General features: G+C 38.0%; 9 protein-coding genes and 1 pseudogene across 14 annotated transcripts in view; 2 read left to right on the plus strand and 8 right to left on the minus strand.

The window, feature by feature from the left end:
* Nucleotides 1–3,651: 3,651 nt before the first annotated feature.
* On the minus strand, nucleotides 3,652–28,850 carry LOC127624959 (mevalonate kinase-like; annotated as a pseudogene).
* A 4,221-nt stretch (nucleotides 28,851–33,071) lies between these two features.
* Nucleotides 33,072–38,046, minus strand: aldh3b2 (aldehyde dehydrogenase 3 family, member B2). Its single transcript, XM_052099955.1, is given in 8 exon segments — nucleotides 33,072–33,486; nucleotides 34,534–34,658; nucleotides 34,755–34,840; nucleotides 34,934–35,054; nucleotides 36,264–36,384; nucleotides 36,633–36,822; nucleotides 37,474–37,526; nucleotides 38,036–38,046. Coding segments are annotated over 8 exon segments (1,122 nt in total).
* A 1,722-nt stretch (nucleotides 38,047–39,768) lies between these two features.
* LOC127633591 (ubiquitin-protein ligase E3B-like) lies at nucleotides 39,769–61,619 on the minus strand. 2 transcript variants are annotated; one of them, XM_052112808.1, is made up of 27 exons: nucleotides 61,526–61,619; nucleotides 61,068–61,173; nucleotides 60,666–60,840; nucleotides 56,126–56,243; nucleotides 55,984–56,043; nucleotides 55,782–55,886; nucleotides 55,545–55,641; nucleotides 55,366–55,451; nucleotides 55,143–55,225; nucleotides 54,915–55,020; nucleotides 54,130–54,250; nucleotides 53,200–53,377; nucleotides 52,919–53,088; nucleotides 52,517–52,684; nucleotides 52,044–52,215; nucleotides 51,783–51,901; nucleotides 50,757–50,871; nucleotides 50,536–50,635; nucleotides 50,220–50,339; nucleotides 49,897–50,073; nucleotides 49,505–49,753; nucleotides 44,347–44,412; nucleotides 44,196–44,254; nucleotides 42,472–42,654; nucleotides 42,040–42,151; nucleotides 41,858–41,950; nucleotides 39,769–41,761 (listed from the first exon to the last, which is right to left on the minus strand). In XM_052112808.1, the coding sequence occupies exons 3-27, from the start codon at nucleotides 60,824–60,826 to the stop codon at nucleotides 41,570–41,572; spliced, it is 3,210 nt and encodes a 1,069-aa protein (XP_051968768.1). In that variant the 5' UTR covers nucleotides 60,827–60,840; nucleotides 61,068–61,173; nucleotides 61,526–61,619; the 3' UTR covers nucleotides 39,769–41,569. The 2 variants fall into 2 exon arrangements, with proteins under 2 accessions (XP_051968768.1, XP_051968775.1); XM_052112815.1 differs by having other exon boundaries at nucleotides 61,068–61,176; nucleotides 61,526–61,608.
* Nucleotides 61,620–65,399: 3,780 nt separating this feature from the next.
* On the plus strand, nucleotides 65,400–70,193 carry LOC127626167 (BTB/POZ domain-containing adapter for CUL3-mediated RhoA degradation protein 3-like). 2 transcript variants are annotated; one of them, XM_052101765.1, is made up of 7 exons: nucleotides 65,400–65,465; nucleotides 66,422–66,635; nucleotides 66,742–66,911; nucleotides 67,066–67,152; nucleotides 67,247–67,299; nucleotides 67,423–67,618; nucleotides 68,454–70,193. In XM_052101765.1, exons 1-7 carry the CDS (start codon nucleotides 65,463–65,465, stop codon nucleotides 68,670–68,672), a joined length of 942 nt encoding a protein of 313 aa, XP_051957725.1. In that variant the 5' UTR covers nucleotides 65,400–65,462; the 3' UTR covers nucleotides 68,673–70,193. The 2 variants fall into 2 exon arrangements, with proteins under 2 accessions (XP_051957725.1, XP_051957733.1); XM_052101773.1 differs by having other exon boundaries at nucleotides 65,405–65,465; nucleotides 66,426–66,635.
* An 85-nt stretch (nucleotides 70,194–70,278) lies between these two features.
* LOC127622438 (unconventional myosin-Ih-like) lies at nucleotides 70,279–102,963 on the minus strand. The gene is made up of 28 exons (XM_052096548.1): nucleotides 102,692–102,963; nucleotides 90,711–90,866; nucleotides 84,892–85,007; nucleotides 84,601–84,799; nucleotides 84,440–84,520; nucleotides 82,637–82,756; nucleotides 82,398–82,465; nucleotides 82,212–82,317; nucleotides 81,950–82,030; nucleotides 81,725–81,816; nucleotides 81,099–81,193; nucleotides 76,412–76,458; nucleotides 76,195–76,275; nucleotides 75,589–75,694; nucleotides 75,297–75,414; nucleotides 75,103–75,216; nucleotides 74,927–75,003; nucleotides 74,778–74,846; nucleotides 73,823–73,907; nucleotides 72,893–73,055; nucleotides 72,684–72,767; nucleotides 72,508–72,601; nucleotides 72,358–72,413; nucleotides 72,130–72,265; nucleotides 71,062–71,132; nucleotides 70,839–70,936; nucleotides 70,656–70,755; nucleotides 70,279–70,542 (listed from the first exon to the last, which is right to left on the minus strand). Exons 1-28 carry the CDS (start codon nucleotides 102,773–102,775, stop codon nucleotides 70,516–70,518), a joined length of 2,724 nt encoding a protein of 907 aa, XP_051952508.1. The 5' UTR covers nucleotides 102,776–102,963; the 3' UTR covers nucleotides 70,279–70,515.
* Nucleotides 102,964–102,990: 27 nt separating this feature from the next.
* LOC127622448 (forkhead box protein N4) lies at nucleotides 102,991–111,902 on the plus strand. Its single transcript, XM_052096557.1, has 10 exons — nucleotides 102,991–103,046; nucleotides 103,969–104,060; nucleotides 106,721–106,884; nucleotides 107,310–107,401; nucleotides 107,531–107,623; nucleotides 107,732–107,853; nucleotides 108,784–108,880; nucleotides 108,981–109,188; nucleotides 110,391–110,777; nucleotides 110,977–111,902. Exons 2-10 carry the CDS (start codon nucleotides 103,972–103,974, stop codon nucleotides 111,228–111,230), a joined length of 1,506 nt encoding a protein of 501 aa, XP_051952517.1. The 5' UTR covers nucleotides 102,991–103,046; nucleotides 103,969–103,971; the 3' UTR covers nucleotides 111,231–111,902.
* A 143-nt stretch (nucleotides 111,903–112,045) lies between these two features.
* On the minus strand, nucleotides 112,046–151,720 carry LOC127622422 (acetyl-CoA carboxylase 2-like). Of its 2 annotated transcripts, XM_052096531.1 has the most exons (56): nucleotides 151,601–151,720; nucleotides 150,345–150,436; nucleotides 149,828–150,235; nucleotides 142,837–142,969; nucleotides 142,558–142,696; nucleotides 142,257–142,366; nucleotides 142,095–142,176; nucleotides 141,805–141,903; nucleotides 141,603–141,712; nucleotides 141,293–141,403; nucleotides 140,953–141,162; nucleotides 140,623–140,793; nucleotides 140,195–140,356; nucleotides 137,762–137,925; nucleotides 137,468–137,618; nucleotides 136,348–136,451; nucleotides 136,148–136,229; nucleotides 135,899–136,044; nucleotides 135,492–135,642; nucleotides 135,253–135,387; nucleotides 134,941–135,087; nucleotides 134,645–134,833; nucleotides 133,578–133,678; nucleotides 133,374–133,462; nucleotides 133,091–133,215; nucleotides 132,836–132,949; nucleotides 132,285–132,398; nucleotides 132,108–132,197; nucleotides 131,861–131,979; nucleotides 131,403–131,444; nucleotides 130,338–130,361; nucleotides 127,994–128,137; nucleotides 127,768–127,867; nucleotides 127,114–127,221; nucleotides 126,974–127,030; nucleotides 126,828–126,869; nucleotides 125,869–126,084; nucleotides 125,568–125,723; nucleotides 125,175–125,378; nucleotides 124,004–124,159; nucleotides 123,763–123,885; nucleotides 123,243–123,512; nucleotides 123,045–123,142; nucleotides 122,782–122,902; nucleotides 121,676–121,786; nucleotides 121,366–121,509; nucleotides 121,102–121,222; nucleotides 120,884–120,980; nucleotides 120,664–120,760; nucleotides 119,834–119,969; nucleotides 119,500–119,677; nucleotides 119,290–119,402; nucleotides 119,034–119,188; nucleotides 118,682–118,852; nucleotides 115,380–115,516; nucleotides 112,046–113,595 (listed from the first exon to the last, which is right to left on the minus strand). In XM_052096531.1, the coding sequence occupies exons 3-56, from the start codon at nucleotides 150,172–150,174 to the stop codon at nucleotides 113,469–113,471; spliced, it is 7,143 nt and encodes a 2,380-aa protein (XP_051952491.1). In that variant the 5' UTR covers nucleotides 150,175–150,235; nucleotides 150,345–150,436; nucleotides 151,601–151,720; the 3' UTR covers nucleotides 112,046–113,468. The 2 variants fall into 2 exon arrangements, with proteins under 2 accessions (XP_051952491.1, XP_051952499.1); XM_052096539.1 differs by lacking the exons at nucleotides 149,828–150,235; nucleotides 150,345–150,436; nucleotides 151,601–151,720 and adding an exon at nucleotides 144,955–145,066.
* A 2,952-nt stretch (nucleotides 151,721–154,672) lies between these two features.
* On the minus strand, nucleotides 154,673–183,440 carry LOC127625220 (AP-4 complex accessory subunit RUSC2-like). Of its 2 annotated transcripts, XM_052100372.1 has the most exons (13): nucleotides 183,239–183,440; nucleotides 175,226–176,910; nucleotides 174,488–175,034; nucleotides 170,843–171,517; nucleotides 167,926–168,123; nucleotides 167,541–167,687; nucleotides 164,815–164,891; nucleotides 164,507–164,681; nucleotides 164,312–164,417; nucleotides 162,060–162,106; nucleotides 160,056–161,070; nucleotides 159,071–159,238; nucleotides 154,673–157,571 (listed from the first exon to the last, which is right to left on the minus strand). In XM_052100372.1, exons 2-13 carry the CDS (start codon nucleotides 176,771–176,773, stop codon nucleotides 157,382–157,384), a joined length of 4,893 nt encoding a protein of 1,630 aa, XP_051956332.1. In that variant the 5' UTR covers nucleotides 176,774–176,910; nucleotides 183,239–183,440; the 3' UTR covers nucleotides 154,673–157,381. The 2 variants fall into 2 exon arrangements, with proteins under 2 accessions (XP_051956332.1, XP_051956342.1); XM_052100382.1 differs by lacking the exon at nucleotides 167,926–168,123 and having other exon boundaries at nucleotides 183,239–183,439.
* A 4,926-nt stretch (nucleotides 183,441–188,366) lies between these two features.
* On the minus strand, nucleotides 188,367–223,931 carry LOC127629664 (probable phospholipid-transporting ATPase IM). 2 transcript variants are annotated; one of them, XM_052106870.1, is made up of 28 exons: nucleotides 223,816–223,931; nucleotides 215,959–216,036; nucleotides 210,866–210,924; nucleotides 210,321–210,434; nucleotides 209,574–209,672; nucleotides 208,394–208,455; nucleotides 205,891–205,963; nucleotides 205,735–205,805; nucleotides 205,492–205,574; nucleotides 203,203–203,361; nucleotides 202,893–202,981; nucleotides 198,513–198,700; nucleotides 197,921–198,129; nucleotides 197,736–197,782; nucleotides 197,489–197,654; nucleotides 197,191–197,379; nucleotides 196,972–197,087; nucleotides 196,594–196,758; nucleotides 195,963–196,074; nucleotides 195,717–195,822; nucleotides 195,294–195,435; nucleotides 194,956–195,139; nucleotides 194,288–194,511; nucleotides 193,927–194,010; nucleotides 193,486–193,731; nucleotides 193,244–193,382; nucleotides 192,608–192,738; nucleotides 188,367–191,819 (listed from the first exon to the last, which is right to left on the minus strand). In XM_052106870.1, the coding sequence occupies exons 2-28, from the start codon at nucleotides 215,999–216,001 to the stop codon at nucleotides 191,499–191,501; spliced, it is 3,621 nt and encodes a 1,206-aa protein (XP_051962830.1). In that variant the 5' UTR covers nucleotides 216,002–216,036; nucleotides 223,816–223,931; the 3' UTR covers nucleotides 188,367–191,498. The 2 variants fall into 2 exon arrangements, with proteins under 2 accessions (XP_051962830.1, XP_051962838.1); XM_052106878.1 differs by lacking the exon at nucleotides 223,816–223,931 and adding an exon at nucleotides 223,461–223,802.
* A 4,247-nt stretch (nucleotides 223,932–228,178) lies between these two features.
* LOC127624970 (protein unc-13 homolog B) overlaps nucleotides 228,179–288,358 on the minus strand; it is a 92,432-nt gene continuing 32,252 nt past the window's right edge. Inside the window, exons 10-41 of the mRNA XM_052099969.1 lie at nucleotides 279,081–281,706; nucleotides 278,291–278,313; nucleotides 277,425–277,468; nucleotides 277,246–277,321; nucleotides 275,275–275,349; nucleotides 274,244–274,463; nucleotides 270,348–270,575; nucleotides 269,760–269,901; nucleotides 269,045–269,214; nucleotides 267,027–267,142; nucleotides 266,181–266,344; nucleotides 263,486–263,636; nucleotides 262,301–262,369; nucleotides 261,458–261,547; nucleotides 260,876–261,016; nucleotides 258,606–258,799; nucleotides 258,436–258,521; nucleotides 255,250–255,376; nucleotides 254,880–254,976; nucleotides 253,999–254,142; nucleotides 251,361–251,438; nucleotides 251,088–251,165; nucleotides 238,047–238,135; nucleotides 237,171–237,317; nucleotides 236,810–236,933; nucleotides 236,210–236,251; nucleotides 235,888–235,959; nucleotides 234,188–234,335; nucleotides 233,978–234,034; nucleotides 233,226–233,318; nucleotides 231,621–231,780; nucleotides 228,179–229,894 (exon numbers count right to left, since the gene is read on the minus strand). Of these exons, the coding sequence (XP_051955929.1) occupies nucleotides 229,609–229,894; nucleotides 231,621–231,780; nucleotides 233,226–233,318; nucleotides 233,978–234,034; nucleotides 234,188–234,335; nucleotides 235,888–235,959; nucleotides 236,210–236,251; nucleotides 236,810–236,933; nucleotides 237,171–237,317; nucleotides 238,047–238,135; nucleotides 251,088–251,165; nucleotides 251,361–251,438; nucleotides 253,999–254,142; nucleotides 254,880–254,976; nucleotides 255,250–255,376; nucleotides 258,436–258,521; nucleotides 258,606–258,799; nucleotides 260,876–261,016; nucleotides 261,458–261,547; nucleotides 262,301–262,369; nucleotides 263,486–263,636; nucleotides 266,181–266,344; nucleotides 267,027–267,142; nucleotides 269,045–269,214; nucleotides 269,760–269,901; nucleotides 270,348–270,575; nucleotides 274,244–274,463; nucleotides 275,275–275,349; nucleotides 277,246–277,321; nucleotides 277,425–277,468; nucleotides 278,291–278,313; nucleotides 279,081–281,706 (6,357 nt within the window). The 3' untranslated portion in view covers nucleotides 228,179–229,608. The remainder of the gene's footprint in view (nucleotides 229,895–231,620; nucleotides 231,781–233,225; nucleotides 233,319–233,977; nucleotides 234,035–234,187; nucleotides 234,336–235,887; nucleotides 235,960–236,209; nucleotides 236,252–236,809; nucleotides 236,934–237,170; nucleotides 237,318–238,046; nucleotides 238,136–251,087; nucleotides 251,166–251,360; nucleotides 251,439–253,998; nucleotides 254,143–254,879; nucleotides 254,977–255,249; nucleotides 255,377–258,435; nucleotides 258,522–258,605; nucleotides 258,800–260,875; nucleotides 261,017–261,457; nucleotides 261,548–262,300; nucleotides 262,370–263,485; nucleotides 263,637–266,180; nucleotides 266,345–267,026; nucleotides 267,143–269,044; nucleotides 269,215–269,759; nucleotides 269,902–270,347; nucleotides 270,576–274,243; nucleotides 274,464–275,274; nucleotides 275,350–277,245; nucleotides 277,322–277,424; nucleotides 277,469–278,290; nucleotides 278,314–279,080; nucleotides 281,707–288,358) is intronic.

Below are 288,358 nucleotides of genomic sequence, written 5' to 3' on the forward strand. Positions count from 1 at the left end.
TACTTTTCTTTGTAGACTACTAGCACAACGACTAGCTGATAAGTAATCAGATTTACCGATTTACTCAAAAAAGGATGCATCAAAAATTACTGGACAAATTTTCAGTTTCACAGAACAGAACAGATCACAGTTATTGGTAAACCAACTGACAGTGTAGATGATGTAGATTTTCACAAAACCCAAAATAAAATGTTCATGTCAATTTTCTGCTAAACTACATCACATGATTTTAGGGTTCCCCAACCTCCAAAATCCCAATTAATCCCCTGGACAGGAGGTGGGACTTTTCCTATTTAAAGGGATAGTTCACTCAAAAATTTTAAATAATTTACTCACCCTCATGCCATCCCAGATGTGTATGAGTTACTTTCTTCTTCAGAACACAAATTAAGATATTAATAAGAATATCTCAGCTCTGTAGGTCCTCACAATGCAATTGAATGGGTGCCAAAATGTTAATGCTCCAAAAAGCACATAAAGGCAGCATAAAAGTCATCCATATGACTCCAGTGGTTAAATCGGTATCTACAAAAGCAATATGATAGTTATGGGTGTGAAACAAATCAATATTAAAAGTCCATTATTGTAAGAAATTGTACTCCCTGCCCAGTAGGGGGCATATGCCTGAAGAATGTGAATCACCAAAAACACAAGATGAAGAATGTGAAAGTTGAAGTGGAGATTGACTGAGCAGGGAGGAGAATTTATAGTAAAATTGATTAAATATTGATCTGTTACTCACCAACGCCATATAGCAGTCATACTATATAACTGACAACAGTCATACAGCTTCTGAAGACATGGATTTAACCACTGGAGTCATATGGATTACTTTAAAAATGTTGGCACACATTCACTGCATTGCATGGAACTACAGAGCTGAGCAGTGGCGTAACATGTGTCTTATGGGCCCAAGTGCAAAGAACCTGTCGGCAGGGGCAGATTGGCCATTGGGAGCACTGGATGTTTTCCCAGTAGGCTGCTGAGTAATTTGGGCCTGCCTGCTGCTGCACAAGTGCCGGCTCCAACATGCCCACGCGACCCTCACAACAAGTCATATTATAATAAACTCTTCAAAACAAGCCAATAGGCTTTTCTTTTTAAATAATACAATGGCTTTTATTTTGAAATTGCTTAAGCATCTGTGCACATATCCCAATCAACCAACTATGTACCTTGTGTGGATCTGATTATTTCACATACAAATCACAATAATGGTGACAACCACAAATGACACATTAAGTATAAGATGACAAACACTGAATGACAAATAACAGCAGCATAAATAAAATCAGCAAACAGTAAAGCTATGACCATTACATAGCCATTTGAATAATTTATTCATACCACAAAGCATTTCTGGGAGCTGAAGCGCTGCTTGCAGAAAAATGCTCACCCCTATAAATATGCAGAAAATAAATCATGAAAAAAATTCATGATTTTTGTAGCTATTTGAGTCTTTGAGGCTTACTTTGTTTAAAGGATAGCAGAAACAGCGATGGTCAAACCATTGGTCTTTTCACTTTTTCTAAAAAAATTTAAAACATTGCAGATATAAAGACGCAACAAACTCACATAGAGTGAAAAAGAGCAATTCATCTGCAAAATATCTGCAAAGATCTACACTTTAAGATGTATGCTTATTTATTTATATTTATATATCTAGGCTACTTATTCTGGCCAAATTTGTTTTCATTGATTTGTTTTGGGTTATGAGAGTAATTCACGTGAAATTTTAAGCATTGTCATCAGTGTCCTGCTATGTGACACTTTTTAAAACAATATTTTATGATCTTGTATAGCTACAGTATATACACATGACTGGTGATTTCTCAGGGCCAGCAAAGCCTATTCTGCTGGCCAAACATGCCAAAAAAATAAATATTTTTCATCCTTTCATTCTCAATCACCTTTTTATTCACCTTTATTTTTAATCGCTTTCGAAGTTTATCCAGTCAGAATTTATTCCTTGATGCTTACAAGCAAAATGTGACAACTGTTTCACAAATCGTATGCCCGAAGCAGCACATGAGTCTGAGCTGCACCCCATCAATGTACTGTATATTCAATGAATTGTATCTTATTTCCTATTGAATTAATGTGGAAATGTTCAATACCTTTTGTATCCAAAAAAAAATTTCTACATTGAGAAATATACACAAATATGTTTTTTATAAAAAATACTAAAAGTATGACAATTACCCTTGGGCTACCCAATATTCTTTCCCAATAGGGGGCATAATTTGGCATTTAAAAGTGATTTCAAATCATATAGAACCTGTCATTTCCAATGGGTTTCATTTTATTTATACAAAATTATTATAATTGAATTTTGTCCTCAAAAGATCACCTTCTGTAGTTTATTTTTCCTTCACTGATTTACAATCGAACCAAGGTGAGTGTGTGTGTGTGTGTGTGTGTGTACTTAGCTATAGTTTGGGGACAATTTTGTATCCAAAAGTGAGCCAAATCGGACATAACCTCCCTAGGGGGCTTTTCGGGATGTCCTTATTTGAAAAACGATCTATACAAAATCTCTACAAATATGAAATAATAATTTTTTTAATTTGAATAATGTAAACAGCTTTCTATTGGTTTGGTGTAGGGTTTATATAAAAACAAAATAAAAGTATTTGGTATGTCCCCGTTTAGATAACTGAGCAAACGTGTGTGCGTGTGGGTATGTGTGTGCGTGTTTGTGTGCATGATTACTCTCTGACTGATGGCCTCTTGGGAAGAAAGCTGAGTGAAACTAAAGGAGCAGTGGAGCTGGAGTTTGACACATACACTCTTTGACATGCTACAAGGATAGCAGTCTAAGCCACAGCCTGAGTGAAAATCAGGACCCCACTGACACTGACAGCAGGAACTCTGGCAGACCCATTAAACATATGCAGTCTTTTAAAGTCTTGTTTTATTTAAATGCCTTTAGAATTACCTGAGGTCAACAGATTTAGCCTCTGGAGACAAAAACCTGGAAGAATCATCGATCGGTCTGTAACAAGAGGAGTTTGCGCATATGTGGCTGAGGAAAATAGCCTACATAATATACACATACTAAAAAATACAAAAATATTTTGTGTGATGGTTAGGTTAAGGGGCAGGGTTAGGGGAAATAAAATATCATTAACTCAGTAAAAAACAATAGAAGTCGATTGAGAGGTGGGTATAAGTCAAATCTTAAAACAGCAAAACAGTCACATTGATCTGGTTAATTTAATCCATTTTTGTTCTAATACTATAAACTAAACTAATGTCAGATTATTGAAATTGTGCAGGGTGACAATGAAGAGAGAGAGTTTTCTGAGTTTGTCGGGAACTTGTTTGATGTGTAGCATCCAAATCTGTCAGTCAGAGAGAGAAAGACAGAGAAGACACAGAAGACAGAAAGAGAGATAAAAAGTGGAAGGGAGCCCCTTTGCACGCTTCTCTTCCATGAAAGTATGACATTGCCAAAGGGGAAAAACACCATTTTATCATTCTGTGCCATTTACACCCTCTCTTTCCCTGTCAAACATGCCATATGTCCCCATCTCAGGGTGTCCTGTCCCCTTATCGGGTGTGACACGGCCATTCGCACACTGCTCCCAATCACACTCTGTCTCCGGCGGGTAAAATCCTGCTCTGGCAGCACCAAGCAGTGATGGACTGTCAGGCAGAGGGCAGTAACTTCCACTGGGTCTCACCACAGACAGCCAGAGGGTCCAGAGAGGACAGAGGGTGCAACGGATGAGAGGAGGTGGTGACCATGAGTAAAGATGAGGCAGTGATGATGATCATCTGCCACAGAAAAACTGCGAAGGTTTTCAGTGAGACAGACTCTGCATCCCAACTGACATACTACTGTATATCCATCCTAACTAGCTGGGCATTGAAGGGGACACGTTCATTTCTGACCAATCAACACTGACCCCCGTTTCAACCTGGTATTAAGGTGAGTTTCGAGTGATCTGATCACATGTGGTCAGCACGGTCTTAATGGGGTCTAAAATGTTTTTGATGAGATCACAAAAATCACATACGAATGAGGTAAAAAATGCATGTGGCCTCATAGCATTTGAAGTGTAAGCTATAATCCGTCCTTTATGCGTCCGGCAGCAGTGAAGTGCCAACCTTCACTTGTCAATCTGCTGTGCTAAAACAAGAGTTTAAACTTTGCCGGATACATACACAATCACGGGAGCTTCATGGATCTTATTTAATGTGTCTGATATCAACACAGATGACAAGCACGAACACCTAAAGCTCATTTAATACAGATTATCCACTGAAATAACAGATAATTCTGCTTGACAAGTTGCGTTTGTGTTTAGATTCAATTTCAACAGCATCTGGGAGAAACAGCGTGCCATTTTTTATTTTATAATTTTTTTGTTCTTTCTTTGTCTTTTCTTAATTTGTTGTGCTTTAATATCACGCAGTAACACACTGACATAGTGACTGATGTATATTCGTCATGATACAGAGACCCTCCCTTCCAAATCCGAACACAAGTGTTCACAGAAGACACATTTAAATGACCAAGTGTTAACAGTCATGTGTCTCACCTCAGCTTCCCGGATGACAGGGCCGGAACTAGGGGGAGCTGGGGTGGGCTTTGCATGGGCAAAGATTGCAACCTTATTTTTTAATGCATAAACATAAAAGATAAGTAATAATGAATTTAAAGGTAATTAATTCAGCCAATGCCAATGCTTACATGCAAATGAAAACACTATGTGTCAAGGCGATGGTATGATGCAGTTCTATGATGGTAAATGGCCCAATACTGGCACATTGTCTTACTACAAACTTTAAAAGTATGGACTTTTCTTTTATTGCAAAGAACAAGTATGTGAAATTGGGCTGCAGCCAGAGCACGAAAGGTGTACTTAGGCCACATCCACATTAATCCTATTTTGTTCGAAAATGCATATTTTTCTCTTCATTTTGGCCCAGTTCACGCTGAGACACGAAAACTGAACTTTTGAAAATGCTCTCCCACGTGAATACATTTGAAAACACATCTTCACATTGTAGTTTGGACAGGGAAATGCAGATATCTGAAAGCGATAGGTGTGTTCGACTTCATGTAGCGCTGCACAGACCAATCGGCACTGTGCTTGAAGCAGTGCATGTCGGTTAAAACATTTTGTCAGACTTGAAATGGCACCACCGCCACGTCACAGTGATGTATGACATCAAAGTACCACAAGAGCGATTCGAGAGCAGCATGGCGCAGTTTAGAGAGCAGCATGGCGCAGTTTCTGTTGACACAGCTTATTCACAATTGGCCAGACTCACAACAGTTACATGTGTTTCATAGGCTGCGTTCACAATGGCATACTTCACGAAGTGGTATACAACTCTAACTACTTCTACTTTGTCACTCTGTGGCAGAAATACATCTGCCGTTATCAAGGTGTTTATTCCGACACCTCCAGTTTGGCAAAAACTGGAGGTGTCGGAATAAAATGTTTATATCATATTATATTACGTTTGTCATATTAACATCATGTTTATTCATAAAAAAAAATCTTTAAATAATACAGGCTATCTGACTTTCTTCTTGCACACACAGCAGACACTGTATTAAGCCACACATAAACCTTTCAAATTAACAATGTTTCTGATTATTTTGTGAAAAGTTCAAGCATCTGTCTATCTGAATTCCACTTCATCTATAATAAAGAAAGCAAACATTGTGCAATCTTCCATTACTGGTGTAGGTTCAGCAGACGATGGGAAGCGCAAAGTGTCTGGCTTGATGGCTCTTTTTTCAACTCCTCCCCCGACTGCAACCGTCAAATCTCGCTGATCGGTAAATCGAGATACAGTTCAAGTCGAACACACCTATTGACTTATTTGTTGTCATGTAACACAGTCAGGTGATCCATTTAACCCAAAACAATCAAGGGCACCACCCTTACATTTACAACTATTAGTTTGTCTGATGGTTTTATTCAAAGCAACTTACAGTGATAGGGTATACACTTACTGTATTTGTATGTGTGTTTCCTGGTAACTGAACCCATGTCCTTGACAATGCTAGCGCTACACATGGTCAAACTACATGAATACTTTATACTTTATAGAATAAAATACCTTTTCTCTAGGCCACTGACATGACTGGACTTTTCATCTCAAGTGATATTTGTCAAAAGCACTATTAATTTATTTAGGTGTAAAACCTTTTACAGTGGAATAAAACTACTTAGTGCACTTTTAAGTGTTTGTATTATGCTGTGTCTCAGTTCCTATGGAGCTCACTGCGTGTCACTCATATTGTGACATATTGTGTTAAGAAACTCTCACAAATCCACTTGAAAGCGCCTTGGAAAATCTTTTCTCACGTCACAGCACTTCTCTCTTGACAGTTATAAGTCCAAGGTGACTCAGTGCATTTAACACCTGAAGCATTAATGTAGATGAATGCACTCAATGGTGAGTAGGTGAAACGGCTGCCGGGGAGACACAGCTCACCCAGGATGCTTCACAGAGGCCAGGTTACGGCTTTGTTTTTCCGCTCATTAGACCATGCCGATACCTTGTGTTTCATGCCAATTTGTGCCGGGCGCTTGGGCAGGGAGAGGTCACTATGCATATGTATTTGACGGTGAAACTAGCCACACATATATGCAAATGACGGTGCTTCCAGATGACTAATGTGTGCTGATTGCTCAATAGCACTACAGAAATCTAGGAAACGGCCAGGACACAACGAGTTGTGCAGATGTCTGGATGTTCAACAAGTGAGCAATCAAGAGATGAAAGGAAAAGAAAATAGAGACATTCCTCCAATGATGATGTGCATGGAGGCAGAAATCAGGAGCCAGAAGAGAGTCAGACAGAGAGAGAGAGAGAGACCAAATTACCTGTAACTAGCATCTTGAATGCAAGCTGATGCAAAACCTAAAATCTTTATGTCTTTACAAACATCAGAAAAATCTCACAGAGCATTTTCCTCTCTTTAAATATATCTGTAAAATGATTGCTAATCTATGCAAAGAAGCAATCAGCTGCTCATGCATAAAGCATGAGCACAAGAGACCAATTTTAAAAATGCTTTCAGATTATTAGATATTAAAAGGAAATGAAATCTGAATACTCCTACCTGTGCGGTTCTAATTACAGCAGCCGAGTGGACAGACAGCAAGGCGAAGCGCCGGCACAGTCAGGGCCCACCGCAGGTCATTTGCACACAAATTTAAAGCCAAGGTGACCTCAGGACAAATCCCTGCTCAAGGTCCGAGTCATAATAGATTGAGACCACAGAATTAGCATGTATCTCTATGGTGAAACCGACTGCCGGAGATGAAATAGTCATGGAAATATCATGGTTAATTTCTCATCCATTGAGATGGAATTCAATGGGTTCCAAAAGTCTGAGGCCACACTGGAAAGCAGAGAATTAATTTATAATTTTAACCTCAAAATAAACAAAGTTTTAGGATTTAAAAAAATGAATGGTTTAAAATCGAAAAGAAACATTTACAGGGATAATTCAACCAAAAATGTTAATTCTGTTATCATTTACTCTGACTCATGCTATCCCAGATGTGTATGACTTTCTTTCTTCTGCAGAACACAAACTAAGATTTTTAGAAGAATATTTTAGCTCTGTATCTCCATACATTGCAAGTGAATGGTGGTCAGACCTGTGAAGCTCCAAAAATTACATAAAGTCAGCATAAAACTAATACATATCTCAATGGGTTAATTCCGTCTTTAGAAGCGATATGATAGGTGTGGGTAAGAAACAGATCAAGATCAATTTAAGTCCTTTTTTACTATAAATCTCCACTTTCACATTCTGAAAATAATAATAATAAAAAAATATTGTTCTGTTTGTCACCCAAAGTGACTGCATCGCTTCAGAAGACATATATTAAACCATTGGTTTACTTTTGCACAGTGCAAATAGTGGCAGATATTACACCCCGTTTAAATATTAACATAGAGTATAGGGACATCACTGCAGCATTTTAATGTGTTTATTAAGAGTCCCACAGACACCCTACTCCAACCCCAGCCGCTAACCCTAACCTTCCTTTACAAAATATAATCAGGGTTTTACTAGTAACCATAGTATCACCAAGGTATTTTGTAGTAAAATCATAGCAAACACAAAATGAAACATGGTTACTGCATAAACAACATTTTACTTAAGTAACACAATGATTAACTGCATCAAAACTATGATTTTCACCAAAAAACATTGTTACTAAAATTTACTACAGTAAAACCATGGTTCATTTTCAAACCCTTCTCTGAACTCCCCGACCATCACTGTGACCAAATCACTGTGAGGAATCACATTTATTTATTATTATAAAGAAAAATGAAGAGTGGAGAGATGGGAAAAGTCGAAAAAAGGTTGGATTCGAACCGGGTTGTTAGAACATTCACACTGTCACTACCCTAAACAACTACAGCAGTACATGATGGTGCAGTTTGTTGTAAACGTCTGTGTTTCCAGCAGATTTTTAGATTGCAAAAGTCACTCTGGTTGATCTGCATGAGATGGGTTTGAATGCACATGGATGCCAACTGCGTGTTTCAATTTGTATTTAAATGTAGCTTAAATCAAAGTGGGATGTTGTATTCTCCATTAAGTGCTCAGGTAACTGCATTTGCATTGGATTCAATTACACTTATCTTTGTGTACGGAGGATGCTGTCTTGTCAAATGAACATCTGCATTTAAAAAGAGAGAAAGAATTGAGGGCAATGTCAAATGCCTGAATTAACTAAACAACATTTTCACATTTTGTCCAGTCCGTTCACAAATACTGCAATCAGAAACCTGAAAATCCAACGTACATTCAGCTTTCATTCACAGTGAAGTTATGAAAGCTCAGTAAATTTGATTTGACATTGCAATGAGTATGAGCTATTTCCAGTCTATAAGGCCAGTGCAATCAAAAGCAGGATTCTCAAGCTCTATTTTAAAACCTAGTGGGCTGCCAGTAGATTCAGCATTTTAAGACATAATAGGCATGCTCATGACCCAAAAACTGTTCCAAAAGGTAGGCAACTTAATTATGCTACCTCCTAAGATATCTTGTTTAGGCCAAATTCTATTGAAGCATCCCATATTCTTCAAGAAGGCAATCGAGGACTGCATAAACTATGGCAGATGAGACGAGAGAAATGTTAATTGTAAATAAACATATACTTATGTGTAAGTACATGAAACTGTGTGCTTTTTAATGTATTGTTACGCAAATTACTAGAGGTATCAACTGTGAGTCGAGTCTCTCGTGTACAGTTTCACAGTGCACATTGCTGCCTTTTTAGTGTTTCAAATGAGTCACTTATGAGGTTAAATTTCAGTTTGAATCCTGCCTGTGTAGGCAGTACACAGCAAGGCAGCTCACTAGGTTATAGAACAGAGGTTAAGACAGCAACAAGAATCTCCTTACATTCAGTGGATGTTCTTTAGTGTGTTTGTGTTTAGAACAGGTAAAGGTGCCCTTCCTCAACACCTTCCTCTTTTCTGGACTGCTTTGATTTGCTCAAAGAGATTTCCTCAGGAGAGTCTGACAGGCTTCATGCTCTAAACGTTAGCCAAGCAGAGATGAGCACTGCTGCAAAAATCAATGAAGCTCTTCAAAAGCTACAGTACAGCTGAAACATTATTCTGAAATTAGATCTGTTGACTTTGAAAACCCAAACACTACATTTTGTATAGTTCAGATATTTTTTTATTATGAAACCAATATGATATAGAGAGAGAGAGAGAGAGAGAGAGAGAGAGAGAGAGAGAGAGAGAGAGAGCAACAAGCCACATGATAAGATGCACGGATTGACTGTCTCAGATGCAGAGGCAACTAAGATTCGTCCTCCACACCCAGATAGAGGCGAGTCACTACACCACCACAAGGACTTACAGTGCATTGGGAATTGGGCATTCCAAATTGTCGAGAAAAAGGGGAGAGAAAAAAACAAACAAACATTTTGTAATTTTTTTATAAATCAATATTATTTAATTAATGGATGTATATAGAACCTATAAGTTGCTGCAGTCTATTCTTCTCTCTGATTCATCCAAGCTACTGAAACACTCACATAAAGTTTTTTTTCTCTCTATCCCCCCACACACATGCTTCAGCCTCTTGACATGTGCAGGTTTGTGCCAGATTCTTCTGCGCCCAACAGCCTTAATAGGGTCAGCTGACCTCTGCACTCACTTCTCACCAGGACCAGACAGAAAAGGAATGCCTTTCTCCACTCTGAAAGACACACAAACTCCTACACACACTCTCATTTTACACCTTGACCCTGACCCTGGCAACATCTTCTCAAGAGGAGCAGAGAAAAGAGCCCTCCTCAGCTGCAGGGGCACAAGCTCTAGAAGGAAAGTGAGAGGTCACCGGTGGGCAAGATGAAAGCCTTGCACCAAGTTTTTATCCAGGCAATATCACCATAGTCTCAAATGCAAGGGTTAAAAATCCTCATGTTTACTGAAATAGTCCATTTGAATAAAATATAAAATATGAATTTCCTCTCCTATTTGGGAGAGGGGAGGAGAGCTAAATAGTAATGTGGAAAGGAAAGGAAAATTATATGTGAAGGAAGGAACAAAGGAAGGAGGAAAAGAAAGGAAGGAATGAAGAAAGAAAGCAAGGACATGAAATGAAATAAAAGGAAAGGAAGCCAGGAGGAACGGAAACAAGGAAAGGAAAATAAAACAAATGCAATGAAAAGGAAGAAAGTAGGAAAGGAAAGAAGGAATTAGGAAAGGAAAAGAAAGAAGTAGAAATGGAAAGGATGGAAGGAAGGAAAAGAGAGAAAGGAAATTAAATGCAAAGGAAGGAGCAATGGAGGGAAAGAAAGGAAAGGAAGTACGAAAGAAAACAAGGAAATTAAATTAATGGAAATGAAGGAGCATATGAAGGAGGAATAGAAAGGAATCAAGGAAGGAAGGACGGAGGTGTAGTATTATACATGCAGAAGAATTGAAACGACATGATTTGAATCTAGGTTTTACACAATCTTAATCCTGGAATTCCACAACATCATAAATTAGATGGCCCAGGCATCAGCATTGCTCAGAAAGGCCCCTCTGCTTGACCTCCTGAACTTCCACACAGAGTTAAATCAGACTTCTCTTTGAAAGGTTTCCAAAAGACCATCAGATTTGCACGACTCGAATACTAACACATTTCATCTTAATCCAGGAACATTCTACACAAAATCACAGTACTTTAATGATTTAACCTTCTAAAATGTACAGAATGCATTTAAATCCACGAATTACACAATACCTAGGCTTGCTAGGGAATTCAGAAAATTGCTTTGAACTGTGGTAACCTGTATAACTGACAAATTAATGATTATAGCCTGATATACCTTTTTAAAATGTCTGTAATGATTTATCCATGTTGTATAACCAATTAATTAGCCAGTATGATTTGTAACCAGGGATTGTCAGGTTTTGTTATGTATAATATCCATGAAAAAAATGTATGTTTAGCATGTATGTAAGCATTCGCTGGTGTATGCAGAGAAAGCTAATGACAATGGATATCATGTCTCTTGTACCATTCTCAAGTTATAAAAGTTCATGATTAAATATGCACTATTTTTGAGCGGGAGATTTGTAAGAATCTGAAACAGAGGACCATAAATCAACTGTCGGAAAAGACAGCCCAGTTGACCATGTGACTTTGAAATGTCACTTCTGATTGGCGCAGGACAACTTAGGGGATGCGGCCAATTTCAGTTCAAATGTTTTCAAACAGGATGGACACGCTCTCTTCCTCTCTTCTCTTCACTCTCATCGTCTCTCCTGCTCCGCTGACTGCTCAAACTGCTCAAACTCTTCCCTCGTGGTCTTCTCGGGATCTCGTCGAAACCAGGTCTATGCCATGTAAAGTCTAATGAAGCTTGGGACTCAACGTCCCGAGAAAGCTCTTCACTCTCTACTAGGGCTGGGACAGCGCGTCAATGTCATCGATGGCGTCGACGCAACAAATACGTCAACGCAAAATATGCGCGTCGATTTGTCAGACCCAAAAAAAAGATGGCGGCGCCGGAGAGTAGTAGCAACATGAGTAGCTCCTCAGACTATCAGAAGTGCAAGGTGGCACGCACTCGTTCCTCTTAAGTATGGAAATTCTTTAATTTAAAAGGAACCAATTCCATGATATGTCGTCTTTGCAAAATGGAGATGGCCTTCCATTCTAGCACCACGGCAATGCACCAGCATCTGAAGAGGCGCCACACGGGAGCAGCTGCATGTTGAAATGCTCACATTCCTCCACTCCAATATATGACTGTATTTTGTCTTGAATGACACATACACATACACACACACACACACACACACACACACACACACACACACACACACACACACACACACAGTATTCTTAAGATGAAAGGAAATTGTCAGAGTGTAAGTTGTTATTTGCATGTGAATGAAGATGCTTTTTTTCAGTAAGCTAGGCCTATGTTCAACATAAATGTTGAATTCTGAATGTTTATTTTCATTATTTATTTTTTGTTGGAAAAGCACTTTCTGTATTAGCTGACAGCCCCCAAGTTTACAATAGCTACTGTATTCTTTCAATAGCTCTAAGAAAGGGTGGCTGGGTGACCTTTTTATTTTTTTATTGAATGCTAGACATCAGAATGCATTATTTTGCTCTTGTACACTTTTACTTGAATTTGAATTTTGAGTTTAAGAAAAAGGTGAGTGGCAGAGTGTATTACTATATGCTGTTGTTATTTTTATGTGAATGAAGAATTAAAAGATGCACTTTTTTCAGTAAGCTAGGACTATGTGTTTTCAGGAAGGACGCCATGACAGGCTGCTGGCTCCCACTGTCGCTGTTAATTTTTATTTCGTTTTTGTTGTAAAAGCACTCTCTGTATTAGCTTAAAGCCCTCAAGTTTACATTGGTAACTGTATTCTTTCAATTGCTCTAAACAAGTATTTTGGGTGACCTTTTTATTTTTTTATTGAATGCTAGACATCAAGTTGTTGTTATTTTAATCTGAAAGAAGAATTACAAGATGCACTTTTTTCAGTAAGCTAGGCCTATGTGTTTTCAAGGCTTCAAGGTTTTATTGAATGTTACCTCTGACTAAGAATGCATTACTTTGCACTTGTATAGTCTTTTATTTTGGAATTTTAAGAGCAATAAACATATATTGCACTGTTAAGGAATTCATGTTTTTTTCATTCAGATATATAAATCAACATGTATAAATTGCTATTAGTCAATTAATGGGGAGATAATCGAATCGGAATCGAATCGGACTGGGAAAAAAATGAATCGTTAGATTAATCGATGCATCGAAAAAATAATCGCTAGATTAATCGCTTAAAAAATAATAGTTTATCTCAGCCCTACTCTCTACGGTTCACACACCCGTGAGAAGGCCTCGCTGAGCCAACCTCATCATTCCTACCGACAATAACTATACGATCTTACAGAGGTCCAAAACATCGACGGAACGAACATTCGACCAAGAACCAAGCAACTCAAAGAACGCAAGGAAACACCACTACACGCAAGTACATCTCCAATATTGTGCTCAAAGTACTGGTGTATTAATTAAATAATATGGGTAATCCGATAGCAAATTGATGTAGACTCAAAGAAGGATTAATGGTTCTTAAGGCATTGTCAACAGAATCCATAAAGTTCATTTTCACTGTACTGATCATTTATTTCACATTCTGTCACGCTTTTCACCAACCTGTCTTATGTACATATGTGTTATATTAGATTTATGTTTAGAATAGCAATAAAGTGTGTCTGTATTCAAAGATGAATGACTGTGGTGTATTTTGATAAATAATCTCATCCCTGTTTCTAAAAGATTTAGTTTCAAAGCTGAACCTAAATACATGTGATATTATTTTCAATAAGCCATGAGAATAATATCACTTATAATAATTCACTTATTAAAGCTAATTCCTTACAGTAGAAATTGTGAGCGGATACATTGTATTACAATTTTAATGGTGGAGAATTTATTCATACAAACAATCTAGTTATTTGTCATTTATCTAATTTATAATGGTTGTCGAACGCGACTAATTTCATTATACATTTCATTACCTAGTAATGTAGAATCAGGACAGTTTAATTTAGTTCATAGCTCACATATTTCGAGACCCAAAATTCCCTTCTAAATTTTGCATAACATTATATGTCCTTACATATAATGGTGTGAGAATGAGGGCACTTTAAATTTCCCTTCTAAATGTTGCATACCAAATATACTTACAGAGGGAAGGAAGTGAAATGAAATTTGACGAAAGGAAGCTAGGAGCAAAGGAAAGGATTGAAAATAAAGGAAAGGAAAGCAAAGGAAAAGGAAAGAGACAGGGCAGTTAAAGAAAAAGAGGTGATGAAATTTTATGTCACCTCCCTACAGAGAATGAGTCATGACAACACCAAACAGTGTTCACATGCACAGAGAAAAATAAAAACACAAGTCCTTACATTAACTTATTACATGAACTATCACTCTTGAACTTCCGTTAAAGGAAGACAGGGAAGGGGAAATCATTTCGACTGACATTTCTTTTTGCAAACCAACATGCAAGAGACAAACACTTGGAGGCCTGAATACTTGATTTTTATTATATTTCAATGGCTCTGGCATTCCCCTCCATCCTTGACCCCTTTTCTTGGCTGCCTCTGTTATCTGAAATAATGTCAGGGCATCCTTAGAATCTATTCATCAGAGCAGAATGAAGCTGCTGCTGACATTCAAGAAAAAAACCCATCTGTGACTCCCAGTGAAGGACAGAAAGAGAAGTATAGCTTGCCCCCTCCTTCTTCTTCATTCCTCTTCATCAATGCAATTTAAATTGAAGAGCTCAGTGGTAATTAAATTCAAGCTGGGGTTATGGGGGGAGATAGTGGGGTGTTTTGGGCCGATGACAAGGATTTGACACAACAGAGAATGCGCAGAGAGGATGCCACACAAAGGGTCAAGGTTCACCAGAGGCAGCTTGCCTGGCCACCCAGATCCTATTCATTTATACAAACCTGTCTGCCTAAACCACAAAGGCCTTCTGACATTTAAAGAAATGAATAAAAATAACAGAGAAAGGCAAAGAAGGAAATCAATTATTTGAGATTTCCCTCCAAACTGACCTTTTCTCTCCAACATCCACTGCCAGTTGTTTGTTGGATAGACTTCAAAACTGCCAATAGTATTTAACTCATAGCTCGCACTATCAAGAGCTCTCATGTTTTGAAAGAGAGGGAGAAAGACAGGGAAGGGAGGAATACAGGAGGAAAAGTCAATAACGATTTGGAGATCCATTTTTGAGAAATTGTTTGTCAGCACAAACATGAGGCGCATGACTAGCAGCAGGTCAGCAGGATTTGGTGGCGGGGCTGGAGCGGGGATGTGGCCCCGGGCCCCTCCTCTGGTTAAAGCCAGCTTTACTCATTCATCTGTTCCCTCGGAAAGGCCTGATGCCGCCCTCTCGTCTCTCTCTCTCTCTCTGCTAATCCGGTTACTGAATTCACAGGCAGTACCCTCTCTTTTTTCATTACAGCAGATCAGAGATTGCAAAGCGATTCCTCAATCTGTCTGAGGGTGAGATCCAAATTGGATCGGGCTAAAGTGGAGGAGGGAGTATTGAAGATGAGCTGAAATCGGAAAGGGAGATGATGCGACTCATTTTTACCCTTTAAAGCAGATGGCATCAGGAAAAGCAATATTTAGAGTGTATATTTATAGGTGGGTGGCCAGCACATGAGTAAATGTCACACACAATGATGGACAGTAGGATCTGAACTCAAAACTGGGTGACTTCCTCTGAGCTTTGCAGCTCTCCTTTGAATCAAAGGCTAAACTGACATCCTTTCATATTATGTACTGAATTCAGTTAAGAACTTACTTCTCGACTGTTGTTGAAATATGTTCTATTAGTATGCAGGTGTCTAGTATAAATGAACCTTGTGTTCTTTCAACTATGAAGTACTAATAATAACCACAAAAACAATGTACTAGTGTGTTGTTAAAAAAAAGCACAGATCCCTAAATTTTTTTTATTTTTCAAGAATAACAAAAATAGTGTGCCGTGTAGCACTTCTGGAGTACATCAAACTTTAAAGGCATCATGACATGAAGACTACAATTTCCTTGATCTTTTGACATATAAAAGGTCATTGTACTTTGAAAACATACAGTGAGAATTCAAAACTGTCTCCTCACTGCAAAAAGAGCATTCGTTGAAAGAAAGCTGCCAAAACGACACATTATCTACTTCCTCCACATTGTGATGTCACACTGTGGAATACATTTGCATTGGACCGCCTCCACAAAACATCAGCGCCTACTTTTCTTTATCACTTCTGTAGCATGCCCAGAAGCAGTGAGCAGTGAGATGGCAAGTATAGAGCAGGTCAGTCAACACCAGAGAGCCAATCATAACAATGGACATTTACTATCAAGTCTTAAAGGAGAAGCAGCACAAAAACCAAACGTTTCTGACAGAGACTTATAAAGAAAGTAGAAAATGATCATGTTTTATGAATACATGACTGTTTTTTGTGCAAAAAACTTTATTAATATTATAAGTGAACCTCAAGGGACATATTAAAAAATAATATGTCACGACCCCTTTAAAGGGGCAAATATTTACTCACCCTCATGTTGTTCTAAACCCATATACTGTAACTTTATTTCTACAGTAGAACATAAAAGGAGCTATTAAAGGGTTAGTTCACCAAAAAAAAAAATTCTCTCATTATTTACTCACCCTCATGCCATCCCAGATGTGTATGACTTTCTTCTACTGAACACAAACAAAGATTTTTAGAAGAATATTTCAGCTCTGTAGGTCTATACAATGTAAGTGGATGGTATATGGATTAGCACTTTAAAGCTCCAAAAAGTACAGACAATCGTAGAAAATGCAATCCTTACAATTCCAGTGGTTAAATGAATGTCTTCTAAAGCGATGCTATCGCATTTGGTGAGAAATAGATCAACATTTAAGTCCTTTTCACAATATATATTTATTTCCGGTCGCTCTCCGATGCTCGTCAACGTAACGTAAGCATGTTGACATGTTCATGCGAAAACCAGAAGTGCAGCTCGATTTGATTACAAGAAAATGCTGTTCACAAGCTTCATTGGTTTTGCTTTCATTTGAACATGCCAGCACGTTTACATTACGCGAGAGGCGGAGGGAACCGAGTCGCGTTGTGGACAGGCACCGTAGAGCGACCAAAAGTAAGCAATTATAGTGAAAAGGACTTCAATATTGACCTGTTACTCACCCAAAGTGATCGTATTGCTTTAGAATACATTCATTTAATCTCTGGAATCATAAGGATTGCATTTTCTATGATTGTCTGTGCTTTTAAGAGCTTTAAAGTGCCAATCACCATCCACTTGCATAGTATGGACTGGAATGGCATGAGGGTGAGTAAATGCTGAGAGAATTTTCATTTTGGGGTGAACTATCCCTTTAAGAAGAATTTTGGCCTCAGTTACCATTAAATTACATTGTATGGAAAAGAAAAAAGATGCAATGTAACTGAATGGCGACTGAGGCTAACCTCTCCTTTTGTGTTTCACTGAAGAAGAAAGTTGCATGTGTTTGGAACAACAGGAGGGTGATTAATTGACCTATGAACTACTCCAAAATGCATATCTACTATACACAAGTGTAAAAACAAAGTATTCAATCTTCCATCATCTATGCCCAAAGGAGAAAAACCAAAAAAAACTAAAAGCAGTTTCCTGCAGTACACCTCATTATTTTGAGTACATTTACAAAAATTGCATACCAAGACATTTTTCAAAGACATCTGTGACCTCCCAATAAGGTCTTCTCAAAGTGGACTTGTTAAAGCAATAGAGCGTCTGTCTTTCTACCATCCTTCAGTTTAGAGGAACAAATTAATCTAAATGTCATTCCCATTTCCTATTCACAAGCTTCAGTACAGTCTTTCTGCAGAAGATCTGCATCTTTTATCTGTTCCCCACAAAACACTACTAAAATTACACCCCTCTCCTACAAATGCTGGAAAATGTGTTCTGCGCTAAGTGTAGAGTGTTTATTTCATCGCAGTGTTTCACAGATCAACTTGGTTTACTTCTGGTCGACAGCCAAATGCACCCTTGCATACATTGTGTGGCTTCAAAGCTGTTCCGGCGCAGAATATTCAGACAAAGTGCAAGGAACTGAAATGTAATTACTTAGCGGGGTTTGGTGATAATTAAATGGCTCTACTCTGGCAAAAAGCTCCAAGCTGTATTAGTTCTGGTCAAAAATGTGATTTGTGTGAATGTACATTTGTTATTGTACACAGACAGACTAAATCATTTTTACGACTTTATTTTTACATTTTGAATTGGTTAAAAAATATTTATATAATTACTAATAATTTAGCTAATTAAATATATATTTTTATTTGCATAGCACACTATTTCTGTCTAAGATTTAAAGCATGAATTCTCTTACACTCTGCTGCCATCTTGTGGCACTATAAAATGTCATTGAGGCTGATGTGAAGAGGACATAACATCCATTATGCATTAGCACTAACTGAATGCAATAACTCAAACATATTAGAAAATGTACTTCTATTTTTATGTTCTTATAATTCTGAATTCTGTCTGTTGAACCAGGAAAACCAACTCTACTTGAAACCACTTTCCCAAATTCAACAAGTACAGATTATCAGTAGCAACAAGCATCATGCTTGTTAATGCATCTAAAAGCATCTTAATGATGATGTTAGAGCACATTTTATTTTCTTTGTGACACGGTAGCTACTTAGGATCTTCAGTAAACCCTGTTTGACTGCAGTAGGAAAGTGCAGCTGTGTGCCTGGAGCTCCGATACTAGTCTCCCAGCAGTCAAAGCCACAGCCTTTCAGCTCCTCAACAGCGCTTTGGATCACTGAAGCATCTGTCTCTGCAAACATAAAAGGACAAATATGTCCCCATCAACACAATGAATGAGAAAACCTACTCTGATATGGTTCCGAAGTTTTTATTCAACAACTTATGAGTTACGTTTTCCAGTTAACTGTACAAAAAAGCACATTTAAAAAATGTTCTTCTGCGATTATGTCTCGTTTTTATTAGATATGTACAGTAGAAAGTGACGGGAAACAGGACCATAGCACGTTGCAGGCCAGACTGAACCTACAGCACCTGAATGAGCTCTATAAGGCTCAACATGTCAGGAACACATGCCTTAACAGCTGCGCCATGTCTCTGATGGGACACTAACTTTGGCCACATTTACAATGAAAAGCAATTCCAATTTTATCTGACGCATTTCAGATCTTGTTGCATAAGCGTAAACAACCAAAAAAACACATATCAGATCAGGTTTTTGCACATTTGGGCCACCTTCATATGTGGCTCTGAATCTAATACATATCTGATATCAGGGCAAGTGACCATCCATAAACATCTTTATAACACTTATTGGTTTTCTCAGGCACTACAGAGCACCAGAACCATCATGTACAGGAACAGTTTTTTTCCCTCAGGCTACCCATCTCATGATCAGTTACAACTGCCCCATTGAACAATAATTAATGTGCAATACACAGCTTAGTCTTAGTCACTTAGTCACAATTTTGTTTTATTAATATCCACTGTAAGGAAATATTCTTTTAAATGTGTGCATGTCTAAAATTAATTTTGGCAGTAGATGATATTGCAAACACGCATTTTGCAGGGAGGAAACATTATTCTCCGTAACACTTTATAATAAGCACATATTTTATATATATATTTATATATTTTATATGATGTTATGCTTGAGGGCTTCTGGTTTTGAGAAATATTCAAAATGTTAAAGTATACAGTGGTGATTGGGGCATGGCCGAGTGACGTTTGCAGAGAGTGAGGCCAGGAGAGACAGAACGGTAAGGATTGACACCTGTGGGAAATCACTTCTAACAGCTGTTTTGTGTTTGCAGTGAAAGTGGAGAGGGATAGAAAGGGCAATTCAGAAAATATTATATTATAATATTAGTTAACCTCATTAGCAGTGGTGGACAGTAACGAAGTAAATGTAATTCGTTACTGTACTTAAGTAGCTTTTTTGCGTATCTGTACTTTACTGAAGTATTTAAATTTGGGGAGACTTTTACTTTAACTCCACTACATTTCAAAGTCAAATATTTTACTTTTTACTCTACTACATTTTCAAAATCAGTCGTTCCTTTTTATTTATGAGTGGATAAAAACGTAACTGGTCAAAAGAGCCACCAATCACAGTACAGCGCGCGCACGCGCTTTGTTTTGAACTTGCCTTGGCGGCATACTAAGCGCGAACCAGGGGTGCGTTTCCCAAAAGCATCGTTAGCCAACTATGGTCGCAAGTTCCATCGTTATCATCATAGTTCAACGAGTCGGTGTTTCCCGAAACCATCGTTCCAACGAACATTCGCAAACAGCATCGCAGAGTTGTTTGGTTAGAACGACAGTTCTCGACCTGTGGTTAGAAGCAGAGTTTCTTGTTGTTATAACATGTGGGCTTAATAAATTAATATCTTGAGCCAAATAAGCAAGATGACATGCAGTACAGTCAGTATCTTTTATTTAGAAGACATAGCCTACAAATGTCCTTTATGTCTTTTAGTTTGTCAATAGATTTAAAGCACCGTTTTTGAAGAGTGCGCATGTGTGAACGTGCTCTAGTGCGTAAGAACGAGCCTATGATTGAATCTGGAAATAAAGCAAATAACTGAGAAAAATATGAGATAGTCCTCAGATGACATGTCCGTAATTTATAGCAAAACATCTAGCATTAATTCGATCGCAAACAGATTCATTAAAAGTAGTTTTTACTCCACCACATGTGTGACATCATTAACCAACGTGGTTGAACAACCAATTTGCGACAATACGGTTTCGGGAAACAGTCGTGACTAGCAAGTTGATTTCTTCAACAGTGCATCGTACTACGGTAATGGAGCAGCAAGTTACGTCGTTGTATGGGAAACGCACCCCAGAGCCGTTAAAGGGGTCATGACATGAGAAACCAAATTTGCCTTGATCTTTTGGCATATAAGAGGTCTTTGTATCATTAAAACGTCCTGCAAGTTTAATATTTTAAGACGTCCTCCCCATTCTAAACGAATCATTTATTTAATCAAGCTCAAAATACAGCTCGTTCTGGATTCATGGTTAGAAGTGACGTGTCGGTTAGAAGTGACGTAACAGCGTTTACATATGACCGCCTCCAGCACAAGATAACTACGCTTTAAGCGCAAGACAGCTACGCTCATTTCAGTATCGCCGTCGCCTCACAAGTGTTCAGTCGATGGACAGCGAGCTCTGACAGAGACTACTTGTGCACAGGAAAATTACGATGCCACACAGATGTGCTGTTCCTGGCTGTGGTCAAACAAAACCTCTGAATAAGCTGCCGAAAGATCCAGACGTCAGGGAAAAATGGATGCAGTTTATTTTTTGCGGACGTTCCAGTCACGGCAGTGTTAACTTAAGCGTTTGTTCTGTACATTTTAAGGATGACTGTTTTGAGAACAAATCTCAATATGATGCTTTCTTTGCCAGAAAACTGTTGCTCAAAGATAAGTCCGTGCCGACTATTCTGGGAACAACGACGACGCAAACTGTAAGTAGGCCTAATCTATTTTAAACTTTAAACTACTTTTTAAAGCGCAATTTCATTCATTATGAATAATCACAGTGTTTTTACTTAGTTTACTTGCATATTGTTCTGGCTGGAGGCGTCAATAATTGATACATAGGCACTGACGTTAGCCAATCATAACAGTGGGCGTTAACACTGAAGTCTTAAATGGAAAACGCCCCCAAAACAGACTGTTTGAATCAGAGGATGAGAAACAGGGTGGGAAAAGGTCATAAATCACTAGATTTTAAAAGTTTTTCTTAAAAAAAAATATATTAATACTATAATTGCACCTAAGGGAACATAATAATACAATAAAAAAAACCATGTCATGACCCCTTTAAATATGAGAGTTGCGAACATAGACGGTTGCGACAGTGATCTCGCCGCCACGCGGTCACGTGATTCGTGTAGCTCTCAATAATTCCAAACAAATTGCGTTGCCAATGGTTTTAAGCGGGGCAGAGAGCAGCAGCTATTATTGCAGCAATTATTGGTAAATATTGACACATAATGTACATTGCTTATTATGTTGACACTAAAATGGCTTGCATATAATAGCATTTTTTTTCTGGGGAGTAGCAGAAACACTGCATTAATACGTTTTTGTCTTTAATTTTGGAGGGAAATTGGCTGCTCCCATAACATAGAAAAAATATATATATATATTCTATGTATGTGTGTGTCGTGCAGCGTGTGTATATATATGTGTGTGTGCGTGTGTGTATATATATATATATATATATATATATATATATATATATTTAATGGCGTTGTGTAGGTTTATGTGAATGTATCGTAACATTACATAGACACTCGAGAAAAATATATACAGTAAATACTGTAAATGTATTATACCTTATGGGAACAGTCCCCTTCCCTCCAAAATTAAACACACAAAAAATGTATTCAATTCAAATATATATATATATATATATCTGACTAATTAATGTCATTTTATTAATAGATTGGTGTGCCAAGAGTGACATTAGTCTTCATGTAGACTGAGTTAAGCAAGAGTCTTGTGACAAATTATAATAGGACATTATGGCCATAAAAAATCATAGTACTTGGATACTTAAGTACATTTGAAGGCAAATACTTTTGTACTTTTACTCAAGTGAATGTTTAAAGGCAGCACTTCTACTTTTACTTGAGTAATATTTTACCTTGAGTATCTTTACTTTAACTCAAGTACATGGTATGTGTACTTCGTCCACCACTGCTCATTAGTAAACATGAAGTAACAATGAACAATTCTATTACAACACTTAATGTTACTGGTAAATGTTAATTTTAAAACTTTTTAAGTTGCATATGTTTAAATTAATTAATGCATTATGAACTTAACCAAGATTAATAACTGCTGTTAAAAAAATATTGTTTAATAATAAAAGATGATGTTGTTTATTTTTTTCCTCACGTCTTCAATATTTTCTTAAAACAAAGTTCCATCTGAAACACAACTTGTTCCATTTGTCAAGACCACAAACCGCGTGCTGGTGGACTGATGGTCTGCCAAACACTCAAACATCAAACCAAAGAATCCCCATAATGCCCATGTAGAGTTTTTACAGGAGAAAGTCATTTTATGTGCCATACATGACGTAGAGGAAGAATTTAAAGTCTCTGACTGCTTTGGCGCTTAAATAATGTTAAGGGACTAAACAACCAGATGACATGAGACATAATGTTTGTGTGAGATAAAAAAAAAATATTTTTTTTAAAATCGCGATTCAACCATATATGGATAGTTCACCCAAACATTTTATTTCTGTCATTATGCACCCCCGTTTCTTTCAACCCCATGAGTGTGTTGTTATTTTTTATGTGAAAAAAAAGTTGCAGCATTACACAAAGCAATACATTGACCAGGGGCTGTAAGCTCCAAATGGGGCAAGTAAAACACTATAAAAGTAGTCCATACAACTTTATTACAAGACTTCTGAAGTCATAGGATAGTTTTGTGTGAAGAACAGACTGAAATTTAGGTTGTGATTCATTGATAATCTTCACATCCACCAAAGCGTCTATCCCATGTTGGTGACTAGATTCACAAATGGCACATTGATGTTATCGACACCAAAACGGCATTGCTTCTTATACGTGTAGTAACCAAACGTGATGTACCAATTTGTTTTATTCTGGACACGAATTAGAGTATTTCAGGAGAGGGCCAGATAATCAGTGAATAATTACTTAAATACCTGTATCGTATGATTTCAGAAGACTCTTATTATATGTTTATTTTAATTTATGGTGCTTTTTTGGTGGTTTGCTTTTCATATTTGGAGCTTAACAGCCACAATGGTCACAATGAACTTCAATTTTTACATGAACATCTTTTTACAGAAAAGAGCAGCATGAATATTATGCAAATTTCTCCTCCAAATGTCAAATTTGTCCACAGAACAAATACTTCATAAAGGCTTGGAGTAAATAAAGAGAGAATTTTCAGTTTTAGGTGAACTATTACTTGGTGTATCTCGAACTGACAATGTCACATAGTCAAGCTGCATGGACACGGCGTCAAATTATAAACATTACCCACTTCCTCCAGCTTTGTGTCTCAATGTTACTAAAGCATGTATTTAACAGTGTTTATCAGATCCTGATTAAAATTCAATGCGTTATTGGCTCCAGGCGTAAACAAAGAGTCTGACCCATTCTGACAGCTGTTGTGTCAAGTTGTTAGCTTTGTCAGACAAGAGTGACAAGTGAGATTCACCTCACGAACACTTGTCCGTCTGACATTCTTCAGGGTGCCACCCTCACAGAGACTTTTCAAACAATACTCAACAATCTGACTGATTAACAACAGGTAGCATACCTAAATTCATGCAGTAGGTTTCAATGTTGACATTTCATTAATAATAAAAACAATGCATGGTACAATCAAAACTATGAAACCTACATCCACACTAATTATTTACAACAGTGCTGTCTGATCATGGCTGGGTCTTCTCGAATCGACTATTAAACAAAATGTTATACAGACCCAGGAGCTGCAGCAATAAAATGGGACACAACCTGGACACTGCTGACTGTATAAAATGTGGATCCGAACCAGTAGGGGTCCCAGGTCGGGTCCTCGGATTAGGGTGGACCCATGAAGTCCTCTAACTGGGAGTTGTTGTGTGACCAGCTGGGCTTCTCCTGACAACAGTGGCAACAGTCGGACTGCCCACTGGGTCTCTGGCCATACTGACACTTCCGCTGCCCACTCAAACAACTCCACAAATGCCATCGGATTGTCTTCTGGTCCCATTTTCGTAAGCGTGAAGTGAGACATGGTGGGGCGGTACTCAGGGTCACATCAGTAGAACTCGCCTGGGGTATCAAGCTCTGCAGCACCTGTCGATCGTCCGCCTGAGCTTACAGGATGGTCTGGAAGCACTGCTCCTGATGCAGCTCAAGCAATGTCTAATGTTGGTTCTGGTGGATGCTGATGAGGGTCTTGATCAGTTCGGCGAAGGGCGAGGACTCCGTGACGGCATATCTTCCTCCAAATTACCAGGTTTCAGCACCACTGTGACAAGGTCTCTTACTTTGTTGAGTTCTCTTGGAATGAGGAAGCGGGAGTTGGGTGAACACTCCAACATAAATCTTTTTTATTTCTCCAACTTTTCAGGGTCTCACACAAACTCAATACTGCTTTTCAGCAACAAACTGATCATACACATTAACACACTACTGCGTGCAACTCTCTCCCCTCATCTGGCAGTCTGAATTGCCCTTTCTATCCTTCTTCACGCTCACTGCAAACACAAAACAGCTGTTAGTGGTGATTTCCCACAGGTGTCAATCCTTACTGTTCTGACTCTCCCGGCCTCGCTCTCTGCAAACGTCACTCGGCCATGCCCCAATCACCACTGTATACTTTAACATTTTGAATATAATATAATATGCTTGTGATTTTATTATTTCTCAAACAAGAAGCCCTCAACCATAACATCATTTTCTGCCCACTGCCATGTCTGAAGTAATTTTGTATGCATGTGACCGCAGATTCAGTCTGTCAAACTCGCTTTTGTTGTATTATTCCTCATTTGTAAGTCACTTTGGATAAAAGGTTACTGCTAAATTAATAAATGTAAATGACACCCGTTTTTAGTGAAAGAAACCTGGAATATCATTATGAGTGGACTTAATAGAATTTTTTTTAGAATTATGTAGAATATGGCCTTTTTAAAGTCTGTCCTGAATCTTTGCTCTTTACCACCCTGACCGTCACAAAATGTAACTTCCCCAATCAGAAATGTGCCAGCAAAGGGGCTACCCGCTGCTGTTTTCAGGGTAGCAGAGTACAGGAGTATTGGCAGAGCGTTTAATTTGGAGCTCTTATAAAAGCCACACAGCAGCGGGCCCCTGGAGTGTTCCTCTCTCACACACACACTGACCATTATGCTAATTAAAGGGCACAGGAATAGAAAAAGTGTGTGTGGGGGGGTTTACTACCTTATTAATTTTGTCCTTCACTACCGAAACAAGCACCTTGGTGCTGCATGGTACTTTGGTGTTAATTAGAAGGATTCTCAGAACGGGACCCAGGGGGAGGAAATTAACCCAACATTCAGAGCTCAGAAAACTCTTGCCAACATTTTTATGTTTTTGTCATTTCATTGAAATAATTTTTTCAGCCATATAATATTTCTACAATAAAATGTAACAGTAAATGTGTTTAAATGATGGAACTATAGAGAGAGTAAATGTAATTAATACAATTATTTGGAGGTACGAAACCATGCTTAGTAAAGTTATATTTCCTGCATTTTACCTTAGAATGCCACTTATTACAGAAAAGTGATTTAGCACCAAAAAAACCCACAATTAATCAAATGAAACAGCATCATTATACAGGAGTAGGAGTGTAAATATTTGCACTGACAACTATTCGATTACAATTATTTACCTAATGATAAAAAATCATTAGGTGAAATCTGAAATTTAGCCATGATTTGATTCAATTTCAGATTTCTTTTTTTTTAAATATGCAAAAAGCTTCAAAGTTTTTATTTTAGACAGCACAGACATGCACCAGACTTGATCACTAGAATCACAGGTGCATTTAAGACCAAGGAGGTTTGGCTTATGTGTGGCTGAATTTCTAAACAGAAAAATAACACTAATGTTACATGCATTATAGATCGGATATGAATAAAAGATAACATAGTGCAACATAATGAACACACACAAACAGACGGTATGTAAACCGTGAAATATGCATTATCAATTTGCATATAACGTAACATTAACATTTATTGCACCATTAATTACAAATGAAATATGTCATATGCAGACAAGGCACATATTTAAATCAAGCAGGGCCATAGAATTAAAAATGATCTATTTGTAGCAAATAAAAGTGGTTAAGTTCCCTATTCATTTTCAATGGGAGAGGCAGCATAATCTTTCACGAGAATATTTTATCTTTCTGCAGCTGCCACATGTCTGACCAATCATAGGGAACTTAAATCATCTGGCAATTAGCATTTAACTGGTTAGTTCCCTTCAGAGCAGTCTGAAATCCCTCCCTATTCCCTATATAGTGCACTATTTGGCATTCACTGTAAAGAGAGTGAGTGATTTCACTCACTCAAATTTATTTAGGCAGTGTTCTATTTGTGATTAAACATTTTTATGGAGAAATAACAGTTTATGGAGATATAAAGCAATGTAAACATAATCTATCACAATCATTGAAGAGAGCAACAACAATAAACATACTTTGGTCAAATGGATGCAAACAGTTATGAATAACGGTACAGAAAGTCGAACTTAGCAGCAATCATCCATCCATTTACCCGCTTGCAGGGAGTGAACTCGGCAGCATGCATTAATTAAAAGTGCACTTTTTTGCCCTTCAATCTTGTGTGTGTCTGTTGCGAGAAGGCTCAAATCTAAGGCGGTATCTGTATCACATTGGGTATTGATAACTGATTCTTAAATTCTGTAATCGATCCATTTAATTTCCTTTGTCAGATCGATGCATCGATAAATTTTTACACCCATACACAGCAGTCAGTGGTAAGAGTCTTAACCCATGTGCCCACAGCATTATCCACCCCTGAAGGGTTGCAGTGGATGAACTTCACTCCCATAAGCACCCACCAGTTAATCAGTTCCATCTCCTCTTTACTCCACCTTCAACACCAACAGGAGAAAAAGACAGTTAACAGGAAGACAAAAAATGCCTCTGCTAATGAACCCAAATTAATGTTATTTTTTCATTCTTTTGACATTTATATTGATAAGAGATTAGAAAATACAGAAAAGGATAAAGTATCAGGAATGTCGCAAGCCAGATTCGAACTCACGAGCACCACAGCTCATTATGTTTCCATCTTTATCCTAATTTCCACAGGAACGTATGAGTAGGAACATACATTTTCATGTCTTGGAGGGGTGTTTGAGTGATTAAAGGAATGGAAAAGTCTTTAGAATTCTATGTTAAAAGCTTTAGGCTCAAACCAGGATATATTCTGATTTCTAGTTTGAAACACTAGTAATCTAGAAATGCTAGTGACACTGCAAAACTATCATTGCAATAGCAAGATGCTACCCTTGGTTGCATAGCTTTACATCTCAAACTGAAACATTTGTCCTAGATTACCAGGTTGTTTTTTCACAGCAATTCCATTGCCAGATTACAAGACTTATTTTTACAAATGGTATTTCTAATGAAGTGAGAACTCCAGTATGTGACACCTGGCTGACACCTGCTGAGGTGAGAGAGGAGAGGATATGGTCTCTCTGGCAGATAGCAGAGCAGCAGATAAGCAACGATTATAGATGACACTGCAGCCTAAACCAGCTCCTGTGGGCAATTCTGACCCCCACACACACTGTGACACTGGCCAGAGACCTGAAGACACAACATCACAAGGCAAGATACCCTCTTAGAACTATGATCACATAAAGTGTGTGAATATGCATGCTATACATGATGTTTAATGGTGTTCCTACTCTGCCTCTGCAAAAATAGAAAGGCATACATAGAGGAAAGTAAAAACAGCCATGCTTCTTGTGTCCGTGGAACCATCTGAAATATCAGTGAATTCACAAAATCTCTTTAAAGAGGCCCTATTATGCTTTTTGTGATTTTACCTTTCCTTTAGTGTGTAATATAGCTGTTTGTGCATATAAAAGTTCTGCTAAGTTACAAAGCACAAAGTCCACGTCAAACGGAGTTACTCTCTCCCACAGAGGACACTGCTCCTGAACTGCTTGAAGTGCCTGGTTTGCAGTCCAGCCATTACTTCTGTGACATAGCTAAGTCACTATGTGAAAAGACATTTGCATGCCAGCCACAGGAATGCGCTGCTCAGGAAGCCTCAGGAGCTGAAACTTGGTTATGGTAAGGGGCGTAACATTTCCGACACACTCTCTAAGTGGTTGACCAGTCACAACACACTGGGCCAGCTGACCAATCAGAGCAGGCTGTGCTTTTCAGAAAGGGGGGCTTTAAAGAGACAGGAGCTACAACAGAGCGTTTCAGACAGAGGGTGAAAGTAACATGTTGCTGCAATGTACAGTATGAGAAACATTATGTGTTTTTTGAACATTAAAGCATGTAAACCTATTCTAAAATTATGGACCTGTAAATGAGCATAATATGGGCTTTTTAAAAGATCTGCATCAAGCTCCTTTAGGCCTCCCAGCTCTGATGATGCAATGAACAATCAAAGAAACATGGGATAGGGGTGAAAACCTTCTGACACTGTATATTACAACTGCAAAGAATAGTTTACCTAAAAATGAAAGTTCTCATCATTTAATTGCATTCACGTTGTTCCAAAGCTGCATTGCTTTCTTTCCACCTTGGAAAACAAAATAAGTTTTGCATAATGTTTAAAGAATATTCCAGGTTCAATACAAGTTAAGATCAATAGGCAGCATTTGTGGCATAATATTGATTACCACACATATACAGTTTAACTTGCCAGTCCTTTTCTTAAAAAAGGAAAAATCTGGGTTCCAGTGAGGCACTTACAATGGAAGTGAAGGGGTCAATCTGACAACATTAAAATATTCACTATTTCAAAAGTATAGCCACAATACATAAACAATATGCATGTTAACATGATTTTAGAGTGATAAAATCACTTACTAACCTTTTCTGTGCAAACCATGACTATGTAATGTCAACAAACCCCAAAACCCTAAAATGACTATTTAAACAACTTTACCACTCGAATAATCCATGATCTTTAAATAATTCATGTAAGTGCCTTTAAACACTCCAAAACATTGGCCCCATTCACAGGGGTGGGGTCTACGTGGTGGCCAGGGGGGCACCGCCCCCTGAAATTCGATTGGCCACCCCAGGTGCCCCCCCCATAAGACGTCTTGTGATTGGTTCATTTTACGGTCAATCAGTTTATAGACTCTACTGAAGTTCGTGATTCAAAGAAATGCAGCGCCAGAGAAACAACGGTCGTCGCGGACTTGGACTTTTACTTTATCAAGTGTGGGAAGTCAAGACACCAAACAAAGAGCTGGTAGGTAAGTTTTATGTATGGTTTAATATGTTTGTATGGTTTTCTCAGATCAATGTTTTTACCCCGTCAGGCTCTGCTCGCGTTGGTTGTGGTTGATTTCAATCCAGTGTTCAGTCAAAGTTTAATAAAACACAATAAAAGTAAAATACGCTGGGCGCTATCAAACAATAAACACTGTCATGGTGATTTGCATATTTTGTATCGGTTTATTTTGTGACAGTGACCACATAGCAAGATTGCACCAAATGACATTTGTTTACAAGTAACTTTATTCAAGTTAAAAAAAATAATAAAATCAATAGGATTTACGTAATATACTGTAGAATTTAGCTTTTTTTTTTGGTCACAAACCACCCTGTTTGGAGGCAGTGCCCCAGCATGGCCCCCCCACTGAAAATGCTCTAGACACGCCCCTGCCCATTCACTTCCATTGTGAGTTCCTCACTGTAACATCCATTAAAATGAGGGAGGAATATTCCTTTAATGCTGCTCTTTTTTTATACAATAAAAGAAACCCAGGGCTGTTAAAGTCCAAAAAGGACACAAAAATCACCATAAAAGTAGACTTGGTGCTTGTGTACAATATTTCCAGTCTTCTGAATCCATACAATAGATTTGTGTAAGGAACAGACTGACTATTTAACAGACTAACAGACTAGCTATTTACTGAAAAGTCAATCACTTCAAAACCTAAAAAACCCCTGAAGAAACAAGGCTTGTAGCGACAAAAGGTTGAGTAAAGGCTTCCTTTTCACATGATATTATTAAAAAAGAAAAAATACCGCACACTATCTTAGCTTGCAAAGAGTACAAAAATAATTTATGGCAACGTTTATACATATATGCATATATACATTTTATAATACTCTTTGCAAGCTGAGATAGTTGTGCAGGATTTTTGTATTTATTTTTTAGCCACATAATTTTTTTTAGCCACATTTAAATCCAGACTGAACACACATCTGTTTACCTGTGCATTTTCTGACTGAGCATTGTGCAGCACTTATTGATTTCACTGAATCGTTTAGCTTTTAGCTTTTATGAATTATTCTATTTTATTAATTTATTTTATTTTTCTCAATGTGTTTTGTGTCACTTTTTGGTTATCCTCGGTTTAATCAGGGAAGGTAAACAACAGTAACGGATGGTGTTAACAATTAAAAAATATTTTTCTTATTTATTAATCATTCAAAAAAATCATTTAAAATGTTTTTAATGTATTTTATTACTTTTTATTCTTATTTCATGTTCTTAAATTTGTTAATTATATGATAATATGATAACATGCTTCATGTTATACTGAAAAATGTATTATAAAAAAATTGACTTAAAAACAGTCTGAAAAACTATATGAATTTATTTGAATTTCATTCCATTTGAATTATACTTCCTTAAATTCAAATAGCAATTGCAACTATACATCTTTTGTAAATATCAATTCAAATTCATTCCAAATTCAGGAATTGAATTGGCATTCTTCATTTAATTCTGAATGGTGCATAACCATGTTGGACAGCCAATTGTGTCTTGTGAAATTTCAATGTGAAAGTAATGAATCCTGTTCTAGATGTATTGCATTATACTGTATCTATGATATAAGAAAAATAATATTTTTAAAACATTACACTATCTGGGCATTTTGTACATCCTGGATGGATGGACAGACATATGTACGCGAGTGTGTGCTGGGTCTCTAATGACCAGAACATGTAAGTGTGTTTGGTGAGATTCCCATGCATTTGTGTGTTAAAACAAACTTTGATTCTCTCATTCAGGTTAGCCAGAGAATTTTGCATTGACAAATGCCATTCATTCACAGATCAGCTTGAGAAGGTTGTTTTCTCTCTTATAAGATATCTGAATTTAATGAGGAACATGCATGATGTAAACTACATTTTTCTACATCTTCTGTAGAGATCCAGCGTGTACTACAAATTTCCACTCCCCTTTTGTTGGCTAGAGACAGTCATGTCAGTAAGCAGCATCACAGGACATGTTTGATATCCCAATGCATTCAAATATTTAATTGCATAGATGTTAGTAAAACTTGTGCCTCACTCTAAACATAGAGAAGACTTTGTTTAGCTCCCAGCCTGTGATTGAACTGAAGAGATGGATTGATTACTTTACAGAGCAGCTACCTCCACTCACAAACTTCATACTACCTTGACATGGAAGTTGGCAAAAATCTGAACAGGCATCCACCCATTTCCAAATATTATTGTAACGGGGTTCAGGATGGGCAAGGAGGAGGTGGAAACCAGCAGAACAGTCAACATAACTTTAATGACATAAATCAACTTAAACAATCGAACACACAGACACAGCGGGAGGTGTTGCCCTTCCAGCCATCCTTCTGCCAGCACGTCTTCCCCGCCTCTCTAGAGCCCTGGGAGAGATGAGGGGAGGGGAGAGGGAAAGAGAGAGGCACCAGTGTAACAGGGTTAAGGATGGGCAAGGAGGCAGCGGGAACTGGCAGAACAGTCAACATAACTTTAATGACATAAATCAACTTAAACAATCGAACACACAGACACAGCGGCCACGTGTGTCTCTCTCTCTTGAACTGGCGCCTACGGCTCATCTTTATCCCCCTCCCGGCTGATTAGGACAATTCAGTGTCAGGCATAGTTCCTCACGGCCAGACCACGCCCCCCTCCTCGTTACAATTATCATTGTTTATAGCATTTAATTTAGATTTAACAAAGATTGTTTTTGTTCTACAGACTTAGTGACTACAAAAGACCTCATCTAGAAATTGAGCCATAGACCTCTTTATTCCAAAAATCCCAGTACCATATATGAATACAGAAATATTTGGTCAGACTATTTGTCCCACAGTACATTGTATAAAGAAGCCTATATGAGGAACACAGATCTCTTAGGGAACATGTTTCTTTAAAAGTATTTACTGTATAAAACACTGGTTGCTCAATTGTTATTTTACTGAAACGTGCATATAATATGCAGTAAATCCTAGAATGTGAAAACGACACACTGCTTCCACTCACCAATATACCGCTCAATCTCATTCACCTGTCCTCCCATCATCACCTTTCCTGATCGTCACAACTGATCTTTGGCCTTGTTGAAGCTCTCCTCATTCACTATCCTGCCAATGCTCCTGGACTCCCGTGGCTCAGCACCACAGAACTGCTGGAGAGCACAGCGCAGGGCCTGGAAGACATTTTCTTTGGCTTCTGAATGGCACAGGATGTAGTCTGGTGCCACAGCACTTTGGCCAGCATTATGAAATTGTGTCCATGTAATGTGACAAGCTGTGGTGTTGATGTCACACTGATTGTCCGCATAAACAAGGGTCCTTGCCACTCAATACACACAAGCCAGAGTGCGAGCTGCAGCCTGAGCTACCTTAATCCCATCCTCTTTACTACATAAACAGCAGAAATAAAGCTGTTAGTACAAGAGTTTTTGACAGTAATCTTACAACATACACAAGTCCATAAAGCTGCAACAGTTTGAGCCCTCAAAGGTGCGTTGGAGTTTTAAGACTTAAACCCTCCATGAAATCGAAATTGGAGTTTTGTGGCTTTAGTCCATGTCTGTTAGCTTTGAGGCCATCAATATGTGAAATTCTCAAGAGTCACATTTGCTGCAACAAAACGTTCCGATACACTGCCCGTGCCCATATGTTCACAAACAGTATATTGTTTATTTAACATACTTTTTGACCTTCTTTCTAGCTCTGAGAGAACTTTAATGGGAGTGTAGCAGCAAATGCTACTCTTCAGAGACTTTCACATATTGATGGCCTCAAAGCTAACAGACATGGACCAAAGGCACAAAACTCCAATTAAATTCCAATTTTCACAGTCTCCACAGTTTTCAATTAAATTACTGTTTAATTTAACAATTTATTTTACAATAAATGTCAGACAAGTATGCTTTAAAATTTCACTCTTCATTCCAGCCAACGTAAGAATATTACATATTCCATCTGTGAAAATATTTTGCCAAAAAAACGTTCATGGCAATCTCCCATTCATTACTACAGGAAGTTCTGCAAAGTTTGTCAGAACGAGCAACTGTAACAAATGGGGGGAGATACTAGCGAAGGGTCAATTAAGTAGAAAAAGATGTTGCTGTCAACATAGGTGGAGCTCCTGGCACACCTACCTATTACATGGCCAATGGCTGTAAGAAGGTGTTTATCGGCCGGCGCAAACGTTTTCCTGAACGTTCGTGCTGGCGAATCTGTTTCAAACCACAGCAACAGACTTAAAAACACCTTCTTTTAGGACATATTTTGTTTGAAATGACATCACACAAGTTATTTATTTTATTTCGCTAGAAAATAAATTGCCGCCTTAACAGTTGAAGTTAGCGTTTATAGGTACAATTAAGGTTAGGAAGGATGTAAGGTTTCTGTAAGATATCAAATAAACAATAAATAGACTATACAAATGTCACTCACAACTCTCACAAGAATTTTCCTAGTCCAAGGGTTCCTTTCTGTGATCCAGAGAAGAAAACATGGTCAAATTTGAGGTTGTCCATTTCTGGAATTTCATGTGTTGCTGCTACAACAGAGTGGAAGCACTCCTGAAAAATGAAGTACATAGCTTTAGAAAATCCCAGGATGTTAAGTAACGGACACTTCTGAGTAATTTGAACCATGTTCTAGAAATGCTGTTTAACTCACATTGTCCAGGCTGGTATTAGTCTTTGCAAAAGTTCAGCTGTATGAGTGCAGGTTTCTGATGGGTTGATAATCACATCGTTACCTATAAAATAAACTCATTAATTGTATATATAGTGATAAAACTGATATTTCCCACCATGACTAAGCAGAGAAATGAACTCCGAACCATATTTACCAGCTGCAATGGCACCCACTAGAGGTATTAGACTCAGTTGAAGAGGGCTAGTCCTTTTTCCAATAATCAATACCACACCCAGCAGCTCATTAACCACCAAGCATTCACCAAATGCTGTGGCCTGATTAAAAGCAGACACAGTCAACATCTCAGTAGCAAATAAAAAGAAAATAACATCTATAAACTTAAAATCTCTAACAATTATGAAAATAATGTTATGAGGAAAAACGAAAGCCTTGCAGGAATACCACCATAACACTCCTAACACTGTGAAGGAAATTGCCTGGTAGCAATTTTAATATACAAATCAATAAATAGATCAATTTTTTGCACAAGGCAAACAAAACTGCATCATGCAACATTCATGTAACTAACTGAGATTTGGCCAACATTTGTTTTGGATTTCCTACCAACCAATCAGTTTTTAGGTTAGAAAACTGGCAGCATGTGTTTTTCAGGATCAGGATTAGGAACTGGGGTTGTAAATTTGAACAAGTTAAATGGGCTGGGATAAAGATTTAGGGTTGCAGGTTGGGTTTTGAGGTTAGGAGTAAGGATGAGGGTTACGATTTCAACCCTAAACCTAACTCAACCCTTATGGCCAGGACTTAGGGTAGAACATTAATGAATGGGAATAGGAATAAGGGTTAGGGTTAGGATCCAGGTTAGAAATAAGGGGGTGGGTGAGTGGTAGGGTTTAAAATAGAGGTCAAGGTTGGAACTAGGGGTTTAGTGTTAAAAGTTAGAAGTTGGAAATTAATAAGCGGTAGGGCCAGGAATATGATCATGGTTAAGTCAAGGGGTGTGGGTCAGAGGCAGGATTTATAATTTAAGGTTCGGGGTCAAGTTTAGAAGTTGGGGTTAGGGATAGGGTTAGGACTGTTTGACAGGAATCTTGTTCCAGGGGGAACAACATAGGATGTAGATTCAGGATCACATCTTATTTGGCAAGATCACAGATATAAAGTTATGTCTAGATGGATTATTTTTCTGTGGAACAAAATGGATGATGTCATGAACCGCTAAAAGAAAGCAGCCAGAACAAAAGCATTACCAATTAGGGTTAGTGTTAGCAATCATAATTTGATTGGCAAATGTTCACAAAGGCAAATACTAGGTTGTTAAGCCTGTGAAAGGAGCACCAATTATGGCCTTTGTCAAGCTACTTTTACTAGTTGGAAGAACACACAATGTGGGGGGCTTTGAGGCCGAAAGTAAACATGTTTCTCTGGCTGGCATCTGGTTTATTCATAATTCAAGCAACAACATGAAACATGCTACAAATTTTATCACCCCGTTTTCTGCTGCTCCTGTGCCTCTCAGTTCATACCCAGTTGTGTTCCATGCACTGGAGTTCCATCCGCTGGAGTTCCATCCATTTCTTCAAGTTGCTGATGGCATGCAGAACCTAATTTTTCACTATCATCAGCTCTGAAATTTCAAAGTTTTTGACAGTAATATTTCAACATAATTATTAATGCAGTATTAGCATCCCTTACAGAAATCTACCATGGAGATAATATACTAACTGTTGCAACTATGTTAAATTGGCAGAAATGTTGCAGATTCATACAAAGTATTAGCGTTAAGGAACCTGTACTATGACAGTTGTAGTAGTTACAGATTCTTAATGTAACACTATGGTACATTTTCACAAGGTATATCCTATACTATATAATTTGATAAGTTCCAATGACAGGCATGTACTTATTTCCCAACCTTATGCACTTCCCATTCTATGAGCATATGGACCAAAATCTCCAACTGGGCCTGTCTGAATCTGTCCTGGACTGTCCGGCCAACCTGGAAGGCAGCTCTGGCTCTCTTCAGGAATTCTGAGCATGCTGTTGCTCAACTTTTCAGACAAACGTCCCCTGCTCTTGTCCTGCAAGAAAATATATTAATCAATCTTCATAACAAGATACATGAGCCCCCATCCGGTTCTGTGCTGTCTCTACCTTATCAGTGCAATCATATCAGTCTTGAGTTCAACACTGGAGGACTAATTTAACATCTCCAGCAGCCTAAGTGCAGGTAGACCTTGTGCAAAATTGTTTACCTCCTGCATGTTAAACAGCCATTCATCCAACACATGAAAGGCTTTTGTTTTCGTCATACAACTCAGTTACGCCGCTTTGTTAAATGCTAAACAACGTATAAGACCAATCGTATATAAGCCTAGGCCACAAGTTAGATCTGTAAACAAGCACTGCCCACACAAACAGTCAATCATGGCATATGAAAACATTTGTCATAAAACAAAAGTCTTATACAGTATTTGTTAAATGGTGACAATGTTAACATTTCAGCAAAAGGGGCCAGATTCATGAAACAACTATTTTCTTCTTTCTAACTAAAGAAAAAAGTTGAGAATATTTTGTATTCCCACAAAGACATCTTAAGAATGTTTTTCTTGATTTGCACTTATGGAACATTTTTACAAACTTTTTTGTGAACCTTGCCGCAATGAAAAACACAGCACTTGTCATTTAAATACAGTAAGAAGTGTTTAAAGTCATCTCAAAGTTATACTTAACTCTGCAGGGCTTTGAACCACCTGGTTGGAGAAGGGCTTGGTGGGGAACTCGTTGTTCTTTGATTTTAAAGACAGCTCAAATTTCAGCATATCACATCCAGCAGAGAACCATGGGTGAGTGAAACTTCAGCCTCTGGCAGTGATCACATGCAGACTGAGGCAAAGATATCTGAAAGGCAACTCCTTATGGAAAAACATTGCAATAGAGTTTAAGAGAATGGGGGTATTATATAGACAGCTTCACCTGGAACACTCACTCACTGAAAACATGTGATGGTGACAGTTATTTACATTAAGAATTCAATTTGATATATTTTGTCCCTGTATTCCACTCAATAGTAAGGAGGAGAGCTTAAAAGTTACATTTTGCCTACCATCTTTTCCAAGGACAAGAGAAAGTCATGAGGAACAATATGATAATGTAATTACTGACCGAATTGATATTTTTGTGAAACTATTCCTTTAAAATGTAGACAGCAGCGAATAGTCAATAAAAATATCAAATCATTTCCTTCCACTGGATGAAGTGACAACATTCATCAACAAACTTGGGCAAAACATCTTACAGTGCCAACATGATCACTCCTTGGCAAGATACTTAACAGAGTCTGATAATAAATGACAATGCAAATATTCGTTGTTGTTTAGTCAAGTTTAGATATGGATATTAAAATGTTTATATGGTTGATTGACAATTGAGTTTACATTTTAGATTACTGTACACATGGATAACTTTACAATGACATTGTTTTTGTAATATACGGTGTATATAACAACCTGCAGTTGTTATATACATGTAGTGCAACCAAATTCAAAGACACTTCTTCATCAGACAACGAAATAGGAGACTGGATGCTTTAAAAGGTGTTGCATCGTTCTTCAAAGATCATCACATGACAAGATTTTGTGACATCATGGTAGTCAGACTCCTGGTCTAAAGTGAAAATTTATACAAAAACATTCCTCATCCACAATCCGGAGTGCTTAAAGGCACTCATTTACTCACCCTCATGCATCCCATGTGTACGATTTTCTTTCTTCTACAGAACACAAATGAAGATTTTTAGAAGAATATCTCGGCCCTGTAGGTCCATACAATGCAAGTGAAAGGTGGCCAAATATTTGAACATCTAAAAAGCACATAAAGGCAGCATAAAAGTAATCCACACAGCTCCAGTGGTTAAATCCATATCTTCAGAAGTGTTATGATAGATGTGGGTGAGAAACAGATCAATATTGAAGTCTATTTTTACTATAAATGTTCCTCCCAGTAGGTGGTGATATGCACAGAGAATCCAAATCACCAAAAACTAAAGAAGAATGTGAAAGTGGAGATTTATTGTAAAAAAGGACTTAGAATAAGAATATGTCTTATCACTTCTGAAGATATGGATTGAACCACTGGAGTCATATGCATTAATTTTGTGCCTTTTGGACCTTCAACGCTCTGGTCACCATTTACTTGCATTGTCTGGACCTAAAGAGCAGAGACATTTTCTAACATCTGGGATGTCATGAAGGTAAGTAAATGTAAGAGAATTTTCATTTTTGGGTGAAATAACCCTTTATGCACCTTTCAAAGGGAAATAGAACGCTAATTTCAGTTTATTTAAATACAAAACTTAGCTATAGGATACAATCTATAAGCCCTTGTGCAATAAGGAGGGACACATTACATTAATAACTTAATATTTTGAGCAAAAAAATATTTTGGTTATCTCATGTAACCAAAGATGTTACATGAGATTAAAGCCACAATTTTTCCATACAGATCTATAAAGGTCTCTATGCATTACAGAGTATTCTAATGCCTTAATTTAAAAAAAACAAATGTGGAGACAACTGGGGAAATACAGACATATAATGTCTGTGGGAGCATTATAATAATGCATATACTGCATACAAAAGGGAGAGGGTTTGTATACAATAAATATTTTGATATAACTACTGCACTTTACTTAACCTTTAAGAGACCTGGAATAAAAATTGTATTCTCATTAGTGTAATGTGAAAAAAAAAAAAAAACCTGCCAGGACACAATTATTTTTATATACTGTATGTGTGTGAGTGTATATATATGTATGTATATATACACATACATTTACACACACACACACACACACACACACACACACACACACACACACACACACACACACACACACACACACACACACACACACACACACACACACACACACACACACACACACACACACACACACACACACACACACACACACACACACCCCTGATGAACAATTTCAGTTTTATTTTACAATAAAGTTTTTTTTTGCCCTTCATTACAGAAATTGAGTATTTGCTGGGGAATGTGCTTAATTGTCATGGAAATAATGTCACAATGCAAAAAATCTTTAATAAAATAGGCTTCATTTTCTTTATTCTGAATGGGGTGAAAAATGTCTCGGATAGGTTTTGGACAGTTTTTGTGAGATTCATCCTGGTAGATCTCTTTGACATACACACAAATAATAAGAAAAAAAGACATATGTGTGCCGAGACACTCATGGAGCAAAAGAATGAGAAAGATGCGCAGAAGTTGCAGTCTTATTCGGTAATGCTAAATCATTAACAGGACTACATGTTTGAATCATCCAGTGACATCATGCAAGGGAGATATCCTAATTTTTTATCCATATTGAATAACATTTCATGAGATTCCATTGAGCCCACTGAAACAGAACTTCCAAGGTAGTCATTCAAACACTCAGTCTATAAGAAAAAGGTCCCACAAGAGGTGGTTTGAAAGCTAGTCATCTTCACTGTATGGCTTAATTCCAGTAGTACACACATAAAAGATGGGCAGAGAGTTACTGGGAGATGACAGAAAGAGCAGATGATAAAGAACTTAAATTTGTAATGACCTTTAAGCTGGAGTAAACCCATTTCAGTGGTTTAGTCTGTGTCCCGCCACTATTTTACCCTTCTTTTCTTAAATAATAAAAAGACTAAAACAATTAACTTAAGGAATAGATAAATGCTTTGAGCACCTATATTAGTATTTCATGCTTTTGTTCTTGAACAGAATACTGAAATTAAAATAATGACTTTTGATGAGCAGCAAATGTCACAATGTCATTGGGCGGCACTGGCTGCATGCATTAGCACGTAACAGTCTGATGACGAGGTCTGCTGCGAGATGATGTAGTGTATTCAATGAGAAAGAGAAAGTTCAAAGAAGATGATGAACAGTGCTGGGAACGTTCTATCCTCAAGTCCATTAGTAGTTCATGGGTTTAAATGCATTTGCTGGAGTAGGCATAGCCTAATTTTGTGTCTTGAGTTGCATGGCTTGCATTGCATTAGTATTGCTTTCCTGTTCCCTTCCCAGGGGAGTGTATTACACTGTACATACACGGCAGAGTCCACTGTAGTGGAGGTTTAAAAGTGTTCTTGAACGAGTGGACACCAATAAGCATCCGTTTTGAATCCATTTTGGATTCACACATGGAGTTGGGTTTTTTCAGTCTCCATGCGAGAGGTTTCTTTGATAAAGGTTTCAGGAGCCTGACATGACAACATTACATTGAGCTGGTTTAAAACTGATTGTATAAGGCGTTTGGACCTCATTTGGCTTCAAATACTGAGAAGAACGTATTTTATAAATTACACTAAATACAGGGATCTTCAAATGTTTCAAAACGAAAAAATCAGAGACTAAGATGTGACTGTATGCATATATGTTCTTTGTAAATAAAAGCCAGTGCACTTGAATATACTTCTGCGGTAGAAATCCTCGAAGTGCCAGTCTCCACGTCTGTGACAAAGTACGTTCAGCACATTTCCAGTATATTAGCAAGTTGATTACATCATTTGCTTGCTAAGACAGAGTATACGTTTTGATGGAACAGTTCTTAAGTGCCTTTATTGAAGGTCTCAATTCCTATGGAGCAAGAATTGAATCACTGTAACTTCAGTTGTTGTGTCTCCAACATGGGACCGAATCTTCAATCTTTCTGTGGCCATTTCAGAACTTAAACTGTTACGCTACCACCACTCCTGTATGTCAAAGTTTGTGTGTGTGTGTGTATATATATATATATATATGTATGGTATGAACCACCACACAAGGGTATGAGTTACGAAAGCTCAAAGCCTGTATTCATGCTGATTGCGTAGCGGAGTTTGTCTCTTAGGATGCTCTTCTTGCTGTAGTTGGGCAGTTTGAGTAGGTTGAAGCAAGTAGAGGACGTTGGCAGACGACCACCTGGCTCCTTCTTGCGAATGGTGAAAAAGCCACGCAGAACACTGCCTAAAGTATCGCCCGTGTCCTACAGCAACAATCAAACACATACAAGCAAGTTGAAGTCAAGAGATCATTGAAGAACACAGTTTGGAGCTTCTAAGAATGAAAGCTGATGTCTAACCTGATCATCTGACACTTCCACACAGCGGATGGAGAAAGGAGGTTTGAGGTAGGCGAAACCGAGCAGAGGAGGTCTTGAACAGCTGGTAACAAACTGCGGAAGAAAACAGACCCTTTATACATTTCAATAAATCCATAAATAATCCTAATAAAGGCTTCACACTAATATGTGATGAGTATTACCTTCAGGAACATGGCTCTCTCCTCAGGGGTGAAGTCATTGGAGAGGATGTCCCACAGCCAAAGAATGACTCTGTGGCTACTGTGGAACCCTCCGTAGTATACAGTGTGCTTCCTGGCAGACAGAAGAATGTAATGCATAAGTAACAAAAACCTTTCCATGACAGTTCCATAAAATATATATCATGATCTACAAGTCTACACCCACATACTTCCCATCTCTATTACTAGAATATGCAACATAAGCGTTAATAAATATCGAACATTACTAATTTAAATTTCTCATTGGAAAACAATAAAAAGTGTCTGTCTACCTATCTGTCTGCCAATCCTTGTGGTCTATCTGAGAATCTTTGTGGTAAAAAAAAAAATTCTACATCAATCTTACAAAATAATACATAAAACCCTTCAGGCCAATGTTTAGTGCAGGCTCACTTGAGATCGTCAAGGTCTATCTCAGCATTGTCCCCAGAGATGAGTCTCTGGACCTCAGGGGTGGAAAACATATGCAGCCACTCTGGGTTAATGATGCTGCGGAAGCCCCTAATGAAGGCGGCGGTCTGCTCCTTGATCTGGGTGTGCATGCGGAAGTGAGCCATCAAGTGGATGTAGCTGATCCTGGAGGGGGTGGAGAGGGCAGAGATTTAAATCTCTGAAATACTTCCGGAGAAGTAGTACTTTGTTCAGGGTTAAAATAATTTCTAAACAGCTGAGCAACAGTATTTTATTTGCAAACATTCAAACACCCGCCACACCAATGTGGGAGGCGTATAGAGTAGCCTCTATATATGAGGGCGCTACATGAAAACCATAAAAATGTGTTATTCAATGACTTCATGCCTCATTCTATAGTCAGTAAAAAAAGCTGTTTTAACAACTTTTAATTTAGTTTAATGTTTAATGTAATATACACTAGCGGTCAAAAGTTTTCAAACACTACATTTAGAATAATAGTAAAGTCATCAAAACTACGGAATAACATAAATGGAAATATGAGAATTATGTTGTGACTTAACAAAATCCAAAATAAATCAAAACTGTGTCTCAACCAACTTCTTGAGGTAGCACCCTGGGATGCTTTTAAAACAGTATTGAAGGAGTTCCCATATACGTTGGGCACTTTATTATTTGGTCCAAGTCATCAATTAAAAACCTTTTTTTAGTTTTATAATGAAATAAATTAATATTGTGGAACAATTACATTTTTGTCTACAAAACTAATTTCAAACTTTTAAGCATACGCCTTCAGATCAAAAGATTTTTTAAGATCATGAGATACATTTCAGTCAAGCGTTTCAAAACTTTTGACCGGTAGTTTATATGCAGTAGAACATGTTTAATTTGTCTTGTTTACATTCTGAATTCATGACACTATTGCACTAACATGCTATACGTGGCCATATTATGCGGTGATTACTCTCGGTTATTGTAATTTATGATGACACTGATACTACTGCAAAGAGATTAGTGCATAAAAGCGTGTTAATGTTTAGAATACAGACAGTTTAGAATCACATGATATGGTCTTGGAAAAAGTCTCTAAAATGTCAATGAAAAATCAGTGCGAATGATCGTACTGATGTAGGTACATTTGCACCAGCTCGCTAATAAATCTGCACGCCAGTGGGTTCATGTTAAACTGACTGAACAATGAACACAAAGTAGTAGGTGAAGCTTCAGGTCACACCTACAGAAGACAGTAATTTGTTTTAGCAGCCGGTTAGAAGTTTTTGCCCGGCAAGCTGTTACACAAAGCACTGATATGCAAAAACCCTTCTTTTTGGCCAGATTTTGTTCTAAATTACATCATACCCATTAATTCTTTGATTTCGTATGAAGTATATTGCGGTCTTTAGCTGGAATAAAAGCTAGCATAAAACTAACCAGAACATTTTTTGATCTTTTTTGAACTATTTAAGCTCACATATTTGAGTGAATGTAATTGTAAGAAAACAAAAGTAGTCCTCACAGATCAGCCTGTGGGTTCCAATTCTTCTTCCTCGTTTCAGATTATAATTTTTTTAATATTCAAACACAGCTTCCTCTACAAATGTGTTTTTTATCATGACATTTATTTGTATTGTATTGAATGACAATAGGAGGCAATTTGGCATTGAATATTTGGTTTACACATGATTGGAGAAGAAGAATGGACTCACTTGTTTTCATTTGTGACAGACATTGTCTTTCCCCCAGGAGTAAGCTCATGACAGACTAACTGTGAAGAGAGAAAGTGAGAGGAGTAAGCATATGAGAGAGTGAGTCCATTAGACCAACAAAATTGGATTTAGATAATAAAATGATATTTACCTGCCCCATCACCTCCTCATCATACGATAATGTCAGACCGAGGTCACTAACATCCCCATCGTAACGCTGTAATATAAATAAACACACAGTCATGGATAATACTACGTTTACACTACGAAACAACACTTAACAAATGCAATGAAAACATCAACTACTTTATCATCTGCCAGACAAAAATTGGAAGTCTGATCACTTTGCACATAGGATAAGCAAACCTCTTCTCAACATGGCAGACAATTTGAGATATCACAAATCTCTGTAACATAAACTGAGTAGGATGAATTATGTGCATAATTCTAATAATATTTTTTTCACCAAATCTCTACAACATTTCGGCAATATTTTTAGTGATGCTTGCCTTGTGAAGCACCACTAATTATTTTAGATAAACCCAGATCTAGGACAATCTTAATTTAATCATCTTGGTAGAACACATAATAATTTGATAATATGTAGGAATTTTTACACTGTCCTAAACAAGATTTCTTGCCATAAAGACTGCACATCTGTTGTGTAGATTTCAACATCACTTCAATGAGTGTAATCACTGCTTATCACAGACAGGGAGGGACCAGTCAATGCCAGTAAGTGGCACAATAACGGAGTGTATTAACTGAAGACAATAACAGCCAAGTTTAGACAGGAACACTGGTAGTAACAGGGCCCCATCAACATTTCAATAAACATTTTCATTACAGAGTCTATGAAACACAGTATCTTGTGAAACTCCAGCAGGTACATTGAACTTTTTACACATACACTTCACATGCATGTACAATTACATACTTAAAACTTAAAGTTCTGAAGTTGTTTTTTTAAAGATGTCCTGTTTCAGTGGCATGCCCATTAATCTATATTATTTAAAAACATTTTTAAAAAGTCTAAGAAACTACTGAAAAAACATAAGCTACTACTTATTTTTCTGATTTGACATTTTATATACAGTATAAGGTAGCTCCAAAAAAAAAAAAAACACCATTAATGGAGTACAATTGTGTGCTGATACGACAAATCAAATCAAAAGACATAGCATTACAAATATAATTGATCCAATTGTCCTAAAACGTCTCCAAGTGTCTAAAATAACGTAATAATTGTACATAAGAACTAATTACACAAGCAAACAACAACAGTGACTAATGGTATGCTCTCTCTCCAAAGCATGCAGGCATGAGTAACGAGATCGACATTCGGTGCCATTTGAGCCATCCTTGAAGCTGTGTCATGTACTTGGCACCATCTACTTGTGGCCAAATGTAATTAGAGTGAACAATACTCTCTGCCCATATTTGGACTAACCGCAGGTCTATTCGGACTGGGTTGTAGACAGCAGGGAAAGAACAATGCCATGGTTCTCCCATTGAAGATATTTTGTTCTCCCGCCAAGTGATAGCCTACTTAGGACTGCCGAGGCAGATTTTATGATAATTTCGCAACCAGCTAATCTGCACTTTCGCACAAGTGTAACAGAACCAGCTTGCTCTAATGATCTGCTCTGCTCTCTGGCACGTGCGTGCAACTACAGGGCTTCCCTCGATATTTCAGCATGTAGACCTCAAAACTGATATGACCAATTTCAATTCTAGTGAGAATTCTCTAGTTTAAAGCATTATGGAGGAAGTCAAGTCAAACTTCTCAAACAGAAGGCAGCCCTGATGTGAAAAACAGCACTCAGGAAAAGAGCACCACGGTGCAATGCGCCAAAAAATACAATAATTACACATCACCTTTACAAAACTGTTTCATGATTTTACATGAGTAAAAGTATCTGTTAACATTTTGACAAAATGTTAAAGTTTCATATTAAATAATCTAAAGTTTGAATCTATTAGTCCTCATTTTATATAAACAGTGGCGGTTGTAGTTAAAGTTTCACGATTTTGGGTTGTTCTTATTTTTTTCATAAATACTATAATTTGTCATTATTATTACTATTATTTATGAATAGCTACACTGACCTAACCATGGTAATGAGGAGCCTTTCCTCCTGTGTAATATGCATGTTCTGTTTGAATTATGTTTGAAATTAGGAAACAAACGTTATAATAATGGGCTCATACACTCACCTAAAGGATTATTAGGAACACCTGTTCAATTTCTCATTAATGCAATTATCTAATCAACCAATCACATGGCAGTTGCTTCAATGCATTTAGGGGTGTGGTCCTGGTCAAGACAATCTCCTGAACTCCAAACTGAATGTCAGAATGGGAAAGAAAGGTGATTTAAGCAATTTTGAGCGTGGCATGGTTGTTGGTGCCAGACGGGCCGGTCTGAGTATTTCACAATCTGCTCAGTTACTGGGATTTTCACGCACAACCATTTCTAGGGTTTACAAAGAATGGTGTAAAAAGGGAAAAACATCCAGTATGCGGCAGTCCTGTGGGCAAAAATGCCTTGTTGATGCTAGAGGTCAGAGAAGAATGGGCCAACTGATTCAAGCTGATAGAAGAGCAACTTTGACTGAAATAACCACTCGTTACAACCGAGGTATGCAGCAAAGCATTTGTGAAGCCACAACACGCACAACCTTGAGGCGGATGGGCTACAACAGCAGAAGACCCCACCGGGTACCACTCATCTCCACTACAAATAGGAAAAAGAGGCTACAATTTGCAAGAGCTCACCAAAATTGGACAGTTGAAGACTGGATAAATGTTGCCTGGTCTGATGAGTCTCGATTTCTGTTGAGACATTCAGATGGTAGAGTCAGAATTTGGCGTAAACAGAATGAGAACATGGATCCATCATGCCTTGTTACCACTGTGCAAGCTGGTGGTGATGGTGTAATGGTGTGGGGGATGTTTTCTTGGCATACTTTAGGCCCCTTAGTGCCAATTGGGCATCGTTTAAATGCCACGGCCTACCTGAGCATTGTTTCTGACCATGTCCATCCCTTTATGGCCACCATGTACCCATCCTCTGATGGCTACTTCCAGCAGGATAATGCACCATGTCACAAAGCTCGAATCATTTCAAATTGGTTTCTTGAACATGACAATGAGTTCATTGTACTAAAATGGCCCCCACAGTCACCAGATCTCAACCCAATTGAGCATCTTTGGGATGTTGTGGAACGGGAGCTTCGTGCCCTGGATGTGCATCCCACAAATCTCCATCAACTGCAAGATGCTATCCTATCAATATGGGCCAACATTTCTAAAGAATGCTTTCAGCACCTTGTTGAATCAATGCCACGTAGAATTAAGGCAGTTCTGAAGGCGAAAGGGGGTCAAACACAGTATTAGTATGGTGTTCCTAATAATCCTTTAGGTGAGTGTATATAGTAAATATGCTCTTCAATTTTTAAAAGGGGGGAGAAAACATCCAGTCGTTTTTGTTGTTGACGTCAACAAATAATGTCACTCGATCCATGTCCTTGTATTGAAAAAGGAAATGTGACCCTTTTTTACTATGGAGGGTCCCCACTTGATTTCCAATATAAAATCTGGGTCCTGAAGCTAAACTAGTTAATTGAACCACTGAGTTAAAGACACAGACAGGAGCAGTCGGTATGTGCTGTCACGCTCCTACAGTATATGTTAATAATCATAGGACATTACTTTAAAAGCTCACACAGCTGATGTTATTTTTCAATTAGTAGTTAATTTAACATGCTATGCTAACATGTAAACTAACATGCATTAGTTATATAACATGTTAGATACCCATTTATAATTCGGTTTATTATAATTCTGTTAGCTTTCTTATTTATTTTAAAAAGGGAGACTTTCACACATCAATTAAAAAAAATGGTTTCAAGTTTCAATTATAATAAAGCGTTTATTCAAACAAACAAACATAAAAAACCTTCTGTTTTCACTCCTTTAACTCTTACCAAGCAAAAGTTATCATAAAAAGTTACCAGCCACCGCCAGGGTTTTTGACGATTTTCGCTAAACTTTAATGGCCCGCAAAATATTTTCTTCCATGAATATATGAAGATGCTATATATCAAAATAAAGATCTGAGCCTCTGCTTTTAGGCAAAAAAAACGATTTTATTTTATCTTCATTTGTTCTTTTTTTATTGCTACTTGAACAGAGGTAGGTTTTGTCAAAAACAACATTTCGGACAAAAAGCTGAGAAAAAGGCATTTTTATCAAACAAGTGCTTTAGAATTAGTATGGTGTTCCACTTCACGTTTGAGACGATCGCAGTCTGTTTCTTTGATCAAAGAGTTGCGTACTCTTTCAAAACATGTGCGCGGGTCTTCCTTACCGTATACCACCTAAAACACGGATACCCGGAAAATTCCGTGTTTGGCGGGGAAGCGTTTTTTCATAAAACCCGGAAAATTCCGTGTTTGCCGGGGAAAGAGTTAAGGGTCATTGTAACTGATAATAATAATAATAATAATAATAATAATAGTGTAAAACTGTTTACCGTGATCCCATGAAACCGTGATATTTTCTGAGACTGTTATCGTACTGTGAAAATCTCATACCGTTGCAACCCTATTTTCAACAACATATGACACATGGCTATTTGATCAGGTGTTTTTACCGATTACAATACTAAGTGCAGTGCAAATATTGTAATACATTAACTTCTGGTTTGTCAGCAAATTTCAAAGCACTTGTTCAGTTTTGGTCATAATGCCTAAATGCACTGTAAAGTACAGCTTATAAGCTTTAAAACGATACCCACTTTGTGTTGGTCAAGACTGCAGTTATTGATATTTTGAAAATAATTTGTTATCTCGTCGGAACAAGCTTAAAGGGTTAAGCAAGCATGAAAAGAAGTACATTTACATTTATGCATTTGGCAGATGCTTTTATCCAAAGCGACTTACAGAGCCCTTATTACAGGGACAATACCCCCGGAGCAACCTGGAGTTAAGGGCCTTGCTCAAGGACACAATGGTGGTGGCAGTGGGGATCGAACCGACAACCTTCTGCTTAACAGTTTAGTACTTTAGGTGCCACTTCTCCACCACACACCACTCAGTAAGGTCTGCAGTACTCAGAAACCATAGCTAGAAGGAACATGAAGATATACTATAACCGAAAAGCATCCATGTATCATTGGAGAGCTCAAGATAGAATCAAAAGTTACACTGGGTATGGCCTTGGCAAAAACAATCAGAGAGATTATAGGATTGTTCAGATCTATTGAAGTTAATAATTGTGGTGTTAAATTCCCATTTGGCACCAACCTTGATGGAAGTGAGGTTCTTGTAGAACTCTGAGTCAAGAGAGGGCAGCTCATCTATAGAGCTGTAAAAGGTGCTGTGATGATGACCCAGGACCTGACTGAGGAAAAAGGAGGCAAACGGCACGTCCACTACGATGCCTTCATACATCGCTTTTCCTAGCATCTTTCCAACAAACTCGTATAGCTGCAGGTGATTCTCATGGATGCTCGAGGTTGGGGAAGGGTATAATCTCTCATTCCCACTGGTGGTCTGAAACAGAGAATGAAAAAAAGGTAAAAGAAGGTAAAAGTTCAAGTTTATTGGTCTGACAAGAAATCTGTTTAGATGAACTGCTCCCAGAATTAAATGCATTATAACTACTGTATGACCGGCTAGGAGAAAATGGTTTATACCTTAAAGAGGTTGAGTGCTGGGTTGAAAACCTTCTTGATAATCTCCTCTAAGAACTCTTTAAATACACCATCCTGGTCAATTCCAGCCTCATCCACACCTAAATCATTCACAAACTTCACTCGGATCACTCCTTTAATGGAGTTTACAGGCAGACGTCGCAGTTGATCATATCCATCCTACAGGGAGAGAGAAACAGAGACATTTACCAAGTTAAATGCCATTGCAATAATCTTAACAGGTGGTTTTATCCACTGCGTGCAGTCATTACAATCCACTGGAATATTTATTGTGTCAGTATTGGATATCATGAAGCAACCATTACCTCCAACATCCTTGATCGACGAATGGTTATGTGAGTTACATGGGGAGAGGCGGAACTTGTCTCCACCAATCCTAAAGTCTCTTTCTCTTTTGTAACAATGTTCCGGAACAGCAGTACCCTCTGTGACAAGAGAAAGGCATCACACTAAAAACATATCAACAAAGACAGATTCATTCATGTAATGGATTGCCATACTCAAACAATGGAGACTTAATCTTTTGGGCACTTTGGTTAAACTTATCTACTGAAGTTAACTGGGTTAAATTAAGTATCTTGTCTTGTGAGAAATAAATACCCTCATTTGAGTTTAACTCACATTTTTGTGTGGGATGACATGAGGAATGTACTGAAGTAGCAGCTGTGCTCTCCTTTTGCCTTTCTCCAGCTCTTGGAACAACAGACTGAGCTTCAGGTCTCTGTTTAGAACACACAGACAAATGTTTTTTGTGACCTTGTGTTCTTTGGGATAACCTTAACTGAGACTCTACAGCAAAAACAGAGTTTCATTTTGAATGTTGATATCTGAGGCTGACACACTTGCGGAGCCAGAGATCATCAGGAGTGAATCTCCTTCGACAGTCCCGCTCATACAGAACCATCAGCCAGCCGTGAACACTGTGGAACAGATCCAACTTCTCCCCTTTGGCATTCTCTGCAAATTAATGGCCACATACAAAAAAAAAGGAAGTACATTACTATTAGGCACATCTGCATATTATCTAACTGCATATTGTGCAACTACTGCAAATGACTGTAGATAAACAACTGTTCCAAGCATTACCATATACTGTTATGTAAATGTTTAAAGGAATAGCTCACCCAAAAATTTAAATTCATCATTTATTCACCCTCATGCCATGCCAGATATGTATGAACTTATTTCTTCTGCAGAACACAAATGAAGATTTTTAGATGAATATTTCAGCTCTGTAGGTCCATACAATGCAAGTTCAAATGCTCCAAAAAACACAAAGGCAGCATCCTTTCATTACCCTCAGTGGTAATCCATACCACTCCAGTGGTTAAATCTTTGTCTTTAGAAGCAAAATTAAAGGTTTGGGTGTCAACAGACCAACATATAATTCCTTTTTCACTGTACATCTTGCCATTTCAGACTCTAGATACAATAATTATTTCAAGCTTGATTACCCTTCCTACTGCTTAACGCAGGCCCAGAGTGCTGCTAGATGATGTTAGGGAGTGTAATCGTGCATGAAATCATGATCGCCAAGGAGACTTCTGATGTTAAGATTTATTGTGAAAAACTAGTAATATTTTGGTCTGTTCACACACAAAACCAACTGAATTGCTTCAGAAGACATGGATTAAACCACTAGAGTAATATTAATTACTTATATGCGGCCCTTGAGCTTATTGGAGCTCTAAGGTTTTGCTCACCATTCACTTTAATTGTATGGACCTACAGAGCAGAGATTTTTAAAGTCTTTGTGTTCAGTAGAATAAAACAGAAATTATGTGAGTAAATTATGAAATAATTTTAATTTTTGAATGAACTTTTCCTTTAAGCATTCATTGGGTATGTGCTAACAAAAGTTTGTTCACCTAAAATACCATCCCAGACCATCTTGTATACAAATGTGTTGAGAAACGAGGAGATGGTGACAAGCTCTTCCATTTTAAAAGAAATCTGTTCCTCATAGACCTCAATGTCATCAAGAATCCTGTAAGACATAAAAAATGAAACACATATTCACTGATAGCAAAGACAGGTGCAAGCGTATTAGCTCAATTACCCATGTCTCATAAGGAAGGAGGTTGGCATTATACTGTGTGATTTATGTACAGTATTTATACAACACTTACGTGATGAGATGCCTGGAGCAGTCACAGAAGAGCATGAGCATGGCCAAAAGCTGTTTGGATTCCTCAGTGTCATTATTGAGACACTCCAGGAAGAGTCTGAGCCCACCCTGAGGGCCAAGCTCACAGATAAATGCCCATAGCTTAGGCAACAGCTCATCAAGATACGTCAGTCCTGGAAACAGAGTTTAATTATGAAATCATAAAGTATTTTAGGAAATACAATACTTAACACTAGTTTTGGCCTTTTGGCCACTTTTATTGAAAGGCGCAATACAGGGAAGGCAGGAATGATGGGGAGAACTTTTGGAAACTGGAACAGAAACTCAAAGTGTCAAGAGTACTACTAAGCGACAGATTAACCAAAATACAATATATTAAGATATAAAAAGTTAATGAAGTATTCACCTGCCTAACTGAGCATTCATAGATATGTGAATATCAATTTATATTGATTTAATTTTAAAAGCATTTACCTGTGAGGATCTGGAGGCGGATCTGTGTGAGTGTGGTGAGGGCCGTCTGATACAGCACACAAATACTGCACACCTTCTGGACCTCAGCCGAGTCAACCCGCTTCCCCCCGATCGGCTTCAGGATGTTCCGCACAGAAGCAGACTTCTGGAATGCCCGCTTGAAGAGATCTAATAACACAGACAGTTTAAAGGGATAGTTCACCTTAAAATGAAAAATCTGTTGTCATTTACTCACCACTAACAACGACTTAATGACTACAGAGTAAATGACTACGGAATTTTTTAACCCAGGAGGTTAACCACTAAGGCGTCTATGTGTAAAGATATACCAAACTATCTTATGGGCCTATAATAAGAAAACTTTTAGACTTGCAAGAATGTAATAGAGTGAAAAAGTCTCACTTTTGACAGGCAGGTTATTCTGTAGTGTGGATGGCTGAGGAGGGGTCATTGGGATGGGTTCTTGAGTCTCAAGCTTTTTGCAGAGAACATCACAGAAGAGAGTGCAGATCACAGGTACTCCCCACAGACACTGTAACTGCTTTGTTACCAATGGCATAGACTCATTAAGCCTGGAGGGACAATGAGAGAGAGACAGCAAGAGAAAGAGAGCAATGAATACCACAAGATACAAATACAGGTAGTATTAGCTGCTGTATTTTTTCAACATTAAATAAACATACCCATAATCAACAGTTTGTGAGAACCAGCCCAACACTGGGTGCCAGTGTGTGAGGTTGGATTTCTTCTGAGAAACATATCTCTGACAGTATGACAACATATCCGTCAGATCCTTGACAAAGTGACTGGCTTCCAGCTCTAGAACTTTTACATTAAAGTATCCCAGCTGAATAAGGTTACCTGGAAACAAGATTGAAGAGAAGTGATCTAGGAATCGCAAACCAAAATAAAATTATGAAAAATTTCCCAAAAGTTCAAATATATGCCAAGAAATTATTCTTAAAGGAAAAGTTCACCCAAAAATGAAACTTCTCTCTTTGAATACTCATCCTCATGCCATTCCAGATGCACATATATATGGCATAAAAGTAATCCATATGACTAAAGAAGTGTTTTTATCCATGTCTTCTGACACAATCCTGTGAGTTTTGGGTGAGAACAGACTAAAATTCAACTCTTTTCCACCCTTTTCATTAATAAATCTTGACATCAGAAGTCTCCTTGGAGATCATGATTTGAAGCTCAATTACAAATCCTGATCGTGCCTAGAGACTGCAATGGAGATATACAGTGAAAATGGAGTTACATTTTGGTCTGTTCTCAACCAAAGTCGGTTGGATCACTTCAGAAAACGTTGATTAAACCACTGGAGGCATATGGAGTACTTTTATGCTGCGTTTGTGCACTTTATGGAGTTTTGGTCACCATTCACTTGCATTCTGTGGACATACAGAGCTGAGATATTCTTTTAAAAAGGTTAGTTTGTGTTCAGCATAAGAAAGAAATTCATACATCTGCGATGGCACAAGGGTGAGTAAATGATAAAAACACTTTCATCTTTGGGTTAACTATACCTTTAGGATCTGTTCACCATTGCTCTTCAAATATAATACATACTTTGACATTTTTGTTAATGAAGCACACATGCTTACCCAATAAGCAGAGAGTGTGGCTTCCCTCTAGGCAGACACATATATCCAGACACTGCTCCTCTCGGCTCAGAAATAAGACAAACTTGCGAAAGAGGTCATGAGTCTGGATAATGACCATACACTGCACAAAACACAAATTCAGATCACAACAAAAGAAAAAGCATATCAGAGAACACTGTTTTTAAAGTCAAAACAGCATCCAATTGTCAAGATTTAAAAAGGCTGCATTACAATGTATTTGCATCATGCACAAAAACACTAGATTTCATGTTGATTTTAAGATTTGCTTGCAAGTGTGTGATTTTGTTATACTTCTGCGTTTATTTTTTCCCTTTCCTCCCCAATTTTGAATGCCCAATGTGCTCTAGGTCCTCATGGTGGCGTAGTGACTCGCCTCAATCTGGGTGGAGGATGACGAATCCCAGTTGCCTCCACGTTTGCATCTTATCATGTGGCTTGTTGAGCGTGTTACCTTCGGAGAGATAGCGCAAGTGGAGGCTTAACACTATTCTACACGGCATCCACGCACAACTCACCACACGCCCCACTGAGAGCGAGAACCACATTATAGAGACCACGAGGAGGTTAGCCCATGTGACTCTACCCTCCCTCACAACCGGGCCAATTGAGTTGCTTAGGAGACCTGGCTAGAGTCACTCAGCACGCCCTGGATTCGATCTCATGACGATCTCATGACACCGATCTCATGGCATCTTAACTTGCTGAGCGACCCAGGCCCTGATTTTTTTATACTTGTAAATCGTGTGGGTTTTTTATTTTCTTACATCTGGAGTGAGTGTGTTAAGGTGGAAGATAAACGCTGGAACAGACATGATATGGAGAAGGAAAGACCTCAGCAGGTTGTCTGAGAAATGTGCAGCAATAACAGGCCTGTAGTACACAAGGACCACAAAGATAATCAATATCATCTGCCACTTCACAGAAATGAGCCAATGATGTAATCATATCACAAGATGTCTTAGAGAGTAAACACGGTTCCCATAGAAACCTACCTGAGTGACAGAGTAAAAATGGCTGTGAGGGTTCCTTTGGAAAGGGAGGGTCTAGATCTTGCCAATCCGTTGGTAAGCAGAATCTGCAAACAACAAAGATGGTGTTATAGAATTTTTTTAAGTTCTAGCACCAAGATCAGGTTAGATTGGCTTAAACATATTAAAATGTATTCAAATGAATATTGACATGTAGTGACAAGGTTCTGGTTTGAATTGGCAGTACCTGAAGTACAGAGTAGAAGCCCTTTTGATTGAGATGTCCCATAATGTTCTCACATATTCTGTTTAACGCAGGCTTGAGGGCCTCTCCTTAAAAAAAAGAAACATAGGAAATTCAACTAGGGTTTTATCTATTTTAGACTGTAAATCATCTCACCACCACTGATTACATGTGACACAAACCTTTGCCTCGGATGATTTTCCATGTTGATGTGTCTGTGAAGGTTATCAGCATTGTAAGGTACAGAGTCACCAATTTATTTTCTTGTAGTATGTCAGGCTGCAGACAGAGACAGAAGACAGGAAATAAGCATTCATTCATTCAAAATTGAAAAGATATGCCTGTAAAGAACCTTTATGAGCAATTTAAAAACAACAACAAACGGATCATGAAGCACTAAAATTATTACAAGGAAATACCTTAAGTTTTTTCAGAAATTCACAGGAGACACAGAGTACATCTTTGATCTGTTTGAGCCAGGGGATGGTGAGGTCTTTTGAAAGAGCCAGGGAAACATACCATACCTAGAAAAACTAAATTACGTCACAACAATGCAACATCTAAAGTAGCATAAAGTAAGAGACCCTAAGAACATCAAATACTGCTTGGTTAATGACTTACTTTAGGTTCATTCTCAAATTCCATGCTACTTAGAATTATTCTACACAGCTTCTCAAACCTCTGTGTAGAAAGGAACAACAACTTCATTCGTTTGAACAATTTTCAAAGTAATGAGTGCAAATATTGTTTTTGTAATGCTCACCAACTTATCATCCTTGCAAAATATGAATAACAACTTCCTTGCAATTTTGAAGATGGATAGAGCATTTCTTTTTGTTGAACCTGCATCACTCACAGCAAAGAAGTCATCAACCTCTTTCCTAAAACAGAGTTATTAATGTCAATATAAGCCACTATGCTGAAAATAAGTTCTCAGTCAACAATTGTAAATGGCACTAAATAAATGAAGTCAGATACACATTAAATTTAAGAAAAAATATTTACAAATGGCACCATGAAATGGAGAATCACTTTTTCCTTGATATTTAGACATATAAAAAGGTAATTGTACTCTAAAGAAATACTGTAAATTTCAGAACTCAATACTTCCTCCCCAGTCTAAAAAGAGAATTTATAGCTGCCACCCTGATGAAAAGTCTCATTTTGAAATCTCTGTGTTAATGAAGTCACAACACATTGCTCATTTGTATTTACACATCCCACAACACACGTTATCACACCCTTGGGCGGGGCCACTGGCGCGAAGTTAAAGTCCAGATGGCAGGCCTTGTGTAATGCCAAAGGGGAGCCATCTGGACTATTTTGTATACAAACATGAACTAAACAGACTCTTTGAACACTGCCATGTATCTCAATGCTTTTAAAAGATGCAGTGTCAAGTTACAACTCTGAAAGGGAGAAGCCATTATCTCTCATTCAGCTGCTGCCTCTTGTTTATTTGAGCACAAATGCATCACGGATGCATTCTGGTATTCTGCATAACTGGGTATTTTTTCAGCCCTTATTTTATGTATTTATTTTTATTACGATGTATCAGATGCCAATATGTATCAGCCAATTATTGACCAAATTAAAACCATCAGCATATCGGTAATAAGCATGAAAACTCAGATATGAAAAAAACAATGGTTTATTTAGAATTAATTAGTAACACACTTTGTAAAAACTCTGTGAATTCAAATGCACAATCCAAAAATAATTATAGCCACAATATCTAAAATGGTTGGCACTCCCAAGGACATGTAATATTAAATTTGTATCCTGTCTTGTTCTCATGTTAATGCAGAAAAAACCTATAAGATAGATGAGGTAATCCATTCAAAACGCTTTGAAACCAGCAGACTTTGACTTCTGAGATATTGGTATGACATCCAATAATGCTGCATGATTTATAGAATCATATAAATATAGATTTATATGTTTTCATTAGGATTATTATTATTATTAGGGCCCAAGCCTTGAAAAGGCGAAGGCCCTATTGTTTTCGTTAGAATATTATTTTTCTTACGACTATTCGGGCACTTTTGGGGCTCTTAACGTGCTCTAAAACTCTTGAAACTTTGCACAAGGGTCAGAACCCGCGGCCATTAGGGCCGGGCTGAAGCTGGTACCGGGGCGTGGCAGGGGTCTATTTAGGGTTGTTTGGAAAACGCATGCAATGGAATTTGAAATATTCCTCCTAGAGAATTCCAACAATCGCCACGAAACTCGGTCAACATGAAGTCAAGACACTGAGGATGAAAAATTTCCGGCAGATTTTTGATATCTCGAACGGTTTGGCCGTGGCGAGGAAACGAAATGATGGCGCGAAAAGAGAAACAGGAAGTGTGTTATAACTTCTGCATACATTAATTGATCTCGATGAAACTTCAGCAGTGTGTTCGCTGTAACAGGCCGATCGCATGGATGTGACTATTGTGAGTCAAAGTTATAGCGCCACCAACTGGCAGAAGGAAGTGTGTCACTTTCAAAATGCTTTGAAATCATCCTCTTATTTTTACCCGATTTACTTAAAACTTTTGGTGTGTAATGTAAACACACGGCAGATGTAGACATGTGAAAGGATTATTGATATCTTGGATACTGTTGCCGCGGCAATGCTTCAAACTTGAATATTCTTTTTTGATGCTTTTGAGACTCTTAGCATTCTTGAAATTGCATGAAACTCGACAGACACATCACATTTATTAGCCAGTAGACATGTGCAAAGTTTCAGAAACGGGCGTGGTGCAGGGGCTCAGTAGTGCCACCTTTTGACAAAAGTGAGGGGGTTGGTTTTACACTTTGACCCACAGTCACAAAACTCAGTAATTATATTGTTCTCATCGAGCCGGACAAATTTCTAATTTCCAGTCATTAGCTCAGACCAACAGAAAGTCAGATATTTTGGTTTGAATGTGGATGTTTTGGAAAATTTTCTCTGCCTCTCCCACTGACCCTACGTCTCTCTGTGTCTGGGGGGAGGGGGATGATTTGGCTGTTGAGTGAGAATGCTTTTATTTTTGTTTTTCAAGGTTTTGGGGCCTTTAACGTGCTCGAAAACTCTTGAAACTTTGCACACGGGTCAAAACCCGCGGCCATCAGGGCCGGACGAAGATGGTACCCGGGCGTGGCAGGGGGGCTCGACAGCGCCCCCTGGAATGGGAGTCGAACACTTGTCCGCATATCAAACATGCTTGCATGTAATAATATGAAACTCGGTACACTTGTAGATCTCATCGGGCCGAACAACTTTCGTGCTCTAAGTTTTACGCCAGCCCAACAGGAAGTCGGCTATTATGGGTTGTTTGGAAACACATGCTCTGGAATTATATATATTCCTCCTAGAGAATGAATCCAATCGCCACCAAACTCGGTCGGCATGAAGTCAAGACATTGAGGATGCTACATTCCGGACGGATTATTGATATCTCGAACAGTTTGGCCGTGGCAAGGAAATTGATTTAGGACTAAAAAAGGACACATAAAGTGTGTTATAACTTAGTTAGTTCTATCTACAGTTACAAAACTCGGCGTGTATATTGTTCTCGTTGAGCCAAACAACTTTCTAATTTACAGTCATTAGCTCCGACCAACAGAAAGTCAGATATTGTGGTTTGAATGTGGATTTCTTGGAATTTTTCTCGCTCTGACAGACAGAGTGCCCCCTCCCGTTCTGTGTTTTTTCTCTCTGTCTCTCTCTGACAGACATAGTGGCCCTGCCATTCTGTCTGTGTGTGTGTGTGTGTGTGTGTGTGTGTGTGTGTGTGTGTGGGAGGGAATTTCTCTGTTGGAACTTTCAAGCTCCAAATCGCCCTGAACATAGACATCCCAAGTCATTGAAAAGTACAAATGGTATTATTTAAAGTTTTTTTTATTTCTCTCTTACGTTGTAAAATGCTACGTTTTTGAATGGCATGTAAAATGTAAAAATAATCACTCAATCTCCATTTTTTTCTCTGATCTGTTGCTATTTTAATGATTTAAAAATCAAAGCACTGACCATTTAAAGTGTGAGCTTGTACATTTTGAAATAGTTATAAACAGTCACAGCAATGCAGTGTTATTATGTGCCTAGATAGTCTTTCAAATAAAATGAGTTTACCCCAAAAAGATATTTCTCTCATCATTTACTCACCCTCAGGCACGTGCACACATAGACATCAAAGGGGGCTTGAGCACCTACCCTTTTTCTTCCTCGAGAGAAATTAGTGCCCTTTTTTCTGTGGTGTTTTTTATTTATTTTTATAAATAAATTAATACATATATTCCTGTTTGCGCACAGCTTCCCTGTCAAACAAATATATTTATTAAATAAAAAAATCAAAACATCACGTCGGTAGATGAGATTTTGACGATGCCCGCCCTCCCTCCCTCCGCGTCGTGTACAGTGCCTCGACTATACAGCTAATTAGCCAAAAGCAAATATAGTTAACTTGTGTCTTGCTAACATTCATGACTCATGAGCTACTAGCTAATGTAATAGGTAAGCTAAAGTCTAGCTAAGGCAATATATCATGACCATACAGGCCAATATACTGTACTTATTGGAGACATTACAGGTGAATACAGTCACATTTGTGTGATGTACTTAACATAATGATAAATAATCTTAAGATATTATATCGTATGCTATGTATTGTGAATACACCCATGTTAAACATAAAAATGTACTTCCATTGCATATCATAGGAACACATAAGCATAAATTATAATTACACTGATAAACCTGTACAAAGACCTCCAGATAAATACTGGCCTTCTGGATTAATACATTTAAGTGCTGCAAAAGATATTGACCTATGACATCCTATGAGATAAAAAATTATTCTTCATTTGAATTATCTCATAGATGTGACTATTGTGGTTCACGGTCATAGGCCCTGTCCCAAATGGCACACTTCATATGAATTTTCAGTCTTGTGTACTTATTTCATGTGTCCATTAACTCCATGAGACCGTAGGGTGTCTCATTTTTCATTTTAGGTATCGGAAGGGTGCTCACGCATACTTTGTGGTCGATATGTGCCCTCAATGCGCACTTTTGCAGTGCAAGCTCTACAGCACACATCTTCTCGACAGTCAAAGCGAGGTTACGTTATTGCCCATCGTGCACAGCAACCCTAAAGGCACAGGGGGTGGCGGTGCCACCGGCTTGGGCCCGCCATCGCTGCTCGCAGCTATATTTTTAATTGTATTTCTTCATCTAACACATACAGCAAAGACCTATGGTATTTTAGGCACATTTCTCATGGTGGCATAGTGGTCTATACCACAGCAAAGAAAACATTTTCATCCCTAACCTGATTTCTCTTTGCAGCCTACAACGACAGAGGAATCTTCTGATCAGAGCCTGGATTTGGGTGGCCGCGCTCTCTTTCTCTTTATGGTCTTTCCTTTCCTCCCGTGCCAGCCTGGCCTTATCCAGGAACTGGGATTTAGAGATTTGGGTAGCGGTGAACATGTTTCCACTCCAAACTGAGGGTTAAACATGAGTATTATGGCCAGGAACAAATTATTTCTTCCTTACAAGGCAACGTGCAGAACACTACTACATAACCATCATCACTGAGAGCAAATATGAAGTCAGAGGTTAGGTATGCAATACAGAAATAAATATTAGTCTCAAACCACTGCAAATTTGGCAACAAAAAAAAACAAAAACAAGCAATTAAATTCTTAAGTAATAACAAACGGATTATTACCTAAAACCCTAATGTGGTGACTGAGATGCCTCTGTTACCACAGGTCACATGAATGCTATCGCAAATGTTCATGTATTAACCTTTTTTCCTGGAGATCCATTGGATTCTGCTGAACAACAAAATATGTCGTTAATCGAAGCGACAGATCACAAAGCAGAGAGAAAATCTTTTCGTAACTGACAGTGGAATCATTGTGATTGCACCAGAATATAAGCAATATAAATAGACAACATTGACAGTTAACGTCAGATTTACATTAGAAGATAAAAAAAAAACACTATGCAGCCACTAATGGAATAAACTTCACCACAGTGGCAATAACAACCATCCTAGCTAACATGTTAGCAACTACTGATTATCTGAAACATTCTGCGAGTTGAAAACACTGTCACGGGATAAACGTGTTACAGGCGAAGGGTAAAGAAAGTATTTAGTGCTTTGACAAAGATTTGACTTACTTGAGCGTTTGAGAACAAATTAAAAACAGACGTTAAAATAGTGCGAATCAGACACCGCAGCTCGTATCCATAAACGGTGTAACCTCTTAATCCCTCCGGCGGAACATTTCTGCTGCGACAATCTACGTTTCCATAAGAAAGGTATGTGTCATATGATTTAATTCACAAAGTATATTAATATTGTCTAAAAAATAAATATTTAAATGTAACCATGGTTATGTAGCGAGAGGGTTAATGAAAGCAGGGAGATTGGTTTTATTTTTTTCCAAAGCGGAACTATTTGTGATATATCTGTATCAGTAAAACCAAAGGCTCTCTAGCAAGTCAGTCCACTCGTGGCTGTTTTTGGAACGCTCTCGGGAAGCTATTTCCAGTCATGACAGTGCAGCTGCTATCCACTTGAAGGGGGGGCCGCTAATTATCAAAAACGGTTGGTTAAGATTGCGATCAAATAACTTTTTCAAATCAGCAGTAGAAGCTGACAACAATGTAATCATAAATTGCGCATCTTAATCTAAGATTACACTAAGAATACGCTATGGCGTTCTAGACATATAAATTACTTATGGATCATTGACAGAAAAGGTTGTCTGAGTTGATAAAATTAGAAATCTTTAAAAACTCTAGTTTAAAACATATGTGTCAAGCTCGTAGAAATGTAATGTTTTATTAAATAAAAAAAAATCATTTATAGAATTTTTAACTTTAAATATGTGATAAGGTGTAACCATCAAGTAAACAGTATTAAAATAATGTTCTTGCACCCAGAATACATGAGTGCACCCAATTTAATAATGAATTTAACAATTAAATTCAACAATGAAACAAGGGATTATTACTCTCATCCCTAAACCCGGAAAATATATTATTTTAATTGACAACTGGCACCCTATTACACTCTTGACTATTGACTATAAAATTCTGGCTTCAGTGTATGCCAACAGGTTAAATACTGATCTTGATTCTATTATTTCCTAAACACAGTCAGACTTCATAAAGGGTCAACATATTTCAAATAATATAAGGTTATTTATGGACTATGCCGAGTCTGTTCATTCTCAAAGACTCATTCTTTTTCCTGACTTCTACAAGGCTTTTGACACCATTGAACACAATTTTCTTCTTACAGTCTCTTAAATTGTTTGATTTTGGCGAGTCCTTTATTGATATTATCTCTGTGTTTTATAGATTAATCAACAGCTCTGTTATTGTTAACTTCGATACCTCCCCAAGATTTGACATACAGCGTGGTGTCAGGCAGGGCTGCCCAATTTCACCCTTTTTTATTTTTATTTGTAACAGAGTTACTAAGTATTATACAAGATTATAGTTTGAAAGTTATCTCTATTTTTGGCAGGAAATAAAAATTTCACAATTAGCGGATGACACTACATTGTTCTTACAGGACAGAAACCAATTGTCCAAGGCTTTAAATTTAGTCAATCAATTTTCTCCTGCTTCAGGTCTAAGACTAAACATTTAAAAATGTGAGATAAAGTCCCTTCATGACTTGGATCATGACTCTATAGGAAATATCCCAGTTAGATCTACTGTCAAATACTTGGGTATTTACATAATTAAAAACTCTGTAGCGAGATAGCAATTGAATTTTTCTGACAAAAAACAACCTTAATATGTGGTCACAGAGGGACCTTTCCTTATATGGTAGAGTTCTTTTATCCAACCCCAGAAGGGCTATCTCATTTTGTGTACCCAGCCCTGTCTTTAGTCGTTGATGACATGGTTATTAAAGAAATTAATTGGACCTTCTTAGATTTCTTCTGGATAATAAATCTCATAAGTTAAAAAAGGAGGTTCTTTCTAACAGCAGAGCGTTCGGAGGTCTTGATGTCATAGATTTTTCTGATATAATGTTTTTTTAAATTCACATTCAGTTTTAAAATTCTCATCAAGAGATGTCTAGCTAACCCAAAATCTATTTGGTCCTTCATACCTAATTCCTTAATTAGTAAAGTTGATGGCATTTATTTCCTCCTAACTATTCACCTTATAAACTACATATTGCTCAGTCCAGATTTCATCAGCAGAGCCTCCTCGCTTTGAAGCTCCGTTTTGTCCATTGGTTTCTCCCCATACAAAACACTTCTTCGGAACAACTCAAACATTACTGTCAGAAACAAACCTCTCTTTTTCATTATGGTTCCAGAATAATATGAACAGTATTTTTTCCATATGTTATGACTCTGGCAATTTGTTAAATTACGAACAATTTATGACTTACCATATCTTCCCAGTTCCCTTCAAAAAATGTAATAATTTAATTAGAGCAGTTCTGTCAGGATTTAAACTCTTAATTAAAAATCACCTTCATTTTTGTCCTGGGAATACAGACATAATGTGGTCTGCCTTGCTCTTGGAAGGAATTTATCTTTTAGATAAGAAGTGTGCTAATAAACATGTTTGACAGATAATCCAGCAAAGAAAGTAAATTATACCAGGGGGATAATTATTTTGGGCTTCTTTTGTAGGGGACATAGATTGGCGCAGGGCCTGGATTTTACCTGGGAAATATTGTATCTCCAACAAGGTCAAAGAAATACATTTCAAAATTCTACACAAAATATATCCTGTTAACTCTGACATCTAAAAATTCGTGAATATTGATAGTTTGTGTTCTTTTTGTAGAAATGTTGATGAGACATCTCCCCATCTGTTTTTTGAGTGCCCGGTAGCTAAAAAAATTTGGTTGGATCTGAGCTCACACTTTGATCCTGCCAGTACTACATAAAAATAAGACATTACTTTTTACTATAATAATTCCACAAACAAACCATTTGAATATATAGTCAATTTCATTATCCTGCAAGCCAATTTTTGTAATCATAAACATAAGTTTGCATGCTGCCCTCTTTCTTTTCTTTTTTATTTTATTGAATTAAGATCTCTCTTAACATCCCTCAGTTTTGTTAAAAATAAAAAACAAAACAATATATATACATATATTAGTTAAACTCTAAGTAACTAGATTTTCCTTTTATATACTGTACATTTATTTATGTACATAATCATCTATGTTTCTCTTCTTTGCAATTACAGCGCACTTATTACCGGGACAATCCCCCCGGAGCAACCTGTTGTGGTGGCTGTGGGGATCGAACCAGCGACCTTTTAATGAACAGTTATGCTCACTACGCCTCCACCACTCGTATTTATACCGTCAAGCCGGTTCAAGTACGGTCAAGAAGTGTTGTTTCAAAAACAAGATAAATCAAATTGATCTTGTTTTAAAGATTTTTAGATATGTTTACAGGAAAACAATACAAACATTATTATCAAGAATATGATTTTTGCCCTAATATCAAAGGTATTACTAGAAAAAAAGAAATTATGATCCAACATGAATTTTATTGATAAAAAAATATGATTGTGCCTGGTAACATGTGCATGTAAAATGGCTATAAATAGCATATTAGCTTAGTGTAAAGCTGACAATTTACACAAGGTTTATTTCTATTTCTTGTGCTCCAAACTTACATCAAACTTAATTCTCTGTCTGCTCGTATGAATGTAACACATCCTAAGAAAGTGTTTCACTGCTGTTCAAATTCACTTTGGATAGCATCATTTATATGGATAAATATTTTCCATCTGAAAGAACTAAATATTAAATGAAACAAATGACAATAAAATGCAAAGTAATTTCTTCAGTAATCAAAATACGTTTTTAATGTAACTGTATTCTAATTTGTAATTATAGTGGAATACAGTTACTTATATTTTGTATTTTAAATACGTATTCCCGTTACATGTATTCCGTTACTCCCCAACCCTGTATATTAAAAACAAAAAAAAATTAAAAAGTACAAGGGCTTGTGAGGCGCGTGACTTACATCTTCGTGCTCGAGACCGGGTTGCCATCGGAAGTGATCTAATTCCAGAACCGTTCCAGGAGGCCCGAAAGAGTCGGGGAATTTCTATGGTAAATATGGGCGTTTTTGCTTTATTTCACCTAATTTCTTCGATTTAGTCGATTCGTTTGTGTTTATGATTTACTTCGTCGTGTATTTGTTAGCTTTTCGTAAGTAACTGCGTTATTGTTTTCTAAGTAATGGAGAGAACAAGCTACTTTGCTAATTTAGCTGTGTAGCTCCCCTAATCATGTTTCTGATGAGTAATTTTAAATCAAACGATTAATTTTTTTTCTAATTCAGTTCTTTATTATGTATATGCACACCAACAATAACGTTGAAGTCTAATATGGTTAAGTGAAAACATCACAGCAGGCCCCACCAGGAGTGGTGGTGGCGGTGGTGACGGCGGCGGCGGCGGCGGCGTAGTGGGCTAAAGTAAGTACATAACTGTTAATCGGAAGGTCGCTGGTTCGAGCTCCACAGCCACTACAATTGTGTCCTTGAGTAAGGCACTTCACTCCAGGTTGCTCTGGGGGTATTGTCACTGTAATAAGAGCACTGTAAGTCGCTTTGGATAAAATGTAAGGCATAAATGTAAACGAAGTGACGTCATGAAATCAGTCTCAATGTGGTATTAGTTTATTCATTGAATGAGAGATGACGTTTTGTTGTTCTTACATAGTCTTTAAAAGTAATCTGGATCAATGTATGGATCAATCCATATGTTCATGTGATTTAAAAAAAATAAATAAACATCCTAATAGGTGATGTGAAATGCAGCGCCTCTCCTTAAAATGTTTTTTTTTTAAACTTGTATAATTATGTTATTCTTATTTACTCATCCATTCATCGTCTGTTGTTGACACACTGCTCATCGTTAACACACTAAAGTATGAAGGCATGTATGGAGTTTTTATTTAGGCTATCATGTCTGTGTAATAGTAGAAAATAGTTTGTATGTGTGTCCTGTGTTTTTCAAACCTTATATTGTCATTGTATGTCACCATTTCCTTATGATTTCCAGGAAGAGATGTCAGGAGAAAGTGTGGTGAGCTCGGCTGTGCCGGCAGCTACAACACGGACCACTTCCTTCAAGGGGTCCAGTCCCAGCTCCAAATATGTGAAGTTGAATGTTGGGGGAGCGCTGTACTACACCACCATGCAGACCCTAACCAAGCAGGACACCATGCTGAAGGCCATGTTCAGTGGCCGTATGGAGGTCCTTACAGATAGTGAAGGTAGATGCAGTTGCTTCTGTTTTTGTGTTTGAATAGTATAATCAACAGTATGGATTGGTATGGAACTGTTTTATAGGTTGATGTCTCAAACTTTTTTTTTTCTCAGGCTGGATTTTGATAGACAGATGTGGGAAGCACTTTGGGACCATCCTGAACTACCTGAGGGATGGGGTCGTCCCTCTACCTGAGAGCAGGAGGGAGACAGAGGAGTTGCTGGCAGAGGCAAAGTATTACCTGGTGCAGGGGCTTGTGGATGAGGGTCAGGCGGCATTACAGGTAGAGTACCAGCTACAACTATAAGAGTCAATACTACATGCTCAACAAATAAATTGTATATTGAATGCTTTTTCTTTTGAATTATTCTCTAGATTAGCAATATTATTTGGTATAGAAATTTCTGTATTGGTCTTCATTCTACAAATGTTTGCAGAACAAAGATGCCTATGAACCATTCTGTAAAGTTCCATTGGTTACATCATCTAAGGAGGAGCAGAGATTAATTTCCACTGCCAATAAGGTACAAATGTTCTAAGCTTCTTTTTTTAGCGTAATGAAATTTTGTTTGCTTACATCGTAAAACCATGACTTTACACATTTCTATCTATTGTCAGCCTACAGTCAAACTGCTTTACAACAGGAGCAACAATAAATATTCATATACAAGGTGAGATGGGCTTAATTGCTTAAAGTAGTGAGTTATTGGAATGCTCTGGGATAGAGAATGGCCTTGCAGATGTGAGGCTACTGTTCAGTTTTTGCTTGATGTATTGGCTCTGTTTCTTTTTAGCAACTCTGATGACAACATGTTGAAGAACATTGAGCTTTTTGACAAGTTGTCTCTGAGATTTAACGGCCGAGTGCTCTTCATCAAGGATGTGATTGGCGATGAAATTTGTTGTTGGTCCTTTTACGGCCAGGGCAGGAAGATCGCAGAGGTGTGTTGCACATCAATCGTCTACGCTACTGAGAAGAAGCAGACCAAGGTAAATTGCCATATGTCCTTCATACGGTTACTTTTATTAAAGGGATAGTTCACCCAAAATTGAAAATTCTTTCATCATTTACTCACCTTCATGCCATCCCAGATGTATAAGACTTTCTTTCTTCTGCTGAACAAAAACGAAGAATTTTAGAAGAATATTGCTGCTCTGTAGGTCCATACAATTAAAGTGAATGGTGGCCAGAACTTTAAATATCAAAAAGCATATAAAGGCAGCATAAAAGTAGTCTTTACGACTCAATGGTTAAATCCATATTTTAAGAAGTTATTTAAAAGGTGTGGGTGAGAAACAGATCAATGTTGAAGTCCTTTTTGACTATATATTCTCCTCCCTGCCCAATAGGTAGCAATATGCACAAAGAATATGAATTAACAAAAACAAAAGAAGAATGTAAAAGTGTAAGTGGAGATTTAGAGTACAAATGACTCTATTATGGATCTGTTTCTTACTCACACTTAACATATTGCTTCTGAAGATATGGATTTAACCACTGAAGTCATATGGAGTACTTTTTATGTGCTTTTTGGAGATTAAAATTTCTGGGCACCATTCACTGTATTTGCATTTACCTACAGAGCAGCAATATTCTTCTAAAAAATCTTTGTTTGTGTTCTGCAGAAGACAGAAAGTCATACACATCTGGCTGAGTAAATGAGAGTATCTTCATTTTTGGGTGAACTATGCCTTTAATGATGGCTAATTTTTCTGAGTGATCATACAAAGAGCTATTATCTAAAAAGACTTGGGACTTTGTCCTTAACTATAAGAAGGCTTCAGTTCTTATGTAACTCCCTTGTTTGTTGACCCTCCCTCACAGGTTGAGTTCCCAGAGGCTCGCATCTATGAAGAGACCCTCAACATCTTGCTTTACGAGTCTCAAGATGGCCGTGGGCCTGACAATGCACTGCTGGAGGCCACAGGGGGCGCTGCAGGCCGTTCCCACCATATTGATGAGGATGAAGAGAGAGAACGTATTGAAAGGGTGCGGAGGATCCACATCAAGCGGCCTGATGACCGCACTCACCACCACCAGTGACCCTGCAGTTTCACCCCTTTTCAGTGCCTTAACACCCACCAGTGCTTCAGTTGCACCCCTTTATTTGCACACGGATACATCAGTTAAGAGTAAGACTGTTTATACCGCATTGATTCTGCTTCCTTGGAGAGAGAGAAAGAGAGAAAAAGGGATATTCCAAGAATAGCTAGTGTTTAATACCTCACTAGGTCACATTGAAGTATGGATATAGCATTTAGGGCAGCATGCTTCAGCTGTTTGTGTGGCAAAAGGTTGTGGCATTGATGTTTAACGTATGTTCACTTTGAGGACCTTACTAAAAAGAGTGTGGTTAGAGTGTGTGAACAAACGTGTACAACAGATGAATGGTTTTACTGCATTCCCTGAACATTTTGCCCTATTTGCTATTTTTAGAGCAAATTCCAATAAATATTTGATCAGTGAAATTGCCATTTAACTGTAGACTTGCAGTTAATGAGTAGTATAATTGAAGTGCTTGCATTTCCACTTATTTAGTGTTTCTGTTATGTCCATTTTAATGGTGTGTCATTATTTACTGTATTATTTCTGTGTGAGTGAAGACTGTAGGATTACTTGTTGCCTTATAGGTAGATACTGTGTTTCCATGTGTATTGTTATATCTGTTTGATTTGTGTAGCTTATGAGTTTATTCCTTTTTTGTTTTGTTTTTTGCATTTCTTGCTTTAAATTGAAGTGTTGAAGCCGGCGACTGCGATGCATTCTGATTTGAGTTTTGCAAATTGTCTTCAGTCTTGTCTGTGAAGAAGAGGGCAAAAACAATGTCTTATTCTCATAAATAAATGCAGAACCTGATTAAGAACTCCCACATAAATATTTTTACACATTACAGGAGTGTCATATGCATTTTTTTAAACTGTCCTTAATTATTATTCTTGTGCAAAATATTTTGCAAGATTAATTTGATTAATCTCAAAGGATTATTGACTGTACATGCTGGATTTTTGAGAGGTCTTATTAAATAACATATGCAATGTAGCCAATAGAGGGCAGTAAGATGTTATGGTGTCTACGCTCATTTAAATGAGGCACTTCAATATAATCCAAACTCTTGTCACCATGTTTCTTTCAACTATTAGGCTAGTTTTAGTAAAAGTGAACGGGATTGAATGATTGAATGTGATAGAACTGAATACAGTGCACTGTATATATTTTCAATCAAGTTAATAATGCTTCTGAATTTTGAAAGCCAACTGGCATGGAAAGAAACATGTAATCAGAAGTGTTTGTATGTATGTGTGTAATGGGAGTATGAGAGTTTAATAAGAGATCTGACTGCATCTAAGAAGCTCCAGGAAGTATAGGAGTAAGAGCTCTCCTCTACTGCGGTGCGTAGTATCCCATATTACTTGTGCTTAAGAGTTTTATTAAAGGTGTATTAAACAATATAAAATGATTAAATCTGTATACTGTTTGTACAGATGTGCACATCAAAATGTTTTACATAGAATTTATTTATACACATGTTATCACAAATAAAGATTTCTACAAATTTAGACCATACTACATTTGATTTGTTTTTATTGCTGTTTGTCTTGGTATAAAAAAAATATTATAAATATGGCTCAGCAACATAGCATGTAATTAAACCAATTGTTCACTGTGGCTTGTCAGAAATAGATATGTGATTGCTAGAATGGTGATCTGACAACAAATTTTGTTTTGATGATCTTTGCAATAATTATTTAGCAAATTCAGTAGGATTTTCATATACTGAGCTCTTAGAAGTCTAAAGGTTGTGTGAGAGGGTTGGGGTTGGAGTAAGATATCCTCTTCCCAGAGTTTCCCTCATGAAATATACACAGACTCCGAGACCTCCTTCAGATCATCGAAACTTGATCCGTGGAGACACCTTTGATAATACGTTATTTTTTATAAACTACAGTAAAGATTGTTTTTGCTTTGCATGATTTATGCAGTAAAGATACAATGTTAACATATCATAATTACAAATATGTCCCTTACCACCATCAGATTTCCATTTTTGCCTTTATAAACCATATGTTCCTGTCCAGTGCTGAAGTCAACACAGCTCTCTTTGCCCACATGGATCTCGAACTTTATGCTGTGAAAGAATCAGATGTTGACACTTTGTGCCCAGATGACCATTATTATAGGTTGGACAACAGGTTACGTCAGCTTCTTTACCTTCCCTGAACCACCTTGATGTTATTCTGCTTGTTTGCAAGCATAGCCAGTTTGGTCAAAACTTCAAACAAGTGGTCACACTGAAGTACCAGGTCCCCCTTAAGTAGAGAAAAGAACAACATTACTACATGCAAATACACACATTTGAGAAACATTCTACTTTGAAACACTTTGTCCTTAAACATAAAAAAGAAGTGTTAAATTTATGTTTTAGCTTGTTCACCTTCTGTTTTGGATCACCACAAGTAACATGGAGGATCATGATGGAGTCGCCCAGATTACTGACAGAAACACCTGCTCAAATACAGACAACTCGATGTGAACTCAAACGTCTGAACTTTCCAAATAAATGCGTTACACAGGTGTCATTTATAGGTGGGACATGTCCCTACTACTTTTTTGCCTTGGCCAATTTTGTCCCTACCACTTTTTGGAATAGACTTACCCAGGTAAGTGTCTAATACAGAGAAACATTGCAAGTTCTTGAGCAGGAGTTTACATTTAGTTTGTGTGTGTTATAATAAGTGCTGATCTGGTGATTGAATATTTTATTTTGAATGGTATGAGGAGTGCTCGTTGCGGCTGTTATAAGTTACATTGAGTGAGAGCATGTGGCGATATGTTTTCATGCACACAGGCGAGATCTCTACTCGCTCCACTGTTCAGCAGCTCGTACTCTTGTCCAGTTAAATCGCAAAGCAAAATGCAAACAAATGTGTCCCAATTCATGATACAGTATACATCAACTGATGTACAGATGTAATCTTGGTTTAGTTACAGTACAGCAGGTATATTAGAACAGGAAACTCCTTGTACTAGAGGCGAAAACATTGCCACGAGACCAACCAGTCACTGTATGTAACCAATGTTTGATCCATGTATTTATCCAAAGACTAACAAAATCCCAGGACAAATAGTTACAGATATAGTGATAAAGTTTTCAAATTGTGAATGTGAAATATTTATTGGAGCACTTGAATTGGCCATCAAGAATGACTTTATGAAAACAGTAAAAGATTATTTGAAATCGTTAGTTCACAACTTTATTAATATTCATGATTTCATGACGTCACTATCAGCATGTTTCCACCACTTTTCAAAACAAAGTGACACCCATGGTACAATGCAACATGCACATAACCCAGCATTTTAACAGATTTTTTCCACAACTACATACAAATATGGGATGCTACGAAAGGAACTTCATCTATAAGAAACAATGGAAGTGGTGCAATGTATTTTATTTCACTGAGCATTGTATGCATGTCTTGTAAGAGACTAACGTGATCACCTTTTAGAGAAACATAGTCCACCCTCTGTTTGATCTTAGCTTCTTCTGCCAGGTACACAGCAGCCTGAGTAAGAATAAGTTGCCTTTGTCTGGGTTTAAATCCATTCCTGTCATACTTCACCACAGGAATGCTGTACTGCAGAGAGAGAAGGTGTTTAGGTGATGTAATGTAGAGAGAGCTCATTCTTTTCTGGTTGGATGATGTTAGTGTGGCATTGTGTGATTTACCTTGATACGTTCATGTCGTATAGTCTGAAGAACCCTCATATTGATGTCTTGTTCATCTGACCAGCGTGTTTGGGGTGGGGGAAAAAAGTGTTTTAGAGATAAAAAAAAAATTGACTTAATTGTAGCATACGTAGTAAATACTGTACTGACTGATCCTGGTGTCCACAAAAGGCACAGGGATGCTCTGAGGATAGCTTTCCTTCTTTCCCTTAAAGATGGCACTGGTTACTACTTTTTGTTGCAGCTGTAAGAGACAACAAGATCAACAACAAAATAAAACAAGCTAAAATGATCATTTAAAGGCACACAATTACAGTGATAGTGACCTGTGCTTTTTTCTGTGATGTGGTTCCCCGCACATACTTCCTCACCAACATACGAGTGTGCAGCTGACGCAGAATTGCTGAGGTCTACAAACGCAACAATCTCAAGCTCTCAAAAGACTTTTCCAAACTGAAAAAATCATACTTTTTAAAAAGTATGCATGTACTATATGTCGAATGCTTCAGATTTTAGCAGCAGAGAACTTGAATACCTCTTTCACAACTGGGGGAGGTGTCAGCCATGTTGTCTTGTCCAATACGGTCTTTGGTAAGTTATCTTTAAGTCTATTCAGGTAGCTCTGTTGGACAAAGGCCAGGTATTCTGTGTTGTCTGTAGTTATTGCCTCATGACGTGTCATATAGCCCTTGATAAACCTGCACAGATAAAAAAAAAAAAAAAAACAGGTTATAAAGAGGAATGGAGTAAACAACACTTATTAATATTCGATTTGTAAAATTTTCTAAGAATATATCAGTTGTGCTTGGAACTGGCCTGTTAAGATGCTCAGTAGTTGCTCCGGTGTTCTGAGTGGTTTGTATGGCATTGCTATTGTGTTCTAGGTGGTTGCTAGGGCATTGCTGGGCAGTTTCTTACTACCAAAAGTAAAAAAAAAAACACCTGCAAGTCTCTATAATATGTAACACATTTCAATCTATCTCTATAAAAGTAATATCACACTTCACACTAAAGCCACACAATTTGAGGTAGGTAATTATTTTATGTCCATGAAGCACAAATGTGTGAGATAAATTTGAGTGGAAAATATAGAAAAGTATGTATATTCTGTATATCATATACAGTATTATATGATATACATTGTATAAAGTATACATTTATGTCACATAGAAAGATTGTGCAATACTATGCAAGCATCACCAATTACTAATCACTAAACACAGATTGAAAATTTACTGACTGAGCACTGTGCTGCACATACTGACTGCACGGCATCATTTCATTTCTCTATTCATTTTCTTTTTATTCATTTAAAAAATGTTTGTATTTTTTTTAATTAAATGTATAAATTTTTAATGTAATTTCTTGTTCTTAATTGGTTTTAAAATAAATTGTATCATTCATATGTAAATGAAATGTGCTATATAAATAAAATTACCTTGCCTTACTAACTAATATTACTTACTTTTTAATTACTTTGACAGCCCAGGCTCTGCGCTCTCTCTCCTTCCGTGCCTGCACCCCTCTCCAGCATGTCTCAATTTTTGTAGCTAAGACAAATGTTACCAAAAAAGAACTTGAAATAAACAAAATCACACAAAAATGCAAATGCTCAAATAAATAGACTTTACACTCACTTAACACTTTATAAAGAACACTTGTACACCTACTTATTCATTCAATATCTAATCAGCCAATCGTGTGGCAGCAGATTAATGCATAAATTCTGGCAGATACGGGTCAGGAGCTTCAGTTAAAGTTTACATCAACCATCAGAATGGGGGGAAATTTGATCTCAGTGGCATGATTGTTGGTGCCAGACAGGCTTGTTTGAGTATTTCTGTAACTGCTGATCTCCTGGGATTTTCACGCACAACAGTCTCTAGAGTTTACTCGCAGTTCTGCGGATGGAAATGCCTTGTTGATGAGAGAGGTCAATGGAGAATGGCCATGATGTTTCGAGCTGACAGAAAGGCTATGGTAACTCAGATAACCACTCTGTACAATTTTCGGAATCAGAATCAAAGTTAGCTTTATTTCCAAGTATGCTTACAAATACAAGGAATTTGTCTTGGTGACAGAAGTTTCCAGTGCAAAAACAATACAACAACAAGACAGAGATAACAATAAAAACAAATAGATGAAAAATAAAAAGTGAATAGAAAATATAAGTATATATTGAAATAGACAATGATATATATATATATATATGTGTGTGTGTGTGTGTACAGTATGTACAAAGTGATAGCAGTGATTGAAATTTGAGGCAGATTGGCTTCAACAGCAGAAGACCATGTTGAGCACATTATTAGGATCATAGTATTCCTAATAAAGTGCTCAGTATGTTGCAATATTCTATAAAATAAATTGCATCACAAAAAATACTGGATTAAATAAAACCAACATATACTGTTGCTCACCGGCTTCTTTCTGTTTTCTAAACTCTCCTTTGGCCCTGTAGCCTTTGTATTTGGCCTGTATTCTTGTAGCTGTAAAAGCAAAACAACAGCACATGGTTAGAATACCATGTTAAAAATGTGCCTCTTTTTCTGAGGTCTCTGTTGCTTACCCAGTTCATGTTTGCAGATTTCAAAAGCGTCTTCAGTGGCAAAAAGTGTCCTTGCATATCGTATGAATATCTTTGTCCTTAGAGAAAGACACAACATGTACGGTTCAACTCCGAGTGATGAAACACTGATGCTGATTTGTTACTATTAACATAAGTTAACATGAAACAGCTCTAACCTGCCCATTTTATACTCATCAGGCTGGTAGCCCAGATGCTGCACCAGTGTTTCCACCCCATCTGAAGGTACACCTCTCCAGTGGGGCCAAGTGACAGGACAAAGTGCTTTATACCTTAGGAACATCCATAAAATTAATTTACAAGCTACCAGCTGTCACATTTGTGGATATGAGGGTATTTTGACTCAGTCTACCTCTGTAGAAAGACATCGTATCTACGCCGATATGCAAATCCAGCTCGTCTGACCATCAGGTGCTCCATTAAGCCCAGATATTTCACCTGGTGTCTCACCAGGACTTCATCAAACTTGCCTGTGATGAAGAAAGTATGATTAAGAGACACTACATACCGTACAGTATATTTGGTTTTTGGACACTTAAGCCACACATATGAATTTAATTGCATTAGATAAAAGAAATGTATTGGATAAAAAAAAATTCTTAACAGACATATGTTTTTTAAAGTTTCATGCAATATGTTCTCACCTGGCTGCTTATTTTCATTGGACTTGAGGCAACGCACATACCATGCCTCCTTAGCTGTTAGAATCTCCGTCAGTCGAAGTAGGCTGTTCTTAAACTGAGTGGCCACCTACAAATCCATTTCAAAATTCAGATGAATTAATGGCTGGTATCCATACTACCATCCATCATTTATATAGACCAGACTGGGTTTATTGGAATCAGACATTCCTTTTTGAATCTTAGATGATTGTTTAACATTGTATACAAATCCTCCCTTTCTACTGAGGCTTTACCTTCATTAGATGCAGAGACAGTGTTTGACCTCTTCTACACAATAGAGAAGTTTGATTTCAGTGAGAAATTCAAAAAGGTATGAGTGTCTGCAGATGACATACTATATATTCTAGATTTTGTTTTAGAGAAACCTGTAGCTCTTAAAATATCATAATCATTCAGTCTTATTTTGGTTTTTCTTTATCATTTTTATGTAAAGCACTTTGAATTGCCATTGTGTATGAAATGTACACAATGGGGGGGTTGTGTATATTTCAGTAAAGAGCATATAGCATGCAGTATATACTTTTGTAGCAGCTAGTATGATATTTTTAACAAAGCCAGTCAACTCACTGTCTCAGGCCTTCTCCTGCTGTCTGCTTCAGTGGCTGGAAAGCATTCATGTATTATTGGGATTTTTGACAAGCACATCACCTGTTGGTTACACACACGTGACCATGTAATCCCTGTTTACAGACAATAACTTTTGTAGGGCAGAAAATAAGAGAAACCTAATTATTAAGTGGCCTATTTTAAAGTAATTTTCCTTTCATCCAACCTCTGCACTTACTTCTTTGATGTTCTTGTACAAAAGATCATTGTTTTTGTCGATGAAGCCTGTTATAAAAAAGGGAGAAAATAGATCATAGAAAACATGGAAAGAACTCAATATTAAGTGAATGCGAGAGCAAGTCTGACCTTTTCAAAACTGTAGTGACCTGTAAATAGGCTATGTGATAGGGAATGTTTTCAAAATAGCATACTTCCATACTTCTTTTACTATTGCTGCAGTATACATTATAGTATATATACAGTACATAAACAGTGCAAAATACATTTACCAAAAGCCATCATTTTTTAACATCTCTTTCTTGACTCATTATTTGATATGACTGCTGAAAATGTTTACACAAAATTGGATGAAAAATGTATATTTCAAAGATGATAACTAGACGCCACTCATTAAATCATACATGAAATGAGATGAGATCATTTAGAAAACATTGTAGTTTAATTCAGTTTTTATTTTTTATTGTGTAATTCTGCCTTCTGTTACAAGTACTATTTAAAAAAATAGTAGGAGGCATTCAGTATATACAGTACTATGCAGTATTTAGTCAGTATTTAGCTAGTATTTGTAACGATTACCCTGTCTTGTCTCACTGTTGCCCTCTTGTTTTCCATCTTGTCACTTTTCACTTCTTAGTTTTCACTTTAGTCCCTTATTTAACTCCATAGTCCACCCTGTCTCGTTTCACTGTTGCCCTCTTGTTTACCATTGTTGTCACTTTTGCACTTCTTAGTTTTCACTTTAGTCCCTTATGTAATTCCATAGTCCTTGTTAGCGTTCGTGTTCACTGTTCATTGTTTACACCTGCCCTTGTTAATTTGCCTTTGGTTTCTGTTAATCACCTTGTTATCTTGTTTGAGTTCTGTTCTTTCATTGGCCACCTATCCCATGTTTGTGTATTTATACCCCGTGTCTTTGTTCTGTCTTTGTCGATCGTTGTTTGATGTTTGCCTGATGTTTGCGTCTCTCCCTTGTTCCCTGTTTGTCTCTACCGTGATTACCTTATCTAGTTTATGTTTTCTTTTCCCCATCGTAGGTTGTTCTTTTGTTCATTTAGTGTTTTGTTATCAAATAAACTCTAACTGCGTTTGGATCCGCATCTCTTCGTCAGCCTCATTATTCAGACGTAACAGAACGATCGACCACTATGGATCCAGCAGTTATACGGGCCAACTGCCGGTTGCTCAACCTCAAACAAGAGGGCCGCCCTGTTGAAGACCACATCAGCGACTTCCTCGCGCTGGCGAAGTTCACAGACTTCTCGGACTCAGCCCTGGTGGTCTTCTTCAGGGACACCTTACACGGTTCAGCTCAGGGAGCGTTTGCGCCCGGCAACGCTTGGTTGGACTCTCCACGACTTCCTGGAGGCGACCTTACTGGTCTGCGGCTCACCCTACACCGTGGTCTTCGCCGAGGAGGATTCCACCTCTCCTCCCACTGTGGTGACTCCCCAATCGTCCTTGGCGCTTCCTGCCGCACCAGCCCCACCTGTCAGCGAGCCCGTCCCCACGCCAGTCGCCTTCCATGAGCCAGCGCGGCCCACTGCGTCTGCCGGAGGAGGAGAGAAGACGGGCTTCCGCCTCCCGGCCCGCGCCAGCCCCGGTCTGCGAGCCAGAGCCCACGCATGTCACGGTGAGCGAGCTAAAGCCCACGCATGTCACTGTGAGCGAGCCTGAGCCCTCGACCGTCCCCGAGCCAGTGCCTGTAGCCTCAAACGTCAATGAGCCAGTGCCGTTAGCCTCAAACGTCAATGAGCCAGCGCCTGTAGCCTCGACCGTCCCTGAGCCAGCGCCTGTAGCCTCGACCATCCCTGAGCCAGTGCCAGTAGCCATGACCGTCCCTGAGCCAGTGCCAGTAGCCATGACCGTCCCTGAGCCAGTGCCAGAAGCCATGACCGTCCAAGAGCCAGTGCCAGTAGCCATGACCGTCCAAGAGCCAACGCCAGTGGTCGTGCCCATCCTAGAGCCAGCACCTCTCGAGCCTTCTAGGGCTCCTCCTCCCGAGCTTTCCAGAGCTCAGCCATCCGAGTTTCCCGAGCATTCCAGAGCTCAGCCATCCGAGTTTCCCGAGCTTTCCAGAGCTCAGCCATCCGAGTTTCCCGAGCTTTCCAGAGCTCAGCCATCCGAGTTTCCCGAGCATTCCAGAGCTCAGCCATCCGAGTTTCCCGAGCTTTCCAGAGCTCAGCCATCCGAGTTTCCCGAGCTTTCCAGAGCTCCGCCTCCCGAGCTTTCCAGAGCTCCGCCTCCCGAGCTTTCCAGAGCTCCGCCTCTCAAGCCACTCGAGCCTTCCAGGGCTCCGCCTCTCAAGCCTACCAGGGGTCCGCCCCTCAAGCCTCTCGAGCCTCCTAGGGCTCCGCCCCTCAGGTCTCTCGAGTCTTCCAGGGCTCCGTCTCTCAAGCCTCCCGAGCTTTCCAGAGCTCCGCTTCCCGAGCTTTCCAGAGCTCCGCCTCTCAAGCCTCTCGAGCCTTCCAGGGCTCCGCCTCTCAAGCCTCTCGAGCCTACCAGGGGTCCGCCCCTCAAGCCTCTCGAGCCTCCTAGGGCTCCGTCTCTCAAGCCTCCCGAGCTTTCCAGGGCTCCGCCTCTCAAGCCTTCCAGGGCTCCGCCTCTCAAGCCTTCCAGGGCTCCGCCTCTCAAGCTTCCCAGGGCTCCACCCTTCAAGCCTCTCGAGCCATCCACGGCTCTGCCTTCCGAGCCTCTTCCAGAGCCTCCTACGGCTCTGCCTCCCGAGCCTCCTGCGGCTCCGCCTCCCGAGCCTCCTGCGGCTCCGCCTCCCGAGCCTTCTGCGGCTCCGCCTCCCGAGCCTCCTGCGGCTCCGTCTCCTGAGCCTTCCTTGGCTCCGTCTCCTGTGCCTTCCTCAGCCCCATCCCCGGAGCCTTCCAGGCCTCCGCCTCAAGAACTGCCTACGGCGCCACCGCCCTCAGCTCCGCCTCCTGAGCCTCCAGAGCCTCCCTCTGCTCCGCCTCCTGAGCTTTCCAGGGCTTCGCCCCCCGAGCCTCCTACGGCTCCGCCTCCAGAGCCTTCTAGGGCTCCACCTCTAGAGCATCCTACGGCGCCACCTCCCTCGGCTCCACCTCCAGAGCCCTCCAGGCCTCCGCCTCTAGAACCTCCTTCGGCTCCGCCTCCTGAGCCTCCCTCAGCGCCGCCTTCTGAGCCTTCTACGCCATCGCCTCCCTCGGCTCCGTCTCCCGAGCCTTCCACGGCGCCGCCTCCCAAGCCTTCTACTGCTCCGCCCCCAGGGTCTCCTGCGGCCCTGCCTATGCCTCCTGCGGCACCGCCACCCAAGTCTTCGACTGCCCCACCTCAGAGGTCCTCCTTGGCTCCGCCTCACACGGCTCCGCCAGCTCCCCCAGTGGCCACACCTCCCAGGTTCCCTGAACCAGCCCTTGCCCTGTGGTCATCTCCCAGGTCCCCTGAACCGGCCATTGGCCCACGACCACCTCCCAGGCCACGGAAGCCGGCCTCTATCCTGTGGCCTCCTCCCAGGCCTCCTGACCCGGTCCCTGTCCGGTGGCCTCCACCCAGGCCTCCTGACCCTGTTCCCGTCCTGAGGCCTTCCCCCAGGCCTCCTGACCCAGTCCCTGTCCATTGGCCTCCACCCTGGTCCCCCAAACCTGTCCTTGCCCTATGGCCAGCTCCCAGACCACTGAAACCTGTCCCCGCCCGGTCGATACCACCCCGGCCTCCCAAACCTGTCCCTTTGTGCCCCCATGGACTGCCTGGTTGTCCCTTGTGCCCCCGTGGACTGTCTCATCTCCCTTTGTGCCCCCCATGGACTGTCGCATCTCCCTTTGCGCCCCCGTGGACTGTCTCATTTCCCCTCGTGGCCCCCCCTGGACTTCCTGCCTGCCCTCTGTGCCCCTTGGACTGCCTCCTTGTTCTCGTGCCCCCCCTGGTCTGCCTGTCTGCCCCCGGATTTCCTGCCTGCCCAGTGTTCCCCCCTGGTCTGCCTGTCAACCTATGTGCCCACTTGTACTGTCTGTTTGCCCCTGGTGCCCTCATGTTGTTCTTATGGACTTTTGTCTTTTGTTATGTGTTTTTTAGGATCGTCTGGAATCCGATCTTTAAAGGGGGGGCTATGTAACGATTACCCTGTCTTGTCTCACTGTTGCCCTCTTGTTTTCCATCTTGTCACTTTTCACTTCTTAGTTTTCACTTTAGTCCCTTATTTAACTCCATAGTCCACCCTGTCTCGTTTCACTGTTGCCCTCTTGTTTACCATTGTTGTCACTTTTGCACTTCTTAGTTTTCACTTTAGTCCCTTATGTAATTCCATAGTCCTTGTTAGCGTTCGTGTTCACTGTTCATTGTTTACACCTGCCCTTGTTAATTTGCCTTTGGTTTCTGTTAATCACCTTGTTATCTTGTTTGAGTTCTGTTCTTTCATTGGCCACCTATCCCATGTTTGTGTATTTATACCCCGTGTCTTTGTTCTGTCTTTGTCGATCGTTGTTTGATGTTTGCCTGATGTTTGCGTCTCTCCCTTGTTCCCTGTTTGTCTCTACCGTGATTACCTTATCTAGTTTATGTTTCTTTTCCCCATCGTGGGTTGTTCTTTTTTTCATTTAGTGTTTTGTTATCAAATAAACTCTAACTGCGTTTGGATCCGCATCTCTTCGTCAGCCTCATTATTCAGACGTAACAGTATTCCATTTCGAACATAGCCAGGATTTTTCTGTGGCATCTCTTACCCACAATGCAGTAGGTCACTTCTCCTGCATAATGAAGAAGACGAAAGTCCCCTCTCTCCAGAGTCTTGCGTGTCTTTTTATCAGCCAACTTATGCCTTCAGTTCAGGAAAAAGTTCAAGAAAATGCTCTCAAAAGAACAGAATGATATCCTATCATTTTTTTATAATACATTTGTGTTCTGGTTTGGCATTAGAACATCTACTTTTGTGTTCCACCAAAGAAAGAATGTCAAATGTGTTTAGAACCTTTAACTCTAAAAATCCTTACATTTTAATTAGTTAAATTTTTGGGAGATTAAGATCTTGGCACACATTCAGTAATTCAGGTACTCAATTTGTATTTGATCTGGATAAAGAGTAATGCAACATCACAATCGCTTTGAGTCCTGGGCTCTATCAACACGGTTGTCAGTCAATAAAAGGCTTAAGAGAGACAGTAGCCAAAGCAGGGGGGGAAATGCTTCAGTTTCACATACAACACAGCTGGGCTGATTCTTTGACATTAGAGTTGTGCTTTGTTGAGTCAAACTACTGATAGTTTCCAGCAGTGCTGAATTACTTTAATTAAACTGTATCCAAGCAATTTTGAGTTATTAACTTAATATTAATTGTTAAACACAAACTCACGTCACAAAATGGGGATGATTTCCCATTCTCTGCTCAAGCTTCTCGAGAAATGTGAGATCAGTAGCGTCACCTGGTCGCAGACACTCCTCGTCCTGAAATTCCAACAGCAAAAATAAAGAATTTCAAAAAGTGTTACAGAAGAGAAAAGGATAGGCTATCTGGCTATTTTTATTTCCTGTGTTTAGGTTGCTGCTTTTTGACAGTGTGCTACTCGTTATTCCATACCAGCACGGAAATTATTCCCCTGTGCTGCTCCTCCACCAGGTCACAGATGATTTTATTGTTAAAGAACTGCACTGGCTCCCACTAAAACACATGGAGAGAAAATGCTGCAATCTTAGGATTTCATTGCATAAGTGATATCATGACAGATAGGGAGAGTTTGATAGGGGTCTCCAAGCAAAAATAACATGGAATCTCCAACAATGATTGTTTAAATTGTAAATATTACCATAAGGGTTTAAATATCAGACGTAGTTTAACCCACCCCAATTCCTTCTGCTTCATATTCCTCCTGTTCAGCCTTCATCGTCAGCTGAATGAAGAGTTGCTGTAGCTTCTCATTACAGAAGTTTATGCAAAACTGCTCAAAGCTAAACACACACACATACACAAACTAAAACAAAGAGTCTGCCAACATCTGTCTGTATGGCACTTCATTCATAACACGTACCTGTTCACACTGAATACCTCAAAGCCATAGATGTCTAACAATCCAATGACTGTCTTCCTGCTTGAATCCTGAACACCAAAACATGAAAATCGTGGTAAGGCATAGATACATTTTTCTTAGACATAGTTTCTTCATGGTAGAATTTGGTCAAAAGCAACAACAGTATACTTCCACCATTGTTTAAAACAAAAGAAACCAAACGTAAATATTCATTTGAATTACTTTTTCTGCATTCCTACCTTATTCTCCAGAGACTCATTGATCTTGTTGACCAGCCATGTGAAGGTACGACTATAAATTGCTTTGGCCAGGGCATCTCTCGCATAGACAGCATGATCTATAGTGAATGGACTGAGGACCTGTGAGCCAGAGAGACAGTTATCATTGTCCTCCTTCAGGAAAGACTAGGGTGAGTTTTAGGACTGGTATTGATATTGATTTACTGGTTCGATTCCGATTCACAAGCTCTCGATTGGATATCCATTCATATAAGTATATTTTGGTTATGATGGCCCTTTTGCTTACATATGAAAGAAATTCTCTTTTAAATATATAATAAAATTATATAAATATAAATAAAATTATATTTGATTTGTTTTTCATCATTTTGGTCACATTTTGGCTTTTAAAAAATTAACAAGTCCACGTATTCAGTCAATAAATAAGATACACACTACAGGCTAAAAGTTTTGAAACACTATCTCATTCTTTATTATAATAATTTTTTTCTTTCATATTTTAGAATAATAGTAAAGTAATCAAAACTATGTAATATCATAAATGGAACTATAGGAATTTTGTTGTGATTAAACAAAATCCAAAATAAATCAAAACGTGTTATATTTTAGCATCTTGACTTGACTTGACTTGATCTTCAAAGTAGTCACCCTTTACCTTGAATTTGCAGAAATGTACTCTTGATATTTTCTTAACCAACTTCTTTAGGTATCACCCTGGATGCTTTTTAAACAGATTGAAGGAGTTCCCATCTATGTTGGGCACTTATTGGCTTCTTTTCTTTATTATTTGGTCCAAGTCATCAATTTCAAAAACTTTTTTTTATTATTATTAAATTGTACTTTTATAATGAAATAAATGAATATGGTGGCACAATTATTGTCTATAATTTTTGTCTACAAAACTAATTTCAAACATTTAAGCATATGCCTTGAGATCAAAAGATTCAAGTGTTTCAAAACTTTTGACCGGTAGTATATATATATATATATATATATATATATATATATATATCTATATATATTATAATTAAAAAAATTTTTTATTGGTTGCTCCTCAAGCATTACACATAACAAAGCAAAACATTCATGTACAGAGTCAACCATTATCCACCTTAAACTCCATTATTTCCCTTCCCCTCATAATCCCCACCCTGACCCCAACAAACATCCCTGTGGCCAAAGCCAGAGTACACACTCAGATAAAAAAATTATAATAATAATGATTATAATACACACACACACACACACACACACACACACACACACATATATACTGTGTGTATATATATATATATATATATATATATATATATATATATTTTAGGGCTGTCAATCGATTACAATTTTTAATCAAATTATTTACATGGTGTCCCGATTAATTAATCGTGATTAATCGCATATACAGGTGAAACTCGAAAAATTAGAATATCGTGCAAAAGTTCATTAATTTCAGTAATTCAGCTTAAAAGGTGAAACTAATATATTATATAGACTCATTACAAGCAAAGTAAGATATTTCAAGCCTTTATTTGATATAATTTTGATGATTATGGCTTACAGCTTATGAAAACCCCAAATTCAGAATCTCAGAAAATTTGAATATTTTCAAATATATTCAAGGAGGTAGCTGAGGATGTGGCCACCAACAGCATCCCCCTAAGTATAAATAAAAGTGTGAATCTTCTTTAACATGCAACAGTCTTCAAGATGGGACAAAAACAACAAAACAATGGGAAAGATGATAGCAAAAAAGCAGAATAGATGGGATGAAATGGGTCACTTTATTATAAGCAGAATGCATACCTGGCTGTCAAACTGAATGTCCATATACTTCCCAAAACGACTGGAGTTGTCATTTTTCATTGTCTTTGCATTTCCAAAGGCCTAAAAGCACATTTGATAAATGTACAGTATGCCTAACATTGTGAACGCTTAGATTTAGAGAAGATTATTGTTGGACTGACCTCTAGTACAGGGTTGGACATGAGCATGCAGTCTCTCACAGTGTCTAGCAAAGTGGTGCTAGGGCAGCTCACTGCATAATACTGCAAGATCTTTTTGGAGGCCTCTGTTTTGCCTGCTCCACTCTCCCCAGATATCAGAATAAAGTGGTTGTTGGCTTCCATTAACATGGTGTGGTATGCATTATCTGCTACTGCATAGCTGGGGAGGATGAAGGAAAATGTTAATAAAATATATATATTTTTAACAATGTTTTAATTACTAAAAAAGGAAGGTAAAGCTGATACACTTACATATGAGGTGGAAGCTCAAAGAAGTTCACCCCCATGTAGAAATCCATCTGCTTCTTGGTGTAGATGTCCAACATTTTGTATGGGTTTATGGATATCAGCAAAGTACCTATGTAAGTCTGGGAATATGAAGATGTTTTGACTTGAACTTGTACTTGATATGTTTGGGATATGAGCATAATGAAAGATAGCAATAACATTTTTGGGTAACATTTTACAATAAGGTTCCATTTATTTACATTAGTTAACTACATTTTAAACATGAATAACAAGGAAAAATACTTTTACAGCATTTGTTAATCTTGGTTAATTTTAATTTGAACATTCACTATTATATTAATACACAAATCAAAAGTTGTATATGTTAACATTAGTTAATGAACTACCATGGACTATCAATGAACAATTGTGTTTTTATTAATTAACATGAACAAAGAAGAATCAATTTTGTTTAAAAAATATTGTTCATTGTTAGCGATACCCAATGCAATAAATGCATTTGGGTATCAAATTAAATAATGTTAATAAATTGAGCCTTATTGTAAAGTGTTAACAATTTTTGCACAAAGTTATTGGCTTAATCAGTATTTTTGTCTTGCTTTCCTGTAATAATATCAAAATATATTTAAAACAAGATACATTTCCTTGGGAAGCAAAATTCAGCAAAATGTTAAGACTTTTAATATTTTTTTGAATTTTGTTTATCTATATTTCTCCTTTAATACTTTACAATTTTTTTCTGTTGTTTTAAGCATAAACCAGAAGATATTTGGATAGATTTGTGTTTAAAACGAACATAAACAATTTACCAGTGGTGTAAGATAAATAAACTAAATTCAAGACTTTCTCTGAAAACAAGTCTTACTGTAATATCTTTACAATTTTGCTTCTTAAACTTCCTATTCTGTTTGGTCATTTTTGACAAAAATGTAAAAACATTGTTTCTTTTATCTGAGCAGTACAAGACTTTGTGACCTTCCTCCAGTAGACATCTGAAAAAATAGGACTTGATTCAATAAGTCTAAGTGGTCATAAAAAGATTTAAAAAAGGAGCAACACCTTTGACACATTTTCCGACCATAGGAAATGAATGGGAATAACAAAAATAACAGAGCAATTTTTTTTATTTGTCAAATAAAATGTATAAATTACGGTAGCCACAGTGCAGAAAAAACACACACAGAAATGAAGGGGTGAGACTTTTCAACATGCAGAGTGCAAAACATACAGCCCTACTTGATCAGAATAGGAGGGTTAAGTACAGTTCCTCTTCTTTCACTCATTCAACATTGTGTCGATTGCAGTGACACTAGGGGTCTCTTCTGAGAGCCTCGGTTACCACTGAACTTGAGAAAAGGCCAATGAGAAATTGGCGAACAGAATTTGCATGTCCCTCCCCCGGACATACGGGTATAAAATGAAGGAATTGTGCATCTGTTTAGTCAGATTTCTTCTTCAGAGCTGAGCAGTTGTGTGATCAGCAAGTTGACGTTCACTACTGTTCCACTCACCTCTTCCAGAGCAAAGCAGTTGGATCTTACGGCGCATTACCAGTGGCTTTTCTCTTCCTCTGCACGGCAGTGCATACTACGCCCCTGGGCGCTTCGACAGCGCTTCTAAAAGAGCATTACCCTCATAAAGAGTAAAAATGTATCTATTAGAGCAATACACATTGGCGTTGAATGTCTTTTTAAAGATGCGTCTTTTTAAAGATGCCTTTCCACCTTTGTGTAGTTCCTGGATGCTGCAGATATCTCTCCGCTTCTGACGGTCATGGGCGCTGCCTCACAGGTCTGGGCTGCGATCACACTGAGGCAGTGTATATGGATGGTTCATGTTCTCATTGCGAGAACTGGCGATGAACGCGATCTGGGGAATGCAGCGGGCGCGGTTTCGCCGGGTATAAAGTTCAATGGAAAGGAGGAGGCGAGAACCAGCTTGACAATATAAATAATAGTTTTAATCATAAACTTAAAAGACACAAAACACACACATGACGGACATGTCCGTAAACTATCTCTCTCTCCGCACAACCCTCCGCAGTCAGCCTTTATCCCTCTCGGAGGCTTGATTAGCCTGATAAGGGACCGGGATATGTAGAATCACGACCCGGCCCCACCCTCCGCCCTGCCACACCGGGTTAATCCCCACGAACCACCCGCCCCCCAGCACGCTCATTTGCCCCCGTCCGTGTCCGTTGCGAGAACGGCTTCCCCCACAGCCAGTCTGATATCTCCTTTGGACCCGCCGAGCTGGATGAGAATATTGCCGCTGCATCGGACAGCGTTGCGGCGTCTGACGAATAGGACTCGACTGGGCTGCCACCTTCAGGTCTGCTCACCCAGTCTGAGGCCGACACGCATGTTTGCCCGGGCCGCCGTGAGCATTGGGCTGGTCGAGATTCGGGATACGCCCCCGTTTCCCAGCTGAGCCTATTCGGCGATGCCACTGAGGACTTCGCCTAGCGGTTTTCAGCGGTGAAGAAACAGACAGAGGCCATTCAACTCATCATGCCTCCTCATTACTGTAGAGGCCCCAGTGTAGAGCTCCCTGCAGGAAGCTGATGCCCCCTTCTAACGAACCCCTTCGTGGACACGAAAGGCTCCCAAGCATTCCTGAGATGATCGACTCAGGGAGCGAGATGGCTGCTATGGAGCTGGCCTCTAGACCACTCCATCCCCCGGTGGAGGACCGGCAGGGAAACTTTTTGCCACACCCCGACCGTTCTGGTCTGGCAAGGTAATTGCTTTGAGTTTTCCCTCAGCACTTTTTCTGGGCGCAACTTTGCTCCCCGACATAATATTACCTGCTCCCCCCCGCTGCGAGGCCCCTCCAGGTACGTAAAATGTGATCGTCCCCTTAGTGCCTCCCGCTCTGAGCTTGGACGTGTCGCTTACGCTTTACAACCCATCGAGCTGGCTGGCCAGGACCATCTGACTCGGCAACGCGATTCAGTTCACCAGGCGCTCGCCCCGTTTCAGTGGCATCTGCTTCACTTCGGTGCACAGCGAGAACGGCAACACCCTGCGAGCGGAAATCGCAACCCTTTTACACAAGGACACGATAAAGCCTGTCCCTCCAGCCGAGATAAAGAAGGGTGGGCTGCGGCCAATCTTGGACCTGTGAGTTCTGAACCGGGCCTTACACAGACTCCCATTCAAGATGCTCGCGCAGAAACTTATTCTAATGTGCGTCTGGCATCAAGATTGGTTCGCAGCGGTAGACCTGAAGGACGTGTAATTTCGCATCTCAATTTTGCATCAACACAGAACCGTCCTACAGCTCGCGTCCAGCTGCGCGACAGCTCTGCAACTGCAGCATATATAACTCGCCAAGACGACTTTCGCTCTCGTCGTATGTCGCAACTCGCCCACCAACTCCTCCTCTGGTGTCAGCATCGGCCGAGGTCAGAGGATGCGCTGTCACGACAGGCCACACTCAGTGGAGAGTGGAGACTCCACCCCCAGGCGGTACAGCTGATTCAGAATTGATAGTGTGAAGCACAGGTAGACCTGTTTGCCTCTCTGGAATCCTCCCGCTGCCTGCTCTGATACTCCCTGATGGGAGCCCCCCTCAGGACAGACACGCTGGCACACAGCTGACCCCGGTGGCTGCGTGAGTACGCATTTTCCCTAGTGAGCCTACTTGAACAAGTCCTGTGCAAGGCCAGTGAGGGCACTCTTGTAGTGCCTTGTTGACCCACTCAGACTTGGTGCTCGGATCTCACGCTCCTTGCGACAGCATCTTCCTAGCAGATTCCCCTGAGGAAGGACCTTCATTCTCAGGGAAGGGGGACTCAGTGGAAGCATCTGCTAAGATATGTGAGGCCTACAAGGCATATTTCAGCATCGGGGATCAAGACAGACCCCATGCCAGCACTGCAAAACACTCTGGTATGTAAGATGGACAATTGTTGCTCTGAATCTTATGTTATAACATCTTTTAAACAATTTTAAATTGTAAAAGTTTTTAAATTTTAAATGTTATTGAAATAATATATCATATTTGAACATTTTTGCTATAATCTCTTACACATTAGTCATAGGTGAAATAAATGTATTTTTGTAGGATGGTACAGAGGGGAAAAGAGAGCAATGAAGTTCGCTATCCCAAGAATTTGGCGGGAACCCACTGACCACTCAAGCAACTGCTACTTCTGCATGGTGGACCTTTCCAAACATCAGACTGGCAAGAATGCACCTGCTATCACATATCCGGACCTTCCTCCATCCATCGCCCCAGTGCCACACTGCCATGAGCTCCAATACCCACTCCTCCGGAGAAAGAGAGCAGCCATCTTTAGAAGAGGGCAGCAAGTCAGAGAGTGAGGAAGACATTGAAGATCCAGAAGTTGAAGATTTCAGAGTTGGAGCTGAGGACAGAAACCTATACTACCCCAGCCAAAAAGACCTCAACGACTTGATTAGAGTTCTTGGTCTCACCAAGTCCAATGCCGAGCTTTTGACGACTAGGCTCAAGCAGAGGAACTTGTTGGATGAAAGTTCTTCACCCTTCAAGATGGGCTCTGCTTCTGCCACAATGAGACCAGTCTTTTCGAGGCTATCGGAATCGCCTGTTACCAGAATGAGTGGCGCCTCTTCATTGACAGCTCATCCAGGAGCTTCAAAGCCGTGCTGCACCATAATGGAAACAGGTACCCGTCTCTTCCCCTGACTCAACACCTTGCTGGATGCTTTGAATTATGATGAGTATGTCTGGGAGGTCATAGGAGACTTCAAAATGGTGGCATTCCTGATGGGTCTCAAAGGCAGTTTTACCAAGTTTCCATGCTATCTTTGCCTTTGGGATAGCAGGGACACCAAGGTGCACTACCAAAGATGGGACTGGCCACAGCGGACATAGTTCGACATAGGACACAACGTCAAGTGGGAGCAACTGGTGGACACCCCCAAAGTTGCTGATGCCACCACTGCACATCAAACTGGGCCTTATGAAACAAATTATCAGAGCTCTAGATAAGGAGTCAGCATCCTTCAAGTACCTTTGACTGTCTGAGGCAAAGGTCAAAGCCGGTGTCTTTGTTGGACCAAAGATAAAGAAGATCCTGTAGTGCAATGAATTCCCCAAGAAGCTCACTAGTAAAGAGAAAGCGGCTTGGAACAGCTTTGTCGCAGTGGTTCAGGGCTTCCTGGGCAATCACAAGGCCAAAAACTATGTGGAGCTGGTTGAGACTCTGGTGAAGAACTACGGCACAAAGGGCCGCAGGATGTTCCTCGAAGTCCATATCCTTGATGCTCATCTTGATAAATTAAAGGAGAACATGGGAGCATACTTGGAGGACCAAGGCGAGTGCTTCCACCAGGATATACTGGACTTTGAATGCCACTACCAAGGACAGTATAATGAGAACATGATGGGAGACTGCATTTGAGGGCTGATTCGTTAAAGTGATTTACAGTATAATCGTAAATATCGAAACACTGCTCACTTTTAAATCTTTTGTAGTAATTTTTGTATTACTTTAGTATAAATACATGTTAATTTGGATTCATGTTGTTTTTTCTGCCTTTTTGTGAAAGAAAAGACACAAATTCACCTGTTTTCTTATTGGAAATAGGTACACTTCAAAATATCACTGTCCTGGTCACAAAAGCAAAGTTTGTGAGGAATAACAGCCATTTTCTATACTTTTGAGGCATAAGCAATTAGGAAATAACACTTACTACCCAAGAACAAAAATTTTGTTACATAGTGTTATTACTGGAAAACAAGATGATAAAGAAAATATGATTTTTTTTTTTTTTTAGGTTTTTGCAATGAGAATTATTTTATTTATTTTTTTTACATGACTTTTCACTCACGTATATCAAATCCTCTGAGAAACGTTTCTTCAAATTGTCCAGGAATGCTGTTTCACTGTTGTGGGCATCGAGAAGTACGAAATCCTGGATGCCAACTCGGTCTCTGGCAATCAGAGCTCCCTCCAAGTCCAACTGGCCCAGCTTAGCCTTTCCTTTCTGCTGATCAAACAAGGACAGCACTGACTATGATTCAATATGGTTTACGGTGAGCAAGTCTACAATATTGTGTTATATGTCATTCTTCATTTGTAAAGTTCTTTTAAAACAGCAGCACAGGCCTGAATATCAATTTTAGTCAAATCAAATTGTCATCACCCATTGTAATGGACTACAAAATAGCAGGTTTTTAAAATGGAATTGGCATTTATACAGCATTTCTTCAGCAACAGGATTGAAAGGAAACCAGGGCCATCTAGTGACTTTTACTTTTTCATTAATAGACTTCCTATCATGTTGAGACTGAGATCGAGAATCAGGGTCTAAGGTCCCAGATTGAGTCACGATCATCCAACCGCATAATCCCCTGCTGATGTTTAACTAAGTACTTTATGCTGCTGTTCTCTATAGTAGAGCCATTTGTAATGAGATATCATATGCATTGAGTAGACCATGTTCCTATCCCTATGACTGACAGCTTAGCTTTCACTAAGAATCTTGTTTAAATAGTATTTTGTGACTGGATATATGCCACAGACTGCATCAAATCACATTCAGTACACCTTAAACACAGAGAGCCATGACATTCAACTTGGCTCTGGGAAGAACCGATAAAGGCGAAGTATGTGCGTGCATTTTAACTCCACTTGAATATTCACTAAGGCTTGAGTTTACTCAATGCCAATATCAGTAATCAAGTGGGCCGATCAATGCCAAAACCTATTCTCTTTTTGAAGGTAGCTCTCTTCTAACTTCTCTAGGGAAAATTGTGCAAAAGAGCAGAATTACTAAACAGTCTAAAGTCTTCAATCTGTGCACTTCTATAAATAGAAATCTTTGGTTTCTTCATGCCCTATAGGAATCTAGGAAGATGTTCATTTCAATATTGAGAAATTTCTTTGAAAAAAACACAATACTCAGTGACCTTAAATGTGATGTCAACCCCATATTTTTCTCTGGTTACTTCCTGAGTTTAACAATGTGTCATTGCATTCCAACAAACAAAATAAAGAAGTTGTGAAATTCTCAATATAAGCAAGAGACACTACTTGAATTTTATTTTACAGTCCTTCCCTAGCTTTTAAGAATAGAGGTTATTTGATTTTCAGATGGCAAATTAAAAGAAAGAGAAAAAAAATAAAAAATAACGTAGGTATACAAAAAGGTACACAAAACATAAATAAATCCAAGTCTAATCTAACGACCAAAAGCCCCCAAAATCTCCTCTGTTCCCCCCTTCACCCCCATAAACCTCATTAGCTCTGAAAGAGGCCAGTTTTTTTGTCCTGTAAATTCCAAAGACGATGGACAATAAAGAAGCTTTTAAAATGCAGTCTACATTCCATTACACATATTCTCTCTGCATATCCTTTCAAAATTTATTCATTAGAAAACATTTAATGTCACAGTGAATTTCACACTGGGCAGTCCCAGGACAATAGATGAGATTTGGCCTATTTGGGCTGCTGCGGGCTCGTTGGATGTAGAGGGGGAGAGGGCAAAGGAGCAGGAGACTGAGAGAGGGAGAGATATGGAGGGAAGGAGGGACATAGGAAGGGAAGGGGGGTTGCTTATATTTGTCTGATCTGTGAGCTTCTGAAATGGGGCCTTCTTGAGACAACGGGACAGACTAAATTGTGCTGTAACGGTCTGTGTCCCGCTGCTCTCTGAGACACTCATTTAGCATGCCCTTGGGGCACACAATAGAGGCTTGTTCTGAACACCACAGTTATATGAACACCGTAAGGAAGGGTGTGTGTATGCGTTTGGGGAGGGGGAAGTATTTCTCGGATGGGAGATTTTCTCCCACCTGTCCGCCAATACAATTTTCATCCCGCTACATGCACGCATACCCCAAACTCACGAAACACCACCCACCACCACAAATCACAACACGCTCCCCACCATTTCATGTCCTCACCACCGACCCCAAAACATGCCCCTCCCCCTCTCACCCTGCTTTAAGCCAAAGGGGCAGGTGAACAATATCATTGAAGATCCCCCATTTGAGATGTCAGAACCAATCTCAATCTCTGCATTATTGTGTAGACTCCCCCTCTCTAGTTTCTGTCCCCACATGGGAACAAGCTGAACTCAATGTCACATAAGGAACAATGGACAGAGGGGATTTTAATGTTTATAGTGTGACACGTCCAGTGTGATAAGACGCAAGTACATCAGCACAGGAAAAGCCTGTTCCTCTTCTCAGGAACATGCAATAAGTGACACAACTTAAAGCAGCAACATGTTACTCTCATGAGTTTGAGTGACCTGTAAGGTTCTAATGTAGGGTTTATACAGCACAGGTCAAACATTTGGACATACCCACTAATCTTTATTTTTACTATTTTCCATGTTTTATAATGATAGTGAAGTCATAAAAACTATGAAATAACACAAATGAAAGTACTGGGAATTATATAGTGATCAAAAATATTGATTATTTTAGTTCAATAGCCTACATTACACCTCTGCATACTCTTGCATTCACTCAACCAACTTGAGGTGCCATCTGGGATGTTTTTTAAATAATAAGAATTTCCCATGTATGCTGAGCACTTGTTGGCTTCTTTCCTTCAGTATCCTTTCAATAGTCTTTATCACCATTACCACCCCTTAACAAAAAAAATTATATATTTAACCATTTATTCATTTGCATCATTTGCCTTTAGATAATACTTTTTTTTTAAGATCATAAGAAACAAAGTCAGTCAAGTATGTCCAAACTTTTAACTGGTAATGTACCTTCTGACCAACTTAATTTAATGTCAAAGATAATAATAATGCGACACAAAATTTACGATACATTGCAAAGGAATGGTGACCAAAACTCTGAAGCTCCAAAAACCACATAAAGGCAGCATAAAATAAGCCATGAATCTCCAGTGGTTTAATCCAAGTCTTCTGAAGCAATCCAATACATTTTGGGTGAGAACAGACCAAAATATAACTCTGTTTTCACTACAAATCTTGACATCTGCAGTCTCCTTGCAGATAATGATTTAAAGCTTGATTACACTAGCACCATCTAGCGCTCTGTGCATGTGTCAAGCTCTAGGATGTGTAATCGAGCTTGAAATCATTATCATGCCTAAAGACTGCAATTGCAAGGTGTACAGTAAACACTGGTTATATTTTTGTCTGTTCTCACCCAAAATCAATTGGATCGCTTCAGATGACATGGATTAAACCACTGGAGTCATATTAATTACTTTTATACTGCCTTTATGTGGTTTTTGGCACTTCAAACTTTTGGACAAAATTCACTTGCATTGTATGGGCCAACGGAGCTGAAATATTCTTCTAAAAAGTTGTGGTTTGTAGAAGAAAGAAAGTCATACACATCTGGGATGAAATGAGGGTAAATGAGTAAATGATGAGAGAATTTTAATTTTTGGATGAAATATTCCTTTAACCTGGCCTACGATTTTGACCACGATTTTGTCAGGAATCATAAAACACATATATATATTTTTTGTCACTGTGCAAAATTTTCCGTTTTTGGTCACTTAGTGTGAAGTGTTTACCACCAGACGATTAATTGGCTTTGCAATGAATCTCAGCCTCCGACAAAATTCTGGCAGTTTTTGTGTCACAGTCATGCATTATGACTGCTCCTACGAAGGCCAGATTATATAAAACTCCCAGTAAGCACTATCAATTGGGACGACTAGGAACGAAGTCTTGGCTACGATGTGTATCGAACAGGCGTAATGCCATTCAGTTTGCCATTGCCTTTACCAAAGATCTCACTGGGATCATTTCATATTGTTTGAAAAGCAACAACAATCATATAGGACCATAACAATCATACAGTGTGCACTTAGCATTAGTCAAAACTACTGTAGTAAGGACAACCCTATATTTAAAGATTGTTGTCTGTAAGGATTATGAAAATGACATGTCTATTAATTTTTATTGATAGAAGCCAAGAGGTTGAGCTTCTTCCCACTATTTCTAAATTTGTGTGTTGTAAACTTTAATCTTTCCCTTTAAATGTAACACACCCAAGGAGACACAAAGTCACAAGCCTAGTCATCCCTTTGCCACATCAGGTGCATCAGCTTGCCTCTGTGTAAACATTATTGTCTTTTAATTAAGAGATGGTCTTTCGGCCCAGTCTAATGTGTCAGTCGCGGCTCAGTTGAGATGACCTCAACCAAATAAGAAAGGGAGGGAAGGAGAGAGAAAGTAACAATACGTTAAAGATATCCTACTCCTCTGCAGGCCTGGCCAAGTATAGGCAAGACTAGACATAATGAGCAATAGCAGCACTCTCTTTAAGTGAGCTGTGAGGCTCAATTTACATCTTATATATCTCTTTCTAAGACCGAAGACCTGACATTTTTACATTTTTATAGATTGTATTCAATCAACTTGTGACATAGGTGATCTTGGTGATCTAGGAAAGCTGATATTGTGCTAGATAGAAGATTTCACTATCAGCAGTGGACATTAAAAAGCTAACAAGAAGTAAGTATAGGCACTGAATATGTATGAGAGCACATTAATGGCTCCTTTGAATAGAGCTTTCCCTTGATCTTTTTTTATCTTTGTTTTTCAACATTTCTTTCCATAGCTATTATTTATGGTATTGATTCCTTTGGTGCAGTACATTGTAGCTGGCAATATGATACCAATAAGAGCTACAATATTTTGAGTTAAAAAACATATAGCATTACAATCATCTGTGAATTCAAATAATTAGATACAAACACAAACACTGATCGTACCTGCATCTCGGTAGCTGCTTTGGTCAGCCGCTGATCAAAATATGGGAACTACTTGCATCCAGACTTACTATGACCTAAATTCTCCTCAAAGAGTTTTATGTAGTCCTAGGCTCCTAAGCAAATCCAACTATTCCAATGTGTGCCATGGAGCACCCCCAAAATTCCACTCTGGATCTTGAATATTCAATAACACTTCCCAGACTCTGTAAACTCCTTAACAGTCCATTTCAGTGTTTCTGACAGAGTTTAATGCAGTGCAAGTGGTTCCAGCTTAGGTAGCTCAGTAGCGGAGATGATGCTTATCTATTATTGCTGTGCTCTTCACAGTAATGACCGATGTTCTGGTTGCAAGGCCTGGGTACTTAATGATTTATGGCCCAGTCAGGAAGGGGTTCAGAGAACCAGAGATCTTATTCAGTACTTACCTAGGTGTCTACCACTACGTTGGGTGTAACACAAAGATACAGAAACACAATCTGACTAAATGTGGATATCAACCCTACTCCTAGTCCTACACGGCTGCAATGGTAAAAGCAAACACTGCAATAGAGCAGCTCTTGTTCCTGATCTTTGATTAGGGAAATATCAATGGCTAATTAACCACTGTACATCCAGTCACTGACTTTGAGCAAGACAGTCAATAAAGTTGTCATCAGGGCAGACCGCACTCCTCCATGCTCTTGGCCACTTGATGCCAACTGTCTCAGAACTCAACTGACATTGGTTAGCCATTCAAACACAGCTTTTCCTGACATTTAGCAAGGCCTACAGAAGATTACAACACGTGATTCTTTGATGGACTGGACTGGGAGGGAATATGTTTTAGACAGTGACTTCTCTCCACAGATTTAATCAAGCACAACCTTATTTTCCCTTAGCCTAGTTATGTAAAGACGATTGAAAGGTGTCTCTTTTCGCTCCACTAATGACCCAAATAATCCAGTAGAAAAGACTGAGTTTCCCACAGCACCTACCCTGATTCTCACGTGTGAGAGATATACTGTGTCAGGCTTGACAAGCAAGTGATGTTTAATGCCACTCACAGTGCACTTGAACTTTATGTAAAGCAACTTAACCTTGATTAAAATATGTCCAAAATAGTTGCTTTTCCTTATGGTTCTGTATCTATGGCAAAACACTACTGTAAGGTAGCAAATGGACTACGCACACCCATCTATCTGCAGTCATATTCAATTTTGTCCCATTCTCAACTTCTGTCGTCAAGGCTACCTTCACCCCCTACACCACAAGCTCATTCTGCTCCACACCCCCCTTTCTAGTAATGCTTGTCCAGTCTTAACAGGCTTTGTGCTGCCCACTGGGCCCTGATGCAGCACGAGACCCGGCAAATCCTATTATACAGGAGTCACAGCACTTGATTTTCCCATTAGAGATTCCAAGCGGAGAATAAGGGTGTATTATAACACCGGCTTTGCTGAGTTCCCACCGAAAGTCCCTTTCTCGTTTTAATACGCTCTCAGTATTAGCTGTGCGTTTCATAAATTTTTTCAGTGTGTTTCTTAATGAAAAGTGAAGTGAAGAAATAAAACTAAATAAACATCAGTGTTCTCTGTAACTGTAGTCATCCTCTTCTAATTTGTTCTTTCCAATTTGTGTAGTAAAAGGCAGCAGCTTTCATACTTCCCTAAATACATTGAAAACATGCTGAAAAATGTGCTTTATGTGGTAACATCTAAATAAACTGGTTGGATTCAAGTCAAAAATATAATTTAATACCACTGAATCAACATGCATACATCAGGTTTTACCAATAGAACAAATTTTAAGGGTTAGATCAAGTAGAAATAGCTCTTTAAGGTAAAAATGGAGGGTTACATTTTAACAGTGCTGTATCTGTTGTGGCTTTATTATTTTAGAGACTATTCACATGCCATTGAAAGTGCATATAAAATATTCTCTCACACAGTTTGTCAACTTCAAACAAATCAACTATAAGGCAAGCATTTTGACATAAGCCAAGTGGGACGACACAAGTAGTTTTTGGAGGTGTTGAATGAATAGTAGAAAGAAGAAAGCTTTCTTTCACTCTCCCTGTCAAAAGTTTTGATCAGCCATGACCTGTTGAAATGACCAAAGGTCAAGACAAGTGTCAAGAGGTGACCTGATTGGTGACCCCTGAGACGTGGTGTTTGAACTGGAACTTTGAAGGTCAGATCACAAACAGAAGAATAGGAGGTGACCACGAATACAGGGGGATCAATTAATTAATTTGATTGTTACAATTCACTTGAGTGTTACAAATGTTACCTGTGTGGGACAAGGCACGCTGCTGCAATGTTTTCAAAGTCAGCGATGTTGGAATTAAGATAAAGTTGCATGCATTTTTTATTTATTATTTACAATGTTATGTGGTTACATATTCCACATAATAAAATACTGAAACTATACTGTAGAAGAATCTAGAAGTAGAAAACCAATATAATCAACCATCACACTGATGGTAGGATAATTCTTTCCCCAAAGGAACTCGAATTATTAAGTTATAGTATAAGTGGAAAACCTGACATCTTTTAGATGGCTTCCTCATGGACAGCTACACTTGTCTCAACAGAATCAATAGTGCTGTTCCTAATTGTTTATCAATACACACTACTGTCTTCCAGGCAGTGACTATAGATTCTCTGACCCTAATCAAAGACAGATCTACAGGAGCTCCACTGCTCTTGCCCAGTGTCCTACTGGGTTCAGTCTGGGTGACAGCCATCCAAAAGGTCACTTTGTGTCTCACATTAGTCTGGGCAGCAGAAAGAACCAATAGGACAAAGGCAGAGGACAAATGACCTCCCTTCACAAGTGATTGGGTTAAAAAAATATCAAAATCAAAACAATTCAAACTGAGTACAGAAATAGTGTTGTGATGACTTTTTGTCAATTATATAGCCCTATTTATCAAAAGATAATCCTAAAACTGCTTGTAAGCTACAGTTAAATGCAAGATGACACTTTTGGTTAACAAGAGGGGACTTCTGAAATCTAAAAAACAGCTCAGAGAGTTTAAACTCTCAAAAGTGCACAAGTACTAATAAACTGCAGATTCTTGTTTTAAAGCCACTCTTTTTTTTTTTTTTTTTTGAAACTGTTTCATTTCAAGACATGCATACAGAAAAAATGTCAAATCTTTGACCTCAGCTGCTATAAGGTAGTAACAATTGATAAAAGAAAACAATCTTCTCAAAATAAAATTTTAGGTTAATATATATATATACACACAAACTCACTGAGCACTTTCTTAGGAACACCTGTACACCTAATTCTTAATGCGATTATCTAATCAGCCAATCATGTGACAGCAGTGCAATGCATAAAATCATGAAGATACGGGTCAGGAGCTTCAGTTAATGTTCACATCAACCATCAGAATGGGAAAAAATTTGATTTCGACCGTGGCATCATTGTTGGTGCTGGAAGGGCTGGCTTGAGTATTTCTGTAACTGCTGATCTCCTGGGATTTTCAAGCACAACAGTCTCTAGAGTTTACTCAGAATGGTGCCAAAAAAAAAAAATTCCAGAGAGTGGCAGTTCTGTGGACGGAAACCTTGTGAAAGAGGTAAACGGAGACTACTGGCCAGACTGGTTTGAGCAGACAGAAAGGCAACTCTTTACAACTGTAGTGAGCAGAATAGCATCAAACCTTGAGGCATATGGGCTATAACAGCTAAAAAAAATCATATATATATATATATATATATACACACACAGTATATATATATATGTAAATATATTAATCTGATTGGATGAGAGATGTTCCATGAGCAATGATGGTCTCACACTATCAGCACTCCGACGCTGTATCACTCCGCTTGTGTTCGTTCCATCATAAACTTAAGTGTAAGAGCAGTGCAGATCTATTAAGAGCTATGGTATGTATTTTTTTACATTACATATGTTAGCCAGCAGGTGGTGGCAAAAGATACATTTATGTGTAATATTAGCCAGTTAGGTGACGTGAAGCCGCTTAAGCCAGTGTTTACATACAGCACTATATGATTGCTTGTATTACTACTACTAAAGCTAGACAATAGCTTTAAATGGCTTTAAACTAACAAGTTCAGAATTATGGCTCATCACAGCCGAGAGACACAACAGACTGATTATTACATGAACTGAAGGTGCTTACCTCTTATCAGACTTTCCACATTGGAGTGAACACGCTGTTTAAAATGGAGGACATTGTGGTTTCTAGTGAATGGCTCTTGCGCACCGGCTACCGCGAAATAGGGAAAAATACCCCCGCTTGGGCCGCTATTTTTCCACTGAGAAAGCTGATCTTCTCTGCTTTGGAGAAGCAACAGGTGATTAAACATGCTCGCTCTCTCTCTCTCTCTCTCTCTCTCTCTCTCTCTCTCTCTCACACACACCCACACACATACACACATCCATCCATCCATCCATCCATCCTTGTTTATCCTATAACTTGTTAGAAACAGCACAATCTGTGATACTATTTCTGAAGTTAACTTTTTGAATTGCTAAGGAAGGCTTGGACGCATAATTTGTTTTGAACCAGCAACGGCAGACTCTGATCCATCGCGTAAGAAAGTAGTTCCATGCTCAAATTAGTTTTTTATGACCATTATCAATTTTTCCTCATTTATTTTTATTTACTTGTTCGTTGAACTGTTGAATATAAGAAATATCACACTCGCAATCATGCTATATGGCCCTAAATCAGGCCGAATCACAGCAGTGCTGATGTAGGGCCATATCACACTCTTGCTCATGTGATAATGCTTAAATATATATATATATATATATATATATATATATATATATATATATATATATATATATATATATACACACAAACACACACACTACCGTTCAAAAGTTTGGGGCCACTTTTCACTTTTTCTCATGATCTTAAAAATCTTTTGATCTGAAGGTGTATGCTTAAATGTTTGAAATTAGTTTTGTAGTCAAAAATATAATTGTGCCAACATATTAATTTATTTAATTACAAAACTAAAATGTTATTTTTAAAAATTACGTTTTTGAAATGGATGACTTGGACTGAATAATTAAGAAAAGCAGCCACTTAGTGCATATAAATGGGAACTCCTTCAATACTGTTTAAAAAGCATCCCAGGGTGATACCTGGGTGAAACCAAGAAGTTGATTGGGAAAATGCCAAGAGTACATTTCTGAAAAATCTAGGCAAAGTGTGGCCACATTGAAGATGCTGAAATACAACATAGTTTTGATTTATTTTAGATTTTTTTTTTAGTCACAGCATAATTTCCATATTACCATTTATATTATTCCATAGTTGTGATGACTTTACTATTATTCTGAAATTAAAAAAAATGAGTAAGTGATCCTAAACTTTTTAACGGTAGTGTGTATATATGATAGCACATTGAATATCTGGGATTCAGAATTAAATCTAATAAACTTTATAAAATACATGTTTTGAAAAAACATTAAGACATGAAATTAATAAGAAATGTTTACGACTCTTTACACTATTTTACATCGTTAATCATATATGCAATATTAAAATGACACTGAATATGTTAATCATGCTGGGAAAACATGAAGAATTAGGTTTTACACTAACTCGTGGAGTCCATGTCAGTTCATGTGATTGTTGTCATTAAATCAAAAGGGGGCATACCAAATAAGATGTTCAATATAACTTATCACTCAAATTGTGTTTGTCTCCATGTATAATGGTGCTGGGCACATTTTAGGTGCAGTAATTGATTTATTTAAAAAAATACATACTGTGTACATATATATATATATATATATATATATATATATATATATATATATATATATATATATATATATATATTCACCATTTACATTGCCTTTTTAGTTCTTGTTTGTAATTGTATAGTTTATTTAAATGCAGTTGTCCAGCAGTGGATTAATTTGAATGTGCAGTGACAAATTACCTTTTTACAAGTAGGCTACAAATATACTCTCTCTATATAATTAATACAAGGTCAACTACATGTAGAATTGGTCTCCTGTGGTCTGCTGCACACTTCAGTGAGTACAGAAAGAAAACATGGCCTTTAGGACCCAGTGCTCTTCTCCTATGAGCGTCTTTTTGTCCGTTGCAAGAGCGCATTGATTGTGACCATTGTGACTTCGCGATTTACCATCTGTAGTGTCCCATGTGGTTCAAGTCAATTAACGTCATCGTCCAGCTCACTTCCCACAAGATTTTAAACAGTTTCCTGAATTTATGTTTAACGATAAAAAGGAAATTGAACTGTTGTATTACCCATTTCTGTAGCCTAATAAAATAATGTATGTTATGCTGTTGATTTATTTTCTCCTATATCTTTCAATTATTAATTTCATCAACTGCTTTAATTATTAGCAGCTCCATAAAAGAATTGCACAGGCTATTAAATAGGCTGCAGTTCATATTTATTAATGGCAACAGAGGATTTACAGAAGCCTCACACCTTTACATCAACATGCAAGGTGTGTCCACATAAATGACTGTAAACGTTTTTTAAACACTTTGTGTGCCCTACATATCCTTATTATGTCTTTAAGATTAATCAAAATTATGAGTCTTTCTCACCCCATGCATTTATGTTTGCCCTGTGAGCCTGTTGAGTCTGTCACTACCGCCACTTAGCGCGGTTTTCCCGCCGCACTGTATTAAAGTCTCTGACTGTATTCAAACGACGCGGCTTCAAAGGCGGTTAAATCATGACCAGTAAACTGAACTACAGCTCTCATTTGGACAGAATGTCACATAGAACCGCACGAAGAGGATGTGCCTTTAGATAGAGCTTACAAAAGCAATGGACTTAAATTTGGATAAGTGAAAAACTATATCAGGAACTGTGATGTTTTGTTGCCAATGGCTACTCGGGGACATGGAAATCAAGACAGTATTTGTTACACGCGTATTTTCTCCGAGTCTGCTTGGACCATTTATAGAACTTTATAGGGTGGAAATAACGAAAATAATGCGAGAGATATAGAGGAATTTTAATGAACTCTAAATGTTTGTGTTTTTTTTTTGGGACGAAGCCTAAAGCACCTGAACTTTGGTTTAAAAGGACCCATGAAGTGGCGCACCTGAGGTGTGGACGATCTTACCTTGTGCTGCGGATGAAAATGGCTTAGGGAAAACACAAAAAGTAGGATGGAAATGTATTGATTGAATAAAAACAGTGGAAACATCCAGTGGGTCGAGAAATTCCCTTGACAGATAGTCTGTGTGATTTTAGTTGCAACAGCTGTCAGAGCGCGAGACACCCTCCCTCTTCACGACTCGTGCTGCGTGTGCACAAGTGCGCATGACAGTCGAGAGCAAACAGCACCGGAGAGGGAAATTTAAAAAACGGTTTTTTTTTTTCTTCTTTTGGGAGAACAAGTGCCCCAACCAACAGTAGACATTTCCTCCTCATTGCCCAAGATAATCCGCAACCCAGAGCAACTTCAGCACAAACAGGTAAGATGCGGTTTATATATATATATATATATATATATATATATATATATATATATATATATATATATATATATATATATATATATATATATATATGCTAGTTCTAGATATTTAGAGATAATTATAAAATAAAGAGACAGCGCACCTGTTCCGGACTGTTGTTATGACGTCTGTACATCAATGTCTGTAGTAATATGATGTCTGGCTTTAATAATTGACATTTTATAAGCAGAAGTTACTTGTCTATATTGAGGTTTGAAACGATTAACGTATTCTGTTAAATATTGCCAATATTTTCTCAATATGAAAAATTTAGACCCGCGAACAGATTGGTTGGTAACGGTGACCGATAACCTATGATCTCAGTTTAGCCAACAATGCAGATATAATAATAATAAAAAAATTTTTTAATCTCAGTTATTGTGAGATTATTGTGTTTATTGTGCCATTGCTTATGATCTACTCATTCATTTGATTATGTTTGCAAACAAATTATCTGCTCTAAAATCTAAAATAAAACAAATTTATATTAGATCAATAATTGTGTGTATGTATATATATATATATATATATATATATATATATATATATATATATATATATATATATATATAATTATTGATCTAAAATAAATAAATATTTAACACATGAAGACAAAAGAGCAGATAATTTGTTTGCAAACATATAATTATTGATCTAAAATAAATAAATATTTAACACATGAAGACAAAAGAGCAGATAATTTTTTTGCAAACATAATACATAATATACACACACACACACACACACACACACACACACACGATGTTGAGAAAGTCAAATATTGTGTTATTTTTGTTGTTAGAGGCTGTTGACACATTTCTAAAATTATGTTTCTGTTCTTCGATTTGCATGGTTCATTTAAATCAATTTTATCTGCCAGAAGATGATTGAAAGTGGAATTACATCCAGCAGGATGTCAGGAATTCATGAAAACCCTGAACAAAATCACCACACCTCTGCACAAGACTACAGGTAGGGGGTGTTTCCAATAATTGACTAATTGCCATTTCTTTTGAACTCTGATATTGTAGCTGATTAGAGAATAAAAAAGATAATTTTGGGAAGAAGAGGGGCGCTGCTAATCTTAATAAAATCCCCAACGTCCCTTTTCTGTAAAATAAAGGTGTGTTTTGAGAGGCAGGGAATTGGGGTTAGTGAAAAAAGAAAGGAGTGAGAGAATACATCATCTTTGCTCTGAATGGATCTGTCAGAAAGCATCAGCTCTGTTTACACGCCCGCTGTCGGCACACGGAGGGATTGAGGACCTTGGCGGGGGCCCCACGGGTCACCAAGGAGAAGTGGCTCCCAATTAGAATGTAAACGAGTGTGCCTTGAGCCGTGATAAACTGTGAATGTGTGCGCCTGCCTCCTCCTTTCTAATGGACACTTAATGGTTTGCATCAATAAGCAAATCAAATAATATTTTTTTCCACTTGTATAACTGCACCCAAATGACAGTAAAAAGTTGTACAATACACAGATGGGTTTGCAATTAGACTTTAGAAATGCTAATATGTACAAGGCTGTAGGCCTTCTTTCTTGGTGATCCTAAATATGAGTTAATGTGGCATGTTATGAATTCTTTACAAAATATAGCCCCCTCTCCAATTAATAAAGCACTTTTTTATCATAGTGAATACTGTTATTATGGTTTTCCTTTATTGTATTTGTGCATCAGAACAAAAAATACAAAAATTCAATAGTAATTCTCAGACCATGCTGTGTAAGACAAAGTTTCCTCAAACAAAAACTCTTGTAGAATTAGTTCAATTAAATGTTTATGTCAGTTTCAGAGATTACAGTGCCGCCATTGTCTGGCACCACAACAAGTGGATGCCATTGGCTACACTAAATTGTTGGCTATTGTCATGCCAAAACCAGTTTTTGGACATCTGTTGGATCATTTAGGTTTTGTGTGAAGGATTTTATTTCCATAACAGTTTGCTTATATATATATATATATATATATATATATATATATATATATATATATATATATATATATATATATATATATGTACTTAGAACAATTTCTGAATATATTTTATATTTAATATTATGTGAGAGTGTTGGTTATATATTAAAAAGTATTAGCCTTTATTAGTAAATATTAGTCTTGTAGAGTTATTATTTGATGTTATATGATATATGATATTGCTGGCATAGTTAAATGTGACATACTGGATAAGTTGAAAATATATGGTCTGTTAAAATCACATTGGCTAATATTATTGTCACTACAGGTTTGAAACATTATGAATAGTTTTTATATAGTACATTTAAAAATGAAGACTGCAGAATATTGTTTATTTCACCTTATCAGTGTGCATTTCTAATATGCCAAAGGGCAAAATGTAATGGCTAGGTGTATGAGAAATCTATTACAATTCCCTGTAATGATACACACAACACAAAAGGACTAATTAACACTCCTGAATAAGAGGCATGTTTCATGAAGCCAGGTGTTAAACTGTCCTGTTCTCTGTGTGGATTTGCAATGCATCTTTTTCATGTCTTTGTATTGTGGCAGGTTGTTAGGAAGATATTTCAAAACACATGGCAGTGACGGTATAGTGCTGTCAGTGTTGTTATGTGCAGTGTCTAAGGTTTCATATTAGGAGTGTGTATAAAGAAAGAGTGCAGTATTATTATTCCTCAGCTCTGAGCCAGAGCAACCAGAGTGCTCAAGGCCATGTCCCTAAGTTCTTCCTTCAATGCTGTAATTTATTCAGGTGGCAGACTGTGTGTGCAGTGTGGCTTGACCTCCAACTCCTTCAACTACCCCCTTAGGTACTGTCTGATGCCTCCAGGCAGGGGGAGGGGCAAAAGGGGACAAGGGTTGGGTGGAAAGGGACAGAGAAACAGATGGCATCCTATTTTTTCTGTTGTGCGAGGCCTGTCATTCCAGTAGATTAATGCAAGGGGTTGGTTAAAAAAACGGTAAAGACAATCAAGGAAGGGTCTGAGGGAAACAATAGAGCCACGTGCCGCTGTGCAGATTTGTCGTTTGGAACACAATAGGTGATCAATTTTCAATAGGGCCGGACCAACTGTTGCAGGCAACGTGTGCCACATACCCATGTTTCAAATGATCTCATGCATTGTTTACATATGATTCAGCCAATGACAGTGAAGAAGGCAGTGGTCACCTGACACCGTTAGAGGTTGGTTTAATGGGGGGGGGGGGTGGCACTGAAGTGTCCAGACTCACAAAATAACTGAAAAGTGAGGGTTGTCATAGCGACCCCAATTATTGGATTGAATAGTGAGTGTGTAGGGAAGTCTGGCGAGAATTCAAGGGGGTTTCTCTCCTCTTTTGTAGCATAGTACAAATGAATAGATGGTCGAGTAAATAACTCACCCTACACTGGATAAGATCATAGGGTGGGAGATTTTTTACTTCTATACCCAAACACCAAATAAAAAAAGGCCTTCTCATGTTGCATGTATTTATACAAAGGATTAACTTTATGTAGGTCAAAAATTATTTTAACATTAAGCAAGACCATTTGAAACTATTACAAAAGTAAAATGCAATTAAATTGTTAAAATGCAATTTTTGCGCACTCTTAGAGCTTACAGTTACCCCCTTTTTATGAGTTATTCAGATTTGATTGGCCCTGTTTTTGCAGACTTTTGACTACAGACACGTCGCAGCTGAAGGACGAGCTTCCTGGTGATCTTCAGTCCCTGTCCTGGCTCACCTCTGTGGATGTTCCCCGGCTTCAGCAGATAAGGGGTGGGCGACCAGACTTCAGCAACTCTGCTCAGAACAGCCTACTAGAGCAACAGACAGGTTAGGAGCTCTACACATGCTGTTGTGAGAAGACACATGTAGGGTGGATTCAGGTTAATTGGGCCACTTTTTGTCATTGAAATAAATGTCAAAAACTGCCACAATTACCACTGATAAGCAGACTTTTATTTACAAAAATAGAAGAAACTATTGGGAGAAGGGAGGATGGGATCAGGATTTATTTCTCCCAGAAATTTAGATTTAATTGTTTGTTAATCTATTTATAATTTTTATTTGTTCAGCATATCTGACATTTAGCTCTCATGTTGAAGACCTGTGGTTACAGATAATTTATTTGACCCCATTTTTATAAAAACTTTATTTTTATAAAGCTGTGCCTTATCAAAAGTAGACTAAATGACAATTTCATTAAAAAAAATCCAGCTTGAAGAAACCGCTAATTCACACCTTATTAAAACTTTTAGCTCAACTGAATAGCATGACAGCAGCAGGAGGAGCAGGATCTGCCATTCATCTACAAAGTGAAATGCAGCATAGCCCTCTGGCCATCAACAGCGTGAGTAATGATTCAGATTCACTACCATTTTAAAGACACTAATATTATTATGTATATTCAGGTCTAAAAGACCATTTGTAGCTGAGCAAAAAGAATCCAATATAGAGATTTGTTCTGTTTTTCTTGTAGATGCCCCAATTTTCCCCTGGGTATCCTTGTGCTGCATCAGTGTACCAAGCCGTGCCTCAACAAGTGCTCACTTTCACTCAGGCAAACCAACAGGTTTAGTATGATTTGTAAAGTCTAATAAATATTTAATTCCTTATGTGTTTATAACCAGTTTGTTTTTAAAAGAAAACATTTTAAAAGGCTCTGTGTCATATTCCCTAGTGTTCTCCAGGTGGACTTTATGGCAACTACAACAGTCAGGGTTTGTTCTCTCAACCTCGCATTGCTGCTCACAACCAAGACCTGCAGCCGAAGACTTTCCCAAAACCCATCTACTCATACAGGTGACTTAAGTTTCAGCAACCTAGTCTCACAGAATGAACGTTACTATACATACATATTTGCAAACTGAGTTTTACGTGCTGCTATCAATGTTTTGCTGCAGTTTCCTGGTGAAATGAACACTAGAGGCATTACAACATCTGTGCATTTTATTCACTTTTTCACATATCACGAGTACTGTGGCTGTTTATGACTTTATAAATACTTATATTTTTGCTCTGTTACTCACACCCTGCTATGTTAATTTATCAAACACTTTTACTATAATGCAAAATAAAATAAAAAAAACAATATATTTTTACGCTTGTATTACAGACCCACCTACAGTTACACATTTATTCCAATGAGATTAACTTCTGCAGTAGCTCACCTTATAGAGTGTTGGACTATGTACTTGGAGAGCCTCGATCCCAGCCAAGGATGCTCAAAGTGAAAGTGAAGCGGCAGTGTCATAGAAGCAACACAAAATTACTTGGTTGCTTCAGAAAATGTGTTTTTTCATGTTAAATTTGCTTTTAAAACAGTATCGGTTAGATTTTGGGTAAGGATGTCTGTTTTGTTCACCTCTCATTTATCTTTTAAGACACTATTGGTAAACTTAAAGTTAAAGTTTTAGGTTAGGTAGGTACATTTTACTCATTAAAACATCCATCTCATATTCGCCTTAAAAAATGTCATCTTATTACATAATTTCACTTGCTTTTGAAACCCCTGCTGGACATTTCACTGGGAAACTGCAGCCAAATGTATTATGAAAATGTGTATTTTGGTTTGCAAAAATGGTGCCATTGTCACGTTAATTTCATGAGATCAGGCTGGAGAAAATACATTTATGCTTGAAGGATTTTCTGAAAAATTATAACTCAATATTTAATTTCTGCACATTACAGCTACATTACAGCATAACTATATTTGAAATTATCCATTCTCAGCTGTCTGATTGCCATGGCTTTGAAGAACAGCAAGACAGGCAGCCTTCCTGTTAGTGAGATTTACAGCTTTATGAAAGAGCACTTCCCTTATTTCAAGGTAAGCCATTTGTGTAATAGCAAACCAAAGATTAGATGGATTGAGTTGTCATAGGATGTTGCTTACATTAGCCTATATTGTCTGTTACTGCACTCCTCAGACAGCACCTGATGGATGGAAGAACTCTGTACGTCACAACCTGTCCCTGAATAAGTGCTTTGAGAAGGTGGAGAACAAGATGAGTGGTTCCTCCAGGAAGGGTTGCCTATGGGCACTCAACCCTGCAAAGATTGACAAAATGGAGGAGGAGATGCAAAAATGGAAACGCAAAGATCTTCCCGCCATCCGCCGCAGCATGGCCAATCCAGGTATCAAATCCCTGACTGCAATCAGCAATAGGCAATAAAATTGATGACAAATATTTGATTGATTGCTAATAAAACTATGATCACAATGGTCCCTTTTGTAGTAAACTCCATAATTTTCAGTTGTTGACACCAGAGTGTGACTGCTGTGTGCATTTTCCATTTCCCTTTTTGATTTGTAACTAGAAGCACCTAATAAACATGCAAAAAAAATTAAAGATTCGAGAGCAAATAGTTTTCCTAAAAAGTGATGGCAACATATGTGGACAGTGGGACAAAGTTGTGAAATTTTAAATAATACCAAGCTATAAAAATATTTCTTTAAATAAAATGTATTTAACATTTATTATGTTTCCAGGATTGTTTGTTATTCATGTTTTTTTAGACAATTCAGACATCATATCAGAAATTTGCATAATTCATTATGATTCAATGTAATGGACAGATTCATCCAATCACTGCCAACCTTATTAAATTAAAATTATACATTATAAATTCTGAATCCATGTACTGATTACCATTTTCCCATGTCTGCCAAACATCATCTGCAGCCTGAAAGTGAACTTTTGATTGGAAGTTTGGATTGAATACATGTAGCTGCATAGAGAGCTATAGGACACTCCCTTGCTCCCTATTTAGTTAACGACTTAACCTCCAGTGGGCTGTCCATCTCCACTCGTCTCAGAACAATTCTAAATGCACCTTACTCTATGTAAAGATGCTGAAAGCAAAGTTTTTCAGCTTTTGAATGAACCCATTGATTCTCATGTGATAATACACAGTAAATATAGGATTTCTAAGGAAAAGAAATATGCAAATAAATCGCAAACATTTAAAAAATGGCATGTCGGATGAAACTATAGACTCAAAAAGGTTTCAATGTAAAAACGTAATTAGGTTTCTTACAAGATCCAGTTTTGTTGTGTTTCTCCCAAAGACAAACCCTGCTGTGGTCGGTGCCATGTTGTTTTGTCACATGACTCATCAAAAGTTTAACCCTGTGCTGACAGCACAGAGTCTCCTGAAGTGAGATCAGTCAGTTTAAATGAATTAAAATTATGCGTTGTGTATAGTGAAGCCAAAATACAACATCCATGCTTGTTTATGTGGGGTCGCACAAGGTTAAATTAAAAAAACAAACTGTAATAGTGCACTGTTGTCAAAGTTTCTTTAACGTTATCCTGTTTTGTTACTTATTTCTCCAGATGAATTAGACAAACTCATTACAGACAGACCAGAGTGCTGCAGACAGAAGCCTGTTGATACTGGCATGACTCGTTTGCCCAGCTGTCCCCCAGGCCAAACTCTCCCCGTACCAGCTCAGCTGCAGCACCAGCCAGTGGTCACTTTGTCTCTGCAGTGCCTCCCGATGCACCAGCACTTTCAACTGCAGCTTCAGAATCAGTCTCGCTTGACTCCCACCTCCCCGGCCCCTGCTCAGACACCACCTCTTCACACAGTCCCTGACCTGACAAACAGCTCCCTGCCCCAGCACCTTGCCAAGCAGACCAGTGATTTCTACACCATTCACACTGATGTGAATTCAGAGGTGGACGCACTAGACCCAAGTATTATGGACTTTTCCTGGCAAGGTTAGTGTCAACTAGACACTAAATATGTAATGGCACTGAATTTTTCTTCTCTTATAGTGATTATGTTTGCTACTTTGTATACACTCATTCAGTAATATTTAAAGAGGATGCATACCTTCTTTCATCAAACAGGAATATTTGTGACATCTGTTTGTGTAGAATGCTAACATCTAAAAATCCTGACCTTTGTTGATTACAGGAAATCTTTGGGAGGAGATGAAAGATGACAGCTTTAACCTAGAAGCGTTAGGGACACTCAGCAACTCGCCACTTCGGCTGTCTGACTGTGACTTGGACACTGGCAATGCCACACCTGTGTCCACTGCAGGAGGATTGGCCTACCCAGACCTGCAGGTGACAGGCCTCTATTCCTCATACTCGGCCGTGGATGCCCTTTCTAACCAGTACCACATGAACACACAAGGAGGAACTAAGCCTATTGTTTTGCTTTAATTCCACCCACAAGAAATTAAGCAAGCCAAGCTTTACTGCAGAGGACCATCCATAACATTTTGGTTGAAGCTTTTCAGTCCTAGATTTCGTTGTGTGTCATGGACTCCAAAAAAGATTCCCTGCAATGCAAATTTCTTCCAAGGCAGAAACGCACAATCCAGAAAAGTTTTTTGAAATGATTGCAGAGAAACGACATCAAAGTGGCAACAAACTGAAATCCTAAACTGAAATTAATAGTGTTTATTGTAATGTAACTTTAACAATGAGTGACTTTGTTCAGAGGCAGATGTTACAGCTGGGTAACAGCATTGTCTTTATACATGAACTACTCATGTGGAATTTAAGGGACCAAATCAGCCATTAAGTTTTACTACAATTTGCAGTGTGAGAGAATGTGACTCACAAGGTGTTGAATGATTTTTTACAACAGTCCAGTGCAGATTGTTGTACTGGCATTGTTACCAAACATCATTATTACTAACTACATTGTTGCTCTCCTAATAAACAATCCAAATTACACACAACACTAAAGGAACAGGGAAAATAATGGGAATTATGATTTTGGGTGGGTTGCCAAGCTGTACCATATAAGAAACTTGTTTTTTATTTTGTCCATTTAACTGTTAGCCTTGTCATTTTAGTTGTGTGTCTTTTGTTGTACTGTGATAGGCACTATATCTGCTCTTTAATTTCTGTGTTTTATTATTTATATTTATGAAAAGAGCTGAAACAGTGACATAAATAAATTTTTTTACTTCAAGCAATAACATTTCACAATATAAAAAAAAAGAAATATTGTATGTATTCATTCCATCCAAATAAAATGGTAATATGTCTATCAGGCACTTCAGGCAACATTTCTCAGTCACAACTATGTGACAGGTTTATACAGTATGCATCGACAATAAACAGCACTCGAAAAATATATTTTCACTACTTAAATATGTTCACATGTAAGTATAAGAATTACTCAACTTCTCTAAATTTAACAAAAGATAAACATTAGGAATTGGAAAGATGACTACAACTCTATCTAGATTAAAAATAAATTATTTATTATTTCATAATTATGAGTTTATTTTGTTTAAAAAACATCCTGATATACAGTCAACAAAGGCACTTAGAAACAACTGTTTCAGTGGTCTTGGTTCAAAGACACAATCTAGTAAAGGCATGAAATCTGAGGAAAGTAAGCATGGCACAGCACCAGTGGATATACAAATATATTCTCCATTCATCGATTCAGGACACATGACTGCATCCATATGAAAATAAGTATTTCCAGCAGTCAAGTGAAATAATTTAAAAGCATAGGCTAGTGTAGTGTTTTTAAGGGTGTGAATACACAACCAAAATCAAGTCAGTAAAATAGACAGTAGAACATATATTGATAACACTTAATAATAACTTTCATTAATAAGTAATAAAACATTACATAACACTCAACATAACATTAATTCATGTATGTGAAAATATATTCTTCAAATTTCATGACAACTATTTGTGAATGTACATGAACAATTCATTAAGTATTAGCCTAATGAAATATTTGTTAAAAACTGGTTATGAATGTTGATATTAAGTATTACCCTGATATTTGCAAGCATGCAAAGCAAGCTTTTTTTCTCAAGGCACAGTGAATAGCTTTGGTTACAATACTGTCACTTTACTCTAATTATAGTCTTCATACTTTTTGTTTAATACGTTTGTTTAGCCAAATTTCCTGAGGAAGTCCATGCAGCATGTATGTGCGCTTCAGGCATTGGTGAGCCTAAAAATCATATAATCTATTATTCAGTCTCTTCAGTTTATTGTACATCCATCTTTCGGCTTATCCAACAAAAATTACACAAAGGCACAAATGTGAAGCAAAGATAAATACCATGTATATATCAGATTCACTCGTGGCAGGGAGTTCAAGGTAATGTTATGGTGCTCATGTGAGAAAGGTTTGTCCTAACATGTCAGCTGTGAATCACACACAAACAGAAACTGTGCACAAAGATAAGTGAACTATATGATCACTTGACATTTGAAATTGTGCATCTTTAAGATTACGGACCAAAATGTCTCTTTTCCACTTTTGATTTCCTTTCAATGCACTTTACTAATTAAAACTAATCTAAAAGTTGTTAAACCTTACCTACACATAACATTGAGTCTTAATGATGTACTGTATGTTGAGTCTCTGTGTAGTACAAGATTGTGTTGCTCTGTTAAGTTACTGAATGGATGAGATCAGCTGGTAGTGGAGTTGTCCATGGTGGCCAGCAGGTGGCAGATTTTGGCTCTCTGTGAGGGAGTGATGTTTTGTGCCATGTGGATGATGCAGTCCATAGTCACTTCTGGGTTGTCCTGGACTAAGCTAAACACATAATGCCATAAAATTCCATGAGAAAATTGTTTTAAGGACACTTAAATCTCGTGTTTTAATATAGGCCTGCTTTGATAACCACTTAAGGTCCCTGATATACTTCATACGAAATTGATGAACGAACAGGTGTGATTAAGAACAAAATCTGCCCAAAAAAAAGTTTGTTTCCATGGTTCATAATAGCTTGCTGGGGCGAACTTTTAGGAAAACTTCTTACCGGGGGCTTAACACCTTACTGCCATTGGTCCACGTTATCGGGAGGTGTGACATGGAGGCTTACAGCTAATTTAGTTTAGTTGTTCAGTTGTTAGCGAGCTGGTGCAAATTTACCTACATCTGTATGATTGTTTGCGCAGGAACATTTTACAAGTTCATGTCATGCAATATTTTTGTTTCATATGTCTACATATAATCTACTAACATTTTCTCAAGTACCCATTCACTCATGTGCCATCTGCAGCGAAAGACATTCACACCTCTGCCCTAAAGTAAGATACTTTGCCCATTAACACTCTTTAATGCACTAATCTTTGCAATAGCATCAGTCATCATAAATTACAATTACAGTATAATAAAAGTGTAATCAATGCATATTAAAGTAGCATATAGCATGTTAGCGCAATAGCGTCATGAGTTCAGACTGTAAACAAGACAAATTAGAGACAATCTACCGCATATGTATTTCTTTAATTTATCCTTGTGTGGTTAAAACAGCTTCTTTTACTGACCTCATGTGAATTCTAATCATTAATAACACATTTTAATGCCATATTAGCTAAGGTTTTTCATGTATTCTTGAAAGCATCCTCATATTTAAATGTACTTCTAAACACCTCCCAAAGTGGCTCAGCGGCTGTCTAACTGTTCGCAAAACAGTATACCATTGCTCGGCTGTTTCAAACTAGTTTTTACCCATAAACAAAGAGCGAAGAAGTATATCGGGACATTACTGACCATTCACCCTTAGTCACAAATATGTTGGTCATGGTTTTTGTGGTAAATTTTACATGAAAAAGTTTAGGTATGCAACTTCGAATGGCGCAAGCTGATCTTGTTATCTGTTAGCCAATCAGATCGCTCCTATGTGATACGTCAAGCAAACTGGCTCACATGGTGTAAGCTGATAGATCTTTTGTGTTATCAGGTAGCCAATCAACTTTCTCTCTGCCTAATATTTAAATGAGCTCAGTCCGCAAGTAATCTGGTGTCATGATAAATTGAGTCCACCCAGTAAATCGACTCCCTATGGGGGTACACATTTGTAATGCCTGAGCAAAAAACGATCATGTCATTGAAGTCAAGGCTAACTGAAAAACACAAACAATGACACATCTTTAATTTCACAATCTATAACTTCAGTTATATACTATTATGTGTAACTTATGGTTTAAAAGTCATTAAATGTCATATTTACAAAGTTAGAGATTTACATCATAAAAAGGTTTTAAAGGATTTTTACTCAGGCAGTGAATATATTACACTTTAATAGGTCCCTCAGGCAGTGGAACTGCTGGGACATCAGAGGGAGACCCGAGTTTCAGGTTTTCTGTCACGAATTCTCATGACACCGGTTTCACTGTCACGTGCTGCAAGACTTTTTTCTGAAACCCTACTGGGGATTGTATTTATGTCTAATTGTGCTGCAGCATGTCTACATGCTTATCTCATTTTGTCTGTGCATGTTCTAGTAGTAGCAAGTCTCTGTTCTTGCTCTGCAGCAGCGTGGCAGATCTAGTTCGCCAAGACGAATATCAAATCTGAGTGTGAAAATGTACCTGCGAATGTGTTTGAGAGCGTAGTCTCTTTTTAAGTACTTGATGTTCTCTCTAATGACGGAACGTGTTCCTTCCTGCTGTGAGAGATGGCTTTCCAGCCACTCTACCACCACTTTGTTGTTGTCCCACAGGTATGCCTGAAACATCCCATTATCAAACAATCACCAACACCTCACCTGGGATTAAATATAAGCAAATTTACAGTTGTTCAAGTTGAGAAACATAGCTAGCCAGGGTTAGCTTAAATAAAATGTGTGTGTTTTTTAAGTTACAATAATACTATTATCCCAGTTTAAAGGGATAGTTCACCCAAAAATGAAAATTCTCTCATTTACTCACCCTCATGCCATCCCAGATGTGTATGGCTTTCATTCTTTTGCTGAACACAAACATTAGAACAATATCTCAACTCTGTAGGTCCATACAATGCAAGTTAATGATGGATAGAACTTTGAAGCTCTTAAAAGGACATAAGGGCAGCATAAAAGTAATCCATAAAACTCCAGTGGTTTCAGATTAAAATGATTTATTGATTCATATATTAATAAATAAAAGAAAGAACATTTAAAACAGAATCAATACTTAGCCCCCTCTATTTAAATATAAATATACATTTGTCCCCCACATTTATGACTGCTCCGTCGCCCAAAATACAAAGTCTGGGGCAAAGTAAAACTTGAGTGTCCAAAATGTCACACAAATAACTCTAAACCCTCAACCAAAAATCTTGAATCTTAACACACCCCCAAAAGACATGAGTTGTGTCTCCAAATTCTGATTGGCAATGCCAGCAGGTGGGTGTGTCTTTAATCTAGGGGGTCCAGAAAAATCTATGTCAAATCTTCAATTGCATAAAGCGAACCCTTGCATCCCTAGATGCAGACTTGACATTTTTTTAGAATCCTAGTCCACACTCCTTCCTCCAGTACCAAATTCTGTAACCATAAACCATAATCTCTTTATAAAAGTTAAAGCTCCATTCCCCAGACTCTGAATTAGCAGGGAGTAATACACTGATGCCTCATGACCTTTTCCAAAAGCAGTGATCACCTCTCACAAAGCATCTGCCGCCTTAGTGTGTGCTAAGTGTGTGCTAATCCCAAAAACCGAACAGAGCATGTGGCGCAGATGTAAATACCTATAAAACTAAGATCTGGGAATCCCAAAATGATGACCCAAATTCTCAAAAGGTTTCAACACTCCAATCTCATACAGGTCGCGACGTGTAGCAATAGTTCTCCGGTTAGTTTGATCGAAAGGCTTTGCAATGGTAAAATTGGGGCAAGGAATTTCTGTTTAATAGAAAACCAGGGAGCACCTCTCTCAGGTGGAAGCAACCAATGAGCCAAATGTCTGAGACTGAATGCATATTAATAAAACTAAATCTTGGGTAGGCCAAGCCCACCTTTGTCAATCGGCCTATGTAATTTGTTGAAATGTCTGGGACGTTTACCATTCCAAATGAAGGACTTCGCTATGATATCAAATTGCTTGAAATAAGAGAGAGGGACATATATAGGGAGTGACTGTAGCAGGTAGTTGAATTTTGGAATCCAGTTCATTTTAATAACATTAATCTTCCCAATCATCGATAAATATGAAGAAGCCCACCTGTCCACATCACTCGAAATAGTTTTATTAAAGGGTCAAAATTAATCATACAAATTTTCTGTGAATAAAATACCCAAATACTTAATACCCTGTTTGGGCCACTGGAAGGTGCCCGGCTGGAAGGCGTTACTGGACAGTACACTGTCAGAGCCAAAGCTTCGGATTTAGACCAATTGACTATTTATCCTGAGAACTTGGAAAAGGAATTAATAATTCTGTGGAGACACGGCATAGATCTAGTAGGGTCAGAGACAAATAATACAATTTAATCTGCGTAAAGCAGAAGCTTATGCGCCACACCTCCCAAAATCACCCCAGGAAAATCATCCTCCTTTCTTATCACGGCTGCTAATGGGTCCAGGGCAAGACAGAACAAAAATGGGGAAAGAGGGCAACCCTGCCGGGTGAAGAACTGAATCACCAGGGATTCAGGAAACCCAGTGTCTGGTGATGTCTATGCGTTCCAGACTTCAGGCTGTAATTGACTGCAAAGGATTTGCAACCAATTATTATAAAGTGAAAGTTTGATTTATGATTGTTAATCTGTCCCATTACTTTTGGTCCCTTAAAAAGTGGGAGGCACATATATAAACTGTTGTAATTCCTACACCGTTCACCTGATTTGGATGTAAATACCCTCAAATTAAAGCTGAAAGTCTGCAGTTAAAGCACATCTTGTTCGTTTCATTTCAAATCCATTGTGGTGGTGTATAGAGACAAAAAGATTAGATTTGTGTTGATGTCCCAATATTTATGGACCTGACTGTATTACAGTGAGTTCCTCCAAGTCAGCAACAACCTTCGTCAGCATCACAAACATGTTAGACAGTTGACGCTGGATTTCTGCTCTTGCCATGCCATCCAAATCAAGTCCCCGGTCTGCAGGCCTATCAGAGGTTTCATCTTGATCACGCAAGTGTCTTTTAATGTCTCCAGAGCCCAAGGATTTTGACTTCTTTGCCATGTTTACCTCAAAGAGCAAATGTGTAACTGAGTGTATCGAATTTCATCGGATTATAACATGAAAAAATATTAAGAAAAATAGCAAAGTGCGCAGAGCGTCACCGAGTCTCGACGACTCCAGTGGTTTAATCCATGTCTTCTGAAGCAATATGATGGGTGTGGGTGAGAAACAAATCAATATTTAAGTAATTTGTTTTACCATTAAGTCTCCTCACTGCCCAGTAGGTGGCGATATGCACGAAGAATATGAATTACCAAAAACAAAACAAGAAGAATGTGAAAGTGGAGATTTATGGTAATAAAGGACTTCAATATTGACCTGTTTCTCACCCACACCTTTCATATTGCTTCAGAAGAGAGCTGAGATATTCTTTGAAAAATATTTGTTTGTGTTCTGCAGAAAAAAGAAAGTCATACACATCTGGGATAGCATGAGGGTGAGTAAATAATGAAAGAATTTTCATTTTGAGGAGTGTTTGGGCAAACCAGTTTTGAGAAAAACTATTTTGGCAGTTCTTGTCACAAGTGGCACTGAAATAATACACTTCACTTTTCAGGAGTTCAATCGATGTAATCTTATGCAAACCTAGACTATATACTGCTAACTTACTGGCAATACGATTTCTGATCCCAAACTGACAAGTGTCTGAATCTACCACATCTTTGACTTCAGAAAGAATAGGCATTTTCATTTGTTTTTTAATCAGGTATGAATTAACTTTTCTTACATTTACAGTTCCTTCTGTCTCCACAAACCACCGCCGCAGCATGGACTGAATGTGTCCGTTACTCAGGTCCTTGTTTGCCTGCACAATCTCCTTCTTTACCACCTCCTCCAACAGCAGTCGCCGCAGACGCCAGTAAAAAAATGACCTAGCATTCTTCCAGTCCAGAATGTCCTGACAACACATGGTTTAACGATTGTGAAAAAGCAGAATGGCCCATTATATTCCTGTATTTCTTTGATAGGATCCACAGCACTATTACTGTTTAACTTTTCCTTCATAGAGAGGACACACTGTCCAGACAGTGACATATGGAGACTTAAATGCCTAATATTTTGGTTTCTTGTGTTCATACCATAATAACACCCTTTTCCTGCATTCTCCCCGGTGTATCATGAAGGTCCACAAATTGCACTGCCACCTGGTGGTAGATGGGAAGAAGGAACTCCTCTCTGGCCTTCAGTTTGGCCTCCAAATCTTTACACTCCTGGACAGACAACTCCGGCTTGCCTACACTCAGTTCAACAGTAGACAGTGTGTCAGGCAAATCAGCAAGTAGAATTCCTGGGGCAGTGAGGAATGATTTGTTTAAGTGAGAATATTGAACATACCAAGCTGCTCAGCCAGGTGTTGATACACAGAATCAATCCTCCGAATGGTCTTTAGCAGATCTTTCTTTCTAAACTTTATCTCCACTGTGCCCTCTGCCTCCAGAACACCCCCTCTGAAGAAAAGCAGAGAGGAATTAAAAGGAGCAAGTCAAATAATTAGAGCTGTTAGAGAAGAACTGAGAAAACAGGGTAGCTGTGTTCCTGGCACACCTGCTCTCACGATCTGCATAGAGCTCCATGTGTTGAAGGTTGATAGTGGGGTCGATGACGACCCATGATCCTCCTCTCAGCTCAGCATGGGGAGGGATGTAGACCAGTACAGGCTGGCTGAACTCTCGCAATGCATCAACGATATAAGCACCAAACTTCAGGACCTGGTCATACATATCTGAAATACACAGGGTGCAGGTTCAGAGAAACCATCTCCAAACATCTTTGTCAAGTCAAGCTTTTTATTATCACTGTACAAGTACTAAGAAATGTTTTATGTAATCAAGCAAGTAATTTTTGGACAATTAAGCAAGATGAAAAATCAGCTTTGAACCTTTCATTCCTCCAGAGAAGCCTCTCCAGTTGGCAAACACCATAAGTGGAAGTTTTTCCCTGTTGAAATCCTCTATGACCTGTGCAGTTTTATAGGCAGAGTCTGGGAACCATACCTGACCAGCCTGCTGAAGAAGCTGAAAAAGAGACTGTTTTGAAACCATTTATTTCCATACCGATAACAAAACATGAGATACATGTATAAAGCCCAAAGTATACAGTACAGGACAAAGGATGCAAATCTCATCATCAGCAGTGTGCTCGAGCACTGAACGAGTACAGCCTGATTTTTCAAACCGTGTGTCTTTGAACACGCAGAATGGGCATGTGCCTGGAATTATTTGCTCTAATTAGAGGGTCCATAAGGTGGAAACCTGCACATTTGAGCCGCTGCTGTCACAAAGAAGCACTAAAAGATGTAATAGCTGGTAAACATCAGGAGGCGAAGTTAAAAACAACAACAGTGTATGTGCAAGTCAAGAGCGCATGTATGAGGAGGTCAGCAGATACCTGCATTTGTAAAACTCGAGTCTGAAGAAATATAAAGATATCTTTATGGGTCTAAACTCATGAGAGATATAGTCTGATGTTTTATAGTAGTTGTAGGGCACATGCACTAACCATCTGTGAATGTGCACACCTTCATATGGAGTATACTTTGACAGGCTAAGCGTTCGTGTCAGAACTTTGGTAAAAGTATACACTGGGCTTTACTAACAGCAAACAGAGAAAACATTTATCATGTATCCCATTGTTAAACACAAGGAAGCCATTTAGGATCCACAGTAAGGGCCTATAGGTTTTTCCTGTAAAGCATGTCAGGACTTTTACCCTAGCCTCTGAGTCCAAGTTGGCTGGATCAGCAGGAATGGCAACCTCAACAGTGCGGGTCTCCACAGCAATAACCCCAAGAGGAATCCCACCAAGCCTGTATGACATTCACAGTCTCACTCAACTCAAAACACTTTCAAGCAAGAATGAGTTCTACACAGGCTCAGTTGATTCTGAGATAATTATAATTAAACAATGAAAAGATTAGTGTTTAACTAACCTGGCACGCCCCACTACTACTGTCTGAGCCCAGGTCGCCATCACCTCCAAAAATGTACCATGGTCAAAGAATCCATTCTGCCACGCTCCTTTCACAGCTATCAACACAAGTTCAATTACAAACACATAAGGTCAGGGTATGGAATTCTGGACATGAAACATTAACCTGAGCTCTTGCACAGATCTAGAGTCTAATTGTGCTCATTATTTGATACTTACTGGGATGGGGTCGTCCACAGAGCAGCCAGCGAGGATCATAAGGGGCTTTTGTGGGAACGAAATCTATCAGTCTCTCTACTGGATCAGTGGGAGGCATTATCGGAACTGGACTTTGATTGCTCTAAATGATAATACAAATACAGTATAAACTGAGGTTAATAAATATGAAAAACATGCTATGACAATCAACACAAAATATATTTTATAGCCTTTTGTCCATCAGCTTAAAATAAGTTTAGAGCAAAATCAACTAAAACTTTATACCTTGGGCATATAAGAAAGCCACTGTAGAATTGTGAGCACTCCTTCAAAGTCATCTGGCACAATGGTGTGCGTCACTCCATTGTTGTGCATGATCTGAACCCCTCCCAGCTGGTTATTGGAGGTGTAGACTTCACGACCCAGCACCTTCAAGAAATCACATCAAAGAAATATGTTCAGAATTCAAAGAAAATAGTTGAATTACAGTTAATTCATCTGTCCTGAAAAAGAAAAATTAACCCACAAAAATGACACTGTACAGTATAAGGTGTAACTCTAGATGTGAAATGGAAAAAAGGTTGAAATTCCACACCTTGTTTAGTGCTCCTGCCCCAGTCAGGATTATGTGGGAGTTTTCCACTTGAATTACTCTCTGCCCCAGACGCACAAGATATGCCCCAATTCCTATGGCACGACATGTTACCTAGAAGAACACCAAATATTCTAAACTGAATTACATGTCCAAAGCAGATGCAAAATCTACATATCATGTATCTATTGCAAATGGTTAGATGACACATTTTAGGTTAAAATATATAAGAGTAATACATATTTTAGGAGATGTGAATGGTCACCATTCCTTTTAAGTTTTTTGTTTTGTCTTTATATTTTGTTTTTAATAACCTTTTAATAAGTCTGCATGTCCACTTAGCCCTTGAAGTGGAAATGATAAACAGATTGTAAAGGGTAAAAAAATGTAGCTTGCTGTCCGTAAAGTACAGGCCTGAGCATGCAGGCTTTAAGCGTGCAGCTTGGCTCGAGCTCTAGGCCGGACTACTTAACTGAAGTTAGTTGAAGATTAGTAATGAAGGAGCAGCTGAGGAGGTGGAGGGATGCTGGAAGAATTGTCACAGGATAGAGTAAGTAGCTGCTTATGTACACTTTGCATTGTGATTGATAGGACTAACTTGACAAGCTCCTCCCAAACCTTCCTTTTGAACTTCATTTAGCTTATCGCACGCAGTTCACATAAATAGTTGTGCAATGTCACAAAATAACCTAATAAAAGCACAAATATTCTATGTAGTCTCAATTAATATGAGGTCTTTCAGCACTGCAAGACCAATATCAACACTACAACAGTTTGTCTAAAAATACAACATTGTGGTCACCAAATACAAACATTCTTGGTTTCATCGAAACAAAGTCTACCTTATCTACACTAGGCGCACGTTCAAAGTGAATAATTTATACCATTTATTTTTCTTGTTGGCAGGAGTAACGTCAGTGCGTGCAGCACAATGGAATGGGAAATCCATTTACTGTCGGCAGACTCGGCACAACGCTTCAAGATTAGAGAGCTTAATTGATTATAATGGGACCTAATTGCTTTTGATGTGACGCTCATGTCCATTGTATACAAGGTGTTAAAATACTGAAATCTATCTGAAATCATTATGGAGAGGTTTTAAATCTCACCATGCTAATGGTTATGACTTCCTTATAGGCCTGAGAAGTTTCTCCAGCAATAGTGCCTGAACCCCTCAGATTCTCCACTCCAAGACCCTCTTCCTTCCCTATGATATCTGTGATGATGTACCTGAGACATTCACACAAAAATAGCATTTATTCAAACACATAAGAGATATATAGAGAGGTGTTTGGGATTAGATCATTCCAATAATTATGAATCAAGTGGAACAGCCTTGTCAGTTTTAGCTTTAAAAAAATCACTGGATTACCTGGACTCTCCTCCCTCTTCTACATGCCGACAGTGCACAGAGTTAGTGGAACTAATGCGCGTGTAGTCCTGAGGGGTTAGATAGAGGTACTTAAAACCCTGCAGGGGTAAAACAGAACAATGGAGTGAGACGCAAGCTTCAAAATGTAATGTGCACTTATTTGATTTTACACTGTAACTCCAAGAAGCATTGGCTCACCTTATAGGGGTCATCAGGGTCAATCCATGCCACCTGAAACATGTGGCGGATCTCCTCCGCCAGGCCGATTCGAGCTCCACTATTGGCTGAGATGTAGATGCGTGGAATGCCCTCTGCTCTGGCCAACTCAGAGGCCAGTAAAAACAGCTGATCCTCCTGAGGTCCAAATGAGCCAATCATATGAGTAATATCATTACAGATAACAATGATATCCCGCCCCTCTGGGTACTCTGGAGTTTTCATCTTCATCCGGAAGGCCACCATTCCAACCTGGAAGGGGAGGACAAATATGACTATCATAGCGATAAGATACTGTTTTCTTGTCTACGATAATGACATTCACACATTTTTTCTTCAGGGGGCAACAAGAAATACAAATTATTTTACAGGTCTGATGCATGCATACCTTTTCCAAAAATTCAACAGATAATTAGAACCATGTAACACTGGGATCTACACTTAGAATCCTCAGAAAACTGCTGAAGGAATATTTAAAAATTAAGTGGACAATTCTCCACACCTCGTTGTCTCCAGGGAGTCTGTTCAATTGAACAAGTCTGCCCTGGGAATCTAGGACCAGTTCATTACACATCAAAACATCTTTAGGGTAGCTGTCTCCTGGTCCCCAAAGCTTAAACAAGGCCTAATAGCAGGAAAAACGAACAAAGGGGCATTAAATATTGCACATAAGCCTGTGAAAATAACTCTATGAGAACATGACTACCAAAAACAGGTCTTAGCTTTACAGTAAATCATCTCACCTGTCTGAACATCTCAGGGAAATCGTAGACATACGTGGTGCCAAGGCTCTGAGCCTGGAAGCGTTTTGCCTGCAGCAGGTCTTTTGTGACATATGGAGTGTTGATTAGCATGCCATGCAGTGGGCCTTGTTTGTCTCCATATGACTGGAACATTATCTGCAAAACAGGAATACAGGTAAAAAAAAAACATTATAATGTGACACATAAAAACAATAGGAAGTTAAATTCTCTATTTAGTGATATGAAATAATGGGAGACAGAGCTGAGTAATATGAGAACAGCTTAGGCATCTTGCTGTGACGATACTTTCTTCAAAGCTCTATTGTCTAGTAGTGCTTGCCAAGTGACCCCACTGATATTGTGTTATATTAGAATAGCAATATGACAATAAGAGAATCTCCATATCTCAATAAGAATCTAAACCTCAATAAGAGATGAATACACCACAATAATAATGTATACATATTTGTTAGACTGATTCTGCACAATAGTAAAACAATATTAAGTCTGTGGAGTCAATATTATCAAAGTTTGAACTTTGCCCTTAAACAATCAAAGGTAGGGCTATATAATCTACCGAAAAATGCAGTGTGTGATTTCACAGACAAATCAAATGGCTGTGCAGCAATTTGTCTAGCATTGTGCAAATGTTCATGTTTCAGAATTGTGCAAATCATATAGTGAAGAAGTAACACACTTATCCTTCCATTTCCTATTACAATGGTCTAGGCAGAACTCACTCTTTCTCCCAGATGCAGGTACATTTAATCTAAGCACAAATGTAACATTTCAAGCAGATTGTTTATTAAGCTAAACTGCTGACCCTGATTTGTGGTGGGAAGAAAATGGTCATCTGAAGAAACAATATCAACTACAAAGCATATTAACAAACAAAGTTCTGTGAACCAGCAATTGTTTTGTCTGAGACAATTTACAAATAAACTCTTGGCCCTGTGCTGTGGTGTTTTTTTCTTTTTATGTATCTTTCGCAATCTCACTCAAAAGTTATTTGGAAATGAATATTCCTTAATCTGTCTGTGATAAAGTACCCAAATTAATTTGAATTCGATACATTTACTGTCCTATGCTAATGCATAATATGCACCATTTGGTGTGATCTGCAACTGTTACAATGAAATTTAAATGACTAGACAGTGGATGTGGACCATACCTGTCCTGCGGTTGGGTCAGTGACCTCCTTGTATAGGCTGATGTCCAGGTAGTAGCCGGACTCATTGGTAAGAAAGAGGCGGATGGGAATGGCATCTCCAGTGGTGGTGTGACGAATGTTGATCTTCAGCTCAGCCTGGAGCACACGAAGCTTCCACAGACGACTGCCGTACCGCATCACCATGGAGCGAACAGACTCCTCTATCTGCAGAAAGAGAGAAAAACCTCATGGGTACCTAGAAAATATTCAGAAATAACAGGAACAATAACGATGCTCACCTGCAGTTAAAAATTACACTCAATAAGTAGACATGTGGTTAATAGTTTCAAGAGTTTTATGATGGGAAGAGGAGATGTCTCCACAATGTAATGGCATGTTTTCAAGGGTGCTAACCTTAGAGGGGTCCATGATAACAGTGGGCACAAAGTTGAGGAAGATGTGGTTACAATCAGTGCGAGTAGGTGTATTACTGAAGGCAACCTCAAGCTCATCCATAGCCTCTAGCAACAGCCTCTCACCCTCGTTCTGCAGGTACTCAAACGAGGCCTCCTACAGAGGAAGATAAAGATGGAGCACCCCAAAATGGTAAGCAACCATTGTAATCCTTTAGTAAGGACATAAACTCACTGGTTCTACACAGAGAGCTACGAATTCTCAAAAGGATTAAAATAGCTTAAAAATGGATGTTGGTAACCTTGGTGATGAGGTCTGAGTGGCGAATTATTGCTCTGATGAAGAAACGATAGTCGGTGACCTCTGCCCCCTCTTCCACACGAGCAGCACCCAGATACAAGTGCATCTTGTGGTTGGCACAGGGCACAGCTGTCAGGCCAAAGTTACGCATACGATTCAGCTCAAGCTGGAAAGCCAGTGCAGGCTCCAGATTACGATATATTCTGTCCTCATGAAACTAGAGAGTGAAGAGAGAGCAAAAGAAAGACAATGTTTCTCTGTCAGTGCCTTTAAAAAGGTCCAAACTGGTTCTTTAGAAGATGGAGATGGGGCACTGCAATAATATAAGCTGTTAAAGTTGTCTTTAATATCTTGAGCAGTGTTTCCAGAGTGATGTCTCAATGAATGGTATGTTTTCTATCTGCAGGTCTTAAAGTATGGACTATTCTTTCCACCTTTTTATGAAAACAGTTGTTTCACGATTTATAAAAGTAACCTGTATTAATTTTCTGATCTCCATTGTTTTGCAATCACATTTTTAGCGGATAATGTAATATTCAGCATATTGACTACCAAATAAAAAAAACATTGCCGAGCCAACATGCAATGGCTGTCTTTTGATGACATGTCAGAATTTAAGGAGCAAGTAAATGATGGCCCAAGGTTAGTTATATGGATATCATTAACTAAGTTGTTATGACAGCCAACAACAGCACACGATGAGCCTGAACAAATTTTTACTCAAACTAACACTTAAAATTGTTCTCCATCTGGATTGCTTGTTTAAGTTGTTTTTAAATTGGTTCTTATGGAGACCAAAAAAAAAAGTCCAGAGGCCATCAGACACATCATGGTTTGTGTTGTTGTAGGCGAGTTGATAAAAAATAGTGTTACAAATATGGTACATCAGGTTCTCCTTGATATTTGGGTTTCACTATAATGTGCATTTTTAAATGATCAATCAATAAAATCATCACTTACTTCATCTCTGGCCCTGAAGGTGAAGAACTTAGGGAACTCTCGCTTTGGGGGGGGGAACAGGCAAATTAGAATTTTAATCAATCTCTGACTTTTGATCAAATTAAATTTAAAAACAATTGCACACATTTGTGCATGTAAGCTTTCACCTTTTGTGCAATTAAAAATGTGACCCTTCTGATTCCATACTCATAGAGCAGGGATTTCTGAAATTAGGACATAGAGAGTAGAGTCAGTGAACCATCACACACACAACCAAAAAGACAAGTGTCTAATTAAGACATCTTACTTTGGACTGAGCAAAGGCTGTGAAAGCTGTGACTAAAGCATCATCATCTTCAGTGTCAGCTTGTTTAAGTGACACATTTATGATGTGAATGGGGTTTTCCTTCATGTTCTGAAATAGAGAGAGAAAGGAAAATTAATCAACTTCAAGTACTGTGAAAATGTGGTGAAAACACAGACAACCCAGACAAAAAATGTATAGTGACTGAATGGAGTTCTCCGTATGTTTAGTGTAGGGATCAACTTTGTCTCAGATGTTTTTCTTAACATTTCTGAAAATAATGTAAAAAAGACTTACAGCAAGAGTATAGAGCTATTCAATTAATGTGGATAGCATAACCCAGATCATTTGGTCTTAGAATAATTTTATGAGAACTCTTTGAGTTCATTTTGAAATCTCTGACTTTTAATGCAGTCATTTTGACAAATCTGAGCACAATTTGAGACATTGTTGAAAACTCTTCTGAAACTCCTATGGAGACATGTGAAAGATTACTAGGTTCTTTTTCTCAAGAGAAAAATCTGAGAAGTTGAACACTTAAGCAAAATCTCCATTTGTTCTCAGGTTAAACTCATTGATTTATAGTAGAAACAATTATAATTATTACGTACTAAATAAATAAAAAAATAATCTCTTGCTTCATTTCTTCAGTCTCACCTTACAGTTTTCCTCATCGCAAAAGCTGGAACAGGCCTCAGAGAACAGAGAACTTTCACACAGTGGATCAGCAAATCGGAAGATCACTTCATCAAAACACCTACAATACAATTTAATTACAGATATGATCAAATCTGATAATAATAATGTCTGAATATATGAATATATTTTTGTAATATATATATATTTATACAACTTTATTCTCAAAAATATTAACAGACTTCACCTTTTGAAGTGATCAAAGCTATGGAAGGCGACCATTGCTCCCATCCTCTGACAGGGGGGTGAAAGCGCCCCCTCCAGGAAGTGATCACTACCATGTCGACCCATGGACTCAAATTCCCTCGATCCATTCATAGGAACAGACACTCTGAGAGGAGGAGAGGATGATAATGACTGTGTGCGCGCACACGTATGTGTGTGTGTGTGTGTGTGTGTGTGTGTGTGTACGTTTTTACACTACAGCCGTGGCCCACACACACACAGATATATATATACATAGAGTATATAACTGTGGCCAAAAGTATTGGCAATGACATACATTTTGTGTTTTGCAAAGTTTGCTGCTTCAGTATTTGTAGATAATTTTTTAATGTGTTTCTATGGTATACTGGAAAACAATGAAAAGCATTACATAAGTTTTAAAGGCTTTTATTGGCAAAAATATTCAATATATGCAAAGAGTCAATATTTACAGTGCTGACCCTTGTTCTTCATAAACCTGACTGATGGAGATCCATTCTTGCCTTATTAGTGCTCGCAGTTGATCACAATTTATGGACTTCTGTTTGTCCACTAACCTTTTGAGGATTGACCACAGGTTTTCTATGGGATTAAGATGCCTGGCCACGGATCCAAAATTTCAATATAATGATCTCCGAGCCACTTCATTATCACTCTTGCCTTGTGACATGGTGCTCCATCATGCTGGGAAATGCACGGATCATCACCAAATTGCTCCTGGATTGTTGGGAGAAGTTGCTCTTGCAGGACGTTTTTATACCATTCTTTATTCATGTCAGCGTTTTTGGGCAGAATTGTGAGAGAGCCCACTCCCTTAGATGAAAAGCAACCCCACATATGGATGGTCTCAGGATGCTTCACTGTTGGCACGACACAGGACTCATGGTAGCGTTCACCTTTTCTTCTCCGGGCTATCGATTTTCCAGATGTCTCAAACAGTCGGAAGGGGGCTTCAGAGAAAATAACTTTGCACCAGTCTTCTGCGGTCCAATTCTTGTACTTCCTGCAGAACTTCAGTCTGTCCTTGATGTTTTTCTTGGAGAGGAGTGGCCATTGTCCAAAACTCTTCGCCTCACTGTGCGTGCAGATGCACTCACACCAACCTGCTGCCAATATTGAGCAAGCTCTGCACTGGTGGTGACACGATTCCGTAGCTGACTCCTCAGGAGGAGACAGTCCTGGCGCTTTCTGGACACTCTGGGACGTCCTGAAGCCTTCTTCACTGCAGTTGAACCTCTGTCCTTGAAGTTCTTGATGATCCGGTAAATGGTTCTTTCAGGTGCAATATTCTTTGCAGCAATTTCCTTGCATGCAAGACCATTTTGATGCAAAGCAATGATGGCTGCACATCTTTCTTTAGAGGTTACCATTGCTAACAAGAACACAATGATTGGAAGCACTTCTTCCCTCCTTTTACATTAATCAGTCTGCTCTTATAATCCAATCAGAATGATAGAGTGATTTCACCTGACTAGTACTCGTTCACACTTTCCCAGGCGCTGCTGATGTGATTAGTGAAATTATGTTAGCTGGTCATTATGTGCCAGATCCAAAAAAAAAATTACATTTTGGTTTTTGTGATAAAGTAAATTTTTGGGGCCAATGAAGCTTTTTGCAATTATTTAAAATGCATCTGATCACTCTGCACAATAATCTAGAAACAATATGTGAATCAACACCACAACAACTGAAGCAGAAAACTTAAAAAGTGAAACACAAAATTTAACTCACTGCCAATATTTTTGGCCACGGCTTTACATTGTTGGGACCAGCCAGTTGTCCCCACAAGGGAAATAGATTATTAAACATGCTAAACAATATTTTTTTGAAAATGTAAAACTGCAAAAAGGTTTCCGTGAGGGTTAGGGGATAGAAATGATTCTTAGATCTGTATAAAATACATAAAATGCATTTAAGTCTATGGAGAGTCCCCACAATGACATAAAAACAAGTTTGTGTGTATGTGTGGGAGAGTGAGTGAGTGAAAATGTAAAAAGGTAAATGAGGGGAATTACTGTATGTGTGTCAATTATAGGTAGACAGGATAAACTAATGTCATAATGCTGAAAGGAAAAGGCATAATAACGGCCTGTTTGACTGAAAAAATACTCACTAATCTGTGTTGATTGGAAGCAAGGCCAATATAAGCTTTCAGAATTATAAAAAAATTACCAATTGTGCAGTCCATCAAATCCAAATGAAAACAATTACAAATATTTTACCATCTAGGCAACAAATTGTTGCACCCAGCATGCATTGCTGCAGACATTATATGTGGTACTGCACACACAAAGCTGACTTATGGGCAGGGAGGAGCAGTACTCTACCTGTTCAAAGTAGGAATGCTCCCTCTGAAATGAGAGCAGGTGATTGTTAGCATGGGATCATCATCCTCTAACTTTGGATCTCTTTCCATCATCATTACATTAAAAACAATATTCTACTCCATATCACAAAAAAAAAACATTTAACATGGATTTATTTACCATTCTGCATTTATGATTCGGTGGATAAAAGCAATGGAAACCAAACTATGAGAAGTGATTAATAAGGGAATCATTCTTGGCATTTCATGTTACATATTCATGTAAGAATGGTTTATTAAGCATCATGGCTTTAGATGCTTAATAAACCAATCTTACATGAATAATAAAAATCCAGTGAACATGATTCAGTGTGATTGACCAATCTGCTTTGACTTGTAGCAAGCCATATCTTAGCAGAAAGGGAGCACATAATTATATTTTAGATTAACTACAATAAACTATATTTAAAGTCAACATGAAACAGTGCTTGTGAACAATTTTACTTCCATAATGTGACATATTTCCAAAGTAAAATAAGATATTCAAAAAGTATAAAAGGACGGTACTTGATTTTATCCAATAGGAATTGATTGGGCCGTGAAAAACTGATTATATATGACAGGAGGTGTTTTGAAAAATAAGAGGGCTTGGTGACATAAGCAGAAATGAGAAGGTCTTTCAGGGGCAGAGTAATTTATTACATTTTGAAAATATTTGCACTGTTGAGTCAGTGAGACCAGAACATGTAAGAAAGAAAACAGGGTCAATTTTGATTTCATGATGACTTTAAAGAATACATTTGTAATAAGGTATCTTTTAATCAAATAAACACAAAGTTTCATTTTTCTAATCATACTCGAAGCAAATTGATCATTCATCTAAATCACCAAGTGTGATGGTGTGAAATTTGTTTGACACTGTGCTGTGCTTCACACTGCTTACGGCCAGTATAGTTTAGTGATAAGAACCCAAACCAGGCTTTCACCCAAAGAGGGGAAGTTAGGAGTGTAAGACAGGTTCCGCTTTTGTGCACTCTGTTATATGATCCTTCATTAGAGAGATGCTAAGAAACAGAAAATATATTACGTGGGTTTGGGCATGGAGTGGTTCACTGTGACATAAGCCTCTCTTCCAGAAGAAAAATTGCACACAAAAAAACAGCATTAAAATAGGAGACTAAATATGCTATAAAAGTGTGTCAATATCATGTAACATCTCAGTTTGAAGTTTATGATAGTTGACAATGGTACAAAAGGTCTTCAAGCTAGAGAGTCCCTAGAGAAGGAAGATCCAGACATGAAACTGAGCTGTACTGTTTGAATAAACAACATGAATGGACTACATGTCATCAAAGCCAAACAAAAGCAGTCAGAAGTTGATGAAAGATACCTTTATATGGCCAAGTCAACATAGTAAAATGTAGTTTTAAATGTTTTTTACGTTTGTTGTTGTAAATATATGCGTTGTCTTTAATGGTGTGTTAATTGCAAGTCTCGACTAGCCAAGTACAAGATATAAAGATCTACATGTTGATGCTGCTGTACCTGTTGGGGTGGGATGATGGTAACATGAACTGGAAGTCCACTGCACATGTCCCATCTAGCAGCTGATGATGCTGAAGGCTATTCAGCTCATAAGCTATGTAGCCCCTTCGTACATACACCTGAATAATATGGTAGAACATAGCAATAAGGGTTAATTTAGGAGTGACCTGACAACACACAACTGATAAATATAATGAAAAGATTAAATGACACTTAATGTAAAGGAAAAAAGATTAACTGTACTGACCTCTAAGGCTGCCATGCAAACCACATGGTTGTTGTGGTAGAAGAAACTAGGCAAAACGTCAAAAATTGAGGTCTCAGATAGAATGAGTTTCTGCAGGTGCAGGATTTCTGATTGTTAAGCTCTCAAACAAGCCCAAAGTGGATAAAATATAGTGGAAATAAACATCTGGCTCTTTACCTTGAGGTTCTCAGGACAGAACTGATGTCCATACATATCAATAGCTGATAAAAAGATGGATTCCACCTGGTTATGTCTTAGTTCATATGAAGGTAATTGAGAGGCGATCAACACCTGAGGACAGATGTAGAGGAGTTATGGTCTGCTATGTTTGGAATAGAAAATGTATTACTTTTAGGCTAACTTTATGTCCTTTTTGGAGCTTCAAAGTTTTGTACACATTCACTTCCATTCTATGGACATCATACACAATGCTAGACAAAATGTCATACACATCTAGGATGGCATGAGAGTGAGTAAATGATGAGGGAATAAAAATTTTTGGCTGAAAAATTCCTTGAACTTTTGCAGTCAAATCAAATAATAACAAAAAAAAAAGAGATGGTAAAAATTGTGGTTGCTATTGGTAGTGATTTATTTATCACATGGAAATGATAGGTCAAGTCAAGGCAGTCAATATAATTTTTTTTTCTAAAATGTATCTCATCTATACATCAGAGAAAGGGTTCAGCAGAGGTCAAAGATCATGACCTCTGAGGTTTGCTCCATACCTGTCTGGCCCGAAGGGCCACTTTAGAGTTTTCCATTTTACTGAGTTGTGTGAGCTCATTTAAAATCACCATGAGCTCGTCAGCAAGAGTCGGGTCCCGCCCACATAACTGGTCCTGAAAAAAATTGCTTTATTAATTAAATGAGCACAGGATGTTCCCATCAAACCTAACTTAATGTAAGGCAATTTTAGGCTCAAATTTGATGAAGATAAAGGGTAATCAAGTGTCCAAACCACAACACCGAAAGGATCTTACTATGAGCATGGTGACTAAGATGTTCTTCTTGGAGACCTGAGCATGGGAGAAGATGCACTCCAGTACTGGAGTCATGTCAGGCTTATACCGCTCTCTGAGGTTGATGACACATTTATCATAGTGAGCTTGAGAAAAAAATGAAATGCATTACTACCTTACGTTTTAAAATGAACCAATACTTTTTGTTTCTGCCTTTTTTCCCCTTCATTCTCAAAGAGAAACATAAATCTTCTTTTTGCTCTGACAGTCTTATTTATGTAATAGTGAGACAAATGTCATTTACCTTGTTGAAATTGCATCTCCACCTGAAGGTACCGTCTCAGCAGATCCAGCACCACTGATTTCATATAGCCTCTAATGCCACTTCGGTATCTGACCAAAAACAAGTGCATATTGACTTTATCTGATCAACAGAGCAGTCCTTTTTCTCAAACCTATTAGGTCATTAGCCTGAGCTCTTAAAAGTGAGTCATCGGGTATTTCTCACCTTTGAACCAGTTGCACAATACTTTGAGTGTTCATGAAGAAAACCTCTCGATCTGCTTTTCTTTGGAGCGTGGCAGCATGGCTGTCAAGTATATTTGCTATCTGGGGAAAAAATTTGATGATAAACTGATAAAAAAAAACTGTTTTCATGTTTGCATAACTAGATAAAAGGAAAACTCCCCCGCCCCCCAACACACACATTTAACTGTTATTAACTTCTGAAGAAAATCAAGTATTATCTAATACAAATTGGTACATTTTGCAACTAAATTACATTCCCAACTAGACCTAATGGTTCTTGAACATGCTAGAGGTAGTTAGAGCCATGTTAATGATGAGGTATATATGTTCATATGTCTCTAAAAGATTTGATGGTCTAAATATCACTGGTGAAATCTATGCAGGGACCCCCTTACAAAGTTATGAGCCAATTTTATTAAGGTTAAATCTAGAGTGATTTTAGCCGGCATAAACGTATTCACTTGGATAACAAGACTGAATGTTGATTTTTAATTCACACGCACAACTGAGATGACACGGACTGATTGACATGACAAAGCGGTAGTGTACAAGCGTTTTCCAGTCCAACTGTTTTCCTGTAATGCGAAGGAAAGTTTTGAGAACATAGCTGCCTTCTAGAATCACAGAATCACTTCTCTCTCATTGATGGCAAGGTCAAATATTTACTAATTGGTTAATCAATAGTCTTATTCAGTAAAATCACTGTAGACATGCTATAGCCCACAAGCTTAACACAAGTCTAATTGACATAGAAAGTTAAACAGAAAATATTTCAGTACAAAAATAATTTAAGCAATGGCTAAATTGCCAAAAATAAAAATAACAATCTTCATCAGAAGGACTGTACTATTTCACCACCGACACAAACGCTCATGCATGACACCACTTGTGGCTGGAGCCCTTTCTCATGGTTCGTGGGGGTTACTGCTAAGCATTGATAACACTAATGATTTATGATGCTAACTTGAATAAATTAAATACTGTCTCAACAGATATAAGCACAAAGTACTGCATGTTCCAGATAAGCATATTAATTTCATCACTCACCCTTTGACTGGGAAACTGACAGAGCACAGAAGTAATGTTACTGGCATACTGTGCCATGACCTTTCGAATTGCCTTCTCAACAGTAATTGGTATACGACCCGCCACACTGGTCATGATCTCCTGCAGCTCAAGAAGAGGCAGAGATGGATCCCGGAGTGTCTTCATCAACGTGCCCACCCACTTCTTCAGCTGTATAACAGGTAGGTATGGTTAAGAGACAAGACTGCAATACCACCAGTGTCCACCAGGGAAAATCAGGCAGGGAAAACAAGCCCTGCTATGAACAGCTTTCTCACTTTTTCGCTAAAGTATGGCTCTGGAAGAGAGTATCCATCCATAATCTTCACCAGGTTCTCCAGAACATCATGAAACACCTGGTGAAGCTTTTTCCCTACAATAGGCAAAGGCTCTTGAGGAGGTAATGCCAATGTGTTTGGCTTAACCTGAGAGAAGAGAATAAAAATGAATACTTAACATCACAGATGGGGTGATGGCAAAGTGTCCAAAAAAGACACTAGTCAATTCTCGATAAATGTTGGGATCTGCAAAATATTAATGGCTGTTATTATGTGCTTGGTCTGAAGAACTATCATAGCTGAATCGCTTGCCGGATGAATACAGCTGGGATCATCTAGGTCCATTCGAGCCACTACACAGCCAGGCTCTAATACTGTTCCTGGTCTTTTTATAAAGTGAATGCAACCAGACTGCTGGACATTCAGGGCCATCACCATTTTCATAACCTGTAAAAACAAGACAGAGCAAACAGCATTCATTTGGTCACTGGGTGAATAAAAAGATAAAAACTGCTGCCGATCCATGTAAAAATCTAGTAAATCTTGCTTACCTCAATCTCAGCATATGGTTGTCCAGCCAAAACATGAGATGCATCAGCAACAACATACTGCAATATCTTGCCAGCAGAGGGCGACCTGAGCACCGTTGGATCTCGCTCTTTCTCAAACACACACGTTTTGTTGCCCACTGTGATGCGGTAGCTATACATCATACAACAAGAGATCAAATAACCAAGAGCTAACACAACACCTAGTACACAAGCAAGAACATTGTGGTATACATTTTTGTTCTCTCTTTTCTATATTTTTCTGTCAATTGCTGCACTACTAATAATGTCGGCTCCTGTATGATAAACTGCTTGATTATCCAAGCTGCTTTGGATAAAGGTGTCTGCTAGATGATTAAATGTACACTGAAAACAACTTTCAATCCAAGTTTATTATAAGCTTTTCTGACCTGTCTATCTCCTCCTTCATGTAGGTTGTGTAGCTGCTGCCACCATAGGAAAGGAGTAGACCACCGTCACTGAGTCTGTGGACATCAACCTCGATATCTGAACCGTTCATAATGATAACATATGTGGTGGGCGACTGGCGGGCCACCTATTCCACGCAAACACACACACACACCAATTCACATCTATTAGCGATAAATGAAAAGGTAATCAGAAGAATACTATAAAGCAGAGGGAAATTATTTTGTTACCTTGAGGCAGTATTTGACGCCTTCATAGATGAGATCAGCATTTACTGTGTTAACCAGACTAGCAGCAGGTAACACCTGACCCCTGAAACATTCAGAAGTCCATTCAACAAGGAATGCTATAGCAGTAGAGATATTTTAGAATGATTTTAATGCAACAGATGTTTTCAAATGATGCAAGATTGAGTGATTAGTGAAAATACCTCTCCAGTGAGTGCAGGAAGTCAGACATGCTCTCTCTGAAACTGGCATCAGCAACATGTAGAGCTCCGCATACCACACCTAATATTGTGTCTGGTCTCTCCGCCTAAAAGTGTGTCAATCAATTAACTTTCAGTGACTTCAAAGTTCATACTTCCTGGGTGGAAACTAGTTACTTAAGACAATTTGACTCTCTTCATATCTCTACCCAGATGGGGATGTCACCAGTATAGCCAAAAGAATACAAAATAATGTATGCACATCCAAGTAAAGAGAGAATAGGGTACAGTAGGGATGGGTGATACAACTTATTTTCTTTTCGATCCGATACCAATAATATCAAGTCCAATATCGTTGATACCGATACCATATCTCTTTTAAAAATATTTATTTTTGTGATTCCTTGGAATAAAATTTTTAATTTTATGTCATGTAAATGTAATTTTACATTTATGGGCCTAACCAAAAAATTATTAGACTTCTGTTTTCCTTCAAATAATTAACCGTGATTCCACTACAGTTACCACTGTTTAACCATGGTATTTAATAAAACCATTTTTACCACAAAATTAACCATGGTTACTACAATATTACTGTAGTCAGGGCTGGACTGGTAATCTGGCATACCGGGCATTTTACCGGTGGGCCGATGCACTTTGGGGCCGATCAGGGGCGGACTGTCCATCGGGAGAACTGATAAGGCCGGTGGTTCAGCCACGAAACGTGCCGAATGGGGCGTGATATGCAGAAAAGAACAGCAAATGGTGTTCATGGTAACCAAATAATAATATCCCTAGTTAAAAAAAAAAAAAAACTTTGAATCAATAATTTTGTGTGAGGATCAATATCTAAATCAGAAATATCGATACTTCAGGATCGATCCACCCATCCCTATGCAGTATACAAAATACTAACAATCTAAAAATAGAGCACAAAGAGTAAACGCACACCCAGAAAACCACTATAAACAGGATTTTAATTAGAGTGATGCTTTGAGCATGCCACTTTTCCTCAGATATAAATACATATTTTTTGTATTCTACTTTTGGACCACTTCCATCATAGACAAATAGTGGTCAATCAATATGGCTTTTTCTGGTTTAGTTATATCCTTGGTCCTACCTGTACTTTATCTGCAATAAGGTGGTCCAGCCAGCCTGTATCGATGTCATTGTTCCTAAAACTTTCTGTTTCCAGTAGTTTAATGAGGTATTCCACTGTGGTCCTGAAATCTCCCCTGATTGACAACTCCTTCATGGCCACCACCATGTTCCTGCAGACCATTGCAGCAAACACTTAATTTGTACATCATACCAATGGAGATTTTTTAATATAATTTTTCTAAAGAGAGAAAAGGAGGACAAAGCTGATGAAATGCAGTTAGAATGCATCATGAGTCAGCCTCAAGGGACTCACGAGATGGCTTCTTCTCGGTTCTCGCCCCAGGAGAAACAGTGTCCAAACTGAGAGTCAGCAAACTCATGTAGACCTCCTGTTGCTCCTACACTGAAGTATCCCCACACATTCTTATTGCTGCGGAAGTTCAGCTCCTGAACTGTGCCTGAACTTGGCTTAAAGCCCTACAGAAGAAAATAAAGGCCAATAAATAAATAAATGAAGCAACTGATTGCTTAAAGTTGCTGGAAGCAATATTTTCATGGAAAGGTGTCCAAAAAAATTGTCCTACTCCCTGAAATAAGCTATTAATGAAATAAGTGTCATGAGATATCTCACCAGTCTCTGTGACAGCTCTAGAATCTAGAATTGCTGTTGACAGCAAACAAAAATGTGTTCACAGGCCACGGTCTCTGACAGTTTCTGCCTGTCAATCTTTTGCCTATTCTTATAGTATTATAGTTGCAGCGAATTATTGAGGCTTAATGCCATATTTATGCCATGTTGTTTATAACAGTTGTCAGTTGAGGGTGCTATTTTGCAGCTATTTGTTTTTGACAACCGCTCATGATCAGTTTCAGTATCAAATTTTATTTGGTATCTTTGGAGTGCAGGGTTTTGGAAAGAGGGGGTGTGGCTAATTTAACAGCTCAGTCTAGTGGAATCGCTTACAGCACCTTTAAATAGCCTTCAAAACAATACTGAAGTATAGTCACGAGTCAAAGTCTAACTTAAAGGTGACTCAGTAACTTTTGTATTTGTGTCATCTTGGACTTACACTGACACCTAGCGGCTTAAATGCAGCATATTTTAAAAGCAATAGTTTTCCGTTTTAGATGCCATTGTAGAAATTTAGTATTCACAGTCAGCCATGATTACTTTAATCAATGAGTGAAAGTGTCAAATAACAGGACAGTTACTGAGACCGCAATTTATGTTTCTTCTTACAGGATACTTGAACATTTTGAGCACTTCAATTAAGTATAGGAGCCTCTTCAAGCTGTCACACTTTTTTGCTTCAATACAGGACACAAAGCCTTCAGAAAGGGATGTTAGGCATTAGGCAAAAACGGGACAGTTGTAAACCTTAGCAGCAATAACCACCTCTCCCATTTTTAAGCAGTTTTCTGTGAAGAATGTGTTAATATTTGGATGCCCTCATCCATAAACTCTCACACGTGGTGATGTTTTATTTATGGATAGAACATCCATAAACTCTCACACGTGGTGATGTTTTATTTATGGATAGAACATCCATAAACTCTCACACGTGTTGATGTTTTATTTATGGATAGAACATTCATAAACTCTCACACGTGGTGAACATACACAAGTTTGCATCGTTACTATAACAACCAATGTGGACGTGCTAGCAAAAGCGAAAGTCAAAGCAGAAAAAATCTGTCCACATATAACCTGCAGTTTGAACAGTCAGTCTCAAAACATCGTATATGAAGAGAAAAAATAAGATTTTACTGCAGTGTGAACAAAGCAGTATAATTTGGGCAAAGCACGGGGCACGTATGAACACTTCCACACATGCAACAAATACCCATAAAACATAAACATTTTTATCCTAAGTAATAGAAAGGAATATGAGATTGTGCATGTTCAATTACAAAGTTTTTTTGTCCGTGTGACGGTGTGCTTGATGAATTCATTATACAAGCGTTAAATCTGTAGTTGTGTCTTGTAAAATCTAACAAATAATTTCTCTGTGTCCAGATCTCCTGCAGGAACTGGATCCCTAAGTGAGATCCACCAACCAGAGAAGTTCCCATTTACCAATCGCTTTTTGGGATTTTTGAAAATTATTTGCTTCATATGTTTTAATGTCGTTAATTAATAATAAAGCTTTCTGGTTTGGGTCAAGGCTGAGAAATATTTATTCAATATTTTTTGGAATGCCAATGGAGAAAATTAATGGGGAATATCTCGTACTTTTCTGTGGATGCTTGGCCATTTCAGTGGGTGCTCAAGTGACCAAGCACCACGGAATCAGCGCCTGTGACTGAGATTAAGCGAGCAGTATTTGGCTGGTCATGTGATTAATGGCAGCCCCAATGTGTGGACCCATGTAGAATAAAACAGCTTTTATAAGGTTACTGATATGACTGGAGTCTTCATTTTAATGTGAGTGGTCCTGATTTCCTACATATATTGCAAAATTACAATTCATATCTTTAGGAGTTAAACTTTTTTTATATATATTGTACTCTGAAATAATTACAGAGTACACCTTTAATGTCAAAGAAGATAATAATAATAATAATTGAGTGACTACAAGCCCAAATGAATTCAGATAAATGATCCAGCATCTTTTGCTTTTATTATTGTTGGAAAACATGCACACTATCTTGCATGATAATGTACATCAAATACAAAATCCACAAGTTTTTTTGTGTAAAGATTTTTTGTTGAGACAAGTACATTTCACAGATTAATTTGAATTACCTCATCGGGGTTCTCACTGGTGATGCGTGCGGCTATGACATGTCCCCGTGGACAGGGGACGCACTCTGGATACTCAAAGTTAATGGGTGTATCTCCCCATGGAGCTTCTCCATACAGTACACGGATATCCTTAATTCTATAAAGAGGGATCCCCATTGCTATCTGCACAGAGAAAACATCAAAGATTCATCTTCAGAGTCAGTATGATCTTCAAAACATTTGAGAATCTGAGATAATAAAAAAAAAAAAACAACAACAAATATGGGTTGCTTCTGCTATAGTGAGTGGCATGAAATAACTTGAAGAGCTTTAACAAAAAATGACTCAAAACATACTCAAAAATGGGTCTTTACTCACTCTTCATCAAGATGAGCAACATCAATGGGGCACTATATTATACTGTGCTCTGCCATACTGCTTTGCTTTACCTGTAGTTGTGCAGCAGGAAGGTTAACATCAGCTATCATCTCAGTGCAGGGGTGCTCCACCTGCAGCCTGGGGTTCAACTCCAGAAAGTGGAAACTTCCGTCCTCAGAAAACAGATATTCCACCGTACCAGCACTAACATAGCCCACCATTTTAGCCAGACGCACTGCATACTTTATAGCGCAATAGAGACACAGTGTTAAACTTAACCTATAAATGGCTATAAGATGTCTTTGCATATTAAGCTGGGATAGAAGAAAGTAATTTTACACTGAAAAAGTTACATACTTCAGCTTTGATTTAAACATTAACTTCATTGTTCATTGCCTCACCTGCTCCATTTGCTCAAAAGTGCTGGTGGAGGCGATTGTGGCAGGAGCTTCCTCTATGATCTTCTGGTGACGCCGCTGGATGGAGCAGTCTCTGCCAAACAGAGAGATTGCATTACCGTACTGGTCAGCCAGGATCTGAACCTCCAAGTGGTGTGCGTGCTCGGCTAGCTGCATGATGAAAAGAGGTGAACCTGGCACCTCAGCCTGCACCTACAGTGAACAAACATTAGGAACATCGTGCAATGTTCATTTCTGAACCTGTAACTGCGATGCATAATGAAGAAATTATATCAAAGTGAAACACTCATATTTCAATGTAAAATTAGGTATAGCTGTGTACCTGTCTGAAGAAGCTTGGAAAGTCTTCAGCACATTCCACTTTTCTAATGCCTTTTCCACCCCCTCCCTCTGAAGCTTTGATTACTACAGGGTAGCCAATCTGCTCAGCACTCTAATCTCCCAAAAAAGCCAGAAAATGTGTTTCCACAGTTTATAAGAACACACCAGTCTTTCATTAGACAAAAATAACTATGCAGAATTATACTTAAGTCTACATGCAAATAAAGTCTAAATGTAACACATGTTGGTATTACAGTTGTGACTTGTCCATACAAATCATATTTTGTAAAAGTGTCTGCTATGGAATGTACCGCTAATCCCTCATCCACATCTTTAACACAGCCCTGCTCATAAAGTTCAGGAGGAACACTGATGATGTGACCATGTGTTTGATTTTCTACTGCCCATTCAACCCTCAAACCTGAGAATAAGCAAATTAAGAAAGAGAAAAAGACATCACAGTATGAAGTCTAACAACAGGTCGTATGTATATAAGTGAATGGGATACCTCACCTGTTCCGCTCCATGGTAGGATGGGAATGTCTGCGCTCTGAGCTACGATGGAAGATGCAACCTTATCTCCTAATGCCCACATGGCCTTACTGGATGGCCCTGGATAGCAAAAAATGCCATTATCCATTCATTCATTCATTTAACCATTTATCAAATGTAGCCATTTTTCATTATTCTTACACATCAATTATTTCCATAGTTTCAATTTGTTGCATTTTATCTCTGGTTAACAGAGCAATCTAAATGGCTGCCACTAGGACCTATGGAGTGAGGAGGAAGACATACTGTACCTAAGAAAGTTATCCCTGCTTTATGGAGGAGCTCAGGTAGTTTGGGGTTCTCTGAAGCATGGCCCCATCCAGCCCATACAGCCTTAGAAATGTAGAAGAACTTCATCAGTAATGACAGGAAATATTCCTCACACACTGGGACAGATTTTAGAGTGGCACTACCTGCACTGGAATTCTTTTGGCAATATCCACGATCATCTCTACATTGGCATAATTGTTGTTATTTGGGCCCCCAGGGACTGGCACATAGTGATCAGCCATTTTAATGTATTCTGGACAAGAACACAATGAAATTTGTATGTGTTTAAAATAATATTTAATAATAATCTATTTAAAATAAATATATTGAACATGCATATACTGCACATTACATCACTAATAAAAAATATACAAATTCAGGTGAACTGGGGCATTTTGTCACAAAAATTGAATTATTGCAACTGAAGTGGCAAATTCTGTTAACCTGCATTGGCTTTCAAGTCTTCCGGTGTGACCATCACCACGAAGCGAATGGTTCTCTCATTACGGAACATCTCGTAGGACCAGCGGCGAATAGAACGCATGCATTTAACTGCAGCAATGCCATTATTGGCAATCAGTACCTGATATAAAAGAGATTAAGTTGTTGCAATAGAGAATTTCCAGTTTTCTGTGAGCACATGCTTATCCAGTTATGTCTGAAAAAACTTTAACATAACATGTGGGTAGAATAGACTATAGTTCAAATTCACACGGTTCTGACCTTGTCTATAATGCGGTTTCCTCCAAAGCGAGTGACAAACTCAGCCGGAGAGGCTACAGTGAAGTCTCTGTGCAAATCCATCTTTCTGTGTTCTTTGCCCTTTTTCAGCAGGTGGAGTCCGGACATGCTAGGCCTACAAACAAACAAATATAGTTTTATGTCCACTTGAGCAGACACAACAGCGTATTTTTTACTTCACCCTCTGTCCTATTTTAAATTATCTTAATTGTGATCCAGAGTACGTTATCTTGTTATTTACAGTGTGTCCTGGCAATTTGAACTGCCTGGCCAAAAAAGTTGCATACTCTAATATTTCACTGGACTGCCTTTAGCTTTGGTTATGGCGTGCATTCGTTGTGACATTTTTTCGACAACCTTTTGCAACATTTACATGCGACACATCCCAACATTTATTTCCATCCAGAGTTGCATACATTTTTGTCCGAGATCTTGTATTGATGACAGGAGAGTCGAAACACTACGTGAAGTCTTCTCCAGCACATCCCGAAGACTTTCAATTGGGTTATGGTCAGGACTCTTTGGTAGCCAAAGGATATGTCTTTCGACAAGGTTGTTTTAGAAATGAGAAACTACACACTGCATCATTTAGGGTTAAAATATTTTTTGCCAGTTGAAACATATTAATCACTGCAATAATGATCCAATCATAGGCTGTAAAGTATCTGCTTATTTAAATCTAAACGGTGACTTTATGCTCACAGGGGTTCTAAATACAATTATTTGTTAATTATATAATTTCTATACATATTTTACAATCATATTTAATCACACTACACAATGATCACTGTAAGACATTATAGATATTACAGTTAAAAAAAATTGTTTTTGTTACTGCATGATTTCCTGTAAATCTGCTTTAAAATGATATGTGCTGTGAAAAGCGCTTTACAAATAAAAATGTTTTTTGGCCAGGCAGTTTAAATTGTGTTATTTACAATAAATCTAGAAAAGAAACATGGTTAAGATTACTGCCACAAATATAAAATCTACAAGTATATACATGGAATGTACATGAAATGCACGAGTCTTCGAAATAAACATGAACACATTTCACGCCAATAAAAGTAAATAAAATTATTAATCATGAAAACAAGCAAGACCCATACATGGTAAGAATCCACTGAACCAAATAGAAGTCAACTGTCTGGCATCTGTACTTTTCACCTCTGTCATAGTGTGCTACGATAGAAATGCTCATACAAGCAAAGCAGCCAATCACTGCTTAATATGTTATCATACAGGCTACAGACCATACTGACTAACCCTTAACTCTGAACTTTAAAACTGCCGCTAATTTTGCACTTGAAGTCACTGACATGCACAGAATGTGGGCTACAGGTGTGCAACCTCCTGCCCCATACGTTCACAAATCGAAAGGTGCCCTTCACAACCCCATGAGATACTTCTGCAAAACTCTAAATAAGAAATGTCTACTTATGCAGCTTAACATTCTTTTAGATTTTAAAATGTCTTTGGCTAGTGCACTTTACATGAGCAATAAAAAAAACATCTTCTTACAAACTTCATACTTGTAAGCAGATTTTTTTTGTGTAGGACATTTTTACATATAAATCAGGCACAATTAAATATAAAAAAAGATTTTACAATCCTTATTTGTTTATCATTTTGAAGATTATGCTATGTTCCAAGATTTAAAATACTTCATGTCTGTTTTCAATTATCCAGTGTCTAAAACCCTCAAATGATCAAAGGTTGCCTTTGTTTCACTGTTATCTGCAGAATTGAAGGTGGCATCAGTATCACAGTTTAAACATTGCCATTATCTTCCCAGTTCTCAGATTATACTCCACTCTCAGAGTTGATTTGCGCATATGTTCTCTAGACAGAAAACTCACAGGGACACATGCTAACATTATCAGGTTACATTGCGTAACACTTCATACACAGTTCAAACGGTATCCATTGTGCTGTGCATTTCAGCGAAATCCTGCAACCTATAAGTTCTGCATTCCAAAATCTATTCAGATAGTACTATACAGTTAAGATAAACTTATTTGCTTCCTGGTTATGCTACACATACTTCCAGTGTACAACTCTTATCAAGAACATACTGTTAATGTTTGGTCCGGTACCAACCTCTTTAGGCACTGAAACCAGTTAAGTGTTTGCCCTCCTTCTCCGTCCATTGCAAAGAATCAGATGATAAAGTAGAAGATGAAAAACAACATCTAGCACACTTTATGTTCCCTCCCTTTTCCTCCTTTGCTCACACGCCCTCAAGCCCCCTCCCCCATGTCTATGAAGACCTCACTTCAACTCTATATGTTTTAGAAAAACACATCAAAAGCCTGTTCAGAATGTTCATTGTTAAGAGAGTTTCACTCCAGGAAATCAAATGAAAAGTACAATTTTAACTGCTTGTTTTCAGAATGTCTTTTAACTTACAATAGGTTCAAAAAGGTTCATAACCAACAATGTGTTCTTTGAGCTCATAGAATGTATTACAGTGTAATACAGTGTTTACTATAGTAAAGCAAACATACTATAGTAAAAAGCATGATAAACGATGGCTGATGAAATTGTTTTTGACATTGTTTCCTACAGAATTTACATTTACATTTATGCATTTGGCAGATGCTTTTATCCAAAGCAACTTACAGTGCACTTATTACAGGGAAAATCCCCCTGGAGCAACCTGGAGTTAAGTGCCTTGCTCAAGGACACAATGGTGGCTGTGGGGTTTGAACCAGTGTCCTTCTGATTACCAGATTACCAGTTATGTGCTTAAGACCACTACACCACCACCACTAAAATTGTATATATTTTTAAAACTGTATAGATTTCTGTTAAAATATCATTACAAAAATGTTTAATACTGTTGCACATGTCATATAACAACCTGTCAGTAATTACACTGATTTACTCACCCTCATACTATCCCAGATGTGTATGGCTTTCTTTCTTCTGCAGAACAAGAACACATTTTTTTAGGAGAATTTCTCAGCTCTGTAGTTCCTTTAAATCTCCAAAAAGTCACATAAAGGCAGCATAAAAGTAATCCATATGACTTTAGTGGTTAAATCTATAACTTCAAATGCGATATGATAGGCGTGAATGATAAATCTCAACTTTCAGAATGTTAAATAATGTAAAAGTGAAAGTAGAGATTATAGTAAAAAATGACTTAAATATTGATCTTCTAAGGTCTGGTCAACATTCACTTGAATTATAAGGACCAACAGAGGTGAGATATTCTTCTAAAAATCTTCGTTCATGTTCTACAGAAGAAAGAAAGTCATACACATCAGGTATAGCATGAGGGTGAGTGAACTACCGGTATCCCTTTATGTTTGATGAATCTTGAGTATACAAAACAGCTCTTGCTTCTTTTCTAAAAGTAATGATAACTTCAGTTCAGTGATTTAGTTTTGTCATTCAGTGAAGATTTTGTCAGAGTGATTGAAACTCGTGAGTCTGTGACTCCAGTTCAAAAGAGTAATTTGATTGTGATTCAGTCTATAATGGTCGCCACAGCCGATTCTGACAATTTTGGAGCCCTCGGCGAGATCCCTAATGGCACCCCCTTCGGGGGCGGGGGTGGAAGGTGAAGGGGATGTGGCAGCGGCCTCCTCATTGGTGCCCTCCCAGTTGGTGGTGCCCTAGGTGACCGCCTAGTTCGCCTATGCCTAGAAAGGGCCCTGCTGGTCGCACTGTGTTTTTGCACCCAGACTGCGAGGACAACTCAATAGAAAAACTTGTTTTCTTGCCATTATTGTACGATACGCTTTTTTTTAACTCATCGCATTCAATTTAGACTGCAAGATCACAACTCAAGGTAAATTTGGCATACAAAATAATTTATTTTGCTCTGGATTCAGTAGGGCCACAATAGATTATGTAGTGACAGAGCCCTGCTGCTGGAAAGCAGTGCAGAACACACTATTATATATAGATATAATTATGAAAATTACATGAATTGAAATTACTTACATATACTAAAATTCACAAATATTTTTGAAAACAGAACAATATGCATTATTCATTGACTAGCAGTTAGTAGATTTTAATGCTGACATGCACCCCTGAGAAAGTTTCACCTGGAGTGAAAACAAACTGCCCATGTACATTCCTGGACTGTCAAACCCTGTCTTTTGTTTCTACATGAAATCGGCCTATGTCAAGTAGGTGACACATGAAAGAGGACAACAACGTCCCACAGGTTACACAGGAGTAGCCAGTTTCAACATCAAAAAATCCCTAACCCACTTTTTTCCCAGCATATACATATGTCTGATATACTTGGACTCAGGAAACAATCTGCAGGTATGTTTTTAAGCTAAAACACAGTGAGAATGCCTTTGAAAGTAAACATTGCGAACATTGCTTCCATTAATAGTACAGAAATGTGCGGCATGACACAATAACAGGTGACAAGCACGAGCAAGTCAGGTGATCACAGACAGTGAGAATGACCATATGGCTTCATGTCAATAACTCTGTCCTACTTGGAATTGGACACTTTTATGTGGTGTGCAGCATCCCCTATTGATTTTAAGAGTATATCTTACAGGAATAAAGTAATAAGACTCTAAGACCACATTAACAAGACGACCTGACAGAAAAGCTAATAATAAGGTCCAAATGGTAAAATAATATTTAATAGTTCTAAACTGATGTAACTCACACCGTATGATTTCATCATGTTATAACATCGTCTTTGTTTCCATTCATTTAACTCTTCACAATAATTTCTGTCATTTTTGGTCTTATTATTTGCATTTTCACTTTTGATTTGATATTCTTCATCAGAAAGAATGATCATTGGCAAACATTAATTGTTTTTGTCCGGATCTATAACGCTATTTTAATATACATTAGAAATGCAATTCACACACCTGGAGTCACAAATTTGAATTCAGGGCAAGCTGAGTGATTCCAGCCAGGTCTCCTTAGCAACCAAATTGGCCCAGTTGCTAGGGAGGGTAGAGTCACTTGGGGTAACCTCCTTGTGGTCGCAATAATGTGGTTCGCTCTCGGTGGGGAGCATGGCGAGTTGTGCATGGATGCCGCGGAGAACAATGTGAAGCCTCCCCTATTATGCCAACCGCACTCACTGATTGCACTGTATCATTTTATTTCTGTATTCTTTACATTTATAATTCAGTTTATTCTAATTTTTTGTTCTTATTTGGTTTTGTTTTTAATCAATTTCTATGCAAGTCTTGTATTTAATTAATCATTTTTGTGTAAAGCACTTTAAATTGCCATTGTGTATGAAATGTGCTATATAAATAAACTTGCCTTACCTTGCCTTAAATACACCACTTTTATGATGAACATGTTTTTATTTACTGACTTCAAGGTCATTTTAAAATAAAAAGGTCATGTGGTCTGAACATCCAGAGATAGTAAAACAAAATAAAAGACTCATAAAAACAAAATAAGTAAAAAACATGTAAAAATATATTTTGCCATGAGAAGTGTAGAACAGTAATATATTATTATTATTTCTTAAAAACAAATATGCAGTGAAACATTTTTGTTATAAAATATAAAAACACATCTGCTTTGTGCATGACGTAAGTAATTTTTCCAACAATTGTTTACAGACAGATTGTTTCACTTTTAATTGAATATATCACAATTCCATTGGGTCAAAAGTTTACATACACTAGGTTAACTGTGCCTTTATGCAGGATGTAAAATTCCAGAAAATTATGGCATAATTTCTGACAGACTAATTGGTGTCAATTGTATGTGTACCAGTGGATGTATTTTAAGGCCTATCTTCAAACTCAGTGCCTCTTTGCTTGACATCATGGGAAAACAAATTATAGAAAGCAGCCAAGACCTCAGAAAAACAATTGTGGACCTCCAAAAGTCTGGTTCATCCTTGGGAGAAATTTCCAAATGCCTGAAGGTACAACGTTCCTCTGTACAAACAATAGTACATAAGAATAAAAATCATGGGACCACGCAACCGTCATACTGCTCAGGAAATGAGAATAATTGCAAATTCTGCCTCCTAGAGATGAACGTAGTTTGGTATAAAAAGTGCAAATCAATCCCAGAACAACAGCATAGATATAGTATCTATATCCACAGTAAAATAAGTCCTATGGCAACATAACCTGAAAGGCTGCTCAGCAAGGAAGAAGCCACTGCTCAAAAACTGCCATAACATGCCAGACTACTGTTTCAAGTGCACATGGGGACAAATATCTTGTTTGGCCATAATGACCATCGTTAAGGTTTGGAGGAAAAAGGGTGATGCTTGCAAGTCAAAGAACACTAACTGTGGGGGTGTTTTGCTGCAGGTGGGAATGGTGCACTTCACAAAATAGAACTGATACCAGTGATACAAATACTAACTTGTATGTAAAGTATGTAAACTTCTGACCCACTGGGAATGTGATGAAAGTAATAAAAGCTGAAAAAAATTATTATATCTACTATTATTCTGACATTTCACATTCTTAAAATAAAGTAGAGATCCTAACTGACCTAAGACAGAATGTTTTCTATGATTAAATGTCAGGAATTGTGAAAAACTTTAAATGTTTAAATATATTTGGCAAAGATGTATGTAAAATTCTGTGCAATAAATGCATTTTAATACTGTACCTTTACTTAATGGTTACACCACATGACAATTTTAAAGACATTACATCTAAATCAAATTGTAGAAAATGCTATAAATGTTTTGAAACCTATAATAGACAAAAAATATTACATTTCTATGAACTTGACAGTGTGTTTTAAATAGATTTTTAAAAGATTTCAAATTTGTATCACCTCGGTCAACCATATTTGTTAATGATCCAGAAATGTAAAGTGGTTGGAAAAAGAGCAATAAATGTAGGAAGCTTTTTCTTCAAACTTTACAGAAACAATAAAATTCTCAAACCGGTTGATTATTATTGTAATTATTTTTTGCAGCCAAAACTATTATTAGAACTGACAAACGCACACATGCAAACAACAACAAAAGATTCCTTGGGATGCTCACCTCAAGCTGGAGGATGGAGCCGGGACAGGGGGTGGCAGTGCTTCAGATAAGGTGGTAGGTGGTGCCTTAGGCTTCTCTGTGCTTTTGTTCTGAGGTCTGGCTCCCTGGGCCATAACAAAAGGCTCATCATCAGAGGAGTTATCCTCAGAAGCTCCCAGAATAAACTTCAGCCTCTCTTTAGCCTGAACACCTGCGCCAAACCTGGGTCTAACAGGCTTATCCATAGCCATGGGAAAAGCGTTGGGAGCAGCTTCTTCTGTGACTTCTGATTGGTCAGTGGGATCACTAGTGGTTGATGGGGGAATCTCTTCACTTCCCATTGAGGTGCTTGCTGATTCAGGGTCCATTGGAAGAGACCGTTACTCTGAACAGTAGCTGTTCGGTGTTTGTTATGACATCACTCTCTCCCTGTGGACCATGATGATACATTCAAATGGGCAACGAGATTTAAACTTAGCACTGATGAGAAAGGTACAACCAATGCAGAGGTCAACTATTTGTGGACTGGGATCCTTACCGTATGCCTGCAAACTCTTGCCACCTCCTATAAGATGAGATGATCTTTTATGATAAGATTTTATTTTTGTCTTGATTTTTGTAAGTATTTGACTGTAAACAAAGAAAAGCCAAGCCACAGTTAGGATATCAACAGAGTGCAGAAAATTAGGCGACATCAGTGTGCGCAATATGAGGGATGCAACAAAAACGTCAATAAACAGTTTATATAAATCATACATACATACATACATACATACATACATACATACATAGGTTAAATCGCATAGAAATAAAAATACACTGAAAAACCTCAATAGAAAAGACCACCAGTTTCAAAGAGTCAGTTTTAAGAAGTGTCAGAGGAACACAAGTTTATCACTGTCATGTAGCCATTAGCCAACATCATTTTCTTTAGGATTAAAGGTATAGTTCACCCAAAAATGAAAATTCTCTCATCATTTACTCACCCTCATGCCATCCCAGATGTGTATGACTTTATTTCTTCTGTAGAAGCACCAATTAAGATTTTTTAGATTATTTCAACTCTGTAGGCCCATACAATACAAGTGAATGGTGACCACATTTTTGAAACTCCAAAAAGCACATAAAGGTAATCCATAAAGCGCCAGTGGTTTAATCCATGTCCTCTGAAGCAATCCAATTAGTTTTGGGTGAAAACAGACCAAACCATAACTTTTTTTCACTATAAATATTGACATCAGCACTCTCCTTGGTGATCATGATTTAAAGCTACACTTCCTATAGTGCCACCTAGGGGTCTGCACATGCATCAACACTAGGAAGTGTAATCGAGATTGAAATTATGATCGCCACGGAGACTGCTGATGTCAAGGTTTATAGTGAAAAAGGAGTTATATTTTGGTCTGTTGTCACACAAAATCGATTGGATCTCTTCAGAAGACATTGATTAAGACACTGGAGACATTTGAATTACTTTTATACTGCCTTAAGGTCGAAATTTTGGCTATGATTCACTTGTATTTGTGGACCATAGAGCTGAGACATTCTTAAAATCATTGTTTCTGTTCTGAAGAAGAAATAACACTATCTGGGATGGTAACTATTCCTTTAAGGAAAAACATTTAACATCTACGTTTCAAACACTCTCCCGAGGAATGTAATCAGGAATGTAAACATACTAGACTAGAAAAAGTAATCACATGCAAAGCCTGAAGTCTACTAATAAACACATTTAGTAGAAATATAAGTAAGTAAGACATTATCAAATACAATGAAGAAATGTTCAGAACAAACCTTGAAAATTACAGCCGGTCTCCAGACCTCTGGTATTGGAATGTGTACACATAGAACTCAATGCTCTCCTCTTTACAACTTCCCGACAGACAACCAGCTCTCTGCCGGTTAAGAGAGGACCCTGTGTGTGAGTGTATATGTTTGGGATATAGGGGAAAGTTCAGGCATGGTGGGTAAGAAATGAGGGGGAGGGAATGACAGTTCTTGCAAACAACCTATCAATATATCAACAACAATATTAAAGGTCAAAAAACGGTGCGGTGTGTAACCGGATACAAACTTCACACTGGTCTTTAGTATGGCACAAAAAAGTAAATATAATAAAACATTGTCAGTAAAGCTGAATACGCAAACACGCGTGACATGGTATTGCTTTATCCAATAAAAACAATTATCAAATACAAAAGAACATTTCTGAACGAACGATAAGAATCCGTGGACATCTAAAAACGGTTTCCTCACAAAATAACTATCCTATTATGACTGACATTTTATGATGAAGAAAATACAGCGAATACTTAGCTTATGAATATTCATTAGCTAGTGGAAGTAAACGTTTGCAGGGTAAACTTGACAGCGGTGAATGGGGAGAACACAGCAAATATTATTTTCAATTACCAATTTGCTCCAAGAGCAAAATAAAAAGTCCACCATTACATTTTAATGACTATTCGGGAGAAAAAGAAACAATCGAGCGGTGGATTAAAAGATGGAAGAAGATGCCAAATGTACTGTCACGCTCTCGGCAGCTGTAACCGAAACCCCCTCGCAGCTGTGGTAATTAATTTTTTACAACAAATTCCAGGGTAATATAACACATATCATAAAGTTATAAACTTACACTCAATATTTAAAAAATATATAATATCAAAAAGTTTGCTAGATTTACGCTGCTAAATAAGGCGGAGACGTGTCATCAGTGTGAAAAATGTCTATGGTGGAGGCTTAGCTTCTGAATCTCCTGAATATTAATGATTAATATTACGTCAAGTGGGCCTAGTCAGAGATAGTTTAGCAGAGACGGACCACTGGTATTAAAACAAATGGGAGAAATTGGAACGGCCAACGGAAGTCCCGCCCTTAAGGTAAAACTCTAATCTAATCATTTTTTAGATACATATATTTTCTGTTTATCAATTTGCGGTCACGCATGCGCATAAACTGGACCAGTCTGAAAATAGCATAATTTTTTTTTAGCTTGATCTGTGCTAAACAAGCAAAATTTATAATGCAGTTGTTGTCAGATTTTACTGCTAATTTTAAATATGTTATTTGATTGTAATCTTGCCCAACAGTTTTAGATATTACGGATTTTCCCCACTCGAGTAGGCTAGATTATGCCGCTTTCTTACATAGAAAATAGCCGCCCGAGCGTTCCAAAAATGGCCGCCGAGTGGACTGTTTTGCCTTCAAGGAAATTTGGCCTAGCGGGTAAACATCACGTAACCTATTTCGTATTTCATATTCATAACCTTAACAATTACAATAGTGCGATTCGTAACTTCATGCGACGCATAACTCATGACTGTGCGGCGCCTGTGACAGATAAGAAGTTTAAGTTTTTAAAAGAGTAACAAATCAGCGTAAACTCCAAGACTCTTCACAAGCTGTAATACCGTTATTTTTCAGTATGCTTTTGCAGCACGCTTTCATGCTAAATGTTTTGTTTCTGTTATACACCATAAGAACACGTTCATAAAATAATTGCATTGCTTGTTTTACTACAGCATCTACGTGTTTGTTTGTTTTATTTTCATTACCTTATTTGTGGGTGTTTGCAGGTGTGTTTTGCTCTGGATCATCCACGTTGCCGGGTCGCAGTGTCTTCGAAACATGACGAAATATGTTCTTTACGGGCTGATGTCATCTAGAGCCTCAGCAATACATGTTGTTGCATTTCATCTTTTAGATTACCGTAATATTAAAAAATGACAAAATAAACAACTGTACAGCTCAAATAGCTAATACATGACTTTTAACAGAAGAATACATGTAAGTGGTTTTATAAAATTACAAGCTTCAAATTTCTGCCTATAAACCCTCCAAACACTTCAATTTTACAGCAAGTTCCTCATTTTCAAATTCTGTGGATTGAGTTTAAAGGAATATTCCAGTCTCAATTCAAGTTATTATCAACAAACAGCAATTGTGGCATGATAACGACAAAAATTATTTAGACTCCTCACTCCTTTTCTTTAAAAAGAAAAGAAAAGGAAGTGAATGGGGACAATATTTTGAGGGTTTAAAGGCAGACAAGTGAATCTAATAATTTTGTAAAAGCACTTACATTAATTCCATTGATAAAACTCAATTGTTTTAGGGTTCGTTCACATTTTATCATGGCAATGAAGGTGTAAAATTGGCTTTAACTTTACACAGGCATGGTTAGTAAGTGATTTTATCACACTAAAATCATGTTAACGCATATTCTTTATGTCTTGTGGATATAATTTTTAAATAGTGAGTATTTTAATGTTACTGATTGGCTCCATTCAGTTCCATTGTAAGTGCCTCACTGGAACCCATTCATTTTTTAAAGAAAAGGAGGGGCAATTAAAAATACATTTTTGTGGTAATCAATATTATGCCACAAATTTTGTTGATTGAGTCTAACTAGTATTAAACCTGAAATATTACTTTAACAGATATGCAGACAAAAATTTTTAAGTCAGTGTTGCTAAGCATTTTCAAACAACAAGCCTAAAACACTACTGTTCTTTTCACACTTGCAATTATGTTGTTTACATATACTGAAGTAATCATGAGTTATCTCTATCCATGTTGTACACTGGTCATTCTTTACCGTGGTAGTAAGTCACCAGAATGACTGTTTCAACAAAGTTGGCAATGCAGGGTTAAGAGTGGCCTTAATTCAGAGTTTAAAATGTGTGCATTTATTAATTCTCAATGCATTCATATTTATGAAATGTAACTTAATTTTGGTTCAAGAAGCACCTGGATCTTGAAAATCACAAGCTATCCAATAATAGAATCAGTAAACACTATAATCAGTAAAAGGTTTCTCATTAAGAAACACAGATGAGAAAAAAGACAAGAGGCATTGGATCAGTATCCACATGAGCACTTTGTTATTGATATCCATACATGGTGGTAATGTCATAAGAGCACAACATGGTCATACAGAGGGGGTAGGAGAGCCAGATGGGCTACAGATATCATATATATATATACACAGGCAAGGAAAATCAGGATGTACAAAGCCCGTAGATAGAGGGAGAGTGAGAGAGAGATCTTTGCACATACATGCATAAACCATCCGATCAAGACTTTCGCTTTTACTGTTCATTCTCTAACAATCTGCATAGAAAGATGATAGCGAACTATGGTTAAAATGGATGCCGGTTTCTTTGAACTAATTCTGCCTTTGTACAGACCATTCTTCATACACATCAGAAATAAACTTGAATGGCACCAAACACTTTTGAAAAGACTGTTATTATAAGCACTCGTGATTCCCTTTAGCAGACACATTGACTCAAAAAAAGGCACTGGACAGCTCTTTCACTCTCTCTTTCTCTCTGACGTTAGCAGGGTAGGTTCCAGTGAAAAGTAAAGTATATTTGGAAGACCAACACACAAAACTTTGAGTTACAAAAATGACCTAAAGCAGTGGTTCTCAACCAGGGGGCCAGTGCCCACTAGGGGGCCTCAGCACACTTCCAAGGGGGCCTCAAGTTGACTTAAAATAAGAAATATTAAAATAATTCAACTAAATTAAAATGCTAAAAAATACTTAATGCCTACAAATTATAAACAGACTCTTTCTGAAACTTACAGAATCAAAAATTATCCATGATTAATTATTTTAATCAGACACGTCTAGTTTCGGGCGAGGGGGCCTTCAGATATTGTCTTGGACAGTGGTAGGCCTTGGAGTCAAAAAGGTTTAGAACCACTGACCTAAAGCAGCAGCACTATAATCTAGATTGCGCAATTTATTTTGTGTGAGAGCGTTTTGTTCTAATCATAACATCCCATAACAACACAATGTACATAGTATTTGAATAGTTTTTATTAACTATTAACAATAACAATGTGTTATAAGCTGTTAATAACAAGTAGTTAAAGTAATTTTCCTTTCAAGAGCATGAGAATGTAAAATATTTACATTAATTAATACACAAAATAATGTCTTATGCATTTTATAAATAGAAAATAATAAAAATCATAAAAACTGTTTTAACATAAACATACCATGACATTATCATCTAGAGATGTCTTAATAATGCAATTTGATAAAATCAAATCAAAATGTGATTTTTATATATTACTTTGTTAAGCAAAAGCATACCAAGTGCCATACTGAGGGCCAAAGATAATTTTAAATAAATTTGCGGACCATACATAGGTCCAAAATAACCATTTAATGCTTAAATAAAATACATAATGAACATTCCTGTCCTAAGGCCTCACCTTGATTTAAATGTATGGCCATAACATCATAAATACACAAACAGGGTGCCACTGCAATATAATATATAATTTTTACTATTATGGCATCCCTGCCCAAAGTTCTCTCTTTGTCCTCTAATGCAAAAGCAGAGGAATGTCTTTCAACTGGCTTTTAGTTGTTTGTAGATAATATTCAAATGATCTAAACTTTAAATTGACAGACTTTGAAAGCAGACTTTAAATGGAAATTAGAAATTTTATTCAAATGTGTTTGATTTTAGTATAAAGGTGTTTATGAGTAACATCAACACCTCTTGTTTTTTCCATCTAATCAACTGCTTACAAAAAACTCTATGCACCCGTCCCATTCTACCTATACATCCATCCATTCATTTACAAGCCGATCCATCTTAATCAATATAGGCCACAAAGGACTCCAAGGCTGCTTAAATCAAAACAAAACGTAGACAAACAGTAGACACATCTTCCCTTTTGTCATCTCTTTCGGATTGTACAAAAAGTATAATAGGAAGAGATATAGTCAATTTAAGGTAAAAGACTGAGCTTAATTTACCTTTTCAATTCAGTATCAGAAACACAAACCATTGTGTGAACGCAAAATACTCAATCACATGCAGACAGTCTGCTGTAAATTGTCCCTTATTGTTGATTTACGTACCTTTTCTGTCCAGCTCACATCAGAAAAGACTGTGTCATGGATATGATGCCTCTGGACAGGCTAACTGCCCTTTTCCTAAGGCTGAGAAAATATTTTAAAAAAATCAACCCGTAAAAGCTATTTAATTCCCTTAAGTATATCAAGAGAGCTGTTAGTTGACTGCCACCAAGATTTCCCTTTTGCAATGTACTGTTCTGCTTAATTTGATACAGTTATTTAAACAAACCGTCCAAGATGTACAACTTTGAAATGCATATGCAAACACATTTGTGGTCACAACGCAGAAATCGGTTAACATCTAGATTACATAAAGTCCTACAAGACAAGGCATATGTGCCAGTAGTGTCATCTTATAACTCCATTTGGTTTTTCGTTTTTTTAAAGGCTATAGACATATGATTTAAAGCTAAGCTGCAAAACCCGATGGCTCAATGCAAACAATATCACGACTCAGTAACTAGATCTACACTTTCTAATCACTGGTTGGCTCATTGCTGTTCACTGAAACAAAGAGGGTGATTTCACAGCAGTAAAATGTGATGTTTGTGTGTGTATTGGTGTTTACATACACATGCAAGCACAATAGTGAAATCTGTCAGACTCATCTTTTGTGCAGCCAGTTTCATAGTGACCCTCTGTCCCCAACCCCATCTCATGCTCCTCTTTATCGGAGCACGTGCTTTAGATCTTCAACGCTGGGGCTCCTGACTGTCCTCAATCAGGGTGACGTATATGATGGGAACAAGGCCCTGGCTGTTCCCCAGAGCACACCGCAGCCAATCAGAGTCTGCCCTGCTGAGCACTTGTAGCACGTCCCCTTTGCGGAAACTGAGCTGATCCGGTTCTGTGGCAATATGATGGCACAATGCCCTCACTTCACTGGAAGAAAGGGAGAACAGGAGGACATAAAGAATCAATAAGAATAAATTAATTAAATAAGGTGTAGTGGTTTTATCTTGCCAGTACAATTTCCTGTTTCGTTTATGAGGTCATTTCTCTTTTTTCACTCAAATTTTGATCACTCAAATCAATATTTAAAAACTCACTCAGAAAAATACAGTCAAGCCAGTCATAATCATAATATCATGATCGCTTGACTCAGTGTTGCCATGTCCGCTTACTATAAGCGCCTTTGGGCTTGCTTTTAAGTCGCTTATAAATATAGGAAGTCGCAGCACGGGCTTTTGGGCTCCCAGAGCAATCCACCAATGAAAGCAGCAGCCATCTAGCCCCATCTACTATTTGAGCCATGCCTTACATCAGTGGAGTCAAACACACGGGTAGTGGAAAGAGTCATCTGACCCGCGCAATGGTGGAACTTCGCACTCGCGGTCTTGCGAATACGCATGTAAATACACTTTTCATCTGAAACTGGACCGTGAGTGACTGGTAACCCCAGTTACCCCAGTTAATTTTCCTAATACAGATTTGAGTGGTGGTGGTGTAGTGGTCTAAACCACATAACTGGTAAACTGGTAATCAGACGGTCGCTGGTTCGATCCCCACAGCCACACAGTGTCCTTGAGCAAGGCACTTAACTCCAGGTTGCTCCGGGGGGATTGTCCCTGTAATCGCTTTGGATAAAAGCATCTGCCAAATGCATAAATGTAAATGTAAATTTGATTTTACCAAAGTTTGGTGAAGAAGCAGACCTGTAATTAAAATAATTTGTGCAGTTTATTTTTATTCAAACATTTGTTTGTGATTGCATTTGGGTTTAGTTGGTTAAAGTCAGGGTTCCCACCCTATTTGACCTATGAATTTCCATGTTTTTTCTCATTCAATAAAAATGACTCAAAAGATTATTCACCAACAAATGAGACAACATTAACGATTTAACTCTACACTTAAGCAATTTCAAGCTCAATAAATATTTAGAGTAGAGAAACACTATATATACTGTATATTTATTATAGACTTGTAATATTTTAATATCCCCTGATACTTTCAGGTTTTTTATGACAGTGGGAACCCTGAAAAGAGCAATGAGTATGTATTATCCCTTTTGTTTTATCCCAATATCTGTTATTAAATCAGTATAAAGATTCAGGACTACATTCATTTAAGAAGACCATGTGCATGCGCTCTGTGGGAAAAAAAACAACAACTTTTAACTAAATATAATCTGCACGCATAACATGAAGTTTAGTCCATATGGGTTACCTAATGCTGTTCTATACTGATAAATGATTAAGATCCCCCCACCCCACCCAGACCAATTTGGCTAGCTTATTTTCACTTGTTTTTGTAAGGCAAGTCACTTATTTTGGGATTGTTTTTCCCAGACCATGTCACTTCTTTTAAGATCTGGAAACACTAGGTAGACTGTAAATTTTCTTGTACTTATCTAATTTAGATGGATTGTGTAACTTCCTTACCATTGGACTTGTCTTTGTATAGGGGGGATCTGTGTTTGTGCTTGTTGAGTTGGACCAAGTTGAGATTCGTGGCTTTGAAATTGTTGCTCCGTTCTTTTCCCCACACCAACAGATTGAGCCACCAGATCCAACACGGAACGGTCAAGACTCAACCAACCAGATGGCAACCTGGAAGAAAGAAGTACTGCTGCAACATACTTCAACAAAATCCACTCAGATCAAACAAGCTGGTGATCTGTAAAACCAGTTCATGTTGAAAATAGGCAACTGAAGGCAAGAATTTCTATTTAAAAAAAACAATTATCGACCTACCTGAATTATGACCACACAACCAATATTATTTTATGAAATACTTTTTTATTGAATTTCCCTTCCTGCATCTTAAACTTTAACCAACCAAATGTTTGCTATCGATGAATCCCTTTAGAGACAATTTATTTCATTCCCTTGCAATAGTTTAGCATTCCCTCACAATATATTTAGCGTAACTACAGTTACAACCATTACCAAACAAATTACCATTGTTTTACAACAGTACCCATATTTTAACAATGATATTTGTAGTAAAGCCATAGTTATAATACAGGAAAACCAAAACTGTGGTTTCTAAAGTTTTACTATAGTACACTATGTTTAATTTGTGGAATAAGTATAGTACTGTGTATTAAAACCATGGTTTCCACCAAAAAACATGCCTCTTACTAAAATTAACAGGTTAAATTTATAATAACATTATTTAGAATAAATGTTAACCTATTTCAGTAAGGGATGGACATAGTTTTTATAAGAGATGGATATAGAGGAAACCTATATTGTACACTAAACTATTGCGAGGGAACGCAAAACCATTGTAAGGTAATGCAAAACTATTTCAACAAAAAATAAATTCCCTTCCTGTCCTCTAAGGTACTCCATCGCAATCTATGATGTGTGACTGATAAGTAAAATAATGATTTATCATTCTCCAAAGAAATCAGCCACTCACCTTTGTTTCCTAACCAATTTCTGCTCACTTTTCTCCATCTTGCTTGCATTTCCAGCTCCAAACAGCCGACCCCAGCGCAACACTTGTGCTGAGCCATCCTCCCCTGCTTCCGTCTGCGCCTGAATACCTTTATTGGCATCATGGCAGCCTGGCTGCTTCTCCTTACTCTTCTTTAGCTCAGTGAGCACTGATTCTGGTGGACTTCCCATCCATGATGGCTTTCCATTTGTGGCTTTGGTGGGCTCTGTCAATGCTGATTTGTTGAGGATGCTATTATTATTGCTGGTCTGACCTTCCACCTGTTCATCCATCTGGTGCATGGCCTCGGCCCCCTCAACTACACCTTCTCTAGGAGGTGGATGGCTTTGCCTGTGATTCTCAATGCCACCTTTCCTCTTCTTCTCCCACTTTACAAATTTGGACCCTTCGGCAGAGTTGTCGATGTAAACCTGTGAGCTCTGCATGAGCTGGTACCACCACCCGGCTTGTCTGTTTCTCTGTTTGTCTACATCTCCATGTCTTTCTCTCTTTTTCTCTTTCTCAATGTTTTCTCCTCCAACTCCCTTCATCCTGACAGCACTCCATCCACCTCCCTCTATCAATGTATCTCCTGCCTCTTTATCACAGTCTGCTCCATCACTCTTCTGCCCATCTCTTTTCACTTTTAATGCACCCTCCATTCTAAGCCGGGCATCCTCTTCTCTTAATATAAACCTCTCTCTCGAAGACACCATCCCTACTTCCTGTGTAGGCTCCAGCGTGTCACAGCCTCTCATGAGCTGGAAGGTAGAGCGATCTGATTGGCTGAGGCTTTGGCGGGTGGAGCATAGCTGTTCCTTGCGTCTCAGGTGTTCTTCTCCTTTTTGTAACTGGTGTGGCTCAAATAGCAGGTCAAGGTCAAACGGTAACAGTGACAGAGGCTGAAGAAGGAGAAGCAGCTCTTCAAACAGTGGCTGGCATGCCCCTTGAGATAAGTGTAGGAAACCCCATGGTTGGTAATGTGCTGCAATGATATCTGAGGAACCATGCCAATGATTAAGAGACAGAAGGACACAACAAATGGCAAATATTAGAATTATGCTGGCACTAAGCAATTAAGTGTGTAAGACCTGGAACATCTTGACTCTACACCAGGGACCCAAAGGCACATCATCCATTATAATGACATATACATGGAAGCGGATAGGCTTATATGATAGATTTATTAACACTTCATTCTTGAGCCTGGTGAAACCAATGAGTTCTAGGGTAAAAGTTCTTCTTGTTTATCAACCGCTGCTCTAAAAACATTTTTTTTAAAACTTTGCTGGTTAAAATTCAAATTTGCCTGATATCAAAATAAAGTGTCACAGATGAGAAGCACACACATCTCTGAAGGTCAGTTACAGATACTCCACTAAACTTAATGTTTGCGCTTTTAATAAATATAAGTATAGTTGGCAGAAACAATGTTACGCTTACATTTATTTTGCACATTATTGTCATGCATTAACACACTGATGTAATGATTAATGTATGCATTCATGGAATCGGAGACCCTCTTCTCGAAATCTGAACACAATTGTTCAAAAGAGATGCATATTACTAGGCTTAAATGGTGATGTCACTTGTTAATATGCATGATAAATCATCTAAATACCAGAAAATAAATAGGGCACACACACAGCAGGAGTGTGCATGTGAGAGTGTAAGTGTGAGAGAGAGAGAGAGAGAGAGAGAGAGAGAGAGAGAGAGTGAAGTCAAAATGTATGTACTAGGTTAAAATTATTTTCTTGTTTCTTTTTATCTGTCAGAATGACAGCCAGCATTTGGAATTATCCACCAATTTTTTATAAATCTATAAATTATGAAGAAATGTCAGTTAAGGCAACCCCTGACATGTTGGGTTAAATTATTGTTTGTGCCCCCACAGAAATAACAAGCCTGAGACGCCACTGGACTACAGCTACCTACTAAGTATATGTGTGTGAGAGCGTTTATGTAATGTGGGGAGCGCTGTCATACCTTCATGTGTATAAATGTGATTGAACCAGAATTCCAGAGATCGCAAGCTGAAAAACAGTGAATGTAAACACAGAGTTCAATAAAATTGTGGGCCAAAAAATACAAATCCAAAACATTGCTGCATAACACCAAAATCATTTCAATTATACTAGAGAAATAAATTTTAAACAGAAATATTAAACAGCCAATATTAAACAAAGTGCAACATCAAAGAGCCTGGAATGTGACTACAGTACTTAGTATTGACCTCAAGAAGCATGGTTAAGAGAGAGAGAGAGAGAGAGAGAGATCAGCATGCTGCAGAATTCATAATGAAAACTAATGATCAAAGCGCTGTGTGTCTGAATGTATGTTTAACTGGGGTGGAGAGGAGAAAGTTTGTACATGAGCTGAGCTGAATATGTCAAGACCCATCAAAGGGAAACTGGAGCCTTTGAAGATCTGCAAAGACTTTTAAAATATCACTGCAGAGCTTTGGACTGTGAGATTTGAGTTTTTCAGGCTTGACTTGATACATTGCAAATAAAATCATGCACTTTAGGTCTTCTCCGAAACCTAGCGAGCTGTTCCTCGGTACTTAAAAGGAAGGCAGCAAAATGACAGAATCTAAGGCAAAACTTACATCACATTGAGGCACACTCAAAAAGTGAAAAAGTCTATCCAAGATGGCAGACGACTAGAGAAAAATGCAGATTATAAATGTAACATTTTAAAAACTATTTGTGTGATGTGTGAGTGAACACTGATGGAGCTGATGCCACTGTAGAGCATTCCAAATGAGCCACTTATGAGGATCACATCGCATGCATGATCAAGTACTTTAGACTTTAAAAGTATACTCTTTTGATCGTGAGCATGTATGGACGCATTCAACACATGCACACTACGACTGCTTTGTAATACTCTTTAGTACAATCAAAGCCAGGTATACCAGGTATACGGCACGCAGAAAACCAATGTATACTTAGTTAGCAAGGCAGCTCAATAGGTTTTGGAACAGAGCTAATTTATTACAACTGTTTGTTATTATAAATGAGCTCTGTTCCAAAGACACTGCAGTACTTCAATGCATTATCTTTTTCCCATGAACAGAAGAGAGCTTTATATTCAGTATTGGGTAATTAACATGTACTAGCTTGATTCATTACCAAATACTGAAGGTAAAGGTTTCTTCTCTTTCTATTTCTGAAAAAATAATGGATTGAAGTACTGCAGTCTCTTTGAAAGACAAACAGATCATCAATTCCAACCATCATCTTTCTATCTGTACATCTCACTCCATGTTGTCTATCGCTCATAGGACAACTAAACTAAATTTAAAGGTATAGTTCAACCAAAAATTTGAATTCTCACATCATTTACTCACCCTCATGTCATCCCAGATGTGTATGACTTTCTTTCTTCTGCTGAACACAAACAAAGATTTTTTTTTTTTTTTAAATATCTCTGCTATGTAGGTCCATACAATGCAAGTGAATGGTGGCCAGAACTTTGAAGGTCCAAAAAGCATATAATGCCAGCATAAAAGTAATCCATATTACTTCAGTGGTTATATCCATATCTTCAGAAGAGATATTATTGGTGTGGGTGAGAAACAATATCTAAGTAATTATTTTCTATAAATCTCCAATTTCACTTTTACTTCGACATTCTTCTTTTACTTTTGGCGATTTGCATTCTTTGTGTATATCACCACCTATATACAGTATTTATGAAACAACATTATCTGTTTCACACCCACACCTATTTTATCACTTCAGAAGACATGGATTTAACCACTGGAGTCATATGGATTACTTTTATAGCTGCCTTCATATGCTTTTTGGACCTTTGGAACAAAGTTCTGGCCACCATACACTTGCATAGTATGGACTGACAGAGATAAAATATTCTTCTAAAAATATTAGTTTGTGTTCCGCAGAACAAAGAAAGTCATTCATATCAGGAATGGCATGAGGGTGATTAAATTATGAGAGAATTTTAATTTCTGGGTGAACTATACCTTTAAGAAGTCTTAAAAATCTCTGAAATGGTGCCCTCAGAACCTTGTAAAATACACAGAGTTTCAAAAACAAAAAAGGACATGCACAAAACCACAGACAAAGTTTTTAACCAACACGTCAAAGCTAAAAGATGCTTTCATAAGCAGTGTGAAGATGAACATGATTAGAAAGCGTGATCGGGTTGGCAAGGTGATGAAAAGAGAGAGAGAGAGAGAGTGTAAGCGACAGAGAAAAATTAAAAAGGCTTACTTAAGCAGGCCGAAGATGAAGGCATTGAGTCTCATCCTGTGATTGGTCAGCTCGGAATACTGACTGACTTTAGAGAAGAGACTATGCAAAACCCGTGTAGAGGGACCTAGAACAGAGTATTTTTCCATTATGTTTTTCATTCTCATCTATGTCATCGGTAACATCATCACCATCATGCTCATATTCCTCTCTTACCGAGTTGTGTGGAGGCCTCCACCACGCTCCAGGGCCGATTTTTGCGCTGCCCAATGATTAGGTCCAATACATAGGCTTTCAATCCATCATGCAGTATCTCACGAATGGCAGGACACAGATACTTTAAAATCAGGTGACCGACGTTAGGACTAACAGAGCTATTCCCCAATTTATTCTAAAAGAGGAAGAAAGAGAAAAATTTAAATGCATGTGGGTGTCCACTATCAATGTTGCTTATGCCTATACTGAGCAATTTTAGTGAGACACTTAAACTCAAGTACCGTAGTTGAAGTAATACCATTATTTACCTTAACTCCAGCATCCCGGCTAGTGCCAAAATGAGCAACTATCAGATCAACTGCCATATTTATTGCCCTCACCAAACCTAGAAGCAAAGGCACAAAGAGAAAAAAATTCAATTATATATTTATATTATGACACCATACACTGACAAAATGTATGCACACATAGACACACATTACATCATTCTTGCATGTCTTGTTGATTGGATCTGTCTGTATGGGAGATTAGAAGAAAGCAAATGGTCCATGTTTTATTGGCAGGTGGCCCCACTGGGAATAACATCAAGAGACACCGAACTCTCTCAAATCCTTCCTCACAAGGGCACACTTAAAATTCTCTGCAGATCCATATGTGGGAGTGAAGTGTGTCTGCATTACAATATTCCTATAATTCATTTAAGAGCTACAGAGCTCACTGCAGGATGAGTTGAACATTAACCACATTCAGCTTTAAAGATGAGCTTGCTGAGGTTATTATATTGCTCAATAAATGACTATATAGAGATAAATGCCAGTCTGGAAATGTTTTCAGATACAAAACAAATCAGAGTCCAGTGTTGTAGGGGTAACTGCTTTATAAGTAGCACAAGATAAGTAATCAGAATACTTTTTCCGAGTAACAAGTAAAGTAACGCAATATTTTTTTAATTTTAGACCATAATATCAGAGTTACTTTTTAAATAAGTAACACGTTGCTTTGTACACTTCTCCTTTCCCTGTATTATGATAAATTAGGAGTAAAAGTGCACAAACTTCGGGGAGGATACATAGTGCATGATGGGCATTGTAGTTCTAGCAAGTGGGAGGCTTGATAGCCAGAGATGCACAGTGAAGTTGTAGTATGTCTGCGCATGATGGGTATTGTAGTTCTAGAGAGTATGAGTCATGCTTATCAGCAATGAGTAGAGCACAACAAGTCTTCTTTTCCCACTCTGAGATTTATGTTTTAAAAACTGCAAAATATAGCTGGCAAAGGAATGTAAATCTGAACGCATCAGTGGAATCCTGTTGTACTTATCATATGCAGCGGTGGATTTTTTTGTGCACTGGAGCTTACATGAGTAACCATCATAAACTTTGCTTTGTCATGACAATCACAGCAAGAGTTAAGAAATGTGTCCTCATAAGGCAACATTTTGAGTGAAACTTTGATTCTTACGATTGATTCATGTAGGCTGCATTTAAAAATGTGTAAACACATTTTCACGGTATAATATAGCACAGGCATAAGCCCAGAAAAGTCTTCCCATGGTCACGGCATTATTATACATCTACATACAACGTGTAATGATTGCTGACTGTAGAGAAGCCGCCCATAACTACTACTCTAGTATCAGTTTGCATCTGAACTGCTCTGTATTAAAGCACTTAACATTCAACATTGGGTTGAGTGAAACGTGATTGATTCATGTGTAAATCAGTAAACGAGTTTAGGCAGAAGGATTATAAGACTAGCCTTCCACTGGCCACGGCATGATACACAGATACACTTGCTCATTTTACTGACTTATGCAGCCAAACTGCTATGTGTTAGAGCTCCCCGTAACTAGGAGAATGGGATGAGAAAAGCTAACTGTGGATCAGCAGCTGTGAGCAACAAACTACATGGTTTGTGTACACAGACAAAATTTCTTAATTTCTTTTAATATTCTACATCTTTGTTTTATAATAAACAAGTAATGTGATTTGTGAAACAAAATATATTTATGACATTCTGGTAGCATTAAAAATTATTCCATTCAATTTGTATCAACATGCACGTTTGCAGTAGGCTGTCCGCAGTATGCACCATGGATAAACTCAAAACAAGCCTGCACTGAGATGACTTAAGTGAAACATTTTCATTTATTCATCATATTTATTCCTTGAACATGTTAGGTTGGCATTCCACACTGAATTTTATCCTGACTTCTAAAAAATATCTCAAGTTGACTCTGGCATTTTTGATGGACACCACATATGATGACATATGATGCAGATTCAGATGTCAAACTTTGTTGCTTTTGGTAAGACAGTGGTTATTTTTCATTATTCATATTAGCTGCCATATCGATGGAATAAAAAAATCATGCTCATTCCTGTTATTGAGTCTTTATTATAAACATGATGTGAAGACCTACTGATCTGATCTGAGACTTTCTAAATATCAGTTTAGTATGTTGTTTTGACAAGAGTGTTGTACAGTAGCTTGCATGACCTGTAATGTCTCTTGTATGCAATGCATAGCTTATTTGTATGGAATGCATAGCATAGCAGAAGAGAGAGTGGCGGTGAGAAAAAAAGTATTGCAAAAATAACACAAAAGTTATGCAACGCTTTACTTTCCATAAAAAGTCACTTTCTAATAAAGTTATATACTAATGTGTTACTTTTAAAAGTAATATTACCCAACACTTTCAGAGTCTTCATTCATCTCGACTGTTTTCAAACATGCACTAACATTTTAATCATCAACGGATGAATTTAATTCACTGATACACTACAAGTACAATACCTTTGACGTCATGTTTTGATGAGAGTCATCAATAAAAAATATTTAATGGCACGGGGTTGTTTTTGAAAACATTCGTGCTGCAAAACCTAAGTGAAAATGTATTAAATATTTTATGTCCCTTTCTCCCCCATCCATGTCTACCATTGTTTGGACAAACAAGTAGTCCCGGCCTGAACTTGGACCACTTGTGAATTTATACACAGATTTATAAACGGAGTAAAAAAATACACAAACACACCTCTTTTCTGCAGCAGGTCTATAGAGATGGACACATCAGTATTAGCATCAGGAGATAAGCAGAATTCCTCTGGGGGGCGCTCAGCCTGAGAGAAATGATCAGGCAAGAAATCGCTGTAGCACTGTGGCAATTGCCTCAATGACTGACCTATAAACAAGAATGACATCAAACAGAAGCATGTAAGCAACTACATCAAACACAGACACACAGCTAGACAAAATAGGATAATCAAGATGAACATGAAAGGGGAAAAAATATGCAGGTGTTCTCAGATGTTATTATTATTATGCCACTCTTAACACTGAAATATTTCCCGCCTTTTAGTTTCAGATTTCTGGACCCACCCCCCTCAACACCTATTGGGTGATAGAAATTGGTTCAGCACCATTCAATCTGCTGAAGCTGAGCGGCTGATTGGTCGGAGGGAAATCAAACACATTGCGTCGAATGACACGAGTTCCAGGTCTCTTTGTTTCCAGAGCACAAGAAAGAGGAGGGGAACCGTCTTTACCACGCTCCACACCCAGAGGGTTCTTTCGTCTGTACTCTCTCCATTTCAGTGCCTGCGGGGAAAGGTGGTGCACTGTGGGGCGAAAGAGGGATGATTGCGAAGGAAGAATAAAATATGAAAATGAGAAGATAGAGAAAGAGGAAGAAGTATTGGTAATTAGATGGTAGAATGAACATATGTAGAGTGGGGGAAAGTAGAAAAAGGTAAATGTAAGAACAGTACAGTCACAAGGGTCAAATTAAACAAAATTATACAATGCAAAAAAGAAGAAAAAATATGTGAGCAGAGGGAGAAACAAGAGGGATAGAAAAGACAAGAAAAAGACATTGTTAGCAGCAGTTAAAGGAAAGAAAAGCCAATATTTAAGGAATAGTTCACCCAAAAATGAAAATTCTATCATCATTTCCTCACCCTAATGTTATCTCAGATGTGTATGAATGTCTTGCTTCTGCAGAACACAAACAACGATTTCTAGAAGAATAACTCCGCTCTGTAGGTCCATACAATGCAAGTGAATAGGGCCCAACACTTTAAAGCTCCATCAAATATAAAGGCAGCATCAAAGTAATCCATAAAATTAGTGGTTTAATCCATGACTTCTGAACTCTATGATTTTTTGTGAAAACAGACAAAAATGTAAAACAATGTTTACTGTACATCTTTCCATTGCAGTCTCTAAGCACAATCATGTTTCATGCTCAATTACATTTCCTAGTGCTTGACGCATGCACAAAGCACTAGATGGCGCTACAAAGTATAATCGAGCTTAAAGCTTCACAATGTAACTTTTGTCCCTCTAGTGGTTAAAAATAAAACTGCACGTGTCTTGCGGAAGGACATTGTTTTAGTTGTGGTTTGGCTCTGCTCCTCTGCGCGAATGAATGTGGTTCGAGGCACTGGTGTGCACATGAACACAGGACATCTTATCAGAGCAAATGGAAAAATAAATAACGAAATAAAGGAAAAGACGGATATCTGAAAACATGTAATTTGAACAGGTAAGTGCCATATCTTATGCTGTTGTTTTGACTTATTGGAAACACTTATGTTTTGAAATAAATTACACTACAAAAGTTAGGAAATGTTGTCAAGTTTTTATAACTGCAGGATATTCTGGCCAAATAGACCATGTTAGTAGCTAATTTATAGACTGTCATTGTTACCAAACAGTGGTCAACATCATTTCAAGACTCGCGTGTCCTTGGCAAGTCTATGAATAAATTATTTATTTTTTTAAATTATTGCTGTTTTAAAGAAAAATACACACGTGTTCTAGCAAGTGATAAGTTCTGCACCAATTACAGTATAATTATTGTATTTCACTTCACACACAGACTATACATATAACATATCAATAAAATATCTTACTTGTTGAGTAAGAAAATAGCCATCTTTGGGTTGCTTTTAAATCCTTTCAGATCTCAGAGTTGTACACATCTGAAAAGCCAAGCCGATGTTGATTCGGGTTTCTTTTTGTTTTTACAACCGAATATTCCCTAGAGGTTTGCCATTTTGAATGATCCATGGCCAATTTTTCTCATTTGTTGTGACAACAAACTTTCAGGTTCACGCTACTCCCACACGCGAGCTAAAGTAGTCGGATCTTATTTTCTATTTTCTGGATATTACGTCAACACGACGTATGACGTACGTATGCAATTTCCAGTGAAATCTGTACCGACAGTTCTAAAATATCCATCCATCCATCCATCGTCAACCGCTTATCCTGTGTACAGGGTCGCGGGGGGCTGGAGCCTATCCCAGCTAACATTGGGCGAAAGGCGGGGGACACCCTGGACAGGTCGCCAGTAGTTCTAAAATATTTATAATATAATTTCATTATTATAGGTTTATCAAAGTGTATTTGGGTAAAGTAAGTACATGGTTTGGTAGATGGATTTTTGTTGCACTCTCTCATTAATAAAAAAAAAAAAGTTACATAGTGCAGCTTTAAAATCATGATTGCCAAGGAGACTGCAGATGTCAAGATTTATAGAGAAAATGTATCTACATTTTGGTCTGTTCTCACCCAAAACCGATTGGATCAATTTAGAAGACATGGATTAAACCACTACAGACTCATGGATTACTTTTATGCTGCCATTATGTACCATTCACTTGCATTGTATGGACCTACAGAGCTGAGATATTCTTCTTAAAAACCTTTGTTTGTGTTCTGCAGAAGAAAGAAAGTCATAAACATCTGAGAGTGCATGAGGATAAGTAAATGATGAAAGAAAAATTCTAATTATCGAAAGCATGGAATCCAACTTTTATGAAAACTATCAAAACCATGATAATATGTGGTTTGAAATCTGATTAAATGAATAAAATTAGAAAAGTTTTTTCATAATTCGGGACGCATCATGTATTTCATGTATTTCACGGCATTCACAAACAATTCATTTACTCGTTTTCGTCCATGTACTGAACTATTTGGTATTTGCTATGTAGTAAATAGAGAGTGAGTGAATGAGTGAGTCTCTTGGTATCATGATAATGCTTAAGTCATTACTTTGGCAACTTATATAGGCATATCGGATACTGACAGTGACAACCCTGTATGGCCAAATGTATCAGATTTTATCACTTGCAAAATGACAGCACGATAAGATTTGACAAATCTGATTTAGATACACTGTGAGCAAAGCTTAACGCTCTGAGATCAAGAACTTATCCAGATCTAGTGATTCTAACGAGCACAGGCTGAAAACATCACACCATTGAATAAGGGCTGAATTAGGCAATCAATTAAAACACACACATTACTGATACCTTCAACCAAACCTACCATTAGGCAGTCGTTGTGTCACACATACTGGTAAAACTTTAACTTGCTCTTCCTGTGGATCTGGCTCCAACTGTCCAAGAGGACTAAAACCAGAGCTAGGAAGAGACGGCAAAGCAGTCAAATTGCCACGGTGGAAACAGTGACTTCTAGTAGGCAAAGCAGGCATCAGCGAGCTTTGCTTTATCAGTGGGGGTGGAGGTGGCGTAGGAGGTAAGGGAGCAAATTTAGTAGTCTCTGTTTGTTTAACAACTTCAGGTGGGGTGTGCTGGGGCAGAAGACCAGCAGAGATGGGGCAAGAGAGGGAACGTGGTGGTCTCAGACCACCCGGAGTCGGAGTGCATGTTGAGCAGGTTCCAGAAGAGATGGGCGCACCTTGGAGGCGAACAGGTGAGTAGCTGCCCAGTGGAGATGGCCGCACAGTTGTTGGTGCATTAGAGGCCATGTGAAGTTCCCTTTGGTCTTCTACCGAGTCATCTTCACCACCCTCAGGAGCTGCAGCTCCTCGAGCCTGCATATGGCTAATGTATCCGTCTAGAAGTGGAAGGAGAGGCTTCGCTTGTGGTTTTCCAAACTGTTGCTGGAAAGTGAAGGGCTGTATGGGTAATGAGGTCGGACGCTGATCTTTGCTATAGCGAACTACAACTGGAGAGGAGTCTGTGGAGTTAGACAGGCCACCTAAGGTGAAAGAAAAGAGAGAGAGAGAAATAAACTACTTCTAGGAGGACTATGAGGGGTGAATGTAGTAGAGATAATGACCAAGATTTGGAAGATAAAACGGCAGACAAAGTACCACTTAGACTGTTTAGGCAACAACACTTGTGCAGGCATTAACCATCTAAAGCATGTCATAAATCATTATGAATACATTATTTCATCTAAATGTAAACTCTATCAGAAAAGCCATGGCAATGACATAGCATAATAAAGCAGTTGGAATGAAAGCCAGCAGCGCAGGGTAGAAACTGCACAGGAGACAACAGGATCTTATTAAGCAAGAGAAACAAACCCATACATTATATATATATATATAAACATCAGAAAATCACTCTCACACACCCACAGATCTGCAGACACTGCGTCAAAAACTTACTATCCAACAGGGGTACAAAATAAATTGGATACCATGAACAAAATGTGAGGAAAAGCCCATTTCTAAAGCTCCTCTGAGTACACATCTGGGTGTGTGTTTATACGTGCTTTGACCATGCACAGTGTGTCTGAAACGTCACTCGGCTGTTGCGCAAGCTGTTTGCTCCACTTGCCTGTATACTCAGATGTCTGAGCTCTCAGTACACTGCAGTACACAGTATACAACCAGCAGGGGCAACATAGTACATAACACACAAAGAGAATACACACCCATGCAAGCTAACCTGCATATAAGCAAACTCCTCTTTTTCAAACTCCCCTCCCTCTCGTTTCTTTAATGGTCAATGTGCAGGATGAACAATATATCAAATAGAAGTTTCTTGTATATTTCTCTGTTTGTAAATCCTTAAATATTACACAAATAACTTACAGTAATCATTTCAAAATTCAAGTAGCTGTAGGGCACTTTGTTTACTGCACTTAGCATAGTTGTCTGTATAGCCCACCAGAGCATTGAGAACATATTTAGTGGTACATGCTAAGGCAAATATTATTGTTACTATTGATCATAATGTAACAGATAAAAAAAGGCACACCCTGGATTCAAACTTGATATTCCAGGTGTGGTAGTCAGTGCAGCGCTCTCCAGCCCCCCACTAAGTATTAAATCTTGGTGTGTTATGGACATTAATGATACCTCATTTAATCAAAAGAACCACATTGCAATGTGCTAAAAAAAAAAAAAAATAAATAAAGACCTAAGCAACCACATAGCAATTGCCCAGAGTTCTGTTGGTAAGTCTAAATTCAGGATGTTTACATGCTCTGCTATAATCGAGCTACAACAGGCAAAGTCAACAGGTTTTTGCAAAGTCGAGATACAACAGGTTTTTGCATAGTCGAGATACAACAGGTTTTTGCATAGTCAAGCTACTGTTTTCATCTGTTTGTCCAGGTATACATTAACCAATGCCTAATCGAACATTGGAATGTAGGATATCTAATTCACCGCTGTCTTTTGAAGCAACCATACTATGCTGAGGCCAATTATGATACGTTTAATGTGTACAATTGCATTATCTCTGTCTGTTAGCCAGACTTTGTCATAATCTGGTACGATTTCAGTCAGACTAAAGCATTTACATTACATTTTAAAAAGACAAAATATGGTTTTAGTTCAACTCGTATTGGACTTTTTAAGAAACAATGGGAATTAGTGGTATGTTTACATTTACAGTATACAAAAACTGTATAGAGTTCTGGCAAACTAGCCGCAAACTTTAAAAAAAACCATTTCCACTCATTATTTTCAGGTGCAACTGAGCTTATGATTCGCCGCAAATGTTTGCCAGAAGTTTGCAGCTCTTCACTGGTAGTGGCGAACCTGTAGCAAACCTTTAGCAAGTTTGCCGCAAAGCTCATATGCATGTTAAAATAATCAGTGGTGAATATCAAGCAAGTTTGCATCAAATTTGCAATGAAATCTCGATCCAAAAGAGACTAAAAAGCAATAGTGTACAAATAACGTTAATGGCAAATTCTTTAACCTAGTACTTCCTGAGAATATACAATGTTTGCTAAGCTAGGCCTAAAATTCTAAAGAAAAGTTCATGTTTATGTTTATCTATATTTGTTGCTACCCAACCAATACATAGTGAAAAAGAGGCACCAAATACAAGTCACTACTGGATGCCAGGCTGTGCAATAGTAATATTCAGAAAAGAACAATGCAAAGACAGCAGAATTCAACATTGGGAGCTATCCTCACACCTGCTCATTCTGTTAAACCTGTAACCACCAAGCAACTGCGACTAACAGACAAAGAAAAAACTATAAACATCAAATAATGGTGAAAGAATGTGAAACAAAATTTCAGTGTAATTAATTTACAATAAAGTAAATCTACAATCAAATAAAGCCTTACATATATAATCCAGCTCTTGCAAATTACATTCTCGCAATAATGCACCCATCCTCTTTTGTAGATCATATGCTGCCATTACTTTCATGTTGGAATTACTGTAATTATGAGATGGCAACTTGGAGATTCTCCTCAGGGTTGTTTACATCCTCTTTTATGGTTTCTATAGCAACACACATAATGGTAAAATAGATTCATGTGTGCTTTGTTTTTGACTACAGGAAAATACTTAATCACTAAATTAATTCATCTCTATATGCTACTGCAAAATATTTAAGAACAAAGAAGGCACACCAGGTAACACTAGCTTTAATTAACCAGAATATAAAAGAGAAACATGTGTTGAGGTAACTTTGTGTACAAAGTTGCAGTAAAATATAGTACTTAATCATCACAATAATTAATCAATATATTCTCTAGAAAAATATTTAAGAACAAAGAAAGCACACCGGGTAACACTATTTTTGACATTTCAAACAGACCTACCTTGAACTTTTGAGAACGTTGCGGTTTTTTTTCATCAAATCAAGAGAATTTGGAGCTTTTATAAAATTAGTATTTAAAACACAAGTACAGATTTTACAAATTGGAAACACACACTTACAGTAAATACGACAAAACAAACCTGCCCTTACCTTCTGCTTTGGTTCGAGTCTGTTTGGCCGCTCCACCCGGTGATTCTCGCAGTGGTGTACTCCATGGTCTATGTGGGTAGGACATATCACAGCTCCCCTGACTGTGGCATCGAGTGAGTGGTGGCAGACTGTGGCTTTGACCCTGCTGAAGGTCTTCCACGATGGGCGAGAACTCTCCAGAAGAGTGGGAGTGTGTAGACGTGGCCTCCATGCTGCCCTTTTGCAATGATGACCCTCCAGTTCTCCTCTTACTCCTTGCTATTTCTGCAAAAGAAGTGACCCGTGGTGGAGGTGGTAGGCTTGGGGCTGCACTCTCACTTAGGCGGACTGGGCAGCTTAGCATTCGCTCCAGCGATCTGAGGCGAGGAGATGGTGACTTGTTCAAGTTCCGATCATAGCTGCGTGAACGGGGTCGACTACTTCCCAAAGCGCTAACTGAATTGCAGGCTGTCATAGGTGTGGAGATGTTGATATACACCTGTCCCTCAATAACATTATCATGGGTAGAGTCAGTCAAATCTGGATCATCTTCCGTTTTTGCATCATTCTAATAAAAGGAAAGGAAAAGATAGGAAAGTATAAAAAGGAAAGTAAGAGCAAGAAGAAAAATAAGAAGGTAGAGAGTTAGTGAGGTCTCATTGCTGAGGATAATTGAAATGTAACCTTTGAAATTGAACTGACCTAATCATAGCATACTGGCTAAATATAAGTTATTACTGAAAATATCAAATAATATACCAGCTCTGTGTCCTCTTCCTCTTTATCCTCTTTCATTTGTTGGAATAGGTAGTATTCTGTTGGCTGAGTGGGACTTCCTTTGCTGTGTTCATCCGAGCAGCTTGTGACTGATGACCCCGCTGGACTGGGAGAGGACTGGGAAGAAAGGTCACAAGTCACAAGCTTGTAGTAATTCTGCGTTGCTACAACCAAGCGAGCTTGGCTTTGACGACACAAGGTGAGGTCATTGGCAGAGGTTTCAGCAGAAGGCAAAGCCTCACTTCCAAGGTGGTTGTGGTATGAGTTACAGTTCGCATCTAGTTCCATTGTGGCACCTCGTGGCTGAGATGGACATACAGAGGAAGAGTTTGCGCATTCTTGAGTGGCTGAAGGATGCTGTGGGGGTTCTGTTGGGGAGGTGTGTAAGTCCAGGTAGAAAGCTCCGTGTCCACTGCTACACTCTGTCCCGCACATACCAACAATCTCGGACACGGATGAGACACTGGTTTGGTCGACAGAACTGTTGATATTGAGAGATGGCTTTGCTGGGACAACGTAGTTCATTTTGTTGTAAATCGTGCTGAAGTTAACCAGCACTCCATCCGAGCTGTTACAGGAGGAATCGCTGGCATAGCTGTGGTGACACTCGGAAAATGATTCTGGGAAAGGTTCAGGGTATTGCTGGGAAAGACCACAACAGGAGCAGTGAGGCGCTGCCAGACTGGAACATTCAGAGCTTCCTCTTCCACCCAGCATGGACTGGTCTTCATCATCATCATCCTCACCCCACTCTTGCTCGCCACAATCCATTGAGAGGGTGGACCCACTGCTTCCATGACGTCGCTGGCTGTCCAATCTCAGCAAGTTCAGGCCTTCCAAGTGAGTAGACAAATCAAAAGTCCCACCTATTGTACTGTCTCTGCTCTCTGCTGCTCCCCTTGGGCCATTTCCAGAACGCCACTGTTGCTCTGTAGAGTCATGCAATAGAAAAGGTTCAGCATTGTAGCCAAGGTCATGTAAGTGGAAAGGTGACAAGTCTTCATTTGCAAGTAATGCATGTGAATTTCCATGCAAGTGAAAAGAACAGTCTTCCAAATATCCATTCAGATTGTCTTCATCCTCTTCGTCTTCATCTTCAGTGTTGAGCAGAAACGGGTTACGTCGCAAGTTTGGCCTTTCATGAGTTTTCATTGGCAAGGTTTGAGCCTGATCTTCTGAGTTACTTGATGTGAAAGAAGAAGTGTCACTTGCCATGCCACCTTCTCTTCCACCTCTTCCTTGTTTTACTCCACTTCTCATCCCTTCACCCCCATTAGTGTCGCTAGAGCTAAGGCTGCTGCTGGATGTCTGTATGAGGCTGCTGTACACCAGTGCCTCCCTCTGTAGAATGTCTCTCTCAGGCAGAGAGGTAGTCCGGCTCAGTCCCAGATTCTCTGGACAGCTAAAGGGATTCCCGCTCCTTTTCAACGTACTACCACAGTACTGTCGCGAACTCGAAACTTGGCAGTGGACCAACGGAATGTGGTGGACAATAAGGGTCTCCCCTGCTAGCTTAGGTGGGCTGTCCATATTCTTCTAGCATGGGTGAGAATGAAGAGAAGGTGATTTAGATATTAGTTCACACGTCCAATGCCAATCCTTGGTTTTGGAGAGTGATGAACATTGAAGAAAAGGTTAAACAAGATGTCTTGACAGCAGGAAAACATCTGAAAAAAAAGGAGATAGGATTCAATTTTGAATTCTCATCACGTAAGTCATTTTTGTTAGGCTTCTTGTTTTGTAATGTTGGCATTCGTAGCATTTTAAACAAAGACGTAAAAGTCTGACAGAAAAAAATTATCCGCCGGGGGAAACCAGTAGAGCCAAAACCAAAAAGAAACAAAAAGAAACCCAGATATATACCAAATACATAAATAATTTAGTAAACTCAATTTAAATCCTCCTTTATCTGCTCAGAACCCAGAGATAAAATGGACTCACAATGTGGTCTATTGACTAAAATCTTACATGTTTAATTCATTAGGAACACATGTCCACCTACTTATTCATGCGATTATCTAATCAGCCAATAGTATGGCAGCAGAGCAGTGCATAAAATCATGTAGATATGGGTCAGGAGCTTCAGTTAATGTTCACATCATCCATCAGTATGGATAAAGAATGTGTGGTAGTTCTGCAGACGGAAACGACTTGTTGATGAGAGGGATCAATGGAGAATGTCCAGACTGGTTCAGAATAGCACCTCAGATGCGCAACACGTTGAACCTTGAGGTGGGTGGGCTACAGCAGCAGAAAACCACATCGGGCACTTTTCCAGGATGATAGTGTTCCTAATAAAGCGCTCAATCAATCATCAGAATGGGGAAAAAATTTGATCTCAGCAATTTTGACCGTGGCATGATTTTTGGTGCCAGACGGGCTGGTTTGAGTATTTCTGTATCTGCTGATCTCCTGGGGTTTTCTTGCACAACAGTCTCTAGAGCAGGGGTGGGGAACCCTGCTCCTGGAGGGCCACTGTTCTGAAGAGTTTGGCTCCAACCCTAATCAAACAAACATGAGCAATCTAATCAAGGTCTCCAGGATTACTTAAAAAAATTAAGGGTGGTGGGTGTGATTAGGGTTGGAGCTAAACTCTTTAAGGACAGTGGCCCTCCCTTTACACTGAATGGTGCCAACAAGAAACAAAAAAATCCAGTGAACGGCAGTTCTGTGGACAGGAACGCCTTGTTGATGAGAGGTTACAGAGATTGGCCAGACTGGTTAGAGCTGACAGAAAGGCTACGGTAACTCCGATAACCACTCTGTACAATTATAGTGAGCAGAATATCATCTCAGCATCTCAACACATCTAACCTTGAGGCAGATGGGCTACAACAGCAGAAGACCACATTGGGCACTTTGTTAGGACTGTAGTGTTCCCAATAAAGTGCTCCGTTAGTGTAAATCATTTACAAAACAATGTATAGTAAGGAAATGCATTTAAATTAAATTAACACAAATGTTCTAAAGCTTCAGTAATCCATGGAGAAAATTGAGTGGACTGTTGGAGCCGATTAATGGTTAATGCATAGTGTTAACATAGCATCTGGGAACACTCTATTCTCTCATTTCTATTTTTATTTATTATTTACATCCACCAAACACACTGACTTTCACAGCCTTCACCTCTGTAATAACAGCAAGGGAGATAGAAGGAAAGTGACTAGATGAGGGGACACTGTTTTTTTGTACTCCATTTACTGTAACTCTAAAGCGATTTTCTCTAGATGCTACATAAGCATTCTCCATTGCAAGCTTTGAAAATCACCTTCAAGATGAAAAGACAGCTTACACTTTCACAATTACTGATAAAAGGATTAGTCCTTACAGCACAGTGCAAAAGATAAAAGATAATGACTTTCAATTCAGATAAAGAGGTCTATAAAATTCTCTCAAATACAGGTCTATTAAGTCTTTAGGAAGACTTCACAAGATTTTGTCACTTTTATTTATATGGACGGTAAAGAGAGGTATGGTGCTTTCATACAGGTCTGAGATCCCTTTTTGATCTGTATGGACACAGAGCTGAGTGCTTTACAGTCAGGTAGTGAACGAAAGAGGGAAAGGAAGGGAGGAGTAAGTGTTGGTGATTGACCTTATTTCAGTCAGGAGGAAATCTTGAAGAAGGACCTGTTGTTGGTGCTCTAGGTGGGCAGACAGAGACAGAAAAGAGTCATATTCAGAATTTACTGTTACTCATCCCATCGGTTCCAGTAAAATTTGTGGTTTTGGACTCTATACTGACACCTATCATCCTGGATACAGGAAGTTTGTTTACTAAGTGCTGCAACGTCAAAGTGAAGATGTTTATCTTCTGTTGTTTTACTTTAAGTCTGTGTTTTTTTTCTGTCTGGCACTACACACAACCCTATTATGGACATTCTTGGATTTAATCCAAATACATTTTTGTGTGTTGTTGCGCTCTGGACTATGATCGGGCAGCCGCAACTTGCAAGCTTTCTGGCAGATGAACAGCGCTGTGTGCTCGCGCTTGAAGTTAGATGTTGCACCATTTATCCATGATCAGCGCCATGAGCTGCAGGTCGTAGTATTTTGTTACATCAATTTCAAATTATTGTCACATTATTAGTGTTAGTAATTGCATGACACAGGTCTGTGTCAACTGTGACACAGTTTGTGCTGTCAACATGGCAGTGCCCATGAGAAGGCAACTCGCTCAGTGTAAACTTAAACAGCTTTGACTGGGTTACTGACAAGACTGGAGTCTTCCTCTAATCTGATTGTACATAATTTGCATCATATTTCTATTAAATCCTATTCATGTGTAAAAAAAATATATAATTAGTAAAAACAATGCACCTTTAAGTTATAAACCAGGTATGTTGAAGCAAAATAGTTCCTCACAGGACAGGGAAAAATTCAATTTTAAACACTTCAAGAATTACACCAAATTGTAACTCAGATCTGCAATTTACACATACTGAGGTTAGCTATTTCCAGCAATTAATTGTAAAAATGTGTCATTTCAATCTGACTTCAACTAATCAGTCAAACACAACTGAGACATCGGGAGCAACACCCAAAGCGGAAATATTCCAGCTTTACTACAACATTATAATCTAATGCTGCAAGAAGTTCACCAAAACAATGCTAATTCTCATCATTCACTCATCCTCATCAAAACCTGTATGCAAACAGTCTCTTGTTGTGTTCCACAGAAGAAAGAAGGTCATATGGGAGAGTAAATGATAACAGCATATTAAACTGTGTGGACCATTCCTTTAAACTAAAAACAAAAAAAGACAGTGAGGCTGGTCAAGGAAGGAGGAAACGCTCTCTTTCTTTTCCTCAGAGTCTCAGTGTTACATAACTAAAGGCCGTGACAGGCACAGCATTCCAAAGCCCTGGGCATTTAGCTACAAGATCAGCTGCAGCCAGACCTCAACAAGACGACATGTCTATGTAATACATTATGACACACACACAAACTAGATGCAGTGGTTTTTATGAAGGTATTCAGATATTAAGGAATACTAAAACTACTTTGGGCCAGACTTGTGTTATTTTTAAGCTACATCAGCTCTTTTTTGACTGTAAGTGGAAGGAAAGTGTGCATTTTTGTGTCTTTGGTTTACTACTATGGTAATTATGATTACAATTAAAGATTATTATGCCAAATTAACAACTGGTAATTGTTATTGACCCTCTTTTCACAGTTATACAATACATTCTAAGAGAGATAACATACTCAGGCTGATTACGTACACATTTTAATCTCTAGTCTAAAGAGTTTTGAATAATGCTGTATTTACTGAAAGATCAATTTCTTTCTTTCACAACAAGAAGTGTGGTTATGTTACTTTAATATTGACATTAAGGAAACTGGATGATGACCATATGAAAATAGCCTGGGGGAATAAAAACAGTCAGATGATGATGAGTTAACCGTCTCAGAATAGCTAGACCAAGGCTTCATAATATAAACACATTTTATATTACTTTCTGTTAGGGGTACTTCAAAATTTAATATCCAAAAAACATTCAACAAATCCTTTACCACAATAAACACCAAAATATAAAACCCGGTATACAATTCCAAACCTTTATAGGCCTATCAAAATTAAGACTATCTTGTATGAAGCAAAGTCAATGTCCCGCAGAATGAAAGTAAACATAAAGCTACTTTCAGCAAAAAATTAAGTTTAACGGGCCACAGGCTACAGACAACTTCACAGCCATTACGACAATATGCCATAGCTCTTACATATAGTAACCGTAAAATAACTGTGGTATGTATAATAAGACCATAGTAACCGAAAGTAAAACTGAGGATGGCTTCTTGTTATCATGCTTCAGATCAATTTAACTTTAGTTTCAATAGGCCTAAAACAAACCATGCATTTCTGTTATAAATACATTCAGAAAATATAAATGCAGCTTGCCATTAGAATAAATAATTTAGTAGATTCCCTTACTCAATTATTTAGTATAAATCTTCAACATTCCTGCCAAAATACAATGAAAAAAAAACCAGTAAGATTTACTTAATTTGTACAATTTTTTGGACAAAGTTTTTAATGGTATAAAATTAAGTAAAATCTACTTAGCTTCATGGCATAGTATTGATTAAAGTGAGTAAATTTAACTTAAAAATTTAAGTTAATAAAGTAGCTTTTACATACAAGTCTGATGTACATTTAGTAAATTTGAAATAACATTTTATTGGAAAATTTCTCATTTTGATCTTTCCTTATAAATAAGTTTAATCGTGTACCACATGACATATGGAAGCCTTACACGGAGAAGTTCAATGCATGCTATATAGTCTATTAGACAACATCAAGGGCGTAGATTTGGCAAACAAAGAAACCATTCAAGCTCATTAATTATTCAAGCAAGATGCATACTGGAAACACCACCTTAAAAAAGATAAGTAATTTGACTTATTTTATTTACCTGTGAAATGTACTCAAATTAGCAAATAAATATGACACAGGTTTCTACTTTAAGATTGATACATGATGATGCACTGTAAAGATAACAACCATTAATACCATGTTTGAATTTAAGTACAGATATAGAATTTACTTACTACTTTCAAGTTCACGCTTAAACTAACTTACTCAATATAGAAAGCTTTTAATCTCTTCTGCAACAACAAAAACTATATATTTTTTTTTCAGTGAATGAATTAAGTTACTACATAATAATAGTACATATGGCCACTTTTAAACTCTTAATAAATAAAATAAAAGAATAATCTCGAGATTTATATTTAAATTACATTTCACAGCAACTCGTAATCCCAGTCATGTCTTGGTCCTGTCTTAAACAGAAGCTGCTTTTGTAAATTCTAGAAAGTTGTCTCGCGGGCAGGAAGACAGGCTATCCTGCTTATGTAACGGACAAATAAACAACATATTCAATCATATTTCTCTGTATAGCAATGAAATGCCTCTTTCACCTTTTAAATCACTGCTATGACCCTCCAGAAGCAGGAATTGCACAACGGTAGTCCAACAAACTGTCAAAAGCTTCCGAAATGTTTCTTTTAGCTCACTGCATACATAAACAATTGGGCTCGTGATCAGTTTATTTGACGGCGCGCTCTAAGAATAATAACAAAAGAAGGTCATGTTTGTTTGTAGCGTATGTAGCTAATACATGAAAGTCAAATAAATAACCAATAACAAGGATGTACCTATAAGGAGCATTTATACATTGCCCGGCTTGCATTAATTGGTTATTTTGATGCCCATTTGCTCAATCGAATTCTTTTTTCTCTGTCAATATTATATTAGGCTATTTCTAATTTAATGTTTGATGCACGCTGAAGCCGAATGCTTTCGCATGATTATGTGACTAGAGCGCTCTGCTCGTTATGCGCAAATACAAGGCCCAAGCAACGCGCCCAAGAATAACAATGGCATATTTGAAATAACGGTGGCACGCCCGGAATTTGTTGGGCTGTTTAGCTGCTTTAAGACGCGTAGTGAAATCATTACACGCAATACATTATCATAATGAAGGCCAAGACGAAACATAAATAAATAAATAATATCAAATCTGCACCAAAACACGGCGCCTCCACAGCCAGACTATGATAGCTGGTTTCCATACACTAGCCTATATTATTATTTTCGGTCATGATTCTCGTAATAGCCCTACAATATTCTAAAGACAGATCAATCCAGTTTTAAGACTGTATAAACAATCGTAAATATCATTAATGATTTTCACGCGGAGTAGCCTGTGTAAAGTGCGAAAATAACTGTACAGGTTTTCATTAAAGGGTCCCGGTTTAAAATACGTGTCTCTTCTATCGGATTAAATCTTATAAAAGATTCACTCCTTAATGTTGCGATAGTGCAATCTTATTAATTAACACCAGCACTGGAAAAACTGATTCAGCAGTGATGTAAGACTTGCCAGCGGGCAGCGTCTCTCCATTGACGCCCCGTTACAAACCACCGATCCGTCGTGTTTACTACGTTTTCCATGTAATTACAAAATAAAACGGATATTTATACTCACGTTGACGACAACTGGAATCTCCTTGGTTGCCACTGGGATCACGATATAAAATCACGGTGACCGATTCCACGTTTGCGTTGATTTCGTATGTCAGTTGATAGAGCGCAACAGCGGCGCTGGATCCAAGCGAACGGCGCTACGTCAGGATGAAGCGCGCCCTCGCTCACCCTCTGGGCTATTCTGGCTCGAATCAGATTTACAGGGTCTCTTTTTGTCAAGGGTAACGTTTTCATTTAAGTGTTATCAGGGGCGTATATTCCGGGGTTGATGGGCGGTGGTACCCCCACAATTATTTATACCATGATTAATGGAAATATGGAAATACTTCACGCTGCAACTCCCCCCCCCCAAATGTACTCTGTTGAGTGTTGTACTGGAACACAAATACAATTTTGTAGTGGGTCCAGTTGACTGCTTTTGGAGGTCTTTAGCATGAGGAAGGGTGGGGTGTGTTGGGATTAGTGATGGGTCCTTCATGAACGATTCGTACATTTTGAATCGTTTCAATAGTCTCAGAGTGATTCGTTCAATTGTCGTCAGTGGCGGATTTTGGCGACTCCATTGGCCACCCCACTCGCAATTGCCGTTTTTGAGCACAAGACTTAACATGTACTGCCCGAAAATTTCTGTGCCACCACAGACTGATCGCTGGCCCCTGCCTGGCCACCGCTGTGAAAAACCCCTGGTGGCCGCAAATGCGCAAAATCCAAAGCATGTACAGGAAACTGAATTTATTAGTTCACCTCCCAAGTCTTCGGGCATTATAGTCTTTCATTCATCTGACACGTGACAGCCTCATTGGTACCCATAGGATCAGTACAGGAAACAGAATTGATTAGTTCACTTCACAAGTCTTTGGATCTGAGTCTTTAGTTCATTTTTCATGTGAAAGCTGTATAGAGGCTGTAGCCTATTGGAAACAGAAATTAGTTCATACTCCCAACCTTTCTTACAAGCAGTTATTTTGATTGTATTTTTGCCTTTACTGTTTCACAAATTGTTTCTGGTCTAAAATTTTTGCTTCTTTATGATTTCATGACTTCTCTATTGTCATGGTTTTTTTTTCCATAACATTGAATCTGATAATGAAGTGTTAGTTGAAACTTCAAACTTTCTGAATGATGGGAAAAATAACATTTATAAAGCAAGATGTCTTAAATTCAAGCCCAGTCCCAAAATTTACAAGTTTTACATTTTCTTCATAAAACGTCATAGACTACAAAAGCTATTAAAAAACCCATATTATTGATTTCTCTACTGAACTGATTTGGAATAAACTGTAATTTTCTTTTCCTAATGATGCATCCTCTCGTTGAATTATTTATGTCCTTATTGTGAACTGTAGAAACAAATCAAGTATGCTTTAATTAATTTCCCTTTGAATTGAATTATTTTTAATTGATTTAAATGAATTTTATTTGGATTTATCGATTGTCATCTAAAACTTTAACTTTTTATCTAATTTTAATTTTTATACTTGGCAGAAAATATTTTGTATACACTTCCTGTATTAAATACATGAAAATAATTAACCATGATGTCATTCTTATGATTTTAAAATTTATTTTATTGTCATACTTCATGTAATTATCATGATACAAACTACTTGTTTTCTATGCGAGTGGTCACGAGTCAAATGAACGAAATTACTTGGATCAATCTCATTCTGCAAAATGAACAAATCTTTATTCAAGTCAGTAAAATTATCTGATCTTCCCATCACTAGATGGGATGTCTTATGTTCCCCTACAGGCAGTCCTTTGTTCATTTATCTGCGAGTCAAACAGTGGCCTACTAGTCATTGCTAAAGAGATGCATTTCTCATTGTTCTGTGAAAGAATGCATGCCTACACTTTCAGGAACTGTGCTTTAAATAGTTGCCATATATCCATGAATGGTTTGCTACACCAAGCTGGATAGTCAGGGAATACAGTGGCTCTAAAAATAATTTGGACACTTAAGCAACACTTAAAAATACTTCAATGAATCATTGCATTAGATAAAAAAAAGTTTCAAACCAGTTGGCATCAACAAACAAACTATGGTAGACCAATTATGTTTTTTTATCTCTGACCCAGAACCAATTATTTTCTCAAAAGTGTACAAATACTATAAATACAAATAATGTGTTAAAATAATATCTATATTGTTTTGGCAAATGCTTTGCTTGAAACTTGTGCTTATGACATCTTTCTGTTAAATAAATGTCACTTGCTTTGTTATTTTATTATCTAATGCAGTGATATACATCAAGTGTCCAAAACGTTTTGGGATTTTGTATTTATCTAAACAATTTGTCCCTCCATTCATTCATCCCTCCTATTTATATATCAAGAAAAAGTATGTGAACCATTTGGAATTACCTGCATTTATGTATAAATGTATCTTTCATTTGCAATAATGAACAAACACAATCTATTTTAACTAATAGCACACAAATTATTGTATTGTTCTTGTTGAATACATCATTCAAACATTCACAGTGTAGAGTCTGAGAGTGACTTGCCAATGGTGACACCTGAGAGTAACCCCCTGCCTAACAAACCCAAAACGGACGATCCTAAATCTTACACTGGAAGGAATGACGATAAGAATATGTTTGAGGAAATACGAAGAATGAGTCCTACTCTGCAGGTGGTGGTGGTGGATGATGTCTCAATTGAGACAATAAAAGTGCTCAAAGACTCGGTGGAGAACATACAAGCCAGACTTGGAGCGTCAGAACAACGGATTTCGGATATGGAGGACGCAAATGCTCAGATGGAGAAAGGCATGGAGAAGTGCGACAAGAGATTGGACACTGTGGACATGTGTGGAGGACCTCGAAAATCGAAGTAGGAGGAATAATGCCAGAATGGTGGGACTGAAAGAAGACAAGGAGGAGACGGGCAAAGTAATGCAGTATGTGGAGAAGATTCTCTCTCAGGTGCTTGGCTTAAATGGCAACGAATTCGAAATGAACGTGCACATCATTCTCTCACCCCATGTCTAACACGAATGAGCCACCTAGGACCATAATGATGTGCTTCTTATGTTCATCGGCTCAAGACAAGGTGCTACAGGTGGCTAAGGAGAAATGTGGAATCGAATGGGAGGGCTGTAAGCTGTCTATGTTTGAAGATCTGACAAGAGAGCTAGCGGAGAAAAGGAAGGCATTTATCCTGGTGAAGAGACGCCTGCACAAGCTTAATGTGAGGCACAGGCAGGCATACCCTGCAATGCTTATCTTTACATGGAAAGGACAAAAGAAAGCATTCTGAGACAGCATGGAGGCAGAGAAGTTTATGCAAGATGTTAAATTGAAGACCATGGGACTCAAAACAAAGTGTGTGTGAAGATATGGAAGTAAGGTAAACTTTTTTTGATGGGTTGGTTAGGGGCCAAAATGGTTGTGTTAACCATCAACGCGCCTCACGGACCGAGTTAGTTAGTCCCAAGTTAATTTAGTTCAGTAAGGGCGGGAGGGGGTTGTATAGCAACACCATGTTCTGTGTTGTTCTGGAAGTCACAATCACAGGGTGCTTACAGGTTTGAAAATGATGGGTAACAGTTACATTTATATAATATCGAGAAACCTAAATGGATGTGGGAACCAAATTAAGAGGAAGGTATTGGCATATTTGAAATCCAAAAATACAGATATAGCTTTTATTCAGGAGTCTCATATAATGGGGATGAGGAAGCAGTGACATTTCAAAAAGGATGGGTAGGGTTTTTCACAGCTCATACTCAAGCAAACAAAATGGGGTGATGATTCTTATCAATAAAAATCTAAGCTTTGTCATGCTGAAACAACACAATGACAGTGAAGGTTGACTTATTTGTATTGAAGCCTTGATCAACGGAATTAGGGGTTTTAATTAATAGAGTGGTAGGAAACATGGAGGGTCAAGTTATACTAGTAGGTGATTTCAACCAGGTAATGGATGGAATGAATTATAAGAGCAAGTCCAGTGGTAAATCCTCACCCAGGGATAGAGCTGCAATCCAGATGTTGGCAGACTTGTGTTTAGTGGATATAGGGAGGTTAGTGAATCCATGTGAGAGAGAATACACATTTTACTGCCACAAGTAACATACAACAATTGTTTTTTTCCTGATATCTAACACTTTAGTAGACTCAGTTGCAGAATGCAAATTAGGTGCCATTGCCCTCAGTGACCATGAGTTGCATGTTGACTTGAATACAGATAAGGTAAAAAGAGGCCATTGGAGGCTGAATACTGTGCTGCTGCAAAATTAGTCTTTCAGCGACAGTGTCATAAAATCTTAAATCCTTTTTTGAAATTAATATTGGCTCCACAGAAAAAATATCCTCTGTTTGGGAAGCATCTAAGGCACATACTGTATAAGAGGAAAGATCATCTCCCACTCTTCAAAAGTGAAAAAAGAGAATGCAGATAAAGTTAAAAGATTAGACAGGGAGATTCGTAATTTGGAGAAGGATTTGGCAAGGCATTATTCCGATCATTTATTCCAAATTGTTTGCAATCTAAAATATCAGTTGCATGAAATATAGAACAAAAAAGATGAGTATGCCATTTTGAAATCTTTTTTGAAAAAATGGCAGATTATTAGCTAGGCAATTGAAACAACAGGATAACTCTAACAACATTTCAATGATTAAGAGGGGTAATAATTTTGTCAAAGTAAATTAATAAGGTTTTTGAAAAGTTTTATAAGAATCTTTAAACATCCACCTGCATGCCTAGCACAAAAAAGTGGAGACATTCTTCTCAGGTCTTCAACTACCCACTATCTCTAGTGAGCAAGAAGGAAAACTGGATGCCCCTGACAGAAGAATAGAAGAAGAGATTATAGCTACTATTCTATCCATGAAAACGGGGAAGTCACCAGGTTTGGATGACTTCCTGATTGACTATTGCAAGAAGTATGTTGATATCCTGGCTCCCATTTTACATAAGGTGTATTTAGAAGCATTTGAAATGGGCTCTCTACCTGGTACATTTAATGATGCTTTCATTTTTCTTATCCCTAAAAAGGACAGAGATACTTCAGACCCATCTAATTTCAGACCTGTAAGTCTTCTTGGGGTTGATTGTAAGATCTTGACAAAGACACTAGCGTCACATTTAGAGAAAGTACTACCAGACATCATAAGTGGTGATCAAGTAGGTTTAATTAAAAACAGATACATGTAAAACAGAAAGTAATGTCTCTCTCTTGGCGTAGGCCCTGTCCAGCGGTCCGAGGGAGTTGTACCCGGAACCGTCATGTCCTGCCGGAGATAGGAGGCAGGGGCGAGGAGCCTACCCCCGTGCGGGACAGGGCTCAACTGGTGGTGGTGGAGGTTGCCTTGTTAGCACATGGAAACAGCAATGTGATAGATTGTGAGCAGACTTATAAAGCAATGGCTTACATGCAATTGGCTAGGAATTACCCAGCTGTGATGTGATGTACAGCTGCTAGTCTTCCCGCTAGAACATTTTCTGCCTTTCTAGGGTTGCACTCTCTCTCTATTGCTCTTTATGATAGTTCTAGAACCACTGGCTTTAGCAATCAGAGCTGATGTAAGAATAAAGGGTGTGCATGCAGGGGGCAGGTAGCATAAGCTGTTTACGTATGCAGATGATATTTTAGTAGTAATAGCAGATCCTGTCGGCTCTTTGCCGGTGTTACTTGAATGTATTGACTCATATTCTAAATTGTCAGGTTATAAAATAAACTGGCACAAGTTTGAGGGGATGCCTATATAAAATACATGTCACTCTAGTGATGTTACTTAATTTAATTTCAACTGGATACCCTCAGGTATGAAATACCTAGGTATTAAATTAATTTCAAATATGGAACCACTCTTCCAGAAAATAAAAAATGTATGATTACTCTAATGGGAAAAATGTATGTGATTAAAATGGTGGTTGCCCACCATGGTAGTATATCACCACAGCTGTTAAAACAATTTGATAGAATAATCAAAGACTTTCTGTGGGACAGAGACCAAGGATCAATTTAAAGAAAATGTGGTCACCAAGGGACATAGGAGATATGGCTCTCCCCAATGTAAGGTTATACAATCTATCGTTTGAAATGTCTAGACTGATTAAGCACTGGAAGGGAACAGATCCAGAACTGAGCTGGATCAAAATCGAACAGGAGCTAGAAAACCCTTTCAAACCATTGGATGATCTCTCACATGTTTTAACTACTAATAATCTTGATTTCTCTTCTAACCCAGTACTGGCTCATTCTAAGGTAGTCTGGAGAGAAGTGCACAGGATGTGTGGCATGTCACACGTAAGACAATAATATGCCTTTATATGGCTCAACCCTGCAGTATGTATTGGGAAAATGTAATTCTACTGGAATAAATGGCTTATAAAAGGGATATACATGATAAGTGACCTGTACTTGGATGGCGTGTTTATGTCTTTTTCTGAACTTGTGCAAAAATATGATTTGGTACTTACAAATTAGAGACTGTATCAAAAAGGGCCAATTCATTCAGGGCGAGAATCCAGTGATGGAATTTTTTGAATGACCTATATATATATATATATATATATACTTATACATATACATACACACACATACACACACATATACATATATATATTAGTGCTAAATATTTCTTTTTTCATATCCAAGGCACTTTATAGGATGTATAGTCTTTATATTCAAGTCTCTCTCTTAAAGGGGTCATATCTTGAAAAAAATGTAAAAGGTTGATATAATTTGCAAACTACTTTAAAAAATAAAAGCTCCCTCCCCATTCCAAAAAGACAATCTATAATTTATAAGACAGCAGAAATTTTTACTTCAGAGTGATCCTTCTTTGTGCTCAAACTTGCTCAAACCGTTAATATCACAGCTTTGTTTAGGCATCATCATGGAACTTTCTGACAATGTTACCATTTCTTATGCGGGCAAATTGCCGGAGCTGATTTGCCAGTATTTAAACAATGGGTCCTATAGGGGGGCTTGGGTATCTGAGTGACTCCAGTCAGGACTCCTAAGCAACCAAATTGGTTGCTAGGGAAGGTAGAGTCATATGGGGTAACCTCCTCGTGGTCACAATAATGTGGTTCTCGCTCTCGGTGGGGCACATAGTGAGTTGTGCATGGATGCCACGGAGAATTGCATGAAGCCTCCACATGCGCTATGTCTCCGCGGTAACGCGCTCAACAAGCCACGTGATAAAATGCATGGATTGACAGTCTCAGACGCGGAGGCAACTGAGATTCATCCTCCGCCACCCGGATTGAGTCACTACACCACTACGAGGACTTACAGCGCATTGGGAATTGGGTATTCCAAATTGGGGAGAAAAAAAACAAAAAACAAAAAAATAATGGGTCCTAAAAACGGAATATTAAACTAAAGTTACGATAGAGGTGATGAGATGATCATGAACAACTGGTGCAAGAAACCTTAATTAACATTATAAGTCGGCAACAAAGGAAACAAATACATTATTAAAAAATTTGGTATAACCCCTTTAAGTAATTCAATTAATAACATGCAGGGTGTGCTGTAGAACTAACTCAGCACTCATATCAGAGGGCGTTAATTAACATAGTACCTGGAAGAGGAAGCAAACTGCGAAATGCAGTGTTTAGATGGTTTTGAACTGAACAGTCTATTTCACGCCTTTCACTGTTTTGACTCCCTTTATGACATCACTGTGCTCTGCTTGGATTATTTTTGCTCTCCTATAGTCTGTCGCTGCCATGGTAGTGAGGACCGTAGAGAGGACAAGTAATCGCTGCCCTTCAGTATGTAGAATACTTCTGACAGTTCATCCTTACTATAAAACGTGCATTTTCAGTGTGTGTGTTTCCGGGAAAGATCGACAGAAGTGTCTGTGCACAGTTTCTAACAAAACTTTGTACATTTAGGAATCTAGTCCACTGTTCTTAGTGTACATGTACTTCTATACAGTACATATCAACATTAAGTAACACCCCTGCTGAAAAGAACAGCATATCTGGTAAACAAGCATATGTTGTGCTTTGAATGCTGGTTCGCTGGAGTCTCAGTCAGGCTTCTTAAATAGCTCAACCAGTGAAACTTCCTTGGCCAACCAGCTAAGTTTTGCTGGTGAACAGGATGGCTGTGCTCTACCTGATTAACCACCATCAAACCAGTACAAAACCAGCCTGGAAGTTCATGCTTGACTAAGCTTGTCTTTTCTGCAGAGGCAGCAGAAGTACAATTTGTCCCCAAGTGTTCAAACCCTATAAACAATGTTTAAGGTTTTGGTTCTAGCTCTGCTTCAAAAGCTCAGGGAATTGTACCCTTAAAAGGAACAGTCTTTAACAGCACGGAACATCTGCAGTGACGTAGGTTCTACTTTCTGTTTGGGGTTCTGTTGTTGCCCGGCCGGACTGTACCCCGCAGATCGACCCGTGGGCTTAAACCCAGGAGATCGGCCAGTGGGAGTTAAGCCCATGGAGCGGGCAGGTGCAGGTCGTCGCAGAAACCTGCGAGAGGTCACGAGGTCACCATAGCCTTGGGCATGAGAGAAGGCATAACCAGAACGTCGAGTGCTTCTGCGGCTGAGCTTAGCACGCCGTGGACGTGGAGCAGGCTCCTTCATCTGACAAACTTTATACCTCACCTGGATCCAACAACCAAAAAGGCAAAATACATACATTTGTTAATTATTTGTCCATCTATCAATTTCTCCATCCTTCTATCCATCTATCAATCCATCCATTTCTCCATTCCTCCATCCTTCCATTAATTTCTACATCCTTCCTTCCATCCATCCATCCATTTCACCATCCATCCATCCAGCAATCAAATCATCCATCCTTCTACCGTCTATCAATCCATCCATTTCTCCATCCATCCATCCTTTCTTCCTTCCATCCATCCATCAACTCACCTATTTCTCCATCCTTCCATCCATCCTTCTACATTTCTAAATCTTTCCATCCATCCATCAATCCATCCATCCATCCATAAATCAATCCATTTCTCCATTCATCCTTCCTTCCATCAATTTATCCATTCATCCATCCTTCCACTTCTCCCTCCCTCCTTCAATCCATCCTTCCATCCATCTATATCTCCATCCTTCCATCTATCTATTTCTCCACCCTTCCATCCATCCATCCATCCCTCCATCATCCCTAATTAAATCTACTCTTTCATTCTACATTGAAAAATATAAACTTAATTGAAAGAATATCCAGAATATGCAAGGATGTGTATTCATGTTCATTCTGTGTTGCAAATAATAAATGAAAATGTGATTATAGCAGTTATTATTATAGCAGTTACTGTAAGGATCTACACAAATAGTTCCCGGAGTAAAAATCTAAATTAGTGTTTGTCATTTAGTAATTAAATGGAGCAGCTTACATTTAAGATAAATTATGTACATTTTAAGAAACTCTATACCTTGTCATTGATGGTAGGAAAGATCTGAGTGTAGAGGAACCGGTGAGCAACCACAGGCAGCACACACAATACAGCTGTCAAGGCAACAGTAAGCCAAACATTGGACTGGTTGAGGCAATTCCGGGCAGTTCCTGGAAAACACCAAACACACATCATACAAAAAAAAAAAAAAAAAGAGATTAAAGCAATGGTCTATGTTTGGAGTACTGCTTATTGTACAGTATACACTGCATGCTGTAAAACAGCAGAATAAAAAATGGTAATTTTGAATTTTTCATCCAAAATTATTTAAACATGTCAAACTTTGGCAGTCTGATAAAATAATTTGTCTTAAAAAAGAAAAAACTTTAAAAAGTTGATAAAGAAATGTGGTTGACATCAGTAAATCTGTCACATTGGAAATTTAAGGTCAAGTAAATAAGGTCACATTCATTGTGGCTCTTTTGTAAACTTCATTTTTTGGCAAATGCAGTAACTTGTGTATTCCATGCATTTAGAACAATTTAATATTGTGCACAGTATAAATACAGCAAAGTATACTGCAAAAATGGTATGAATGGTAAAGTGGTATGCTATTCCAAACACAGTCTTGGTGAATCTTATTTAGTTACACTATAGCAGATGATGCCTCCTTACCTATGAATGCAAAAGAAGGTGGATGTAACTGGAACATTCCATCGGTATACATGGTGAAGGTCAATATAAAAAACATTCCCAAACTTCCCCAAACGAAGAGATGGTTCACAACAGTCCAGTATGAGAGGTCGAGTCCCAACTGAGAGAGAAGATGGACCAGGAATTATGTGAAAATAAGATGTCCAATCAAAATATCATAATATTCATATACACCTGCAATGCTGGTAACAGGATAAACTCACCTGTACACACACAGTGACGGTGAGGCAGGTTTGAGTTATCAGTGCAAATGACTGATAATCTGCGCCATCTCTCCCGTCGTCTCTCGCCGTATCGTATGTGGCAGCGTAAGGTATGAAGAAGAGCACTAGAGAGCTGTAACAGCTGTGAAGTGCACACATCATGAAAGCACCTTTACTGAAGTACATGCTCAACTGCCCCGGCACATACAGCTGAGGAAACTCAAGACTCCAACCGGCATTCACATCCTGAGGGGAAAAACGAATTAAGTAACCACTTCTTTTTGGACTCCCCTCACAACAAGTACTGTGGTGGTACCATTGTACTTCAAAGAGTACCATGGTCATGTCCAAAAAACCTGGTAATACTATGGTAATCTAATATACTATATTATATACGTTTGCACACATTCGCTCACACACAAACATGCAGACATATTCTACCTGGTCAAACAGGCTCATTCCCAGAACCGGCAGGGCAGTGTATACCAAGTTATACAGAGTGATAAAGCCTTCATCATATACTGTCTAGAAAGAGATTACAAATTAAATGTAAGAATTTTGAACCACCTTTAGAACAACTGATTAACAAAGATACTCAAATAACAACAGGACATACACAATATAAGCCAATTGACCCCTAAAAACTATTGTAAATTCAAACTATAGTCTCTCGATAGAAGTAAATATGTTTCTTGAGCCTGTAAATTGCACTTACATGTATATACATTTAGTACAAGCTTTAATCCGAAGTGACTTATAAATGAATTGCTAGACAAGAAGAATTGTTCAGAGGATGGCTCACCTGAGCAGAGAAGCCACAGAAAAATGCATACCAGAAGTGCACAAAGGTAAAGGTGAAGTTCTTATAGAAGAAGTAACGCAGAAACTTGCACATGCGCAAGTACGACCAGCGTCCATGCACCAGCAGGAGGCGCTGCAGGAAACGGAACTGTGCGAATGAGAAATCACTGGACAGCACTGCCTGCATCCCCTCCTGACCACTGATGCCCACACCTATATGAGCCGCTGAAGAGAGAGGGACATGAGCATGAAAATAAATAAAAAATACATACAATTATAATTTTCTTACTTTTAACATTTAAAGGAATAGTTCATCCACAAATGAAAATTGTCATTAGTTTAAATATGCATAAGCACAAATAAGATTTGCTATGATGGAAATTATGAATTTTAGCATGACTAAAGGTTTGTCTGTTTATAAACAAAGTTGCCATATGGCTTCAGATGCCTTGGAATATAGCACACAAGTTGTTTAAACTACTTTTATGGAGTTTAAACTACTTTTGTCCTTTTTTGAGCTTGTCAGCCCCTGGTCACGGTGTGCTTTGGCTATATTGTGTAAAACATCACTCTTTGTGTTCCAAAGTCACATGGGTTTATTCATAAGGATGTTTATTTTAGCATACATCTGTATTGCTTTATAAAGCAATGCTGTATTGTTGAATTTACCTTTAATCATGCTCACATCATTAGCTCCATCTCCAATGGCTAGAGTGACCGCTTTCTTATATTTCTTGACCAACTCCACAACTTGAGCTTTCTGCAGAGGAGTCACCCGACAGCAGATTACTGTCTTACACATGCATGCTGTCCTCAAAAACTCCAGCTTCATGCTGCTCTCTAGAGCAAACGCCTACAATCAATGCACACAGACAAATATCAGCCAATTACACAAGTATAAATAAGAGGTTTCCTCTTATAGGTTTCCCTCAGAACCAAGGGCAACATCACATAAGGATATCAGGCAGAAAGAGGCTTTGAAGAGGGAGAGAGACTATATTTCTCACCAGGCTGTGTCCATTTATCACCAGTCCATATTCTCCGTTCACATATTCATCCTGCACCACTTTAGGAGTATTACCCAGGATAGTCTCAGTATTAAGGAATTTATCTTGTTCGGTAGCAGGGCACATCTTTAGACGGGCATCCCTTTGCAGAAGAGACACAATTTCAATATATACTCAAGACATAATCATGAAAATGTATATTTACAATAGCCAGCCACAACTACATTAACTAAATTATGCTTTAACAGGTGTGCAACTACGGTTGGGCGCACTAATGCCCACTTTATCACAGTACAACATTTTGTTAAGTATGAAATATCATTCTGATCATTTGAATAATTTGTAAATTGAACCCAAATGATTTCTTATGCGACTTAATGCATGTTACATATTATAAAGTCATCAGAATGACAGGTGTTTTACCTCAGCTCCTGTCTGACCTCCTCCGGTGAGTTAGCTGTGACAGTAAACACTTCATTCATTTCCTCCCTTAGTAGGTTACAGGAATAGCCAATGTTCTCAGCTGTCTCTGTTTAAGAAAGAGAGAAAGGACAAGAAATTGTTCTGTAAAAGTTTTCAGAGAGAGATGTGATGATTCCTGCAAACTCCGAACACAAGGTAAACCAAAAATTTTGTTGAATTTTAGGACAGGATCAAATCATAACGAACCTTGTTTGTCCCCGGTAAGCACCCAGATCTTGATTTCTGCTTTGGCCAGCTGCTCGATGGTATGAGCAACTCCATCCTGGAGTTTATCCTCGATGGCTGAGGCCCCAATTAACTACACAAAAAAGACAGGAGGGAGGGGGCAGAGATCTGTAGTTATAGTAAACACTTTATCTACTTGATTTTAAAATCTGAAATAAACAAGATTTGAGCTCAAATTAAACATTTGAAATCTAAATTTAAAATGTAAGTAAACAGAGTTTCAAACATGAAACATGACCTCTAACGGTTCTGGAATCAAATCTTATTTGTTATCATAAATCAAACCAAAAAGACTAATAATGAAGTCTCAAAGATAGTAAATAACTGCGATTACATTTGCACCTTATGTCTATCCAGCCACAGACACACACATTTGATGCAAGTGTGCAACAAATATGTGAAAAAAAGTTTTTTTTCAGCCACACTTAAGACTTAATAAAATGTTAACAAAAGAAATATATAATATAATATAATATAATATAATATATTATATTATATTAAATATATAATATAATATAATATAATATAATATAATATAATATAATATAATATAATATAATATAATATAATATAATATGCAAGTACTGTATACCAGCATGTCTTTCTCTATCTCTTCATACAGCTGGTCTAGTTTCTCCTCCCGGTCTTCCATTGCAATACTGGCCTCATGGTGGCGCTGTTTCCACTTTGCAAAATACTCCTCATCCAGATCCTTATAGGCTAGAACAAGAGTCCTCAACCCCTCCCCAGCAAATTCCTAGAGGAACGGAGAGAAAATGATAAAAGAACAAAGCGTTGCTTAGAAATAGACAGAAGGTGCTAGAGAGATAGTGAAAAGCATTTATCGCATACAGAAGAACAAAAATGCTTGCTGGCCTATGTCTAAATGATGTAAACGTATTGTCTAAAGGGTGTTATACATTTAGCAACGTTTTTTTAGTCTCAATGGCGCCCTCTGGTGTTGACTCACATTGAGGTGCTCTGTGGTGACCTCCATCAGTTTGTTACAGGAGGGATGCAGTCTCTCAAATACGATAGTGTCTGCTCCTTTACAGTACAGGGAGAGCTTGCCCTCTGGATTACGAACTGAAAGACAAACCGAATTTAACACACACAGATTTACATCATAAGAGTAAACGGCTGCAAAGAGACTCCTTAATCGTTTGGATGCCAGTTTTAGCATGCATACCAATCACAGACATCCTTTTGCGTATGTTGTTAAAGTCCAGGATGGCCAGCAGCTCATAGCTCCTCTGAATCTTCATCTCCTCTATTGTCACTGTCTCAGGGCTCCGAGAGCGAAAGACAAAGCCAAAATTACGTGCGGCCGTGACCAGAGCACCCTCATCAGGAGACTGGGCCTGGTACATCAAGTCACCTGGACAGAGAAAGAGATAAATAATCTCAGTAATGCAACACCTATCTATCCATCCACCACAATGTATGTTTTGATGTGTGATATAAACAGAAAGAAAAAAATCAGTTACCCTCCTTTTTCTCCTCTGCCATGACAGTGTGACAGAGAGCGAGTAACCTAAAGAAAGCATGAACCTCTGGAAGCTCCAACTCTACAGCCTGTACCAGACTGTGATCATAGAAAAGGAACTTGGGGTCGGAAAGCCGGTTAAAGGAGAAATCCACTGGTGACATTTCCTGTTACAAAAATGATAACTGATTAACCCAGCCGACTCATTAAAGAAAAAGCTTGTGTTTGTTTGAGACTTTGTTTCTCACCTCTGTGATCTCCAGTCTTTGTCCACTGTAGTGGTCAATAACATCTCCTGTAATGCAGAATAAATCAATTTTTAAGTAAAAAAATTCTGTTTGGTCACTTCAGGGGAGTTTTATGTCTCAGGATGCCTGTATTGGCTTTCTTCTGAATACAATAAGCAACTGAAGAATGTAGGATTGATTCTGACCGTAAGATTTCCCATTAATGGAGCACTTGTTGAATGTCATGATGTTCTGTGTTAGAGTGCCGGTCTTGTCTGAGAATATATATTTGATCTGACCAAGCTCTTCGTTGAGTGTTGTGGTACGAGCTTCAGCAGGTGTGTCAGTTCGAGCATGATACATGTTCCTATCCCAGTTGATGTAGTAGCTGTTGCCTAAACGAATCACTTCCATACTGCAATATAAACACACAGATCTTGACATGCATATTCCATAACTAGAAAGGAACACTTGTAAAGTTTTACACTCTTAAAAATGGTTCTTCAATGGTTCTTTGCAGCACCTTAGGATGAGCAAAAGCCCTCTTCTTATCAAGAACCCCTTTTCGCAGTGTAGGGCTTTTGTGTTTGCTATATGGTGCTTTGGAGTTTAAAAAAAGTTCCTTATAAGTTCTTCAGATCAGCATATTGGTTTCTGGGTTCTTCAAAGCATATCTGAAGATGATATTCTAAATGGTATCAACCTGTAAATACCTTTATGGTTCTGACTAGAACCTTTGTTTGAATTCATGTTAACTTATGTACAACTGAAACCAGAATGCATGCACAAACATCATACCTGACATAAAGTGAGATGGGTACCACAGTGTTGAGGATTATAATGTAGGACCAGAAAGTAAGGAAGGCTGAAAATGCAGCACTCTCTTCCCTCGGAAGGAAGGTATTGAACTTTGATCCATCCTGGTATTCCCAGATCCCATGGCCCACAGCCAGAATAATACACATCAGAGCAAGGAGACCAAAAATCTACAAACAGACAACACAATGATTAAAATTTGTTACCTTAGAATTACCAAACTAGTCTTACAACCCAACCTGCAACCCCTTACAATACTAAAATGGTTCTGTTAATCTACTAAGCATGATGATTTATTTCCTTTTATTACATATCTTTTGTGAGTTAAGGACAACTAAGAACTAAATAAATCATTTGTGGACATATGAAAATTATCACTTCAACCAAATTATTTATTATTAACTTCACTTCATATAATCTTTGAGAGAGGAAAAGTAAAAAGATCTTGATTGTGTCTGTGATTGTGTCTCTCCATAAAATTACAATACAAATTAATACAAATAACAGGCACAGTTTGGGTGGTGGGGGATGCTGGAGGAATTGTCATAAGAGTGAGGTGAGCAGCCATTTATACACCATTACCACTAGTGTTAGACCGATACATAGGGCAGGCTGATAACAAAGTTAACTTGGCTAATGAACAGAAGTGTTTTGTACTTTTTATCCATTTGTCAATGGATAGACAACAATATCAGTTTATATAGAGTTTTTTTTTTTGCATTTCAGATTTACGCAAATTTGTGTAAATATTGTATAAAATAAGAGTTTGTTTCACTTAAGAAATGTTGTGTACATCTGATTTGCTGTTGTTAAATTGTATTATGTATATTAGCATTTATACAGGCAACCGGTCTTCCTGCTCTCTAGATATTGGTATCGGCCATTGAAAAAACCATATCTGTCAAGCATTATTGACAAGATCAGATAACATCCCCATGTAGAATGCCAATTGGTCCCACTTTATATTAGGTGTCTCAAACTATTATGTACTAACAATAAAATACATGCAATACAATGTACTTATTGCGCAACTACATGTTTTTCTGCTAAATTAGATACAGATAGGTTTATGGAAAGGGTTTAGATTAGTTTTAGGGAAAGGGTTGGGGAAGGGTGAGGTTTAGGATTAGGGGTAAGGTTTACAGTGTAACTTTAGATGTAATTAAATGCAGGTACCAAATGTACAATCCAAAAATATGTATATACATAATAAGTGCATTGTACCAACTGCTTAGTTACATTGTAGTTAACCTCCTGCGTTGTATTTGACTATGGTATACGCAACGCATAATTAAATACTGTTCACAACACTCTAGACTGTCATGGGGGCAGTGGTGGCTCAGTGGTTGAGGCTCAGGGTTACTGACCAGTAGGTCGGGGGTTCAAGCCCCAGTACCACCAAAATGCCACTGTTTGGCCCTTGAGTAAGGCACTTAACTCCAGGTTGCTCCAGGGGGATTGTCCCTGTAATAAGTGCACTGTAAGTCGCTTTGGATAAAAGCGTCTGCCAAATGCATAAATGTAAATGTAAGAGTTAAGATTTTGGCACACTGAGTCATGCGACACAACAACATGACGTTGATTTCTGTGAAGTGCTTCTATGGGCACAGAGCCAACAAAAGTGCCTTTGGATAAGAAACCTCTATGTTTTCTAATTGAAAACCGTTTGGGTGTAAAGAGTAGCATCTCTAGTTTCGTTTGATATGCCACTTTAAAAAATGCATTCATTTTCGTGCATCCATGTGCTGATAAATATGATGTCCATATATGTGGAAATTGGTAGTGTTGGGTTCGAGTCCACCTTAGTCGAGTCAGAGTCAAGTCCCAGTCTTTAAACAATTGATTCAGAGTTGAATCAGAGTCCAAAAGGGGCCGAGATAGACTCGAGACTGAGTCCATAACAGGCCGAGTTCGAGTCAAGTCTGAAATTAATCTGTTCAAGAATCTGAATTAAAATTGTAACTGTAAACACAGCATTAATATTTTAAGCTTATTTAACAACTAAGAAAAACAATTTGCCAATATAAATGCAAAATTCTAATTATTAGTATCCTGCTGAACATATTTCAGAATGACAGCATTTGCTTTAGGTGTATGAAGACAAAACTGTTCTTCAACACACTTCTTTTGCTATTGCGTTGCGTTGCGTTGTGTTGACATTTCTATTATTTGTTGCTTTTCCCGCCCAATAAAACATACACCAAAGAAAGTGAACGCTGTGTTAGTCATTACAACCAGTTATTATTATTTCAAATTTTTATTTCGTTTTTATTTCTACTTAATTTTCAATTTGTCCATTCAGTTTAGTTTAATCTAAAATTATGGGTGAAATACATTTATTGTAATTAATTGAATACATTTAATGTGTTTAATACGTTTAATAAATGGTCATATTAAAACTTTAAATAATTCCCATAACATTAAATACAACAACAGAAAATAAAAACAGAAAAGATCAGATACCACTGAAAAAATATTGATATACTACAGTACTTCACTTCACACTTTTCAGTCCTCTTGCTGTGTCCAGGTGTAGCCTACTTCCCTAAAGTCAATCTCAAACTCACCTTGATCTGACGTTTCATTCTTTTCACATTATATTTAGTTTGGATAATAGGTGAATAGAGACTTCTCCGCTCACTTGTGTTCTTCATTGTATTTTCAGACTTATTTTGCCATTGAAATGCAAGTGCCAGCTTTACAGGTAACACTCAGAGGTTGCGCTACAAATATGTGACGGACTGAATTGTACAATTTCCATCATGGTCTATTTCATCCGTCATATTAGTTTAAATTAGTTTGATTTTGTCTCGATATAGTCAACATTTTCAGTTAGGAATGACTTTGCGTAGTAAGCGTGAGTCTGATAAAACGTGTTCCATTTAATAATTTGCATTGTTGGGGAACGTATTTTTAAAGTGTACTTACGTTATTGATATTCTGGATGAGAGTGGCAGAGCACATCTGGCAAATGGCAATCTCTTTCCTGCACACACATACAGCACCGGCGCGTGGACGAGAGTGTTAAAAAAGTACTTTGAAAGAGTGCGCGCTGCTGCTCTCAGCTAGAATAATCACACGTATGGACATATACGCATGAAAACTGATGCTCAGTATCAAATACACAGCATGTATGATAGTACTAACTGCAGAGAGCACATCAATATGAAAACAAAGCACATTCCAGCCATTTAGAGGCGATTTTTTTCTGTTCTGAAAAAGAGGATATTTCTGGGGAAAAGAGCACGTATGTCACCATATGTTACGTTATTTTTTTGGTTTGTTTGTTTGTTTGTTTTTAATTGCATAACAAATGCTATGGACCCAGATTCTAAAGAAAATCCCAAGTCCGAAAGGCTCGAGTCCGAGTAAAAATGCACCAGAGTCCGTGACAAGTCCAAGTCCATTAAAATTTGCCTTGTGACTCGGACTTGAGTCAGAATCTGAACTCGAGTACCCCAACTTTGGGAAGTTGGGACATTATTACCAAAAAACATGAAAGTTATATTGGATAACTTTCAACATTAACACACTTTGGGTCATTTAGCTTCATTTTAATATACATTTTGTTATATTTTATTTTGTTATCACTGTACAATACACAATGCATTCCTATATTCACTGTGCATTTTCATATTGAGAATCAGTTAGAGTCAGTTAGCTTTATATGGAGTTAGAATGAAAATAAGGTGCATTTAAAACTATTCTGAGACCAGAGCACACAGACAGCACACTAGAGGTTAAGTCGTACACTAGGCAGGGAGCAAGAGAGCAAAGGGACTTCCTAATAGCTCTCCATGCATCTAAGTGCATTCGCTCCTAAAATCTGACTAAAAGTTCAGATTCAGGCTGCAGATCATGTTTGGGCCACTCTACATGTTTGGGAGACATGGGACAATGGTAATCAGTACATAAATTCAGAATTCATCCAGCATCCAGAAAAGGCAAAATGTTATTTTAACATAGTTGGCAGTGATTAAATGATGATGGCCATTACTTTGAATAAGAATGATTTATTTTAAGCTTTACAGAAAATCAGCTATAATGTCTGTAACGTCTCAAAAACATGAATAACTAACACTCCTGGAAACATATTAAACAATGTGATGAAAAAAAATCTGACTTTCTATAGCTTGGTATTATTTCAAATTTCACAACTTAGTCTTGCTTGTTTCTTAGGTGCTAGTTACATATCAAAAAGGGAAATGGAAAATTTAGGAGGTTAAAGGCACCTAACATAATGTGGGTCCAACCATTTTTTAAATCAGAAGTGGATTAGTAGCAATACTAGTGATATTTGGAATAGACAGTGAAAATGTATCATGCAGAATCTTGATGTCAAGAGAGTTTAAGAGAACTTACAAAGAGCACCAGTACATTCATGAGCCGGTCAATGCTGGTCCTCTTAAAAGTGCTTTTCCCACAGTTTTGCATCAACTTGGTCTCAGGGCCTGAAGAAATTACATATATCTTAACCACAATAGTCTTCATTAGGGAAAGCAAACCACAATAATGAACAGAATATAGACAATCATATTAAGGGTCTAGTCAATTTAGTCTATAGATTGGCATATTCTCTGTAGTAATACAAAAGACAAATTGAACTGGGACATCAGGCAGCTCCAGAACCCATAGTGGTAAGTTCACCCATACATCGATCTGAATTTATTACCTGCAAACAGCACCATGCCAAAGCACCAGTCTGTGTTTCTGAGTGTGCAGCCCCTCAGCAACACTCGTTCATTGTCCAATGAGTGTTTCTGCGTGCCGGAAGTCAGCGTGCCCGTAAAGCGATCCAGACGATTATTAGGAGGCTCACAACACACCTCCCCTAAAGAAAGACACAGACCAGTCCAGAGGAAAATGTTATGGCTGAGACTGGTTGCTCCACTAAGGAGTCATAATGGAGTTCTCAGTTATGTTTCATTTAAGTATCAACTTTGTATAAGATTAAGGCTATTCAATTAACAGCCTACAAAACTAATGCACCGACAGAGAGGAGGAGATGACTAATGAACCTCAGAGATATGATTCATACTCCAAAAGTGGTAAATGTACTGTAAAATTATTATTGTATCATTAATAACATTATATTTAACATCAAGGCAATTTAACACATCCAGATATTATTTCTGCTAATATTATTATTAACTACATTGTAGAATTGTAGAATTTTTGCGTGAGCACGACACCGAAGAGTGAGAAGTGGAGTGCCCACCTGTGCGCATTTATGGTGTGAGCTTCCACCAATGACATCTGCACAACAGACAGCACAAAATGTCCAGCAAAAATTCTAATTAAGATTGTGATGTATGTATTTGGAACTAAATCAGATTGCAGGGGAATCTTTTGCAGAGCCCCCTTTAATTTATGACCCTGGATGGAAATAGAGATGGAGATAAAATATGTAACAGGTGTATAAGTGTCTCTCTTTACCATGCAGCTGGTACATTACACAAAGCATTTTTGCTATGTCTGCCTTCCTTGCAAATGTCAAGATATGATGATTATAAGTAGGGACGGTATAGCTTTATTGCGTCGCTTGCTTACGGAGACATGGTATAATGCCATTTGCATTTGCATTAATGCCATTGCATTATAAACAGAGGTTTAGACATCTGTAATATCTTAAGTTCAGTAACTACGTGACATAGTGCGCGCTCACACTACGTTTAACAAGCGCACAAATGTGCTGCTGACAGCTGCAAGAGAGAGAAATAGAGAGAGACAGAGCGGATTTACTCGTGTAGCTTCTGGAATTTTATTGATTTGATTTTGATTCTGTATCTATTGGTTTACTAATTCGCAGCTGCACTGTAGAGTGAATTATCTGGGAATTATCTGCATTATAAATGTGGATCTTGCGGGAATTATTAAAATTGTGCACAATACCGACAATCCTGCGCGAAATTTCAGGCCATGCAAACTGTATTATATAAAAATATGAACGTTTCCCTGGTTCTCCTCCTAATTAATTTCATTATTAATTTTTTTGTAAATTAAACATTAATAATAAAAAAAAACATTGCTCTGCAATCTGCTAAATTAATGCAATGAAAAGCTGAATCAGTACAGCAATGCGGGCCAAATCAAAGGTTATCACGGGCCAACTTTGGCCCTGTTTTGGGCATCTCTGCTCTAGAGTTTACTCAGAATGGTACCAAAAATAAAAAAAAATGCAGTGAGCAGCAGTTCTGCAGACGGAAACTGGTTCGAGCAGACAGAAAGGCTACGGTAACTCAGATAAACTCTCTGTACAATTGAAGTGATATCATCTCAGAATGCACCAACCAATCATGAGGCGGATGGGCTACAATAGCAGAAGATCACGTCTGGCACATTATTAGGACCATAGTGTTCTTAATAAAGTGCTCAGTGAGTGTATAATGAAATTAAAGATAGATTTGGGGTAGAGGAGAGATGCCAGAACAATTATTTGAATGAGGTGAGGTCAATGATTGTTTACAGTATATACTCTCATAGCTGTGATTGCTGTGATTTTGGACATGCCCTCCCCCTCTGGCACACCATTAAAGTGACAAACTGAGACAAATTAAAACCCTTTTTTTTTCCTTTTTTACAGTATTACACATTCCTTGGAACAGCATTTCATGCATGTTTTTCTTTTTCAGACAGAACGTTCTGCGACACAGTCAAAAAAGATGCTAACACTTTTATTAGATATACTGTATATAAGTATATGTGTATCTAGGCCAAACATACAGTAAATATAACATGAACATTTATGACTAAATTTGAAAACATAAAAATAAACGACTTTTTAAGGACACAGATGCAGCAAAAACAAAGTGTCAGGTTATACAAGTAAAGTTGTAATTATACGTTTGGAAGAGGGTTATGCTGACCTTTCTCTGTGTATATTTACTGTCACAGTATGTTTTAAAAGCATGCTTTTACATTTTGCAAGTAAACTGGGAAATCCAGAGTAAAGAATTCTTACCATTGAATGCAGCCAAAGCCTCTAAATTGTCTCCTATGTCTCCGGTTACAGTCAGAGACTGTTTCACCTTCAGGTTGGTTTCTCTGTGGAAAAGAGACATGGAGAACAAATATACATGAGATCACAGAGATGCAAGAGTAGCAGCGAGTATTCCAATTGACTATGGGCAGAACAAAGGCAGGAGTACGTCTGCTTCATAAAACACATATGTATCAAATAAACTAAAGCATCACTCTCTCTCACCCATCTAGCTCTGCAGTCTCAATGTAGACCAAGTTAAGAGGTTCACTGCTGGAAAACAGAAGTAGATCTGCCTTTGAAAGAAGAAAATAGAGACAATGTGACACTCAGCATATTCAGTTTAATTCCAACGTTAAGTCATATTTTTAAGTGTCTTACTGTTACAAACTGGTTGTTTTCCAGCTTGATGATATCACCCACTTGCACATTCATCCATTTCTCGCTTATCAGTCTATAGTAGAGAGAGAGAGAGAGAGAGAGAGAGAGAGAGAGAGAGAGAGAGAGAGAGAGAGAGAGAAAATAAGTCATAAAGTCAAGGACATAAATCATCATTCTGATTTCAACACACTGCAAAACTGAGGGTAGATGCATCATGTGTTTATTTTACTCATTAAGTTATGACTTGACTTATGAATGTACATTCTTACTGGATTTGATACTGACATGCTTAGACATTTGATGAGGGCACAAAAGGACAATTTTAAAACAACTAATTGTTTACACATTCCAGTAGCTATAAAAAGTGTGTGAGTATGTGTGTTTCAGTTGCTGTTATTAGAACCATGACACATGAATACAGGTCAGAACAACAGGAAGAACCCTTCTATGTGTCTGCAGATGCTTCCTGTTAGGACTGACTTTATTTATTTGTAGTATTTAGGGGAAAATTTAAATATTCTAGACTAATCCAGGGACAGAGACCTGCTTTTCAGTAAAAAAAGAGCAACTTGATCACTTAATAAAGACATCAATTTGTCTTTGTGCTCTATAACCAGTGTTGAGTGTGTCTGATTACAAAGTAATTAGTTACAGTAATCCAAGTATATAATAGTTTTACATTTTTTATTTAGTTTCAATTTACATTTTTCACTCCAATTTAGTTTTTGTTTTGTTTTTCAGTTATGTGTAAGTTTAGTTTTGTTTGTTAGGAGACAAGACTTCTTCAGACAACTTTTAACATAGGTTGCTATTAAAATATTAACCGAGCGGAAATTCCACGGCACCCCTAGCCAGTCCTGGCAGCACCCCAGGATGTGTTCACGCTCTGTTGCTAATGCAATGAGGTCTATTATCGTCGTCTTGTGCCATCTTCATGTTACGGTAATGGCGGGTTTAAAGGCGTTTAAAATTTATATTTTTCAAGATTATTTTTATTTTAAGTTTCAGAGCCATGAAAATTTGAACCCTCCCTGGCCTAGCCTGTTCCCCTCCTGGGATCTCTCTGTAGTCCTCTCGGGCCTTTTCAGAGACCCCCCTTCGAGCCGCTTGATTCAGTTGAGTTCAAGGCCCTCTCCCTGAAGACGGCCCTCCTGATCGCGTTAACCTCCATCAAGAGGGTTGGGGTCCTGCATGCGTTCTCTGTCAGCTACACCTGCCTGGAGTTCGGTCTGGCACATTCTCAAGTTATCCTGAGACTGCGACCGGGCTATGTGCCCAAGGTTCCTACGACCCCCTTCAGGGACCAGGTCATGAGCTTGCAAGCAAGCTGCCCCGGGAGGAGGCAGACCCAGCCTTCTCGTTGCTGTGTCCGGTACGTGCTTTGCGTATCTATTTGGACCGCACGCAGAGCTCTAGATGTTCTGAGCAGCTCTTTGTCTGCTTCGGCGGACGACAGAAAGGGAACGCCGTCTCCAAACAGAGGTTAGCTCACTGGGTCATTGATGCTATTTCCTTAGCTTATCACACCCAGGCCGTGCCTGCCCCCTTGCGGGTTCGAGCACACCCTACGAGAAGTGTGGCATCCTCGTGGGCACTGGCCCATGGCACCTCCTTAGCAGACATCTGCAGAGCAGCGGGCTGGGCAACACCCAATACATTTACCAGATTTTACAATCTCAGGGTTGAGTCTGTCTCGTCCTACATGGAGAGGGTCTGCACATGGGGCTGCCACGATAGAATCACATGACCTGCCAAATACTACTCGCTTAACCTCAGTAACCATCCTGTTATTTGACGCTTGATCACTTTTAAAGTAATCATGGCTGACTGTGAATACTACGATTCTTCAATGGCATCTGAAACTGAAAACTATTGATTTTAAATGATGCTGCATCCAAGCCGCTTGTTGTCAGTGTAAGTTCAAGATGACACAAAGACAAAAGTTACTGAGTGCTCCTTTAAGCACATTACTTGCACTAAAGTAATAATAAGTAATAATGTATAATCCATTTAAAATATTAATTAGCATGCATGTCTGTTAGCGTTTCTGTGACAGCCGAAGTGTGCGCGAAAATGATTGAGGAAATATAGACATTTTTAATTTGATCGGAAAACCAAAATCTTTTCTAGGAATAGTAATTTAGAAAGTAACTTAAAAGTAAAACAATTAGTAATGTGATTACGTTTTAGATGAAGTAATCAGTAAAGTAATCTGATTACATTTTTATTAAAATAAAAAAGTAATTAGTAATTTGCAGTGGATTACTTATTTTGAGTAATTTATCCAACACTCTCCTTTAACGCACGGGATAAACGCAGAATAAAAAAAGAAGGAAAAATCAAGTATTTTCTTAAGCCTCATTTGAGCATTTGATTGCTGACATATCCTTTTAAAATGTTTTGAAGATTTCACTCTTTCCTCATCCAAACAGATGTCCTCTTGTTGATAAACCATTGAACTCTAAATTGAATTTACAGTACTGTAAATATTGCAGCCACTCACTTTCCATTGATGAGCACATCCACCTTACGGTTATTCACTTGCCTGTCACTTCTGTGGCGATTCTACAAATAAATGAAAGGACAAAAAAGATTGGAAAAAATAATGAAGGAAAAGAGACCCAATAAAACTCACTGAAAGGCCAAAACTTAAGCAAAAGGAGAGATAAAAAGAAGCAAGCAAAGATACATGATTCATAGACGTGAAGAGAGGCCCGTCTTTAAAAGCAAAGTTCACCCAAAAATTTAAATTCTGTCATCGTTTACTTGTTCTTGTTGTTCAAAACTAGTATGGCTTTCTTTCTTCTGTGGAACACAAAATATGTTATGCAAAATGTTAACCTCTGTCACCATTCACTTTTATTCCACATGTTCTCCATACAGGGAAAGTGAATGGTGACAAGGCTGTCTTTTACCTAACATTTGTTTAGTTTCCACAGAAAAAAAATAAGTCATATGGGTTTGGAAAAACAAGCGAATGAGCAAACAATGATAGGATTTTCATTTTAGGTCTGCTGTGTTAAAAAACAGTCTCATCCCAGTTTTATGAATGGATGATTTGCGGGAGAAGAAGACAGGGAGGAGTGGAGGAGTGAGGGTGTGTGCTGCTCTTAGATTCCCTTCACTCCTCCTCAGCAGGAACATAAGGACTATTGTGCTCTGTTGAGGCTGAGGTGGCTCCCGTTCACTAGATCATATTTTCCAGTCCACCGCTGACGAATTCAGACCCATAACCTTTCACTTAATCAGTTTCTGCTGTTTTATGCATTAAATGTGCCAAAGTAAAGGCCATTTAAATTAGACATGTGCTTAGGCTTTGGGGAAATGCTGTTTCTCTTAGGTAAATGCCATTTACTCCCTTAAGATTCACAGCCAGATGGAAGGAAACCAGATTCGGCTAATTTTTGGTTCTGGCTGAGGGTTCTGCAGTTCTCTGGACAACAGTGGGACAGCAAAAAGTGTGGGAGTCCCACTGTAGTCTGATTTCAACAATAACAGTTAAATGCTTTGTGCTTCAGTATTACATTGTTATGAGCCACAATTCATCTGCTTTTGAAAGGCAAAACGATTACAGACAAAACAGTCAAGGGGCATTGCTGTTTTCACCTAGGATGGGACAAAAGAAAGTAATGTGAAAAAGGTTTTTAGAACTTTGTTGCATTCAGTCTCATATTTGTACTTACAATATCATCAATGGCATCTTTGGCTGCAGTCACTGTCAGTACCAATGCCAGAGGGAAAACAGTGGTGAACCACGGCAGAGAAGATATAGCAGGAATAACCTACAACACATGACATACACACATAGTAAACCATACATAAACAAGCCAAACATTAATGATGTGCCATCAAGAAGCATTAGGAGTGCTGATGTGGTTGCATCTTAAATATAATTTACATTTACATTTATGCCATTGGCAGAAACACTTTTGTCCCAAGCGAATTACAGTGCACTTATTACAGGGACAATCCCCCCCAGAGCAATCTGGATTTAAGTGCCTTGCTCAAGGACACAATGGTGGTGGCTGTGGAGATTGAACAACCAGTTCTGTGCTTTAGCCCACTACGCCATCCACACTAACCCAAAAATTGCATTGCATTTACCTTGCATAAATTCCTAAACATACTTGGGTGGACACATTTGAGTCATTTAACAATTTAGGAAGTGTGGGCCGTAGTGTGGTGCATCATACAATAAGTCAGGGTCATGTTTTGGCCACATTCTCAGCAAAATGCATGACTAAAGTAAAAATATATAATTATGAAGAATCTCCCATCCCACAAGTCACATTCTTTGTCTCGTACAGATCTCAATTTTAAATTAGTATAAAATGACTGAATAACTTGATAATATTATAAATACATAAATAAATACTAAACATTCCAACTCATTTCTAGAGCTCCCCTGAGTAAAATAGGATTTTACGCACCTGTAGGGTGAGCAGGAATAGGAAGTAGGCATTGGCGATTCTCTGAAACTGCTCAAACAGGTTGAGGGGCAGAAAGGTGAATAGGTTGTATTTGGAGGTCTTGATGGCATTGGTCTATAGAAAGAAAAGTAAGAGATGTTGGATATTAGTACCATATGGTTATTTAAATCTGTTGTGTAGACACCTCAGGAAATGTTAACATATCATATGTGGAATGTGGTTTTGCTTTATATCATTTTCTGATGACATGGCATATACAGAATTTTTGCATTTATTAATAAAAATGTCGCTACTCTAAATCTCATAAATAAACAATATGAAAAAGCAATCTCACATAACTAATAACCTGTGTTCCAGTTCTTTAAACGGAACATAAAAACAGAAGTGTAAAAATTAAACACTGATAGTGGTTGTGATCTGTGAAGAGGAAATTGTTTGGGTATTAAATTGTCACAATGACACATTCAGTCATCTATAACATCTGAAAAAAATCATTATTGATGACTTGGATTTTCTTTACTGGATCAAACTGATTTGATACTCACAGCATATTTAAAGGATAAGTTAAATTCTCTGTCATTTGCTCTGATTTTCCTCTCCACTTCTAGAAAAAAAATAGAGAGAGAGGAGCGAGTTAAACAACAAATTATTTGAAACAATGAATCAATAATTTTAGTTCAATTTCAGTAATTTAATTTATTATAACTAATTTAATTTAGTTATAATTTCCATGGACACAAAATATATATTTTGTTTAAATAATCTTTACACAGGGGTCCTGGGTAGCTGGGTAGAGTAATGTCTTGAAAAATAAAGTTATTCCATGATATTCCTCTAGCTCAGTGAGTAAAGACGCTGACTACCAGCCCTGGAGTTGCGAGTTCGAATCTAGGGTGTGCTGAGTGACTCTAGCCAGGTCTCCTAAGCAACCAAATTGGCCCGGTTGCTAGGGAGGGTAGAGTCACATGGGATAACCTCCTCATGGTCACTATAATGTGTGGTTCTCACTCTCTGTAAGGCACGTGGTGAGTTGTTTGTGGATGCCGCGGAGAATAGCGTGAAGCCTCCACACGCACTACATCTCCGCGGTAACGCGCTCAACAAGCCATGCGATAAACAGACGCAGAGGCAACTGAGATTCGTCCTCCACCACCTGGATTGAGGCAAGTCACTATGCTACCACAAGGACTTGGAGCACATTGGGAATTGGGCACTCGAATTGGGGAGAAAATGGGAGAGATTAAAAAAAAATCTTTACACAATTCTTGCTCTACAAAGACAGTTCATGGTGACCACAGCAGTCAAGCTCCAAAAGGGACAAAACAACAACAACCAATAAGCACTATAAAAGTGATCCATATGACGTTTACTCTATATTCCATGTCTTCTGAAGCCACAAAATAGCTTTAAGTGAGGAACAGACTGAAACGTAACTATTTATTCAACTAACTATTTATTTAACAACAACCAGTTATATATTTATAACTGGTTGTTGTTGTTTTGTCCCTTTTGGAGCTTGACTGCTGTGGTCACCATGAACTGTCTTTGTAGAGCAAGAATTGTGTAAAGATTTTTTTAATACATACATATTAACATGTCTAGTTCACTAATAACACATGCCTTCAAGCACATCCCTGTTATCTGTTGTAGTCCGTTCACAAGATACAGATGCAAGACAAAACGCAACCCACACAACCTACGGCCGCTTTGCACTTCAACACCTGCTCCACTCTCGTTCTCAGTGGGACTCTGGAACTGCCAGTCTGCTGTGAACAAAGCTGCCTTCATTCCAGCTTTCGCCACGCAGTCCACCCTCAGCATCCTGGCACTGACAGAGACATGGATACGTCCTGAGGATACAGCAACACCTGCTGCTCTCTCTAACAACTTCTCCTTCTCCCACACCCCTCGACATACTGGTAGGTGTGGGGGAACAGGTTTGCTCATTCATAATAACTGGACTTTTTCACCACATGCTTCACTATGTAACAATACATCTTTTGAATTCCATGCCATTACTACAATGCAACCCACAAAATTACACGTTGTTGTCATCTATCGCCCCCCAGGTCAGCTGACAAGCTTTCTTGAGGAATTGGATGTCCTGCTGTCCTCCTTGCCAGAGGATGGCAGGCCACTTGTGGTTCTTGGTGATTTCAACATACACCAGGACAAACCCCAGGCCATTGAACTGAATACTCTTCTGGCCTCATTTGACTTGGAAAGACTACACACCACAGCAACTCACAGGTCGGGCAACCAGCTGGACCTCATTTTTACACGTAACTGTACCACCTCTAATATTCTTGTTACACCTTTACATGTTTCTGATCACTACTTTGTTCAATTCAACATGATTCTCCCATCCATTGTAAAACCGACCCCACCTTTGGTTTCCTTTCGCCGTAACCTCCATTCCCTCTCACCCTCTCGCCTTTCCACTGATGTCTCTGCCTCTCTTCCCACAATAAATGTATTTTCCATGCTTGATGTGAACACTGCCACAGACACACTTAGCTCTACTTTAACAACCTGTCTAGACAACATCTGTCCTCTCTCCTCTAGACCAGCACAGACTACACCACCCAGCCCCTGGCTGTCTGACGTCCTTCGTGAACATCGGACTGATCTCAGGGCAGCTGAGAGGAGATGGCGGAAATCTAAAGATCCAGCTGATCTAGGTAAATATCAGCTTCTGCTCGCAACTTTTTCAAATAACGTTAAAACTGCAAAAACTTCATATTACCAGACCAAGATCAACAGCACCACAGACACTCGTAGCTTGTTTAGAACATTTAACACACTTCTCTGCCCTCCCCTCCACCACCTGACACATCACTGACAGCAGATATATTCGCCACATTTTTTACTGATAAGGTTACAGCCATCAGCAATACATTCACAGCACCACACCCTGTCAAACACCTGGCTCCTGTATGCAACCCTTCTTTCCCTATGTTCTCTCCTTTAACTGACACTGAGGTCTCTAAACTCCTCCTCTCCAACCACCCCACAACCTGTTCCCTTGACCCCATTCCATCACACCTTCTCCAGGCCATCTCTCCGTCCATCCTACCGGCACTTACACACATAATTAACACATCCCTTCTTGCAGGCACTTTTCCCACTACATTTAAGCAGGCTCGAGTAACCCCACTGCTGAAAAAACCTGCACTTAACCCCACACAGATAGAACACTACAGACCAGTCTCTCTCATCCCATTCATGGCAAAAACACTTGAAAGGGCAGTTTTCAATCAGATCTCCGCCTATCTCTCACAGAACAAGCTGCTGGATGACAATCAGTCGGGCTTCAAAAGTGGACACTCCACTGAGACTGCCCTGCTGTCTGTCATCGAAGTCGCTGAGACAGGCGAGAGCTGAATCGAGATCATCCGTTCTGATTTTGCTGGACCTTTCTGCTGCCTTTGACACAGTCAACCATCAGATCTTACTCTCCACCCTCTCTAAACTGGGTATCACTGGAACTGTGCTTGACTGGTTCAACTCTCATCTCTCGGAAAGGTCCTTTGAGGTAGCATGGAGAGGGGAAGTATCCAAGTCACACAAGTTACTTACTGGGGTACCTCAGGGATCAGTGCTTGCGCCACTTCTCTTCTCCATATACACAACATCACTGGGACCCATCATCCAGTCACATGGTTTCTCTTACCACTGCTACGCTGATGACACGCAACTCTACTTGTCTTTCCAGCCCAACGACACCACAGTGACCGTTTGAATCGCTGCCTGTCTGGCAGACATCTCGGCCTGGATGAAGGAACACCACCTTCAACTCAACCCTGCCAAGACCGAACTCCTTGTCTTTCCAGCCAACCCTGCTGTTGAACACAACATCACCGTGCAGCTGGGTCCAACTACAGTTTCGCCTTCCAAAACGGTCAGAAATCTAGGGGTAACCATTGATGATGAGCTAAATTTCACAGACCACATTTCAAAAACTGCAAGATCTTGTAGATTTACACTCTACAATATCAGGAAGATAAGACCCTTCCTCTCTGTACATGCCACACAACTGCTCGTTCAGTCCCTTGTCATAACTAGACTGGAATACTGTAACGCTCTCATTGCAGGCCTTCCTGCATGTGCTATTAGACCTCTCCAAATGATCCAGAATGCAGCAGCACGTCTGGTCTTTAATGAACCTAAGAGAGCACATGTTACACCACTCTTTGTCTCTCTCCACTGGCTGCCAGTTCATGCCCGTTTTAAATTCAAGGCCCTGATGCTGGCATATAAAACAGTCATTGGGTCTGCTCCAGCATACCTTAAAACATTTATGCAGAGCTACGTTCCCACCAGAAGCCTGCGGTCGGCTAAGGAACGCCGCCTTGTCGTACCAAAACAAAGAGGCACCAAAACACGTTCCCGGACTTTCAGTTTCATCATACCACGGTGGTGGAATGACCTTCCCAACTCAATCCGGGAAGCTAACTCACTCTCTATCTTCAAAAAACGGCTAAAAACACATCTTTTCCAAAAGCACTTAACCGGTCAATAAAAAAAAAAAAAAAAAAAAAAAATAATATATATATATATATATATATATATATATATATATATATATATATATATATATTTACATTTCTTGTTGCACTTAAATCTGTTTTGTATACTATTATGATGATAGTGAAACTTTGTAATATGGCACTTTTTGTACCACTGTCTCCCTAAGATGATTCGCTGATGTTCTTCCTCTTTTGTAAGTCGCTTTGGATAAAAGCGTCTGCCAAATGAATAAATGTAAAATGTAAATTTATTCATTGATAATTTTCACCACAGCAAAAAGCTTGCATGTTGCCCATGTTGGTGTCCAGAATTTAAGAATTTGCATGTTGTTCCATTAATACTGTATATAAGCTAGAACAAATGCTGTTTTGCTGTATATGATATATTTATATGAGCCTATTTTTAATCTGAATGTCGACCAGGTTCAGAAATGAATGGGGGGTTTGGGGCAAAAATGCCCCCACATTCAAAATGTTATCATTTCACATATTTAACCTTCTAGGCCTAGATATACAGTACATATTATTACATAAAACACAAGATATAATTACTCTAATAGAAAAGTTATGTTAATACATTTATTATATTGTATTTGAAATTTTTTATATTATTTATTAGAAAACATGATAAAATGTTAAAAAAAAAATGCCTCTGAAAATAAATATTGCAAATTATTCCCAGTGCTTGATGCACGCTTTGGTATATATGCTAGCTTCATTGTAGGTGAAAGTGATCCCCAAATAAAGACTTCAATTATTTATATGTTTCTCCAACAAAGTTATCATATGACTATACATTTGCAATATAGAGCACAAGCTGCATGGGCACTTTAAATGTTTTTTTTTTGTTTTGTTTTTTTGACTGTCATAGATGTAGTATGGCAACATTTAAAAAAAAATACAAATCTCTACTCTTTAAAAGCATACGTGCTTGGAACACATGAGGGAGAGAAAAAAAGAGATTTGGGTTATCTATTGCTTTAAGGTTAGGTTGGGGTAAAAACTCCTAATCAAACTCCTGTATGGCAAACATTTCAAAATGTGTGAAAAGAGACTGACTTATTTCTCTCTTTTTCCAAAGCAAACAGAAGGTGATGAAGTGCATCTACCTTTCTCTTTCCTCCGTGTCCAGTCTAAGCCAAAGAATGACATGGCTTCCTTTTTCTCAAAGAGTATTCATAATTTCTCTGAAAAGAAAACATAAAACATCAGAAATTAAAAAGGGTAAAAATTCCATAGAACATGAAAAAAAAAAAAAAAAAAGCCATTTAACACATGCAAGCCAAAAACGCCCCTGTAGTGAATTCCTCTGGGTTTTTGGTTTTTATATATATTTCTATATTAATATTATTTCTAGCTACTATGTATGATGTATGATGATTTTAGTATATATTTAAAATTATACAAATAAAATGCATAATTGTTCAGACTGAAAATTCATATAAATTGATTCAACCCAAGTAAACAGTGACATGCCAAGTTAAAATGATGCACATCTGTGGAACCCCCTTTCTTGAAAATATAAACACACACACACACACACACACACACACACACACACACACACACACACACACACACACACACACACACACACACACACACACACACACAGAGACATTCAGAGTTTCCAAATTGAGGAAACAGCACTTATGAAACCCGCCCATTGGACAGGATTCCAGAGTGACTTCAGCACAAGTGTTAATTATAGAAACCACACATGTTTAAGAAGGTGTGTTTTAAAAGGGCACTCTGCATCAGGAGCATGCGTAAACACACTGCGGCCGCAGCTTGGTTAGCTTGTCTCAATCACTGGAAAATAACTAGCCATTATGAAAACCCAGAATAAATATTTAAGGGGTTGCAAATTAGTATACATGTCCTACTTAGGATCAATTTGAAAACTTAAAGGGACAGTTCACCCAAAAACTAGAATAAATAGATCTTCATGCCACTCCAAACCTACAGTATATGACTTATTTTCTTCCATAGAACACAAAAGGAGATATTCTGCAGAATCATGAAGCTGCCCTTTTTTATATCTTTGACAGTGACCAGAAGGACAAAAAAGCAGCACCATAAAATAGTCCATACAATTTATGATGATTTGGATGCTATGGTTGAGGGAAGTACTATCAGCGATAAACATTTAACATTTTGGTCTGTTCCTTTAAATACAGACATTGTATGGCTTAAAAAACCTTGGAATAAAATGCACAAATTGAATGGACTATATTTACGGTACTCTTGTTTGGTGCTTGACAGCCCCTGGTCACTTTATGAATTCAACATATGAAGGAAGGAAGAGCAGGAGGAAAACCTCCCTTAATCATGGCAGTTTGTCATATGGTTTGTCTGTATCAAATGAGGTCAAAATGTGCATAGAGAGCTTGAAAGGCAGAATCAGAGAAAAAAAGGAGCTACTGAATGATACCAACTGAAATACCGGATGGGGAAAAAAGAGGTGTGGGATGAATCACAACCACAGTAACAAATATGGGGGGTTCTGCGTGGCAAAATTCTCAAGAACTAACCATAAACCACACCCACACACACACACACACACACACACACACACACACACACACACACATAAACAGAAACCACATATGCAAAATGTTTAGAAGTGCATGCTTAAAACACACATACCTAAAGAACATCTTTTGTACTGCCACCACAGCATGTTTAAAATGTAATCTCAAGGTACCACAATAGTAGTCACTCTACAGTATACTATATACACACACACACACACACACACAAATTCACATTAAAAAAGCAATAAGCACTAGGCCTCAGGGTTTCCGTTGTCCGGTAATTACCGGACATTGGCCGGTAAAAAAATTAAATGTCCGACAAAATTAAATCTCTCCGGTCAAATTGTCCGATTAAAATTGCCTAATAATCCCGTCCCCCTAACACCATCTGAATTTGAGAATAAGCCTAAAATGTATAAAGCAAAAATACACCGATCTCTTGCTATGTTATAAAGGAACAGGCTCTATCGTTTGAAAGTTATGAAACAACATCGCATGCTGCATTTCAAATAAAGCGCACGCCTAAAACGGCTGTAATATAGACCTAAACAACGAACGATTGAGTGAGACGTTTCAAATATGGCCAGGCCCAGGCAGACTAGCTTTAAAAGCTTTTTTCAGAGGCCAGACGATGGTGAATCAGGAACATCTCATTATAGATAGATCAGTGCTTCTAATCCGCGCGGCAGTTTTTTTCTCTATCATCAAAACTGAATAGCCTATGTTCATCAGTGCATGGTTACAGTCTATATCAAGCAGGGACACGTTTGTGTGCATTTTATTTTGTGATTTCACCGGAATTAATAGAGAGTCTCCGCAACGGCGATAGATTGAAACACGCGTCCTAGTGAAGATTGCGCAACTCGCGCAGCGCGTCGTCCATGCAACTGATAGCAGCGGACACAAGCGCTCAGCTTGATTTCAAAAACAACAGATTTTAGCGCTAGATCTCTTATTTAATAACGGACTAAATGAATGATCTGCTAGTTAACTGGAGATGTTTTATTTATTTGTATTCGGTACATCCGTGCCTCAATATTTCAAAAAGTGAATGTGTGTGAAACCACAGTAAAAAACAATTGGCGTTGATTGACGCCAATCGGACGTTCATGTTTTTTTTTTCGTCTATTTGAAAGTTAAGCTAATAATAATATGTTGCATTCTTTACGGCCTGATTATGTCATTTTTTAAGTTACATAGACTGCCTCCAGTTTTCCTCAACTTGACTAATTAAGAGGCGATATATTTGACCGGCATATCATCAAAATGTCCGTAAAACGAAACCTCTGTGACCGGCACCATTTTTTTCTAGCGGAAACTCTGCTAGGCCTGTATGTGTGATGTGCATGCCTTTGAGTGACTGATTGGAGTGGAAAATGGTACATGAAAAAAAAAAAAAAGCAGGAAAAGAGAAAAAAGCAGCCCAAACCACAGAAAGACACTTTCAGGTTTACTAATCACTGACAAGAATAACTCTCTTTCACTGCTAACTAACACATGCATACACTTTTAACCCCATTTAGCTAGTTTCTGATTTTGCTCTGACACATAAATACGGGTGGAAAAAAACAGGGTAATATTTCCAATTACATTCCCAAAGTTTTGTATCCTTACAAATCAGTCACATAACTTACAGAGGTAGCACAAATACTCAGCATTCAATACTCTGACCTTCCTCTATGGAGGAAAATACAATGCCTGGCAATTTTACAAACACTGTCTGGAGTCTAGGAGTGAAAATGACTGGCACATGTGTTCATGAGTTTTCAGAGGGGCTATTGTGTGCTCTCCTGTTCTCCACCTTTCCATTTGACACAAAGCCAACCGACTTTTGTAAGCCCCTTTTTGTCTTTCCCATGTTCTTGTGTAAAGTGATGATAACCTCATCTCCATTCTGTTAAAACATAAAGAGTTGAGTGTATGTGTGTCAGACTGTTATCTGAACGAATATATGAGAAATATGTGTGAAAACTGAGTGCAATCCTCCATCTTTGTCCGTGTTTAGGGAGGTATAGGCCTATAGGCGATGCTGCTGAGCTTGCTGTGGTGTCTTAGAATACTTCACATGCTTGTGTGTGTGTACTGGCATGCTCTGGTCACAATTGTTCCATCTACAGACCACTTCAGATAATCTACAGTGCCATGAGGAGCAATTGAAACTTACTATGACTGTACAATTAGCAGAATGGGGAAAATATTGTGATTGCATCATTTTGATTAACTGCTGACAACTCATACAATTGAAGGAAGTGCTCACAAAAACAAGCATGCACTTGTAGGCTAGGCTTGAAATGGGAAAGCTAAAAGATAAGCAACAGCAAACACAACAAATCATTGGGGAAAAAAAACCTGGAAACAATGAACATTCAGATACACAACAAAATAAAAATCCATATAGGCTATTATACAACATTCAGACATATTCTTTAACGGATCAGTTTGGAATTCACTTGCAGCTTTCCACTTGCCCCTCAGGATAGTCTAAAACATGCATTGACTTGCAGCAAGATGCTTCAGAAATGCAGTATTGTCTACTGAGCCACTCAGTAAAGCCGCAAGCTTAAAGTTTAACCTAAATACTGCTAAAGCTAGTCTCTTGTTCCATATTTTGGAAACCACGTGTCCCTTTTTAGTGATGAAACATCATGTCATGAACAAGATAAAACAAAAACTAACAGAATAGGAAGTACACTTTCTCTGAGTGAAGCTTTAGGTTTGTGTTTAGGGAAGTGTCCCTCAGACAAGTAAAACTCATCCACAGCGCTGCAGGAGGGCTGACAAAGCTACTGGCTATATAATTACGAATCAAGACAGCAGAGAGCAAAGACAGTTAGATGGTTAGCGAAGGAATGTTGTCTTTACCAGGTTCTTTCCAAGCAAAACACACATATAAACACAAGCGCTCATCCAAAACTAATACACTGGGAGAGTACTGGATACTCTCAAAAACCTCTAGTTAGCGATTAAAGACTAACAGTGTCATCTGAACTTGTGGTTGACCGATATGGGTGTCTAAATGGCCAATGCAGATATCTTGAGCATGGTTACTGATGGCCAATGTAATTTGCTATAAATAATACAATTTAAGGACCGAGAAGTACAGAATTGCTGATATGAACACTTATTTAACAGAAAGCGTTTATTAGCCACTGACAAGGCTGTCAGTAGCTAAGTACACAAAGGGGAGCAACTTTTATTTATCAACCGAGAGGACACAATTTTCGGCAGATGATAACCAAAAAATGACCTATTTATGGTCCATTACTAATCTCTACGAAACACACCCAGTAGCAAAACCACTTGCAAATGTCGTTGCTGTTAGCTGAAGGTAACAGAAGTTAAGGGTGGGATTTCACCATTCCTTCAGCTTTACTCAGGGTGTGGAGGAAACTTGCTGACTGAGTCAGCCTGAGATGGACATCATGAGGAACCATGCAGAGGCTGAAGCTCCAAAAGATCTGCAGATCTCAGAGTACAGTTTTTGGAACTCTGTATGTGTACTCAAGATTAAAGTACCTCAACAGCATATAAGAGTGGGACTCCATATTCTTACATCACGTTCAGTGGCGGTTCTTGACCATTTGAACTGGGGGGGCCAAGCTGGGGCCGGGTGTGCTTGTAGGGGGGAAACTGAATTATATCTTAAATGTCCTATGTACAAGTATAAAACATTTGTTTATTTAATATTTGCTAAAATAATGCTATTTTTTAGAAGACCACCAAAGATTTACCAATCAAATTTCATTACAAATTATGGAAATTTATGAGCACAAAGGCACAGTAGAAATATTTGAGCCATGTTGCCATGTTGTTCTTTAGAATGACATATGTGTTAAAATGATTGAGTAAAAATGAATGCCACATCAATATTTTAGGTTAGAGTTTAAGGAGTATAAACAACGTGTACAGGGCTTGTAAATGGTCACAATTTCTTTAAGATCATTGCCATTTTAAAGCACATTTTTAACTTCAATAGTTCATTGTAAATGGTTCAGCAGTGTAACAGAAGAATATTTAAAAGTTCAAATATTATTCCATGCAGTAGGCTATCCTAGTTACTATGAGGTTATAAAAGCTGCATGCATTAATATTATACAAAGTTAGAAAATGTTTACAAAGATGCTTTTGCCAATGTACGTCATTACCATGATGCAAATTTGTTAAGGGTGGTTGCCAGGGAATTGTAATGCCGTTCTTGAAGAGAACACTTCTCCAAGTGGTTTTTAATGCTCTGCTATGCCTAAGCAAGCATCACAAATAATGAGATGCTTAAGAAGCTCTGTGCTTTTACTGTTAGCTTGTGATAGTTTTTTAACTTTAGCAACATCGCTATATTTAGCACAAAGGACTTCAAGGAACATGTTACTTCTTTTTGCTTTATCTGCAATTTCCCTCATGGGATACATAAGGTGAACAATTACATTTCCTTATACATTATTCAATGAAGTGTAAAGATTTACAATTATTTCCTAAAAAATTCACAGATGATGGGAACACTTGAAATATGAACTACCTCAATTTGAGATTCAGTTTGCCATTGGCCAGCTACCAAACAATGACAACTTAAAAAAAACAGATAGTATAGTAAGGCATCAAATCAATAAATCCTGACTACATGGAAAACCCATAAGGCCAGAGCAGATAATGACTAAATAATTTATAAAAATCTTTACAACGGTGCTTAGGTAATAGCAAAAGAGGGAGAGAATGATGGCCTCTCAATTTACCAGATAAAGGCATGTCAATTCTAATGACCATTTAATTATTTATCCATTAACAATAACGGTCTGTCAGAAAGATAATCATATCTGATCAAACAGAGCCTGCTGTGTGTTGTCACTGCATTATTTATCTGCTGTATTTGACAATAAAGAGTTATATGGGCCACCAGTGGAACTCAGGGTCATGCTACAGTCACAGATATAAACAAAGTGATCACACATATTACACAGCACTGAGAGTCAGTGACAAACTCAATACCTGAAAAGAACCAGACCTCAAACTGTCCCAAACAAAAGTGTTCATGGTCTTTGACTTTTATGATCTTCAAAACACTTTTCTTGTAATTGGTCCCTTGTTTTAAAAATGTTTAGGAATGTCATGGAAGATTTGAACATAATTTGCTAAGATTTGTGGGTGGTGCTTGTCATGCAAAGTTCTCATATATTCATCAGGTCACAAGGTGGTTAGAACAATATAAAAGCTTTAACAGAATTAACACATTGTGAGTTTTCTGTAGCTTCTTCTGCTAATATCTGATGGTCTTAAAGGAATAGGATCGACAGCTTTAGTCTAGATTCCCTTTCATTGTATGGAAAAATGATGCACTGAAAGTGAATGGTGACTGAGACTAGCATACTGCCTAAAATGTATTTGTTCCATGGAAGAAAGCAAGCCATGAAAATTTGGAACAGCATGAGGGCGGGTACATGACAAAAATGTTATTTTTGGGCGAACCATCACTTCATATCTGACATACGCACATAAAGATGCCAAACTGTCTAAGAGCTGTCAGAGATAAAATGTATAAACATCCTGACACAGGCTTGCTCCAAAAAATTATCTCCACTTTAAAGAGTGATTAATGCTACCCCCAGTCCCCCAGTCCCCCCCAGACTAAGAAGACAGATGTGAAAAGGTAATTGTTGTAAATATATATCTTTTAAAATTAAGATACCTACATTGAGTAGGCCTACAGGGAAGATTCAATGTTAACACTATTGCTGCTTTCAAAAATCAAGTTATTCATCTTAAAGGAATAGTTAACCCACATCTGTATGACTTACTTTATTCTGTGGGACACAAAAAAGTTAGGCAGAACGAAAGCCTCAGTAACCATTTACATAAATTGCATTTCTTTTTTCCACACAGTGAAAGTGAATGGTGACTGAGCCTAACATTCTTGACTAATATCTCCTTTTGTGTTCCACAGAACAAAGTCATACGGGTTTGGAACAACATTAAGGTGAGTAAATAATACATGTTCATTTTTGAGGGAACTATACATTTAAGGGTATCACTTATTAATTTTATTTTTTTGCAGAAACAGCAGTGGTTTAGAAAAAAGTTCTTACCTGGAGTTACAGTACATTCGCACAGTTAAACTCTCTCATAAAGCTGAAATTTGGGCGTGTGAAAAAGTTGTAGTCCAACAGAATGCAAATTTCCAAACACCTAAACTTTCTGTCTATTGAGACACTTATACTGTCGAGAATGCAACTGTCACAAAAAAAACTCTCCCTCGGCTGTGTAACAACATGAACCGCTCACTCTTTCAACCTCCTTTTCAAAACTCCGCTGAGATACGGGGCATTATGAACAACCTTTTCACTCTCACACACGATATCTCACTTCCTGTGTTTTTCTGGGTTGTCTGCTGATTCACCTGACCTCCGTGATCCCCATAGCCTTTAGCGTCGAGATTCTTACCGTAAGGGTCCTTCGATGACACCGCAGTATGTATAGATCTCGTGAGTAATCCAGCCACTCTACAACCAGAGATCACCAGAAGTTAGCTAAAGTCTCCTCCTCTTTGTCTCATTTTCTCTTTCTCCTCCTCTTTTCTCTTGCTTCTCAGTCTTCCATCTGCTCTCACTTTGTGATGATGGGCATCATGGAGTGCAGACGTTCAGTGTAGACTCATTCACACACCCAAAATAAATAAGGAAGAGGGGCAGGCAACTTAGACACTGTCTTCTGTGTGTTAAGCCTTTTTTCTCTACTCTTGTGAATCTTTATCTGTTTGAGGTCAACTTTACTTACTGACTTTCTGTGTAGCAAACTTTGTTAGACCCTGTCAAACCTATGTTCGAAACACCACACATCTCCCCCTTTCACACACTTCTAAAGTATCGATTTCCTGCATGCCCAAAAAGGAAGCAACCCTTTTTTCTTCTCATTCCTCAAGTCTGACAGAGAACAGCAAAACTGAGCATGTTCACTATGACCACAAGACCACAGGACACACACACACACACACACACACACACACACACACACACGGGGTTTCCATGTTTTATGGGGACTTTCTATAGACAGAATGGTTTTTATACTGTACAAACTTTATATTCTATCCCCTAACCCTACCCCTCACAGAAAACTTTCTGCATTTTTACATTTTCAATAAACATTATTTAGTATGATTTATACACACACACACACACACATAGAGACAGAAAGAGAGAGAGATAGAGAGAGAGAGACATAATAGGTAGATGTTTCATATTCATCTCATAGGCGAACAATCATTAAAATAAACTTCCTACATAAGCAAACAAACATATAGTGGCAACAAAAGGTATTTTCCAGGTACACTTAATAAAATGTACTAAGTCTTTGCAATACATTTTAAAATATCACACTAAGTAGCATTTCTTTTAAAGAAATATAGAACAAACACTTTTCAAGCAAAACATTTGTTAGATTTGATAAATTGCAAGTATATTGTCAAAAATGAGTTCAAAAATTAGTGTTACACTTTTTGATTCAGACTGTCAAATGTATAGTAAATGAACATATCCATAGTTAATGTGATCAAGTACTGTATACCTGTGGTTACTCTGCTGGGGTGCCTGAGTGAACTTGAGATGAACTGACTTCATATATAAACTCAGCAAAAAAAGAAAGTCCCTTTTTCAGGACACTGTATTTTAATATATTTTTATTAAAAATATCTTTACAGATCTTTATTGTAAAGGGTTTAAACAATGTTTTCCATGCTTGTTCAATGAACCATAAACAATTAATGAACATGCACCTGTGGAACGGTCGTTAAGACACTAACAGCTTACAGACGGTAGGCAAATACGGTCACAGTTATTAAAACTTAGGACACTAAATAGACCTTTCTACTGACTCTGATAAACACCAAAAGAAAGATGACCAGGATCCCTGCTTATCTGTGTGAATGTGCCTTAGGCATGCTGCATGGAGGCATGAGGACTGCAGATGTGGCCAGGGCAATAAATTGCAATGTCCGTACTGTGAGATGCTTAATGCAGTGCTACAGGGAGAGAGGAAGGACAGCTGATTGTCCTCGCAGTGGCAGGCCACGTGTAACAACACCTGCACAAGATCGGTACATCCCAATATCACACCTGCGGGACAGGTACAGGATGGCAAAAACAACTGTCCGAGTTACACCAGGAATGCACAATCCCTCCATCAGTGCTCAGACTGTCCACAATAGGATGAGAGAGGCTGGACTGAGGGCTTGTAGGCCTGTTGTAAGGCAGGTCCTTACCAGGCATCTCCGGAAACAACGTCGCCTACGGGCACAAATCCACATTTGCTGGACCAGACAGGACTGGCAAAAAGTCCTCTTCATTGACGAGTCACGGTTTTGTCTCTCCAGGGGTGATGGTTGGACTCGCGTTTATCGTTGAAGGAATGAGCATTACACGGAAGTCTTTACTCTGGAGCAGGATCGATTTGGAGGTGGATGGTCCGTCATGGTCTGGGGCGGTGTGTCACAGCATCATTGGACTGAACTTGTTGTCATTGCAGGCAATCTCAACACTGTGCGTTACAGGGAAGATATCTTCCTCCCTCATGTGGTACCCTTCCTGCAGGCTCATCCTGACATGACCCTCCAGCTCGACAATGCCACCAGCCATACTGCTCGTTCTGTGCATGATTTCCTGCAAGACAGTAATGTCAGTGTTCTGCCATGGCCAGCGAAGAGCCTGGATCTCAATCCCATTGAGCACGTCTGGGACCTGTTGGATCAGAGGTTGAGGGCTAAGGCCATTCCCCCCAGAAATGTCCGGAAACTTGCAAGTGCCTTGGTGGAAGAGTGGGATAACATCTCACAGCAAGAACTGGCAAATCTGGTGCAGTCCATGAGGAGGAGATGCACTGCAGTACTTAATGCAACTGGTGGCCACACCAGATACTGACTGATAATTTTGACCCTTTCTTTGTTCAGGGACCCATTATTCCATTTCTGTTAGTCACATGTCTGTGAAACTTGTTCAGTTCATGTCTTAGTTGTTGAACTTTTTATGTTCATACAAATATTTACACATGTTAAGTTTGCTGAAAATAAAAGCATGCTGAAAGTGAAAGGTTAGTGCTTTGAGGTCAGTTGCATAAAAGAAAATCCAAAAATGGCTATGAAAGGTAAAGATAGTTCTGAGAAAAGGTCTAGCATCATTTGTTTGCATCTGCAAGTTGGTTTTATATTTTGTGTGACTAAAATGTATAAATACTTTTAGAGGTCATTGCATTTTTCAAAAGGAAAGGGTTACACAGTTTACCTTATTGTGAACCCATTAAAAAAGAAAATAAATCTTATGTAACCATACTTTTATCCAAACTCCTAAAATAAACACTCATACACATACTACCACACACACAAAGTACTTGAAGAAATTAAATAGTGTCCAATTCCCTACTGATTTAAAGTAAACATTTATAAAAGCATTCATGCTTATCAGTGTTGATTATACTTGGAATAAACAATTCTCCATCTGTTGGAAAACCAAAATGATCAACAAAGCTAATGAAAAAAAATCAAAATACCTTGTTTATGGATTGATGACCTTAAACTGCCTCAAAAATGTGGAAGTGAGAAATTAGTTGAGCGAGACACACACATTTAAAGGGTTAGTTCACCCAAAAATTTAAATTCTCTCATCATTTACTCACACTCATGCCATCTAAGATGTGTATGCATATGACTTTCATTTGTGTGCAGAACACAAATTAAGATTTTTAGAAGACTATTTCAGCTCTTTATGTCCTTTCAATGGAGTGAATGGTGATCAGGCATTTGAAGCTCCAAAAATCATGTTAAGTCAGCATACACAATAGTAAACAATCTTTTAGACTCCAGTGGTTTAATCAACATCTTCTGAAGCAATCCAGTTGGTTTTGTGTGAGAATAGATCAAAATACAACAGCTTTTCACTGCACATCTGGCCATTGCAGTCTCTAGGCATGATCATGATTTCAAGCTTGATTACACTTCAAACCTTGACACATGCACAGAGGGCTAGATGGTGCTATAGAAAGTGTTATCAAGCTTTAAATCATGATCGCCAAGGAGACTGCTGTCTAGATGTACTGTGAAAAAGGAGTTACATTTTAGTCTGTTCTCTCACAAAACCAACTGGATCGCTTCAGAAGACAATGATTAGACCACTGGAGTAAGATGGATTATGTTTATGCAGACTTTATCTACTTATTGTAGCATCAAAAGATCTGATCATCATTTACTTGCAGTGTATGGACCTACAGAACTCCCAAAAATCTTCATTTTTGTTCTGCAGAAGAAAAAAAAGTCTTACACATCTGGGGTGGCATGAGGGTATGTACATTATGAGAGAATTTTCATTTTTGGGTGAATTATCCCTTTTATACAAATGTCACATAATGTAGTCAAAAGGATCAGTATTCAACAGAAAGCAGTTTCAATAACATTATTGAAGGCCATACCTCTGGTTCAATGAATGACTTTTAAAATGTGACTTTTAAAAATGGTCATGTCACTCAAGGTGGGGGGTCAGGGGAAGGAAATGGTCTGGTGGTTCCAAACAACAAGCCCATTGAGGGTGACAATGCCATACCTGAATCAGATTTCTCTAGAGGAACTTCTAAAGAGAAGAGGAACACTATCAAATATACTGTAACTGACATACTTCTGCTGTTAATTATTAAAGAAAACAGATTGGCGGAAGTGATTTGAAAGTACGTTCCATATTGAGAGTGAGAGAGAGAGTGTGTGTATAACAAGGTAGGGAAAGGGCTTATACTTAAGTGCATAATAATACTCATTCTTCCATTTGTCATTTCATAGTTTTAATGATTTCACTGTTATACTAAAAAATGTGGAAAATAGTAATAAAACAGAATTAGTAGGTGTGCCCACACTTTTGACAGGTACTGTACATATGTATAGACACATCCAGCATCAATTATTTGTTCCACTTAAGTTTAGAATTCTTCTGCTTAGTAGCAAAGGGATGACATTCAGAATCAAAACTTTCACGGACGAAAAGATTAGCTATTCATTAAAAGAGATTCATTCATAAATCATTTATAAACAATTCCAAATATCGATACAAGTTATATGCAATCCCTATGATCTTGTTCATTGTTTAAAATACATAAATAGCTTCTCACATTTTAACCAAACATGAAAAAAACATGACCAAATACTCTTATTTGAAATTTTTACACTTAAAACGTGCACACGTGGTGGTCTACTTTACAGATTATGTGTACATCTGTTTGGTTGTGCATATATCCAATAAAGAAAAAAAACAAACATACAAAAACAAAATACATACCTCCATTAGACCCCAAAAAAGTGAGCATACAAACTACTTGGCACAAGGTAAACACAGTTTCATACCTCCCATCTCATTGGCTGGCACTACTGGTTGGTCTATGGATGTATTTTAGTTATTTATTTTTTGGCATTCATTAACGAACGCAAATCTCTTCCAAACTAATGGAAATGACAATTGCCTTTGAAATAGTTTTACCACAAGTTGAACAGAAACATCTTTCAAGCTAAAAATGGATAATGTTTTCAAGATATTACATTCCTGTCATTGTGAATTTACGAGCATATTAGTGATTAGACCAATGAAAAAGAGTGTGTTACTAAATGTGCATTTGTGTCAGTCAGAGGTTAAGCAGCCAATGATGGGATTAATGAAAATAACCACTTCCCCTTCTATAAGACACCTCTTACTCAGAAGGCCACAAAGAAAAGTGTTGAATGAGCCCATAGACTTCCGATTTGGCAAAACAACTCTCAGACCTTCTTATATTTGAAATGTGGCATACACATTTTCTGAAATGTCACAGGTAATATTTAGTCACAAAGCCTTGCAATATGCTTTAATAACCTCAAATTATCTAATTCTTCAAAATTATAACTTTGTTACTCTCTTCTCATTGCAAACACCTCATCTAGCATAGCGGACCGTCTTAAACACAGATGCAAAGCCAGTCAAACAGTTATGTAACTTTTAAGGCTTTAAAAAAACATACACAATTTCAGAAACAGCGTGGGTCCTTTTGTGTACAATTTATGATTGTATGTGTTTGTAAGATATAGTCAGGAAGTCATTTGTCAGTCACACTGTCCAATATTATCAAAGTCTAATGTCTCTCTATACCTTTCTTCTCTATTTTAGTCTATTTTAACAAGCCAGTTTTTATCAATATGACCGACTGAAGAAGTCAACTTGCTATCTCTTTTTCCTATCTTCACCTGCCCTCCTCAGCTGGTCTAGATTCAGATTTCAGTTTGACAAAATCTTTGGCGATCTCATCAGCTGAGCGCTGAGAGAGAATTCGTAGTGCGGTGGTCCCGGTTTCGTCCATGTTGATACTTGGGCCCAAAGGACACCAGCACACGCAGCTCTTCCGGTCTGCTACGTCACGCAACTGCAGTACTGCGATCCCAACTACCCGGTCTGCACGCCCGAAACAGTAATCCTTTACAGTTATCTGAATCTCATAACAGTCCAGACTCAAGGCTTTACCCAACACACTGAGAGAGAGAGAGAGAGAGAGAGAGAAGAGAGAGAGAGAGAGAGACCGTTGAGGTTGTGATAGGAGGGATAAAATACACTAATGTATCATTCTTAGTAATATAATATCAACAAGATGACACATTAGTTAACATAAACAATATTGTCTTTTCTACTAACCATGTATAGTATGTATCCATAAAATTAATACAAAACTACAGTTTAAAGGTTAAGTATGTAAAAAAAATCTATGTCAAAATACATTCTACTACCCCAGTATTGTTCATTGAAAACTATAAGTAAGCCATACATGGGTTTACCTCTCCCAAATGTATAAACACTGAGCTTCCCAGGCACTTTCAAAACATTGATGTTTATATTTTGAGAGACCTGCTCAGCACCACCCATACATTTCTAGCTCAACCTATAGCTTGAGTTTGGGGTGTGGCTACTTGTAGTAAGCTGTTCAGCTATACTCAAGTTATTGCCACAAAAGTGAGCTCATTAGTGTCAAGCTCCAGATTGGTGCCACTTGTAGCGCAGAAATTACAAACTCCACATTTAAAGCTAGTGTGTACATTCTAAACATTCTAATCTCCAAACAAAATGGTAAAAACAGTTTTAAACAGGTTTCCGATTTCCATACAGTCCCCCTGTCTTTCACTGGCAGTCAAAACAGATAGTCCCACCCAAAGCTCACACCATTGATTGGGCTCAATCAAATAGGGTAATGTTTTGATGTTGCCAAAGAGCAACAACTATTTACATTTCACATAGAAATCAACCACAAATGCGACTGACAAAAATGCGATTTAGAGAACGTGTATGACAGGGTGCCAAGAGAGGAGTTGTGATACTGTATGGAAGTCGGTAGTGGCAGAGAAGTATGTGAGGGTGGTGCAGGATATGTATGAGGACAGTGTGACAGCGGTGTGGTGAGTGGTAGGAATGACAGGCTGGTTCAAGATGGAGGTGGGATTACATCAATGATCGGCTCTTAGCCCTTTCTTGTTAGCAATGGTGATGGACAGGTGGACTGAGATCAGAGTCTCCATGGACTATGATCTTCGCAGATGACATTTGTGATCTGTAGTGAAAGTAGGGAGCAGGTTGAGATGAGCCTGGAGAGGTGGAGGTATGTACTGGAGAGAAGGGGAATGAAAGTTAGTAGGAGTAAGATGGAGTACATGAGCTAAATGAGAGGGAGTGCAGCGAAATGGTGCGGTTGCAATGAGTAAACGTGGTGAAGTTGGATGAGATTAAATACTTTGGGTCAACTGTCCAAAGTAATGGAGAGTGTGGTAGAGAAGTGTGCAGGCAGGGTGGCAGAGTTAAAAATGCTGAAATTTTTGTTGGGAGTGACAAGGCTGGACAGGATTAGAAATTTGTATATTATCGGGACAGCGCAGATAGGATGGTTTGAAGACAAAGTGAGAGGGGTGAGATTGAGATGGTTAGGGCATGTGCAGAGGAGAGATGCAGGGTATATCAAGAGAAGAATGCTTAGGATGGAGCCACCAGGCAGGAGGAAAAGAGGAAGACCAATGAGGAGGTTTATGGATGTGGTGAGGGAGGACTACGGGAGGTTGGTGTGACAGAGGTAGATGCAGAGGACGGAGTGAGATGGAGATGGAGATGGATGATCTGCTGTTGCGACCCCTAACGGGAGCAGCTGAAAGAAGAAGATTGGTGTATCAAACCAAAACTTTAAATGAATAACATGTAGAGTTTTGAGTTTTTACTCACAACTGGAAGGCCTCGTTGTAATTTGCTGTCCAGCAGTTGTTTTTAGATTTGGTTGTAAACTTTCGTTTCTTCTCTGTAAGCTGTGGGCCAACCAGGTTAACCTCAACAAATGGACGAAACATCCCTGAAGTCTGCCATTTCATGTCATTTACTGCAATCACTGGGAGAAAAGAAACAGAGAAAAAGTTCAAGAAAAGCAAAGGGGATTTTCAGCACTAGATTTCTGCTAAATGATCTTTGTAAGTTCTCACGTAAATTGGGACGTAAAGTTCACACTAAGGGCTTGGTAACTACTAGTTATTTTGTAACTAAGTCAGTGCTTACTTTGGTTGCACCACCTGTTCTTAAGGCAAGACTTAACTAGTAGGTCGTAAGCTCTCCGTAAAGTAATGCGTAGTCGCATAATATGACGTTAACCCGTATTTATCCAATAAGTAGCCTTCAAATTTGTACACAGAATTGTTAAAAACATCAGCTTCAATTTGATATTGTCACGGTTAATGTTCAAACCTTGTTTATTTATGGAATTGTCAGCTGTAATAAATTATATCCTCATTAAAATAAGATACGTAATTAAAGTAGATTGAATAATTAGCATATTTGCCCTGTGTAAATAACAATATATAGGAACTGTCTCTAAAATAAATAAGGGGTGATAAATAAATACTAATACAACAGGCTGAAAAAACAGACATTTATTCATTTTAATATCTTATATATTTCATATTTGTTGAAACTTGACACCGGGGTGATGCATCCTGAAAACGGCACCGTTAGATTGGTTTCATGCTGAAGAGCTGTTTAAAAGTAAATTTTTCTCTCTAGTAAACGAGTGTAAATGTCAACACCATCATATTTGTTGAAAGGATTGATGCCTGTCAGTCAAAATATGAGCTCATTGATGTCATTAAATGAGTCTACTTTTCTATTCCATCCGTTACTCCTGGTCGGAGTCTGCCATATATACTTTTATACATACGGTTACATCCTACCTAAGTTTAATGGTGCAACACTCAGATATTTAGTAGTGCGGAATTTGTGACTTAGTGCCCATTTATGCCACAATTAGGCTAAGTTTTAACTTATGCACAGCTGGTGCAACTGGATCCAGCTACTTAAAGGAGCTGCAAGCAATTTTAAATGGAAAGGTATGCAGAAAATGTTCCTTCTCCCTGAAAGATATCACTGAATTAAGTGTCCTGAGAGATCTCACAGGTCTCAGTGACAGCAGTAGACTGTGCATACAGCAAATAATAATAATAATAATTGTCACCGTGATCAGCCAATCAGAAGACTTTGATGTCCTTTCTGCCTACCAATCATTTTGCATGTTCTCATAATATAGGTTTAATGTCATATTCAGATTCCTAACAATTGACAGCTGTAGGTGCTACTTTGCTACAGCTGTGTTTGACAACTATAACAAGATTGACTACTGTACTATTCAGTGACTATCTTTTGAGGGCGGTGTTTTGGAAAGAGGGGACGTGTCTAATTCAACGGCTCACTCTCATGGAAGTTCCAGAATAGCTAAAATCACTTACAGCACTTTTAAAAACACAGATAGCCTTTCTAAATTTAGCTTTTTCATTGTGCTGTAGTCACCTCTGATGTTGAGTTTCAGCTCAGTGTTGCCAGCTGGGGGCGACAAATCCAGCTGGATCACTGCTTCCCCTATTGGCCGCTCAACCCCAGAGCCTGTTAATCAAATCACTTCATTTAAAAAAATACAGTCCATTCAACAAGGTACTCATCATTAGGCTTACACAGAATCAGTGCACTTTTCACATTATCTGTGCCGAATTTGGTGGAAAATCTGCAAAATGCATCTAAATATGGTCAAATGTACTGGTAAAACTGATATGGTAAAAATCAAGTAGAAAGTACTACACTTGATTGGTAGTTAGTCAAAATACTTAACAAACCACCATACAAAGGAAGAGGGGATATGTTTCTTTTGTAGCTTTCTGCAGGCACAGATTATGTGCAAAAATATTTTGAGCGTGTTTACATTTCAACAAAAGAAACACTGATAACTATCATAAAACAGCTAATAATAAAAACCTGACCATGTTTACATGCCATTTTGACAGTTATCTGTTTTTGCTCTAGCCTTGATGTCAAAAGGTAAATGAACATTACCACAAGAACAAATTGATAAAAGGTGAAATAAAGGTGCTTACATGTAAAGCAAAACTCTAGGTGTGGAGAAATGAATTCCCTGATAAAGAACATTGTTTAAAGTGCTTATATAAACATACATATTGTCATCTTATTAAACATAATCTGTTTAAGATGACTAAACATCATATGAAGTTACAGTACAGATGTGAAAGTATTGTGTCAGAGAGACACACCTCTGTCAGGTCGAACATTCTCTTTGGGGGTGATCCTGATGTCCATACCATTTTGACCTGAGTGAGAGAAGAAATAGGTTTAATTTTTTTATATATATATCAGTCTGCCAATTGTTAAAAATATAGTATTATATATATATATATATATTAAAATATATATAAGTTTGAGAAAAGTGTGCAACAGGACATTTGTGTGTGCTTACATCTCACCCTGAGCATGTTGTGTTGTCACAAATGTCTTGATAAGAGCATCTGTGGTCTGTGTGTAGAGGGAGAGAGCATAACGCAGTGATGACAGCTCAGGGCTTTTCTCCAGATATGCTTTTTTTAAACCATTCCCACCAGCATGGAAGAACAGCTAACCAGATATGAGAAACATAAAAAGAGAGAATACGGTTTATTTTTTAATTTTTTAAAGTTGAATTAACAAACTAAATAATAAAAACAGTGCTTCGCTTGACACCAGGGTCAGAAATTAACTAGGGCTTGGGACACAAATGGCACCAAAGTGACAAAATTGCACTAAATATTGTGATGCAACAACACGCTCCTCCCTTGGATTATCGTCGCCCCTCCTCTTCTGAGGGCTGTTTTTCAGCCAGGCCCACCACTGGAGTAGATATCCAGGCAGAAAATCGAACCCTATCCCTCTGAGTCTCCAATGCAAATTAGATGCGTTGCGCGTGCGGTGCCGCACACAGCCCGTTTACCTGGACCTAAGCCTCTTTTCACTTCTTGACCTTCACATAACCACATGAACCATGAGGACCCCATATTCCCCTTTTATTTTATACACTTATCCCCCGTATATCTTTGTGACACGCACTCATGAGAGGGATGATGTTAGCTTGTTGGTAAGGTCACATGTCTGACTGTACATTATACCATTTGTTACACATATACTTATTAAACAAATGAATATACATGAAAATGAAAAAAAAAGAAAAACTTTAAATTCTGTTTTGATGAAGAAAGAAACAAACATCTTGGATGGCCTGAGTGTGAGTAAATCAGCAAATTATCAGAAAATTTTCATTTTTGGGTGAACTATTCCTTTAAGCTCAATTGACAGAATTTGTAGCATTAATGTTTTATTCCCACAAAAAAGATTTGGACTCATCCCCATCTTCCATTGTAAGTGTTTCACTGTAACCCAAAAATCGAGGTTACAGTGAAACACTTACAATGGAAGTGAATGGGGCCAATTTTGTTAAGTTTTATAAAAATTTATAAATGCACTTAAATGAATTCTTCTATTAAAACTTTTGTATTATTTGAATATTTAAAGTTGTTTAAATCTTTTAAATCTTTTTAATGTTGTTTTAGGGTTTAAAGCCTTACGTCGTCATGGCAACGTAGTTGTAAAATTGGATATAACTTTACAGAGAAAATGTTAAGCGATTGTATCACACTAAAATCATGTTAACATACATATTGTTTACATCTTGTAGCTTTATTTTTGAAAAAGTGACAATTTTAACGTTTATGGGTTGGCCCCATTCACTTCCATTGGAAGTGCCTCACTTTAACACAGCTTTTAGTTTCTTTCTTTTTTTTTTAAGAAAATGAGGGTCGAAAATATTTTCTTGGTAACCAACATTATGCCACAAATGCTGTCGATTGAGCTTGACTTTTATTGAACCCAGAATATTCCTTTAAAAAAAAAGTTCATTCCTGACACTGAAACATTTATATATTTCCTTCCATGTAAGTTGTCCTGCTCATAATGGGCAGGTTTCCCAAACTTGTGCAATTCTCACTTCTACCCACACATGCTACAATGCATGCCAACAAACCCAAAACACTCAGTGTGAAGCATGTTGACTCTGCATGACAGTCCTTTTCTAATACATACAGTCAAAACTAAAGCATGTTGTAATTCAGTGGGCAAGCAAATTCCATCAACACACCTTGATTGCATCCAGTGCCACCTCCATGACCACACATTGTCTAGGTGACAAGCTCTTTGGCTCCACCCCTCCCTATGACAAACATAATGCATATTATGCATTTTGGATTAACAAGGATTAGCCACATATACTGCTATAAGATATAGATTATAACTCTAAATAAGCAGCCTATACAATATATATCTTTTTATGGTTTTACCAGTGTATTTAGGTTTGATAGGTAAACCTTCACTTATATCTCTCATTATCTTCAAGCACATTGTCATATTATTATCTATTTAGGATAAATCATGTTGTGTATAATATCATGTAAATATAATACCTTTAGTTTAGAGAGTTCCTTAGCAGCAGTAAAAAGAGATCCCTGTGGTGAAAAAAGCAAACATTTCTGACTGCCAAGATTGTGACTGAATGAAGCTGTGATAATTTCTTTAATGTCTAATGGGAGTGTGTTAAAATACTGACACAATTCAAATACTAATAAAGCATTGATATTTACAGCTTTGAACCAGCAAAGTAACAAACAATGTTTATGGTGTTATAAGAAACAGTTCTTAAATGGTAAATGGTCTGTACTTCTATAGCGCTTTTTTAACCTTAGAGGTTACCAAAGCGCTTTACACTGTGTCCCAATCACCCATTCACACACACACACACACACTCATACACCAATGGCGGCAGAGCTGCCATGCAAGGCGCTAGCCTGCCATTGGGAACAACTTGGGGTTCAGTGTCTTGCCCAAGGACACTTCGGCATGTGGAGTCGAGTGGGCTGGGAATAGAACAGCAAACCCTGTGATTAGCCTGAGCCACAGCCGCCCCAAGAATGTTAAGAGTGTTGAGGGGAAATTAACACAAACAGAGTTGTTTTTTATTTGTCAGTAAATGTATTCCTATGAGTTGTGTTTTTAAATTAACTCACAATACTGTCGCTACTTTGAGGCAACACAATGGTTTTCTCCATGCAGATCAAAACGTTCCTCCAGAGGTCTTTCAGCACACGCTTCAACACCGTCTTCTCACATATGTCCGCAAAGATGCTAAGGCTGAACACATGCAACAGTCATGCAGTTATTGGTCAAAGAGTAGCATTGTGACATTTTAACCTATGAAATGTGGCAGTCTGGGGTATTTGGGAGAATTTTGCTGTAGTAACATTCATATAATGACAAGTTATTTTATTATGCTTCATTTGCCAAACCAACCAAGTGATAGAAATAGGCATTCATCATGAGAACACATCTGAAACTAAACGCAATTGAAGGGAGATGTGCTGAACTGACTTTGCATCAAGGAACTCCATAAGTGGTCTCAGAGCGTTATCCGCATCAGCCTCTGCTGTGTTACGAGTGTTCTGATTTAGAGGACCTTTTATCTGGTACACGATCTCCGCCATCTGCCGCATGCAGACATTTAAACGGGCCTGGAAACTATATGCAGCATAGAGAGAGAGAGAGAGAGAGAGAGAGAGAGAGAGAGAGAGCGGTAAGGGGAAATAAAGTTACAAATGTTTTCATAATGCCTATACATATTATTATCCAATCCCAGGCAACCAATTTCCAACATTATTGTGCTAGATTCATGTCTCTTGTATTACACTGGGATCTCTTTCTTCTCATAAAATTAAATAGTTTAAATGAAACTCACTATTTCATGTATATTAATTTGTTTATTAAGTAGATGCATAACAAATGGTATAATGTACAGTCAGATAGTTTCTTGTATTGTTTATTTTGCAATTATGACCAGCTGACTGTAATTCATTACTTATATTTTTCCATAGTTATAATTGCATTATACTACGATTTCAAAGTTACACTTTTAAAGAGATATGTGAATAATTTGATGTTGATTATGTGTTTTAATGCATTGCTCTTTAAAAGCTTATAACTGTAGTAACACATTTTCACGAGAAACTAAGGTGTATTTTAAGGCATTATGAATACATTATAATGCATTTAGAATATTTTCATAATGCACTATACTGTATATATACATGCTTCGTAAAAAGTGTTATTGAGTTTCCAAAAACTCTGCAACTGCAATGGTGATATATTGTAAGTTTCATTGAAAAACTACAATGACAAAGGTGACATTTGTAAGCAGTGCTCACACGAACACTGCAATAATAATATTTCGATTCAGAAAATGAAGTTTACCTCTTTGAAAACATGGCACTCAGGCTATCTAGAACAGAATGAAGCTTCCCTTGCAGGTCATTGAGGATGTCTGCTGCCTCTGTGTCAAGCTGTTGAGAGGAGAATAGCACATAGGCATGCAAACACAGGAATCAGTTTGGTAGAAAACAAAATGGTACTTAACTAGAGAGGCGAGGAGGAGTGAAGAACATGTTTAGGGAAAATCAATTTGTGTCTGTTTTACATGAGCCCATTTGTCTCTCAGAGGTGAAACAAATTGGAAACATTTTATTTGAAGCAACAGTATATCTGTCACATGCAAGGACTGTTTATTTACAGTGGAAGAAGAGAATGCTCAAATGAAGACAGCAGCAGTTATTTTTATTTCATAATTAACAAATAGAAAGATGTGTTTATTATTTTTATGCAGTTGAGAGACGGAAGGCCTAGCAATTAAAAGGGTACATTTAAAAAAAGCTGTTTATGTGTTTTGTTCATGTTTTGTGTTCATGTCTTTTATTTTGAAAGTTTATTCCTGTTTCATTGCCATGTCATGTGATCTGTTCCCTCACGTGTTCCTCTCTTGTTCCATGTATTTTGTATATTTTCATAAAATATAAAAAACATTCTATCTAGAAATACTTCCATGATGTATGAAATTTACAATGTAAAAAATATATTTCATAATGATATAAACCAGTGGTTCTCAACCTTTTTTGAACAAACGCCCCCCCTGACCTCTTCATGATCCTCTTAACGCCCCCCCTAAAAAAAACACTTCAGAAATACTATTACAGCCAAACAATTGCAACACTGATACCTGAAGCCTGAGTTTTTGGTAAAAAAAAAACTGAAACAGAAGTTTCTTATTGTATTTAAACTACATATAAAAGCCTCAAGTTGAGTAATATTGTGTTTGGAAAAAAATGCAAAAACACATGGATTGTTTGAAAGGTATTGCAAATGTATTTAGAAATTCAAACAAATTCAGGCTCACACACAAAATTTTTTAAGATGAACCAATCACGTGAACAATAACGTAACTAACCTAAATGGCCAATGAAAAACCAGCGGTCGTTCGCGCACTCAATTAGGCAATATATACTAGGCTTCAAATTTGAATAGCCTACAAACGGTCATTTGATTTCAAATGACGAACAAAGACGACAACAGCTCGGCCACCTGAACTGAACCAAAGAAAAAACGACGTCAAAAACAGCCACTTTTTAAAAATTAATTACGGTCATTAGTGTGAGCACTAATTATGCGCCTAATTATGTATTCCGCGTTATGTACAGAAAAAGCCGGTGAAAGCGCGCCTCTATTTTGCGCTGAAAATTCTCCGCCTCTTAAAAGCATGTGTAACTTAGGAAGCGGCTCTCCTGGCATATCCTCCTGGTGAAGTGGCAGCAGTAATCCGAGCAAGACGAAGACATAGGCTAAGGAGAAGAGCTGAAAAGATTTTTGCGCAGACCGCCTGTTGAGTACCTCTGAGTAACGCCCCCCTCTCTGCTGCCTCGTTCACACTGCCCCCCAACACTGTCCAAACGCCCCCTAGGGGGCGGTACCGCCCCCGTTGAGAAACGCTGATATAAACAAATAAATGTCAAATTATTGTTTTCCTTCAATTAAAGTAATGAGAATACTGGGCAAAAACATACTTGATAGGCATAAAAATATATAATGTCCAAATACAAAAATCTCAACAGTCCTAAAAACAGGGTTTACTTTCTATATGCAACCATTGTGTATAAAAAAATTGAAATTTGTAAGTCTTACAAATAGGCATGATTTTCTTTAGGCAAAATTATTTTATTTTTGATTTTGGGGTGAAACATGACTGAGACATGTTCTTGACATGAGATTCAATGAAAATATATCACACAATATCAGCAAAACGTATAGACTTGTCCTGAAAATACCGAGGAAAGGATAAAAAGGAGAAGCCTTAGTCTTCTGTCTTCTAGATGAGGCCTATTTGATCTAAAGATCTAAAGCAATATAGTATGGATAAATCTTTTAAAAGATGATCTGTATCCTTTGTTTACATATCCACACAGGAGTAAACCAAAGAATAGATGCATGTGTCTCAGTGATAGGGAATGTCTCAGGAGTAGGTAAGACACAGTCAGGCTTCCAGCAAAACAATATCACACTGTCTCACTCACAAATACGCTCACTGATATAATGTATATGCACACGCACACAAATGCATGATGATTATCACACCTTTTTTGAGTTGAATGTTGCTTCATTCTATCGAGAGACCAAGTGAAAATAAAACAGATAAACAAAAAAGGCAAAGAGAGACAATTGATACAGCTGAGCAAATCGTCAATGGTAACCATGATTCAGAATGCTAGATTTGAGATAAATGCAGGGATGGTTGATGCACCTCTTTTCCCTCATCTTGGGGCTGAAGAATAAGAAGGTAAAATAAAAAGGGGAAAACGTTCAGCCATGCTCAATACAAATTAATTTGCATTACAAAACACTATTTGGGCATTTTGAAAATCTTTTGACTAGAATGAATCGCACCTGCTGATTGCGTTGTTTATTTGCACATGCTATTTGACATGTTTGAGCACCAATTTTTTTTTCATCAAATCCAACTTTTTAGAATGACTGTTTAAACTGCAGGTTATATGTTGACAGATCAAATTGTTTTCTTTTCTGTTTAGACTGCAGTCACTTTTGCTAGCACATCCACATCAGTTGTCATAGTAATGATGCTAACTTGCGCATGTTCACCATGCGTGACAATTTAGTAATGGATGTCTTTCACGTGGGCAGTATCCAAATATTGTCAAATTAGTTGCAGACAATAGCTTAAAAACAGGATTGGTGGCATATGCAATGTTTATTGCTGCTAGGGTTTACAACGGTACCGTTTTAGCCAAACGTCCCAGGATGCCTGTTTTCCTGTATTTCAGCAGGAAGCAAAACGTCCCATTTTGAAGGCTTTGTGTCCCATATTAAATTATAAAAGGTCGGGCAGCAAGACTCTTGAAGAAGAGGTGCATGTTACCACAACTTGGCACATCTATATGGGTGGGAAAAGCCAATGTCTGTATTACTTTAAAAGAGCTTTGCACTGCTTTGGCATATGGGTGCGTTCCTTTCAGAAGAGATCATCCCTATGCCCTATTCCCCTCATAGAACTTCCACTGTCAGAGGGTTGAAAGGTGTACTAAAACGTCATTCTGAACTAATTTTAAGTAATTTTTTTATTCTCTTGAAACGATCCTACAGCGTGGCCATCATTATTGTTTTCCCTTCTAAGTGCCCTGTGAAGACATCATTTATTCCATTTGGAATGCCGCATACCGTATGTCTACTTTTCACAAAATCTGACGAAACAACCTGTCGCACACAACAATTGACGAAAAACCCTCCACTCAAATCCGATCTGAGGCACAGATTATTCTGCCTGCATGATAACCAGGTAACACCACAAACATGCCCAGGATTTTGTGCTGAATGCAATCAGCACAATTCCCCATCTTGCAGACCAGTTCTGAGTGTTAGGTTGTGGAGAATGTAGCAGACCACAGTGATTTGGCATACTTGACTGTGACTGTACAGTATTGCTTCACTACTGCAACTGAGATAATCAGCTCAATAAAAAAATATTTATTCGAATTATTAGATTTTTTTTCCTTTTTCCTTTTGGTCTCTTACTGTTGAGGTATCAACTATTTCAGACAAACACCCCCCAAACATCAAAAAAACCCAAAATGAACTGTGGTTGGTTGCTATATAGCCCTAGGTGGGCAGATCTTGACCAAAATATGCTGCAAAGGAGACCAGACCAATAGTCAAAAAATCTGTCTATGTGAGACTACCTTAACCCTAATCCATCCAAAAACCATAGTGAAATGACAGGTTGATAAAAATGTTGTTCAAGCCCCTAATCCCAATCTCTAATATCTGACTGGTTGATAGGGATGTTGTTCCAGGAATATCAAGGATGTGGAACAGGATCCTGAAACATATCCTCCTTGGGTAAATCACAATGAGCACTTTAAACTATGGATTGCCCTAAAGTGATCTTGACTTCTGCTCTAGTTAAATGTGGAACATCAGTCTTGCACTCATTTCTTTGCTCTAAGGCGACAGAAAAAAGTTTAGTAAGCATGTGTCACCGTGATTACTAAAATAAGTATAATTTATTCCCAGACTTATTATTTAAGACTCATTATTTAAGTTTTGAATGGTGGGTAATGATTCTAACAATGGATTAACCCAACACATCCTAAGCCAGCTGCCATAATTGAGCCCTGGGGAAAGTATCACAGCAACACACACGCACGCACGCATGCACACACGCACACACACACACACACACACACACACACACACACACACACCCACACCCACACCTCATACTAATGAGACCATATTGAGACCACACACAAAAACAAACAGCCGAACATGTATCAGTTAACTCAGCTCAATCACTCACCTCTGTGGTCATATTCTCATCCTTGAGACAGAGAAACAAAATTACATTCAGCATCACACTAAGCTTTGCTGATCCAGAGACTATGGGACAAAGCAACACTGTGTGTGCACAAACCTCTTTCTCTTTGTCTTTCTTTTCTCCCTGGCGCCAGAACATGGAAACAAACATATAATATGTCATAAAGCACTCACATCAATAAAGGATCTATAAGCACACCTAGTATGACTCTAAAAAAGCACACTATGGTTTTCATATTGCCTTACAATTAACATTGTAATGCATAACATTTTAAATAAATACAAATAACTGTAACCACATTTGAAATACATTATAATATTTCTAATATATAATACATAATATACATAATTATGTATTATATACATAATATATGCAAGTTATTTTACTGTGAATATTAAAAAATTAGGGTTATGAGAAAAACTTGTTCACAGTGGCTCACGTGTTTACGCAAGACCCTGAGTTGTTAAGCACTAAAAACCAGGTGAACACGCCTACCACTATAAATTAACTTCTGTCATAGCGCTCATCCACTGCCACTGTATTGAAAAGACTGGCTCTGATATTTATTTATGGGGCAGTGGTGGCTCAGTGGTTGAGGCTCAGGTTTACTGACCAGAAGGTTGGGGGTTCAAGCCCCAGCACCACCAAGATGCCACTGTTGGGCCCTTGAGAAAGGCACTTAACTCCAGGTTTCTCCGGGGGGATTGTCCCTGTAATAAGTGCACTGTAAGTCGCTTTGGATAAAAGCGTCTGCCAAATGCATAAATGTAAAAATGTAAATGTATTTAAAAAAAATTCTTTTTTTTTTCTGCATAAAAAAGAAAGTCATATTGGTTTGGAATGTCACGAGTATGAGTTAGGGATGGGTAATACCACTTATATTCTTTTCAATCCGATACCAATAATTTCAAGTCCAATATCGTTGATACCGATACCAATACAGATACTTCTATTAAATCGATTTTTTGGCAATTTCTTGGGATAAAATGTATAATTTAAAATATTATTTTAGTCATAATTCAAGTCATTATTTTTTTCATTATCATATTTGTGTGTCTCAACACAAAATTATTAGACTTCTGTTTTGTTTACCCTTAAAATAATTAACCATGGTTTCACTACAGTAATATAGTTTAACCTTGGTATTTAAACCATAGTTACTACACAATTAACCATGTTTACTACTACAATATTACTGTAGTAAAACCATGGTTAAATATTTTTTAAATGACTTATTAACAACAATTACACACAAACTCATTATAAGAAATGTCACCTTTAGATATGTTAAGCATGAATTTGCTCCAGAAGCTGTTTCTCTGATTTTCTAGTATTACCTCTACAAGGCACTGATCCCTCTTGTTTGAACAAGCCTTGTGACGCCAGAAGCACTTGTCTGCTTGTGTCTTTCAGCGTGCATGTTAAGATGAGTGGAAGAATAATTAGTTCCCATCCTGCACAATTATTTGCTAATATAGCCTAATCCTTTTTATTTCACTTTGAAGCTTATGATAATTGTTTTTGTTCATGGTAACCGAATAATAATATCCCTAGTAAAAAAATGTTTTTATACAACAGCAATATCAGAAGTATCGATACTTTAGGATCAATCCGGCTATCCCTAGTGTGAGTACATTTTGACCGAATGTTCATTTGTGGGTGAATAAAACTTTCATTATGCATTATATATGCTACAAGCAAAGTTCTACTTTAACTGCACACACATTTTCCTTTCTAGCAACAGACAGTAAAAAGAAAGAAAACAGGTAAGTAACAAAGAATCAAAAAGAAAGATAAACAAAAACAGAGTTTATGAAGCTACCTGATGCAAATATGCACATATATTAGATGAAATAAAAAGAAAACACACAATATCTTGACTTTCAGGCTATTTCCACACACTTTTGCATACAAAATTGAATGGAAGAAAGGATCAATCTAGGATAAATCTACAGGATAATTAGAAACTACTTCGCTAAGACTGTCATACATCAAACTAAACCATTAGCTCACACAAACCCACAATCTGCTCGTCGAGCTGTTCATATAGAGGAAAGGAAAAATGATAAAACAACAGTGAATAACGGATGGATACATGGAAAGGGGAGTGGGTGAAGGAAGTTGGGATTTTCAACAGGGGCAGCAAAACAGAAACAGCTTATGAAGTATGCCTAGATAATTCAGGGTGATGTGTTTATCTCTCTCTCTTTCTATATTTCTCTCTCTGTATCCTACCCACACCCTCAAACACTCATATACTGCATAAATATATTTTTTTTTACAAGGGAGACAGACTAGCAACACCTGACTCACTCAGCAACACACACAAAGATCCCCCATTTAGCCTGAACAGACTGTAGGGGCAAGTGCTGTTAGCGAGCACCTCTGAAGGCCGGAACGGTACACGAGGGGGTGGGTGGCCAGCACCACACCCAACCGCCTTTGTCTCCCCAGTGGCGATGTTTTTACACACCGCACCAGGTACTCATTTTAGGCTGAGTCGACCTAGGGGAGGCCCGGGACCGGTTCAGATAATCGTCACTGGTGTTAGCCATGAGCAGGAATCGAACTCGGGTCACCAGGTTCATAGCGCAGCACGCTAACTGCTACACTACCGCTCAACAGACAAAATGACAACCACAGATAACAAACACAATCTACCTCTGACAGGAGCATGAGATACAAGCAGCATATGACCGGTGAAAGGTCCACAGGAGACAAACACTGAACAAACAGGGTTTGGAAAAGAACACATCATATAAGGTTAAAAGGGGACTTTAATGGTCAAAACCAACCTTATTCTCCTTCTATTTGTTGTCAATCTACAAATAAAAAAAATATATATCTTATATTTTAAAGTTTTAATCCAATACACTAATCAACGAACATGATAATATGTTGAAAGCAGAGTCAACATACAAAGTTTCTCTTGATTTGAATCTGTAAACTCCAAATCACACTTTTAAAACAACTCCATATCAATCAGAAACACATACAGATTATTAACCTATATCATGTATTTTTTTCACCCACTCTCTAACACTTCAAATTAAACTGGGCATTCTTTGCTGCTGTGCCTTCAATATATACAGTTCCTGCTCCATCATTCAATAACAGCCTTTTTTTTGTTGCAAAGACTGCATTAGACTGAAAAAGGTTCACAAAAAATCCATACTAATATATGTTGCACAAACTGAAATGATCAGACACTTCAGTCACTTTTTAAAATGGATGTGCAGAGTTGCAGGTGCTACACACTGCCAGCACAAGACTGGACACACACACACACACACACACATGTTGTGTTTCCATGTATTATGGGGACTTTCCATAGACATAATGGTTTTTATACTGTACAAACTTTATATTCTATCCCCTAAACCTAACCCTACCCCTAAACCTAACCCTCACAGAAAACTTTCTGCATTTTTACATTTTCAAAAAACATAATTTAGTATGATTTATAGGCTGTTTTCCTCATGGGGACCGACAAAATGTCCCCACAAGGTCAAAAATTTCGGGTTTTACTATCCTTATGGGGACATTTGGTCCCCACAAAGTGATAAATACACGCTCACACATACACACACACACACACACACACACACACACAAAAATATTTAATATTTTACATATTATTTACAATGAAGACTTTACACAACTCGAAAACATATAAAACTAACACAGAACATTTCTCTCTGATGAGATCTTGCTCCAGTTCTGTTGCATAATCCCATAAAGGCTTCACGACCGTAAAATGGAAAGCACATGATTCCATTTACAGCACATGGCACTACATTTAATTATCTGGTTGCCATTAACAGGTAAATTAAGTTTTAATGCGCATTACACAGTGTGACTGCGATCTAAGCGCCCGTCTGCTCTATCGTGTCACCTTTTATCTTAAGCAGAGTGAGTAAGGTAACCAAACAGATTAGTATCTATCAACTCAATTTTAAAGCATCCCTAACATCATCTCTCAACATGCAAACCTCTGATCCTTCCAAATCTGAATAGCCAGACTGATGGGAAAGATGTGATCACAGTGGTCAGACAAAACAGGAAACCATAAAGAAAGAGACAAACCAACCAAACATTGATACATCCAAATTAAAATTTTTAAATACAGACAAAATTTATATGAAAAGTTAATGCAGAGTAGCTGGTCACCAACTTTAGGTATGTTGTGTTTTGGAAGTTGGTCCTCAGCATGGGCGGCTGGTGCACTGGTGACCCCACCAAGCTTCTTAACTAGCTAAACCAGCCAACCTTCTTTGGGCAATTAAACTGCATGGCTATGCTAGCTCAACAACACTAACCAGAACGAACTAGCCAAGACAACTATGAAAATGTATGTTATATAAACTGGTCTTTTTAGCAGGATATGCCGTTTTTCTGCCATTACAGATCCAGTTTTACAGTGATTTGATTGCTGGAGGTCACCAAGTTACTGTACTGTTGGTTGCTGGTAAGCATTCCTACTCGACTGTAGAATCCAACTGTATTAAGAGGTATATTGCGTGAGCTTCACTGTTTGCAAGGGAAATGGTAGCTGCTGCATCACATTGCTGCACGTTTCCATATAGTTGAACTCTGCTTAAAGGGATATTTTACCAACAACAACAACAACAACAAAAATCTCACTTCATTTACACAACCTCATGCCATCCCATGTGTGTATGACTTTCTTTCTTTTGCAGAACTCAAACAAAGGTTTTTAGAAGAATATCTCATCTCTGTAGGTCCATATAATTCAAGTGAATGGTTAATAAATGTTAAAGCTCCAAAAGGCAGATAAAGGCAGCATAAAAGTCATCCATAAATCTCTAAATGTTTATTTAATCCATGTCTTCTGAAGTGATCTAACTTGTTTTGGGTGAAACTACAACAAAATACAAATCTACTATCAATTCACTATCAGCAGTCTCCTTGGCGATCATAATTTCATGCTCGATTACACTTCCTAGTGCCATCTAGTGCTCTGTGCATGCATCAAGCACTAGGAATTGTAATCAAGCTTGAAATCATGAACATGCCTAGAGACTGCAATGTCAAAATGTACAGTAAACATCTTGGTCCGTTCGCACCCAAAACTGACTGGATCACTTCAGAAGACATGGATGAAACTACTGGAGTCTTATGGATTACTTTTATGCTCTCTTTATGTGCTTCAACATGATGGCCACCATTCACTTGCATTGTATAAACCTACAGAGCTGAGATGTTTTCCTAAAAATCTTTGTTTATGTTCTGCAGATGTTCCTCATTCACATCTGGGATGATATGAGGGCAGGCAAATAATGAAAGAATTTTCATTTTTGGGTGAACTATCCCTTTAACCTTGGTTACAGCAGAAACAGTGGCTTTCACTCGCGTTTCCCTAAATTGACGAATGAAAAATTAAGGATTTCTGGTTGCTTCATCAGCGGGAACAGCACTTTATGATCATTCATACAGTATGTTTCATAAAGACCTTCATAAAGAAGCAGATCAATTGAGATGTATGCCCGTTTCTCACCTTGACATCTGATTCATCCAACTGGTAACCAAATAGAAAGAGTGAGATGAGTAATAGAAATGTTAGGTAATGACATAATTGTTTCACTGCCTGGTTGATTTGCACGAAATAGGTTTGCAAACACAAACGCACTCTCTCTTATGGAATCACACACTCTTCTCAACGGCACTGTGTACAGACTTCATTGCCTTCATCATCAGTAATAGCCTGAGCAGAGGAAGACCAAAAGAAACAACATTTTATGTGACGCCTGGTAATTTTAGATATTGAGAAAAATGAGCTTCACTGGCACACATAAAAAATGGTTTATGTTACTAAAGTGTAATTAATTGTGGCACACCCACACCCACACTCGCTCTCTAACATACCTCCTCTTTATCGTCCTCAGGCTCCTTCTCATTCTCCAGCTGGGAGTGATAGGAAAGACCAAAGTTAAAGTGGTCTTAAAGATGTCGTATAGAAGTACTACCCATTAACAATATGGAGGGATGCACCATATGGGCTGAACTAAGGTGAAGCTTCAAGGGCACCTCCATCTAGTGAAAGGGTCTAAATATCTACATTAATAGCACATATGGACACAACATCTCACACACAAACTGAGAAGGTTAGGGATTGTGCATCTGAAAATCCTTCTCTCCACCTACCCGCTCTTCCTCAGCAGTGTACTATGCAAAAAATATGTGTGGCATAAACACTCACCACAAACATAAATACAACTAAAAAACAAAAGCTTTGAGCATCAGCCTAGTCAAAGTATGACATTCCCATGTTTACCAGAAGATGATGATTCACCAGAATTCCTAACAGACATTAAACATCCATTCAGAGCCCATCCCAAATATATCAAGAACAAAGAAAACCACATGACAGCCCTGTAGGCACATCTCCCATATAAACAAATTCAATTTCTCATCCCTGCTGATAACAACAGCATAACTGGTTAGCAGCATATGTTGTGTTTCAGCTGCTGGTCCCTAGGTTCTGGTGGTGAACAATATGGTTATGCTGGTCCATCCTGTTAGGCAATCACATTTTTATAGCCATTCACCAGAGATGCAAAAGCCATGTGACTACTCCGGAGCTGCAGGTAAATTATGACAAAGTCAAAGGCAACACATGGTCCATTTCCCATTTTAGGAGCCCTACAAAAACTAGCACAACATCTACTAAAACATAATGAAATATTTGTATTAGAATACAAGGCTACTTTTGAATGGCAGTCAATGGAGAAATATGCTTTTTTGGGCCCAGAAGGTGTAGTTACAGCATTTACCAGTAGAGGCAAAACCTTGACTCCTTAACCAAACTAGTGCTATTTAGCAAAAACCAGCCTGGATCAGCATGGAAATTTATGCTTTAAGTTCCAACAAGGTAAAACAAAAGGCAGTGTGCTAAAAAGAAAGTATCAGGAGTATCCTGCCATGGCTTTTTCCTATGTGAATTTCATATTCGTCTCCTAACCATTTCCACAACAGTGTTTTCTGCTCCCAACTTTTAGCAACAGTGCTCGATTTTTAATCTCCAGCGCCACGGCAGAAGATTGATGCCCAAGTTGTAAACCTGCAGTCTGAATTGAATGTGATGAGATAAAAAAAGATTGTGCTGTGAAATAAAAAATAAAAAACCAACAACACGTATTTTTGTTGCATTGTTGTAGGGCTGAACAATCCATCTAAATAAATTTGAAATAAATACATGAACTTATGTGAAAATGAATCTGCAAAGTGTGCAGCTCTGTTCTGAGCACACATAAGTGGTTCTGGGCTCTCTCCACGAATTACAACATGTACTCAGAATAACAGATGTGTAGTGTTCGATTTGGTTTGGTAACGTGCACTGAGCGTATTCTTTTTACCGCACTCCAAATGCACTTTAATTGGCCACTGTTGAAAGTTCCTGAAGTTTTCATCCAAAATAAAGGTTCACGGTATTTAACCAGATCCAATCACAATTCCCACAAGTTTAAGGGATAATTCATCTCATCATTTAACCAACCTCATAACATCCCAGATGTGTATGACATTCTTTCTTCTGCAGAACACAAACAAAAATTGTTAGAATAATGTCTCAGCTCCGTAGGTCCATACAATTCAAGTGAATGTTGAAAAGTCCAAAAAGAACATAAAGGCAGCATAAAAGTAATCCAAACGACTTCAGTGGTTAAATCCATATATTCAAAAGCAATATGAAAGGTGTGGGAGAAAAAAAGATAAACATTGAAGTCTTTTTTTTTTCTATAAATTGTCCTCCCAGCCCAGTAGGTGGTGATATGCACAAATAATGCGAATTGCCAAAAACAAAAGAAGAATGTGAAAGTTTAGATTTATAGTAAAAATGTGCTTAAATACTGATCTGTTTCTCACAACTTTCATATGAAGATTTGCTTCTGAATATATTAATTTTACCACTGGAGTCATATGGATTACTTTTATCCTGCCTTTATGTACTTTTTTAGCCTTTAAAGTTCTGGCCTCCATTCACTTGCACTGTAGAACTACAGAGCTGAGATATTCTTCTAAAAATATTTTTTGTTATCTACTGAAGAAATAAAGTCATACACATCTGTGATAGTATGAGGGTGAGTAAATGATCAGAGAATTTAAATTTTTTGGTGAAAAATTAAAGAAATTAATTTAAGAAATTATTTAGAATTTTACTTGTATAATAATATTTATCATAATACAATTGTAACATATTTCTGTAATTTCTTAATTTAATAAAAACATAATTTTTTATTATTATTATTATTCAGTATTATATTACAATTATATAATATTCAAGTTAAGTGGGTTCTAAAAAATAAATTTGGAAAAGTGGGATGAAACCCCGTCACAATCCTTGAACTGTAGCTAGCTACAGATACATTTTTGCAATAATTTTTTGTTATTAAATAAATGTAAACATTAAAATGCTACTAATATATAATATAAATACAATACATAATAAACTGTATAATATAACATAAAAAAAATATAATATATTATTTTCCCTGCTGCAAGAGCTGAATTCTGTAGAAAATGCTGCATCACAAGCCATTATTACTTCATGTTCCACTCACCTGTTTGGCCCCCATAGATTCAAACATCTTTTCCAACATCACACGCATCTGTTGAACATTATTCATCAACACACAGGGCTGCAGAAGATGAAGGAGGGAATGAAAGAGAAAAGGAAAGAAAAAGAGAGAGAGAGAGCTTAGAGAGCAGTTAGAACTAACAGTTCTGTTACGTTAGCTGACATAATTTATATTCAGCCACAATTAAAACTTTGGTACAAAAATAGTGTTTGTTTAGTCTTTACACTATTAAATACTGTTTTTGTTAACACTTACGGTCTTCTGTTTCTCACAGTAGGAAGAGAAGCTCTTGCTTAGAATAGTACAATACTGCAGGAGCACTTTGGTGATAGTCTGAAGAGGAAAGGAAAAAAAAAAAAAAAAGAAAGAACATACGTTACACCTAAACGCAATGTTGAGTAAATGAACTACACATTGTACTGATCTACTAATCTGGAATGGCAGATAAATTGACTGTTGTTGAAAACGAATGAATATTTAATGGGCAGATGCATTAAGCTCCTGTTTTGTTCCCATATATAGACCTAAATATGCAGATTATTGGAAAAGTATTAGAAAAAAAGACAAAGGTATTATCGACATAATATAAAGTATTATATCGATATGAGATAAGCTTTTTTAAAACCTGGGGAGCATTGCATTATAGGTGTGCTCCTGACGTAAAAGCTGTTCCAAAAGGTAAGCACCATAATTATTTACGTTTTGGTTCAATATTAAGGCAAAATCCCATGTATCCTTTGCAGAGAAAAATGTATCCAATATGGTAGACAAAGTAAGGAAAAAAATGTAATAAATATAATTAATTAAATACTGAATACTATCAATAAAAATTGCTTGATTTAATAAAAACTTGACTATTTTACCTTATATTTGTGTGAATATTTATGCTTATTGGAGGATCATGCAGTTAGACAAACTCAAGTGAAATCAATTACTGTAAGTCTAGTCTCCTGTGCACTTCTTGAACGATGCACAGAGTTGCTTCCTAAGTAGAGCACTTAAAATTATTACCTTTTGAGGTTCCATTTTAGTTAAGATGCTGCCTTAAAAGAGCAGCTACCTATGTATGTAGAACAGAGAGACAGCTTGCTAGCTTTTGGAACAGAGCCATTTATTCACTGTCCTCGCTAAAACCTAATTAAAATGTAAAAACATTTCAGCATGCACAGTACAAAACTTGTGTAGGCTTCTGCAAAGATGAAACTGCGTCAGTCGTGCAATATAAAAATGACTCACAGGTTAAAAAAAGATGGTTTAAAGACATGCATTCTCTTTGCCAGCAGCTTTTCTTGCCTTCATTCTCTACAATCTTTCTCTTTCTGAGACTCTCTCTCATATAAATTTAGTGTGTAACAGTATTTCCTTGAGAAAGCTGTTTTGCCAGTAAGGATGTCCCCCATCCACACTCTCACAGTAAGTACACAAAACTTGTGAGTGTGATAGGGCTTAAACGATTAGTCAACATTATCGACAACATCAACAATAAAAAATTGTCGACAAAAACTTTCGTTGTCGAATAGTCATTTGATATAATTTAATGTAACATGAGATCACATTAAACTCCAATGATGATGCGTGAGAGCAGCACTGCAGCTCGCACCTGACTGAGAGGAAGAATTACACACCTCACAGTCCAGATGCACTCTAAACTTTCACAGCTTCAGGTGATGTAGATCACAAAGTACAAGGGAATTATACAAAAATACCAAATAAGTAAATACAGAAGCACTCTCGTTGTGGAATAAGTGGAGTCGGAGCTCTTTAAAGGAAACACCCCGTTGTTACATCTTAAATACTTAATACATAATTTAGCTTAGGTGCAAGCGCCCTTACCGCTTTCTCCCCCGGACGGGCACTTGACCACGCCCCCGCTGCCACACACAGCTTTATTAATAGGAGAGAGTTTGTTTTTTTGTGAGTTAAAGATGGATTGAAGTGAACAGAAAGGTGAGAGAGAGTAGTCTTCGCCCCATTATACACTGTAAAAAAATAAATTTATGATTTTTTTCCAATAAAAATATCTAAAACTCCTTTAAAACAATGCAAATTTTCTTTAGCAGCTATACTGCAGAAGAAAAAATTGTTATCTGAGAATGTTGAATATAATATTAAAAATACAAATATTTTTAAACATCTAAAAATCCTTAAAAAAAAAAAAAAGATGCATTCACCTGAGAAGCAGCATATAATATATTTAGACTTGCTTTTAGAGAATAGATCTTGAATTTAAGTATATTTTATCCTTACTGCACTCGCAGAATTATAACCAAGTGAAAAAATACACACGTGTACAAAATACACTTACTGTATATTTAAGATACATTCTCTTAAAGCAAGTCTAAATATCTTATATGTTGCTTCTTAAGTAAATTTATCTTGTTTTAAGGATTTTTAGACAATTTTAAATAGAAATCAAGACAAAAACACTTGATAACAATAGTTTTTTTTACAGTGAATTTCTTTAATTAATTTTACTAAAACATATTTTTCCCCCTTTAATTAAGTGAATGTCATTTAGAGGTTTTTTTAAAAAAACTTTATTGTTAGTTAGCACGTTTAATATAACCTTTTATGTCGGGACACAAGCAGAATAATCGGTTAAGAGCTAATGATTAATCGGTGCAATAATCGCTGAATAGTTGAATAATCGTTCTAATAATCGTTAGATTAATCAATAATCAAAATAATCATTAGTTGCAGCCCTAGAGTGTGAGTCTTTTTGTGTGATTCAATTTGAATTTGAATTTGAATTCAGACTGCAGCCTCACAACTTAAGTGAAATATATGTTATTTTGCTGTGGCGCTGTAGATTCAGGACCGGCAAAGCACCGCCATTGAAGAGTATTGCAGGAATCACTGGTATACAATGTAGTTTAGGTTTGCTGGTCTGCACCTTGGCAAAACGTTGGTTGTATTGGGCTACAACAGCAGGATTGGGACAGTCTAGTTTCTTGATGATCTCAAAGCTCTGGTTGAGCTGAGTGAAAATGTCCACCACCGAACTGGAGAACAGAGCATGTTCAGATGTCTGCTGGAACTATTGAAAAGACAAGCGAAAATATCAATTTGAGGTCAAAGGGTCTTAGAAATGCTTAAGAATCATACATTTTACTACTAATTTGTCATTAATTTGATGCTTTTATCCAAATCAATCAACATTACATTTTCACAGGACACTCCTTTGCATGTCAAATTTAAAATGTATAATCCCACAACAGAAGAAAACTAATCTAAAAGCACAAAACGGTGTGTCGATCCTGCATAATGAGCTGATTTTTAATCTTATGTGATTTTTAAAACCAGCAGATGTTGAGATGATTATGTTATGTAAGTAAACACACTCAAATTATATCTTATTGATCACCATTGCAGGTTGGTGTTCACAATTGGCATTCTAACTTGTGCAGCTTATAGGCCACAAGTGATGCCATACGGATGGTACCAAAGGTAATCTTCCATTGACCAACCACTTGGTTATTCCACCTCTAGTGGTAGTGGTGAAGTTCAGTGAAATTAAATGTAAGATTCCAGACGTCTATACTGTAACAGAGAGGACCCAGGGTACCTCTATACTTCTTCGAAACTGGTTGGTAAACAATAAAAAAACACCACTTAAAACATTCTGATAGTGACATTTGAAGTCCATGATGTTCCTCTAATGGGGAAATACAGAGCAAGCGACCATTTGTTTGTCAAGACATTGCTTTAAAGCCAAGTAGACCAACAGCAAATGAGAGGGGACCACACAGAAAGGTTTTAGTTTCTGAAACATACTCCCTCTCTTTTATCTCTCTCAAGAGCCCCATGCATAAATTCCATTGACACTTCCTCATTCTCAGCCAGCCATTGCAGAACAAATGACAGAAACCACCTACATATGGGAAATAAAGAAATATATAGAGAAACAGGAGGAATAAACAGGAAGGCAAAGAAGAAACAAGAGGTCAAGAATGTTTAAGCAATAGAGACATTTTCTGTTTGTACAGAAGACTAGCAAAGACTATTTTTAAATTGTTTAGTGATGAATGTATATGAATGAGATCCTAAAACTACACAAAAGAAGGACTAACAGCAGAATATTTTAAGAATAAGAATAAACTTTAGCCAAAGACTCAGTAACAAAACTTGAAGTGGCATGACTCACGATGGGTACTCTGGGATGATGTCGGAAAAGGCAGGTAGGTCATGGGCATACTCGTTGTAGAGCCATTTAACTTTGAAATGCAGATTCATGTAGTCCGCAATTTTACACAACCTCAGCTTTTCATGCTCTGTGGAAAAAACAAGTATCAAGAGTTGTCACGTTTTACTTTGCTTGACTCTTGGCAGAATCATGAGACCTTAAGTTATGTCATGATTTTCTTCCAGCCACTCTGCTGTAAACATGTACATCAGAGTATGCGAGCATTGTGTTGTGTAAGCGAGTTGCACAATTTTGCCTGGAGTGAGGAGCGTTTTTGAGAGTGGGAGTGTCAGTGATTTTTCTTGATCCAAAATCACGATACCGCTCCATCAGGAGCAGAACAGAAGTTAACGCTTAATGCAATTGCATGTCAGCAAGAATTCACCACTCATTTAACACCATGTACAGTGTTAATAGACAACATACCTTATTCACAGCAGCAGCACCTTTGGGAATGACAACGAGGCTGTGAAGGATAGATGTAGTCCAATTTCAGAATGGCATACCGCCAAACTACTCTTACTGCCATAGACATATATAGTAGAAGTAGCAATAGTAGTATGGGTAGTATGCCATTCCAAATGCAGCCTTACAGTCTCTTCAGTTGGCTGTACTGCAGTTTAAAGTGGTTTTGGATCGTTCCATATTCCAAGAAATAAGCAGACAAAAACTCCAAACAACATAAGTTGTGGAAAATCAGATGAGCTCTTAGAGCTTTTTACAGGTTTATACCGTGCGTGCCATTGAAGAGATGGTAAGTCTATCCCTTCCAGCCTTGTTGTCATTCCCATTAAAAATCAAAAATGGTGCTACCATGCATAAGATAACAATCAAAAACACTAATGTTTAGTTAAAATGAATGACAAAGAAGGTTACAGACCAAACATTTTGTGGAATTTACAAAGACGTGTCAAGACAACATGATGTAGTGTTGGAAATGTATGGAAATATGGTTGGGTTAGGGGCTGTTCAGACAGAATGAGCTCTTGGTTAAAAAAAGCCCAACGAATAAAACAGAATGAAACAGGTGTCAAGAGACGCATTTTTTAGGTTCTTTTAACTTGACATGGCATCATAAAAATGAGGTAATCGAGTGCCAAATACTGAAAAATAATAACCCAGCAAGACTATCCGCAACGGTCATACACCTCCTACTCTGCAGCTCTAAAGTAAAATCAGGGGGTTCTATTCTCTAACTCTGCTGAGGCAGTGAGAGAGTGGGGACTTAGCCGCAACGGTCATACATATTCAACTAGCGCATGTTTACACAGAAAAGCAATATAAAAAAAATAAATCAGCACAGCGAATGCGCAACTGAGCGGAAATTGCACATACCCGAAAAGACATGCTTTCCTCAGACGTTCATTATGCTTAAACATTGTGAAATAACTTTACACAAAGTAACTGGTTCACTGGAGAACCTTACTATTTTGAGTAAGGTTCCTCTTACCAGAGAGTGGGGAGCGACCGAGGAATGGGAAATGGAAAACATGGAATGGAGCTGAAGCAGAGTGATTACAAAATGCTTTGAGCAGGGAGGGGAAATTTCTGTTGCTTAACTTCACTCACATCCTCAGATTTACACTCTTTCTGTTTCAACACATTTATTCTTCCACCAGTCTAAATATCATATTGCTTTATTGTCTGACGGTCTCCAAATGTGTTCACTTAAGCTAATGCTATCTAAGAAAATGATAATGAAATGCATTTCACACACACACACACACACACACACACACACACACACACACACACACACACACACACACACACACACACACACACAGTTGTGTTTCCATGTTTTATGGGGACTTTCCATAGACATAATGGTTTTTATACTGTACAAACTTTATATTCTATCCCCTAAACCTAACCCTACCCCTAAACCTAACCCTCACAGAAAACATTCTGCATTTTTACATTTTCAAAAAACATAATTTAGTATGATTTATAAGCTGTTTTCCTCATGGGGACCGACAAAATGTCCCCACAAGGTCAAACATTTCGGGTTTTACTATCCTTATGGGGACATTTGGTACCCACAAAGTGATAAATACACGCTCACACACACACACACACACACACACACACACACACATTCACTTGCATTTCTTACCAGTGTAAAACTCAAGTCTGCGAATATGAAATGAGGCAAAGGCTATTATCAAAAGACAAGGAGGAAGGAAAGAAGGCAGACATGAGAGATGAAGAACACTTCAGAAAGATGAAAAAAAGGTGCAGGTGTGCAATGAAAAGATGGTGGCATCAAAAAGAAAAGATCAATTTGTCAATGAGGGGTCTATATACTAGCTACAGTTTCCTCCTACTCTGCAGATCTAAAGTAAAATCAGGGGGTTCTATACTCTAACTCTGCTGAGGCAGTGAGAGAGTGGGGACTTAAGACCAAAAGAGTGCCTTTAAAGGGGTCATATCACGGACAAACAGGATTTGCTTTGCTGTTTTGAAATAAGAGTTTGGTGCATATAAATTCTGACTTTCACTATGCAAAGCTGCCTACCCAATCCACCCAGACCATTTATTGAAACTAAGCTGCAAAAACACGTCAATCACAAACCTTTATGAAAGTGACATCACATGAGCATATTAGCATATTTATATATTAATGCATATTTAGTATTCAGCAACATGGCACACCCAGTTTGGACCCAAAAACACATGTGACCGGTAAGCACAGTTACTCATTTCACATACAAAGAGCTAATCACAACACAGCATATTTACATAGAAGTCTTAAAGCCTAACATTATAAGTGGTAAAACAAAATGCTAAAAATGTAAGGTGTAGGATATGGCCCTTTTAAGGGAAAAAGCTGTGTAGCACATAACAGATTATAATTATCTCCACTTGAAAAATGTCCACTTCACAGTCTCATGACCAAAAAAGGCCTTATAACCTTTGACCTTTACCATTCTTCCAATGTCTGAGGGCGATGTGTTGAAGGACTGATATATGAGAAATAAAAATAAAACAAAGGACAGATCAAGTGAATTTTAGGAGGAGTAAAACAAATGAATTTGTGGCACACAGACATACAAAACAATTCATACACAAACAAGTATAAACTGACACACACACACACACACACACACACACACACACACACACAATTATTTGCATTCTCCATACCTTCCAGGGCATACTTTATGTCCTGAGCAAAGAGTGTCCACATAACTTCAGCACTGACCTTCCCCACATTCAGCTCCTGAGGAAACCTGCATAAGATAAGCATCACAAGTTAAACCTTAATTTAACCAGCCAATGTGTCTGATATTGTGCATCTCCAAGCATTTACTGACTGGTTTATTGTTGGGTTGTAAGAGTTCCTGTCCTCCTCTATGATGGACACTATTAAGGTGATGAGTTTGGGCCAGAAGTCCAGGTTCTGTATGCTTGGTCCAGGTTCCTCCATGGTAGAATTGTCCTCTTTTTTCTCTCTCTCCATCTCTTCCTCTTCTTCATCCTCCTCTCCCTCGTTCTTTTCTTTTGGATTCTGCAGTAAAAACAGAACAGAGGGAACTTAATGGAATATTCCAAGTTCAATAAAAGTTAAACTCATTTGACAGCATTTGTGTCAAAATTAGGGCTGTCAATCGATTAAAATTTTTAATTGAATTACATGATGTCCCGATTAATTATGCTCAATTAATTGCTTTTAATCGCATATACAAATATTTGCTGAGAAAGACCCTCATATAACAATAATTAAATATATAATGATGAAATTCTAGTTATCTTTAAATATAATTATTTAAAAAAATAAAAATAATGATATATATATATATATATATATATATATATATATATATATATATATATATATATATATATATTTATTCAGATAATTAAAATGCATTACATTCTTGTGGCAGAAGATTTAATCATTGATAAGACAATACAAAAACCTGCTTTAGAATACAATGTATTGTTTACTACCATATTATTGAACATAAGTCAGTCATTGACACACAGTTCACAGCAATCCATTTCGCAAGTGAATTTGTCATTATTCATTATGAGGGCATGCTTAAGGACCCGTCAATTTCAACAAGCATCAGACGGATGCTTGTGTAGCGTCTCGGGTGCATTGCGTCATAATCATAAAATGTTTAGAACACATCTTGAGATCCCTTAGTTCGAATTTGCGCACGAACGTAACGAATGTCTGTTTTGTGCTGTCTGGTTGTTTTCTTCACTGTATAAACTGCGTGTTGCCACACAGCTGAAATTTCAATTACTGCCCTCTGGAGTAAACAGGTGGTACTACAAGCTTGCATTTCTCAGGAATCTTCCATATTACAATCCGGGGGCATTGCGATTAATTTCGTAAAAAATTTTTACGTGTTTTTTGAAATAATATTAATCGAACTGAATTAACACGTTAAATCGTCAGCCCTATTCAAAATACTGATTGCCACAAAAATGTATTTTGACTTGCCCCTCCTTTTCTTTAAAAGTGCAAATATTTAAGTTTCAGTGAGGCACTTACAATGGAAGTGAATGGGGCCAATCTGTAAACGTTAAAATACTCACTATTCCAAAATTATAGGTACAAAACGTAAACAATATGCGTGTTAACATGATAAGTGTGATAAAATTGCTTACTAACCATTTTTGTGTAAAGTGAAAGCCAATTTTACACCTTCATTGAATTGACGATGTAATGTCAACAAACCCTAAAATTACTGTAAAAATAAAGAACTAAACAAAATTGCAGCTCAAATAATGCATGGGTTTAAACCAAAACTACACATTTAGGCCTTTAAACCCTCCAAAATTGGTCCCATTCACTTTCATTGTAACCTCGCTGTAACCTAGATTTTTGGTTTTTTAAAGAAAAGGAGGGATGAGTCAATATTCCTTTAACCATCAGGAAACAACAGGGACATTTAGACCTGTGTGATCAGCTTTAAAGTCTTTTCACAACATTTAACTGTGGAGAGCAAAAGTATCTGAATTAGATAGAGTGGTGACTGCCCATTTAAAGGTTTCCAGGGCATTGCTATACTATTGCTAGGGTGTTCTGGGTGGTTGCTGACACAAAAGCCCACTCCCTAGCCTCTGTGACATCCTATTACCTACACTTGTCTTGGTTCACACCACAATGCAAATCTATGTTATTTTCTTTTTGTTCCATGTTTTATTGTATTCTAGAAGAAAATCGTAAATGTGATCGCTTAGAAAGGTAAAAGGTATCATTCTTGTCAGTAGCAGAAATGCATGAATGGATGGATTGATTTACATAAATCAACAGACGTTACACTGGCAATTTATACATTAAAAGTCTACAAATAAAACCCAAGATGATACTGATGATTCACATAGGCCTAATCTGTGAACAAACCTGGTTACTATGGTAACACATATGATTTGTAAAATATCATCCAATAGAGGTGGCTGTTGCTACCACCCACAAGTCATTCACCAAACACAAACAAAATTCAACTCCTGATGTGAGAATGTAAACAGAAACATCTGTGCTTGGACATACTGTCATACAAATATGTGAGCATATGCATTTGTATGCATACAAACACACCGTAAGAAGAGAGTGTGCTTATTTACTCACAGGCTCTGCAGCCAGCTGGAACTGCCTGTTGTACAAATCTTGACAGTTGTTAAAGATGTACTCGTATGTAGAATTAAGGCACGCTTTCACACAATCCCTGACTACATGAGCTGCACGCGGAGGAGACTGCAATTCCAAGACCTGAACACAGAGGGCACCACAAAAACAAATAGCACTTCATTGTACGTTTATTTCCACACTAACATTTTGCTTGGGCACACACTGACACACACTCTCTTGCTCTCTTTCAATAAATGGTATAACTCAAGCTAACAAATGGAAAGTTGTCTGAACAATAGTGACTAATCTCTATTATGAAAACTGGAACAAAAGTCTGTGCTTGAAGAGACAAAGAAATCAATCTTCATCTCAAACCTTCTATTGTCCTTTCCTCCTGCACAACTGAGCATCAACTCAAAACTGTATGAATCACAATTGAATCACTTGTCTCTACTGGATCCTTCACTCGAAATCGAAGTATTACAAATGAGACCTGCATCCCTGTAACACCCAACAACCGAACAATAAAACAGGTAGGGGGGCAATACGTTATGTCAAAATTTCATTTTTAAATTGTCTCACCTTCAGTCTGAAGAATGTAATGCTAGTTAATAAATCCACTGTGGATTTAAGATCATCCATACGATGTTTACTGCTTGCTGGGAAATTATTCTGGAGAGACAAAACATCACAGGAAGCTTGTGTGAGACGTAGCTTGGTAAAACATCTACTTGAGGAGAAGTAGCAGTCATTATAAAAGCACCAATTACTGTATATACAGTACATACACAGATAAAGTAGGGGAGGCCGGGATTTTTGTGGCAATCAACATTATGCCACAAATGCTGTAGATTGAGCTTAACTAGTATTGAACCTAGCATTTTACTTCAACAAGCACATTTTAAGACAACGTGCTCCTACTGGGCAAGTTTGTCATTATGGGAACCTACTGATTTATTTGCCAATAATGTCTTTGTTGAAATAGGAAATAATTTCTAAAGTAAACAACTCATGAAACAGCAAAAAATATATTAAATAAATCTAAATTTTTAGGGGGGCCAACAGAAATTGTAATTGAAGAACTATTTAAAATTGGAAAATTTAACAAACAGGTTAAACTCTACCTTCATTATTTTGTTATATAAAAAGTGTGGTTTTATTTTGTTCACCTATTTACACAAGAGTTATTGCAAAATTATGACTTTGGAATTTTATTTGAGGATATAATTCAATGTAATTCCAATTTAAGAGGATTTTGAACAAGTTGTTTGAAGCCAACATACAAATCCACTGCAAGAGCAGAGAACACAAGCAATTGTGTAATTTAATTTTTAAAGTGACTATTCCCCAGGAGCAATTTTTAGATTGTTAAGCCTGTTTAGATAAAATGTGAACTTGTGAATGAAGAACATAAAGAATACCTACTCTGTATGTTGACAGGTCAATGCGGAGAGAGTTATGGAGCTGATCCAGGAGTCTAACAAACCGATCTTTCTGTTTTAGGATATGAAAAGAAGGCAACATAAGAAGTTAATGGTGGATAGGATCAAAAGAAAGACTCTTCATTCTTGGTCAATTATAACTGTAAATGAGATAGAAGTAATGAGATAGGCAGTGTACATTTTAGTTACATAGTTAGAAAACAATAAAACAATAATAACTACAAACACTCCCTACAATTTTCAACACCACAGGTGTGTTTCTCTCCTACAAATCTTCTTCTGAATAAAATCTATACCTCAGGCCACGGACACAAACGGTAAGCCTTATGACTCCTAGACACATACTTTACAGCAGAGATCAGAGACATATTCTTGAATAAATCCTGCTCATGGCAATGAGAGTAAGCTAACTTGATTGGGAAGTAAAGGGTCAGGGAGCTGACAACATATTCATTGTATTGTATCTTTTTTATATCACAGAAAATGCTGTGTATGGGCATGTCTCTTTCAACAGAATAACCCATTACATAAAGGGAAAGGAAGGATTTCAGGTGTTTATTTAGCTTTGATAGAATCAATTTGATAAAATCAACATGATTTTCTTCAGTCTATTACTCTCAATGGCTTCAGGATTATAAAATCTTTTTTTTTCTCCCCTTTTCTCCCCAATTTGGAATGCCCAACTGCCAAGACCTCATAGTGGCGTAGTGACTCACCTCAATCTGGGTGGCAGAGGACAAATCTCAGTTACCTCCACGTCGGAGACCATCAATCTGCGCATCTTATCACGTGGCTTGTTGTGCGCGTTACCGCGGAGACATAGCGTGTGTGGAGGCTTCACGCTATTCTCCGCGGCATCCATGCACAACTCACCACGCGACCCACTGAGAGCGAGAACCACACATTATAGCGACCACGAGGAGGTTACCCCATGTCACTCTACCCTACCTAGCAAGCACGCCAATTTGGTTGCTTAGGAAACCTGGATGAAGTCACTCAGCACGCCCTGGATTCGAACTCGCAACTCCAGGATTATACAATCTTGACACAACACCTACAGACCTAATTATGTAAAGTGATTGAACCTTCTAATTTTCACCATAATGAGGTATACTGTAACATAGGGAGTTATTATTCATGTTGGTGTGACTATACTGCCTAGCGTTACCCCAAAGTTGGAGGCAGTGAAGCGGTCACAAGCAGAGACATTGGTGACTGTGGTGGGATGAGCGCAGAATGCATTGATGTTGGCCAGGAGCGTGCTCATCACTGCAGGGACACCAGGCAACATGTACTTTGATGACAGACATGCAAAGTGCCTACAAGTTGCCAGAGAGGGAAACAGGGGAAGTGGATTACTATAATAGCTTTGTAATAGTACTAAATCGCACTCATCAAGAATATCTGACAATCAGTTCCTTTAACAAAATGTAAATATACTGATTTCTCATTTTGTTAAAAAAAAATTGTCTGTCAAGTCCTTTTATTGTGATTCTCTGCTTTTTAATAAAATCTTCACACAAATCCTTTTATTTAATACACAAGTGTCTGTCCCATTCAATGTAGCGTTTACTGCATTTATATACAACAACAATATTACTTTTACATTTCTGAATACCAATACAAGTTTTTAATAACTAATACTGATGGCAATATCTACACACTATTTAAAAATTTAATTAAATTATTCGCTAAAAAAGAAAATGTGCATTATTCATTGACATGGTACATTTTAGATTGACATACTGCTACTGGCAGAGTTATCTTAAAATGACTAAATAGTCACTATTAATCAACCTGGTCGATATATCATTCTCTCACTACTGCTGAATCTAAACATTCAGTCCATTTAAACACTTATTTTTGTTAAATTTTTTTTAATAAAAAACCCTTAAACCTCATCATTGATGTTCAGTGTTTATTAATAGCATAAAGTAACACTAGCTGGGTTTCCATCCACATATTTTGTATGCACATTTTGGAAAATCACATAAAAACTGCTCGATGGAAACATTAAGATGCAAATAAAATCTCCAAAATGCGCATAAAAAAAACGTTTACGCTGCTTGAAGTGTATAAACATTTTATTCTATAAGAAGAAATGCGCATGAACTGTAATGGAAACACATTTGATGAATAAACTCCTAATTGAATTTATTAGGAAGATAAGATGTGCATCCAAAAAAGTCATGTTACTAAATGACTCGTTCATAACGGGACTAACCAGTGGACCAATCATCGCATCTGAATTGTTGCTTTGGTCATCCTGAAATAACAGTGTGTAGAAAATCCAAAGCCTGCATAGAGTTTGCAGAGCAAATAAGTTCAATACAATCTTAAAATGTGCCAAATGAGCAGGTTTATTGAATTTTGAAATATAAACTCAGCAAAAAAAGAAACGTACTCTCACTTTCAACTGTTTTTATTTTCAGCACATTTAACATGAGTAAATATTTGTATGAACAAAAAACATTCAACAACTAAGACATAAAGTGATAAGGGGTGGGGGGTGTTTGAGCAGTATGGCTGGTAGCATTGTCATGCTGGAGGGTCATGTCTGGATGAGCCTGCAGGAAGGGTACCACATGAGGGAGGAGGATGTCTTCCTTGTTGAGATTGCTTGCAATGACAACAAGATCAGTCCGATGATGCTGTGACACACCGCCCCAGACCATGAAGGACTCTCCACTTCCAAATCGATCCCTCTCCAGAGAACAGGCCTCGGTGTAACACTCATTCCTTCGTTGATAAGGCCTGGTGAGACAAAACCACGACTCTTCAGTGAAGAGCACTTTTTGCCAGTCCTGTCTGGTCCAGCGAAGGTGGGTTTGTGCCCATAGGCGACATTGTTGCTGGTGATGTCTGGTAAGGACATGCCTTACAACAGGCCTACAAGCCCTCAGTCCAGCCTCTCTCAGCCTATTGCGGACACTCTGAGCACTGATGGAGGGATAGTGTGTTCCTCATGTGTCTCGGTCAGTTGTTGTCGTCACCATCCTGTACCTGTCCCGCAGGTATGATATTGGGATGTACCAATCCCGTGCAAGATGTTACACATGGTCTGCCATGGCGAGAATGATCAGCTGTCCTTCCTGTCTCCCTGTAGCGCTGTCTTAGGCGTCTTGCAGTACGGACATTGCAATTTATTGCCATGGCCACATCTGCAGTCCTCATGCCTCTATGCACCAGGCCTAAGGCACATTCACACAGATAAGTAGGGATCCTGGGCATCTTTCTTTTGGTGTTTTTTAGAGTCAGTAGAAAGGTCTATTTAGTGTCCTAACTGTGACCTTATTTGCCTACCGTCTGTAAGCTGTTAGTGTCTTAACAACCGTTCCACAGGTGCATGTTCATTAATTGTTTATGGTTCATTGAACAAGCATGGAAAACATTATTTAAACCCTTTATAATAAAGATCTGTAAAGTTTTTACAAATCCAAATAACTTTTAAAATACAGTGTCCTGAAAAAGGGATGTTTCTTTAGGGATGCTGAGTTTATATTATAGATCCACACTGCAAAAACATAAGGAAGGAGGTTCCAGAAGCCCTGTTGCTCTAGTTCCTTTAGAGTGTTTTGTCTGTGTGCTCTAAACCGCAAGTATTGTTTACAATTTTTCCAAAAGTGACAATTTTGTTCTTTTGAACACATGGGATGGAAAACTGTTTTTTGTAATATTATATTTTTTTGCATAAATTAAATTCACAACTTGGATGGAAACAAAGCAGATGTGAATGTATTGCTTGCTTTAATAACACTTGACCATGAAAATATTGCCTACAAACATCCCCTGTCAACAGCAAAGGACCTAGAGTCTAGAGACATTTACAAATTCCCAAAAATACACAAAGCTCCAGGGCTTACGTCATGGCTTGATAGATGGATTCTATTCCGTAACGCATGGCAAACTCATCTACAATGTCTTGAGCAACCTCATCGAAGTAGACCTTCCAGGCATCATCTCCACATGCTGCAGGCAGCTTCACCATGCCCTGTCCTTCAATGTCAGTTATGTAGTGAAAGATATTCTACAAACAAAGAGAGCTTTTTGAATGACTTTAAAATATAATTTGTGTGTTTGTTTCAGAGAGAGAGAGAGAGAGAGAGAGAGAGAGAGAGAGAGAGAGAGAGAGAGAGAGAAAGAGTGAGACTTCCTGCTGCAAGACCCCACGAAATCTACATAGGAGTTCTGTCTTTCAGTCCATGTCTCTTAGCTTTGAGACCATCTACGCTAGTGAACTCCTAAATGTTGATCAAATTCACTTTTAGCAGATATGCACTTAAAATATACAGTCTTTCTCCACTTGGATAATGGACAACAAATATTGATGACTCAGCCTGCACTACACAGATTTTGGTCCAATCAAACACTTTTTAGACTGAGAATGTCCCACCCCATAATACCACCTGCAACGAATAGCAAAGTAGCAAATCATGGTTCGTGGCTGTGACTTTACTGAAGCATGTTAGCCATTTAAAAACAAAAAAAGGGGGGGGGGGGGGTATGCCCCATACAAACTTCTTTCTTTAATAGGGAATACAGGTACGGCAAAACAGGAATTAAAATTACACACATCAAGCAAATTCTTGGGGTCTTCAAGTGTTTATTGGCATTGGTTTTGTTGGCTTTCAGATGCAAATACATTTTTGTGTTAAAACATTTAAATAGGTTGTAAATTATCAACCAAAGACTGCATGAGTATGGGTTACCTCATGCAGGCAAGTGTATTGAACATGATAAGGGGCCACTTTCTCCTCCCCTTTAATTTCCACACTGATCTGCAGTCTGATGGCCCCTGACACTGCTGACTTGTCTGTTCGTTTTTCTGCAAGAGATTACACATGGCCATTATAGATTCCATTTATAAACTTCTAGTCCTAATGGTGACCCTTGGCCAAAGTCTTATTAACTTCTACGATAGAAGTTACATTTAAACAAAACCAACTGGATCTGCAAAAATGCCTTCTTCAGGGTGCAGCCTACAACACACAAAAGTGAAATGAGAAAAGATTCACTTCATTATTGGTAAATTGGGCACACCTACTCAGAAGAAATAACTAACACACATAATTTAGTGTCAGAAATCCACTAGGTGGTGTATATCTAGGTACTTATATCAAAGCAAAGGATGTCACAATAAAGAGAGATTTAAAAAAAAATACATTTAAGCAATATCACACGAGCAAGAGTGCGATATGGCCCTACATCAGCACTGCTGTGATTCAGCCAGAGGCACGATTGCGAGTGTGATATTGCTTATATACAACAGTTCAATGAACAAGTACATTTTTAAATATTAGGAAAAATTTTGTACAGTCATAAAAAATGCATTTGTGCATGGAACTACTAAAATTATGCATCCAAACTTCCGTTAGTAATTCAAAAATGTCACTTCAGAAATAGTATCATGGCTTGTGCTGTTGCGAACAAGTTATTGAATAAACAAGGATGGATGTGTGTGTGTGTGTGTGTGTGTGTGTGTGTGTGTGTGTGTGTGTGTGAGAGAGAGAGAGAGAGAGACGGAGCATGTGCGATCACCTGTTGCCACACCCAAGCAGAGATGCTGTCAGCTTTCCACAATAGGAAAAATACAGTATATAACACAATAGGAAAAATACATCAATTATTTAAAGAAAAGTACTGAATTAATTTCTTCATTTTCTTCATCAGAAAAGAAAAAAGAACAAAAAAATCTAGTCTATTTTGTTACCGAATATGGTCATTTGGTCCAATCATATAAAACAAGTTGTCTTGCCCAATTCGAATTTGTGATCCCACTCTTAGAGAAGTTATTCCTGGCCCTCCCAAAATCAGTTTCAGAAGAGCACTGTCCCTAAAAGACACATTAGTGCAAAGTCACTTATCAGGTCTTTGGAGACCTTGCTAGAGTCACTAAGCACACCCTGAATTCAAACTCGTGACGCCAGGAATTGTAGTCAGCATTTTTACTCGCCGAGCTTCCCAGGCCCCATGAGAGTCACTTTTGTGTGTTGAAGAAGGCATTTTTGTGCCTATACGTGTAGATTTACAGCCCTCTTTTTTCCACTGTTATTGTAATAGCCATTTACAATAAAGGCTTTTTAACTCAAGATTTAAGTCTAGCAGAATATCAGTCATAACATCAGTTAATAATCATAATTTTACCATTTTGTGCACTAAATATTTTATCATTAATTTCTTTGTGAGGAAGTGCTTGGTTGAGGAAGCCATAGATTGGACACTATATTTCTTATGAAAATCTAAGTTGAAGGATGGCTGTCCAACTGCTACTATATTAATATTTAAGGAGAGAGAAGCCATGTGACTAGAGAGTAATTGTTAAACCAACTGTCTGACTATTAAAGGTCCAGCACCAATGTTGGAGATCTATTTAATTAATCATGAAAGTGTAGTTTAAAAATGGCATATACTGTATCACAGATACAATTTTATATCTCATTCAAATTACTCCATTATTTCATTTTTATCTGACCAGGCTTATTACAACATTAAAAATGAAAAAGATCAGAATAACTATTTTATTACAGATTACAGTTCATAGTTTAGCCATAGATTGTAAATGTATCTCCTTCCACACACCAGAGACTTTTAACCAGACAGATTGTTTAATTTTTTTGTGCGACACAATAGAACATGGATGATACTTTCAAAGCCCCGGAGAAAAAAGTTCAACAACAGATACATTAAAAAGTACCACACAAGCAAACACAGATATTGCAGAACTTACCAAGGTTATACCAGACGTCCATTTCTCCGCTGAGAGTTCGGACCTCAATTATGCTCTGACCCAAAAAGTCATCTGATTCCCTCTTCAGACGTTGCTTTACCCGAGATTTTATATCGTCATCTTCATCCCATACACGCAGTTTAATACGGTCAGATGAATTGTGGCACTCGCTATGGAGGATAGAGCAAACTTGTGAACAAACCAAAAGCAGCTTTATAAAATGGATAGTTCTGGCTCTAAATCTGATTGAGCCACTTTCAAAGTCAGTGTAAAATATACAATATTTGTATACCTGTGCCGGCACATCAATTCAATTTAATATTAATGCATGCAATTACTTTGTTGCTTGCCAACTATAAACAAACTATAGTTAGGCTACAAAACTATAACATTTTGGTGGAAATGTTTTTCCTTGTGATTAGAACTAATAATAAATTTAATTACAAATTAATGGTTTAATGAAATTTAGTGTTTTTGCCATATTGCTGTTGCTGCCATTTAATGAAAGCCAAAAATTACTTCTTTTTTTCTTCTCCCCAGGGTTTCAGGCCTTTTATGCAGTGCTATTTTCCTGTAGCATTAAATATTATAACATGAAACATTTATAGATTTGGTCTGGTTACACTGGTAAAAAATACTGTAAGAATAAGAACATCAGTGAAAAGAGAGGATTTCAAAAGAACAGAGAGAAACTATGATATTGTATCAGACTCACAAGTTGAATGTTTCCTCCCACACAGGGTTGAGGTTACCATAGATAGTTTTGGTTCTCTTCTTGGTCTTTCCAACCTGAACAGTCACATATGGATCACTGGAACCAGTTCTGTCTTTAGCCTGCAGGCCTTGAGCACTCAACACTGGAAACACAAATGCACACACACACACACACACACACACACACACACACACACACACACACACACACACACACACACACACACAGACACACAGACACAGACACACAGACACACAGACACACAGACACACACACACACACACACACACACACATAGTTTGATAGAAAATAAATCTAATTTACAATACCAGTAAAATTAATTGAATTACATTTTGAACATGGGAAGACTGAAATAGCATGACACAGTGCCTTTACTGACAAAGTGTTTAATGTAATTAAAACATCCTATTAGCAAAATAATTTTGATGACACAGAATTATTACTTGAATGACTTGAAATCAGAAAACAACGGACTCTACACGGACTCTGCATGTATTACAATTATCAGTCATACAGAGTTCAGAGACAATAACAGCTTCCGTGCTTGTTGCTGAAAGGCGGTTATACCTGTGATCGAGATCTTGGCAGACCATTTGGAGGTTCCATCAAGCACAGTCTGTTTAATGGCCTTCATCTGCTGTGCATGGTTCAGTTTGGTCACACTGAACACAAGCCTGATCATCTCAAAGATTTCTGGCTTGTTCCTCTCTCTGACCTTCATGCGGTCCTTCATGGCTGAGATGATATGCTGGGTTTTATCCTCAGCTCCTGTTTTGGAGCTCTTCTCAGCAGCTCCTAGAAATTGTAGAGAGAGGTGTTAAAAGGTTAAAAGAGTGTAGATGAGTTTAATCTCTGCAACACAAGTGGCAAAAACTGAAGTGAAAAAATAATAACTTTCCAAATATAAGTAACTGTATGTATTATTATTTTAATGTCTTGTTTTGAGATCATGCGTTATAAACCAATGTAAGATAAGTAAGGAATAATTGATGATGGACCGCTGAATTTCTGAAAAATAATGCACAGCGTGAGGTGGTACAACTCGGGTGTGCATCACTTTTCTATAATTCGACAGACTGGATGATTCCGCTTATACCATGATTACCACAATCTTTGAAAGGGGTGACCAAACTTTTTCAGGGGCCAAATGCAGAAAAAATTAAGGTGCCGCAGTCCGCATCGCTTTAAAAAATTGGAGAAAAAAAAAAATCGCTAGAAGCTACTAGATTGCCACTATGCATAATCTTTATATGTACGCTTATTATTATGCAAGTTTTAATAATATTTTTTGCTCCATGGTATGCTTGAATAGGCCCTACATGTAAATAAAGGATAAGGTATTTCCCCCACAAAGAACTCTTATAATGGAACAGTAATGCATCTTATACAGAATATTTTACTAATTTATTCACATTTTTATCTTTTTGACATCCATTCATTGACACTGTAAAGAACATATAGATCTGCTACTGAGTGTTGTCCCGCTTCAGCAACAAGGTATTGGGACATTTTAACAAGAACAATTACATGAGTAAAGTATCTAACCTGATGTCAATCCGTTAATAATTGCATAATTCTTTCTGTGGGGTGCTTCATCCTTAGAAATAAGGAGTATTAAAAACTCCTTGAATTTATCATTCAACTCACAATTAGGCTGCTTTAGTAAAGTCTGCTGGAATCAGAATCCAGAGACATTGATCATGATCTATAACTTTGCAACAAATTTAATGGCATCTATGCAAAATTTGAGGACCAACTCATCGTCATAATCATAAACTAGATTTAATTCTGTCATATGGAGTTGATGTTGATACTATAGAAATTCTGCCACAGAGCGATGACATCTCAGATCATTACCTCGTCTCTTGTATGCTGTGATCAGTTAACATTACTCAATCTACACCACGATATCATTCAGGTAGAACTATTCTTTCGACCACTAAAGATAGCTTCACTAATAATCTTCCAGATCTAATTCATACACTCAGTAAGCCCCAAAGCCTAGAAGAACTTGATGAAGTAGAGGTATTTCGCGGTGCATGGAAGGATCGGGTCTTTAGCAACAGAAAGGCACTAAAAGCTGCAAGGTCAACATATTTGAGCAAACTCATAGAAAATAACCACAATAATCCTAGGTGTTTATTCAGCACTGTGGCTAAATTGGTTCAGAATAAAGCCTCAACTGAACCAGATATTCCGTCGCAGCACAAGAGCAATGGCTTCGTAAATATCTTTACAGATAAAATTGAAATAATCAGAAATAAAATTGGAATTATGCAATCATATTTTCTCCTTGTATATGCTTCCCCTTGGAGATATTATCAGGAATCGTGGAATAAGTTTCCACTGTTATACACTGTTATTCCACAATACCCATCTTTATATTTCTTCAAAACCTGACGAAGTTTCACAATTCTCCAAATTAGCAGAGTGTATCAATGAAATAAAAGATCATCCAATGCCAGAACATTCCTTCTACTCAATTCCGACAAAACAGAGTACTAATTATTGGACTAAAAACTTTTAAAATAAGCCACTACAATATAATTTGACTCTCGATGGATGTACTGTTACATCATCTTCAACAGCGAAGAACTTAGATGTTATATTTGATACCAATATGTCCTTTGAAAATAAAATGACCAATGTTTATTCGTCCACCTAAGAAATATTGCTAAATTACGACACATGCTCTCTGTTGCTGATGCCGAAAAACCAATTCATGTGTTCATGACCTCAAGATTAGATTATTGTAATGCATTACTGGGAGGATGTCCAGCAAGATCAATAAATAAACTTTAACTGGTTCAAAATTTCAGCAGCCAGAGTGCTGACTATTAATTTAAAAATTCTGTTAACTACATACAAAACTTTGAATGGTCTAGCACCGCAGTACTTAAGTAACCTTCTACCGTGCTATATTCCATCATGTTCATTATGATGGCAATAGTCTCCCTAACACTGTTTGAGATGCAGGCACACTCACTCAGTTTAAGTCTAGACTAAAGACTCATGCATTTAGCCAGGCAAACACCTAATTTACCATTCAACTCACAATTAGGCTGCTTTAGTAAAGTCTGCTGGAATCAGAATCCAGAGACATTGATCATGATCTATAACTTTGCAACAAATTTAATGGCATCTATGCTAATATTATTCTATTACTTTTCCTGTCTCAACTTCGGGACCCCTATCCTGAGGTCACCAGAACCGGCTGGATCCAGCTCCATTCCTGCTTTGTGTTGGACTCCACTGCTATGTGTCTCTGAGTGATGATGACTAAATGCAGCCGGTGCCAGCCAAACATCACTTCAGTCTATTACGATGGACTTCAGAAGATGAACTGATGCCAACTCCAACCATAAGACATGGGATAAATCATATGCCTATGCCTGAACCTTGGACATAGGATAGACCTCACTGAAATTACCAGCCCACTGAACTGCGACGCACCTCACTGATTTCTGCCTGCATCATCTTGTCCTAATGATGAACAACACTCTTAAAATGGAATACATAGACTATCGATCAATTGCCAACAAAACCCTTCATCAGCCAATTAACAAGGACAATTGCATCTATGTGAACTTCTGCAGTTAATCCAGGATAGACTTCAAGACATTAGTCATTAATCTTACAGTTCAAACAAAATCTTTGTTTAAACACCGACCCTTAACACTTACTTGATTTAATAATTTTCAACCATGACTTGCACTATACATAAGTAATATTGGCATTATATTCATGATATTAGCCAGATGGGAACTGGCCCCCACAGTGAGCCTGGTTTCTCCCAAGGTTATTTTTCTCCATTAAGCAACAGTTTATGGAGTTTTGTATTCCTTGCCACAGTTGCCTTCAGCTCGCTCACTGGGTGCTAATAAACTACAATTATTATTGAATTACATATTTTTAAACACAATTCACAATTGTATTTTATCAAACTACACAATAATGACTCTAAGACATTATAGATATTACAGTTTCATTTTCTGTTAATGCATGAATTTCTGTAAAGCTGCTTTGAAACGTGTGTGTTGTGAAAGGCGCTCTACAAATACAAATGGATTGACTTGAATTGACATGCAAGCAGACGATTTTTGGTGCCTTCATGAAACATATAGGCCAAACGGGAAAATGTATTGGCGGAAGACAATATTTGAAAAAAGTCCAAATATCGGCTGATATATTGGCCTCATGATATATTGGTCGACCACTAATTATAATGTGACAAAATAAGATACATCTGTAAATATACTGCTTGCATGCAATACAATGTATCACAACAATGTATTCTACACAGAAATATGAATATGACAGGAGTACATAAGCATTTTAGGTTTTGCTGTGTTCAGCTCCACAAGGCCTCTAGGTTTGAACAATCAATTGTAGCGTAAACACTATTAACAAGATTTTAACAAGATGTTTTTTGTTGTTTTTCCTGTGTTTTATTTGTGACTCACTCTGCAAACAGTCTGCGTTGAGGAGCTCCTGGCATTTTTCGTGGCATTTGACTCCACACTCCGAACAGCGCATCCCTTGCCGCGCAATACCCCACAACAAACCCTCACACTCGTAGCAGTAGGTGGGTGTGGTGGCCGTCCATACTTCAAAGTTATGGGGTGTTGTGCAAGAAATAGGGTAAATCAGAGCCTGGAGGGTCTTCTTGTACACATGACTCTTCTACAGAGAAAAAAAGAAGGCAATTTGAAATAGTTTCTGGCAGAAATGGGCCCTTGATGTAACCCTGAAGACGACAAATATTAAAATTTTTCAAAACAAATAAAGCCAAGATCACATGCAGGATGTGTTGAAAGGGTAGAAAGCTATAAAGAGGGCTAAAACAGAAAAATACAAAAGTGGTGATGAGAACAAAATAGTTGTACAAACTATGTAACGTGCTTTATAAATTCATTTTAAGGCTTTGGTGTTGTTATAGGAGTAAGCAGACAGGTGTCACAGTGATGACCAAATGAGAGTGACATCAGACATCTTTATCTAAATACAGATGTCATATTATTGGTATACACCCCCATATTTTTAAGTTTAAGACAACAATTGTATATGTTCGAAGAAATGCACTGCAGAAGTGAAGGAGTTCTTAGTGGTTTTAAGTGCAATGCTTCTGGCTTTACATAATGTTTTTAGGAGGTTTCTAGGGCATAGCTTGTGTGTTGTGGGTGACTGCTTACTGGTCCAAGTCAGAAGTGCTCTCCCCAAGCCTCTATGATATTCTAGTGTCTAGCAATGATTTACCCCTATGTCTATGTAAATATACATCATTTTTGGCCTGTTTTTATTGTCCAGATGATAATCCTACGCTCGATTGCTTAGAATAGTAATAGCACACCTCTCCTCAACAAGTCACCCGATTAATTTCCTATTCTAATATATGAGCATTATGAATAGTGATGCTTGCCTTAGTAAACACCACTAATAACGTAAGTGAGAGGCAGACAGAAAGAGATGTTGATGTGTATCTTGCATGTCTTACCAGTTCTTCATCCTTCAGTGATGAGCGTACAGCTAATGCGTGTGATATCCCTGCCTTCCTGGACTGCACCAGAGACTGAGAGAGGAACAGTGGTCGAAAATCAACATCTGCTTAATTATACTATTATTAGTTGTAGTAATCATTATATCATATTGGTTCTGTTTATTTGTGCTCATGCAGTGAGCTTTAGGCTTTACTGGCCATCAAGTAATGAAGACAGCATTATTGTCTGCAATGTTTTCTTGAACTGTTGGCACATGCTAGTCCACTCACATTACTATGCTAAACACAATTTGCCCATTAAGGGCAGCCTGCTTGCTTAAATAATTATTAGCGCTTCACTGCTAACTTGAATTTCCATATACCAGCTGCATCACAAAGAATGGCACACAAAACACACAATAAGCAAAGACTTATATGTCGTGTGAAAATAGTCTAAAAGACTATTTCAAGCAGACCATTAAATCAGATGTATGATTTATTTTCAATGAGAGCATGGCTAAAAGCGCAATTTATCCTCTCATATTTATTGAAAGTTATTCAACACACAAATGGTCTTTATCTTTCCTCTGGCCTCAATTTTTCTGTGAGTCATACAGGGTGAGGGGGCTGTCAGGTCATGGCTGAAGTTCAGAAAGACTGTCTGTTCTTTTTTGCAATTAAAAAAGGCCTGCAAGCTACAGTTATTACAAGTATCAATATGATATTTTAGAGAATAATAGCACAAAAAATAGTCCTTCTGCAGATGTAAAAAAGAACACTTTCAGGTTGTAACATCATAAAAATCCCATCAAATCCATTCAGTATTTTTTTATGTTAATCAGTATTTGAACAGAGAGCATCTAGAAGTCAAATCCATCAAAATCATCCAGATTGCTTCATTATAATCTGTGCATGGGTAGTTTACATGAAATACTTTTGGGAATTTGACATGTCCTGCGGTGTGACATGCTAAATAATACTACATCTAAAATTAACTTGGTTTTGCTAATTCTATTATCATTAAAATGCACATAGCTTTCAATGAACAATAATTCATTTGTCACACTGCAGGACCTTTTAAAATGAACTAGTGAAGACAAAAAGAAAATTTAAAATGGTATTAACTTATTTCTTTTATTTTCTTTATATACATTTTAACCTAAACTTATTATTAAATGGGTGCAAAGTACAGCTGCAAATATATGGACTCCAAAATCCAATATAAACAAAAACAGCTCTCAGCTACTCTTCAAACACTTGTTTTACCACAATACTACTATTACCAATTATAGACAGAATGTCATGTCATTCATATATTGTACTGTTATTCAATGAACATATATTCATTGGGCAGTAACCAAAGCTGATGCAATCAAAAATTGAAGATGAATTTAAGCACATTAAAACAGCCTTTCTAATTATTAATAGGCATTTCTTTAATTATTTTCTACTTTTCATTGTTATGATATTTATCCATTGCATATGGCATTGTACCATAAATAACAATCCACACCTAAACCAATGATGTATAAGCTTAAGAAAATGATACCATTTCAGTCTGCTCTGAGCTAAATATCAAACTGAAAAAGATGCAGTGCATAGTGATGCATTAATAAAAAGGTTAACTTACCATGGCCTGGTAATGATGGAAAGCATTAAGAAAAATATTGACAAAATGATATGTATATTGAGGTTTCAGTTACATGTTTAACTTAAGAATTAAAAGAACTAGGTTAGAAAAGAGATAGGCTAGAGTAAGGTTAAAATGTATACATGACAATAAAACGTCTAGGTTACGGATGTATCCTCCGTTCCCTGATGGAGGGTACAAGATGTTGTGTCCTCCAGTGCCGCTTCTTCGACACAACGTCGAAGTGAGTGACAGACAGAGAACCAGTATAGAGGAAATATTACTAAGAAATGTGACCGAAAATTGCGTTTCCACGTTAGTGTCATAATTTGCTTTAAATGGAAAGAACAAATGCTCACCACTTCGCTAACAAATGGGATAGGCTTCTTCTTTCTAAGATCAGGCATGCTATCAATGCCAAATATTCCTTCTCCGCTGAAAATAAAGGCAGAGACAAATACATGAAAAGATACTGAAAGAGTATTCCAAAAATTTGTGATGAAGAACAACTAATGTGTAAAAACCTGAGAGATCATACCTAGGTTTGGTCCATGGATGTTTGATGTGGTCTCCATTGATATTCTGTTAGAGATGAGAGGTTGATCACATTGTCATGTGCTACAACAGCAAAAATGAACTGCTTGTAGACAATAAAACAGCAAATACTGAAAATGGGGAGACAAAGTGAGAGGTGAGAGAGAAAGGAATAGAGAAAGCCCAGCTGTTTGGTTGAATGAGTTTCACCACTATGTTTATGACTACAATCAGCATCTTCTAGTCATGAGGACACTTTCCTTATCCAGAAAGGCTTAAATATGTAGGGGCTCAGAAATTTAGAACTCAAGGGTTTTAATGTCTACTTTCAGTCAAAAAATTACAATATAATGTACTTTTTCAGAAAAACTATGATCTTTAATCTAACACTGAGAAAAGGTGCTAGATTTTGTTTTTGATACTAAATGAATACAGAAAGCTGCAAACTGAACTTTTCACAAAGAAAGCAATCATGCCAATGATATCAACAAAATGGCTGGTGAAAAAAAGATTTGCTATAAAACTCTGACTCAGCTACTTCAGCAACAGGCCTTATGATTTATCTGACATCATAGTTTCTATTGTATATGGCTTGTTTCTTTAAAACCGGGAGGGATACTTTTATACAGAATGAGTCACAATCAATAACATGGACTGAAAATGTGTGAAATATTTACAATGCACCATTAACAACAAGCCATGAGAACAAATCAGAACAAAATAAATAAAATACACAATGCAGTAAATAGATCAAAGGGCTTGTTTGCACCATGCACATTTAAAAACCTACAAACAGTATTTTTAACCTTTAGCATTGCAAACAACAATATCACATTAAGGCATTTGTGGACAATGTGAAAAAGATATAACCTGATCTTCATCCCGGTTGCCATCTGAAAACAACAAATAGTACATCAAAATATCACACCATGTTTAATCAGAACCAGACAGCACTTTAAACCAGACATCAGACAACACTAAAAAGCAATCAAATTTTTGGTCATGAATATATTTGCATCTGCAGACATGGAGTATATTAAGCTAGTCTATGTACATACTTACATACATACATACATACATACATACATACATACATACATACATATGTACCAGGAGACCGACCTGCATAACTGTGGGGACTATGCAACTGATCTACAAGAGTTTTATTGAGATGTCTTATTCATTTTATAATGGCTCCTAAATTATCCCTAAACTCTGCTTTCATGTCAGGTTGGTTTTCTTTTTATTTCAATTAGTGTAATTAGTTTGCCCTGTGCCAAGGGAATAGGACTGGTTCAACATCCAGCAGGGTGCTGTTAATACATCTGCAGGAATGGAACAAACACACACTGGCTGCACAAGTCAGCAGTTTCTCCACCTAATTACAGATCTAATATTTTACAGAAAAACACAGAGTAGATACACCACCTAATTACAACCCTATTCTGGTATAGACTTTAAATTATTTCCATAATCAAACATTTCACATGCATTGCAATGGACAAATTATGCAGAATAACATACTTTCTATATCTGACATGATAGTAAATTTGATATTGATTGAGTTCAAAAAACTACACTGCAAAATTGCAAATCCAGCCAAGATCTTTTAACCCATTTGTAAAGAAGCAAGGTTTTGGGCCTCAAAACTAAAATGTACCTGGATTAAAATCATCCTCAGAAAATGTTGACATGGTCACCATATAGAGATTTCTTTTGGACTCTCGTTTCTCCCTAAGGATCTGTTGGAAACTCCTGAGGCACTTTAAACGACGTGCATCCCTCCGACTAAGCTCTGCTTCACTTCCTCCATCTTCATTACAGGATTCGGCGGAAGGCTGCGTTTCCCCTGCTAGTGTTCCTTGCTCCTTTTCAACTGCTAGTTCTTCAGAGGAGATAGAGGCTGGGATGTGGTCTGTGCTGAGGCACTGTGGTAAGTGAACATAGGTGCAATCACTGGTGGTTGAGTCCAACCTTGAAGATGTTGGATCTTCTGAATCTTCAGTATTATGCTGGTGTTCACTGTCTCCAGCATCTGATTCTGGTTTTGCTTGGGTGGAGAAGCATTCAGGTGTCTCCATAAAGCCACTCGCAGTATTTGTGGCTTGAGACTGCTTTGAATTATGCGTCCCTGTTTGTGGAGACTCCACACAAAATGTCACTATCTGAGGTGTCTCTACATTTGGTGTTTCTATACTCTGGACATTTATCATTACTTGTTGGTCCTCTCTTAGGGATATGGGTGGACTGGCTTCAACTTTTTCACCAGGCAATGTTGCAGTAGTTCCATCCAGCTTCTTCAACGCACCCCGCAAGGCAGTTTTAATGTCAAGAACTGCTTTACCAAACTTTTTTACATTAGAGGCCACATTACTGGCATCAGTTGAGTCAGGCTCCCAAGCAGGGACATTTTGATTATAGAATGATGTGCATTCATAAAGAAGATTCCTGTCCATTGTTAATGGTTTGTTGGATGGCTCAACAGTCACACTTTCTATTGACTCACTTTTAAAGGCAACCTTTAATGGGCAATTCAAACAGGAGGACGATTCATGAAAGCCTGCTTTAAATTCAGTCATAGTCAAGTTGTTACTTAGAGACACAGATGATGCATATACTTTTTCATTCCCATAAATGTCAGTTTGATAAACAGAGCTCTGAGGACAGCCACAATCTCCTGTGCAATTATGGTAGCTCAAAATATGTCCTTCAGGGAGCATATCCACATTGTACTGCTTCAAAGTCCTCCAATCCTCTGTACTGCAAGTACTAGCAGGGGAATTGTTGTGCTTACCAGATAAGATAGATATTTGATCTGAGATGCCCATTGTACATGTATTCCCGACTCTTGATGTGACCCAGCTGCCCACTTCACCTTTGCAGCACTCTGCCTCTTCAAAACTGCATTGTCTGGAGCAGGAATCATCTTCACTCCATCCAGTCTCTCCACTCATACTGTGTTTAAATCGCACTGTATTCCAGTACTGACTTTCAACCCCAGTGTTGCACTTCTCAGAGGTGGGTCTCTCTGGATAAGACTCAGACTTGGAACTTTGACCTGAAGATAGAGAACTGGTGCTGGGACAGTCCTGTCCGTCCTGACGCTCAAGGTAACCAAAGCTGACCTTTCTTTTCCCTGTACCTTCAGGTATATTTTCCCTTTCATCAGGTGCTTTTTGTGTGAATTGACCGGGTTCATTGTGTTTTGAAGTCTGAGCACTAGTGAATATGAACTGGGATCTAAATGGCTGATTTGAGCCCCTAAATGCTGATTCCTGGCTTGGAACCTCTTTGCACTGTCCAAAAACTTCATATTCAGAGAGGATATCAATGCAGCTGTTTGTTGATTCAACTGCAAAATTACTGTTTGATTTGTGATGGTAGGAGGGCCCTTCTGTGCCACCCATTGCCCCAGGCCAGGTCTCCACACCAGATTTGGTTCCAGACCGCATAGATTCAATCTCCATTAGGACGGCATCTACACAGCTGGAGACCTCCTCAACAGACCCACGTACAGATGTCAAGTACTCTCTTAAGTCTGAAATCTCCTCTTGAATTTTATTGATCCCTCGCAATTCCTTAAGTATGTGCTCAATGATGGCACTTGATTCTTTCTCTTGACAGTCCTCATTATTCCCCTCAACGATTTTATCCTGCATAGTCATATTTATCCTGTATATTAGTGAGTCTTTCTGTCTTTTAAGCTCCCCATCAATGAGCCCCCTCCCTGAAGAAAATTCAGTTCCATTTAGACCTTGTGTCATTTGATTCTGAACCACTGCCGAACTACTGTTGTACTGCAAAGTGCAAGGAATCCTGACACCTCCCTCTCGATTTAGCTCCACCTCCCCTACACATGGTGCCCCAGAAACTGATCCCAGCCCATGTCCATTTGAAACCTGAGGTGAGCAGCAGACCTCTGTTGAAGCCAATTCTCTCCTGTAGTAGTATTGCAACTTTTCAACATCTTCTTCCCCCTCCTCATCCTCTTCTTCAATTCCAGCACTGTAAAGCCCAGAAGGCTGGACAGTATGATCAGCAGATCCATGCAAGAAACGATGGATTTTCCCACGCAAAACCAGAGCAACTCTGGGATTTGGCTGTCTTCTTTTTGGCACTGCAGATTTCTTTTTGGGTCGTGGATACTGAGGGGCCTCTGTGCCATCCTGTCCTTTGTAGTGGTTGCGGGAGAACATCTCTGATGACGTGGTTAAAGTGATTGGGCAAGGAGAGGCATGCTCTCTATGCTGCTCTGCAGAGAGACACCCTACTCCTTTGCTGTGGAGCTGAATCACATTACTCAAGCTTGTAGTACAGCATCTGAAGATATTAGTGCTAGACTTGTCTGCCTTCCCTTATGCAGGGCTTAGTCCATGGCTAAGGAGGAAAAGGACATTTTCAAGAATCACACCAGTGCAAAATTTCTAATTCAGTTAAAGTTTGAACTCAGTAAGTTTTTATTCATGTTGTCTTGAACTTACACTGAACCCTAAGGGAATTAATGCCGCATCATTTAAAGTCATTTTAAGTAAAAAATGCCATTGTAGAAATTAATTTTTCACAGTCAGCCATGATTCATTTAATCCATGAGTGAAAGTGTCCAATAACAGGATGGTTCCAAAGATTAAGCAAGTAATTTTCAGCTGGTCATGTGATCCTAACATGGCAGCCCCCATGAAGGGACCTTCTCCATGTAGAATAAAACAGCTTTTATAAAGTTACTGATTTGACTTGAGTCTTCATCTCATGTGAGTGATTTTATACATGTTGTAAAAATGCAATTCATATTTAAAGGAGAAAACGTTTTTAATGAGGAAAAAATAACCGAGTGCACCTTTAAGAAAATGTTATAACTCTATGCCAACAAAAGTTAAGCCTGAAATAATAGTTCACCCAAAAATTACAATTCGCTCTGTGTATGCGTCAAACACAAGGAAGTATAATCAAGCTTCAAATCACAACTGCGCCAAGAAGACTGCAGATGTCAATATTTATAGTGAAAAACATTTTGTTCGGTTTCTCACCAAAAACCAATCGTATCGCTTCGAAAGACATAGATTAAACCACTTGAGTATGGATTATCTTTATGCTGCCTTTATGTGCTTTTTTGAGCTTAAATATTTTGGAACCCACTGACTTCTAAACAGACATCATATACAGTATAATTAAAAATATCTTCGTTTGTGTTCTGCTAAAGAGTGCATAAGGGTGAATAAATGATGAGAGAATGATAATTTCTAGGTAAACTATTCCTTTAATTTCCAGGAAGTTCCAGGTCATTTCCTTTCTTATCAAAGTTTTTGTCACAGATTTGCAAAACATCAAAGCTTCAGAAATGACAGAATTAAATATGCAGTAAAGCCAATTTACCATGTGCATCTCCATTCTTATTGACCTAAAGCAATCAATGAATATCATTAATCTTAGAGGACAGCGATCACAGGCAGCATACATGAAAAGCATCCAGTTATCAACAAAAAAACATTTGCCAAAATGTATGCAGAATATAACAAATCTTACACTAACTACACATAATACTAAATCAGATATTCCAAAGAGGCAACAGCTCCATCATGTTAACTTGCACATTATCCCACAAACACACCTGCCAATTCTCACTTCATAGCCCTTCATGCTTAAAGAATAAGATCATCTGCACACACACAGCACAACTAATGCAGACTCTTTATATAAAAACCAAATAAGTGAATTTGAAAAAAGCTAAATGATAACAATTTAAAAAAAACACACCACATCAAAACCCAAAAAGTCATAGAAAGGCTGAGAAGGCAACAGTATGGTATCTTTAGATTTTCATATATGCTGGAGGGAAAAATACAACAGATAAGAAGCTTTAACAGAAGCGAAACACCTGCTAAAAACGTTTACTAGAATCCATGGCAACACAGAAGAACAAATAGAAAGCTGCATAAAGTAGAAAACCCATAGCATTGTGACAATATAAGACATGCACACAAATGCATATTGATGTGGGTGCAATGCAATCTAGAATAACGAAAAAGATTGTTTGACCACAACAGGACTACACACAGATGAACCAACTCCATTCTTCATAGTCAGTGGGATGGCACATGTCTTCTGTTACCACGCTTTTATGCTTTGTAGGTCTTGCCTTTTATGTTAATATATTAAATATAAAAAAAATATTATTTGTAATAGATTCTTAAGGAATGCAATTCATAATTCATCTGCAAATAACATGTAACACTTCATCATACATTATGTGGAATTTCAGTGAACATGCAGGCTCCTCGGTTCCTTCTAGAGAGCCAATTAAGCATAGAAAATGTCACATACTAGTGCAAAATCATGTGACATAGGAACAGTAGCTATAGAAACCATGTGCTACCTGGATTCAGGTTGTCAGTTTAATAAACATAGCCATGTAAACAGCAATTAGCTGCTAAAACGTTTTTGTTTCTCTATATTTCTCCTTACTTTCCCACTAGTGCTATCAGCTTCCAAGCATTGGATGACACTTGCAGGAATTGTAGAAAGGCTTATCAATGCTAAGCTGGTACTAAAGAGAGTATTGATGGATATAATGACCTAATTTGAGATTTTAAATTGCAATCTGAGTGTGTGTGCAGCTTCAAGAGAACAAACATGCTTCTTTGTTGTAATTAATTTGTTTCTTGAATATAAAGAAATGAGTAAAGATATAACTAAAATGAAATAATTCATTTATGTACTCATTTTTACTCATTACTTCTCTTTTATAATGGTTCTTACACTTTCTATGCATTATTGTTTCAGTTTTTCTTATATTGGATGCTGTATTGTCTTCACATGTATTTGTACTGGCCAGATGAAGTCAGACTGAGCATTGAGAGCATTGAAAAGCACGCAGCTAATATTAATGTTTTTTTTAAATTTGCAATCACTTTGTCTCCTGCCTTCTGCTGTATTCCCCTGCTGCCTATGTCTATAGCTCTTGGGCTGGTAGAAGAGTTAACATAAGCTGTTGATGCTGACTGGTTTTGTACATCAGACAAAACTCTGATATTTTCTGATGGAGAGAGATGTCTAGTGGGAGACTGGATCTAACATTCCTGGCATTGCCGGTCAGGATGGATGATTTAACATTCATTGTGAAGGATGGATTTTTAACATTCATTTGTTAGGATGGATGTCGTATTCTGTGACTTTGCATACTGCTTTTTTTATTTAGCTGCACTTATGTGCTGTGACAACCGCATAATTTACCATTCTCTCATGCATGAGTACACAACCCTGTATGTCCCTCTGAGATGGCGTTAGATTGGACAGAGAGGCTGAGAGAAGATGTGTAAGTGTGGTGAAGTGAGGCAGTTGAGCTTACAACAGGTTTAGAGTGTGAGATGAGGCAGATGTCACTCATATGTGACACACGCACTTCTGATCTTTCAGTGTTTTCTTTTTCTTTGGAGTTCATTCAGGGTAGCTGCCATATTATATATGACACAATTGAAAACGAGGCTGTGCGGTATAACTGTATGTCAGTGGTTATTGCTAAGATTACAGCTTCCCCTAAAATTTCCTAAAAATGCTGCAATGAGTTATAAGTAAAATAATCTATATAAATTACATATCACTATTTGTGCATTTCAATATAACAGTGAAAAAAGTGTAAAATAATCACACATCACTTTCACACTATTTGTTAAGTAACAATCTGCTTTAGCTACATGACAATGTCCATATATGACAGTGGACACACAGCCCATAGACCCCAACTGAAGCCATGCTTATAGGATGATGATTGGTTGAGCTTTCAAACCTGTGGAACTTTGCAACTGCTCTGTCAGTGATCCACATGAGCAGGGTGAGAAGCACACTAATGTGGCTGTTTGAGACCACTGAAGCCAACTAAAAGTAAGACTTAACATTGTGTGTGTGTTTGCCAGAAATCCTAAATCCATGCATGTTCTGTACGCCCAATGGTATGGAATGAAGGAATAAAACAAATATAATACGTAGGAAGTGCTGGGAGGAGAAAGCAGAATGTAAACATACTTCCACTAACAACACTGACATTTAAGGTTGGAGGTAAAGCATTATTACCTCAGTGGCAATGCAATTGGAGACAAAAAGTTAGAAAAGAAAATAAGGTACATAAAAAAGGGTACCAGTGAGAGTGAGACATCAATGACACTGAGTGCTTGAGGAATATTTCAATGTGAGCAGCCAAAATCATTTCAGATTCATTTCACCCAGCCCTTGAGTTGTCTGAAAGATGCCACATGTAGCTATCCTTAAAAATCTCCTCTCTAATGAATCACTTCTTTGTGTCTGCAACCAAAGCCTTTAACTTGCAATATTAATTAGAAATGACTCTCTCAGAGCTCACAGCTTAGCACACTGCTTCACATATAATTTATGAAAGCTAGTGCTTTTAATGTATCTTTCCTTTCACTGAGCTATTGTCCTTAAGATTCTGTTCAAATACATCTGTCACTGCAGTCACGTTCATATGCCTTGCTACATGCAGAAGATATGACATTATGAACTCTCTATAGCAAACTGAAAAGGATTAAAATCAGAAATGGACAGAAAGACCTTTGGACACTCCAAATGATGAACATATTATATATATATATATATATATATATATATAAATTAATGTTAAAATACAAAATAATAGATACCATGCCACAATGAGATGCAACAAGATACAGGTGTTTAACAGTCTGCCTGGAAAGTCATATAACAAGGTACTGGGGTGGGTGGTACAAGCACTTTTGAATTTGCCTAAGTTTGCAAGGTTTGTGGAATCGCATTTTTAAAGGGTTTTAAAGATATTCCATGCAAGTAAACTGGATATGCATGAGCAGATCTGTATATTACGCTTTGCATGAGTTAAGTCTGTACAATAATCAGCTATTTATGGTTTTGGAAAGAAAATTTGGAACAAATTCCTGGGTCTACACACATTTTCTGCAAATGTTTTCTTCCCATGAGAGTCCATTGTTACTTGATTTATCAGCCTTCTAAAGTGTAAACCTGCCTGCGCACACTTCTTTACTGAGACTTCTATAAAGATCTGCCCCACCAGTAAATTACAAAAATAAGGACTGTTTTCAGATTTACAAATCACTCCCCATCTTGGTCGAATAAACAGACAGCACCACCCCAAACTCACATCATTGGTTGAGCATGTTGTTGGTCGAGATGTTCAAGCAAACATAGCAATATTTTGACAGCACCAAAAAAATCACAATGTTAATACATTTCAGGGATATCAACTTACAAATTATTAAGTTGTCTCTGCATATTAAACTGGGATTGGAGAAAGTATTTTAACAGCCAAAAAACGATGCACTTTACCTTTAAGTGTACAAACATAAATTGCAATTCCCTCCCTATACAATATCTTCAGTCATTAACACATTAGCACTAGATTGAGACACAAAACATAAACAAGACCACAGGCTCTGACCGAGCTGCTTGCTTAAAGTAATCAGGAATAATAGGTAGAATTTGTGAGTGTATTTCAAGGCAACAGTGCAAAAATGTCTAGCCTTTTAGGCAAACTCAATAAGCATTGTAGTCCAGAAAGCAATACCCCCTTGTTGAAGGCTATCCAAGCAGGCTGCTAACAGCTTTTCCAAAGTCTTATTCTGGCTGTCTGCCACATGGGTCAAAATGAACTGACACACACACACACACACACAGCACACATACAGCTAAAGGCACCAAATTCCATTTTCTACTACTCAGTATTCTGCCTCTCAAAGCCTGCCTAATAATGTCAGTGTATTCACAGCCATTCAAGAATAAAAGGCCAAATATATGTAGAAGGTCAAGAGCTAAGAAGAATGATGGGAATGAAACAATGCCTGAATAATGCACAATATCTTTATTGACCTCTCAGCAGCTGATCAATAAATGCAACAAGAAATTAGTATGTAGAGCATCTACCTTAACTGAGACTAATAGGAGCTTTATGAACAAAGAGAAAATTAAATCTGCCCAACCTACAAAATTAAACCTAATCATGAACTATAACCTGTTGACACAAAGAGACAGTGACCATCAGCCAACTCCTTTGCCAGAATAACTCAAAAGGCACTAAATACGTAAGTTAAATTAACAGTAAGTAACGCTAAGGAACACAACAACATTTAAACTCAAACTTTACCAACCAATGCAAAATACCTTTGATAAGAGAGGAAAATGCTGAAATAATTTGACTATTCCTTAAACATATGTACACAGTGTGTGCAACTCTATATACACAATGAATTTTTCAACATGAATGAAAACCAATCAACATTTATACATTTTTTGAAAGTAACTTAAAAAATATTTTCATATTTTAATTAATAAATATTTAAAGAATATAAATATTTCTAACTTACCACATTGAAGGTGCACAGATCACCTCTTTTTTCTCACAGATGTATGTGTACAATATTGTGCAACTTTGCTAAAAGACAGACATTAGATAGAGAATTCCACATTTGGTTCAAATGTAAAATGCCCATAAGAGATGGACAGATCAAGTACAAGGATAAAATAAAGGTAAAAAAAAATAAACAAATCTCCAGAACCTCCAGACAGCTTCCACAATAATCCAACAAGTTAACTTTAAAAAATGGAACTGTCAGTAGCTGACATGCCCTATTGTACAGTGAGTTAAACAAGTCTCTGTAGTCCTGACAAGCTCTTCAATGCCATCGTCCCATTTAAATTAACAGACACACTATAATTTGATCAACTATACAAGCAATTATTATTTCCATCTCATCTATCTATCTATCCATCCATCCATCCATCCATCCATCCATCCATCTATCTAGCTATCTATCTATCTATATATCTGATTCTTCAGTATCTTCCTCCTACACTCTCCTCTGGCTTGTTGCTAAGAACACATCCACCCTCAGCTGTGTGTGTTAACACACACTTGCGCTCCCCTCCACTCTCTCTCTCTCT

Source organism: Xyrauchen texanus, chromosome 3 (assembly GCF_025860055.1).
Source record: "Xyrauchen texanus isolate HMW12.3.18 chromosome 3, RBS_HiC_50CHRs, whole genome shotgun sequence".
NCBI classification, from domain to species: Eukaryota; Metazoa; Chordata; class Actinopteri; order Cypriniformes; family Catostomidae; genus Xyrauchen; species Xyrauchen texanus.

Coding starts and splice junctions, on each gene's coding strand:
- LOC127633591 (XM_052112808.1), bottom strand. CDS start 60,826: ATGTTCACCGCTACCCAAATCTCTAAATCCCAGTTCCTGGATAAGGCC. Junction 52,685..52,918: donor GAATAACCTGCCTGTCAAAA/GTGAGACTTTTT, acceptor CTGTGTTATTAG/ATCTCTTCAAGCGGGCATTC. Junction 51,902..52,043: donor TGCTCCAGGCATCTCATCAC/GTAAGTGTTGTA, acceptor TATGTCTTACAG/GATTCTTGATGACATTGAGG.
- LOC127626167 (XM_052101765.1), top strand. Junction 66,636..66,741: donor GGTCCTTACAGATAGTGAAG/GTAGATGCAGTT, acceptor TTTTTTTCTCAG/GCTGGATTTTGATAGACAGA. Junction 67,300..67,422: donor AATAAATATTCATATACAAG/GTGAGATGGGCT, acceptor GTTTCTTTTTAG/CAACTCTGATGACAACATGT.
- LOC127622422 (XM_052096531.1), bottom strand. CDS start 150,174: ATGGACCCTGAATCAGCAAGCACCTCAATGGGAAGTGAAGAGATTCCC. Junction 133,216..133,373: donor GGAGATGCAATTTCAACAAG/GTAAATGACATT, acceptor TTTTTTCTCAAG/CTCACTATGATAAATGTGTC. Junction 126,870..126,973: donor CATTTTTAATTGCACAAAAG/GTGAAAGCTTAC, acceptor CCCCCCCCAAAG/CGAGAGTTCCCTAAGTTCTT.
- LOC127622438 (XM_052096548.1), bottom strand. CDS start 102,775: ATGTTTCCACTGTTTTTATTCAATCAATACATTTCCATCCTACTTTTT. Junction 76,459..81,098: donor AGTGACCTACTGCATTGTGG/GTAAGAGATGCC, acceptor TTTTTATAACAG/GCTTCATCGACAAAAACAAT. Junction 72,266..72,357: donor TACGACATGAACGTATCAAG/GTAAATCACACA, acceptor CTCTCTCTGCAG/TACAGCATTCCTGTGGTGAA.
- LOC127625220 (XM_052100372.1), bottom strand. CDS start 176,773: ATGGACAGCCCACCTAAGCTAGCAGGGGAGACCCTTATTGTCCACCAC. Junction 175,035..175,225: donor AGGAAGAGGACACAGAGCTG/GTATATTATTTG, acceptor TCCTTTTATTAG/AATGATGCAAAAACGGAAGA. Junction 168,124..170,842: donor GACACAACGACTGCCTAATG/GTAGGTTTGGTT, acceptor TTCGCCCCACAG/TGCACCACCTTTCCCCGCAG.
- LOC127622448 (XM_052096557.1), top strand. CDS start 103,972: ATGATTGAAAGTGGAATTACATCCAGCAGGATGTCAGGAATTCATGAA. Junction 106,885..107,309: donor CCTACTAGAGCAACAGACAG/GTTAGGAGCTCT, acceptor TAAAACTTTTAG/CTCAACTGAATAGCATGACA. Junction 109,189..110,390: donor CCGCAGCATGGCCAATCCAG/GTATCAAATCCC, acceptor TTATTTCTCCAG/ATGAATTAGACAAACTCATT.
- LOC127629664 (XM_052106870.1), bottom strand. CDS start 216,001: ATGTCATTCTTTGGCTTAGACTGGACACGGAGGAAAGAGAAAG. Junction 209,673..210,320: donor TATTCCTGCTCACCCTACAG/GTGCGTAAAATC, acceptor CATGTGTTGTAG/GTTATTCCTGCTATATCTTC. Junction 205,964..208,393: donor GATGTGCTCATCAATGGAAA/GTGAGTGGCTGC, acceptor TCTCTACTATAG/ACTGATAAGCGAGAAATGGA.